This window comes from Hypomesus nipponensis, chromosome 3 (assembly GCF_054491055.1).
Source record: "Hypomesus nipponensis isolate SF chromosome 3, ASM5449105v1, whole genome shotgun sequence".
NCBI lineage: Eukaryota > Metazoa > Chordata > Actinopteri > Osmeriformes > Osmeridae > Hypomesus > Hypomesus nipponensis.
The window spans coordinates 5837932-6123109 of record NC_140363.1 but is presented as its reverse complement, the minus strand read 5'-3'; the positions used below and the strand labels follow the sequence as shown (position 1 = coordinate 6123109).

The following is a 285178-nucleotide window of genomic DNA, read 5'->3' as shown; positions in this document are numbered from 1 at the left end:
CAAACCTGTTCTAGAAACCTCCACAAATACCTGAGCTGTGACAAAACTAAGCAACATCTCCTGGTACATTGTGTTCCACTGTATATTATTTCAATGTTGCCCTCATTTCGGTTTATTGCAAGGGAAATTTCCAACAGCCCTCGCAGTAAACACGACGCGAATGAAAGTGATGAATCCAGACCTCAAAGCCCCAGTGTTCGCTCTGTCTGTGGAAGCAGTGGCACTGGCCACCTCTCTCCCTGCACGCTGGACAGCACCTCTGTCACGAAACACATTCGGATGAATGAGCAACCGTCAAGCTTTTTCCTCAGACACAAACAGCTCGGGGACAGCTGTTTGTGTCCTCACGCCTCCAGACTCCCTCACCCCACGCAGCCTGCCACGGTAAACGTCTGTTGACACGGACGACAAACAAATAGCACACCGAGGCGCTTCGGTTTGGGAGGAGACCAAACCTCAACTCCTCCGCGTTACGCTAGTTCCCCTCCGCATTGGAACGCCTCAGATGCACCACGTCACCGCGCTTCTCACGTCCCCGCCGTCCCCCGTCCCTCGTCCCACCACTCTGCCGCTCGTGAGCTCTCTCTCCCATCCGGGCACCCCAGGGTCTGCTTATGCTCCCAGCCCGGCTGTGACCCTGAGGACCCGTCTCTCTACCGCAGTCCCCTGCCCGGCACACCCACCCGTCCACTCATGTACTGTTGTTCGTTCATTTACAGGAATCGTCAAAGGATTGCCGTGGAGTGACTGCAGAAGGCTCGGCTTTGTCTCCAGCCTCGGCGTTCATCTCTGCAGTCACGTTTCGAACATGTATTCAGTTGTTGTCGTTTTTGAACTTGTGAACAGCGGCCTGTTTGAAGCAGGAGCAGCAAGCAGGGTGCCACGAAAGGGTAGATGTGTGTGGGAGAGGTGTGCGTCCGTGAGGTGTGTGTGAGGGAGGAGGTGTGTGTGAGGGAGGAGGTGTGTGTGAAGGAGGAGGTGTGTGTGAGGGAGGTGTGAGGTGTGTGTGAGGGAGGTGTGAGGTGTGTGTGAGGGAGGTGTGAGGTGTGTGTGAGGGAGGAGGTGTGTGTGAGGGAGGTGTGAGGTGTGTGTGAGGGAGGAGGTGTGTGTGAGGGAGGTGTGAGGTGTGTGTGAGGGAGGAGGTGTGTGTGAGGGAGGTGTGAGGTGTGTGTGAGGGAGGAGGTGTGTGTGAGGGAGGAGGTGTGTGAGGGAGGAGGTGTGTGTGAGGGAGGTGTGAGGTGTGTGTGAGGGAGGAGGTGTGTGTGAGGGAGGAGGTGTGTGTGAGGGAGGTGTGAGGTGCGCGTGCGCGAGGAGGCGTGCGTACGGGAGGTTTGTGGAGGTGCACGCAGCGGCTCTGGAACACAGCAGTGTCTCTCAGCGTTTTCCAGCAGCACAAAGTGAGCCAAGCCCTCTCCTCCTGACCCTCTCCTGTTTAACAGCACAGCAGTTCAGACTGGGAGCCCCCGCAGAGCGACGACGGCAATTCATTTCAGTTACAACAGGTCTGTTGTTACTGTAAAACAGTGGCCGTGGTGTCGGGAGCCATGACGACACGCGGCCAAGCAGCAGCTTGGGAGGAGTTCATTAAACACACAGACGCTCTCTCCAGCCAACACACAACACACTGACACCCCTCCGCACCACACACACAACACACCCTCTCTGATACGCTATCAGGAGATGATGTGTGTGAGCTGATTTGCATGCGAGCAGGAGTCAGCAGTCTGCAGCAGTCTGCAGCACTGCAAATATCTCATGCTTCTTCTCTTCTGTGAAGGTATGCAGTCCTGGCCTGCTTTACACGTGACACATAATGATTTTATTCAGGGATACCAACAGCCATAGTTGCATCATTATATGTGAATAAAGTCATTTAATAGTTTTTCCTATCCACCCTGGGTAGTTTTTTATTATGTCTGGTTGGCACCACAATATCTGTGTGTCTGTCTCTATTGCAGTGCCTGCGTCTGACGGGGTGAGAGGGGGAGAGGGAGAGAGAGAGACAGAGAGAGAGAGAGACAGAGGGAGAGACAGAGAGAGGGCAAGAGAGGGAGAAAAGGAGAGAGGGTGAAAGAAAGAGTCAGATAGAATACAGACCAACTCAGAGGGCTGAAACAAGCAAACGTGAGGACCGAAGAAGAGAGACAGAGAGAGGGAAGAGAGTTAGACGGAGAGAGAGGGAGAGTGACGGTGAGAGGGGGAGAGGTAGAGAGGAGTCAACTAGATATTACAGCAATAAGATGATAAATGAACGGCAAAATCCCTCTCCAGACAGAACATTCTGGATTCCTGTGAGTCGGAGCTGCTGCGTGGCGTTGATGGAAACCAGTTTTATGTCCCAGTAAAGAAGGGTTTACAGCTGACTAACTGGGTGTGTGTTTGCATCCATGAAAACAGAGGAGTGTGCCTGTTTTGAACTGACAGGAATGGACACGCGCGCATTTGAAGGTGATCAAATGAAAGAACGTTTCAAAAGTGACCCAGTCCCTTCTACGTGGATCCTGCTGGGTGAGATGCAGTGTTCACACGACATGCAGCAGCACTGTGGAACACTGACACCTGACAGAGGGAGCAGAGCAGGCACGCCGCCCCAGGTGCCATGGTGACAGAGGTCGGCCAGGGTGCTCAGCTGAACCTGCTGGGTGGACCTGACCTAAGCTGACCTCTCTGTGCAGGATGGGACACTGGAGCCTGCAGGCTGACTGCAGACTGCAGAGAGGCTGTTCTCTGGACTCAGTCCAGGACCCCTGCCACACACACACGTGCACACAAGCACCTTCAAACACACACATACACACATATACACACACACACACGTGCACACAAGCACCTTCAAACTATACACACACACACACACTCACACACGGGCACACCCTCACCTGTACATACACACAGGAAGACAAGGATGGTTGTTGAAGTAACACAATGGTCAGCACACCCACAAGCCTGCTGGTCAGGGTCAACACACACACGCACACACAAGCCAGAACACACAAACATTCACACTGGCAAACACACAGACAAATAAAGGGTACACACCTGCACACTAAACACACAAACATGTTGTTTTCAAATGTGGACCAAAATACTGTACGCGTCAGGGCCATGTCAAGGCTGGCAGCAGAGCTATGGCCTCCCTAACCACTGTGCCTGCGCGCGTGTGTGTGTGGGCTGACCCTAACCGCCATGCTTGCTTGTGTGTGTATGTGTGTGTCCCTGCTTGTGTGTGTGTCCCTGCTTGTGTGTGATTATGTGTGTGTGTATGACAGTGTGTGGGCCGCGTGTTATTCTGGTTTGAACTCAGCTAAAACTGTTCAACTTTCCTACGGTAACCTGGGACCAAAACACTCTAGTCCTGGGCAGGACTGCTCTACCACAGGACTGCTCTACCACAGGACTGCTCTACCACAGGACTGCTGTGCCATAGGACTGCTCTACCACAGGACTGCTCTAACACAGGACTGCTGTGCCATAGGACTGCTGTGCCACAGGACTGCTCTACGACAGGACTGCTCTACCACAGGACTGCTGTGCCATAGGACTGCTCTACCACAGGATCAAATCAAATCAAATGTATTTGTATAGCCCTTTTTACACACAAGCATGTCACAGAGGGCTTCACATACGCCCATAGAACTGCCCCTCGACCAACCTAAATCCTCAAGGAGCAGGTAGAGCTTTGGTAGAGCAGGACTGCTCTACCACAGGACTGCTCTACCACAGGACTGCTGTGCCATAGGACTGTTCTACCACAGGACTGCTCTACCACAGGACTGCTGTACCACAGGACTGCTCTATAGGACTGCTCTACCACAGGACTGCTCTACCACGGGACTGCTGTGCCACAGGACTGCTCTACCACAGGAATGCTCTACTACAGGATTGGTCAGTCCAGATCTCCAGGATTCTTGTTAAACACACAACACTCAAAATTACAAAATACGTGCCTAACTGAATCTTCTGCTCAATTGAAAGTGTGTGGAACGTGACAGAGAGAGGGAGGCTGTGTGGTCAGAGGCTGGTGACTGAGGGATGTGTGGAAGCTGAAGGCTCTGCTCTCTCTCTCTCTCTCTCTCTCTCTCTCTCTCTCTCTCTCTCTCTCTCTCTCTCACTCTCACTCTCTCTCTCTCTCTCTCTCTCTCTCTCTCTCTCTCTCTCTCTCTCTCTCTCTCTCTCTCTCTCACACTCTCTCTCTCTCTCTCTCTCACTCTCTCTCTCTCTCTCTCTCTCTCTCTCTCTCTCTCTCTCTCTCTCTCTCTCTCTCTCTCTCTCTCTCTCTGGTGTTGGTGACGGGACCGAGCACCGAGGCCATCCGGAACATGTCTCTGACTCTTAGAAATCCCCCCTTCCCCAAACCCTGTGTGTAAGCATGTGTGTGTGTGTGTGTGTGTGTGTGTGATACAGAAACATTACTGATGACTCAGTGACCTGTCTTAACTCAGGAGCAGAAGGAAAGGACCACCCAGGCCAGACAGGAGAGGTGTCTGACAGCCACACACACATACACACACACACACACACACACACACACACACACACACACACACACACACACACACGGTTCTGAGCCTGGACTATCTCAGAGGGACCAGTGTGTTGCTTTTGTAATCAGCCAACTAATAACACTGTCAACAGACTTTAAACTAAACATGTTTTCCTATTAGGCAGTTGACTAACAGAGGGGTATTCAGAGTCCGGGCCTTTCTGAACCGTGTTTTGCTCCTGCACAAGGCTCTTCTCTTCCCATCTCCACAGCATGAGCAGGAGTCCTGATGCTCTGGGATCGTAGACTGGATGTAGAGATGTCTGGGGGTATAGACTGATTATAGACCAGATGCAGATGTAGACTATTGACTGATTGTAGGCTGGATACATAGAGATGCTCTGGAATTAAAGATTGGATGTAGAGATGGTCTGTGATTATGTGGTCTGGGTTTATAGATTGGATGCAGAGATGGCTCCAGTCACAGCCTGTTTGACTCAGTCTGGACACCATGATGGACATGGTCCATGAACTGCAGAGAAACCACAAGCTTGTTGTCCAGTCCCTCCATCCTTCCGCCCTCCCTCCTCTCCCCTCCTCCCCCTCTTCCCTCCTGGCCCCCTCCTCCTCCCTCCCTCTCTAGCCTTCTTCCTACTCCTCCCTCCCTTCTCCCTTCCACCCCCTCTTTGTCTCCCTCCTCTCTCCTTCCTCCCTCCCTCCTCTTCTGCTCCAGAACTTGACTTGCCGGCTCCAGCATTCTTTTGGCCTGACTACATCAAACTGTGCAGAATTATAATTAATTAGTGGTTGGAAAAAATAGATGCAGGGTTGGCTTAGAGAAAATTACATGCTGCTCTTCCAGCGAGAGTAAAACTTCGAGAGAGCGAGACCTCGGCTGCTGCAGAGCAGGAAAACACTCTAACTTTAGATTCCTGAAGACCGGCTGGCTGCAGCACAACACATGGAACTGTGATGGAGGACAACCAGGGGGAGGGTTCAGGCTGGGGGAGGGTTCAGGGTGGGGGAGGGTTCAGGCTGGGGGTGGAAAGGAGGGGGCTGTGAATATTTGTGTGTTTGTGTGGGAGTGTGTGCTTGTGTGTGTGTTTGTGGTGAATGGGGTTGAGTAGGGTACAGAGAGACTGTGTGTGTGGAGGGCGGGGGGGGGGGGTAAGGGTACAAAGAGACTGTGGAGGTTCGTTCCTCTATGTCTTTGATGTCAAACATGGGACTCTATTCAAGCCCCGTTCCTAACCCTTCCACTAGTAACAGCACTCCCACAAACCATAAAGTTCATTACTATGTCATTACATGTAACAACATTTTACCATGCTAATTACTTTGATAACTCCAGAGCGTGCTGCTGTACAGGCCTTCTATGTTCTTGTAAAGGTATGTTTACAAGGCTGTGTATGGTACAATCCTCCTTCTGTACTCCTCGCTCCAGCCTCGACCACAAGGTTATATTCATCCCTGGTGTCTGTAACAAGTTCTCCTTTCAGCCCTGGGTCTCTGACCCTCTGAGGCTCCGTAAATGCTGCTACGCTAACCCACACACAGACCCACCTTGTATCTGAAAGATGAGAGGGCTTGGGGGAGGACAGCCCTCCCAGTCCTCCAGTCCCCCAGTCCTTCATTCCTCAAGTCCTCCAGTCCCCCAGTCCTCCAGTCCCCCAGTCCTCCAGTCCTCCAGTCCCCCAGTCCTCCAGTCCTCCAGTCCTCCAGTCCTCCAGTCCCCCAGTCCTCCAGTCCTCCAGTCCCCCAGTCCTCCAGTCCTCCAGTCCCCCAGTCCTCCAGTCCTCCAGTCCCCCAGCCCTCACAGTCTTCCAGTCCCACAGTTCATAAGTCCTCCAGTTCAACCTCCTCCCAGTCTCCCAGTCTCCTAGACTCCCAGTCTCCCAGTCTCCTTTCTCCCAGTCTCCCAGTCTCCTAGTCTCCCAGTCCCCCAGTCCCCCAGTCCCCCAGTCCCCCAGTCTCCCAGACCCCCAGTCCCCCAGTCTCCCAGTCCCCCAGTCTCCCAGTCTCCCAGTCCCCCAGTCTCCCAGTCTCCCAGTCCCCCAGTCTCCCAGTCTCCTAGTCCCCCAGTCCCCCAGTCCCCCAGTCCCCCAGTCTCCTTGTCTCCCAGTCTCCCAGTCTCCAACTCTCCCAGTCTCCCAGTCTCCTAGTCCCCCAGTCCCCCAGTCCCCCAGTCCCCCAGTCTCCTTGTCTCCCAGTCTCCCAGTCTCCAACTCTCCCAGTCTCCCAGTCTCCTAGTCTCCCAGTCTCCCAGTCCCCTAGTCTCCCAGTCTCCTAGTCTCCCAGTCCCCCAGTCTCCAACTCTCCCAGTCCCCCAGTCTCCCAGTCTCCCAGTCTCCCAGTCTCCCAGTCTCCCAGTCTCCCAGTCTCCCAGTCTCCTAGTCCCCCAGTCCCCCAGTCCCCCAGTCTCCCAGTCTCCCAGTCTCCTAGTCCCCCAGTCCCCCAGTCTCCCAGTCTCCCAGTCTCCCAGTCTCCCAGTCTCCCAGTCTCCCAGTCTCCCAGTCTCCTAGTCCCCCAGTCCCCCAGTCCCCCAGTCTCCCAGTCTCCCAGTCCCCCAGTCTCCCAGTCTCCCAGTCTCCTAGTCCCCCAGTCCCCCAGTCCCCCAGTCTCCCAGTCTCCTTGTCTCCCAGTCTCCCAGTCTCCAACTCTCCCAGGCCTACAGTCCTCCACTCCCCCAGTCACTGGCCTCAATGGTCTGGCTTCTGTTGTTTATGGTAAGTGGAGGGCTGGAGGACGGTTGTGTGGAAGGCGTATTCAGAGCAATGATTAATGTGGTGTTCTGAACACTGTGGCACCCACATGACAGAGATAACCACTCTCTGCCTGCCTTCACAGGCTGGGCTGGCATAGTGTATGCGAAGGAGAGTTTGCTTTCAAACACACACACTCATACACACACATGCACTCATACACATGAATGCACACTTATACACACACACGCACACCCACACACTCATGCACACAGACACGACCAATGCTCACACACTGCAAAGACACAATCACATGCTTGCAAGTGCAAACACACACACACACACATATCGTGACAACACACATCCACAGCAAACACACACACACTCATTGTCACAAAGTACACACAGCAAACACACAAACACTCACATCAGGGCTTTGATTTTCCACTTGGCGACGGGTGACCCTAAATATTTACAATGTTTGGCCAAGGCAGTGCTCAGGTATGTGTGTCTGTTTGATGTGTGGAGGTGTGTATGTGTGTGTGTGTGTGAGGCAGACAGTAGCAAGGTATGTGTGTCTGGCTGATGTGTGTGTGTGTGTGTGTGTGTGTCTGATGTGTGTGTCTGATGCGTGTGTGTGTGTGATGTGTGTGTGAGTGTGATGCGTGTGTGTGTGTGTCTGATGTGTGTGTGTCTGGCTGATGTGTGTGTGCGTGTGTCTGGCTGAGTAAACTTGCTGCATGCCGAGCCCTCATACTGCCAACCAGGGGGCAACCATCTGGTATTGTTATACCAACATATACTGTTGATCTGTTATAATAACATGTAGCTCCCGACTGGAACTGTTATGACAACATGTAGATCAGCTAGGAGGACATGCAGGTCCAGGATGCCACTGGAATTCCTCATGACCTCTCTGACGTCTCACATCCCGGTAGTTGAAACCCTTGGTACAGAGAGGTGTGTGTCAGTTTCTGTCCACTGGCGTGCGTGTGTCCTGTATGATGAAGGAATGTTAAACCCTGAAACAAAGTGCTCCTCGGTGCCTCATGCTCTGAGATGTAATGTGCTGCATTTACAGCTGCTGGCACTGCAGGGTCTGAGGCTGGGAGAGGCTGTTAACTTTAACTAGACTCAAGCTACCATGTTGAGCAGGAGTAAGACACACGGACAAGCAGACAGACAGGCAAGCAGACAGGGAGGAAGAGAGATAGACAGAAATATATTTTTGTGCATGTTTGTGTGTGTATATAAATATATCTATATATCTATATGTATATTTGTGTGTGTGTGTTGGGCCTTGTCCGGATAGTGGGTGTATGAGAGGGAGAGTCAGGGCGTAAACAGTCTATAACTGTGTGTCTGAGCCCAGGGTGAGAGGTCTGCTAGCAGCTCTGAGTGACTCTGCTGTCCTCCATCTGCCTGCTGCCTCTGTCCTGGAGCCAGGCTGGGCAGGGTGATGGCACAGCCCCTTGTCCTCAGTGTCTCCCCAGTTCCTCCCTCCTCCAGAGCTGAGGGGAGCTGGGCCCCAGGCCCAGGTCACTGAGCTGGGATGTCTGGGTTTGGTGGATCTCTGAGATGAGATCTCTGAGGTGAGGGGGATCTCTGGGTGGGATGTCCAGATGTGTATTCTGGCTCTCTGTACACCGGACAACAGTTCCTCTCTCTTTCTCTCTCTCTCTCTCTCTCTCTCTCTCTCTCTCTCTCTCTCTCTCTCTATCTCTCTCTCTCTCTCTCTCTCTCTCTCTCTCTCTCTCTCTCTCTCTCTCTCTCTCTCTCTCTCTCTCTCTCTCTCTCTCTCTCTCTCTCTCTCTCTCTCTCTCTCTCTCTCTATCTCTCTCTCTCTCTCTCTTTCTCTCTCTCTCTCTCTCTCTCTCTCTCTCTCTCTCTCTCTATCTCTCTCTCTCTCTCTCTCTCTTTCTCTCTCTCTCTCTCTCTCTCTCTCTGGCGGGGATTAGGCACATTCTCCAGTTTATAGACAGGACGGTGGAAAACAGCATCACCACCTCCACTCTCTCTCTTCCTCTCTCTTTTATCTCTCTCTCTCCCTGTCCGTCTTCCCCTCTCTCTAACTCTCCATCTATCTTTATCTCCCCCCTTTCTCTCTCCCCCTCTCTCTCCCTTTATCTCTCTCCCCGTCTGTCTTCCCCTCTATCTCTTCATCTATCTTTATCTCTCGGGAGCACAACAGCACTTAGGAATGATTGGCTGGACCTGATGTTAGTTTCCTCCAGGATCACAATGACTCTTATTACAAGACTTGTTGTCCTTGTTGGTTTGTCGTAACTGTCTTAAAATTATTGTACTCACCGTGAAATATGTTATTGTTGCTTTTTCCACAGGTACACATGCACTTTTTGAGGTTCTTGCTGTTTATTTATAACTTGTCTAACTACATGCTCTTATTGTTCTTCCCTATGGGACTTATTCAGTTTCACAATGTATGCTTCATGTTTGGCTACCCGCAATGTTTGGCGCTATCTCGTTATGATGAGTGACCTATGCACTTTTGTAAAACTCTCTTTTGGAAGTCGCTTTGGATATAAGTGTCTGCTAAATGCATAAATGTAAATCTCCCCTCTATATCTCTTTCTCCCTCTTTATCTCCCCTCTGTATCTTTCTTTCTCTCTTTCTCTTTCTCTCTCTCTCTCTCTTGCTCTCTCTCTCTCTCTCTTTCCTTTCCTCAATTTCTGTCCCCCACTGTCTCTATTCCTTCCTTTCTCTCTCTATTCCTACCTCTCTCTCTCTATCCCTACCTCTCTCTCTCTCCCTACCTCTCTCTCTCTCTATTCCTACCTCTCTCTCTCTATTCCTACCTCTCTCTCTCCATCCCTACCTCTCTCTCTCTATCCCTACCTCTCTCTCGCTGTTTCTCTCGCTCTCCTTTCCTACCCTTCAATCTGCTTGCCTCTCTCTGTCCCTCCCTGCCTCTGCACTCCTCACCCTCTCCTTCTCTGCCCACCTCTTTCTCTGCCTCTCGCTCCTTCCCTGCATGCCTCTCTTCCTCACCAAAGTGTCATGCCTCTCCCTCGATCTCTTTCTCTTTCTCAACCTCCCTCTCTCCTTCCCTTCCTCCCTGCCCTAACTCAGCCCATCAGCCTAATCCCTCAGCCTCTAACCCCCCTGCCCTCAACGCCCCCTCCCAGGGTGTTGGCTCAGCCCTCGCTTCACAGATAGGCACTCAGCTCAGATGTTCTTTTCCAGCCGAGAGCTGCTGGGGACTTTCACTGTTCTTGCCCTGCCAGTAGAGGAAAGGAGAGGAGGGTAGAAGAGAGGAGAGTAGAAGAGGGGAAAGGAGAGGTGAGGAGGGGAGGGGAGAAAGGGTCCATGTTAACGTCAGACAGAGAGGAGAAACAAGGAGAGGTGAGGAGAGGAGCAGAGCAGAGAGTTTCCACGCTCACTTCAGATAGAGAGGAGAGATGTATACTTTAGTGAGCCGCTCCTGGTATGTGTGAGAGCTGAGAGGGTTAGGGCTGTGGCTGAGAACATAAACACAACTGGAACTGGCATTCAGGGACGTCACAAGGTTGTGTTTCTGGGCTGCGTCACTGTGGAACCTGGGTGAGACAGCGTATTGTACTTCAGAAGGACCATCTCAAGAATCTCTGTCAGACGTGAGCATCCCCCTGGCTCTCCTTCAGCACGTTTTGTAGATAACATATTTAACGATCCGTCTGAAGAGAGTTCATTCTGCCACAACAATTTTCCTCTTTGATCGACTCTGCTGTGCTCAACTCTGCTGTGCTCTACTCTGCTGTGCTCTACTCTGCTGTGCTCTACTCTACTCTGCTCTGCTCTATCCTGCTCTAACCTGCTCTTGTCTGGACTGATTCATCAGACATCCCCATTCTACACCCAAGACATTCTCTCCTCTCTCCACGACAGTAAACACAATTGCGGAGCAACGAGGGACAGGGATGAATGAACCGCACGCACGTATACTTTCAAACACCCCAAGTCATCATCTCTAATTAGCTGGATGTGGCGATTGATCCAAAGTACCCTGTTTGTCATCCTCAACGCACCTTGTTATCCTTAGCGCACCTTTCCATGGTACTCTGACTGCACTTAATTTGCGCGTGCGTCAGTGTGTGTGCACGTGCGTGTACACCCAGACTGGCCAAAGTGCTCGCGCAAACCCAAAACATGAACGCACACAGCTCTATGAATGTAGATGTTCCTCTGAGGATGTGCTGTTATGAGGGCAGCACACCTAGATACTAGATCTGGAAACAGTCATGCAGCTGCACCCTCTGATCCTCATGTGTTCCAGTCATGAATCCAGACCAGCTACACAACCAGGTTCCACTGGTCACCTCTATCCTTGCTCATCCCCGATGGTTTAAAACATAACATCCTCTGGCACTAGCAAAGAGCTGACAGACATGCACACACACACACACACAACCACGCAGGTCTTCCACAGGCTGTGCAGCTATTCGTGCCAGTCCAGAATGCTGCCCAAACAGAAAGGCAGTGGACAATGGAGAGCATGCGGTGAAGTGGAGGCCATAATGAGGCAGATGTCTGGGAGGGGGGGCGGGGGGGGGGCATCCCTGCTTTTGTCCCTCTCACACACACACACACACGCTCAGAGGGATGTAGATCCTCGTCCAGATACAAACACACAAAAACACACCCGTCCCTCACCCCCATTGGTTTTAATGATCCCACTCCAAATCCATGGCTCCATTAGCAGCAGTATAATGGTGTAGGCTCTTCCCCCCCCCCTACCCCCCTTTCCCCCCTTGCACCCCAGCCCCCGCCCCTCCTGCCCCCTGTCAGCCTGGCTGGCCCGGGTCTCCAGGTTCTCACATTCCCTCTCCTCCAATCGCAGCCCCATTCTGCAGCAAGGTCCAGCTTCCTCCAATCACAGCCCTCTGCAGCTGCAAGGGCAAGTCAGGTGGCAGCAGCCAATCGGCAAGATTAATTTATTCACATCCCTCCAACCTACTCTCTTGGAATGAACCCCATTTTTATATGCCTCCTCCTCCTCCTCTTCCTTTTATTGCATTTGTGAAGAGTGCTGGAAGAATGCAGAGTATTTCTTTTTTTCAGGCACTTTTAATAAGTACCCCCCCCTTGTCCCTGCTGCCTCCCCCCCCCCCACCAGGGTAATTACAGAGCAGTTTCTATAGATGGGAAATTCATGTCTTTGAGCCCAGACCAGATGATGTATGAGAGCCAGGCAGCTTGAGCTACGAGGGACAAACACAGGACAGGAGAACTCAGAAGTGTTATTGTGGACAACCAAGAAGCAAAAACACAAGCGGAATATAACAGAGAGCCCCCTTCCACCCCCCGGCCCTCCCCCTCCACCCCTCCCCTCGCCACCCCTCATGACCTGTTGCTTTCTCCCAGCCACCATTGTCCTTGGGTGAAGAGGATGACATCATCACTTCCTCTGGTAAACAGGTGTGACCGAACACCAGAGCTAGCTGAACACAGACCAGACCCAGCGCAAGCATTCACAGAGACTAGGGGTTACAGAGGCTGGGGCTAAAAGAGGCTAGGGCTAACAGAGGCTAGGGCTAACAGAAACTAGGGCTAAAAGAGGCTAGGGCTAACAGAGGCTAGGGCTAACAGGGGCTAGGGCTGGCAGAGGCTAGGGCTAACAGAGGTAAGGGCTAAAAGGGTCTACAGCTAACAGGGGCTAGGGCTAACAGGGGCTACCACTCACCTAGGCCAGTGCTAACAGGTGCTAGCGTTAACAAGAACAAGGGTCCTCCTTTATGCTGAGTGTCCACATGGAGAGATAATTAGGGAGTTCTCTAGCAGCAAATTAGTTCAGATGGTTAATCCCTCATGGTAATGTTCTTTCATCATTCTCCTGCTGACAGCGCTGAAAAGATAGAAAGCAGGCATTGTGCTACTAACAGTATTGAAGAGATAGCAGGCTAGCATTGTGTTACTGACAGTTTGATCGTGAAAACCGAGGGAATGTGTCGAATAACAATACCATCAACTAAATACCAGTGATATTTGAGCTCTATATGTCAGGTGTTGGACTGATGTTTGTTTGTGTGTGTGCACGTGTTGAGTCTTGTGTTGGCTTCCCATCCTACCCATGGTTGTACTCAAGAGGGATTCAGCACTGATCTCCTGCACAGCAGCATGTCTGTTTACAAACACCAGAGCACACGTCACGTCTATTTTAAGAGCAATTATGGTTAAATGTGTAATTGCTAAGTTTATACTGGAGACTTAATAGATGTACTCAAACACACAACCACATATGCACACATACACACACACGCACGCACATATGCACACGTACCTACAGAAACAAACACACACCAAAGCGTGCACACACAGGCACGCACACGTCCACAAAGAATCTATTAGCGTTCCTCAACAAAGTGAATTTTCCCTTTGTACTTAGGCTCCAATTTGCTTGGCGCACAATCAAGTCAAGGGCCGCATTTGTGCTTGCGTGCAGCCCGCACTAAGACAGGGAACGCTCGCTCGTAAAGGGATGTCTGAATGCCATTCACACCATCATAGTTGTGTTCTTCCCTGCCATGAGAGACCATCTCAGGGGTATTCATTAGTGCAGCCACAGACACCTCCCTCCCTCCCTCCCTCCCTCCCTCCCTCCCTCCCTCCCTCCCTCCCTCCCTCCCTCCCTCCCTCCCTCCCTCCCTCCCTCCCTCCCTCCCTCCCTCCCTCCCTCCCTCCCTCCCTCCCTCCCTCCCTCCCTCCCTCCCTCCCTCCCTCCCTCCCTCCCTCCCTCCCTCCCTCCCTCCCTCCCTCCCTCCCTCCCTCCCTCCCTGCCAGTCCTCTGCTACTCACATAATTGCGGGGCTCGGCAAATGTCTCCACTTTGGCCTCCATATTGAGGACGGCTTGTCAGTTAGTCCTCTCGCTATTATCCACGTGAGAGCTGACAGACTCAAATGATACCCATGAAACCGCCTCTTGGACAATGATGGGAAAACGATTCCCCTCTGCGGCAGCGGGGAACATTAGACTTAGTGCCGAGGCTGGGGTCGTGCATGGGAACTCTCGCTGACTCACAACGTGTTTTGATCTGCTGGATGAAAACAGATTTTTCAAAAGATCTCCTTCACATGTGCGGATGTCTTCATTGGCTTTGAAGACAGGCAGCCAGAGATGACGTCAGTCGTCTTATGTCACGCGTCAGTCAGCGATGCGCCGCTTTCACCAAGCTGGGAGTTTTGAACCACCGCAGCTTGGATAGCATGTGTGATCAGGGAGCAGCATGAGGCAGGGAGCTTCTGGGAGCTGAGGTGTTAGCAGCCTGTCGGAAGGCTTTGGGATGCGGGTCAATGAACAGGATATGATGTAACGTGTGTCCACCGTGTGTGTGCCGTGTCCTGGTGGACAGGGGGTGTCCTACTCTGGGCCTCCTGATGAGGCCCCTTCACCTTCACCCACGACAAGCCCTTTCATCCTGGTCGTCGAGGCAGACTGGGACAGTTTCCGTAGCGACGTGATTGTTTTCTCAGATGTTCTGTGGGCCACAGTTCCCCACGGTGACAGAGGCATTGTGGGATATCTGTGGTGGGCTTGGCAGGGCTGGGAGGCGTCGGCTCTGTTCCTCCCGGGACAGCCTGGCACGCAGTCACAACCGCAACGCTGCAGACGCCTAATTAAAACCACACTGGCCCGCGGGCCTCCCTGCTACTCTCGCCTCTCTCCTCCCATCTCTCCTCCCCTTTCTGCTCCCTGCGTACCTCCCTCTCCTCTTTCCCCACTCTCTCCTCCCTCTCTCTCCCTCGTCCTCCTTTTCGCCTTCCCTCCGTCTTCCCGCTAGACTGAATCGTCTTTTCTTCCTCCCTGTCTCTACTCCTTCCTTCCCTTCGCTCTCCATTCCTCACTCCCTTCTCTCTGCCTTCTCCCTTTGAGCCACACAGACAGCTACCATGCATTTCACTCACTCACTGACTCACTGACTCACTTACTCATTTACACACTCAAAGAGTCATTCATTCTTCCATTCATTCATTCATTCATACATTCACACACACACAAACACACATTCACTCACTCTCACACACACACAAACACTCACTCATTTACAAAATATGTTCTCACACACACACTCTCGCTCTCACATACACTCTCCACATACTCCAGTCTGAGACCCGACAGATGAAGCTGCATACACACACACATACCGCAGTCACTTCACACACACACACACACACACACACACACACCACAGTCACTCCACACACACACACACCACAGTCACTCCACACACACACACACACACACACACACCACAGTCACTCCACACACACACACACACACACACCACAGTCACTCCACACACACACACACCACAGTCACTCCACACACACACACACACACACACCACAGTCACTCCACACACACACACAGCCCACACACACCAACCAAACACTCCCCCCACTCAAATACACTGCTAGGAAAGGGATGAATACGATGGTGATGTTTCAGACTGCTGTCACTTCTGGCGCAGCATGATTAGACATCATTAGTGGTCATCCTACGCATCACACGACATTCGCTCCCCGAGACACGAGAGGGAGGGAAAAGAGTATGAAATGAAGTTTGGAGTTTGCAAAAATATTTTCCCATAAAAGTCAGCCGTTGTGTGGTCATAAAAGTGTTTTCTTTCCTGGTTAAATTTTCATCTTCCGCAAAATGTTGGATCATATTACAAATAACATACTGAAGGCAAAGAGTCAGGCTGGTCGCTCAGTCCAACTGAGTTGAGTGGTGTAATTGTGTTTCTGTGTGTACATATGTCTGTGTGTGTGTGTGCATGTGTGAGTGAGTGAGTGTGCACATTTTGACATGGTTTCTTCTCTGCTCCTCTCTACTCCTTCCACCTCCTCTCCTCCTTCTTTATCCTCCTTCCTCATCCTCTCTCCCCCTCCTCTCTCCTCCTTTCCCCTCCTCTCTCTTTTTTCTTTCTCCTCCTCCAGGCTTCTCTCTCCTTCCCCCTCCGATCTCCGCTTTTGTTTCTCGCCCAGATTTCTAAATGGCAGCGCAGCGTTCCAGGGTGTTTCAGTTGCATTGTCTTCTCTGGCAATGAGATTACCTTCTCTACGTGTTTTGTCTCCCATATTGTGTGCTCGAGACACACAGGCGCAACGCGCTAAATTGAGTTTGCATTCACCAGAGGACACAACTGCTAACACGGTATTGTCCCTCTCCTCGTGGTGTCTGTTCTGCATGTGATTGTGCATGATATGGTTCACCCCTCCCCTCATCCTCTTCAGGAGATGACATCTGAACTCCGTCCCCGCTACACATGCAACTTTACCTGCTCACCTTTACTGTTGGCCTGTGTGGTCTGTGTGGGGGTCAGGGGGTGAGGGAGGGGTGATCTGTGTGGGGGTGAGGGGGTGAAGGAGGGGTGGTCTGTGTGGGGGTGAGAGGGTGGTGGTTCGTGAGGGAGAAATTACATACGATTGACATAAGTGAATCCTAATCGGTAGAGCACAGTTCACGATGATTACTATCACGGTTCATTCCAAAAATGAGCTCTTTGACCTTTATGCCTCAGAGAGACTTTTTCAGCACTTAAGTCTTCGATTTATGATTATTCTTGAGTCCTGATTCTTGTCAGGGGTTACTGTGTCTCTACACAGCTGACTGATAGATGGTTGAAAATCCAGACCCCACACTGAAGACCCATCGCTGGTGGAGACCGACCGTTCTACTTCTGCAAGTGGGACAGGAGGAGCAGAGAGTGGGTCAATGTGTTCACAGGTGTTTACAAAAACAGGATTGCTCCAGAGAACAGAAACAGTATTATGACTAGATTGTATGTGTGAAGGTTCATAGCAGATCCGTATTAATGAACCTCCAGTTTATACAGATAACTGCATGTATATAACCAGTCTGCACAGTTAACTAGTCAGTAAAGCTAGCAAAGCTCTGGGTGGATCAATTAGAGGAATGGGAGAGTATTTGTACATTTATAAAACTGTGATTGGTGCTCCACCAGCCCAGTGTTGCTGTGATTGGTGCTCCTCCAGCCCTGTGTTGCTGTGATTGGTGCTCCTCCAGCCCCAGGTTAGTTCATGCTGTGAGTCTTCCCTGATTTCAGATCAGATCAATAATTAATGAAGGCGTTCACCACACATGCTGTTTCTGCTGCAGGGAGTCAAAACTGGGATCCCTTCCTCTACAGCAACACTCTGGACTGATCTGGTGTTTGTGATCCTTTAAAACCCAGAGTATTCATAGTGTCTATGACATATTTCACTTGTATAAAGCCATGACAGCACGGTGCCTTTGTTTGGCAGCACACCCTGAGCTATATCTGTACTTCTACCACGGTGTTCGCTACAAAGCCTTCTGGACTCACATGTTGCCCGTGTGCGGCGCTTCGCATGTCTTTGTGAGCCGTCTTGCAGTGCCTGTCGTGTTGAACACCGATGAGACCAACCGTCCGGCGGTGAGCGCCATCCGGGGCTGGGGCCCACATGTCTCCCACGCTGGCCCCTCTGAACGAGCCCCCTGATCCCACAGCTCAGTCCAGGGAGCCCTCAGATAAGACGGCTCCACTGATGAGATCAGGGGCTTCACCCTTCTCTTTTCTGCTCTCTTCTTCCTTTCTGTTGAAGAGGGTCTGAGTTGGGAGGAGGGGAGGACAGGGAGGACGGGGAGGACGGGGAGGACGGGGGAAAGAATGATGGGGGGAGAAGTGCTTGTTTGATGAATCGTAGCGGAAGTCCGTGTCTCTGGTAGGACATGTGGAGAACACATGGGTGGACCCTCTCTCTTTCCATCCCTACCTCTCTCTTTCTCCCTCTCTCTCTCTCTCTCTCTCTCTCTCTCTCTCTCTCTCTCTCTCTCTCTCTCCCTCTCCCTCTCTCTTTCTCTCTCTCTCTCTCTCTCTCTCTCTCTCTCTCTCTCTCTCTCTCTCTCTCTCTCTCTCTCTCTATCTCTCTCTGGTGAGTTGGAATCCAAAGGGAGGCTCTGATGATGGTCCAAAACAATCTTCCTCTTCTCTCTGGACATCAGTTCTGAGTATTAGACGTTTCCGTCTCCTGTGTGCGCGCTTCATCCAGAACCTCTCTGTCTATTTTTAGGTTCTAAAACTAAGCTTCTACTGAGAGTGTTCAGTCCTGAGATGAAGGCTCTGGCTCTTGCGCTGTTGATATCCGAGCTGTCCGTTTCATTTCACGTTGTAAATGTGTGCTTGTCAGATGTTCCTCTCCTTCCAGGCAGGTTACAGTGGGGATCGTACCAGAAGAGAACAGAAACCAGGAAGTACACAGGAAGTGACAGATGTTTGATGGTGAGTTTATAGGTGTACATGGGCCTGCAAACGAGAGCTACAGTAAGGGACAAGATAGCCATGAACCTTGGATATGTGGCATCAGACTAACATTTGAAACTTTCATCAAAACATTGGATCTTTATGGAGATTGGCGCCATCGTCCAGACATCTGTGTCTATTGTCTAACCCAGATTGTTGGGAAGACTCTGAATTCATCATGCCCTTTACTTCGAATAAATCATTTTTACTGACAATTACGGATGTTGAAGAATGCATATTATCCTGAAAGTAGATTCCTCATTTGGTCAGACTCTCGTTTAATCACCCCAACTCTGTAATTTGTAATTACATTCCAGCAGTTTGTGGTTGTCCAACATGTCGCTCTCGCACCAATTTACTGGCCTTGACTCTGGAGACAAAATCACTCGATGGACTCATGGATTCCTTGTGGTTTTAGCTGTTCTGTGTGTTTACCATCTCAGCCCTGTTAGTGGATTTGTGTTTGTGTTTGCCACATTCTTGGAGTTGGACTCATTCTGATAAACGCCCAAGACTCCATCATTTCTAACGAGGGTGGCAATTTCGCCTCATGCTACAAAAATACAATAGTTGGACTCTAACTCAGTCTAATTGCTGTGTACTTGTTGGTAATTATTTTACGGTCCAAGTACGTCCCATGACACTTTATAAATATTTATCTCTGTTCAAAACACTGTTTGTTGCTGTGAGGATCTCCCAGACAGCCTGGTACCGACTGGTACACGCATATTAACCTTAAAATAATAAAACGACTATTAATAGAGTACCCAGCTCAGCAGCCCCCTCCCCCCTCCCCCCAGAATGTCCTGAACATATTTGATCCCACATTGTGAATGTCAGAGGAGGCGAGGGTGAGGGTTTAAGGTTCAGAGGTGAGAGGGTAAAGGTCAGGGGTCCTCTTATCTTAGACTGCATCCCTGGTTTACGGCCCAGACCAAACCCCTCACCTCTGAAGCTACCAGGATCACGCCTGAACTCTCATTCCACCATCCGACTCTCTGACCCTCAACAAACCCCATCCTGGTCATAAATCCAGTCCGAAAGGCCTTTACTTTGTTTTAATGTATCCAAGACCTACTCAAGGAGAGATCTACTGTACTCTTGGAAAGACCTACTCTAGAAGAGATCTACTGTACTCTGGAAGAGATCTTCTCGAGGAGAGACCTACTATACTCCAGGAGAGACCTACAGGAGTCAGTAGATATGGTTGTGTGTAGGTATGGCTGTAAATTAGGTTGGGGTGAATCCTGCTGGTGGTGTAGTGGTCTGGATGCACGCTCACAAACTTGAACGCTTTCATCATATCAATTCAGCAAATTGTATTCAAATGAATTAAATACTGAAAAAATTCAGTATTCAAACTGAATTTAAATGTATTTTCCTTCACTGCTGCCCATGTTGCAGATACGAGGACCTCTAGATGGTGTTGTTATAATCTCTGTCTTGTGCTTCACTGTATCCCTATTGTAAAAAAAAGAAAAGAAAACCATTTTGTTTTCATGACATGATGGAGAAGTTGGTTTATGAACAGAGTAGAACGGTTTTCAAATGGCTTGTTGGACGTGTTGCGTTGGTTATCCATGAGGTGGGGGGGCCAGCGGGTGTTAGCTGGAGGTTCCATTCCTGCTGCTTTCATCTGCATCTGCAGATGCAACCTGTTCAAACATTCTGCTTTGTTCTCTCCCTCTCTCTCCCTCTCTCTCTCTCTCTCTCTCTCTCTCTCTCTCTCTCTCTCTCTCTCTCTCTCTCTCTCTCTTCTCTCTCTCTCTCTCTCTCTCTCTCTCTCTTTCTCTCTCTCTCTCTCTCTCTCTCTCTTTCTCTCTCTCTCTCTCTCTCTCTCTCTCTCTCTCTCTCTCTGTCTGTCTGTCTCTCTGTCTGTCTCTCTCTCTCTCTCTCTCTCTCTCTCTCTCTCTCTCTCTCTCTCTCTCTCTCTCTCTCTCTGTCTCTCTGTCTGTCTCTCTCTCTCTGTCTCTCTCTCTCTGTCTCTCTCTCTCTCTCTCTCTCTTTCTCTCTCTCTCTCTCTCTCTCTCTCTCTGTCTCTCTCTCTCTCTCTCTCTCTCTCTGTCTCTCTCTCTCTCTTTCTTTTTTTCTGTCTCTCTTTTCCCCCTCCTCTCTCGTTATTTCTCTCCCTCGCCTACACACGTGTCTCTCACTCTTCCCCGAAGTGGAACATCTGAATTGGTTTCTGAATTAAAAAACGCAAGCAGGGATAAAATCAGACAATAATTCATATCACGCTTTCACAGAGAGAGGACAGAGCACAAGGGAACACTGGTAAAGTGTGTTTAGTATTGACTCAAGATTTCGAATAGAATTATGGGTCAGTGTTGTCGTGGATAGGAGAGCTTGAACTCAAACCTGTGGAGTTTTCAGACGATCTACGAGGTTCCCTGAGAAGCTTTGAAAAAAATGACTGTAGACCCATACATGGACCAGAAACAGGGATAGGGGTAATTAAGAATAGCAGAAAAGGAGGATTAAGGAGAGAAGAGCACAGTGTGAAGGTCTGCTCAGAAAGCACAGGATTCATGGGATCACCAACAGATCCTTGCAGTCAGTGAATCTGTCAGAGAATCTCCAACAATCTCTGAAAATAAAAAAAGGAAGTGAAATTACAGTTTATGTACAAGGCTGTAGTTTTTACACAAAGAAATACAACGATTATCTGGTGAAAGACAGTTTGTGTTATGGTTGAGGTTATTGACCTCGTTAAGGTAAGAGTTATGTTTGGGTTGACCACATTTCAGATGGTCTGGAATGTTTAGGGAGATTAGATGATGGACAGGATGGAGCTATTATCAACAACTCCACCACAGTTCTAACACACGTGTACCACGCAACTCTACCACACAACTCTACCACACACCTCTACCACTCGCTTCAGTAAACTTGAGGTCCACTTTTGGACATTTTTTAAATGTGACACATTTATCGTGTATAAGAATGACTCTGTGTTCAGCATTCCTTGTGTGTAGGGAGAGGCCATAAAAGATGTCTGGCCTTATCTGTGTTGGGTGAATCATGTGGTCAAGCTTACAGGGGTCAAAAGGCACACACACGTATACACTCAAACATGCACGCACACACACGCACCAGGTCTACGCAAGGAGCCAATGAAGAAGAACCATGGAACATCATCCACACATCTTTAATGACCGACAGACACTGCTGTAAACTGCTGTAAACTGCTGTAAACTGTTGTAAACTACTATAAACTGCTTCTTCAAGATGCTTCAAGCTCAGCTGATGAACTAGCTTTGTTAGGACACCTGAGGCCGGTTCAGGTTCCTCTCCTGGGGTTAAGATGTTGATGCCTGATGGATGACTTCAGAGCGGCTTGATGGATGACTACAGAGCAGCAAGCTCAGGGCCGATGGAGGCGCCTGTGCAGCAGTGTTTTGGTAAGGCGTCACAGGGGTTTGTGCTTTGACAGTCTGGTGACTGGGGAGGGGTCAGGGTTGCAGAAACAGGCCAGATCAGCTCTGAGCTCTGTCAACAAGGACTAGCCTTGTAGCAGACTTGATTCAACTGGTGTGTGGTGACAACATTATTGACAGCATTGCCACGTCATCCAGTGGTAGATTACATTCAACAGGTGTTCCAACCCAGTGTGTTAATGTTGGCTTTGTTTGGTTCTGGGTCTGGGTCTGGGTCTGGGTCTGGATCTGGATCTGGGTCTGGGTCTGGGTCTGGTCCTAGTTCTAGTTCTGGGTCTGGGTCTGGGTCTGGGTCTGGGTCTGGGTCTGGTCCTAGTTCTGGGTCTGGGTCTGGGTCTGGGTCTGGGTCTGGGTCTGGGTCTGGGTCTGGGTCTGGTCCTAGTTCTGGGTCTGGTCTGGTCATAGTTCTGGGTCTGGGTCTGGGTCTGGGTCTGGGTCTGGGTCTGGGTCTGGGTCTGGGTCTGGGTCTGGTCCTAGTTCTGGGTCTGGGTCTGGGTCTGGGTCTGGGTCTTGGTCCGGTCCTAGTTCTGGGTCTGGGTCTGGGTCTGGTCCTAGTTCTGGGTCTGGGTCTGGGTCTGGGTCTGGGTCTGGGTCTGGGTCCGGTCCTAGTTCTGGGTCTGGGTCTGGGTCCCGTTCTATAACTGTAGACGGTGCAACTGGGCTTGTTGATCATCATGCTCCTCCTCCTCCCTTTGTGCTGCCTGATCACGTCTGCTGTGGAGCTTGTCTCATTGAGGCTGGGCTGAAACGACCTGCTGGGAAGCAGCTTTCTTCTCCCTGCAAATGAAGACATTCCCACCAACAGGAACGTGACACAAAGAAACACTGAAACCCTCACACTCTCATACACACAGACACACTCAACCATCCCCCCTCCCTTTCACTCACACATTCTCTCCCTCCCCCGTCTTCTCCATAGAAGCCTGTCATAGCACAAGGTTTTGTTCATGGCACCTGACATTCTCTTAATGACCTATTTTGTTACATTGCTAATTTTATCCATCCAAGCTGAGGGAATGTTGCTGTAAAATAATTTCATTTGTGCATGGATGTGAAATCTCTTGACTACAGTCATATTTCTATTCAGGTTCTGGATTTAAATGATACTTTTTTAAATCACTTATGACAAAAAAAAGAGAAAACAATTGTATTCCGTATTTAATCATGTTCTAAACAAGCTAATCACCACTCCTTTGTGATTTTATTTTGATATGTATGTGCATGTGTTGGCATGTCTGATTTCGGAGTGAGTTGGGTGTGGTGAGTTTGACATCTGCATTAGCTCGTCCATGGAGGGAGGTGTGACCCCAGCGCCCCCTACAGGGTGAGGCAGGAACTGCTCTGTGTGTAGGAACTATGCGTGACTGCTTCGTCTAGAATCACCAAGACTGCTAGACTGAATCACTGAGGACAAACTGCTCAGAGGTGGAGGAGAGAATGTAAGCAGAATGTTATAATTCTGTGAAATTGAGTTTGGCTTGTGTGTGTTTTTTTTGGTCAGGATTCAATCTTGGTGTACGTATATATCCACGGTGCGGCCTAGAATCTTAGTGCACATCTCCATTGTGCAGTGGGCACCAGTTAATGAAGTTGTCTCCCACCTCTCCCTCCACCTCTCCCCCACCTATCCTCTGCTTATCTTTCCCATGACATTGTGGCCTGCCCTCTTCCTCCCCTCCCTTCCCCCCGTTCCCCTCCTCCCCCTGCCTTGCCCTCCCACTCCTGCCCTATCACCTGCCCCCTCCTCTCCTGCACTCCCCCTGCCTCCAGACTGGTCACACCAGAACAGACTAGACTAGACCAGACCAGACCAGACCAGACTAGACCAGACCAGACCGGACCCAAACCCAGACTCGGACCAGGCCAGACAGACCAGATCAGACCACACCAGACAATACCAGATTAGTGTAGAACAGACCAGACCAGACCAGACCAGTGTAGAACTGACCAGGCCAGACCAGGCCAGGCCAGGCCAGGCCAGGCTGGACTGGAGCAGGAGGAGGGAGCTACACCCTGACTGGAGAGACAAAGCCAAGCGGGACGAGCCATCGCTAGCCTCCACTGACAGCCAGCTCACAACAAACACTGGGATTCTACAGTTCACACACACCATGGTTCCCAGGCCAAGGCCTTGTTCAGCGACTGGGAGAGAGGAGGGAGATTGGTTGCCTGCAGAGTGTGAGATATCAATTGAATTACAGTTTGCTCAAGTTGCGGTTGCCATGGACACCGGAGGGTGGCTTCCAGGGGAGTTTGTCAGCGCGCGCTGAGAGAATTGTCAAATTGTGCTTTTGCAGGGTGTAACCGTGGCGACGAGCCAGACATCCGATGCATGGCGCTAACTGTTAGATCTAGTTCACCTTGAACACTGTCTGCGAGGGAGTCGACACCTCCGCCCCCAGCTCCGGATGAGAAGAGCGAGGACGAAAAAAAAAAAAAAAAAATCACGACAGTTTTCTCTGCATATTGCTTCGATTATTTCATGTCGTTCATACTTTTCAGCCACCGGAGAAGCCTTCAGTATCTACACACCGACTCTCAACCACCCATTCTGCCTTGCCGTACCGCTGTCCTGAACACAGGGCTGTGAACAGGGGGGTTCAGACGAGCAGAGCGAACGTACCGATCTCCGGGAATGGAAAAATGGTCCTTCTGGGGATGTGAAGACTGGGAAAACATCTCTCTCAGCACGGATAAATATTTGGATTAATCCTGGTTTTCTCATGCAAAGTGCTCCTCGGCCAACACCTTCCCCAGAACACTGCCCCCAGATGAGTTAAGTAAGCCGCCAGCTTAGACAGACCCATTGGAGCATCCCCCCCCCCTCCATTCAGACAGGGTCCGGCAGCAGAGCTGGAGGCCGCATGGAGGCACACTCATGTGTGAAATAGACTCTTCATGACCACGCAGGGCTCAGCAGACCTCCGTCCTAATCCTCCGCTCTCAGATGCGGGGGGGGGGGGGGGGGGGGGGGCTAAAGACCACGTCTTTTCTTCTGGAACAGAGGTGGGGGGGGGGCGGGGGGTGGGGGGGGGCTGCGAGTCTATTGACAACAGTTGTGTATATGGAGATTGGCGTGATGATTTGATGATAAGCTGCGGTCGAACGAGCAGGAAGGACAGCCGACTGACGGGGAGCGGTCCTCTGCTGCGCACGCTCCTCTGTGCTGGGTCGGCCCGGTGAAAGCAAGTGGGGAAACTTCCCCTTCATGTCTCACAATAGACTAACACCCCTCACACACTCACACACACACACACACACTCACTCCCACACACACCCAAACACAGACAGACACACACCCTCAGACACAAACACACACTCTGACCATAATGGCTTAGATCTTCACTAGGCTCTAGCCAGATGAATGACCATGACCCCCCCCCCCCCCCCCCAGTCTGTGCTCCAATCATGGTGAAGCTATGCCCACACACACACACACACACACTGACTGGCCCATACATCCAGCCTCCACTAACTAATTACCCATGAGCTTCTAATTCCTCTGTACTCCAGACACACTAATGCTGTGGAACTCATTATGCTGAGAAATAGATAAAAATTCAATTATCCTTCCTGGACTGTGTTCTTCAGGACTGATTGTTCCCACCTTGTTTAAAGCCTGTTCTCCTCACTATGTTCACACAGAATCGCTACCTGAAGCCGGATTTCTGGTTAGGTTGATGGTCTTGCTGTGCTCTGGCATTGAGATAGTAAAGTTCATCAAATGTTCCTTTGGAAGAATTTGCTTTCTCACAAAGAATGTTGATTCAGCTGAAGGATTTACGTAAATCTGAAAAAAGGCTGCGTTCAGGAAAACGGTTTGGACCAGCGACGTGACTGGTATCCAAAGTTATCTTAGCTCATGAAGCTTTTCAGATTGACAGGGAGAGAGCTCACTGTCGTAGAGACCAGAAGCTCTGCTCGCTCCCTCTCCCTTCTCACGCCTCTCACATCCTCTCACATTTACCCTCTCAGATTGACCTTCTCACACCTGTAAACTACGATGGGATGTGAACTCAACTCCCACGGTCTCTCAATCACCCTGGGATCTGCGACGTCGACCCCTTCATCCTCTGCCAGGAACCTCGGGGTGACCATGCTTGACGAGCTCACCCTCACGGCCCACATTGCTGCAGTCTCCCGATCGTGTCGATTCAGCCTCTACAACATCCGGAAGATCAGGAGATACCTGTCTGAGCACTCCACCCAGCTGCTAGTCCAAGCACTGGTCCTCTCCAAGTTGGACTATTGCAACTCGCTGCTCGCCGGTCTCCCAGCATGTGCAACCCACCCTCTTCAGAGGATTCAGAACGCAGCGGCCCGCCTGGTGTTCAACCTGCCCAGACGCTCCCATGTCACCCGCTCTTCATCTCCCTCCACTGGCTACCCATCACGGACCGCATCAGAATCAAGACCCTGGTACTGACCTTCCGAGCGGTGAACGGGACTGCATCCGACTACATCCAGTCTCTTCTCCAGCCTTACAGCCCCACCCGCCACCTACGGTCTTCTATCTGGTGGTCCCACCTCTCAGAGCGCCCGCTCCCAACCCAAGCTCTTCTCCTGTCTGGCCCCCCAATGGTGGAATCATCTCCCCACTTCCATCAGGGACACTGACTGTCTCTCCACCTTTAAGAAAAGGCTAAAGACGCACTTGTTCCAGGAGTACAGCGGTACTTGGGAAAGATTTGTTGGATCAGACGTTAGCTTATTTCCTCCAGGAACACAATGACACTTATCGAGGGACTCGCTGCACTTGTTGGTTAACTGATGTAACTATCTGTACTTGCTGTGAATTATATTATTGTTGCTTGCTTTTCTCCTGGTACCCTCTCGAGGAGCATGTTGTTTAATTGTAATCTGTAAAAGTATTGGGAGCGACACACATTTTGTGTTTGCAAAGCTTGCTGCATAAAATGACTGCTAACATAATTTCAGTAAGTCATATCATCAGCACAGGGGAAAGTGTGAACTAGTTCTAGCCAGGTGAAATCAATCATTCTGATTGGAAAAGAGGGGACTATTTGCATATATTGTTTTTTTTTTGCCCCAAAAAAGCTTAACGAATTCTGAAACCATACTTATTGTATTCCAGTATTCTATAGAAAGTGAAAACATTTTCCTCAAATACTGAACAAGCAAACTTTGCAAAACACAACATTTGTCATTGCCAAAACTTATGGCGCAACTGTTTGCTTCATCTTTCGGCTACTCGCAATGTCTCGCTGTTTATGATCATTGACCTATGCACTTTTTGTAAAGCTCTTTTTTGGAAGTTGCTTTGAATAAAAGTGTCTGCAAAATGAATACATGTAAATGTAAATAAATGTACTATACAGACTGCACCTCAGTGAGGTGATCTTGTTTATTTGAAACTCAGAGACACTCCATGCTACTGACTCTGCCAGCATGCTCACTAGTACTTGCTACTCTTAGTTCGAGACACACTCCTCTCCCTCTCCCTTCTCTCTTTCTCTCTATCTCCCCTGCCTCTGTCTCCCTCTGTCTCCCTCTGTCTCTCTCTCTCTCTCTCCCTTCTCTCCCTTCTCTCCCTTCTCTCCGTCTCCCTATCGCTCTCTCTCTCTTTTTGCCATTTTAAAGGCTTGATGCATTTTTCCTTTCCTCTCCTTTCTTCCTCTCCCTGTTTCTTGTCAGAGAGTGACTGTCAGTACCCAGGAAGCATCACGTCCACACAGCATTAATATTCTCCCTTGAATAAGAGCGTCTGCATCATTTATGAACTTCCCTCTGGTGAAACCTGACATCACAGACTCATGGGTGGAAAATCCTCCCATTCAAAACATTTAACTTTGGAACAGAATCTCAACTTTAGAGGCAATAAATGTTTTGCGGTGCATTAGTACAGCTGTGCTGAGCTGTCATGCATGACCATGTACACGATCAGGTGAAGTGTGTGTTCATGTTTGTGTGTGCATGTGTTCACCTCTGTGTGTGTAAGTGTGCGTGCGTGTAAGTGTGTGTTTGTAGGCGTGTGTTTGTAGGTGTCAAGTGTGTGTGTGTGTGTGTGTGTGTGGGTGGGGGTATCTGTAAGGGATGGTTATGAGTGTGTGTGTGTGTGTGTGTGTGTGCGTGTGTGTGTGTGTGTGTGTGTGTGTGCGTGTGTGTGTGTGTGAGGGATGGGGACAGGGTATCTGTAAGGGATGGTTATAAGTGTGTCTGTGTGTGTGTGTGTGTGTGTGTGTGTGTGTGTGTGTGTGTGTGTGTGTGTGTGTGTCTGTGTGTGTGTGTGTGTGTGTGTGTGTGTGTGTGTGAGGGATGGGGACAGGGTATCTGTGTGGGATGGTTGTGGTTGTACATTCTAGTGTTCTTTCTCTCAGTTCATCCCTTAGTTAAGCAGAAGCTCTGGAGCAAGGGGACTGGTGATCAATACTAATCACAGACTGACGAGGCGCTAACGAGGCGCACTAACGAGACCCACTAACGAGATCTGATTAAGAAGCGGAATTACACAGACCGCTGCCACAAATGATTAAAAATCACTAAGCACCTCTCTGTGCTATTAAAATGTAATTTACCAGTGTCAACACCCAGTTTAGCTTTCTGACAAAGCTGTAATTAGCGCTCGCAGACCAAGATGAAGGTTGTTCTCTCCTCCTGGTCCTCTCTGCTCACAGACAAACAAACACAAGACACAGTCGATGAGCCCAACAGCAGTAAGCTGGACATGGTGCTTTGTAACTGCCAGTATAAGGATAGTATAAGTAATATAAGTAAACAGCAGTGGGATGGGAGGAGGGGGAGATCCCAGTGGTCAAAGTTGTTTTTACCACCAAGTGGTCAGAGCACTATGATAGAACTCTACCAACAGTGACCTCACCTGTACCCCTGGTTACCTAGTAACCACAGGCCCCCAGCTTCTCAGCCCCCCTGCCTCTAAGCCCGCCAGCAACTTCCACCAGGTTAGAAAAGGTCCTCAGGCAGGAGAAGTGGCTTGCAGAACAACAACAGGACACAGCATCAGTCCCGGAAGGAGGGAAGAACCGCAGAAGACAATTCTCACCTGCTGCCTCTCCCACAGGACTACACTCACTTTGTACACGCTACAGTTCGTAATAAATTCCTTTTGTTCATCGTGCGAGCATTTAAGGTACACGAGGCAGTAAAGCACCGGAGACAAGCAGTGATTTAGCATCCGGACAGCTTCCTGTCAGCGGTGTGCACAGTTTCCTGTCAGCGGTGTGCGGGTAGAGAGAGATACGACCTGAGAGGAGAGAGGATCGCCTGTCTGCTCTGTCTCACCTCCACACTCAGCCTTGAGACACCCAGACAGCTTGTTCCCCTGCTGCCAGCCTGGCCTCTCTACCTGACTTTATAAGGCCCTGAGCTAGACCAGAACCAGGCTATTCCTGGAGGGAGCCCTCTCCACTGGTGCCCAGGCCAGACTCTGTTTGGGGTTGGAGGGGACATCCACGTCCTCTCCACTGCCTCACAAACCCCCTCTTCCTGCCTAGTAAATCTATATTATTATCTATACAATTCAGGGCATGGAGAAAATACGACTAAGGATCATTTCTAATTCTTTCCTGTGAGTTGAGGACAGGGGAGACAGAGCAGGAGGGGTGTCTGGAACACACCAGTCAGCTGTGTCAGTGAGGCTGGGGGCGGTGTGTGTGTGTGTGTGTGTGTGTGCGTGTGTGTGTGTGAGGGGGGGGGGCGGTGTGTGTGTGTGTGTGAGGGGGGGGGGGGGTAGCAGGAGTACAGGGTGACGGGAGGACAGGGTGGTGGGATGGCGGGGGACAAGAGAACTGAAGAACACGGAGACAGGGACTTCTAAGGTCTCTGTTCTGGCCTGTTATGCTCAGCCGCCGACAACGTTGGTTGTTTGCCAGCTATCATCCTGCCTGCTGCATATTGTTAGCTAGCTACCATCCTGCAGCATACTGTCAACCAGATAGCCGTCATGCACATTGCTTGTTTCCGGCATGCTGCAGGATGGTAGCTGGCTGACAACCAGTGCTGTGTTTACTCTGAAGCACACAATGTAGTCATGGAGAAGTACAGCCCCGAGGACAGGGCCTGGGGGGCTTCATGCTGTTGGGGGGGGGGGGGGGGGGGGGACAGGTGGTGGGGTTGGGCGAGGGGAGTTCTTCGAGGCGATGATGGTGGGCGTCCTTCTCAGATCGCTCTTCTGTCCTGCTACGCATCCGGCTGGATTTGTGTGTGTGGATTGGGGCTACAGGAACTGGGGGGCTGAGCTGAAAACTGGGAACCCACAGGTTCGTGCCCTACAGTAGGTGGGAATCTCAGCCGCACAACCCTTTGGATGTCCTCCGCTTCTCCTCTCTACCCTCCTCTCTCTTTCCCCTCCTCTCTCTTCTCTCTCTCTCAACTCTGTCCTTTCCTTTCCGTACTTTAATTTCTCTCTCCCTCTTCTCTCCTCCCCTCTCCTCTCCCCTCTCTCCTCTCATCTCCTCTTCTCTCCTCCCCTCTCATCTCCTCTTCTCTCCTCCCCTCTCCTCTCCCCTCTCTCCTCCCCTCTCCTCTCCCCTCTCTCCTCCCATCTCCTCTCCCCTCTCTCCTCTTATCTCCTCTTCTCTCCTCCCCTCTCCTCTCCCCTCTCTCCTCTCATCTCCTCTTCTCTCCTCCCCTCTCCTCTTCTCATCTCTTCTCTCTCCACCGTGTCGGATGATGATCAAAGACAGTTAGAGGATAATATCGGACATCTACATCAGTGTTCTGGTAAACAGAATGAGGTCTTCACCCAAAGCTTTTAATTATTTATCCGGCTTGTGTTGTGAAAAACTCAAAATAACAGATTAGAGTATTGCCTGTTGTAATGGAGGCCTCGGGAAATAAGTGGAGGGGATGAGAGAGGGAAGTGTTAGATAGCTGGAGGTGGAACCTGTGGAGGATGTGGGAGGTGAGTGCAGTGACCTTCAATCGCAACAGTTCTCGTGATCCAGAGCAGAGATGTGTGTTTCTGGGAGATAAAGTCCTACCGGAGGGCTAACCCTAACCCAAACAGAGCCCTATTGTACCACATCATCTATGCTGTCTCCAGGAAACAAGAGACAATTAAAATGGGGGCCCCCTCTCCTCCCACCCACCCACCTCCTTCCTCATCCACCCCCCTCGCCCTCATCCTCCACCCTCCCTCCTCCTCGGAGGGGGATGTGAGCTACCAGGGCATTGTGGTGTGGGATAGATTCATGGCTCTGGCCAGCTGTCTGGGTTGGCAGGGGAGGCCCCAAGTCCTCCCTCGCACCTCCTCCGTCCTCCCCCATGTCCTCCCTCCCCTCCTCTATCTCACCCCCGTCAACAAGTCCGGCTATCCGTCACTCCAACAAAAGCACACCCTCCACCAGCTCTGCTCCAGACAGCAGCCTTTCTGTGCATCTGAGGGGGACAGAGAGGGAGAGCTGCCCAGGGTGTCACCCAGCAGGGCTGAGACTCTGCTCTGTGGAGAGACGGCTTTGCCAAGGAAGAGCTCCACAATCCTGCTAACACTGGTCCTGCTAACACTGGCCCTGCTAACACTGGCCCTGCTAACACTGGCCCTGCTAACACTGGTCCTGCTAACACTGGTCCTTCTAACACTGGTCCTACTAACACTGGTCCTGCTAACACTGGTCCTGCTAACACTGGCCCTGCTAACACTGGCCCTGCTAACACTGGTCCTGCTAACACTGGTCCTTCTAACACTGGTCCTGCTAACACTGGTCCTGCTAACACTGGTCCTACTAACACTGGTCCTGATTAACACTGGCCCTGCTAACACTGGTCCTGCTAACACTGGTCCTTCTAACACTGGTCCTGCTAACACTGGTCCTGCTAACACTGGTCCTGTTAACACTGGTCCTGCTAACACTGGTCCTGTTAACACTGGTCCTACTAACACTGGTCCTGCTAACACTGGTCCTGTTAACACTGGTCCTGCTAACACTGGTCCTACTAACACTGGTCCTGTTAACACTGGTCCTACTAACACTGGTCCTGCTTACACTGGTCCTGTTAACACTGGTCCTGCTAACACTGGTCCTGTTAACACTGGTCCTACTAACACTGGTCCTGCTAACACTGGTCCTGTTAACACTGGTCCTGCTAACACTATAGTCCTGTTACTGTAACACACTGATTAATGGCCCTCACTAGCTAGTATCATTCTATGAAAACTCAGTTGACTGTTTGATTCAGTGAGAGTTGGAAAGTGAAAGTGGATAAAATACTTTTGCTCCTAAAATGTATCTATACTCTGAACACAATATGCGTTTACGAGGCAATTAAATACCAAGGAAACCAGGGGGTAACAACGAAGTATGTGAGTTGGATGAAAAAGGCTTGTTGTTGTTCCCAGTCCATCTGCTGTGTGGTAGTGACCCGGAGCTGGAGGCTGGACTGCATCAGTCCGGGGGGGCATCAGTCCGGCTGAGCAGGAGGGGGGGGGGCTGTCTTGGCTAACTGGTCCAGGGCAGGAAGTCTGGAGGGGGAACCAAAGGGCCTGTCAATCTCCTCCAACATACCCCCAACCCCCCTGCCCCCAGCCTCACCCTATCTCCCGCAGCCTCCCACTCCCTCCTCCAACCCCACCCAACCTCACCCCCAAAAAAACCATATCCTCACCCAACACCCGTCATCCTCCGCCAATCTCCACCAACCCCCCCCCACCTGCCCCCCATCCTCCCCCAACTGCCGACCACTGACCAGTTGCCGCGGTAACTGGGCATCAAACTCATTTTATTGACATTTGGCAATGCCTTTGAAACAAAAGATGTGACCAGTTGTATTTGCTGTATATGCTGTGAAACCCCTCTTTCATTCTGTGCCAGAGAGCCTGCGAGGCATGCTCTGCCGCTCTCAGATGAGTGGCAAGGCCTTTCTGTACTGAGCAAACAGGCCCTGGCTCTGTCTCGCTCCTAGCATGGGACTGCTCTGAGACACTGTGTACTGACCAGGACTGAGACTAATATGAGATTAATACAGGATAGACAGAGAGCGGGGAGGAGGGAAGAGTGGGGGGGGGGTGGTTGAGAGCTGGACACACCAGCGAGAGTCCCATTCAGATGATGTAGGGCTTCCTGTTTGCAGCTCTGAGGGAGTTTGGCCGGGGGGGGGGGGGGGGGGGGGGGGGAGGTAGGGGGACAGGGGACCAGGGGGGCCTGGGGGGAAGGGAGAGAAGGGGGACGGGGGCAGATTTAACAGCTCCTCATTGTTGTGTTTTTTCAGGCTTGTCTGAGCACCTGCCTGGCTCAGAACGAGATGGCAGAGGTTACCTCCTGTGGACTGTACAGCAGCCCTCCTCCTCTGTCCTTTACCTCCCTCCTACTTCCTCCCTCCTTCCTCCTCCTCTCCTCACTCCTCCCACCTCCTCCTCTCCTCCCTCCTCTAACTGTCTTCTTTCCTCCTCCTCCTTTGTTCACTTCACCACCTTTTCCTCCCTTCTCTTCCCTCCTCCTGTCCTCCTCCTCTCTCTTCACAACACACACTTCTGCAGCCTCTAAGCACCAAACCAGCTCCAACGTTGAGCCAGAGAAGTCAACAAATACTGCAACTTTGTTTGCCCTGTGTGGGGCTTTGTCTGTGTGAGGGTGCGTGGAGGGGGGCACAGTTAGGGAGGGAGGGTGAAAGGGTGGGGGAGAGCTGCAGGGGCAGCTCCCTCTTTGCCAGGTCCTTTGGGCAGCCATACCCCCCCTTCAGGTGGCAGCACCACCCTCCCCACTGCTTCCCTGGGACCCTCCCCACCCCTTCTTCACCCTCCCTCCCTCCCTCTCTCTCTCTCTCTCTCTCTCTCTCTCTCTCTCTCTCTCTCTCTCTCTCTCTCTCTCTCTCTCTCTCTCTCTCTCTCCCTCTCTCTCTCTCCTCTCTCTCTCTCTCTCTCTCTCTCTCTCCCTCTCTCCCTCTCTCCCTCTCTCTCTGTCTCTCTCTCTCTCTGTGTCTCTCTCCCTCTCTCTCTCTCTCTCTCTCTCTCCCTCTCTCTCTCTCTCTCTCTCTCTCTCTCTCTCTCTCTCCCTCTCTCTCTCTCTCTCTCTCTCTCTCTCTCTCTCTCTCTCTCTCTCTCTCTCTCTCTCTCTCTCTCTGTCTCTCTCTCTGTCTCTTTCTCTCTCTCTCTCTGTCTCTCTCTGTCTCTCTCTCTCTCCTTCTCTCCCTCTCTCCGCTCCAGGTCCACAATAGGGAAGTGTTAGCTGCAGCTCGTGTCTACCTCCAGCCAGACTGACGGAGGCAGATTAGAATAACAATGCCCCGGGTTAATGATGTTTGTGCCACTAAAGAAACTAAGTCGTTAGTGAAAAAGCCATTAGGCAGGGAAGTCAGGGAGAGAATAACAGGGCTTGTTTAGAATGTGATTACCCATACACAATTGTAAACACAACAATGGCCGGAGTACACAACAGCCAGGCTCAATGTCGTCTTTGTAGCAGGATTCTAATGCAGTTCCAGCTGGCTTTAATGTTTTTAAAACAATTTAATGAGTCATTTGGCAAATCATTCCCTGTCCACTCCTAATTTTACTTGCATGTGTATGCAGCGCAGAGAACCATGTTCTGAAGAGAACCATGTTCTGAAGAGAACCATGTTCTGAATAGAACAGAGGATCAGAACCATGTTCCGAGGAGAACAGAAGAGGAGAACCATGTCATAGCTTCTTGGGAAATGCCTGTGGCAAATGCTGTCCATCTTATTTTCCATGGCACAGCTGCCCCTGGCACCCCTCACACTGCTCCCCCCCCCCCCCCTGCCAACCTGGCCCCCCTCTTTCCTCTTTGCCTCCCTCTCCACTCCTCTGCTGCCCCCCTGGCCGCCTTGCCCCCCTCCTTGCCCAGGCTGCCCTGTCATACAGCTTCAGTGGTGGCTTGGATAAAGGCATTATATGTTTGTGTGTGTGTGTGTGTGTGTAGGTAGGTGTGTGTGTAGGTATGTGTGTGTTGTGTATGTTTATGAGTGTGTGTGTGTTTGTACATGTGTGTATTTCCTGCATAAAGCATCCAGTCAAACATAGCTGCTTTCAGAGGGCTGGTGTAAATATGTATCTAAAACCGTCCCAGGTTGAATGGCTCTGCGTGTGTCTGGGACAAACTGTCTCGGCAGTAAATCAGCCTCTTCTTTCACACACACCCTGCCACACAACCACACCACCTAAGAAATGGCAACAGACAAGTTTTCCCTGTGTGTGAAGTGTTTAAGTGTATACCTCTTTGTGTGTGTGTGTGTGTGTGTGTGTGTGTGTGTGTGTGTGTGTGTGTGTGTGTGTGGAGGCTGTGTCTATGTGTGCGTGAGTGTGTCTTGACCACAGAATACGCAGCACGTGCATGATGTGACGTAAGTCTGATTGCCTGCGTGTCACCAGGTTAGAAACTGTTTAGGGCATGTCTCTGTGTTTCCTCTTCCCTTCATAGGCCTTCTTCATGAACTTTTCATCACGAGCAGGCGTCTGAGTTTTTTTTTTCAATGCTCGCTTCTGTGGTTTTTCAAGGTTTTATTTCATTTGAGCATTTGAAATTGCTTGCCTGTATTTCTGCCTGAAGGAGGCTTTAAAGAAAAATACCTGAGATATCCCTTCTTTTCTCCCTCTCAGTCTTTCTCCCTCTCCTTCCTTCTAATCCCTCTCTCTGTCTCTCTGTCTCTCTGTCTCTCTGTCTCTCTGTCTCTCTGTCTCTCTGTCTCTCTGTCTCTCTGTCTTTCTGTCTTTCCTTCCCTCTCTCTCTCTCTCTCTCTCTCTCTCTCTCTCTCTCTCTCTCTCTCTCTCTCTCTCTCTCTCCCCCCTACCGTGCTCTTTTCTCTGTATTTCACAGACAGAAACACCCGCGGCAAAGTCCTATTAAGGTTCAAGGATATCCCCTTTGTACTCTGTTTCCTACACACACACACACACACACACACACACTAGGTGTGCTGTCAGAGGGAGGGCATGCTCAGGTAGTAAAGCGAGGTTGTGACAGTCGGAGTGACACCAGATGCCAGGCGAGGGTGAGGGTGAAGGTGAGGGTGAGAAGCAGCAGAACCAGATAGGGATCTCTCGTTCCTCAGATGAATAATCCATCCCCTTTGTTTTGATCTCCCTGTAGACGAGGACACTGCCTGCTCCCAGACTGGAGCTTCACACGCCGAGTCAGGAAATCCCTGGGAGATGGATCCAAACGCAACGTTTGTCTTCTAAAGTGCATGAATGGAGAAGAAAGTCCATAAATAAAGGGATGATTATCATTGGTATGCCCATAGAAGCCGGCCTACTTAATACCTCCCGTTATTTACCTACCGCTGAAATATCCGTTCATCCCTTCTGAATGTTTCGTTCCAGTCTGTGGAGATGTTTCTGTGCAGCGAGAGGCTTTTCTCTCTCTGACCCCGCTGCAGAACCAGAACCAGGCCGTACAAGATGGAGGGCCGGATTACTGTTCCAGCCAGCCCTCATATTAAAGAATTATAGTCAGACTGAGAGACTCCTCGGGCTGTCGACGCTCCCCCTGAGGGCTGGAGACAACGGGAGGCCAGAGTCAGATAAGACCATGGCTTTTCTAGGACTCGTTCTAGGCCGAACCCAGCTATCTAGGGCTAGTTCGAACCCTAATCCCCAGCCCATCGATCTCGGGATCATTCTAGCCCAGCAGTCCTGCTTAACGATGTCCTCTTCCTTCTTCCATCCCAAGACTCAGATATTTGGGAGGAAGATTTAAGGTCTTGTAAATTGTATTAGAAACATTTTAAGGACTCAATTCATTCATTTCTCTACATATAAATGTATTGGATATGAATATGTTCTTCAAATTATAAAGGGAATATACTGGAGAGCATTTTTACTTTAGCCTTCACGGCAGTAAATTGAGACCATTGACAGTACAGGATAAGACAGAAGAATATGTGGTGTTGGCGCCACCATGTGGTTAATGTTGTACACTACGGTTGGTCGGGTGGCGATGCCTTTGTCATGAGCAGGCAACCACGTGGTGGCGCTATGGCACCACACATGAGCACCCAACACACTTGCACAGGTCTACTTGTCCTGCTGTCACGAGACACAATCAGAAACAGGGTGCCTTGTGGGATTGCTTCGTTTCAACGAGGCCCTCTAAAGCGATGAGTGAAATGAGTCAAGTTTAAGTTTTTTATTTGTCAGGAACACAGAACAACACAAGGTCAGACTGGGCACTGAAATTCTTAAGACAAGACAACACAAGCACCTGGCATAACATAACATATAAGTACACAGAACATCATTTACATCTATGCTGAGCTTAAATAAGTGAAACTTCGTAAATATACCGATAGCAATACATAATGGACTATACTAACCCTAATACTAAAACTTCCTAAATTACAGATAACAATAAATAATACAATATACTAACCCTAAATGCACATAAAACCTATTTCAATCCTATAACCTATACTAACCTAAGTGGAGTACAGTACAATAGTGCAAAATTGCAGATCAGTGACTATGTCAATGACCATATAGGAGCCTGGTGGTGAGGTACAGAGAGGTACAGTAGTGCAATGTTACTGATAGTGCAACCAGTAGCTGAAAGTGACAGTGTATAAGTGACTAGTGTGCAATAAATCAATGTCCATATCAGTGTCCGTTCAGAAGCCTGATGGCCCTTGGGTAGAAACTGTTGTCCAGTCTGCGTGTGCACGACCGGATGCTGCGGTAACGCCTCCCAGAAGGCAACGGGGTAAAGAGACTGAAGGATGGGTGGGTACAGTCTCTTAGAATCCTGCCGGCTTTCCTTAGGCAACGTGTGTGGTAGGTGTCCTGTAGGGCTGGGAGTCCTAGCCTACACCACTGGTTCTCTGCCTTGGTCCTCAGGACCGACTGTCCTGCATGTTTTAGAGTGGTTTCCCTGCTCCAACACACCTCATTCAGATGATTGAGTGGTAATCTAGCTCTGCAGAAACCTGGTAAAGACCATTCATTAGACTCAGGAGTGTTGGAGCAGGGAAACATCTAAAACATCCAGGACAGGGAGGCCCGAGGACCAGGGTTGACAATCGACACAGCCACTGTCAAAATAAACCTGTTCAAAGGTTCTGAATGGAGACTTTTAATGGGCGATTCATATGGGATTTGACATAAAGAATGTTTTTTCAATGTCAAATTTCAACAAGACGCCAAGAGTAGCCTTGTCGAGTTTCTCTCATTTATTATCGGAAGATATTAGACGTATCGACTTGTTCTAAACTTTGGTGACAAATGTGAACGAGGTCATTCTTTTATTCGATTATTTATTTATTTATTTATAATCTAGGAGGCCCTTATTTTATTTTTTTGCACACGGTAAAATGATTGCTGAAAAGGTGTTTGACTTTTCATAACTAAAACGGAACACTGGATGGCTTCATGCACACGAGCTTCATGCAAAGAGGCTTACTTGCAATCTTAAAAAAGCAAATACTGTGTATTGCGATGTGTAAACATGTATGCAAAAAGACCAAACCCAAAAAAGTGTACATTAGAAGCTTGGATAAATTAATGAAATCAGACGAGCAGGTAGGCTGGTAGTAAGACAGATGTGAAAGAGTATGTGCTATTATTAGGCCTGCAATCTTTTTTGTTGATAGGCCTATTATTGTGGTCCTTTTGTGGTGAATTATATTGTAGCCTGCAAATTATGATAACATCATTTTACACTAATGGCATACATACATGTACAAGTAGGCTGTTGCAAAATCTCGGAAGTATATATTTTTTGAGCACATGTTTAAACTGCATTTGATCACGCATTTAAATTGCATGACAATAACGCTGTAAATATGTTTTTAAACTGCAGAAGTTTTAATAATGTAAGCTATTGACCAATGACTTGACTAATAGTTTATCAAAACTATTACATGCGGTGCCTGGTCTATTTCTCACATCCCTGGGGAAAAGTCCCGCAGTGTGAGCGTGAATGAAGTTTGGTTATGACCACACCTCCTCTTAGTGCGTGTCTGTTTATTGGCTGATAGAAATCAACCTCCCGGGTGTGAGACTGTCAAGTTTGGACTCATAAAATTAAAACTCTAACTTTGTTCCTTGGCACTTGTTGCTTGTTGCTGCTGTTGCGAGCGTGTCACCCTTCTGGACGTTTCCCCGTGTGGATAATGCACTCTATTGATCCGCAGGCGCACCATACCTCCCCCACCGCAGGCTCTCTCCACTCCAAGGGCGCGCAGGAGGCCCCAGAGATGGCTGTATACTGCGACAACTTCAGCATGTACCACCAGCAGAGCCTCCAGAGCACGCAGCGACCTGCCGGCTACGGCCTAGGAGACTACTCCTCCTCTGCCAACCCATATCTCTGGTTAAACAGCCCCGGAGTGAACTCCTCAACGTCCTACCTACACGGGAACAATGCGGCACCTTTCATTCCGCCGTCATACGGATCCCAGAGACAATTTCTAAGTAATTCACCTGGATTTGCCGGGCCAGATTTAGGATGGTTGTCGATAGCAAGCCAGGAGGAATTGTTGAAGCTGGTGCGTCCTCCTTACTCCTACTCCGCTCTCATCGCCATGGCTATACAAAATGCACATGAAAAGAAGCTGACCCTGAGTCAGATTTATCAATACGTCGCTGATAATTTCCCTTTCTATAAAAAGAGCAAGGCTGGGTGGCAAAACTCCATCCGGCACAACCTTTCTCTCAACGACTGCTTTAAAAAGATGCCAAGAGACGAGGACGACCCAGGTAGGCCTGTGAAATGCCGTATGAGCGGCTGCTACGTTGGTTGAATCTAAAAGTGGTTGAAGCTTTGGACGAATAGGAAAACGAATTAAAAAGTGTTTTATTATGAAAACTTTCTTTGAAATCCGCATGCGCAAGTTACTTTTCACCTTCTGATTTGAGCTGTAGGGGAATACATGATAAAATGATCAATTACTATATATGTGCCTGAGCTAAACTAGAACGGGATAAATGGCTGAAACACTGGCCTCAGGTATAATTGCAGAGTGTCACTTGGTTCCTGCTTGAACCTGAGCCTGAGCTCTAGGTTCCTATGGAGTTGTCAGGCCTTGGCTGGAGGTTCAGTTATAATATTTCAGAACCAGTTTGATTTGACATAAAGTCTTGGAAGAGTCTTGATCACTTCAACAAAGAATAAGACGATGAACAATGAGAGATTGTTACATCTTTTATATATATATATATATCTAAAACATCATGAACAAACACTGAAAAATCAAAATGACATTGGCCATCATTTTTATGTTATATATAATATTCTCTGAGATGCACATACAGTAAGTTCCGACTCTTGAAACATTCACTGTTTCCATGTCTCCCTTCAAGGAAAGGGCAACTACTGGACGCTGGACCCCAACTGTGAGAAGATGTTTGACAACGGGAACTTCCGCAGGAAGAGGAAACGGCGGTCAGACTCGAGCGGCGGCGCAGCAAAGATGGAGGACGGCCATTCGACCGGCGGCATCAAGCCTTCGGACAGTCCCCAGCTGCAGGGGCCGCCCTCCCCAGAGATGGAGGGGGTGAGCGAGGGACACAAGGGCTCCTCTCCCCCTGGGATGGCTCCCTGCTTCAACAGCTTCTTCAGCAGCATGTCTGCGCTGGGCTCGGCCGCCCCCAGCAGACAGGGCTCCCTGGGGCTCGTCAACGAGCTCTCCAGCAGGAACATTACCGCCCTCAGCCCCTACCAGGCCAGCCCCGGCCAGGACAGCACACCCCCAGAGCATGTGGACAGCTTGCACTTCAACAGAGGAGTCTACTACAACACGTTTGGGGGGGGGCAGAGCGGACAGTTCAACGGACATTTCTACAACAGTTTCAGCGTGAACAGTTTGATTTACCCCAGAGACGGGACGGACGTGTAGGTGTGGACGCGGCCAGGTCTGGGGGCGGTGGAGAAGGACTCCTGATCCTCTCAGACTGGCCCCACAAAGAGGTGACTCTCATTACCCACCTCAAATGCTTACAAGCTTTCAGTAAACTGGATGTCCATCCAAGCACCAAATATTGTTTCCTACAAATCATTTTCTAAAATACTGTTGATACAACAAGAAAGTTTTTTTTTTTTTTTTTTGGGTTTGGTTTTTTTACAGTGAAAAAAAGGCTTTATGTGATACAAATGATTTTGGACAGATACTCGTTGTTGGAGACCCCTCTATAACAGAGTAGTTGGACATCAACTGTCAAACTGTCCAGATTGTTCAGAGAACACTGCGGAATATCTTTCAAACAATTATAAAATCATGTTTGACCTATTCAGAGGCCCAACTGTCTGTCTCGAAATACATTTAAAACTCATCTTGAAAGAATATTTGTTGATGGAATCTCTGGTCCTGCCTGACTCCATAGACCGTACTGCCAACAAAGAGCTTTGTTAAAACATCAAAACATTGTTAGATTTATAGGTTTTCTGGCTTTATCTTTATTATAAAAACATTTTGACTGAAACCATTGAGGTCCAAATGTGTGTAAATGCACTTACAAATCTTTGTCATTTGTAAATTATAAACATTAGTTTGCAACTATTTATGCTATTTATGCTAACAAACATTTTCTCTGCATAGATTAACATACATATCCCAGTGGTAAAGAGAGCCACCCAGTCTAGCACGGTCACCAGTATCATGTGCACAGCGTTTATAAAGACAATCACAGATGTTAGGGTTTCATGTGACAACCATTGCACATTTTGTGTATATTTATAATTGTATTGTTTTATCTTATAAAATACGACATAAAATGTGTCTGTCATAATTAATAAACTATGTGGTTCTACTGTATTTGAAGTTGTTTTATTTTCAGAATAAAATGCACAGTATGTATTTTTCTGTACTCCCTAGTGTTGAAAAAAACAATAATATATGCAAATATATTTTGTAAGGTCAAAATAATTGTTTCAAGGTAGACATTTCATGTCATGCAAAGTATATGCAAATGCTGTGACTTGAGAGAATACTGCCGTAAACTATATCAAACCAAATTATAACATTATAATTATTCAAATTGTATATGTAGCACCCTTTTTACAAGCAATGTATTGAGATGCCAACAGATCAGCACTTACAACTGACCTCAACCCTCAGAGAAGGAGTTGTCTGTACCTCTGAGAGAGAAAGAAGCTACAAGGGTGATCAAAACCTGGAGCAGATTTATCAAGCTGGTTGAGATGTGTGTAGAACTATGTCAGTGACAAGCACCGTGGACCCGGCTCTGATGTTACTTCAATCGGAAGAGGGTGGGGGGTCTCCCTGGACCCTCTGGTGTTCAGCTCTGGTGGGTCTTCCTGAAAATACGGGACGTGTAAAAACCAGAGACCAGACCAGGGATAGTGCTAGTTACAGAACTGGATACAGGACTAGTTAGAATAATAGTAGGGTTAGTGACAGGACTGGAGACACGACAAGGTAGAATACTAGTAGGGTTAGTTACAGGACTGGAGACAGAACTAGTTGAATACTAGTAAGATTAGTTACCAGACTGGAGACAGGACTAGGTAGAATAATAGTAGGGTTAGTGACAGGACTGGACACATGACTAGGTAGAATACTAGTTGGGTTAGTTACAGGACTGGAGACAGAACTGGTTTAATACTAGTAGGGTTAGTGACAGGATGTAAAGGTCTAAGGTAGAATACTAGTAGGGTTAGTGACAGGATGTAAAGGTCTAAGGTAGAATACTAGTAGGGTTAGTGACAGGATGTAAAGGTCTAAGGTAGAATACTAGTAGGGTTAGTGACAGGATGTAAAGGTCTAAGGTAGAATACTAGTAGGGTTAGTGACAGGATGTAAAGGTCTAAGGTAGAATACTAGTAGGATTAGTGACAGGATGTAAAGGTCTATGGTAGAATACTAGTAGGGTTTGTGACAGGATGTAAAGGTCTAAGGTAGAATACTAGTAGGGTTTGTGACAGGATATAAAGGTCTAAGGTAGAATACTAGTAGGGTTAGTGACAGGATGTAAAGGTTTAAGGTAGAGTAGAACCATGGCTGAGTGGTGGAGACTTTGGGGGAGGGCCAAGTCTCAAGATGAAAACACAGAGCTGTCTTGTGACAAAAAAAATGAAACAATAGTTGTATTGTCCTGCAGTCTGTCCCTGTGTACGAAGCTGTGATAGGACGGCCCTGACAACCGTGCTCATCCCTCCTCATTGTCTGGTCTCTTCAGATGCTGTGGCCCAGATCCTAGCCAAGCCAAACCTTCAGAGGAGATGCAACTAGAGATTGCCTCGTCTTCAAAATGTTTGCCACCCATGTTGTGGATTAGTAAAACCGATGGGAGAATTTGGTTGTGTATAATCAGGGTCTTTATTACCATGAGATAGTTCCCTTCTCCGTGGGGTCCTGACGGTGTTTTGCACAAAACACAGTGATTCCTATCATTACAGTATTTCACTGTGATCTGCACTCTAAAGCACGAGGCATGGAAATTACTTCAGAAAAAAAACAGTGAATGTGATTTATTATTTTATTTGTTTTTATAACCTCTCCCTGCATTGAAAAATAATGAATTGATTTTTTTCTCCTCAATATCTTTAGCTTGTCTGACCAGTGCTTAATTAAGCTTCGGTAGTTACAACTTTTAGCCAGTAATTGTGCACTCCATAAAATTCACACCATTGTGTCCTAATTAGCATGAACACCGGAATCCATTGATCTGAAAATGGATCAATTAGCACATTGAGAGACTCTCTGTTCTTTTTACCCTTGATGGTTCTCCATCTGGAAGGGGCCTGTAGGTCGCTCTGTCACACTGGCCTTTGTGTCACAAGAGGAAAACTACTAATCTACACAACAATCTGACGACCCAGTTCTGGCCCGGGGGTCATGACGGGGCTTGCAGAGGGAGGAGGCAGGTGCCATCTGCAGAGCTTGTCACAACGACTGGTGTTTCATCAACTGTACCCAAGTTCAGTCAAGAAGAACCTCGCAGCCCCTCGCTGCCAGGAGTTTATTCATGAATAAACTCTCCCCCCCCCACTCAAGATATCCTGGAATAACCAATTTGGAGCCTAACCCCTTCACATCCTCACTCTCCTATTCCTTAAACCTCTCACTCATCCTAACCCCTTACCCCCAAACGGGTCACACATTTAATCTTATGATGCAGAATAGTTTCACTCTACTATTTTCACATGAAGATCTGACATGTCTATGGTGTCCGATCAGACATCTCTGTGCTTTCTCACACAGAGAACTGCATGGTATTTTGGTGGCTGTTTAAACGTCTTCATTTGATTGTATTTACAGTATATTATATATTGATAATATTTTTAAAAATTGTAATCCACTGACTGAAAAAATAACAATCTCTACGACCTCATACTCAGTTTTAAATTGTCAGTTACCATGTTACCCTTCCGTACTTCAAAGGATGAATGCTTTGTCAAGCACTTTACGGGTGTAGATTGGAAGACTTTTGTTTGAAGTTTTCTGACATTTGCAAGAAAGGTATTATTGGGTGTGCTTTGCCTTCGGCAAGGGCACAACCATTGTTATCTCACATATATATTATCATTTATTTATTTTCCCACCCCTAAAACATTGTCAATATTTGGACTACATAGACAACCTAGGAGTCAAAAGTTTAGTCTTGGTAGCGATTGAGTTGCTTGTATTGGGATTTACGTTCCGTTTCACGGTTTTGTAGAAATTAAGTCTTTGTGGCGAAAAGTGAAGCTAACAGTGGCTAACTTGCTAGCCACAGTCACTGACGCCACTAACGTCACTAACGTCACAAAAACTTGCATCAAGCAGAACATCAGTTTAGCAGCTCGTTAACTTCTGGGAGATAGCTAGGCTAACTTCTTTACAGCAAGGCAGCTGCAGAAACGCCACAAGCAAAGAGGCCTGGGTGATAACTATTTGCTCATTTTACTTTGTGATATGACACACAATTATGATGCGTAATGTACAATATAAGGTAATATTATTAAGGAAGTACATCTACTTTCGGAAACAGTAGTCTACTATTTCACCAAAGCATTAGCATCATGACATTAGCCTCTGTTGCCCGGGCAACACATACTATAGCGGTGTATGATGCATCTGTTGGTCTAAGGTTCAAGCCCCCCCCAAATAGGGCTAGATACGCCCACATTGAGTTGTAAATGAGCAGAAAAAATTGGCTTTTAAATCTATGTCATATTTATAAATAATAAGTAGGCTATGCATTTTTTGATAAAATATACAGAAATATCAGTTGTAAAATGTAATTTTAATACGGACCCCTGCAACCAACGCAAGCAAGCACACCCTACCCTCTCAAGTTTACAATTTGAAACACACCCTGGAAAATTTGAAACACATCTCAAGTAAGAAAAATCCAGTTATGAAACATAAAGACTCAATATGGACCACTTTGAGTATCTATGATTGAGGATTATAACTCATCATGAACATGTGGACAATAGAGATGGAAGTAGAGGAGAACACAGGGTATGAAGAACGTCATGAATTGAGAGAAGAGTGCAGTGGAGCCATTGATCTGGGGTCTGGGGTTGAGGGGATCTTTGGTTTGGGGGTCTGGGGTACTGGGGTCTAGGGGTTAAGGGGATCTTTGACCTGGGGGTCTGGGATAGAGGGGTCTGGGGTAGAGGGGTCTGGGGTAGAGGGGTCGAGGGTAGAGGAGATGTGGGTCTGGTGGTCTGGGGTAGAGGGGATCTGGGTCTGGTGGTCTGGGGTAGAGGGGTCTGGGGTTGAGGGGTCTGGGGTAGAGGGGATCTGGGGTAGAGGGGATCTGGGTCTGGTGGTCTGGGGTTGAGGGGATCTGGGGGTCTGGGTCGTGGGGTGGAAGGGTGGAGGGGTGGTCTCCAGTATTTTTTGATCCTGCGAGGTTCAATGAAGTGGTTCGTTTACCCCTCATGTGGAGCCAGGTCAGCCCTAGGTTGAGGTGTTGTTCATTATTTTTCCGCCTGTCGGACCCTGTGAGCGTCTCCAGGGTGGCGGCTGCGCCCGTGGCCAGGCAGGGGCCTGCTGGAGAGGAACGGCAAACACACTCAGCCTCTCCCTGCCTGGGGATTAGGACCAACAAAGCATGTCCCACACCTGCACCGACCACAATGGAAACTCTGCGGACCGGCGGAGAGGCAGGGAGAGACTGGCTAGGAAAGCCCACTGCTCTGAAATGGATTACATTAACCCCTTGTGTTGGTCTTATGGAAGATGCTGCATTCACCTTCCTGACTCCTGATCCCCTGGAGGAACTGTCATACGGAGGTGACATGTGGTGTCCACCTGTGCTCCTGCTGAGCTCTCCACAGCACTCTCTGTCTGTCTGTCTGACTGTCTGTCTGTCTGTCTGTCTGTCAGGACAGCACTCTCTGTCTGTCTGTCTGTCTGTCTGTCTGTCTGTCTGTCTGTCTGTCTGTCTGTCTGTCTGTCTGTCTGTCTGTCTGTCTGTCGGGACAGCACTCTCTGTCTGTCTGTCTGTCTGTCTGTCTGTCTGTCAGGACAGCACTCTCTGTCTGTCTGTCTGTCTGTCTGTCAGGACAGCACTCTCTGTCTTTCTGTCTGTCTGTCTGTCTGTCTGTCTGACTGTCTGTCTGTCTGTCTGTCTGTCTGTCTGTCTGTCAGGACAGCACTCTCTGTCTGTCTGTCTGTCTGTCTGTCGGGACAGCACTCTCTGTCTGTCTGTCTGTCTGTCTCTCTGTCTGTCTGTGTCTCTGTCGGTTCCTATCCTCATCTCCTATTCTCATCTCCTATTCTGGTTCCTATCCTCATGTACTATCCTAATCTCCAATCCTACTCTCATATCCTCCAATCCTTGCCAGGGAACTAAACGTACACGACACCTCATTCACACAAAGGGTTTATGAAGACAGGGTGAGTGTAAAATCAATACATTCAAATGTTGAGATTTCGCCATGATACGGCAGTCGGCAAACAGGCCTTCAGTGATTCAAGGCAGCCAGCGCTGGACTCGGCTAGCGAGCACGCAGCGTGTGAGATGGGTCACTGAGAGTTGGTTTGGGGCATGTTGTGGTGCTTGGGTTCTGTTGGAAGGCTTGTGGGGGTACTCCCATGTTAGAACTGAAGAGTGTTCAACCCCCGAGTGGGAATTAAACTGAATGGTTGAGAAAAGCACCACGCTCGCCCCCCTCCCTCCCTCCCCCGGCCTATCCCCCGCCATCGCCCCTCTCCCTCCACACAGCTCAGACCCCCCCCCCCTCCTCTGTTCTTCTTTAATTGGGCCTGCTGCTCTTGGCACCTCTCCAGATCACCCTGTCACTTGCGCTGTGTAATAAGCTATTAGCCCCGCCACTGCAGGGCCACGTCGCGCCCTGCTAATCAGCATGGACAGCTCATTGTGCTGGGTGGGACTGGGGAGTACAGGCTACTATTGTGCTGGACCCCAGTCCCAGGACACCCCGAGGGGGCAGGGGCGGGGGGGCGGGCCGGGAGAATCAAGGAGAGGTGAACTCAATCCCACCACCCCCTAAGAATCACAAAACAAACTGAAACACCTTTCTCTCAGTGATGTCGCTTGGGATAAATATGACTTTGTGCTTTTGAGAAACAGAGGGGCAGCTGTTCTCAGGCCCGCCTTGCTGCCGAAACAGTCCTTCGGAAAATAACAAACACGACGCGCAAAAAACGGAAACTGACTCCGGAGCAGCAAACCCTCCGAACGTGTGGGAATGACGTGCGAAAGAGCACTACAACGCATGCTGGGACGGTGGAGGGAGAGTGGATCCCTGTGTGTGCGTGTTGGGACAGACAAGAGTGAGGCACGGCTGGGGAAGGCTGTCTGGGGAGTACCTGCACACGGCCTGGCAGCCTGGCAGCCTGGCAGACAGACCCGAGTTTCATGGTGGGAACATTATAGGCTACATGCCCGCCTCTCTACGTCAATCTATGAGAGTTGCGCGGTGGGGGTGGAAGTGTGTGTGTGTGGGGGGGGGAGGGGGTCAGGAGTGGATTTTAGGATTGATTTGTGCGTCTTAGTACACAAACCACTGATGATCACTGTTCCAAACAACAATACTGTAAATCCCCAGAGAGTTATGCATGTGTGTGTGTGTGTGTGTGTTTGTGTGTGTGTGTGTGTCTGTGTGTGTAAATGTGTGTGTGTAAATGTGTGTGTGTGTGTGTGTGTAAATGTGTGTGTGTGTGTGTGTGTGTAAATGTGGGTGTAGGTATGTATGTGTATGTGTGTGTGTGTGTGTGTGTGAGAGAGAGAGAGAGAGAGAGAGAGAGAGAGAGAGAGAGAGAGAGAAAGAGAGACAGAGAGAGAGAGAGAGAGAGAGAGAGAGAGAGAGAGAGAGAGAGGGAGAGAGAGAGAGACAGAGAGAGAGAGAGAGAGAGAGAGCGAGAGAGAGAGAGAGAGATAGCTCCATCCTGACAGGAATGCTGCAGAGAGCAGAGGGCAGGCTGGAACAGGGCTGGGGAACAGGTGCATGAGGTGGGGGGTCTGGGGGGTGCTTGCACTGTGGGGGAGGGGGACAGCCAGGGATGTCTGCCTCCCCCTCACCTTCCACCACATAACACCCAGCTCACATCCTTTCTTCTCTCTCCTCCTCTCCTCCTCTCCTCTCTCCTCCTCTCCTCCTCTCCTTCTCTCTCCTCCGCTCTTCCTCTTTGCTCTCTCTCTCCTACTTACTTCCTCTCTGCTCTCTCTCCTCCTCTCTTCCTCTCTGCTCTCTCTCTTCTTCTCTTCCTCTCTGCTCTCTCCCCGTCTCTTGCTTCCTGTCTTCTCTCTCCCCCTTTCTAGAAACCACACCCAACACAAAGCATACCCTACTTTTAGTGTTAGTTCAAGGTTCAGAACGTTAAATGTCTTGTGTGTGTTAAACCATGTAATGACAACTATTGTCAAATGATTTCCACATCCGGAAATTTCAATACAATCAACCCCCCCCATTGCTCCCCTCCTGTCTTTCCTCTCCCCACTCCCTGCTCCCCCTCCTGTCTCTCTTTTCTTCTCTCCCCCTCCTGCCTCTCGCTTCCCGTCTCCCTCCCTCCCTCCCATCTTTCCTCTCCCTTTCCCCCACCCTGTCCCTCCCGTCTCTTCTCTCCCCAGCCCCCCTTTCATCCCCCCTCCCCCCCCTCCTACCCCTTCCGTAGCGTATTCCATCCACATAAGGCCCATCAAGACAGCCTGGGCCCCAGATAGAGACACTCATTAAGGGTCGGTTCTGCGGCGCTTGCCCCACATCCAGGGCTGTTGTCTTTAATCCAGGCAGCTTGAAGCTCAGGGTCCCAGGGCAGGTTCACCCAGAGGGCGGAATCAGCCTGCATGGCCATGAGGGGGAGTGGAGGGAGGGAGCATCAGACCTGACAGCCTGCTTCCAGGAAAGCCCATCTCACCAAATGAGGGGGGGGTGGAGGGAGGTGGAACCGTGGTGGGCGAGGGGGGACGGGGGGTGGAGGGGGGGGGGTGGGCGGGGGGGGGGGGGGGGTTTGGGGGTTCCCCATCACTGGGCATTAGGTGCTCACCCACATCACTCTGGGATCAGCGCACACACATGGACAACCCCAGAGCCTCTGCTCAACCAGTGGTCATGACGGCTGATTGGACCAGACAGACCCTGGACACAGGCACATCTGGAGGGGAGGGACTCACAGACCAAGATCTAGCTCTGGAGAGGGGCCAGGGACAAAGAGGGGGAGGAGGAGAGAGGAGGAGAGAGAGAGAGGGAGGAAGGAGGAGGAGAGAGGGATGAGGAGAGGGATGAGGAGAGAGCTGGAGAGACAAGGAGAGAGAAGGAACAAAGGGGAGACGAGCGAGAAGGAAAGGGGAGAAGATGGAGGAGGACAGAGGACAGCGTGCCCCAGTGTGACTGTGCGTTCACACTGCAGCGTTTTTTAACGCTCTTTTTTAACGCTCTGCACCGCTGTCCTTCCCACAGTGCACCACGCTCACAAAAAGTAAATACAGAGTTGTAGTTCTCTAAGGTCACTGTTGTAGTTTGTGTAAAACGGTGTCATGGACAAGTGTGCAGACTTGGGTTCATGTATTTACAATATCGATCATTATTGATATATAGGTGCTCCTGTCTCAATCAAAATATAGCTTTTACACGGCATGATGCAAGGAATCAGATTCGCTGACTAGATGTTGCATGATCTTGTCAACTAGGCTATAGACTACAGTACTGTACAGCACTTCAAACATTTTTTCCAGTAACATTTGCTAGGTTATGGCCACTACACATTTACTGTATGGCTAGCGAGTGACTGCCAACCAGCATTTCAACGTTGAATGTCAATCGTGTGCCGGGTAAACTAGACTACTGTAGCTAGACTAGTACAGTATGCAGCTAGCACAGAAGAAAGTTAGAGCTAGGTTACGTACTGTAGCTAGCTAAAGTGATAAGACTGAATTGAACACACCAGGGACACCGATAACCTCGGCAACCCTGCGCCAGTTATACATTTTTACAACTTCTCTTTAATCGTACAGAGGCGTATAAAACAAGACTGAGTGTGTAGACACACATACGATGAGTTGCTCTTCCATCTTGAAATTGTCAAACCTAGAAATGTTTACCATGACCAACAGTTGCTACGTTACAAGAAACAAGAAACCAACCGGATTGGCCAACGCTAGCGTTTTCACGCTCCTCATTTACATAAAGTTGAGGAAATCCAACATTCGACGCCCCGCTCGCCTTCCCACAATGCCCTACGCGAGCGTCGGCGCCCCGCTCGCCTTCCCACAATGCCCCACGCGAGCGTCAACGCCTGGTTTCATTGAAAATGAATTGGAAGCCGACGCTCCGCTCTGCCCGCCCCGCTGCAGTGTGAACGCACCGTAAGCGCCCTTGGAGCAGTCCCCTGAGCTGCTCTGGGAATGTGTTCTAATTTGTAGACCAGCTGAGATCTGGGGTGGGACCCATGCTGTCTGTAACACCCCCAGTCTCCACAGGGGGGCTTGTGTGTGAACTGGGGAGGGTGGTCAGAGGGCGGCGGGGGGGGGGGTTCATGGTGGGGGGGGAAGAACCAGGTGCAGCCCAGGGCCATCCGAGACGCTCTGGCAGCTCTGAGCCAGGGCAACGAGGGGGTGGGAGCAACGAAGGGGGGGGGGGAGCGGGGGGGGGGGGCGTCTTCTGTGGAGCGGAGTTGGTAAATTGGACAGAAACGTGGAGCTGTGCCCAGAACCAGGAACCAGAACCAGGACCCATAATCAAGGACCCAGGACCCAGAAAGGGGCTGAAATTGGGATGGCTACGTTTAAATGAATTCATGGTTCCCTCCAGCACACAGTTCCCCACGGCACAGCGCCACTCAGCCTTGCTCCTGGCCTCATCCTCTCCACACAGCCTCACTGCTCCCTTTGTCAGTCTGTTCCAACTCAAGAGACACCTCTCAGTCGGAAACAAGCTTTTTTTCCACTATCTGACTTCTACTGCTGGTCAACCGACGACCCAACTTCACACATCCCCAGCCCGATCTGTGGATCAGTGTGAGGTCTGCCAAGGCTCACTAATACGCTGTAATAGAATGCTCCGTAATAGGGCGACGCTGAGGAGGTAATTACAGTGGAGGGCCTTTTAAAGAGATGTTTGTAATGATTCATGGTTGCACAAATGTAATTTTCCTGTCACTCCCCCCCTCATCACTCACAGCCTTCCTGGGTGTGGGAGGAGAGCTGTGCTGTGGCTGCCAGCAGTGTTCACATAGACAGCACCCTGGGACACACAGCACCCTGGAACTCGGCACCCTGCAATAGACGTCACCCTGGAACACAGCACCTTGGAACACACACAGCGCCCTGGAACACAGCACCTTGGAACACACACAGCAACCTGGAACACAGTACCCTGGAATACAGCACCTTGGAACACACACAGCACCCTGGAGCACAGCACCTTGGAACACACACAGCACCTTGGAACACACACAGCACCCTGGAACACAGCACCTTGGAACACACACACAGCAACCTGGAACACAGTACCCTGGAATACAGCACCATGGAACACACACAGCACCTTGGAACACACACAGCACCCTGGAACACACAGCACCATGGAACACACACAGCACCTTGGAACACACACAGCACCCTGGAACACAGCACCTTGGAACACACACAGCACCCTGGAACACAGCAACCTGGAACACAGTAACCTGGAATACAGCACCATGGAACACACAGCACCCAGGAATACACGTGCTGTGTGGAGTATAGGACTGATGGAGACATGACTGCTACTGAGCTATCAGAGCAGAGTAGAGCGTACATTAGACGCAGTCTGGACGTAGGGGGAATCTGAGTGCGTGTCGAAGCATGTCAGCAACAAGCACACTCCCAGTGTTGCTTGGCCTAACCTTCAGTCACAGCCAGCCTGAGAGGTGATAACACCCTCGGATTTCCAAGGTGGGCTGTGCCTGTGGGAGCCTTCGTGAACACCCAGGACCCTGCTCTGATGGTCTCAGATGTTACCACTGGGAAGCTCTCCAGTGGCTCATGGAAAACCTGTTGAAGAAGCCCAGTCCCATGAAATTACCATGTAGGGAAACCCACACACTGAGACACTCACAGATCCACACACCAACGCTCCTCTCCACGTCCAAACTCAACCAAGTCTCAGACATCAAAGGCAGGTGGAGTGAAACCATGAAATTACAGGTAAGGTGTCAATTACCCTTTGAAACCAAGCACTCTCCTGATCCAGGCATGACTGAGCCAGCCCTGGAATTAGACCAGATAAAAAGGAAGATGAGAGGAATGACAGAGTGAAGGGGGAGTGGAGGAGGAGGTTTTACAGGCAATGTTGACTGTATGGCAGCAGTATAAAAGCTCCTAATGCAGCTTTAAATTACCCCCTGTCTCCCTCCCCTCACACAACTTGTGTGTGTGTGTGTGTATGTGTGTCTATGTGTTTTTGTCAGTCTGTCCGTCTGTCTTTTGGTCTGTCTGTCCGTATCTGAAAATCTATGTAATCATATTTCCATTAGTTGTTTGTTATTCATATTTATAAGGGAATAGGATCATCAACATCAACATTTTCCTAAGATTCATTGGTCTGTTGATAACAATAAAAATCGTTTTGATGTTGTCCTTGTGTAAAGCTTGTCCTCCTGTAAATTAATTGCGTTAATTCTGGTTCTGTTGTGCCCCCACTTCTACACCATGAAGCTGTCTGCTGAACCACAGTGGGTTACACAAAACAGGACCAACCCACACCAGCTAGAACACACACACACACACAAGCACACTGTGGCCAGCCTGACCCACCTTGCCATTTTATCTGTTGAGGAATAAACATGTCTACCACAAAACAACGAATTAACATACACCAACTACTTAACATGTAAACATATGAAAGTATATGGATACCCATGATTAGCATGAGTACTGCGTGCGTAATAGAGGTTTCACCACCCCATTACAAGAACAGATAAATCTGTCAATGCCCAGATTCCAAAGATACTTTATCTCTCTTTAGCTCTCCATCAAAATATACCCCTAATTAATGCGCGTTCTGATTCATTGTTGCTTGCGGTCACAGGCAAATAGTTTGACGCAAGTGCTTTTCAATAACTTTAGGAACTGAACGTGTTGGGCTGGTTGCAGTGGCCAAACACCTGTCAATTCACCTTACACTTCTAAATATTCACGGTTTTATCTTGTCTGGATTTTATCAACTGCACGATGAGTGCTGGTGTCATGGGTTGATTTCTGATTTACTGGTCAATTCAATTACTACAGCTTCAGAAGCGTTAGTTTAATAACGTTTTACCATAAAACCCCACCTCTTAATGCAGCATAAGCCAGACGATTTGATATAAATGAGCGTGTATTCTTCCAGGCAGTGTCTTAAGGGTAAGATGTTTTGAAACAATCAAGCAACTTCAATCTTTCGCTCGCGCAGCGATAATGACACCTCAGTGACACTTGTGTCTGCGTATGTCGGGAAGGGGGAAGTGATGAAACCCCGAGCCGACGGCTCGAAAACAACACAGAGCCGACATCAAGGGCTCAGACATTGCCGCACTACCGCGCTGAAAGACACGCACGACAGTTGGAGAGGAAGACTCTTTGGCTCTCCTGACGCCAAAAGCAAGTTTGTAGCGACAAAAAAAAAAAAAAATCCTCAAACATATGTTCAGATCAGCTCGGAGTCGTCTGGAGCAAAGCTGTTGTTACATTACATTTGAATTACATTAAAGGATTTAAAAAATAAATAAAACGGTATGAATTAACCTGAACAAATACTCCTACTATTTTGGGACAACACAGACAGTTAGTGTGCTTCAGCTCTTGGATCTGATCCCACTGATAGGTACAGTGTTGTAATGGAAATAACCTGCCACCGCAGCCAGGAGGCCATAAATCATAGAGGGGGGGGGGGGGGGGGGATGATCAGGTATGGGGGGGGGGAGGGGGGGGCAGAGAAGAGGTGGGTGGCCAAAGAGGCAGGTAGGAGGCGTGTTTGGGAGCAATTGTGTGAGTGTGTGTGTGTGTGGGTCTTGTGCTTATTTATCAGGAGAAGTAACCCTGGAGCCACTAAAACACCTTAGAAGCAGGCTGTTCAATTAGCAGGCTGGGATACTAGTATTGTAGCAGGCTTGGCTACTAACATTAAGGCTAAGAGACTTAATGGTTTTATCAGGGGACTGTGCACACATTCACTAATGACATCTTTGTCGCTATCTATTACCTCTTTATTCATGTAAACTGAATGACGCCAACTGCAAGAAATTCCAGTGCTCTGCCATGCTACCTAATTGCTGCTCTTAATTAGCATATTCATGTAGTTTGCTCTGATTAAATGAGTCAGTGAGTTTGTGTCAACATCATCTCCTCCTATCTTCTTCTGCTTTCTGTTTTACTGGCAGATTGGAACCAACATGAGTGTAAGAGATGCATTACCTCCACCTACTGTTCAGGAGTGTGAGGCCAGCTGTCCACACTGATTCAAACTCATAGCGAATCATGACATTAGGAAAACATCTCTATCTTTCCCAACACCCCAGTTTCCTGACGAAAAGTGAAAACATAGCATCCCATCCCCAGATGTAGCTGGTCTGGGGTTCGGTTGGTAAGCAGCCTGTGCTGTGTTGTGTTATTCGTTCGTGTTTGTTCATTCGTTTGTTCATGTTCATTCTCCTTGATGCAGCCTTGGAATCGTGGGGTGGGCCAGCAGGTCCCAGTCAGGCAGCCTGAAGCGACCTCAGAACACATGGAGGACCTGGGGGGGGTCGGCAAGCTTCATACTGTCCGGCTGGTCCTGGGGACGTCGGATGTCGGATGATGCCAAGTCTGGCCCCTGCTCTTTCCAAACCCTCTCAAATCCAAGCCTGACGAGGCCTTATCCTGACAGATCTAGAGGGAAGCCACTCAGGAGTGTATCTCTGGGCTGCTAGCTCCACCACAGAGGAAATCACAGTTGGGTTCGCCACACAATGGAGCAATTGTTGTATCAAGCAGAGGGCTGAGGAGCATGAAGAGGCTGTATGCTCTGTTGTCTCTGTATATCTGTCAGCAGTGTGGAGAGCGTGAGGCCTTCCGCCAGGGCAGCCCCAGGGAGCAGGTGCCTCCTCTGAAACACACAGCTCACACACACACACACACACACACACACACACCTCCTCAGGAGGGCTCTCTTCAATTAGCCACTAATGGTTCCTTTGTGTTTGTGTGAGTCATTTGCATACTTCATCAGTCAGAAAGGTGATTATGTTCCACGCCACCCATGGCTGTGGTCTCTGGGCACGCGATGCTTTGTGTGCGTTTGTTTGTGCGTGTGTGTTTGTGTGAGTGTGTGTGCTTGGCAGAGGTAAAGGTGCCCATCTCTGAATCTTTGCGTTCCATCTCAGTCTACCTCAGAACACACACACACACTCACGTTTATTAACGACACAGCAGGCCCAGGCAGACCTGTGTCTCCGCCACGGGTGACAGTTATTGACAGGCAGCCTGGCCCAGCCATAACAGGCCCAGGGCACAGGAAGCAGCCCGTCCAACCCAAACACTGCAGTCGAGACACAGCACACAGCATGGCTTTCACCCTGACAACTGTAACTATGTTCAACAAATTAGTCAGAGAAACCTCAGGTGTTTACGCTTGTTGAAATGAAAGAGTGTCTTTTGCCTGACTGACAGGAGAAATCCTTCATATTCATGGTCTGTTTTCATTGCTCTGATTCTGAATGCGAGTGACGTCTGTCTCCTATTCTTCATACGCCATTTTTACACCCAAGATTATAGGTCCAATCACTGTGATGTGTGTGTGTGTGTATGTGTGTGTGTATTCTGAGGTAGGATCAGAGATCAGTGTGTTCTCTCCTCAAGCTGAAACAGAGATAAAGATAAGGGCTTGAGTGCTGCCCAGCCTTCCCCTGGTCCTCTGGATGTCGACAGAGGAAGGGCCTCTCTCCTTACCTCTCTCCTCTCATCCCCTCACCTGTCCTCATTCACCCTGAAGCCCCTCACACACTCAAACCCCCGATCCCCCCTCCCATCCCCAACTACCCCACCACCCCACTACACCCCCCCCCCCTGCCCCTCAACCCCATGATCAAACAGTCTCAGTCAGGTGAGATGACTCCACCCCTCAGAGTCAGGCTGGGTGAAGGCTCTGTCTGACTCTTTTGTGTGTGTTTCTCACACACACACACTCACAGCATTACAAACACACATGCACTCATAGCCAGGTCGCCAGTACACCAAGACAGACAGGGTTGTGAGTGGTGAGGAGGTGCTGGGTTGGGTTGAGGAGGTGCTGGGTTGGGTTGAGGAGGTGCTGGGTTGGGCAGGTGTTGATCTGGGAACGGTGGAATCCCCCTCCATACTCCCAGACTGCCAGGCTGAGAAGTTGACAATGCCAGACTTAGAAAGGATCCCCAGTCTCCTGGGAGCGCAGCGGTGTGTAAACACTGGACTGTGAGAACGAGGCACACCAGGAAGCACAGAGAGGCATTCTGGGAAGGAGGAGGCCAGCGGGGAACACACTCTTTATGACTGTACCATTCCCCTTGATAAGTTCAACTGTTCTAACACCACTCTAAACAGAGAAATCTGATGAGCAGGATCATCTGAAAGGCATCAATGAGTGTTTAACATTTCCATACTGTGTTGGGTAGTCACGCTGGTGGTTGTTTTCTGTGGGAGAGCCATCATGCTGGACTCCACCTCCCATCACACAGCCAGACCGGAGAAGGGAAACAACAGAGATTAGATGAGTTTAACTGTAATCCTCTGACTGGATCCTTTCCAGCACTCAACACTGGACCTCTGCACCACGACAGGGACAGGATGAAGGGGAGGAAGGGAGAGGGAGGGAGGGAGGAGAGAGAGACGGTTTGTGTGAGAGAAAAATGGCATAAGAGTGCGAGACAGGTCGTCAGGTAAAGACTGAAAGCGAGAGAGTGAGAGGGTGTGTGAGAGAGAAAGAGAGAGAAAGAGGGGGAGGAGGCAGACAGCTGCTTCTTTAGACAGACGACTGATGTAAATACAAGTATGAAACTTTTCATTTGAATGCAGAACATGTAGTGGGTGTCTGAGGACCTGGTCTACAATATTAACTGACAACGAGGGAACTTATATCAACCAAATGTTTGTAAAGTGTGGATATAAACATGACCAAGTGAGATTTTCTCTGGTTAAGCTATGAATGTCCATAAATCATAAGGGACAGAAGCAAAGGTTCATTTGAGGGAAAAGTGGAGAGTGAGAAAGTTCTGACACTAATTTATGTCCTTTTTTTGTTGCCATGAAGTGTTATGCTACCTTGGCTCGACCACACAGCGACTCGTACACCTGGGAGTGTTCCTGGGTGGGCTTGGCTTCAAGCACACACACACACACACACTCTCTCTCTCACACACACACACACAAACTCTCTCTCTCTTTCTCTCTCGCTTTAAAAGCACACACACAGACTCACATATACAAGCACACACAGACACGCTTTCTCTCTATCTCTCCCTCTCTCTTTCTCTGCCTGAATGTTGTTTGGGATAGAAGCGGCTGCTACACAAACCTTTATTGTCATTTGTATTATTCTTTCTTGATGATGTTGTCTTTGTGATCTGTGTGTGTCTACAGTGGATGTGCAGCGCCAGCAGGAGGCAGTACAGGCCTGTGGAGGACCAGCAACACAGCCACTATGCCTTGGTGGTTCAAAGCCTAGACGTTGTTCAAGATGTGGAATACATTTTAAATAGGACTCACCCCCCCACACACATACACACACACACAAACACCCACCTCCCGCTTTCCCCCACCCTCCCCACTAGGGCAGGGGGAGGGCCAAACCTTGACAGAGAACAGGCCGTTACAGGGACAGGCTGGTTCAGGATACAACCTCAATTAGTCCGGAGGGGTGGTGGGCCCCCTGACCCTTTACAACAGGGCCATACTGGGTCATAGTCACGACTGGCCCTTGCCAGGTTGGGGATGGAGAAGCTAATTATTCACAGTAATTATGACGGCCGTTCTGTTAGCTGGCACTCACTCATTCATTCCGATAATCTCTTTGTTTACAACTGCTAAACGTTTGTAGTTTTTGGTCTGGACTCCTTAGATGGTATCAATGTGTTGTTTTACACATCCAAGCTGGACATGTTCCCGCATGCAACATATGTCCAATTCTGTCCCATCATGCACCAAGTCATGGTTCATACAGTGAGCAAATAGCCCTCACAGAGGAGATACACAAAGGGGTATTGACGCTGGACCGCGGGCTGGGACTACCAGAGGCTGTGACTACCACAGGTGCCAAGCCAAGCCTGACGGAACGTCCTACACTATTATGCTGCTCATCCACTCAGTAGAGATAATGGGCCTAACAAAGTAGTTTTTTGGATAATACTTTTGGATTGGATATCTCTTCAAGCCTTCTGCCCAGCCACCCAGGAGAACTGCTTTCACTGAGGAGAGACCAGCTGAGGCAAACATGGATCTGTTTAGTTATTTGTGTCTTATTTGTAGAGGTACTCACGCAAGAGTTTATATCGAGAATCAGAATTAAGAATCAGGCTGCTGATTCTTGGCGGCCGCTTGCTCCAACATTGCACAGCACTAGATGGTTCGCCCCTCCCCTTCCAGTTGTCTACTAACCCCTAACCCTACACCTCCAAAGCCCCCCTACAAATAACAGTTGAACTTGGACCAAGAAAATGCGCAATTTTGTTCAATTTTAGTTATTGTCCAGCAAAGTTGCATTTTTCTTTAGTTTACAATTCTTGAGGGGAATTTTTGGCCCATTGCAGGATGTATAGTAGCCAGTACACACACATACACACACACACACACACACACACGTACACACACACACACACGTACACACATACACAGTGCTGCTGAAAGCTCACCAGCTGGTAGAACAGAGCAGAGATAGGAGGTGATGTCATTCTTCAGATCTTACAAATACCCCCCCCCCTCCTCCCCATCCCATGTCCCCTCTCCCCTCCTCAAACACCCTGTACCAGGTCACCAGGTACTACCTCTGATCTTCATGTCACTCAGAGCGGGCACACAGTATGGAACAGAGATTCAGGCTGGGAGTCTGTCTGGATACTACTTCCAGAGTTCAGGGTTACGGGTGTGTGTGTGCTCTGGATACTGTGGTTGGGGCTCACAATCCACTGAACACCCAACCAAATATGCTGTTTATTTGGTTATTTCTGCATAAAAACAACCTTGTTTTTTTGCTCAGAAATTTCTGGAATCTCCTTGTCTTACACAACATCTTGTGGTTTTCTGGTATCAGAGGCCAGCTGAGTTTAGTAGCAGCTATCCAATTTCCCTGCCCACAGAAAGCACTTATTGAGCAATAAAGTAACAACTAGTCAGGAAAGTGAAAGAAAGTACAGTCTGTAAACACCCCAAATGGTTTGGAATTTGGGGGTGGAGAAAGTGAGTGGCCTCTTGTCTTGCACAATCAGGGAATGCTTTTCCTTCCAAAGCTATAAAGCTGTCCTCCCCCCAGCTCCCCAGATCCAGACATGGAGGCCACAAGGATGGTGCTGCTAGCTGCTGCTCTGCTCACCCTCGTAACACACAGTGAGTTCCTGCTGTGCTCCCTGCATCTCTGTCGCTCCAACAAATATGTCGACGTGTTGAACTGACATGTTCGTGATGTGTTTGCCTTGACACGTTTGTGTGTTTTCCTTGACATGTTTGTGTGTTCGTATTGACATCTTTGTGGGTTTATCTTGCGGATATGTTGTGACTAGCGTGTTGTCCCTGTGTGTTCCTCTCCCCAGGTGAGGGCATCTACAATGGGTGGGAGGCGAGCCCACACTCCCGCCCCTACATGGCGTCTATTCAGGAGCCAAAGGCTGGTGGATTTGCTCATTTGTGTGGAGGCTTTTTGGTAGCGGACCAATGGGTGATGACTGCAGCTCACTGCTTCACATCTGGGTCAGTTCACACCAGCTCCTATAGTCTCTATAGGGCTGCTGGTTTCTAAACAGCTCTGCTGGTCTCTATAGAGCTGCTGGTTCCTATATAGCTTAACCCTGTAAGAGGTTGTAAAGTTACGATGTCACTTTTAGCTCTCCAAAAAACAAATTTGATCATTCTTTTTGTTTTGAAAGACCACATTTACATAGCCAATGGGTCCTATTGTCTTGCCTTGCAATGCCATGGATAAATGTGGTCTTAATTTTTTTTTTGCATAAGTGCTAAAACAAGAGTTAAAACTGATGTTGTAATTTTACAACCAGGGGTATTACAATTATCTGATTAACAGCTCTGCTGGTTTGTAGCTCTTCTGGTCTCTCTATACAGCTGCTGGTCTCTGTACCGTTGTGCTAGTCTCTAAAACAGCTCTGCTGGTCCCTGTTCAGCTACTGTTATCTGTACAGCTCTGCTGGTCTCCATCAGAAACTTCCTGCCAGTTTTTGGGTACGACAGGACTAAGTGAGGTTGTGGTCTATAACATGGGTCTCATCCACAGAGCTGCAGGCATGATCGTCATCCTCGGGGCACATTCCAAGACTGCCGACGAGAACACCAAGCAACGATTTGAAATTCAGAACCTTTATAGTCATCCAAATTACAACTCTGTCAACTATGATAACGACATCACTCTGATCAAGGTCGGTTTCTAGGTACAGCTCTTTCCACCGATCATTTTCCACTCTGTGGTTTTCACTATAACGCATTTCTTAACCAGGGTTAAGACAAACATATTTCCAGTGGAATTTTCAGACTCCGTACTGTATCTAGTGTGTGAGAACAAGTTCCTGACCATACGACAGTCTGACTGTTCATGTTACGACTCTGAGCTCTGTGATCTTTGTGGTCTGGTTTCCAGTTGGACCGCGCTGTCGAGCAAACAGAAGCGGTAAAGACGGTGAAGTACCTTCGTGCGGGCGGGTCCAACCCCGTCACCAACGACGTCGTGAGCACGGCTGGCTGGGGGGCGCTCGGCAACTTTGGAGTGTACCCTGACAAGCTCATGGAGGTGGACATTAAGATCATCGCACGGTCCACCTGCTTCAGAAACGATCGCTATGGAGATGATTTCACTGAGAACATGATGTGTGCTGCCGGGTCCGATAAGGACTCCTGTAAAGTAAGACTGCTCAAGACTCACTCAAATGTAGAATTCCTATGTCCATTATGTCACAAACATAATGACCGGTTAAAGGTACTGAGAGACGATGGTTGGTTGGTATGTTTCCTTGTTGCATTCAGCAGGAGCCTGCATCATAAGTTACTCTCCACTCGTATACTGGTTGTGACAGACACGAGCTGCGAGACAGAGACCTGATCTTCAACTGATCTGTGTGTGTGTTTTGCAGGGGGACTCAGGAGGTCCTCTGCTGTTCCAGGGCGTGGTGGTGGGCATCACCTCTAACGGAGGGAGGAAGTGTGGAGGCTTAAAGAAGCCGGGCCTCTACACCATCATCTCCCGCTACACAGAGTGGATCGACTCCACTATGGCCCAGTAAGCCCAGGGGATCGCCCCCACGGCCATGTCTGGGGAACACTAATACAACAATAAATTACACTTTTGCATTCAAATAAGTCTGATAAGTCTGGTTTGTGTTCTGTGCATGGTTTCATTTTACTGCCAAGTCTGGTTTTGATTTATTGGTTGTTATCAGGATGCGAAGTTTATTTCAGCGAATATGACAAAAAGAATTTCTCAACGACATGACCTGCCCTGCCTGCCTTTAAACAAGCGATCAATCATCTTGTGATGCAATAGGCCTACAGTTAGTCTGTTGTTTCTGCCCGGGGCATCGTGGGAGAGGTGAGTGGAATTTAAGGGAGTTACATAAACACTCTTAATAAACATGTGCATACTCTACTATACTTCTAAAACCTTACTCTTGGAGGGAGAAAGACAAATTGAACAGCTTTTTTCCCTTCCTTCTCTGTTAGAATAGGCCTGTATAAACTCAAAGGGCGCTAAACAAGTCTAGTTTTCCCCCACTAGTTTTCTCTCTCCTTCAGCCCCTGTATTTTAGATATTTTGCTGGTGCATTGCAGTGCTCAAAATGGATAAAGACAACCGTTGCATACCGGCCGAGTTGGTTTATGGATGCAGTTGGGCTGATGATCCTTAAAACATGACTTCTTAACAGATCTGATATAGGCCTACAGAATTTACAGATATAGTAATTCAGCAAAAAAAAACATCTGCAAAGCATGCAAGCACACCTGACAATTTCTCCAGAAATTGTGTCCTCTCTATAGTTATTATGACTTTCTCTAAAATGTAAGCGTTTCGGTGTGTTGCACTATTACTAACAGACAATGGCCGGGTTTCCCAGATTCGTTAAGAAGCTCTTAACGCTAAGAGCTTCTTAAGAGCGTTCGAAGACCACTCTAGAACGCTCTTAGAACGTTCCTAAGAAGATCTTAGCGTTAAGAGCTTCTTAACGAATCTGGGAAACCCGGCCAATAGGTGTTACAGTAATGCACGCTCAACACTGTAAAGAGAATCAGTAACTCCCTCTAGTGGTGGGTGGGAGTTGAGGGATCGTTTGTGTTAACAGTTCACGTAATTTCTCTTGAATATGCAACATTGCTTTGAGGCTTTTCATAGCCTCGTCACAACTTTCTGTGCCAACCTCATTGTCTCTCTTCAGCTGCTTCCCTCCTGTATTTCACTCATCCATTACCATGAACAACGTCATTTGAAGTTGTTTGTTAACTCCACAGGGGGAAGGCAACACAAGATTACTTGAAAAACCAAATCAATAACTGTGAAATAGAGAACAGATTGCCTGACCATATAAAACCACTGTAATCTATGCATAAGTATGTAATATACGGTGTACATACATACGGTACCAGTCAAAAGTTTGGACACATTTTCCCAATGTGTCCAAACTTTTGACTGGTACTGTACATGTGTTGTAACAGTTCATATGAAGAGAGAGAATGGAGAGAAAGATGGAGGGACATACAAAGAAAATAAAAGATCTGGAGAGAGAGATGAAGAGAGAAAGATGGAGAAAGAGATATGGAGAGACAGAGAGAAGTAAAAAAAGAGTGAGAAATGGAGAGTCATAAATAGAAATGGAGAGAAAAAGATGGAGACATAGAAATGGAGAGAGAAATTATGGAGAGATAGAGATGGACTGAGAGAGATGGAGAGAAAAAGAGATGGAGAGAAAGACACATTTACTGCCCCCTGTTGCTTGTAGCGAGCAAGAATGTTGACATTAACTCCACACAGGGTTTGACTCTGACTTGTAAATCAGGCCTATGAAAGGCCAGGAGGAGTTACAACATAAAGGCTTTTGTACACGCGTAGCATGGTACACTCACTAGCCCACGTATTGTCAAGGAAGTGCATTCCAAACGTATGGAATACATCTATGACCTTTTCCTATCAGAGGTTTAGCAAGGCATGGTTTATAATCATTCTCTCTGTCCTTCTTCTCCCCAAAGACTGGCCATTTAGTTGATCAATACGTGCTGAAAATGCTCCACACAAATAAACAATTACGAAGCAGACTCCGGTGGGTTCTTAATGTGTGTGTGTGTGTGTACGCGCACGCGCAGGGGCTCCCCTGAACCCATAACAACTCTCAATATCCCAGAGGCGTTGTTAGACATAAAACTCTACTGGGGCACAGGCCCCTATTCCTATCCCTTTTTTTCTTTCAAGCTTGCTGCGCACAATGCACTATGAGGCTATAGAAACTCCCATTGCTTTACCCACTATAAAAAATTCCGGGGACTCAAGTGTGATATCAGCTTTGGCAGGGACATCAATAGTTAATGCCAGCGCACATTTGTTGCACATTAATTTGAGCGCAAATACTGTTTTTGAGCTTCATGTAATAATGTTTTTTTTTTTAAATCAAAATAAGATGATTGGTAGGTCTCTCATTTAGAAATTATCTTTAGTTTAGTAATGTTTTCTTAGCCTACCTCAATTCTGACTTGTGTGCTGAGTCCGACACCTGGACTTCTGTGTGCGTGCTGCAGTGGCTATGTGGCAAGCTCAGAAGAGCACGGAATTCTGCATGCATCAGTTAGTGTTTTCGGTAGAGCACTTTTACAAGCGTTGATTGGGATACTGCGTTTATTTTTGCCGGGGTTATCAATCTAAATTAATGCACTGACTAATAAAGTAAATTGTTAAAACTCAAACTTTACATTTTACAGGGGCACAGCAGATTTATACTGGGGCACGTGCCCCAGTAAAAAGGGTCTAACGACGCCCATCTAATATCCTAATAAACATGTAATGTAGTAATAGATTCCAGTAGTCACTCTAAATCAAAGTGTCAATTTTTCTTACAAACTGTTGTTGGGCAATGTTGCATATCGTGGTGTGCAGTAGCTAACTGTAAACATTCATTGACTGACTTTATCAATGAATAGTGCGGACATTTCTCTATTAAGGACGATGATACAATGGTTATAATTAATCTAAATAATATCGTACATTATTTTTCAACATGTTTATTTACGTTTTTGAACCTGATTTGCATATTACTATTCGAATACGCCAATAAAACAACAGAACCAGTGCGACGCATTCAACCAAGCAGTGAATTGCTTGGGATTGCACCATCTACCGCTGCTTCACAGCTGTCAAGAGAGCCAAACATTAGACTGTGCTACTATTAGAAAGAAAGGAGGTTCCGGTATTGTAATGGATGTTATATTTTCTTAAATAAAAAAATGAGTATTCCCATTAAACATTGATATACACAGAACTTAATATATATTTTAATAATTTGAATTACTGCTCATTTATATCAGATTCTTCTTAACGTGTAACTATAGCGATATTTAAACCACCTAAATATGGAATGGGCCGGTCGGTTGCTATGCTGTGTTACTAGGTTCCCAGGCTGACCGTGCTGCTGAAGAATGATAGGAAAAATGTTAACGGCCTGAAAAATACAAATAGATTAGAAAAAAACGTTTCCTTACCGACCGACGACAATCAAAATGTCTGGTATACGAAGGATAAACGGAAAATATCCATCCATGAGCCCTGCTGTTAGGTAACATCGATGTATTGTACTGTAAAATAATGCGATGCAGTAATAACCTTAGCTAGCTACAGTAGCTAACGTGCTAGCAGACTAGTAGAGCTAAGCTAGTGCAATTGTTCAGTTTGTTGATGCGTTCTGTGTTGATGGTTGTTGACCTAGCCTAGCTACTGGCTAGCAATGAGCTTGTACGAGCTACACAGAAAGAGATGGACCACTTTACGTTTAATATTAGCTAGCTATCTTCGATGCAGATAATTTTGTATCAATATCTGGTTAAAACGACTGATTAAAAACGGTTGGGAATTGTTCAAATTCGTTCTACAAGAATCATTTCATTGCGGATTGTACTATAAGCAAATCACCGATGGTTGGTGGAATCAGGTAGCGACAGCTAACTCAGCTGGATACAGTGTAATGTGTTTTCCCTGTCCCCAGCTGCTCTCGTCTTCGGCAAGTGCAGGCTCTGCTCAGTGATGGAAGTGATGTCACGCCAGACGGCATCTTGTGCTCTCTGGGTAAACAACGTTAACTAACTTGACATACTGCTGGTCAGGCTTTCACATGTAAATGACCCGTGATTATCCTATTTCAATGACAATGTTCTTCGTTTTGCAGGTATTGATAGCAGGTATAATGGAGGGTGTAGTGAACTGGCCAACTATCTATTCTACGGACTATATAAAAAGAACCACCTGAATATGGAAAATATTCTGGAAGAGTTTCCAGAAGAAGTTCTCGATGGTGCGTTGCAAAGCCTTTGACATTTTTGTATACATTGAAATCAGTTAACTTGTACACAAGGTCATTGAATCTGTGCTTGGTTCCCAGACGTGATAGTACTGATCAAGGCCGACAGTGTTCACCTGTACTGCAACCCCGTGAACTACAGCTACCTGCTGGCCTACATCTCCCACTGGAGGAACCTCCATCTCCACTGCATGACGGAGGCAGAGGTCACTCATCCTCTCACTTCCTGGCACTCTTTCACGCCAATACAGGAGTGCACATAGTGTTAATAGTTAGCAGTGCCTTGGGTGTTGTGTGGAGTGCAGTCTGACCTGCCCCCCCCCCTCCCTCTCCCCCTCCTGTGCAGTATGAGGATGAGGAGGCCGCAGAGGAGTTCAAGATCTCCAGCTTTGTGAGCATGGTGCAGGACTGCAGCCGGATCGGAGTGCCGTACAGTTCCCGGGGTAGGCTGGAGTCTTCCGGAGTTACCTGTGTTATTACTGTTCATACTTGTTTTATAACTTCCTGGTGTCAAAGCTATTACTGGTGTTATCACTATAACTGGTGTTGTAATTATTACTGGTGTTGTTACTGGTGTTTTTACTGTTGCTTATAATCATTCTGATTGGCCCCTGAACTGTATTTACAGTGTAATTACCGTGACAACTGCCTGGTAACTGAATTGGCCCTGGTTTTGTTGCAGGACACATCCAGAAGTTTGACATGTTCATGATGGAGAAGTGGCCCATCATACAGGCCTTTGCTCTGGATGGGATTGGAGGCGGAAGCTTTTTCACCATGAAATATAAGGTACAGGGTGTACACAGAGACAAGGGTAGCATTGGTCCGGGTTGTGGACCAATCATTACATTTACATTACATGTATTCATTTAGCAGACGCTTTTATCCAAAGCGACTTCCAAGAGAGAGCTTTACAAAGTGCATAGGTCACTGATAATAACAACAAGATAGCCCCAAAACATTGCGAGTTGCCCAAAACATGAAGCATATATTGTGAACAACCAAAATAAGTGCCAAAGGGAAGAACCATAAGAGCATGTAGTTGAACGAGTTACAATTAAACAACATGAGCACTATAAGTGCAAGTGTACCTGTGGAAAAACAAGCAACAATAAAAACAATATATCACAGCGAGTACAAAAATGTAACTCAGTTACCACTAACCACAAGAGCAACAAGTCTCTAAGCAAGAGTCATTGTGATCCTTGAGGAAACTAACATTGGGTCAAGCAAACCATTCCTAAGTACCGTTGTATTCCCGTAACAAGTGCGTCTTGAGCCTTTTCTTGAAGGTGTAGAGACAGTCAGCGTCTCAATCATGTTCTTTTCTCCATCTTCCAGCCATGTTTACTGTAGTTCAGTGGTAGAGCATGGGGATGGGCATAGCTCTGTCGGAGAGTGGTACATTATCTCCTGACTCGTTAGAAAAGAGCCCCCCCTGTAGACAGGTAGAGGTAGTGCATGGTCCTGGAGGTTTCTGTGCTTGCAGTTTCAGCTGACTGTGTCTGTGGATTCTCCTGTCACCCAGCTCATGGACATGAGTGAGAAGTTGTGGCAGATCTACACCAGACTGGATGCAGTCTCCCTGGAGACCCTCCTGACAGAGGTGACACCACACACACTTCTCTCGTGTTTCTCGCGAGCAAACTAGTACAAACAACACCAAAGTCAATATTTCCCACATTTGAAACGTTTCAGTTCTGTTACTGTGACGTTATAAAAAACAAAAACAAATAAAAAAAACAACCTTGTTGAGTCCTAGTGCAATTTGAAGATCGTCGACATGAAACCTTTTTTTAGGTTTAGGCTGAGATAGGATGTGGCCAGAAATAAGATGGCGTGTGCTCTGTGTTTTTGCAGGACCTGGTCAACTTTGAGAAACAGTGGAGCAGCTTCTTCTCCAGCTTGGATGTGGAGAGCCACCTGTCTATCCTGGAGCTGTCTGAGTCCCAGGCCGGGGAGGTACCACACCTCCACACACCCACACCAGGTCCACCCTGACGATGACACGTGACCCCAGAGTACCTCTGGGAGTGGAGGGGTCATGTGACACCTCTACAGTGTACCTGTGGACGTGAGGGGTCATGTGACCACTCTACAGAGTACCTGTGGACGAGAGGGGTCATGTGACCACTCTACAGAGTACCTGTGGACCAGAGGGGTCATATGACCACTCTACATAGTACCTGTGGACGTGAGGGGTCATGTGACCACTCTACAGAGTACCTGTGGACGAGAGGGGTCATGTGACCACTCTACAGAGTACCTGTGAACGTGAGGGGTCATGTGACCACTCTACAGAGTACCTGTGGACGTGAGGGGTCATGTGACCACTCTACAGAGTACCTGTGGACGAGAGGGGTCATGTGACCACTCTACAGAGTACCTGTGAACGTGAGGGGTCATGTGACCACTCTACAGAGTACCTGTGAACGTGAGGGGTCATGTGACCACTCTACAGAGTACCTGTGGACGAGAGGGGTCATGTGACCACTCTACAGAGTACCTGCGAACGTGAGGGGTCATGTGACCACTCTACAGAGTACCTGTGGACGAGAAGGGTCATGTGACCACTACAGAGTACCTGTGGACGAGAAGGGTCATGTGACCACTACAGAGTACCTGTGGACAAGAAGGGTCATGTGACCACTACAGAGTACCTGTGGACGAGTGGGGTCATGTGACCACTCTACATAGTACCTGTGGACCAGAGGGGTCATATGACCACTCTACAGAGTACCTGTGGGAGGGGAGTTTTTTGGGGATAGGGGAGTATTAATGTGACAGACCCACAACTTACAGAACACTCACAATGTCTCCTCTCTGATCCCCAGGCGTTCCGTAGCTACTTCTCCCATGGCCTGATCTCCAGCAACATAGCAGACACCAGGTAGGGCTCCTCTATCTCCAGCAACATAGCAGACACCAGGTAGGGTTCATCTATCTCCAGCAACATAGCAGACACCAGGTAGGGCTCCTCTATCTCCAGCAACATAGCAGACACCAGGTAGGGCTCCTCTATCTCCAGCAACATAGCAGACACCAGGTAGGGCTCCTCTATCTCCAGCAACATAGCAGACACCAGGTAGGGCTCCTCTATCTCCAGCAACATAGCAGACACCAGGTAGGGATCCTCTATCTCCAGCAACATAGCAGACACCAGGTAGGGTTCATCTATCTCCAGCAACATAGCAGACACCAGGTAGGGATCCTCTATCTCCAGCAACATAGCAGACACCAGGTAGGGCTCCTCTATCTCCAGCAACATAGCAGACACCAGGTAGGGTTCATCTATCTACAGCAACATAGCAGACACCAGGTAGGGTTCCTCTATCTCCAGCAACATAGCAGACACCAGGTAGGGCTCCTCTATCTCCAGTAACATAGCAGACACCAGGTAGGGCTCCTCTATCTCCAGTAACATAGCAGACACCAGGTAGGGATCCTCTATCTCCGGTAACATAGCAGACACCAGGTAGGGTTCATCTATCTCCAGCAACATAGCAGACACCAGGTAGGGCTCCTCTATCTCCAGCAACATAGCAGACACCAGGTAGGGCTCCTCTATCTCCAGCAACATAGCAGACACCAGGTAGGGTTCATCTATCTCCAGCAACATAGCAGACACCAGGTAGGGCACCTCTATCTCCAGTAACATAGCAGACACCAGGTAGGGATCCTCTATCTCCAGTAACATAGCAGACACCAGGTAGGGTTCATCTATCTCCAGCAACATAGCAGACACCAGGTAGGGATCCTCTATCTCCAGCAACATAGCAGACACCAGGTAGGGATCCTCTATCTCCAGCAACATAGCAGACACCAGGTAGGGTTCATCTATCTCCAGCAACATAGCAGACACCAGGTAGGGCTCCTCTATCTCCAGCAACATAGCAGACACCAGGTAGGGTTCATCTATCTCCAGCAACATAGCAGACACCAGGTAGGGTTCATCTATCTCCAGCAACATAGCAGACACCAGGTAGGGTTCATCTATCTCCAGCAACATAGCAGACACCAGGTAGGGATCCTCTATCTCCAGTAACATAGCAGACACCAGGTAGGGATCCTCTATCTCCAGCAACATAGCAGACACCAGGTAGGGCTCCTCTATCTCCAGTAACATAGCAGACACCAGGTAGGGATCCTCTATCTCCGGTAACATAGCAGACACCAGGTAGGGTTCATCTATCTCCAGCAACATAGCAGACACCAGGTAGGGCTCCTCTATCTCCAGCAACATAGCAGACACCAGGTAGGGCTCCTCTATCTCCAGCAACATAGCAGACACCAGGTAGGGCTCCTCTATCTCCAGCAACATAGCAGACACCAGGTAGGGATCCTCTATCTCCAGCAACATAGCAGACACCAGGTAGGGTTCATCTATCTCCAGCAACATAGCAGACACCAGGTAGGGCACCTCTATCTCCAGTAACATAGCAGACACCAGGTAGGGATCCTCTATCTCCAGTAACATAGCAGACACCAGGTAGGGTTCATCTATCTCCAGCAACATAGCAGACACCAGGTAGGGATCCTCTATCTCCAGCAACATAGCAGACACCAGGTAGGGATCCTCTATCTCCAGCAACATAGCAGACACCAGGTAGGGTTCATCTATCTCCAGCAACATAGCAGACACCAGGTAGGGCTCCTCTATCTCCAGCAACATAGCAGACACCAGGTAGGGTTCATCTATCTCCAGCAACATAGCAGACACCAGGTAGGGTTCATCTATCTCCAGCAACATAGCAGACACCAGGTAGGGTTCATCTATCTCCAGCAACATAGCAGACACCAGGTAGGGCTCCTCTATCTCCAGCAACATAGCAGACACCAGGTAGGGCTCCTCTATCTCCAGCAACATAGCAGACATGCTGTTCTCTTCCTGTGTGTATGTCATGGTGTTATGCCTGTGTGTGTGTTCCAGCCACAGCCGGCAGCCCCTGGTGTTGTTCGGAGGCCACTCCTCCAGGGAGAGTGTGGAGAGCTACTGCTTCAGCTTCCCGTCAGACGGCCACCAGGTCCGCAACACGGGCCCCGCGGGCTCCACGGCGCGCCACATGGTGAGCAGCACGCACGCCCCCCCCCCGGCGGCCTGGCCGACACACGCTCACTCTGCTGTCTGGTTTACCCCTCTCTGTCCCCGTCCCCCCGTCCCCCCCCCCCAGGTCCTGCAGTGCGTGGCTCCCAGGGCCCCCCTCGCCTGCTCTCGCACTTACTTCTTTGGCTCCACACACACGCCATACCTGGGTAACCCTCTCTTGCTTTTTGGCCCGTGCCATTTCTTTCTCTCGCAATTGCGTTCATGCGCGACGGTGCGCGCCCGGGGCCTCCCAGTGTTAACGTGCTGTCTCCTGCAGGGAAGGACGGCGCGCTGCAGCCCAAGGCGGAGCTGCTGTAAGTACTCCGTCTGTGGGGGGCCACCTGCTCGGGGGGGCCGTGGAGGCCGAGGAGAGCCCCCCGGGATCCGGTCTGCCACGGCAGAGCCAGGTGTATTTGAAATGCATTGCTTGGCTCTGCACATGCAGCAGATGTGATGTGTTTGTTTGCTCCAGGCTTCTGTCCCAGATCTACTGTGCCGCGGTGCGCGCCGTGCTGGCCGCCATCCGGACGTACTGCTGCTCCTCCAGCACTGACAAGGTGGCCGCACACACTCACACTGTAATTCACTGAGCACACGCATCTGTCTGGGGGGTCAGGTGGCTGAGCGGTTAGGGAGTCGGGCTATAAATCAAAAGGTTGTTGGATCGATTCCCCGGCCATGCCAAATGACGTCGTGTCCTTGGGCAAGGCACTTCAGCCTACTTTCCTCGGGGAGAATGTCCCTGTACTTACTGTAAGTCGCTCTGGATAAGAGCATCTGCTAAATGACTAAATGCAAAATGTATCTAGAGCAACACACGCATAGATCATATAGAAAAGCACAATAATCAAGGACCAGAAGGGCATAGTTCTAACAGGTGGTCAAAGTCAAGAAACTGTATTTCCCAGACACAGTACAAAGTAACCATACATCATCTACCAGGTACACTGAAACAATAATGATATTTCATCCACAGTGCAACAATAACATGTCTTCATTTTGTGCAGTAAAAACTTCAGATCTTAAGTGCAATAAACACATATTGTGGGCAGTCTCTAATGACAGTGGAACAATGGGATCTTAAATACAATACACGTTTGCTGGTACAGTCACTGTTGCCATTAGCGTGCACTGCTAACTGAAAAAGACGTGTTGTTTCCAGGCGCAGGTTGTGGCAGAGCAAGCCTTCCTCCAGGCCCTGGACTCCCTGAACATACCCCAGTACAGAAGCTCTCTCAGGTCTTCCTCCTCTCTGTCTCTCAGACAACACAGCCTCATCACCTCACAGTGTCTCAGACAACACAGCCTCATCACCTCTCTGTCTCTCAGACAAGGCAGACTGTTTATAGTGAATAGCCAAAAACAAAGATAGCAATTAGCTAACAGATGTTCGTCATTATAGGCAAGGGCAGATGGAGACAATCACAGTAAGAATACAATATGTGAATGATTAATTGCATATAAAGACATATCAGATAATACCCAATTGCTCTGAAAGTACCAAGTCACTGAAGGGAATAGTTAAGACAAGTTCAGGACAAAATCAACGTATTTATTACATATGTAAGGTGCAGGTGTCTGATCCACTCAAGTTGAGTATCACAGAAGAATGGACAATGAATACAGGAAATCAAGGGAGTTAAATGGTATCACAATATGGGAGGATAAAAGATGATTAGCATAGCCTTTGCAGGCACTGAAAAAGAACAATCTGTGCTAGATAGCTTTTGTTGAGGTCTTTAGAGAGGGCTCCTAGAAATGGCCTTGACGTTCCTTCTATTTTCCTCATTCAAAGTTGCATGGCGTTCTACATTTTGGAATAGTTGTGACCTCTGACTTACATTAGTGACACAGGCCTTTCCTAGTCACATCTTACAAAGACCAAACTTATGGCTCTGCAGGCATAAGAAACCAGCATAATGACAGTTTATCAATGATATAAGAAACATAATGAATAGGCATATTTCTCTCCTGGACATAACCAAGGGTTATGTGCTCATGAGCCTAATATAGTAAGGTATAGATCAAACATTATTGATCACCTTCAGAACATTTCAAACAGTATAAAAAGTAATAAAGTAATCATTATCTTTAGTTGTTAACTGATCAATGGTCTGTCAAAGGACAGACATGTTCACATACAACATACACGCAGGTATTAATAGAATAGCTGATCTACTGATTGTAATGAACATAAGCTCATACGAAATCCCTGATTTCCTAAGAGATAACTGGATGTCCTGTTTTGACTTCCTCAGATCAAGAAGGGTGTTTAGCATCCAGGCTGTGAACAACGAAGGAGGGTGAGTCCTGGCTCATGTCTGAGTCCAGCCGTCTGGATCTGGACTGCATGGAAGTGTTGTGTTCAGACTGACCCCAGGTACTGGATGTCCAGCCACGAGCACTGACGGTCACGTCTTCTCCTTTCAGACCTGTCCCCCTAAGTGACGGACAAAGCCGGTTCCTGATCAAAACTGTAAGTTCTTTAGACGGGACTGCATCCGTACTGTCTGAGCGTACCGAGTGTGGAGCACTGTGTTGAACGTGACAAAGGGGGTTGGTATTGAGGTACATTTGGGTACGGGTACATTTTTTAAACGAGTGAGAGTTATGAGAGATCCCTGTCTCCTGCCAGGCTTCCATGACGGTGTACGACATCCCAGACCTGCAACGCTGCGGAGGAAACCTGGGATCTGTAGTCTTCTCTGAGTCCTTCCTGGACTCTCGCATCAACATCCAGGAGAAAGGCAAGACATCCCTGTAACCCTGGTCATAGCTTCAGTGTCCAGTTACTCTAGTGTCCTGTTACTCCAGTGTCCTGTTACTCCAGTGTCCTGTTACTCCAGTGTCCTGTTACTCTAGTGTCCTGTTACTCCAGTGTCCTGTTACTCCAGTGTCCTGTTACTCCAGTGTCCTGTTACTCCAGTGTCCTGTTACTCCAGTGTCCTGTTACTCCAGTGTCCTGTTACTCCAGTGTCCTGTTACTCCAGTGTCCTGTTACTCCAGTGTGTACTCCCAATGCTTGTGTTCTCCTGTAGATGGCAGTAATGCTTGTGTTCTCCTGTAGATGGCAGTAATGCTTGTGTTCTCCTGTAGATGGCAGTGTGTGCTCAGACAGCTGCTACAGCATCCTGACGACCACGGTGCCTCGCTACAACTGCTGGCTGGTAAGAGGCTTAATGTGTTGCAAATATAAAATAACTAAGCTGACTATAAACCAGTTTGCGCTCGTCTAATATTGCGTGATAGCAACATGAATATTGAATGAATCATGTATAACGGTGTGTGCACACCCCGTGTCTGACAGTGTTGTTGTGGTCCTCAGGTGGAGTCGGATGTGAAGCACTCTGAACAAGCCCAGCTCCTGCTGCAGGTCTGCTCTGCTCTGACACCGTGCATGGGTTATGGCTAGCCAGCATGGGGGGTCTAGCTGTGTGTGGATGTTATTCCGGAATGTTGTGTCTCTTAATATTTGTGTGTGTGTGTGTGTGTGTGTGTGTGTGTGTGTGCGTATGTGTGTGTTTGTGACCCAGGGAGACGAGAGCACCTGTCTGGGCAGCCGTCTGACCGGAGCAGATCCAGCATATGTGTTCTCCTGCAGCCAGCTGTCCAGCCCTGAGGAAGGTACCAGTCATGTTACACTAATGTTATACATGTTATACTACTTTAATATCAGCCAGCTGTCCATCCCTGAAGAAGGCACCAGTCATGTTATACTAATGTTATACATGTTATGCTACTTTAATATCAGCCAGCTGTCCATCCCTGAAGAAGGCACCAGTCATGTTATACTAATGTTATACATGTTATACTACTTTAATATCAGCCAGCTGTCCATCCCTGAGGAAGGCACCAGTCATGTTATACTAATGTTATACATGTTATACTACTTTAATATCAGCCAGCTGTCCATCCCTGAGGAAGGCACCAGTCATGTTATACTAATGTTATACATGTTATACTACTTTAATATCAGCCAGCTGTCCATCCCTGAGGAAGGCACCATTCATGTTATACTAATGTTATACATGTTATACTACTTTAATATCAGCCAGCTGTCCCTCCCTGAGGAAGGCACCAGTCATGTTATTCACATGTTATTCAGCTGTGTGTGGACTATGTTCTGCTTGTAGGAAAGATCAGCTTCTTCTCTGAGGGCCTTCTCTTCGTCCATCCTCAGTACGGCAGCATCACCCTGGCCAAGACCTTCATCAGCACCATCAAATTCTACCACGTGGTACGCTTTGCTGTCATGCTGGAACATGGTATTTTCTACCATGGTGTGTCTTTAATGTTTGTGATGTGTGTGTGTGTAATGGTGTTGTGTGTGTAATGCTGTGTAATGTGTGTAATGCTTTGTAATGTGTGTGTGTGTGTTGCAGGACTCGAGCACGGTGGCCTCGCTCTTTGTGGAGTACGAGAGCGCTCTGCTGCCTCACCTTCCCTTCCCTCTGCACAGTGACGACTGCTGTCTGGTCTTCTCCCTGGAGCCCAGGACCAAGGGCCACAAGGACTTCTACTCCAAGGTGAGGGCCGCTGTCAGGCCTCCTGTCTGGGTCTCCTACATGTATGGACTGGAGTAGGGCTTTCCTCAAGGATATGCAGCCAATGGGAAACTAGCCAGCCAGGGGGATGCAAGGACATGCCACCCTGGTGAAAAGGTTTGTCCGTACAAGCCCAAATGTGGTGGCTTCTGGCACGTTCTAAAGTCAGTGTTTTGCATTTTCATGTTCACTATCATCTGAGTCCATGCCCAGCTCAAAGTGCCCTGCTGGGCTGCTTCTCAGTGCATCTCCTTCTCCTTCAAACTGGACCCTGTTGTACATTACGGTGCTGAATTGACATGCCTTGTTAACTTACTATAAATATTTGAAACAACAACCCGTTAAACCCTAGCCTAAACGTTGGTTCGTCCACTTGAATTCTTGTGTATCGGCACATTTCAGGTCTGGCAGTTTCATGCTACAGCACGAGTTAGCTAGCTAACTAGCTTAGCTCATAAGTGAATTGGCAGCAGAAACAGCTGAATATTTGTCTCAAAATTCCATACGTAAATCCATCATACCTATGAACACAAATTTAAGGCTTGTGTTTCTCTAACATCATGCTCGCATCGTTTTGAAGTGGGGGCTAGTGGTCATAAAATGTACACAGGTAACACATCGGAACTGAGTTAGCAAGCTCGGGTGTGGAGAAAATGAGTAGTTGCTATGGAAGCGCAGGTGTGGAAGTGAGCAAGTCATGTGGGGGTGTCTGAGCGGATGTGTTGTGCTGCAGGTGCTGTCAGTGTGGCAGGGCTGCGACGCTGCTCTGAAGCTGCTGCAGGTGGAGAGAGATCAGCTCACCTGTGAGGAGAGGAACATGTGAGAGGACCGGCCGGCACACATACACACTGTCTGACACACACACACTGTCTGACACACACACACACACACACACTGTCTGACTCATACACACTGTCTGACACACACACACACACACACACTGTCTGACACATACACACTGTCTGACACACACACACTGTCTGATACACACACACTGTCTGACACATACACACTGTCTGACACACACACACACACACTGTCTGACACACACACACTGTCTGATACACACACACTGTCTGACACACACACACACACACACTGTCTGACACACACACACACACACTGTCTGACACACACACACACACACACTGTCTGACACACAAACACACACACACACTGTCTGACACACACACACACACTGTCTGCAACACACACACACACTGTCTGGCACACTGTGTAATTATGGTCACACATGTTGCAGGCACTCCAGACTGCAGAGGCTCCATGACAGTCACGCCCCCCCGGTAGCCAAGCGCAGAGGAAGCCTCAAGACCTCACACTCTGAAGCCCCAGAGCAGGACATGTGAGGACCCATTCATACCTGGTTGTTTTCACAGGATATCAGTGGGGATTCTATAATGAACGACAGATCCTAGCTGGTTGTGGGTAATGTAGACTGACCTGCGTTGCCCTTCAGGTTCCTTCAGCACTTTGCCCTGAGCAGTGTCGGTCAGGAGCCCATACAGAAGGACCACCTGGGGGCGCTGTTCCCCACTGCTGAGCCCCGGAACTCACTCACTGGCCAGGGGGACAAGGTGAGCTCATAGTCTGACCTGTTTAAACATGACTGGAGTCTGACCAGTTTAAACTAGGGCTGGGAAAGTTAAGGCGTTAATATTAGCAATTCATTTGAAATGTTTAACGCATACAAAATGAGTCAGCGCTATTAACGCAATACCTTTTTTGCGTCTATTACAAACACGATACGCCTCAGTTTGAACCACTTCCTGTTATAGCGGCTGTCGTGAGTGCCGGTGCCAAGTCACCCTGCATGATGGAGAAACAACGGTGGAGTTTTAGTAGGAAAGTTTACATTTAAAAAGTATCCGGATGGCAATTTGGACAAAATTAAAGTGGTGTGTACAATTTGCAAAGCCGCATTCAAATACCATAGAAGCAATTTGTCTTTCGTTTATCATATTAAAGCAAAACACCTGGGCATTATTGACGTTACTAGCGAGGCTATAGGACGGCCTTGCCAATCCACGTTACTTCTTTTGGACCATTGTCTGAAGTTCTAAGATGATCCAGTATTTTTGATAACCTTCAGGGATTAAACTTTAAATATTCAACGTGCACTTAAACACTTTGTTGTTTATAAAGTTGCTGCATATATTTGGTGGGAATGACTATTCAGTAGCTCCCAGGAGAGACTGTTTACAGTTCACGAGATGTCATACATTTACATGTATTCATTTAGCAGACGCTTTTATCCAAACGACTTCCAAGAGAGAGCTTTACAAAGTGCATAGGTCACTTATAATAACAACAAGATAGCCCCAACAAGGTAGCCAAAACAAGAAGCATACATTGTGAACAACCCAAAAATAAGTGCCAAAGGGAAGAACCATAAGAGCATGTAGTTAAGCAAGTTACAATTAAACAACATTAATCTCTAAGTGCAAGTGTACCTGTAGAAAAAGATGAACTAAAATAGAATATTTTGCAGCGAATACAACAGTTTAAATCAGTTGCCACTAACCAACAAGAGCAACAAGTCTCTAAGCAAGAGTCATTGTGATCCTTGAGGAAACTAGCAATGGGTTCAGCAAACCATTCCTAAGTACTGTTGTACTCCCGGAACAAGTGCGTCTTGAGCCTTCTCTTGAAGGTGGAGAGACAGTCTGTCTCTCTGATGGAGGTGGGGAGTTGATTCCACCACTGGGGGGCCAGCAGGGAGAAGAGCTTGTGTTGGGACCGGTTGGTCTTGAGCGGTGGGACCACCAGGCGGTTGTCTGAGGAAGATAAAATGTTCTATTTAAAGTTTACTTAATTGTGTTAATTGATTTAATTCAGTGTTTTACATGATGATAACAAGCTAGGGGGAAATGCGAGTCACTAAACATGACTGGAGTCTGACCAGTTTAAACATGACTTTAGTCTGACCAGTTTAAACATGACTGGAGTCTAACCAGTTTAAACATGACTGGAGTCTGACCAGTTTAAACATGACTGGAGTCTAACCAGTTTAAACATGACTGGAGTCTGACCAGTTTAAACATGACTGGAGTCTGACCAGTTTAAACTAGGGCTGGGAAAGGAATCCATGTCTGACCAGTGGGGGTCTCTGTCCCTAGGTGGTCATAACCATTCTAACTGGACTCCCAGGCAGCCACAAGAACCGTCTGAGCAACTACCTGGTCCACCTGAGCCAGGAGTGTGGGAGGTAGGAGGCCACCCTGCCTGTTCCACAGGTCCTGCAGGGAACACTACAGTACTTTAATGACACTTTATTCATGTAGCACACGCTTTTATTGCAACATAGAAATAGTTTTTTTTAAATACAACAGAAAAGTGCATAGTTCTAATAATATATAATACACTGAATTTTTTAATAATAATTATGGTGGTTTCAGTCAATGAATGATCTGTATTTGTGACGCAGTACAGTTATCAGTAGCCCATCTCAGCTACCTGGCATAGTGCAGCAGCAGTAACGGGTTGTGACGGCTGGTGTGTTGTGTCACCAGGTGGGTGGTGTACCAACCAGGCCCAGACAGCAGTGTGTCCTTCTCCGCTCCGCACCTCCACAGCTTCCTGTCCAACCTCCTGCAGAGCCAGAGAGGGACTGAGGGCAAGCCCCGCCTACTGCTGCTCACCCCGGGGTAAGACCACGCCCCCACCTTATCATACAAAACAGCAGCTCTGTCTCTAGCAGGCAGTGTTAGCCTGTTGGATGCTGTGTCTAACTAGCAGTGTTAGCCTGTTGGATGCTCTGTCTAACTAGCAGTGTTAGCCTGTTGGATGCTCTGTCTAACTAGCAGTGTTAGCCTGTTGGATGCTGTGTCTAACTAGCAGTGTTAGCCTGTTAAATGCAGTGTCTAACTAGCAGTGTTAGCCTGTTGGATGCTCTGTCTAACTAGCAGTGTTAGCCTGTTGGATGCTCTGTCTAACTAGCAGTGTTAGCCTGTTGGATGCCCTGTCTAACTAGCAGTGTTAGCCTGTTGGATGCTGTGTCTAACTAGCAGTGTTAGCCTGTTGGATGCTCTGTCTAACTAGCAGTGTTAGCCTGTTGGATGCTCTGTCTAACTAGCAGTGTTAGCCTGTTGGATGCTGTGTCTAACTAGCAGTGTTAGCCTGTTAAATGCAGTGTCTAACTAGCAGTGTTAGCCTGTTGGATGCTCTGTCTAACTAGCAGTGTTAGCCTGTTGGATGCTCTGTCTAACTAGCAGTGTTAGCCTGTTGGATGCTCTGTCTAACTAGCAGTGTTAGCCTGTTGGATGCTGTGTCTAACTAGCAGTGTTAGCCTGTTGAATGCTCTGTCTAACTAGCAGTGTTAGCCTGTTGAATGCTCTGTCTAACTAGCAGTGTTAGCCTGTTGGATGCTGTGTCTCTAGCTAACATGGTGCCATGGAGATGATGGTCCCTGTTCTGCTGTCTCTCCAGATACACAGATGTTTTGGAGGTGGTCCAGGCCGTTCTTTCTCATCCCGACCCAGTGGTCCGGGCATGCTTCTCCATCGGGGCAGTTACAGCCTGCGTTGACCCCCTCAGTTCCTTCATGGAGCACAGGTGAGCCTCCTTTCTCTCCTTATACTGTCCTCCACCTGCCTCCTCTGTCTTCCCCGAGAGCTGTTGTCTTGGAATACGTTGCTTGTTTGGTTACGTGTGTGAGAAAAATCATGGGTAATGTAGTGCGAAGTCCAGTTAGTTGGTTTAGGTTAGGCTACATAGCGTACATAACATTTTTGCATTCGATTTAGACAGCGTCTCTCCTCAGGAGAAGGAAAACATTCCGTAAAATTTTAGCTAGACCACAGATAATATGAACGTGTTCACCGTTCAAATTCATTATTTGTCATTAAGTTGCGTTCAGTTCATCGTTCTCATAAAATGAACGTGTTCAATGAACGCGTTCTTTTGAACTCGTTCATGCACAGCACTGGCTGTGGAGACAGATGCTCTCCTCTCCAGTCTCTCCCTGTTGTCTGGGTTTAAGATGTTCGGCTCCCTGTAGCCAGATCAGCCCTGCCTGGCTGTTTATGTGTTGTGATACAGTGCACATGGTGTTGCTGGGTGTGGGCCATTTACCTCATCTAAACACTCTAAATATTAACATCAAATGTTTATGAAATATCCGAACGGATTAAAATGTTGTTTTACAGCTCCTTCAAATGCAAGTCATGATGGCTTCCCAGAAATGGTGTGGATCTTGTTCTAGGAACAGTGAGATTGTATAGTTAGGATTGAGACAGTAGTACACATTAGTAACCTGAATATTGCTCCACACAAACTTGTTTTACTGCCAATAAACTTAAGGGCTATTCACACTATGATGTGGCTCTAGGGCTAAACTGTAAAACAGTAAAGAACACCATGACTGCATAACCAGGGTTGTTGTCTGTGTCTGTTGAATGATGCTGGTGTTCACAATGCTTCTATTAAGTGGCAAGGAAGTGAAATGATGTAGCTCAAATAAACATGTAAAGTGAAGTGTACATGTCCTCACCTAGAAGCCCAGTTCTGTGTGTGCAGCACTGTGTGCTCTCTCACTGGGAGATGTGTCCTGTGCAGGAGGGGAAACCCAACAAATACAGAATATCAAAATGTAAAACAGAATAACCTGTGATGACGGCATAAACCGCCTCCTGACACACTTCTACCAGGGTAAAGGACTGTCTTATCATAGTCCCTCTACCAGGGTAAAGGACTGGCTTGGTTTAGTAAACTGACTGGCTAGTGGCGGCCAAGCGTTGAAAGTAGAATCTCTTTTTGATCCTTCGATGTCGGCTCTTCCTATCATTTTGAAGCAGAATTCAGTAAGCGTGAATGTTCACCTTCACCCACTAATAGGGAACGTGAGCTGGGTTTAAACCGTCGCGAGACAGGTTCGTTTTACCCTACTGACGATGTGTTGTTGCAGTAGAAAATCCTGCTGATGTGACTGACGGTGTCTCCCCTCCCTGTAGGTATGCGTTCCCCAAACTGCTGGAGCAATGCAGCCAAGGTGAGTCTCCTCTGCCGTCCTCCCCCGTCCTGCTGCTGATCTGGATCCGATCGAAGAGCAGTCCTGCTAATCCCCTTTGCTGTTCCCTTGTGTCTCAGGCGTAGTGAGTACTGTTGTGTTCACGGGCCTGACGTCGGAACAGAAACACCCTCTCCTGCTGTACGTTCAGCAGCTCGTGCGCTCGGCTAATCCCAGCGCTGCCTTCATCCTCGCCCAAGGAGGTGCCGTCACCCGGTACGTTCACAGAGAATACACCTGGAATATACACTGGACACCTTGATTGTAGGTGTGTAAACCTTGAATATGGGTGTAAGCACCTGGATTATTGGTGTGTACATCTGGATTATTGGCGTGTACATCTGGATTATTGGTGTGCACATCTGGATTATTGGTGTGTACATCTGGATTATAGATCTGGATTATAGGTGTGTACATCTGGATTATAGATGTGTACATCTGGATTATAGGTGTGTGCACCTGGATTATTGGTGTGTACATCTGGATTATAGATGTGTACATCTGGATTATAGGTGTGTACATCTGGATTCTAGTTGTGTATGTAATAGGGTGATTTAATAAACAATTTTAAAAGTGTTAAAGATCAAAGGGATCATAATTTAATTTGATTCATAAGAGTAAATGTAAAATGTTTAATATAGAAAATGCTGTTTGAGAACATTTTTATATGAAGGCTACCTGTTAAAGATTTCAGATCTGTGATCTGTTGGTTTAACTCTTTTGAGAGATCTGTTGGTTTAACCCTTTTGAGAGATCTGTTGGTTTAGCCTTTTTTGAGGGAACTGGTCTGTGATTGGTTGATTGTGTTTGCGAGGTTGGAAGTGGGAGCGCTTAGCAAGATGCTTCATTCTCTGTGTAGCTACCGGAGAGAAAACAGCATCGTTGTATGAGTTGATCATTTATATCTCGCATTTCCAGGCTATAACATGTACATCTGGATTATAGGTGTGTATATCTGGATTATAGGTCTGTAAACCTGGAATATACTGTAGGTGTATACACCTGAAATACAGGTGTATGCATCTGGATTATACCTGGCTCTCCTCTGCATATTGCTCCTGATTTGTACCCTGAGGAGCTGTTCCATTGTGCGTTTCTCTTGTTTCCAGGAACGAGGACGTGAAGCTGATCCTGTCTGAAAGCAGCTTCTCTGAGGCTCAGATGCTGAGAGCTCGATATCTGCTCTTCCCTGGCTGGTGAGGTCCTCCGTCGCCTCTGCTCAACCAACCTCTCCTCTGTCCATCCAACCTCTCCTCTGTGCATCCAACCTCTCCTCTGCTCAACCAACCTCTCCTCTGTCCATCCAACTTCTCTTCTGTCCATCCAACTTCTCTTCTGTCCATCCAACTTCTCCTCTGTCCATCCAACCTGTCCTCTGTCCATCCAACCTCTCCTCTGTCCATCCAACCTCTCCTCTGTCCATCCAACCTCTCCTCTGTCCATCCAACCTCTCCTCTGTCCATCCAACTTCTCCTCTGTCCATCCAACCTGTCCTCTGTCCATCCAACCTCTCCTCTGTTCATTGAACGACAGCTCAGCCCAGCTCAGTGTAGAGGGGTGCATGTGTCCAGAGAGTCCCAGAGAGTGTCTCCTGTTGCATCAGCTGCTGCCTCCAGGCAGCCCAGTAACAAGCTGTTGCCATGTCCACAGCCTCTCCCTGGAGGCTGTCTCACAGCAGGCCTCAGGGCTCAGCCTAGCTTGAACTGCTGCTAAGCCTGCATACACGGCGAGGGCTGCCCTTGGATTTCAACATGTTTTCACTGCTAATTTTAAACTACTGTTGTATCAAAGGGATAGGGCTGGTGTGTCTTTACACTCAGTGGAGTGTGTGTGTGTGTGTTCCAGGTGTAAGGGGAGGTTCAGTTCAGGCTCTGGCTCCATGTCCATGACCCAGCAGTGTGTGGCGTTCGTGCGTCCCCTGGAGAGGACTGTGTTCTTGGCCCGCTGCAGAGGTACACCCCCCCCCCCCTCTCTCTCCTCCAGCCTGGCTGTTCTCACGAGCACAAGACACCACTACAGCTGTCATGTTCCGGGCCCCTCAAGCATCTAGCAAACTACAGTGTCAAAAACATAACACAGGTACACGGTTAAATCACAGACTCCTTTCTTTGTTTTATGTTTTGTTTTTCACCTCAGAGTTAAAGTCTTCCCTGAGACCCAACCCCTTCAGAGGAAACATCTACAACATCCTGGGGAAAGTCCGATTCTCTGGTAGGAACATCCATGCAGCAACAAAAACATGTTTGTCTGAATAATGATCTCATTATGATGAGGCAAATGGCTTTTAGGATTTTAAATATGTGTGTGGTCTGCCTCTGGTTTATGTAGCATTGTTAAATGTACTGTACTATGTTTGACCTGTTCTTGCGTTTCCCAGTTTTGGGAATTATTAGAGCAAAGTTTGCCTCCAAGGCAAGCAACACTGACTGACGGTAGGAGAGAGATTTACCACAGTGTCTGTAAGTGTTGTGTCTTTAGAGTTCAGCCCACAGTGGCTTGTTAGTTCACCTAGTTTGCACTCCTTCATTTGAGACTTCCTGTCTTGTTGCATGAGGACTGACTAGACTGGCTGTTTCTGGATGGCTGGTTCTGGATGGCTGATTCTAGATGACTGGTCATGAATGTGGCACGAGTGGATGGCTGGTTCTGGATGACCGATCCTGGATGGCTGGTTCTGGATGACCGATCCTGGATGGCTGGTTCTGGATGACCAATCCTGGATGGCTGGTCCTGTGTGACTGGTCCTGGATGGTTGGTTTTAGGGGGCTGGTTCTTAGTGACTGGTCCTGGATGGCTGGTCCTGGATGACTGCTCCTGGATGGCTGGTTCTTGGTGGCTGCTCCTGGATAGCTGGTTCTTGGTGACTGGTCCTGGATGGCTGTTACTTGGTGGCTGGTCCTGGATGGCTGATTCTTGGTGGCTGCTCCTGGATGTGTTATGAGTGGGTGGCTGGTCCTGGATTGCTGGTTCTTGGTGGCTGCTCCTGGATGTGTTATGAGTGGGTGGCTGGTACTGGATGACTGGTTCTTGGTGGCTGGTCCTGGATGTGTTATGTGTGGGTGGCTGGTCCTGGATGACTGGTTCTGGGTGGCTGGTCCTGGATGACTGGTCCTGGATGACTGGTCTGGTCTGGTGTGTGATTTTATCCATCGCATTCCCTTAGTGTTTGGTGGATTTCAGTTCTCTGGCATCACATTGTTAAGTCTAGTCTGTCTGGTTATTATTGATTTCTCCAGTTCAGTCAGGGTACATGATACATCCAGTTGTGTTGCATCTCTTCCGTTGACCTGTTTTGAGTTTTCAAACACTTCTTCTGTGTTTGTGGTGCACCTGAGCTGTGGGAGTGAGCAGGGCTGTGTGTGAGCCCTGGACGCCTGAGCAGCATGCAGTGGTGGGAGGAGCCGCTGGCTCTCTGCTGAGCAGGCAGTGACCCACCTCCCCACGTGCCCCTCCTGCAGACTCCGAGAAGGTGATGGAGGTGAGCTACAGCGCTGTGACCGGGACGCTGAGCATCACCCCCCAGCAGAGCGCCAGCCACAGCGACCTGCCGCCACAGCACCAGGAGCCAACCGGCTGCCTCCTGCTCTTCTCAGGGGTGGGGCTTACTCAGGAGGGCCTGAAGGATTGGCTGCGTCTGTGTGTCAAGCAGGTACAGTCCCGCCCCCTCCAAAACAGTGAAATGCCTTTCGAACGAGTCGTCGTTAAACAAACATAACTATGACACACAAACGTAAAAACAATACACAGGACCATCTGGCCGAGGAATCAGATGGCGATTCGAAACGCAGTCGCCCCAAACAGCGTCTCCCAGCTTCTGATACAGTCTGGCCTCAACATGCTTCTTAAATACCCCCGAACAGCTCTCAGTCATTATCCATCTCCTCAACCATTGAGCAGCAGCCCTGAACATTTTATCGATGACTTAGACAGCTATAATGACGGTAAAGCAACGTCTTCCTTCGTGTGACCTATCATAAAGTAATAAACCCCCTGTTTCGTTTACTGCTAGTGGTGAGTGTCTTCTGTCTTTCCCACAGACCCCCTGTTAGCTTCATATAACACAGGCCCTCCAGGACATTCTATACAAACAGATCATCAAACAACGAATTTGACAAACTAAATAATACAGTACACGGCCCTTCCTGGAAGACACACCACAGGGCAGGGTCACATGACCGTGTTCTACATGTTCTCATTTAGCAGACTGGCTGGCAGCTTTTAGCCGAAGAGACATGTATACGTTTCTCGAAAGTACATCAGAAAATCCAGGATCTGAAATGCATAGTTGGTAACAGGATTTCAGTGGTCAGAGTCATGGGTGCCCTGGGCTTGTAATCTCCTACCATACACAGTCTCAGCTTGGTTTGTGTTTCAGAAGGAGGTGAGGAAGATGAAGAAGACTCACAGCAGCCTGACTCCCCAGGAGATCAACGCCATCCACGTGAGTCTTTCCTAAACCCAACCCTACCCCTAACCCCAACACTAACCCCAACCATAAGTCTATTACTGTAGGTGTTTACAGCAGGTCTATATTTACATTTATTGCCGATGCTTTTATGTAAGGCATAGTGCAACAAAAAGGAGAGTTCAGCAGAAGTACCAAGGATCAGCGGGGCATAGTGGTACCAGTATTCAGATGCTAGCAGGCCCATGTTATCTCCTGTGTGTGCGTGTGTGTGCGTGTGCGCGTGTGCGCGTGTGTGTGCGTGTGTGTGTGCTCAGGTGAGAAGACACCTGGAGCCTCTGCCTCCGGGATACTTCTACAACGGGCACCAGTACGTCGACATCTTTGGAGAGAAAATGAACTGCCATCCTCGTATCCTTGCAGCGTTTTAGCATCTTTAAACTTCTGTTCATGGCTGTTTACTATCCCTGAACTGGTCTGGTCAGCATGCTGTCTCTGTCTGTAGTCACTCTGTCTGTGGTCACTCCTCTGTCTGTGGTCAGCCTGTCTGTAGTCACTCTGTCTGTGGTCAGTCTGTCTGTGGTCAGCCTGTCTGTGGTCACTCTGTCTGTGGTCACTCTGTCTGTAGTCACTCTGTCTGTGGTCACTCTGTCTGTAGTCACTCTGTCTGTGGTCAGCCTGTCTGTGGTCAGCCTGTCTGTGGTCACTCTGTCTGTGGTCAGCCTGTCTGTGGTCACTCTGTCTGTGGTCACTCTGTCTGTGGTCACTCTGTCTGTAGTCACTCTGTCTGTGGTCAGTCTGTCTGTGGTCAGTCTGTCTGTAGTCACTCTGTCTGTGGTCACTCCTCTGTCTGTGGTCAGCCTGTCTGTAGTCACTCTGTCTGTGGTCAGTCTGTCTGTGGTCAGCCTGTCTGTGGTCACTCTGTCTGTGGTCACTCTGTCTGTGGTCACTCCGTCTGTGGTCACTCCGTCTGTGGTCAGTCTGTCTGTGGTCAGCCTGTCTGTGGTCAGTCTGTCTGTGGTCAGTCTGTCTGTGGTCAGTCTGTCTGTAGTCACTCTGTCTGTGGTCAGTCTGTCTGTGGTCAGTCTGTCTGTGGTCAGTCTGTCTTTGGGTGTGGGGTGTGTAGTCACTCAGCAGGTTGTGTACCTTACATGGATCCGTGTTCAGGTATGGAGGAGTTCATCAATGACTACATCACAGAGGCCAACCAGGAGATCGAGATGTTCAACCAGCAGCTGGAGCAGCAGAGGCTGGGGGACCTGTTCGATCCATAGGCTGGTCCAGGGGGGTGGAAGGGGGGGGGGGGGGTCAGAGGTGGGGGGGGGGGGTTAGCCACCATACACTCTCCACTAAGATGGTTGTTGTTGTGGGTGGGAGGATACAGGTCCAAATGCCCTTCTCAACCTGAGCCGCCCTGGGCACCCAGCCAGCCAGCCAGGCACCCAGCCATCCAGGCAGAGCCCCATCCAGGCAGAGCCCCATCCAGGCAGAGCCCCATCCAGGCAGAGCCCCATCCAGGCAGAGCCCCATCCAGGCAGAGCCCCATCCAGGCAGAGCCCCAGCCACACCATCTGATGGGTGCTCTGTTTACTGTAATTGGACAATTAAAGGCTCTATTCCTGGAGAGGCATGTGGGCCATGTGATCCTGGAGGGCCCAGGGGAGGGGTCCGGTGACACCCTCGCCCCAGCCCACCTGTCTGCTGCTCTGAGAGGTGGGGGGGGGGGGGGGGGGGCAGCCTGATGAGAGGGTGTGGGGGGCAGCCTGATGAGAGGGTGTGGGGGGGGCAGTCTGATGAGAGGGTGTGGGGGGGGCAGTCTGATGAGAGGGTGTGGGGGGGGGGGGAAGTCTGATGAGAGGGTGTGGGGGGGGCAGTCTGATGAGAGGGTGTGGGGGGGGCAGTCTGATGAGAGGGTGTGGGGGGGCAGTAGTAGATGTTTTCTGGGGCTTGTCTTCTCTAGGTGTCCTCTGTGAAACTGTGCTACGGTAGAAGCAGTCACATGACTGGCATCTCTCTGCATGTCTTAATGAATCCTAACAGCCTCCTCGCAGAATGGGGGCAGCAGTGTTATCCAGCGTCAAATGAGCATCTCTCCTTTGACTAGAGGGGCCACCCGGGCTGGCCACCTGTAATTTGTTACTACGATGTTGGGCGCGTGTGTCGGATGGGCCTCCTGCTCCCGGAGCTGGTGAGGGTCCATGTGAACCACACCACCACATCCCAAATTCCAGGTTCCTGACCCTGTTTGGGACCTGGGGAGTAGAACACTGCTGGTCCTGTCTGTCCGTCCAGGCAGTAGAGCCCGCTGTGTGGGACGAGCCGCACTGTCCTGCGCTAGGTGTGTTCATGTTAGTGTGACCCAGCAGGTCACTCATGGCGGCGCGGGGAGGGGCTTCCTGGACAAACGCACATTCCCCTCTTCCCCAAACCTCATCGAACAAGCGCGTTTGTTGTCTCTTTGTGTTGTCATTGTACTCTTTCCTACCTTCAGAGAACTCATTAAGGACTAGCTCACACAGCGATGATGCGACTAAAGTCCCAGTGTGGGTGCTAGTTTGGAGGGTCGTGTTTCCAATGTGGGCTGGCAGGCTGGTGTAATCCCCGGCTCTGCTGACCTCGTCACAAGAGGGAGCGCAGCTTTCTGTGGACCTGTCTTCGGAGCAACAGTTGCTTTCAGCCCCCACTTACGTAATACCACTGAGACTGGCCTAAAATGCCTGGCAGCTCCCCGCTACAATTTCTACTGGGCTGGTGGTGCCATAGCTGGGGGCCTTAATTAGCCACGTCCTGCAGTATCGAAGCAGACACACTGTGTTTCTGCCGTGTATGCGGCTGTCCTTATGGGGTCAGAGGGTTATGTAAGATGTTTGTGATATTCAGCTCAAATTAGCACTAACTGTACGGAGTGACACATACTGACACCCTGTTTGCATGTGTTTGGATGTCACTAAGATGTCTATCTATTCTGAGAAAGTTGCCTTTCACCAAACTGGTACAACGAAAAGAAAATGACCACGTTTATTTTCAATATGGGGCGCGCGAATTTGAACGACCTCGACGCAACGAGATAGTATTTTTGTAACGCTGTGAATTGAACCTGAACTCGTAAGAAAAATGCAAACAAAAAACGTGCGGACATGCGCAAATGCGCGCAAGCTAAAGAATAAGAAGAAAAACGGATGCCGTTTGCAAAGAATCCAAAAGAGAGCCAGCGAGCCTTTGAGCGTGTCTCTCCTCCCCGCAGCAGAGCCTGACGGGGCTGAGGGGAGGGCTGGCCTCGGGCCCCCCGCCCTCAGCAGAGTGGGCTGGGGGCCCAGGAACTATCCTGGATCAGTGTTGGTGAAAGGAACCCATGGAATTGTTCTGTGAGCACAAGTGTTTTGTCACAGAGGTGGGGAGGTGCGCTAGGCTCTCCTGGCCCGGGGGAGACCACTCGGGGGCTGTCCACGATTCAGGGATTAACGAGACAAACTGTCTGGGACACCACGTCTGCCGTGGGTCCTTTGGCTTCTGGGGCTGTTGGGTACTGTAGTGGGGTTCGCCCTGACCTAGAGCCAGGGGTCAGAGATAAGGGGGACAGGCTTGTTTGGTTTAGGGAACCCCCGCCGATTTCTCAGTGGGGCCCTGGACGCCCTCTAGAGGTTCTCCCCAGTACTGCTTACTCAACGCTCTGGCCACCCAGAGACCTTCCTAGTCTTTACTGTGTGGCTGGTGCTTCTATAGCTGAAGTTATAGGACAAAAACAAAGTTTGGTGTTTAGAATTAACATTCTAAGGGTTAATATGTGATGCTCAAATGACCAAATTTGTTCCGTTCTTTTTGATAGTTTTGAAAATGAGTTCCAATGTTCAAAAAGGGACAGATTTGGAATGTATGCACTTTTTTGATGAAAACGGATTCATTGTGTTGTTTGTTTATGGAGACCTATATTGGAAACGGATCTGTACCTGATTGTTACCTCGCGCATAAGGGGGCGTTTGATAGTTCCGTCCTGGAGGTGTTTAAAGGAAGGTTTCCCTGTTTCTCCCAGACAGAGAGAGTACCACCTCGGTGTGTAGGTAAGGTCAACATGCCTGTGGTTCTGGGAGGACCCTCTAGAGGAGGAGAGAGTCGTCCAGCCAGCCTCCACAGAGAGGCCTGTCATGATGTGGGGCGTGGACGTTAGACGGTCGTCAGGCCTGTGTCCAACCTTAAGGACTTGTTTAGTCTGGCCTCCAGCCCATTTGTGACAACTAAAGGAATTGTTTGGTCCCAATTTAGTTCAGTATAGAGTTTTTTATTAATATTTTCTGACAACTGACAAGAAAAGATGAAAGAATTCTGTGAACTAAACAAGTGCCAAAATATAATTGTATTCCTTATTTTCGCAAGGGTTCACAAAATGTGGGTGAAATTGAATTGCATTTGCACAAATCGACTGTAACTTTAGTTTTCTCCTGTGACTGAGGCTTTTATAACCTAACTGTTGTATTTATTGCACCAAGTAATACATTAAATATTTATATGTTTAATCATTCTTTGTGTTTGAGTCATCATTTTGTGAAGGTGCAGATGGGGCCTGTAGCTAAATGATGATGTCACACACCTGTCATCGGCCTGTAGCTAAATGATGATGTCACACTCCTGTCATTGGCTTGTGGCTAATGTGACTGATGTCACACACCTGTCATTGGCTTGTGGCTAATGTGACTGATGTCACACACCTGTCATCGGCCTGTAGCTAAATGATGATGTCACACTCCTGTCATTGGCTTGTAGCTAATGTGACTGATGTCACACACCTGTCATTGGCTTGTGGCTAATGTGACTGATGTCACACACCTGTCATCGGCCTGTGGCTAATGTGACTGATGTCACACACCTGTCATCGGCCTGTAGCTAATGTGACCGATTATGTCAGACTCCTGTCAGAGGTAGGAGAACTGAGAGGAGGGAGGTGGAGACTAGAGTAGCTGGATTCCACTGGAAGCTGTGAGTATGTAGGAGTGTGTCCCTGCATTAGTCTGTCGAAGTTATGAGCACAAGTGCAGTTCCCATGAGACCCAAGGCTCCATCACTTAGTGCGGCTCAACATGGTTGCAAACGCGGATATTAATTTCAGACATTGCGTGTCCTTGGGTCCTGAGCAATACAGCTGGCAAATTTCCATTTCAAACAGTGCCCGGCTCTCGAGATAATCAAGCCGGAGACTTTCACAGACACAGATTCCTGCATTTCTAGTTTGGTGCTCAGTCCACACTAGGCCAGGGAGGAGAGAGACTGAAATAGAGCAGGGGGAATGTCTGGAATCTACTTCAGTCTCCACAGACATTGTAGACATCCCTTTCCTGACGCTACCCTGTGTGTGTCTCTGTGTGTGTGTGTGTGTGTGTGTGTGTGCTTCTTATTGTATCTGTGCCCAGCAAAAGAAACACCCCACCCTTCCTTGCCTCGCTCCTCTGGCCCTATACAGCTGCCCTTGACCCCCATACCCCCCCCCCCCTCCTGCACCTCCCATACTCCACCTCCCATACCCCCCCCTGCACCTCCCATACCCCCTTCTGCACCCCCCCCCTGCACCTCCAATACTCCCCACTGTACCTCACACCACCCCCCCCCCCACACATGTGGTCCTTCTGTCTGTGTAGGCCCTCCCCACCCCTCTATTGTTGTGTGTATGTGTAAGCAAGCTGGGGCTATTTCGGTGCTGTTATGACAGCAGCGTGTAAACACCTCCTCCTGCTTCTAGCGCTCAGTCACCGTCCAGCTTCATCCCTCTGCAGCGCTGCAGGGTGCAAACCCGCGCTGCTCAACCTACTGGACACACTTTGGTCTGAAGGACTGTGGACAGAGGCCAGGCTTTCACACCAGTCAACTTCACACGTTTGGACGTTTATTGAAAAAAACATTTGAAAACCGCCCCCAATTCTTTCCGAACCACAGACACGATACATGATGCCACGAGAGCGCGTGAGCGTCTCCTGTCGTCCAGCCCCCTTCTCATCCTTCCTCCTTCTGCTGCTGCTGCTGGAGGTCGAAGGTCAACAGGACTGCCATGTCCGCCGATTCCCCTGTGACGGCGACCAGCCTGAGCTGCGATTGGCCGCTCCCCGCGAGCGCCTCCCCCTCCCACACCCGGCTCCTGTTCTGCCTCAGCTCCGCCGGGCCTTCCCCCCCCAGCACGGCCACCCGCCGCGCCCCGGGCACCTTCACCCTGAAGCGGACCCAGGACCCAGGGGCCTCCTGCAGCCGTCCGGACCGCGGCTCCAGGAGCACGCAGCCCCTCCTCCAGGCGGCGTACACACAGGGGAAGGGTGGGCCGGGCTGCTGGCTGCCGTTCTTCAGGACAAAGTCACACAGGGGGCGGAAGTCTCCTTCAGGGCCGTCCCTGGCGTACAGCCCCAGCCGGTAGACCCCGGGGCGGGGCAGGCTGGCGCTCAGCGTCACCTTGCTGTCTGTGTAGGTGCAGAGGAGATGGCGGCTCAGCGGCGGGGCCGTGGCCGGGGGCGGGCTCTCCTCTCGGCTCAGGGTGGCGTGCAGCTCCAGATCGCCCTGGGTGTGGAAGGTGAGGTTGCACTTCCCTTGCTGTGTGCTCACCAGCGCCCCCGCGTGGCTGAACCTGGAGAGGCCAGCTGCCAGCGTGCGCGTGCCCGGCCCGCAGCAGGACGACAGGCTCGGGGGAAACAGCTCGTCAAGGCCGACCGCGCCGCGGGCGCAGTGCAGCAGGAAGTTGCCGGCGTTCTGGAACTCCCCGTCCGTCTTCTCGTAGTCGCGCAGGAACAAGGAGAGGCGGTAGAAGCCGGTGCGAGGGCAGAGCAGGTGGCAGGTGAGGCGCTGGGGCTCCACCTGGGCGGCCAGGCAGCGTCGGCTCAGCGCCGGCTCCAGCCCGGGGTGTGCCAGCTCCCACAGCAGCATGAGGGGCCTGGAGGTCTGCAACACCAGCTCCAGGCGCCCCTCCTCCACCTCAGCCACCTGGCTGCCCTGGCTGCAGGCCTCCACCCCCAGAGCCCCAGCGGAGGGCTGCAGGCCCCAGGACAGGAAGGGGTTGTCTGGGATCTCCTCGCGGGCCCTGGCCACGGGGCACCGCAGGGTGAAGGAGCACACCCAGAGGAAGGGGGCGTCTGCGTCGTCGGCGGGCCGGGCAAAGAGCTTCACCCCGTACGTGCCGCTGGCAGGGGGCAGAAGGTGCAGCTTCATCCCCCGGGGGGTCACCGTCAGCAGGCCCCAGCTGGCCTCCTCAGGGGCCTCCCCTGCAGCCTGCCGCGGCCCCGCTGCGCCCTCGTCCCGGCCGCCCACCGGAGCCACCTCGTAGGTGAAGCTCACGGGCCGTTTGGAGCCCACGCTCACCCAGGCCTCGCCCTCCTCTGTGGGAGCAGGCAGACACAGGCGCCGTCAGCTAGGAGAACACAGCACGGGAAACACAGCCGGGTAGCCCAGCGTCTGGAGGGCTCTCTCACCCGTGAGGATGAGGGCGTGCCGGGGCTGGGTCAGACTGAGGCCCAGGGTGTAGAAGCGGGAGGTCCTGAAGACGCTCCTCTCAAAGTCCTCCAGGGCGAGGGGGACGTCCAGCAGCTGCCAGCGTTGCTCGTCGGGGAAGTGGGAGCCGATGAAGTCCTCGGGCTCCGTCAGGAAGTAGAAATCATCCATCCTGGGGCGGGGGGGGGCAAACACATTGACACAGTTGCTCATTTAGCACAAGCTTTTGTCCAATGTGACATTCAAATGGCGCTGCTGGAAAGGAAAGCAGATCAAGGATCCGAAGTAGTTCGGTTCAGCGTCCAAGTGGGCTGAGTTCAGGAGTGTCTCCTGGAATGTTCCCGTCCCTCCGGATAAACCCCTTCATCCTGTTACACTACAGTCATATAGACCCCCCCCCCCACCTCTTGATGAAGGTCTTGGTCGCCATGTCGACGCGGCCGGCCCCCCAGCATGCGTCCAGCAGGAACCAGCGCCCCCCCAGCTGCACGGCGTTCCACATGTGGTCGGAGCGTGTCCCTCGCAGGCTGCGGCCCTGCTGGTAACCGATGCCCTTACTGAAGCCTGGCACCTGCTGGCACTGCACACCCACCTCCCTGCACACAGCAGGGTTAGGGTAAGTGTACAGGACCAGGGTTAGGGCTAATATACAGGGCCAGGGTTAGGGGTAATATACAGGGCCAGGATTAGGGGTAATATACAGGGTTAGGGATAGTGTACAGGACCAGGGTTTGGGGTAGTGTACAGGACCAGGGTTAGGGGTAATATACAGGGTTAGGGTTAGTGTACAGGACCAGGGTTAGGGGTAATATACAGGGCCAGGGTTAGGGGTAATATACAGGGCCAGGATTAGGGGTAATATACAGGGTTAGGGATAGTGTACAGGACCAGGGTTTGGCGTAGTGTACAGGACCAGGGTTAGGGGTAATATACAGGGTTAGGGTTAGTGTACAGGACCAGGGTTAGGGGTAATATACAGGGCCAGGATTAGGGTTAATATACAGGGTTAGGGATAGTGTACAGGACCAGGGTTTGGGGTAGTGTACAGGACCAGGGTTAGGGGTAATATACAGGGTTAGGGTTAGTGTACAGCACCAGGGTTAGGGGTAATATACAGAGCCAGGGTTAGGGGTAATATACAGGGTTAGGGATAGTGTACAGGACCAGGGTTAAGGCTAGTGTACAGGGCCAGGGTTAGGGCTATGTACAGGACCAGGGCTTGGAGTAGTGTACAGGGCCAGGGTTTGGGGTAGTGTACAGGACCAGGGTTTGTGGTAATATACAGGGCCAGGGTTTGGGGTAGTGTACAGGACCAGGGTTTGGGGTAGTGTACAGGGCCAGGGTTAGGGGTAGTGGACAGGACCAGGGTTTGGGGTAGTGGACAGGACCAGGGTTTGGGGTAGTGGACAGGACCAGGGTTTGGGGTAGTGGACAGGACCAGGGTTTGGGGTAGTGGACAGGACCAGGGTTTGGGGCGGTGCTGACCTGCACAGAGCCAGGCAGAGGCTGGCGTAGCCGCCACACACGGCCCGGCCGGCTGCCACCACCTCCTCCGGGGAGCACAGCTTCTCCGTCTGACCCAGGTAGCCACTCAGGTCGTACTCTGAACCCCACAGAGAGAGAGAGAGGGAGAGAGACGCCACACAAAGAGAGACCCTTCAGATGTACGCCACAGAGAGATACCCCACACAGACACCCCACAGACAAACATGCTCCACAGAGATAGAGATGCCGCGGAGAGAGATGTCCCACAGAGAGATACCCAAAAAAGAGATGCCAAAGAGGATCGCCCTGGTAGCTCACTGGGCAGGGCAGGTACCATATGGGCTGAGGCCCACGTGCAGTGGCCAGGGTTCAATTCGGGCTCAGCCCTTTTCTGCCATTTCTGTGTCTCCTTTTCTCTCCCAGACATTTCCTGTCTATCTCCAACTGTCTCTATCCAATGAAGTGAGAAAAGACCAAAAATATATCTTTTTAATAAAGATGCCCAAACGCGACCTACAGAGAGAGACCCCACAGAGAGAGACGCCACAGAGAGAGACATCACAGACAGTCGCATCTGCCCTCCAAATGAATCACATGCAGAACCAAATATAAAACAGCAGTCCGTGGTTAACTTATTCAAATGAATTCACATTAATGATGATGTTGGCAGACATGCCATGTTCTGTCAAGTGTAATAGCAGTGATGTGGGCTCGGGTACGGGCTGCAGTGTGATCATTGTGTTTACTGCTCAGATGAGTGGAGTTCTGCTGGAGATGCTGACCGATGTTGTGGCACAGCCAGACCCAGATGGCACGCAATCTCTCCAGCTCCCCCCAGCCTCCCTGGGTGATGCTTCGAGCAATTGTGGCCACGGAACACACACACTGCTCCTTCAGCTGCAACACACACGCAGACACGCACACACACACACATATGTGTGTCATATCTAAACAGGAACACACAGTGAACATGTTGAGCAACGTTCAGCAATCTTCCAGCATGCGAGGGCAGGGTGTGTGTTAGGGCAAGGTGTGTGTGCTGGGGCAGGGTGTGTGTTGGGGCAGGGTGTGTGTGCTGGGGCAGGGACTCTGGGTCTCTGTCTGTTCAAGGGCACTTTGTCGACTCCACACTGCTGCTTTTGGTTGCAGAGTGAGGGAGATATCCTGCCCTTGCACTGCTCCCACAAACTGCAATGCCCACACAGACCCGCACACATCCCCAAACACAATCATATACATCCAAACAAAATAACGATACATTTCATTAACAGCACAGCTTTCATTGTTGACTGAAATCATTCCAAACAAACACGCTGCGGTTTGATGCTATTGTCTGAGCTCCGTTTTCTTCCATGGCCACGCCCCTGCAGTGGGCAAGCCTAAACAAAGGAGACTTCCCCAAGGAGAGACAGGCCGTCTAAAGATAGACGCTTATTATCACGGAGACCCTGCGCCGCCGTGCCCGCGTGGGAGGGCTCAGTTACATGACCAGAAGAAGAGCGAGGCACGGTGAGTCCCTACCTCCATTCCTGCCTGGAAGGCGTGCGCGTCCACCCTGAGGAACGCCCCTGTGCTGGGGCCCAGGTCCTTGCGTCGCCCCCTGCAGATGCCCCCCTCCGGGCCCTGCAGGCCTCTGGCCCCGGGCGGAGGCCCCGGTCTAGCCTCACCAGCCTTCTTCAGGGCTGTCTTCTTCAGCACGCCCACGGTCCTGGCGCTGCTCTCCGAGGACAGCTGTCTCTTGGCTGCCGGCCGCTGGTCCTCCGCTCCCTCAGCCTGCGGCTCCAGCACCCCTGGTCTGGGGGAGCTGCCTCGAGGGACCAGCTGGGGCACTTGGCTAATGGGAGGGGGCGGCCCACCCTCTGCAGGGGCAGCCTCGGACCCGTCTGGAGTCCCATTCTGGAGTCCTCCAGTTGTTCTGGGTTGGGACAGCTGTGCTGGGTCCAGAAGGGACCTGTGCTTCAGTCTCTCCTCAAGAGAGGGGCTCTGGGTGGACGGGACCGTTGGACGACCGGGGCTCTTGGTGGGTGTGGCCTCTGGCTGGCAGGGGTGTGAGGAGCAGGAGAAGGGGAAGGAGAACTTCTGAATGATGACCTCTGACATCACTGCGTAGTCATGGCAACCTGACACATACATAACACAGATTACAGTCTCATCGCCGGACTACATTTATGACAGAGTTAGGGTCCGTTGTACAGCCCTGCAGACAGTCCTTCAGAAACGATCAGGATCCTTCAGGATTGACCTACCTTCATCGGGTGCTCAGGTCTTCCTGAGTGTGTGTGTCCCCTCTATCGAGCTGGTCTGAGTGTGTGTGGGACCCCTCTAGCGAGCTGGTCTGAGTGTGTGTGGGACCTCTCTGGTAGAGAACAGCCTTTATATCCCACCTCGGACCTGCCAGCACTGGCCCAGGAATAACAGGCCTAAAAATACACCAAAGTGTTCTAGAGCAGCCAATAGAACAAGCTCCATCGGGAGTAGGGGGCGTATGTGTGAGAGTGTGTGTATTTGCGTCTGCACGAGTGTGTGTGGCAGTGAGTGTGTGTTTATAGTATGTGCGTGTGTGTTTATAGCATGTGAGTGTGTTTAAACGTTCAAGTATGCATGCGTGTATGTGACTGGAGCGTGTATGAGGGGAAGGTGTGAAGGGTTCTGAGGCGGTTGTTCAAGGTGAAGTGTCGAGGAACCATGAGTCCATTCCAACAGGTACATCAGACTCTCAGTGTGAACCATGTGACCACACGTTCTGGGCTCCAGAAGAGCTGAGGACCCTGGTTCTGGTTCTGACGACGTCTGGGTCACGAACTCAGTGTCCTAAATGCAGACTATGCTTTGAAAGCCTTTTGTTGTGTAAGAGCCTGTTTAGGAGTATCGGAAAAAGTGGACTGGAGTCCCACCTGTTTAGCTTTATTTATGGCCAGTTGGATACAGAGATAGGAGAGTGAATGGAGGACATGCAGGAAATGGCCCCGGGCTGGAATCAAATCCAGGTCCCTGTGGAGGGACTTACTCTTCGTGATGGGCTCTTACATTACATTACATGTAGTCATTTAGCAGACACTCTTATCAAGTGCGACTTACAGTGGGTACAGGGACATTCCCCCGAGGCAAGTAGGGTGAAGTACCTTGCCCAAGGACACAACATATTTTTTGCACAGCTGGAAATTGAACCGGCAACCTTCTGATTACTAGCCTGATTCCCTAACCGCTCAGCCATCTGACTCCCCTGTGAGCCACCAGGGCACCCAGCATCTTCACATTTATTAATCCTTCTGGACACTGCTGTTTAACACGGAACAAAGAAAATGACTTAGTTTTCAAACCTTTCAATCCAAGATTCATAAATGTTTGAGACATATCAAAGGTTATTCTCATGTTCTGGGGACCTCTTGCATATCTGTCTGTCAGTTCCGGACCCCTGCCCTCCTCCCTGGGAGACCCCCTGTGCAACACACCACAAAGCAGTTCACCGCTCAACAACAGAAAGACAGAAGGGTTAAAAAGCAGGGCATTAACCTTGGGATTCTTGGAACCAGTGTCTGTTTATGATGTTATGGCCGTGAAGATAGTCAACCTATTAAAACGAGTGCCCTGTGAGGAAATCAATGGTCAAATCAAATTAAGATGAAACATAAACTGGAAATAAGTGTCATAAAACCATTTGTAACAATAGAATGCTCCAAAAAGAAGGTTCCAGATGTGATCCTGACGTTCTGGGATGCTCTTCACCCCCCTGAAGTGCTGACTGACTAGAACCACAAATGGTTCTATCAGATAGGACCGGGTTCTGTCCGCTAGTACTCATTAGTGCAGAGGTGTTCTGTCATCTATCAACAAATGAATTAAATAAATAACTCTATAGGCGCGTGCAGTGCAGGCAAGTAATGATAGTTTGTATCCCAACCTGCACGAGCGCTCGGATGAGGATAATGATCTCAGAGCATCACTATGCTGCGGATTCACCAACAGAACAGACACATATTCTCAGTGAGTAGATTCCCTAATAATTTCCTATGACGTCTTTTCGCTGGACAATCTGCGGACAATGAACGATCATAAGAAGACGAGGTCGCGCTCACTCTCGCAGAGAGGAAAAACTCCGTGATTGGTTGTGGGAGGTGCTATTGTTTTATAAGCACTTGGTGAACGCGTGCTGTCATTAGCACCTGCGGGTCACAGAAAACTTGGGTGTCAGCAAACCTGTTAAAGTTAAGTCAGCTGTTCTGTTTTGAGGAGAAACACGTAATTGCAAAACCTGTAGAAGTTTAAAAGAAAAAGGACAAAATGAAAACTGCTAAGGACGATGGAAATATTCGGTTGATGGGATTGACATTCAATCGATTTGCTGAGGGTAAGATTTGGCTACTGTTTGGGGTCGTATTAATCGATAGCCCATGTGAATAATCATATTATTATGGCACAACAATATCGGGCTTTATGTTTTGTCAGCGTTATATTAACGTTTTATCCAAAAAATTGTTAGAAGTGTGTGCGTTTGTTTGTGTTGCCTTTACATTTGACCAACTGTAGGCTACGTCACTGAACCCTCCTCTCCTCATCCTTGTACTCAGCCAGGCGCAGAGAAGCTACTATTCACCAGATATGTGCTATTAGAGCAGGTACAACTCGGCAGAATTAGGTGGCAGGTGGAAGTGTGACTATGGGATCTATCTAGCTTATCAACATTGAGGTATATCACCCAAGTGTCCAAAGGGATGTTCAAGTCAGACTATGTATGTGCAACAAGTTGAGAAGTGCTCTGGCTGACTGGATGTTTGGAAGGATCTTGTCCCATGACCAGACAGAAGTGTTTGGTAGCTTTGAGCGGTGGTGCCGTTTTGTCCAGTCATCTCTCCACAGGAGGACCTTGGCCTCGAGTGGACCAGCTCCTTGTCTTTGTTTTCATTCCCATTCCCAGAACTGTGTAGTCTAATCTGCAGGACAGGGTGAGCTCAAGATATAGAGTGTCTGCTTCCTACCCACGCATCTGTCTCCCTGGTTACTACCCGCATGCCTGTCTCCATGGTCACTACCCACGCGTTTGTCTCCCTGGTTACTACCCGCATGCCTGTCTCCTTGGTCACTACCCACACGCCTGTCTCTTTGGTTACTACCCACGCATCTGTCTCCCTGGTTACTACCCGCATGCCTGTCTCCATGGTTACTACCCACACGTCTGTCTCTTTGGTTACTACCCACGCATCTGTCTCCCTAGTTACTACCCGCATGCCTGTCTCCATGGTCACTACCCACGCGTCTGTCTCCTTGGTCACTACCCACACGCCTGTCTCTTTGGTTACTACCCACGCATCTGTCTCCCTAGTTACTACCCGCATGCCTGTCTCCTTGGTCACTACCCACGCATCTGTCTCCCTAGTTACTACCTACACGCCTGTCTCGATGGTCACTATCCACACGCCTGTCTCCCTGGTTACCACCATTCAGACGGCTGGTTACGCCAGTGGGGGTGACCAGGGCTATGTGGAACACATGATGAGTACGTGAACCTCCAGCTTGCAGTTAAGCAGTGACCATCCAGAGCAGGGGCGTTGTACAGCACGTCAGGCTGTCGTGGAAGTAGTGAAGTCCAGAGAGCCGGGTTCATGCCAACATTCCCGTCTGAAGGCTCGTGTTCTGGGTGGAGCATGCCCAGTAGGTACCCCTCTGATGTCCTCGTCTCTCTCAGGCGCCATCAAATAGACAATGCCTGGGAGCAGGCCGCTCCCTAACAGGAAGTCCCTTCCTCTCTGCTGTCTTTCCACTTCCTGTCCAGGCACAAGACAACGCAGCGCCTTTTTTGAGAAGGGAGGTCACACGGCGGCCCCCCCCAGGGTGAGGGTAGCCTCCCCCGGGGAGCTCCGCTGCAGAAGGATGTTGATCCGTGGGCAGTTTCGCTGAGCGTCCGGGTGGGTTAAGGGGCTGTGAGGTGTAGGAGAGGGGCAAGAGGAGGGCAGGTTCACTCAGCGTGTCTCTCGGAGAGTCACTGTCAGCAGGACTGGGGTGGAAACACAAAGACAACAAACATTTCCTGTGGGGGCCTGGGGACTAGGGGGGACCGGGCGGGCAGGGGGCTGGGCTGTGAGTAGGGTAGGGGTAGGGTATGCACACACCACCTCCAAACACCAACACACACACACACACAGCCGCCACACACTGCCCTGCTACGCCACCCCAACCCTCCCTCACACACACATACTACCTCCACCCCCCCAACACACCTCCCACCCGACGCCCCGCCCCGCCTGCTCTGTACAGTGGGGCGTGGCTGATTCTCAGTCCTGTCCTACTGGGTGTTCTTGTGTGCTGCTGTGCTATCAAGACTGCCACTGGCACTGCCTCGTGCTGTGTTTGACCACCAGAGGGCAGTGTCAGATCCCGTCATCACACCCTGCTGTTAATGGCAGATCAGGCACAACATTTTCAAATGTTGTCACACAGTAGAGGGGAAATTTTGGGGAGATTTTTTTTATTTAGCGTCTGTCTAATAGTGCATAGTACATAGTGCCTACTCCTAATGGCAAAATTCACCATAACCTAAGAGACATAACACGAGAGCGTTGTTAGGAGCCTGGTGTGCAGCCTGGGATCTCCCGGGGCCTGGACCGGGCTACTCAGGACAGGCCCTCTGCTGTAGGCGGTTGTGTTTGTGTGTTTCTACTGTTGGAGGTCTTGTGGGATTCTACTGTTAGTATGTCTCTATTGTAGGAGGTCTGTGCACCAGTGCTGTGCTGTATAACCATCTATCTGGAGAGAGGATATTAGGGAGGGTAGCTGACGCCTCGGGGAAGCAGGGATTAGAGCTTTAGGTCTGTTGAAAGGCTCCACACTCCTCATTAAGCTGAGAGAAGGTGAGAGCAGCGAAGCTATTCATCCGGGCTGAGAGCTGGCCCATTAGGAGGATAAAACCATGGCAGAGAGTATCTAAATAAGTGTCATGAACCGCGGTGTTAGTACGGTTCTAACAATGTTAATATTTACCGTTCAGGTTCTGCAGCCCCTCCCCCCCTTCCCCCTGGTCCTAACAGCCCCCCCCAACCCCCCCCCCCCCATCTACTGGACTTTACTACCTTCCACCACAACATAAACAACAGTCTGCACCTGAGCTCCTCAACAACCCTGCATTCCTGCACCCCACATTAGCTCAGGTATTTGTTACACCAGATCTGATGCCAGGTTCTTATTCCATTAAAAGAAGCATTATTAAATGCATGCCCTCGTTAAGCTATATTTTTTAACTAGGTGCTCAGCCCTAGCTGCAGGGAGGCTGCGTTAGCCCGCTCTGTTAACATGTTGACTGAGCCCCCGGAGGCTGGAGTGGGGGGTGGGGTGGAGGCCAAGGTGGGGGTGGAGGCTGGAGGCTGGGCCCTGCAGTGTGTATTTAGGACTCAGAGCCCGAGCTGGATCACACACCAGCGAGACAGTCAGCCCAGGGCAAGCTCTCAGGCCCTCCTCATGTCGGTTAGTTAAATAGAGTTTGACGCCTCTTAAATAACTGTCCCTTTTTTTTTTCTCCTTCTTTTTTTCTTTATTTACTTTACAGCCTTAATACAGGTTCTTAAAGACGTTTGTCAGTGAAGAACTCTGAATTATTTTACTGTTACAATAAAACAGTAAATACTAATTAACCCACAATTTAAAATAACATAAATTGCAAAATATACAGTATAAAAAATGCACAGATTACTAATTTTACCATTAAATGCCTCATTATTACAAAGGTCATTTCTAAAACCCATAATCATTCAAAAGTCTGCACATATAGGGAATGGGTGGCTTATATCTAGGGGCGTCCACTGGAGTTTAAGGCCACATCGGAGGGATAACATAACATGTGTGGCCTATGTGAATACCGTAGGCTAAACTCGCTCCTCAGGTATGTATACAGAGACCACCTGCGCCAGCGACTCGCTAGCTTTTCGTTGCTGTAGCTGGTGGTGGTTGTTCTTGAGGAGTTGGAGGTGCTGAGTTCAAACCCATGGGGGGGGGGGGGGCAGGTTAGCAGCCAACCACTGGGATAACTGTGGTGTGGAGTCAGTTTAGGGGCGGTGAGTGTAGCCGATCTGAATTGGCTGAGTTTAGTTTATGTGCTAGTTTACTCCTCAAGGATGTAAACTAGCACATAAACTAGTGCGATGACGTCTGTTGCACTTGTTCTGCCTGTACCATAGTAACGCGTTCTACTTGTACCATAGTAACATGTTCTACTTGTACCATAGTTACACGTTCTACTTGTACCACAGTAACATGTTCTTCTGTTGGGTACTATAGTAACATGTTCTCCTGATACCTTTGTCATGTTCCGCTGACATGTTCCTGATTGTTCACCCAGAGTTTTTCTTGTGCTTATCCTACCTCAACCCCCAGTATGCAGGTCCTGTGAATCTAACACCTTCTCTAGAGGGAATCAGGCAGATGGGTCCTGTGATCCTCAGCTTCTGGTGTTGCTTCATGAGGTCCAGCTGTGCTCTTCTCCTCCCTCTGAGAGCCACATCCCCACAGGGTCCACCTGAACGCCTCACCTCCGTCTGAGAGCCACATCCCCACAGGGTCCACCTGAACGCCTCACCTCCGTCTGAGAGCCACATCCCCACAGGGTCCACCTGAACGCCTCACCTCCGTCTGAGAGCCACATCCCCACAGGGTCCACCTGAACGCCTCACCTCCGTCTGAGAGCCACATCCCCACAGGGTCCACCTGAACGCCTCACCTCCGTCTGAGAGCCACATCCCCACAGGGTCCACCTGAACGCCTCACCTCCGTCTGAGAGCCACATCCCCACAGGGTCCACCTGAACGCCTCACCTCCGTCTGAGAGCCACATCCCCACAGGGTCCACCTGAACGCCTCACCTCCGTCTGAGAGCCACATCCCCACAGGGTCCACCTGAACGCCTCACCTCCGTCTGAGAGCCACATCCACACAGGGTCCACCTGAACGCCTCACCTCCGTCTGAGAGCCACATCCCCACAGGGTCCACCTGAACGCCTCACCTCCGTCTGAGAGCCACATCCCCACAGGGTCCACCTGAACGCCTCACCTCCGTCTGAGAGCCACATCCCCACAGGGTCCACCTGAACGCCTCACCTCAGTAGGACCACCCTGCAGAGGAACCCACTCTGATCGCGCAACTAATCGGCAGATATTCGACTCGTTCCAATTCCCCACCGGATGGTTCCAGTTCTATTCCTACACTTGGAAGCGTTTGGTCGGACTTATTGCATTGGGTTTCAATGAAACGTTGTGTTGAGCTGGAGGACACGGCCATGTGCACCAGCCAGGCTGGGAGCTGCCTGGAGATGTTGACTCGAGCTGGGGTCCCGTGGCGTGTGTGTGACACGCAGAGCACAGCCAGTCCCAGCCAGCCTGAGGCTCTGTTCGCCAGTTGGAGGCTGGGACTCGCATTTATCATGCACGTTACTGTCGTTGAACACTGTTTGATTTCTCCCTGGGGTTAGATCAACAGTGTCGTTGGGGGTCATATCATGTGCCCATCTGCATAACTAAGCGTGACTTGATCATGAGGAAGTATACATGTTGGCACACACAACCATGCACTCTTTGTCTCTGTCCCCGTCTGTGGAGTCTGCCTCAACTGGCTAGCAGGACAGGGTCCACCTCACCGGGCTGTTTCTATACAAGACCATGTGGTTGACCGCATGGTCTTGTTGTGAGAGATGGAGAGACACACACAGAGAGAGACATGCAGAGATATGGATGGACACACGGAGACACACAGAACTGTCTTTCTGTACTGCTTCCTATCTGTCCCGTTCCATCCGACAGACTGAGGAGAGGCAGGGATTCTGAGGCGAGGCAGGGATTCTGAGGCGAGGCAGGGATTCTGAGGCGAGGCAGGGATTCTGAGGCGAGGCAGGGATTCTGAGGCGAGGCAGGGATTCTGAGGCGAGGCAGGGAGACTGAGGAGAGGCAGGGAGCCATGCTGGTGTTGTTGAGACACAGGGCGTGGGGGGGGGGCGGGGGGGGAGGTGTGTCTCATCAACAGGTCTGCCATGCCGTTGTGGAGCTGCGCAGGCACTAGGACCCAGCGGCGAGGTAGTGAGGAGGCAGGCGGAGCGGGCTGAGTCACTGCATGTGGCTGCGAGGGAAACAGAAGGAGCAGAGGGGATCACACTCTCGCCCGAGCAGGATACAGGATGGGCTGACTGGGGGGACCAGCCTCTCACTCAACTATGGAAGACAACAAAGTTCTTCATTTCGTGCCTTCTGGTGAGTCCAGCCCTGGGCTGAGCAGCCCAAACGTGAGGTAGAGCAGGAGAGAGAGAGAGAGAGAGAGAGAGAGAGAGAGAGAGGCAGGCAGGCAGAGAGGTAGGCAGAGAGGGGTTCCCTGCTCTTGAAACCTGAGCAAGCTTGAGAAAAACACCCCGGCCACCTCCACGCTCAAAGACCCGTTGTTTGCGCGAGGTTCTGGCTGTGTGTGTGTGTAGTCATGTCTCTGTGTGTGTGTGTGTGTAGTAGTGTGTGTCTGCGTAGTAATGTCCGTGTGTGTTTAATCCTTCTAAATTACTGAACACGTTATGCTTCAGTTTTGTCTAAAATTCTGTTTTTCATTATGGTTGTGTTGTTACTATTGTAGCAGCCTGTGTCTCAGAGACAGGCAGATGTTTCTGGGTCTGAGAGAGATTTTTGTTTATTTCTGGTATGCGACATGAATGCCCCTTGCGTTGTTAATCTTTGTCAAAAAGCAGAGCGTTAAGAACCAGCATATCTCAGATCCACCTTGAGATACCTGTCGGACAAGAATGCATTTCGCTTTTTCCTTTTTTAAATCTTTTTCTTTAAAGGTGCACTTTCCTCTCTGTGTGTGTGTGTGTGTGTGTGTGAGAGCGAGCTGATATGTATGTGAGGGTATGTGTGATGATTGGACGTCTGTGTGTGTGTGTGTGTGTGTGTGTGTGTGTGGCAGCCTGCTGTGTGTGTGTGTGTGTGTGTGTGTGTGTGTGTGTGTGTGTGTGTGTGTGTGTGTGTGTGTGTGTGTGTGTGTGTGTGTGTGTGTGTGTGTGTGTGTGTGTGTGTGTGTGTGTGTGTGTGTGTGTGTGTGTGTGTGTGTGTGTGTGTGTGTGTGTGTGTGTGTGTGTGTGTGTGTGTGTGTGTGTGTGTGTGGCAGCCTGCAGAGTGTGTGTGTGTGTGTGTGTGGTGGTCCTCTGGGAGGACAGAGCTGGTTAGGAGGTGTGATGAAGCTGCCTCCTCTCTGTCACTCTGTTTCTGCGTTCATTGTGTGTGTGTGTGTGTGTGTGTCCACGAATACGTGGATCGGTTTTGTGTGTGAACATTGTACAGTACTGGGTTGGAGTGTGTGCGTGTGTGTGTCTAAGGTCATGTTGTAGGAGTGGAGGTCAAGGTGTGTGTGTGTGTGTGTGTGTGTGTGGTAGTGTGATGTGGAAGTGTCTTGTGATCAGTATTCACCGCTGGCAGCAGAGCAAAGGAGCTTTAGGCTCTGAATACAGCCATCTGGACACACACACTGTGTGTGCACACACACACACACACACAACATACATGCACTGACATACACGTGTGCATGCACGCCCCCAAACACACACGCTTGTACTCACAATCGCGCACAAAATTAACACACACACACACACATCTTATTAGCCCACATACAGATAGGGTTTATTCTATGCACACACGGAACAATTGTGAAATATGAAACGCAGAAGACGCAAAGACATGGAGGCTTCATGGAGTATGTCTGCACACACTGGGCACCAGGAAGGGTAGAGATGCTTGGTGTAGCTTCACTGGGCACCAAGAAGGGTAGAGATGCTTGGTGTAGCTTCACTGGGCACCAGGAAGGGTAGAGATGCTTGGTCTAGCTTCACTGGGCACCAGGAACAGTCTCCCCTTAACATGCTAAGACTCTAAATAACTGAATAACAAGATGATTCAATGATATTCAGCCGTCTCCTGTAACAAGGGACGTCCTCTCTGTTTACAACCTCCTCCGTGAAACCTCTTATTAGCTCAATGTGCGTCGGATGCAGCCGATATGAAAATAGATATTTAACTGACAGAATTTGGTCTTTTACGACTCCAATTCTGCACTTCCTTGTTGTGTATGAGCCCAGATGTATATGTATAAATAGCTGCTGTTCTCAGCAGAAGACAGGGCTAATTGCTGCTGCTGACTTTTACAGCATTCAGATCATGTGGATCTAAATGGGGCGATCCCAGCCTCGGAAACACTTCTATTAGGATAATCCAGTTAGGATATTTACAATATCATATTTGAACTCTTTTTTTTTTATTTTTTTTTAAGGGAAAGGACCAGCAGACCCTTCAAAAGCATAATTAAGAATGAGATGTTGTGTGTGTTAGCTGTCCTGTGTTACGTCCTGTCTGAGAACTGTAATGACTGTGTGACCAGCCTGCAGGCTTTAATCACATGAGGTGACATATGCATGTCCACACACACACACACACACACACACACAGTGTTGGTGGTCTATCCAGGCTTATTATATGAAGTGACAGAGTAGTCCACTGTACACAGTGTAATTATAGTTCATTACAACCCCCCTATACACCACCCGTAATGAAGGCTTCTTCTGCTGGATGGAGGGAGAGGGAGAAAGAGAGAGAGAGAGAGGGGGAAGCGGGGAGAAGGAGAGGGGAAGTTAGAGGGAGAGTGGGATGGGGACTGGGAGAATGAAAGATGGAGATAGAGACAGGGAGAGCCTTCTGTAATGGGTCAGTTAGCCTGATCTTCTGCGACCTTAACTGCACCACACACACACGCACGCACGCACACACAGATGGAACACAAACCCCCTGACTGCCAGGCTGCCCTTTCTATGTGCTTGAGCAGAAATATCAATGTGATATCACTCAACCATCTTTCTCTCTGCTTCTCTCTCTGTTTGACCTCTTTCTCTCATGCACACACTGACACACACACACACACACTGCACACATACACACTCACACACCTGACTTATATATATACACACACACACCAACACACACATACCCCACCACATACACACACACACACACACACAACAGACTTTCATTCACACACTGGCATGTTCTGTCCTGCTTCCTCAGCACATTACACACACACACTCCTGCTTAAGTCTTGGCTGTCATTCTGTGAGTCTGTGCTGGAGGTCTGTGCTGGAGGTCTGTGCTGGAGGTCTGTGCTGGAGGTCTGGGCTGGAGGTCTGTGCTGGAGGTCTGTGCTGGAGGTCTGTGCTGGAGGTCTGTGCTGGAGGTCTGGGCTGGAGGTCTGGGCTGGAGGTCTGGGCTGGAGGTCTGGGCTGGAGGTCTGGGCTGGAGGTCTGGGCTGGAGGTCTGGGCTGGAGGTCTGGGCTGGAGGTCTGGGCTGGAGGTCTGGGCTGGAGGTCTGGGTTGAACCTGCTGTGTAGAGCAGCAACTTGAAAGGGAGATGGCCGGCTGGCTTTAATGGAGCCGGAGGAAAAGGAGAATGTGCAAACAATTAGCAGGAATCCCCCCCCCCCTAACCCTAAACCTAACCCCAGCTCTGAAATGGGAGCAGCTATTCTGTAGCGGGAGATGTTCTGGTTGTGGAGAGAGACAGAGAGAGAGACAGAGAGAGAGAGGGGGGGGGGTTGCTAGAAGGCGACAGAGAAGGTAGTGACAGAGAAAGGGACGGAGGGGGAGAATGTGCTAGAAAAGGCCCCCCAACGAGGCTGAACAGGGCTGCCCCCCCCCCCCCCTCCCAGTGAACACCCCCCCCCCCCTTTATGCTGTCTTCCAGACTGGCTCTGAGGGAAACCTTCCGCAGTCACGACAAGCCCCCCCCCCCCCCTCTCCCCCCCCCTCGCCACACACACACACACACACACACACAGACAAATCACCACTGACCCATACACACTCACAGCAATCCTCCTCAGACACATACCCACCACCACTCAGACTGAACTCCCCCTGTCCTTCTCTCGCCGATTGCACAGCTGAGTTCTAATCAAAGCCCAGTCCCACAGATGATGACACAGCTCCTGTCCAGGGATGCTGAGAGACCCTCTGGCTCACATGCTACAAAACTAGAAAAAAAACATGCTGCTATGATTGGGTTGATTGCATGCTGGTGTGACTCGTTAGAATGTTGGTGTTACTGGTTAGCATGCTAGCATTCTGGTGTGACTGGATATCGTGCTGGTGTGACGGGTTAGCATAATAGCATGATGATGTGGTTGGTTAAAATGTTGGTGTGGTTGGTTAACCTGCTGGTGTGACTGAATAGTGAGCATGCGGGTGTGACTGGCTTGTATGTTGGTGTGACTAGTTAGCATGTTAGCGTGTTGGTGTCTCTGGTTAGAATGTTAGCATATTGGTTTGACTGGTCTTTGCTGTGACAGAGTATTTAGGAGAGAGTCCAGTCAGTTTACATCAGGACACAAACCAGGGCTGCCAACCTTGCAAAAAACCTTTTGGTGGGGCCAACCAAAATATTGCCCCCCCCCCCCGACGAGCTGTCACGGGTGTTTGCACGTCTATGTTGCTTCACTCCTCGCCCATTACTGTTTACAACGTTAGCAGGACTACTTGGTTGGCATTGTCTTCTCAGCGTGAGAAATCCAAGGTGTGGCGCGAGAGCGTGTGAACTGGTTGAAATGCGAGTGTCTCACGGCCAATGCGTAACAGTTGGCAGCCCTGCACGCGCGTGCGCGCACACACTCGCTGTCCAGCGTCAACTCGTACCAGCGCTGTGCTCCAGGCTCCAGCATGACATCATCGACGTTGGACACTCGTGTTGGGGGGGATGTGTTCTCCCGAGAGGGAGCACCTCTGGAGGGGCCGGACGCTGTGCAGACGAGCGCTGGACGGAAACACAGCCAGTGGAAACTAGAAGGGAAAGCTGCTCTGTGAAGAGGCTTTATAGGAGGAAGTTCTACTGGACAGATGCACAGTTAGTGTCTTTCTCTCAGAGCACAGCAGAATGAGGTATTCCCTCAGAGTTAAGGAAGACCCAGGGAGGCCACATGCCAAAACAGCCTCTGGACCCAATTAGTCAACCCCCCCCCCCCCCCACAAACACATGCACAGACACACCCCACACATACACACTGTACTAGTTGAAACCTGCCCTAGCTCGTGTGTGTGTGTGTGTGTGTGTGTGTGTGTGTGTGTGTGTGTGTGTGTGTGTGTGTGTGTGTGTGTGTGTGTGTGTGTGTGTGTGTGTGTGTGTGTGTGTGTGTGTGTGTGTGTGTGTGTGTGTGTGTGTGTGCGTGTGTGTGTGTGTGTGTGTGTGTGTGTGTGCGTGCGTGCGTGCGTGCGGTGCTGGTTGGGGAGAGAGAGGGAGCAGCTGATGTGTTGCTGCTGTTGAGGCTCCGTGTCAGGAAGGAAGAGGTGGCTTCTCCCCAAAGTGAGACAAGCAGAAGTGCTGTTTTTGACACCGGTGCAACATTCACAGTTCTTTATCTCTAGATGGAGGGCCGACACACTCCTCTTGCACAGGTGCTTGCTGTGGATGCCTGGCAGAGATACACACACACACACAAAGCCAATATTGTCTGTGTGTTTGGGACTTCTCCTGTTGTGGGTCGGGTACCGGTCGTTCCGGTTCTCGTTTCTGTCGTGGCGGTTGGCTCTCAGAAGTCCTGTTGGCCTGAAGGCTTCAGACCAGTTTGGTGGCATGAGGACATCTTTCAGCCTGTGATGTCACCACACACACCGGCTCCTCGTCGCTACTGACGCTGTCAAATAAGCGTTGGTGATTTCAGGAATAAAGTGTTTGTGTGGACACGCATGCAAACGCAAGTGCTAAACAAACTGGATAGTCACCAGATAATTAGCCGGGCATTGCTCATATTTCCTCTCATTTGCACAGTGAGATTCCCTCTGCATAAATGTGTGATGATGTTTGTGGAACGTGCTGTGGTTTCTGTGTCATAATCAACCCCACAAGAATAACCAATAAGACATGAGGTTGAATAAATGATGACTGCTCACTTTCATGTTCCTGTAACAAGCGGCTCATTTCTGCTCCTCAGACTCGTATTCTCTGCATGTGCCCACTATTACATGCATGGCTGCTTTTGTGTGTGTGTGTGTGTGTGTGTGTTGTGTGTATGTTTGTGTGAGAAAGGGCGTGTGTGTGTGTGTGTTAAAAGGTAGTGTATAATCAAGGCTGTGTTCCGTCATGATATTTACTTGATGTAAATATTTGTGTGGACATTATGGCATGCTACAATTGACTGAGTGTTTGAGGGAATAATCTCTATAATCATCCTTGTTCTTATCGTTGCTGCATGTGACCACTTCCTGCATCGCAAACATGTGCGCGCACACACACACATACACACACATTGCGTGCCTGCTTAGTAAAGGCTCAGTATGAGGATGTATCGCTGTGACCAACGAAGAGGAAGTCTCTTTAGAAGTGAAACAATGTGTTCTTCCACTGAGCTGGAGTCCTGCCCAGATGAGCTGCTCTAATGATGGAGCCTCCCTCTCACTGGCAGCACAACACTACCTGAGGTAGAGGCAGGAGCCAGGCTCCTGGCTGAGGCAGCTCTGCTCCTAGCTGAGGCAGAAGCAGATTTACTCCTCGCTGAGGTAGAGGCAGGAACCAGGCTCCTGGCTGAGGCAGCTCTGCTCCTAGCTGAGGCAGAAGCAGATTTACTCCTCGCTGAGGTAGAGGCAGGAACCAGGCTCCTGGCTGAGGCAGCTCTGCTCCTAGCTGAGGCAGAAGCAGATTTACTCCTCGCTGAGGTAGAGGCAGGAACCAGGCTCCTGGCTGAGGCAGCTCTGCTCCTAGCTGAGGCAGAAGCAGATTTACTCCTAGTTGAGGTAGAGGCAGGAACCAGGCTCCTGGCTGAGGCAGCTCTGCTCCTAGCTGAGGCAGAAGCAGATCTACTCCTAGCTTGACGTAGAGGCAGATCTTTTAGATGAGGTAGCTCTGCTCCTAGCTGAGGCAGATCCACTAGCTGAGGTTGAGGCAGGAGTTGGAGCAACTATAACCTTTCCGTCAGGGCCTGTTGGAGCAGATATTTTGACTGAAGGTGACACTCCTTTGCAGAATAGGCTATTCGGCTGCCAGTAAATGTGTTGACACAAACGCAATATATTGTTCAGAGGTTTTGCTAGGGCTTTTGTGAAAAAAATGTGTGTGTGCGTGCCCGTGGTGAGCCTGCGTGTGATGTGTGAATTTCACTTCTGTAGTCAGGTCAGTAACAGATCACATGGCTATGTCTGAGCTCCTACATGAATATGTAAACACTTGAGATGAATGCTGGAGTGAAGCTTGACTGAAGTATAAGCGCTCCGCCCCCCAGCGCCTTCAGCACAACACAGATCATCTCTACATCCTCCCTGATGTACCCGCAGACACACACACACACACAGAGCTCTGGAGGCAGAAACTGTACACAAACACACACACACACCATTACTGTCTTTAGATTGTGCTTTGGACTGAATTCATCTGTAGAATTGTATAATATCTGTAGGATTATATAATAACAATCTAGAATCTATTGGTGGAATGGTTCATGCTGTTCTGTTGGTGTAGACTGACTGGACTGTATCTCCCTCTCCTCTACAGAGGCCCCCATCTCGGGGATGTCCAAGAATGGATACTTCTTCCAAGAAATGGGTGAGTGAACAGCTCTGGTCACATCATAGTGATACACACACACCATAGTGATGAACACACCATAGTGATACACACACCATAGTGATACACACACCATAGTGATACACACACCATAGTGATACACACACCATAGTGATACACACACACCATAGTGATGAACACACCATAGTGATACACACACCATAGTGATACACACACACCATAGTGATACACACACACCATAGTGATACACACACACCATAGTGATACACACACACACCATAGTGATACACACACACACCATAGTGATACACACACACCATAGTGATACACACACACCATAGTGATACACACACACCATAGTGATACACACACACCATAGTGATACACACACCATAGTGATACACACACACCATAGTGATACACACACACCATAGTGATGAACACACCATAGTGATGAACACACCATAGTGATACACACATCAGACTGATACACACACCATAGTGATACACACATAGTGATGTATGCTGTATGTGCACACTCCCAGGTGAGGCAGATAGCATTGTTCAACTCCTAACAAGGGCACGTGTCAAGCTGTTGGTGGGTTTGACGGGAAGCGAACAATCAGTCGTAGTCAACGTGCTGCATGCAGGAGAAATGGGCTTTGAAAAGGGAGCGGAGCCACAGAGCGGTCAGAGTGCCCGTGATGCCCCTGTCTCTAGGCAGAGGAGTGCCCGTGATGCCCCTGTCTCTAGGCAGAGGAGTGCCCGTGATGCCCCTGTCTCTAGGCAGAGGAGTGCCCGTGATGCCCCTGTCGCTAGGCAGAGGAGTGCCCGTGATGCCCCTGTCGCTAGGCAGAGGAGTGCCGGTGATGATCTGGACGATGTTCTGCTGGGAAACCCTGGGCCCAGGCCATTCATGTAGACGTCAGTTTGACACTTTCCAGCGACTCTAAAATATCCTTGCAGACCAGGTGCACCCCTTCATGGGAATGTCCTCCCCCAATGGCAGTGGCCTCTTTAAGCAGGATCATGCGCCCTGCCACCCTGCACACGTCGTCGGGGAACAGTCTGAGGAACACAGGGAGGTGTCGAAGGTGTAGCCCTGGCCTCCTAATTCCGCAGATGTCAGTCTGGTTGAGCGTTTGTGTTGCGTGTCCTGAACCGACGAGTCTGACCACGGCACAGGTCCACGTCGCCGCTGACAGGACCGGAAGGATCTGCTGCCGGTGTCAGACGCCACAGCACGTCTTCAGGGTGTGGTCGAGGCCGGGCCTCGGGGGCCCGCGCTGTTCTGGCACCAGGCAGAGGAGCAACAGGTTATTAGACAGGTGGTTCTAACGTTTGGCTTGTCAGCCGATGTAGAAGATGAAGGGCGAGGCATGAAGATGTGTGAAAGGATAAGGGAGGCTGTTGTGCACCCCATCCCCCCTGGTTGGGATGTAAGTAATGATGTGGCTGAAGTGTCTTGTAACTGTATCATTGCCCTCAAGGAAAGGCACCCAATTAGTATGTATGGTGCAGTCAGCAGGGACGCACTGTGCTTCCATGTGTCCCCTGTCCAATTATCCCCCCCACCTCTCTCTCTCTCTCTCTCTCTCTCTCTCTCTCTCTCTCTCTCTCTCTCTCTCTCGATTATACGCACACAAAACTCGTACATGCCAGCGACCCTCGTACACTTGCATGCAAACGCGCACACAAAGGTCTTCTGATCACCAACATCAACACCCTTTATAAAAGACAGCTGTTATGTTGTAGACATGCCCCCCCCCCTGCTGCTGTAGATATGCCCCCCCCCCCCCCCTCCGGTTGTGGATATGATCCCCCTCCTGCTGTGGATATGACCCCTTCTCTTGCTGTAGATATGCTCCCCTCTCTCCCCTGCTGTAGATATGCCCTCTCTCCCCTCCTGTAGATATGCCCTCTCTCCCCTGCTGTAGATGTGCCCCTCTCTCCTGTTGTAGATATGCCCCTCTCTCCCCTGCTGTAGATGTGCCCCTCTCTCCTGTTGTAGATATGCCCCTCTCTCCTGTTGTAGATATGCCCCTCTCTCCCCTGCTGTAGATGTGCCCCTCTCTCCTGTTGTAGATATGCCCCTCTCTCCCCTGCTGTAGATGTGCCCCTCTCTCCGGTTGTAGATATGCCCCTCTCTCCCCTGCTGTAGATATGCCCCTCTCTCCTGTACTCAGTCACGACTCAGTCTGTTTGTGCGGTATTGGCTGAGACTCAAGGTGATCTCAAAGTCACGGTGTCTGGTCTGGTGTGGAGAGGGGAGCAGGGTGAGTGCAGGAGCTGGTCTTTCCAAGGTGGACCTGTAGATGCACTAGCTGTGCCACAGGAGGGAGGAGGGAAGGGGTAGATGGAGGCAGGGGGTTGGTTGGGGGGGGCAGATGTATAGAGGAAGGATGTGGGGATAGATGGATGGTGGCTGGAGGGAAGATGGTTATAGGTGGGGAGGGGGAAATGGTGATTTAGAGGCAGGCGGCATAGACGGAAAGACACAGGGTGGGGGGGTTGGAGGTATAGAGGCAGGCATGGTTTAGGCAGTTGGATAGGGGTGAGGCTGGAGGTGCTAGTCGTGAGGCTGTAGAGGTTGGATAGGGGTGAGGCTGGAGGTGTTAGGGGTGAGGTTTGTCCAGGCGTGAGGTGTTAGGGGTGAGGTTAGATAGGGGTGAGGCTGGAGGTGTTAGGGGTGAGGTTTGTCCAGGCGTGAGGCTGGAGGTGTTAGGGGTGAGGCTGGATAGGCGTGAGGCTGGAGTTGTTAATAGGGCTGGGCGGTATGGCGGTATTGGTATATACCGTGCGACGGTAGAAATGTGTCTATCGGGAGAGATTTGGCTATACCGTTTCAACCGCGGTATACTTTTCAGTGTTTCCCACACATGGAATAATTTGTGGCGGTGCGTCACAGAATCAACACCGGCCGCCACATATTGCGTTTCCTTTTAAACACCATTTAGGTTAAACACGCAGCAAATTCTTTCAGCTGCATTTCCTTTCTCTGCTCTCCCTCCGTCTCTCTGTCACTTACGCGTCTTTCTCACATACACAGTCGCAACGTCAGCACACGTTAGCAACGATACATACATACACCGTTCTAGTAAGACAGACGGCTATAACAGCGAGCATTAGTGCCGTAGCTAAAGATCTAGGAAAGTTCAGGCTACTTTTCGCTAGGTACCTACGAACATGTATTAATCAAAGGTTCCCCTTCGTTCTTTTGGTGAGAAATCTCAGGAGCTAGCTACTTACCCGGCATCATGGACCCGACCAGTTAAATAGTTATTTAGTACTAGCGTTGCTACCTGCATATGCAGAAATGATTTGTTTGTGGTTGATTTTTGTGAAGGTGTGAATCATTTTGGATGAATATTTAATATAATAAAGTTCTGAGTAACTAATAATTAACAAAGGAATTATTTTGACCCCCCCCCCCCGGTTTGAGGGCATTACGGCAGATGGCATGACTGCGCATCAGCCAATCGGAACTCTCTTACTCTTAACGTTTTTGAGTCTTTTGTTTTTAACTTAAGTGTTGTCTCATGTGAGGCAGTTGTTTTTGTTTGTCATAAATAATCAAGTGTGAGGATGAAGTACGGTACGGTTATTTTGTACCATTCTTAATTGAATTTACTATAGCAATTACTATACCGTGATATATACCGTAACCGTTATATAAAATTACTCATACCGTGATAGGAGAATTAGGCCATATCGCCCACCCCTAGGTGTTAGGGGTGAGGTTGGATAGGCTTGAGGCTGGAGGTGTTAGGGGTGAGGTTGGATAGGCGTGAGGCTGGGATACTGGAGGGGTTGGACAGGGGTGAGGCTGGCAGGGTGTGGGAGGAGCCTGTCCGGGGGGTGACCCTGTGCTGTTGTGTCCTCAGAGCAGCGGGAGGCGGAGCAGGAGGAGGGCAGCGAGGGCAGAGAGGAGGGGCAGGACTCCCCCACCGCCTGCCGAGACGACGTCCACCTTTACAACAACCAGAACAGCCCTGGAGCAGGTGAGGGGCTGGGGGAGTGGGAGCCTGAAGGCATCTAGCTGGGGGGGGGGGGTGTTTATCAGCGATTAGGTGACTGGTGCTGAGAGGAGGAGAAGGGGGAGGAGGAGGGGGGGGGGAAGGGGGTAGGGGGTGACGGGTCAGTCTGGCACCAGGTGCTGAGCCCTGTGGCAGCGTCTTAGCTGCAGGTGCAGGTAATTTGCCCCCGTCCCTGGTACACCGCAGGTCAACAGGTTAGTGTTGCCTTGGCAACAGTCCCAGGTGCACGAGGAGAGAGAGTGTGACAGGTGACTGCTTTCCCCCCGGGCTCTCTGGGAGACCCACGGTGTGTCTGGCAGGAGGAGAGGATCGCTCCTGATCACCTGATGGCGCTGATGTCACCGCTGCCAGACAGCAGGCATGGACTCGGTCAAGAAAAATGTGTCTACGCTTGTGCATGTGTGTGTCACGTGTGTGTATGTGTGATTTTGTGTGTGTGTGTGTGTGTGTTTGAGCGTATGGGATGATGTCGTAATAAACAGACAGATAACCGGGCCACTTCCTCTGGAAGCCGTCGCCGCCGCGCTGGAACTGCGCTTACGCAACCCGATGGTTCATTTGAATATCATTAACCATAATTAGCACCCCCAGCCTTGTACAGGCAGCCCGGCGGGGAAATGAGGAGGCTCGCAAGTCACTCTTCCTGCTCCTAATCCACCACACATTCCGGATTACCTTAAGCCACATAGCAAAATGTACAGAAGCCATTTCAGAGGGCCTAGGTAATCCTATATGGAGATCTCCTCATGGCTGGAGCCTGACAGCAATTAGAGCAGCCCTCTCTCCCAGGGAGATGAGCCCAGCAGCCCTTTGATAGGACGGCTTTGATGAACCCAATCCTACACTCTCTCTGATAGTCTCATTTTAGGATCAGCTCCTCTGTCTCTCCTCTCATGCCTTCTGTCCTCTGCCTCTCCTCTCCTGCCTCCTCAACTCTCCTCTATCTCTCCTGCTCAGCCTCTCCTCTGCTCTCCTCTGCCTTTCCCCCTCCTCCCCTGCCTCTTCTCCTGCCTCCTCTCCTCTGCCTCTCTTGTCCACCCTTGCCTCCAGGCGTACACACACAGGCAGGGTACACCTAGAAACCGGGGCACGTGAATGTACTGATCTGTCCCAAGGGGTGCTTGGCGGAGGTTTGGTCAGGACGGTCGATCTTTTACTAGTACTCCCCTCTGAGGAGGAGAAAGAGATGGCAGGGAGGAAGGGTAAGAGAAGGAAGAGGAAGAATGAGTGATTTGATTTCCTGCCGGAGCAGACTCTGGCTCGGGCAGCAGGGGAGGGAAGCCCGTCTCTTAATCAGGTCATCCTTCCTGTTCTCGGGGAAGACTGGGTTATGCAACGCGGGAGGGAGAGGTACTGAGAAGACGAGGCTGCGCTCTCCCAGGCTGCACATGAAAGGAGCTCGCACCTAACACGCTCTTTCTGCCTCCCGCACAAGCGGCAGCAAATGCAGAATGGATCTTTTCTTTTTTTATTTGGGGGGGGGGGGGGGTGCTTTTCTCACTGTAGCTGATATCATTCCAGACCTTTGTACTTGTTCAGAGGACATGGAACCAGCTTCTCCTTTACAAGTGTGTGTTGTTTCCTTATCAGTGCAGAACTCCCAATCCCTGCTCTGTAAGAACTTTTTCGAGGCCACCCTCTCAACATTTCAGCAGGATTAAATCCAGTCCCCAAGTCCCAAGTCCTTCCACAGCGCTTCTTCAGCTGTTCGTGTGAGGGTCCAGGACCTGGTACAGCTCCGGGCCTTTGTCCCTGGTCTGAAGTGGGGGGCCTCACGGTCCTCAGCCACAGCTACCACAGGACTGTAATCACTCTCCCTCCTCCTTCTCTAGATTCCGATGATTCTGGCTGCGTCCTGCTGAACACATCTCGGAAGGTAAGGATGCTGTTAAGACCTCCATGGCTGCCGTTGGTTCTGACCCCCGGGTCTGGGGTTGGTTCTGACCCGGCCCATGGGGTCTGGGGTTGGTACTGGAGCTGTTCACATGGCTCAGTACGGCTGCTGTTTGAACCAGAAACATCAGTGTTTTCCTGTCCTGAGATGCCTGGAGCTAGTATGTCTGTATACATCTGTCTCTCTGTCCATCTCCCTTCCCTCTCTCCCTCTCCCTCCCGCTTATCTCCCTCCCTCCCTCTCCTTCCCCCCTGTCCAGTATGTGAAGCTGATGAACTTTGAGGAGGAGGTGCGCGCGCATCGAGACCTGGACGGCTTCCTGGCGCGGGCCAGCATCCTGCTGGACGAGACGGCGGCGTCCCTGGACGACGTCCTGAAGAGGATGCTGCACCACGTGGGCCAGGAGAACCACACCGCCGAGCCCGGTTGCAACTTCGAGGACGTCATGAGCATGCTGTTCACCGACGCCGGGGCGCAGGAGGTCAGCGGTAAGCACGGCGACACCGTCTCCACCTCCGGGACACGACCACGTGTTCACTACACTGTTTGCTATCATCACTGACCTCTAGGGGGGATACGATGACAGTCAGGATTAGGTCACAGAACAGTCAGGATCGATAAAGGAACAGTCAGGGTAGATCGGATAAGTCCGGGTAGGTGGTACAGTCAGGGTAGGTGGAACAGTCGGGGTGGATGAGAGAGCAGTCAGGGTGGATGAGAGAACAGTCGGGGTGGATGAGAGAACAGTCGGGGTGGATGAGAGAACAGTCGGGGTGGATGAGAGAACAGTCGGGGTGGATGAGAGAACAGTCGGGGTGGATGAGAGAACAGTCGGGGTGGATGAGAGAACAGTCGGGGTGGATGAGAGAACAGTCGGGGTGGATGAGAGAACAGTCGGGGTGGATGGGAGAACAGTCGGGGTGGATGGGAGAACAGTCGGGGTGGATGAGAGAACAGTCGGGGTGGATGAGAGAACAGTCGGGGTGGATGAGAGAACAGTCGGGGTGGATGAGAGAACAGTCGGGGTGGATGAGAGAACAGTCGGGGTAGGCAGGGGGCAGGCAGGCCTGTCAGGGTAGCAGACTCTGGCCTGACACTTCTCTAGCCAGAAGGTGCTTGTGTGTCCATAGCTCACACTAATCTAGGAGGTGATAATTAACTTCTGTCATCGATAACTTGTGCAGCAACTAGCTCCTTAAACTTCCCTCAGAGCTTCTCCTGTCTGTCTGATCCCACGGCAACATGTCTCCGAGTTCCCATGGCAACATGTCTCTGGTTCACCACAGCCACTTGGTCTCTAGTTCATCATGCTCCTAACAGACTTAGAGGGGTTTCCTGCAGCAACACAGCCCCAGTCAGCATGTCAGGATGTTGAATCATTTGACAGTTAGGCTGCACTACAATAAGCTGAGTTGACCAGACCACACAAGACTCCTACTTGGCAGGATAGAGGCAGAGTAAAGACAGAGTAGAGACTGAGGCAGGCCAGGGTAGAGGTGGTGGAGAGGCAGGGTGTAGAGGCGGAGGAGGGGGGAGATAGAGGAGAGGCAGAAGAGAGGCAGGGTAGAGGAGAGGCAGGGTAGTGGAGAGGCAGGGTAGAGGAGAGGCGGAAGAGAGGCAGGGTAGAGGAGAGGCGGAAGAGAGGCAGGGTAGATTAGAGGCAGAGGAGAGGCAGGGTAGATTTGAGGCAGAGGAGAGGCAGGGTAGATGAGAGGCGGAAGAGAGGCAGGGTAGATTAGAGGCAGAGGAGAGGCAGGGTAGAGGATAGGCAAAGGAGAGGCAGGGTAGAGGAGAGGCAAAGGAGAGGCAGGGTAGAGGAGAGGCAGGGTAGAGGAGAGGCAAAGGAGAGGCAGGGTAGAGGAGAGGCAAAGGAGTGGCAGGGTAGAGGAGAGGCAGAGGAGAGGCAGGGTAGAGGAGAGGCAGAGGAGAGGCAGGGTAGAGGAGAGGCAGAGGAGAGGCAGGGTAGAGGAGAGGCGGAGGAGAGGCAGGGTAGAGGAGAGGCAAAGGAGAGGCAGGGTAGAGGAGAGGCAGAGAAGAGGCAGGGTAGAGGAGAGGCGGAGGAGAGGCAGTGTAGAGGGTTTATCAGGATGTAGCATGCCCCGGCTGCCTGATAAAGTGCAGAGAGATTAGAACCACTTCAGAATTAGCAGTAATATCCCCAAATAGTAACGTTTTTCTCTCTTTTTTTTTTTTTACATTGGTGAAAATCTTTTTAGCTAAAAAGTAAATGTATCAATAATAACTACAGTTTATTCTTTAGGTAAAGTTAACCACTAGAAGTAAAATAAGCAGTTGAATTGTTGACCCCATAACACTTGTCGTGATGAAGCTGGTGACGACTCAGATGATGATAATGATACTAGAATGATTGACAACCTTTTGAATAATCACTCTATGCTTCTATCCTCAGAGACTGCTGCTTGTATTCCTCTCTCTTGTCCTCCCCCTCTCTCTCTCTCTCTCTCTCTCTGTTTCTCTTACTACGTCTGTCTTTCTACCTTTTTTTCACCCTTCGTTCTTCCTTTCTCTCTTTTGATACGGATCTCTCTTTTGGTGTGTCTCTCTCTCCCACTGTCTGTCTCCCTGTGTCTCTGATTGTGGCTGCTGTTTATGATGATTGTGCTATAATTCCTCCTGAAATTACTGTCACCTCTGATCGATCTCGCTGGCTCTTCACTGTACATCCATTTACATAATTCCCTCCTGCTTTATTTGTTGACTCAAATCAAAATGCCAAAAATGTTGTATTCATATTCACCAAAATGCAAGAGGACTCTTTTCCCTCTCGCACAGCGTGCAAGCCTGTGGTTAACATGAGGGTGGGTGGTTAACATGAGGGTGGGTGGTTAACATGAGGGTGGGTGGTTAACATGAGGGTGAATGGTTAACATGAGGGTGAATGGTTAACATGAGGGTGGGTGGTTAACGTGAGGGTGGGTGGTTAACGTGAGGGTGGGTGGTTAACGTGAGGGTGGGTGGTTAACGTGAGGGTGGGTGGTTAACGTGAGGGTGGGTGGTTAACATGAGGGTGGGTGGTTAACGTGAGGGTGGGTGTAGGTCGGGGGGGGGGGGTGTAAAGGGGGGTGTTGCGAAACATCTGTGTGTACCTGTTTATCAACCGTACCTTCCAGCACGACTCTCTAGAAACACCAGGGATAGCCTTCCGCCACCGGGGGGGACAAGTCAGAATAAGAGATGAAATCATCTCATTGCTTATTCATGTGGAAACCGACATGACAAATGATCCTGGGGCTTCAGCTCTCCTCCATTCTCACAGTTAAATTGGAGAATTCTTTTGTTTCAGTTTGACTTTTCACCCTTATCGATGATGAAATACATTTTGAGGTAATAGTGTGTAGACGGTAATCAAGATCCCATCTCCCTTCTGCGGATGGAAGGTACAAAGGGGGGGCTGCCCAGGAACATTGTGTTTAATATGCACGAGGCTGAGCAAGGGAGGAAATTAAGCTCTGGTTCTCCACAGATATGTATGTGCGTGAATGACTAAGTACTGTATGGTGTAAGTGTGTGTGTGAGAGAGAGAGAGCAGTCAGTGACAGAAAATTCTAAAAAGTTAATCAGTGTTTTCTCTCCTCTCCGTCCATATGTCTAAATCCAATCTTCTCCCCCTCTCCTTGGTCCCCTTGTGCAGCCAAGTCTCAAAGTTTCGTTTTCTTTGACGACGGTAAGCCGTGCCAAGTGGATGACGAGGTCAACCATTGGCCACCATGAGGTTGTGTTGTGTCCCGCTTCAGAGCTCATCCCCATCCGAGTGTTTGTCCGTCTGCTGTGTAGGACTGGGTCGATGTATTGAGCCATGAGCTGTTCGGAGGGAGACCTAGTCAAACGCTGGGCCATGTCCATCTATGCTTTGACTCGGTTTTAAATCCATTCATCTGGATCAGTCTTCTGTATTTGTTGGGCAAAATTACCAAAATGGCCATTGAGGTGTGATGAAGCCTTAAGCATTGATATGGATATTGTTGTAGCCTATCAATGACGAGCTGCAGATACCCCCCCCCCCTCCCCATCGCCCATAGGTTACCCTACTTGTAATCGACCCATTCCTAGTGACCCTCTCATCAGCCAATCACATTATTCAGCATGTGTCCTCTGCATTGTGATTGGCTGTGGTGTAATGTGCCTGGTGTAAGCAGGGGTGGAGAGTGTTGATCCCTTTCTAGAAAGGGCTTCGGGCCCCGCCCACCCCCTGCCCTCAGGGATGCTCGCACACCTCTCCAAGCGTGCACTCGGCTGCCAGTATTATGGGATGTATCCCGAGGGTTAAAGTGCTTGTTGTTTCATTTCATGCTGCCATTGTGTCCGGTGGAGAGGCGTCCCAGTGGGGAACTCTCCGGAGCCGCTGAGCTCTGAGGAGCGTGTTCCCTCAGGCCTTCCCGTCGCAGTCACGCTTCCAAGCAAGACGTCTGAAGTTACTGGTCACGTGACGCAGTCTGGCCGGCTGTCTGCTCTGTGTCGCCAAACAACCACTCATTTCTGCAAGCGTTATCCTCACATGCAGTTTATGAAAATTGAAAATAAATTGGAGAGCGTTTTTTTTCCCCCTCCAAACTTTACCAAGTGTATAACTCGGTTAAAGAATCCTACAATACAGTCACATCAAAGGAGACCGGCCAAACAGACTCCTAGCTTCTTGTCCTCAGAACAACCCACTTTCCATTGAAGTGTGTTGTGTTGTGATATACAATGTGTGTGCTTCTGTGAGCTTGTAATATGTGTCAACACATCAAACACTGACGAAATCTAGAAGAAATCTCAAAAACAGGAACGGTGTCCAGCGTGGCAGCATTTTCATGACTTGCGGTCGGGGGCCAGCTGCCGGTCCAGCCTGGTGACCACAGACAGGTGGACTGCAGCGACAGTCTGCCCACACACCTCACACATCAAACGCACCCCTGCAGCAGCTGTGCAGGCGCACTGACATGAATAACCATGTCCAGCGTGGTCCTTCTGTGTCTGAGTCGACTGATATGTCTGTCTCTGTCCATGTTCCAGCCCAGTGTGATTAGAGCTGTCTGTCTGCTCGGAGTGGTGGAGCTCTATCCCTTGACATTCCTGTGACTAGTCTTCTGTCCTGCTAGCCTGTTGGTATAGACTGTGACTAGTCTGCTAGCCTGTTGGTATAGACTGTGACTAGTCTGCTAGCCGGTTGGTATAGACTGTGAGTAGCCTGTTGGTGTAGACTGTGACTAGACTGATAACCTGTTTGTATAGAGTAGACTGTGACTAACCTGCTAGCCTGTTGGTATAGGCTGTGACTAGACTGATAGCCTGTTTGTATAGAATAGACTGTGACTAACCTGCCATCCTGCTAGCCTGTTGGTAGACTGTAACTAGCCTGTTGGTATAGACTGTGACTAGCCTGTTGGTATAGACCAGAGGTCTTCAACCCTGGTCCTCAGGGACCCTGTCCTGCATGTTTTAGACTTTTCCCTGCTCCAACACACCTGATTCAAATGAATGGTCGTTAACAGGCTTCTGCATAACTAGATAACGACCCATTGATTTGAATCAGGTGTGTTGGAGCAGGGAAACATCTAAAACATGCAGGACAGGGGGTCCCTGAGGACCAGGGTTGAAAACCTCTGGTATAGACTGTGACTAGACTGATAGCCTGTTGGTATAGAGTAGACCAGTGGTTTTCAACCCTGTCCTCAGGGACCCCCTGTCCTGCTTGTTTTAGATGTTTCCCTGCTCCAACACACCTGATTCAAATGCATGTTCCTTACCAGGCTTCTACAGAGCTAGATAACAACACTTTTATTGGAATCAGGTGTGTTGGTGCAGGGAAACATCTAAAACATGCAGGACAGGGGGTCCCTGAGGACAAGGTTGAGAGCCATTGGAGTAGACTGTGACTAACCTGCCATCCTGCTAGCCTGTTGGTAGACTGTAACTAGCCTGTTGGTACAGACTGTGACTAGACTGATAGCCTGTTTGTATAGAGTAGACTGTGACTAACCTGCCATCCTGCTAGCCTGTTGGTAGACTATAACTAGCCTGCAATCATGCTAGTTTGTTGGTATAGACTGTGACTAGTCTGCTAGCCTGTTGAAATGGGGAAACTCAGGCAGCTCACTGACGTCAATGAGAAATTGGAAGGTTTTGATTATGACATGCCTGTCAGGCTTAGTGCTATTAATTGAATCCCAGTCCATCTTATTCTCTCTCACTTTCTTTTTCTCTGAGTGTCTCTGAGCATTTCTCTGTCTCTCCTTTCCTTTTTCCGCTCTCTTTCTCAACCTCCTCTAACCCTCTCTGCCCCCTCCCACCACCACCACCACCCCCCCTCCTCTGGCTCAGTAATTCTGTTGTCATGGCGACGCCCATCATTTTCTGGCATGAATGGAGAATGTCTTATTGATGAGATGGGGGGGGGGGGGGGGGGGGGGCATGGAGAATCACACTGATAGGGAAATGATGTGGCTAGCTGCTCATGATACCCAACATGTCTCCTGGACTCGGTAAACTAGCCATTACAGGAGAACAACAAACGCACCCGGCTTTGGCTCTGCACCCTGGGGGGTGGGGGGGGGGGGGCTCTGTTGCTGCCTTGGCTAGACCAGCAGCGCTGCTGGGAAATCGTCACAAAGACAACGCTCACAGAACCGTCAGGCAGATCTTTGGTTTCCATGTGAACCCTCCGCTCCGTTCAGTGTTCCAGTATGTGTCGGACGGAGCATCCAGCCTACCGTGGTGTGGTGTGCATGCATGTAGACGTGGTGCTGTGTTTGTCCTTCGAGGTGGGGTCCGTGGCTGGGGTGGGGCGAGGATCAGGGTGTGTTACAGTGAGGTTGAATTAGGGCGAGGGTGGGTTAGGGTTAAGGTTGCCGAGATCGAGTTAGGATCAGGTTGGGTGAGGTGGAGTTGGGCTAGGGTGAGGGTGGGGAGGGTCAGTGTGAGTGTGGGATAGGGTTTTGGTCAGGTTTAAGACCAGCGTTAGGGTCGTGGTTAGCATTGAAGCCGGGGTTCAGGTTAAGGCCAGGTCGGGGGTTAACCTGTGGTGTTCTTACAGTGCACCTGCTGTCAGAGACCATGCAAGGGGTCACTGCCACGGCAACGGGGATCCAGTACCAGCAGTCCTGGCTCTGCATCCTGTAAGTAACGTGTGTGTGTGTGTGTGTGCGCGCCCGTGTTTTAGGGAGTAAATGACTCAGAGGGTGTTAATGATAATGACAGTGATCTGAGGAGCAGGCCTGGCTGTCCGCATCTAAATGAGCTGTGTGCGTGGGGGGGTCGCTGACCCCTGTGACCTGTGTGTGTGTGTGTGGGGGTCGCTGACCCCTGTGACCTGTGTGTTGAAGGTGCAACGTGAAGAGCCTGCAGAGGCGGCACGTGTGCATCTCTCGTCTGGAGCGACCTCAGAACTGGGGGGAGAACTGCTGTGAGGTCCGCTACGTCATCCTCATCCTGGCCCCCCTCAAAATGGTAACACTCCCCCCCCCCCACATACACACGCTCACAAAACTACCAGCAACCCTACCCCCCCCACACACACACACATTACCAGCAACCCTGCCTCCCCCCCCCACACACACACCCTACCAGCAACCCTGCCCCCCCCCCCACATACACACACACTACACACTTCTACCAGCTAACCTGCCCCACCCACACACCTGCACCTGCAACCCTGCCCACCACACAAGCCTCTACCAACTACCAGATTTCGAAGAACAACCACTCCCTTTCTGGTAGATGTTATTAACTGGGACAGAACCTCTCAAACACACACATTCACTTCTCCTCACACACACATTCACATATCCGTGCACACACATACATTCACACACACAAATTTGCTGATACACGCGCACACACTTATCCCCATCACTTATACGCACAGATACCGCACACACCCACACACAAAGAAGCCCAGACAGCTGAGTGAAAGACTGTGGCAGTTTGAGCGTTGTGTTTGCTCCATCTCCTGTTCTCCCCCTGACAGAAAAGCACCAAGACAGCGATGGAGCTGGGCCGCACCTTTGCCACCATGTTCTCTGACATCTCCTTCAGGCAGAAGCTGCTGGAGACCAAGACCCAGGAGGAGTTCAAGGAGGCCCTGGTCTTCCAGAGACACCAGCTCACCGCTGCCAATCAGAAGCCCACCACCGTCGAGGAGGAGGAGACAGACCCCCACAGCCACAAACCTCTCAAGGTGTGTGTGTTTGTATATGTGTGTGTGTGTGTGTGACGTGCCTGTCAGGAGGGGGGGGGGGGGGGTTAGGTTGTGGGGGGGTGATATGTTGATCTTCTATATCTGTTCTGTCCATTTCTCTACTTCTCTCTCTACCTCTGTCCACCTCTCTCCATCTCTCTACCTCCCTCCCTGTCTTTCTCTTCCTCCCTCTCCCTCTCTCTCTCTCTCTCTCTCTCTCTCTGTCTCTCTCTCTCTGTCTCTCTCTCTCTCTCTCTCTCTCTCTCTCTCGTCTCTTCATCTCTCTCTACCGCCCTCTCTCTCTACCTTCCTTTTTCGTTCTCTCTCTCTCTTCCTCCCTTTCTCCTAGTCGCTCCTTTTCCTCTGCTTGCTCCAGTCCCCTCTCTTCTCGTTCTAATCAATCAGCATCAACTTCTGCCAGCCTGCATCATGTCCTTTGTCCTCACAGCCTTTCTCCTAGCCTCCTGCATCCTCACAGCCTCTCTCCGAGCTTCCTACATGGCAGACAGGCAGGCAGGCAGGCAGACAGACAGACAGACAGACAGACAGGCAGACAGTCTTCCAGCCAGAGGGTTCAGCCCACCTCCTACCTCAGCAGGCCTAGCAGGACCACCCACCACAACATTTCTTTCATACTTCCAGAAATGAAATGGGGCCAAGTTGTTGTGTGTTTTGTTCCCCCCCCCCCCTCCGCCCTTCCCCAAACACTATCACCCACTCTGACGAATGGCAAACAGGTGGACGAATATTTCTCTGGGAAACCTTGTTTATCAAAGCAGGGCCGGGCTCTGGCCAGGGGCCATGGCAGTCTGCCCCACACACACACCCTTGTAATAATAAATGATTTCATTATGTATAGGTTTTTAATGGACGAGCTTGTGTGGCTTCGTAAAAGCAGCTCTGAGAGAAATGAGGCCTTTTGTTTCAGCATTCCAGGGTGTTTACATCAAGATCACCGTTTCGGGGGGGGGGGGGGGTCTGAAAACAGACACATAAATGTCTGATAAGAGAAGGGAGGTGTTTACCCTCAGTCCCTCACCATCCTATACTTCCCCCCCAAACCCCTCTAAGCTCTCATAGAAGCACACACCTTAAGTACTCATTTACAGACCTCAAAAGAAGTGCCTGTATGATACACCCCAAAAAGCATTTCTACTTTATTGGAGTAGAGGTGGAGAAGGGAGGCCGTGCAGTTAATTGCCCAGGTTGGATTTGAACCCAGGCACTTGCAACAAGACCTAGGACTGAATAACAGGCCGCTGATGTGGATGCTAACGTAGTTATGTTTTCAGCTGAAGCAATAAAAAAATTATTATATCAAAGATCATGTTTAACCCTTGTGTTATCTTCGGGTCATTCTGACCCATCAGTCATTGTGACCCACCGTTGAATTGCAACAACTTTACCGCATACAAAAACCAAGTGAAGCATTTTCTTTAAACCGTTGGGCTGTCTCAGACCCCCCACATTGCGAAGGTTAAAATACAATTATTGGGTGTGCTTGCCTTTGGCAAGGGTACAACCTTTGTTCTCTCACATGTGTATTTATTTATTATTATTGTTTATTTTCGCACCCCTAAGGATCCCTCAATATTTGGACTACATAGACAACGTCGGTGTCAAAAGGTTTGTCTTGGTAGCGATTGCGTTGTTTGTATTTTAATTTACGTTCCATTGGATGGTTTAAGTTCAAATTATGTTTTTGTGGTGAAAAGTGAAGCTAACGGTGGCTAACAGCCACAGTCACTGATGCTACTAACTTATACTCTATTTATGGGGCAATTTTCACCTCAAACACCTTCAAATAACAAACATCAATTATTATCTGCCACCACCACCAACAAGCAGCATACTTGTAAATAAAAATAAGAAAAAATATATAATACACACAGGCAAAAGGCTGTATAGAGGCCCGGTTCTTGCCAGCTCTGGAAGCAGATATCTTGAGGTGGCAACTATGTTGACAAATTATCCCGATTTGTATCCAGAAATTAAACCAGTTCCAGTGATAAGGTGATAAGGTGATTAGGTCCATTTTTACACCGGTCTGCCAAATGTATTCATTTTGATTCAACTATGAGGCTGCTGATCACCATTCCCTCTTGCAGGGGAAATGAAAAGACAACTATTTCATTCTACTCTTCACTCTTAGTATTTTGAGTTTTAAATCTATGTAATCTTTATAAATAATAAGTAGGCTATGCATTTTTGATATAAAATGTACAGAAATATCAGTTGTAAAAATGGCATTAAAAAACAGTCATATAAAAATGTTTTTGTATTGGGTAAATTGCGGGTAATTATGAACCTTTGGGTCATGTGACCCGAATGCAGCACAAGGGTTAAATGCTCATGTTTCCATCAAGTGATTGTTTTCTTCAGTAAGTAGCTGGGCAATGAGCAGGATAACGTACAGCGTGAAAATGGAAACCCTGACCAGGTGCTGGACCTCCTTGTGCGTGATTGGTTCTCAGGGCCCTGCTGCTGTACGCCCCTTGTCGTTAGTTCTCCCAGCAGCAGCTGGTGTGCACTGCTGTTGTTCCAACAAAACAAATGGATCGTAATGAACGAGTTGGTATCATCATGGTGTATGTGGCTCTGTCCAGTGCACAGTGCTACATGACTCTGTCTGTCCACAGTGTAAGGACTTCTTCAAGGCTGGAAGAGGAATCTACGATGACTTGTGTCGCAGGCTGCCCCTCTACCCCTCTGACTTTACGGACGGTAGGTTGGGCCTTCTCCACCTCCTCTTCCTCCCCCGCCTCCTCCTCCACCCGGTGTGACCTGACGTATGTCTCCTCAGGTGTTGTGGGCAGCAACAAGTCCCTGCTGAAGTACATGACCACCGCCATCTTCCTCTACATCGCCATCCTTCTCCCTGCCATTGCTTTCGGCTCCCTCAACGACGAGAGCACGCGCGGCGAGATTGGTAGGGACACACGTCATAGGCATGCACACCACACATGCATACCCCCCCCCCCCCACACACACACACACACACACCACACACGCGACTGTGTTCTAAAGTGTCCTTGCTTGCGGTCCCCAGACGTGCAGAAGACCATCGTGGGTCAGAGCATCGGAGGGATCATCTACTCCCTGTTTGCAGGCTCTCCTCTGGTCGTGCCTCTCACCACGGCTCCTTTGGCTATCTACATATCTGGTATGTCTCATGCTCTCCCTCACCTTCACCCGTCTCTCTCCAGCTCTCTCTTCATCTCCATCTTTCCCTCTCTCCATCTCTCTCTCTCTCCATCTCTCTCTCTTTCTCCATCTCTCTATCTCCATCTTTCCCTCCCTCCCTCACACTCAATCCTCCGCTCCATCAGATAAATGCCAGTAGTGTTTGGGGATAGTCAGTAGATGGTGTCTGAAACTCAGAGAGGCAGCAGTAGTTCCCCAGGGCCTTGAGAGACCTAGCTGGGAATACACTACAGTAGAGAGGTTTATTTGGCTATTTGTTTATTTACTTGTATAGGTCTGTAATTATTGTATTTGTTTTGTTTGGAATTTAAGTCGTGCTGACTGCTGGAAGCTGTGGAATGGAGATCCACTAATGGCCAGTGATGCCAAGATGCAGTTTTAATATCGAACTTGTTTATTTGGATGTGGTCTGGTGATGTTTGAAGTCATTGTGATAGGATCGCACTAAGCCCATTCTGGTGGGCCTGATTGGAGACCATTACCAGGAGTGTTTGTCTGAGTAAAACCGTGGTTTGTTTGTGAAATCTTCACTCATCTGGACACAAATACACCAGGGGAAACATCTCATTCATTCATTGGTCTGCCTGTGTCCTCGTTTAGTAGTCTGGCTGCTTTGAAGTCTAAATGAAGTCATCAAATGCTGCAGCTTTTTTTTTTTTTTTTCACATATTTTTGCATCTTCCCCAGGGTGTCCTTTTTCTCTGTCAAAGTGATGTGTTTTTTAGCAGCAGACAACCACCAGTCAGTCCTGTTACATGAGGAGTCTTTTCCACTGCTGATGTCTAGCATCTAGGTTGTTTGGTAGGGCTAGAGTGTAGCAAGCACACAGGCAGGCATCATACACCCATATGGTTCTGAATGCCTTCTATAGAATGAGGAGGAGGATGAGGAGGGGGGCGAGGGCATCACGCTCGGCTCCACCTTACGAGATGTGATGGTCAGGCTTCTCTGCTGTGTGTGTGTGTGTGTGTGTGTGTGTGACCGCGGTGATGTTGCTGTGTGCCTGCAGTGATTCGAGGGATCTGTGATGACTACGATCTGAACTTCACTGCGTTCTACGCGTGCATCGGCCTCTGGAACAGCTTCTTCCTCATCCTGGGAGGAGTCTTCAACGCCAGTCTGATCGTCAAGCTCTTCAAGAGGTCAGCCTGTTCGCCTGCAATATCACACGAGCCCCGACCCCACGGGCCTCTCAGACATCACTGAGCACATGTTACTGTAACATCACTGAGGACATGTTACTGTGACATCACTGAGGACGTGTTACTGTGACATCACTGAGGACGTGTTACTGTGACATCACTGAGGACATGTTACTGTGACATCACTGAGGACATGTTACTGTGACATCACTGAGGACATGTTACTGTGACATCACTGAGCACATGTCTAGGTATTTAGCTATTGTGACATCACTTGCTACATGTTACTATAACATCACTGATCAGTGACCACATACTATTTTGACATCCTTGACTCTGCTCTGTTCGAAAACTCTTAAAATGCGTCCTTCCTTCCTTCCTTTTAAGACAGCGAGGTCTGTTCGAAATGTCTTAAATCTTCTCTTCCTGTCTAATAAGATACCTTGAAATACGTCACATAACGGTCATTTTTTAAGAGAGCATATGAGCTGCCTTGCTGTCTTAATGGTGGCAAGTATTACCCATAACTCTGTGCGCGGGGTTACCGTGAGCAACAAGTGTTCACAGAATCCTTTGACCGCCATTGCTCTACGTTTTTACAATTAATATTTCAGCTAAACGGTACTTGTAAATCAGCATCTGAATAAAAATGTATCGAGAAGTGGGCAGTGTAGTTGCTGAAAATGTACTTATTTTATTGATGACACTCCTAATTTCTAAATTTGCTCCGACTTTTCGATAACGTACAGTAGCTAGCATCGCCGTGCAGTGCAGACACTAGCTAGTTGCTGCGTTTTATCATAATCCTATCAAATGAGTGAAATACAAACACAAATGTTATGAGCTATTGAGCCTATATCTAACACAAGTTTAAATACAGCTTAGCTTGACTTAGTATGACAATAAACTCAATGCAATTGACTGCCGTCTGACAAAGCGCGCTAGTGCGAGCACATAAGTACACGCAGCGCGATGACGTACATCCTGTCTTAATAGGCTGTTCGAAAACAACAAGGATTAAGACAGCTGTCTAAGTTTTTGAACAGAGCCAAGATATGACTTCCTTCTTAAAACAATATAGATAGATATATATCATATATAATGACAATACAGAAAAACAAAGAACAGCATACATTGTATTGGTACAACAGTACACTAAAACATACACAGAGAAACAACAATGACAACAACAGAAAAATAATAATGACAGAACAGAGCGGAAAGAATGAATTAACCTTTAATAACCGTGTGGAGGAGACATAAACGTCTATAAGAATTGTTTTTATTTGTAACCAAACAAAGAGAATTAAGAAGCGAGTCCATTTCTAGCTTAAAGACATGGAAGGATGACTGTCCTTGTAGTCATTTGTCTGTAGAGGACAAATTCGGCTTGCAGAGTAAAAAAGTATTCCAAAGGTTAGTTCACAGTGTTCTCATAATAATAGAGGAAATCCTTTGCAGTAAGATAATTTAAAAAGAAAGTAATTGAAGTCCTTAAACGTTTTTGTCTTCTCGCACTCAGAGATGCAACATTGTTTCATCTGTGTTGTCACAAAAGGAACAAGCAGAGCTTACGTCAGTATCTTTTGCTACATTGACATTCACTAGATATATTTTATGTCAAATTTTGAAGTGAGCCTCCTTTATCTTATTTGTGGTACAGTGTTTACTCGGTAACAGCCAAGCTTTATGCCAGTTAACGTCCTGAACCAATGGGATGTATAAGACATCTCCTGATCCAGCTGACTAAATGAATTAACTGTGCCTGTGAAGATGGTGTCATCTGCCAATTGTGCAATAAAAATTTCCCTGTCATAAATATGTACACCTTCAAATTCAAGATTGTCCCCATGTTACGAGGACGTCACTGACCTCATGTCATGACATCACTTGACCACATTTCTGGGCATTGTGATGCTGCAGGTCAACCGAGGAGATTATCGCTCTGTTCATCTCCATAGCGTTCGTGGTGGACGCGTTAAAAGGCACCATCAAAAGTAAGCTGCTCGTCCCCACAACCCCTGACATCTGCTCCTTCTTCCACCGGGCGATATTAGCATGCTGACCTGACCCATCCATGTTGCGATGCTCTCTCCTCACCCCAGTCTTTCACAAATACTACCACTCCCCCACGTTGACCAATGGGAGCATGGGGGCCTCCCAGCCGCTGCAGGACAGGTGGGGGCAGCTGGGGGTCAACGTGACGGAGGAGACGACCATCGTGTGCACCCGGGAGAGGCCTGTCCTCTGTCTGCTGCTCATGCTGGGGACCCTGTGGATGGGATACACCCTGTACCAGTTTAAGAGGAGGTGAGAGAGAGTGAGGAGGTAGGATGTGGGATACCCTGTACCAGTTTAAGAGGAGGTGAGAGGGAGGGGGGAGGAGGAGGTAGGATGTGGGATACCCTGTACCAGTTTAAGAGGAGGTGAGAGAGAGGGAGGAGGAGGAGGTAGGATGTGGGATACCCTGTACCAGTTTAAGAGGAGGTGAGAGGAAGGGGGGAGGAGGTAGGATGTGGGATACCATGTACCAGTTTAAGAGGAGGTGAGGGGGAGGGGGGAGGAGGTAGGATTTGGGATACCCTGTACCAGTTTAAGAGGAGGTGAGAGGAAGAGGGGAGGAGGTAGGGGGTAGGATGTAGGGGGAAGGATGTAGGGGGAAGGAGTTGTAAAGTAGGATACAGAGGGTAGGAGGTAGGAGGGAGGATGTAGGTGGTAAAGAGCAGGGGAAGGAGGTAAGATGTAGAGTAGGACCCAGAGGGTAGGAGGGAGGATGTAGGGGTTAAAAGGCAGGGTGTAGGAGGTAGAGTAGGACACAGAGGGTAGGAGGTAGGATGCAGGGTACACAGAGAAGATAAGTGTGCAGAACATCGTACTGAGACCTAAAAGAACCCCTGTCAGACATATCACGAGGTATCATTAAGGCTTTACAGCACACAGTGATTTAATAAACGTCTAAACGATTCCCTCTCTGATTGTTTTTTACGTAATCAAATCATTGTGGCTCCGATTAAATTGTGTTAAGAAAACTGGACTCTCAAGTAAGTAGTGTCAGAATTGCAGTCATTGTCCTTGTCCAAAGTAATTGTATTTTCCCCTCTCTCTCCCCCCTCTTTCTCCCTGTCTTTCTCTCTCTGTCTCAGTCCGTTCCTGCATGTGAAGGTGAGGGAGGTGCTGTCAGACTGTGCCTTGCCCATCTCCATCCTGCTGTGCTCCTTTATAGGATCCTACCTGTTCAACGACATAGAGCGTCAGTAGTCTTCCTCTGTTTCCTCTCCTCCTCCTCTCAGTCTCCCCTCCTCTGTCTCCTCTACGCCATCAGTTCTCCATAGGGCTTATGTGAGTGTTTATGTTCCACAGTTCCAGTGTTCAACTTTAAAAACACCCCCATGTTCAACCTGGCTCCGTTTGAGAAGCTGTCGGCCATTAACGTTCTGAGTGCCATGGGTCTGGGCCTGCTCCTCGCCATCCTCATCTTCATCGACCAGACCATCGTGGTGTCGCTGACCAATGCACCGGAGAACCGGTAGGAGTGCTTCTGAAACTCCGGGGGGGTCAAAGGAGGTCGGGGGGGGGGCGGAGGGGGGGGGGCATGGGGGAGAATGACAGCGGCTGTCATGTTGCTGACAGAAGGCTGTAGCCATGGCTTCGGTGCCGCGACATTCTGAAGGTCTGCATGTCCTTTCGTGCGAAGGTTGTTTAAGACTTTGATTTTGTTGTGTGCGTGTGTCCTACTTGTGCATGCATACTTTGTATACGCAAAGAGAACAATTACTAAAGTAACACACAACCTTGGGGGAGGGACATTTGTCTAAATGTGTGTGCGTGCGCCGGTGTGTGTGCACAGGCGTGCGTGCAAGATAAATGCATGGAAGTGCGTGCAGAATGTGTGTTTGTGAGGGAGAAAAAGGCGTGCGTGTTCATTCTGCATGTGTGTAGAAGCTGGTATATAAACTGTGTGTGTGTGTGTGTGCGTAGGCTGCTGAAAGGCACAGCGTACCACTGGGACCTGATGCTCTCAGGACTCATCAACATGCTGATGTCGGTGCTGGGGTTGCCATGGATGCATGCCGCCTTCCCCCACTCTCCCCTGCATGTGCGGCAGCTGGCCGTGGTGGAGCAGCACGTGGAGGGAGGACACCTCTACGAGACGTGAGACACCGGCACCTCAGCTACACTTCTGCTCCTCCCTCTGTCTCTCTCCTGCTTGTCTGCTCCTCTCTCTGTCTCTCTGTCTCTCTCCTGCTTGTCTGCTCCTCTCTCTGTCTCTCTGTCTCTCTCCTGCTTGTCTGCTCCTCCCTCTGTCTCTCTCCTGCTTGTCTGCTCCTCCCTCTGTCTCTCTGTCTCTCTCCTGCTTGTCTGCTCCTCTCTCTGTCTCTCTGTCTCTCTCCTGCTTGTCTGCTCCTCCCTCTGTCTCTCTCCTGCTTGTCTGCTCCTCCCTCTGTCTCTCTCCTGCTTGTCTGCTCCTCCCTCTGTCTCTCTGTCTCTCTCCTGCTTGTCGGCTCCTCTCTCTGTCTCTCTGTCTCTCTCCTGCTTGTCTGCTCCTCCCTCTGTCTCTCTCCTGCTTGTCTGCTCCTCCCTCTGTCTCTCTGTCTCTTTCCTGCTTGTCTGCTCCTCTCTCTGTCTCTCTCCTGCTTGTCTGCTCCTCCCTCTGTCTCTCTGTCTCTCTCCTGCTTGTCTGCTCCTCCCTCTGTCTCTCTGTCTCTCTCCTGCTTGTCTGCTCCTCCCTCTGTCTCTCTCCTGCTTGTCTGCTCCTCTCTCTGTCTCTCTCCTGCTTGTCTGCTCCTCCCTCTGTCTCTCTCTTGCTTGTCTGCTCCTCTCTCTGTCTCTCTGTCTCTCTCCTGCTTGTCTGCTCCTCCCTCTGTCTCTCTCCTGCTTGTCTGCTCCGCTCTCTGTCTCTCTCTCTCTGTTTCTCACTCTCTTTTCTGTCTCTCTCTGTATCTCTCCTGCTTGTCTGCTCCTCTCGCTCTCTCTCTGTCTCTGTCTCTCTGTCTCTCTCTCTCTCCTGCTTGTCTGCTCCTCTGTCACTATCCTCTCTCTCCTCCTCCTCCTGTCTGTGTCTCTCCTCCTCCTCTTGCAGAGCAACAACAAACCTGGATGGATGGATATAAATGTAGCGATGGATGGATGGATGGACAGATGACAGGCTGGATGGCTGTGTAGCGTGTGTCCCTGAGTGTGTCCCCCCTCACCACCGTGCCTCCACAGCATCGTCCAGGTGAAGGAGACCAGGCTGACGTCGCTGGCGGCCAACATCTTCATCGGGGTGTCAGTGTTCCTGCTTCCCGTGCCGCTGCAGTGGATCCCCAAGCCGGTGCTGTATGGCCTCTTCCTCTACATCGCCCTCACGTCCATCGATGGGAACCAGATGTGTGACCGCATGGCTCTCCTGTTGAAGGAACAGGTGGGGGGGAGAAAGCACCTGACCACACCACACCTGACCACACCACACCACACCTGACCGCAACACACCACACCTGACCACACCACACCACACCTGACCACACCACACCTGACCACACCACACCTGACCACAACACACCTGACTACACCACACCACACCTGACCATACCACACCACACCACACCACACCTGACCACAACACACCTGACCACACCACACCACACCTGACCACAACACACCTGACCACACCACACCACACCTGACCACACCACACCTGACCACACCACACCTGACCACACCTGACCACACCACACCTGACCACACCACACCTGACCACACCACACCTGACCACACCACACCTGACCACACCACACCACACCTGACCACACCACACCTGACCACACCACACCTGACCACACCACACCACACCTGACCACACCACACCACACCTGACCACAACACACCACACCACACCTGACCACAACACACCACACCTGACCACAACACACCACACCACACCTGACCACACCACACCTGACCACACCACACCTGACCACACCACACCTGACCACACCACACCTGACCACACTACACCTGACCACACCACACCTGACCACAACACACCACACCACACCTGACCACACCACACCTGACCACAACACACCTGACTACACCACACCACACCTGACCACACCACACCACACCTGACCACACCACACCACACCTGACCACACCACACCTGACCACACCACACCTGACCACACCACACCACACCTGACCACACCACACCACACCTGACCACACCACACCTGACCACACCACACCTGACCACAACACACCTGACCACACCACACCTGACCACACCACACCTGACCACACCACACCACACCTGACCACAACACACCTGACCACACCACACCTGACCTGACCACACCACACCACACCTGACCACACCACACCTGACCACACCACACCACACCTGACCACACCACACCACACCTGACCACACCACACCTGACCACAACACACCTGACCACACCACACCTGACCACACCACACCACACCTGACCACAACACACCTGACCACACCACACCTGACCACACCACACCACACCTGACCACAACACACCACACTACACCTGACCACACCACACCTGACCACAACACACCACACCTGACCACACCACACCTGACCACAACACACCACACCTGACCACACCACACCTGACCACAACACACACACTACACCTGACCACACCACACCTGACCACACCACACCTGACCACAACACACCTGACCACAACACACCACACTACAACTGACCACACCACACCACAACTGACCACAAGTCATTGTGTATATGAGTGTTCTCTTCAGCTTCTCTCTCTCCCCCCCACCAGACCTCCTACCCCCCCACCCACTACATCCGCAAGGTCCCCCAGAGAAAGATCCACTACTTCACCTTCCTGCAGATGGTGCAGCTGCTGGTGCTGTGTGCGTTTGGCATGTACCCACTGCCCTACACCAAGATGATCTTCCCTGTGCTCATGGCCCTGCTCATTCCCATCAGGTACTGGGGGCCCACTGGATCCTTACAGGCTCTATATCCTTACAGACCTATACCATGGAGCACGTTCAACAAACCCAGGATAACTCTTTGTTAGCTGGCTACACTAAGCCTGACTCCCACAATCAGACATCAGAGGTGTCACCACGGTGGTTATCAACTCGTTACTCAACACACGTTTTCCCAGTCTAGCTATGAGCGCGTTCACGTGAAAGGGGCAATGTTTGCTCCATATGACCAATCTCAAACATTGCATATTTTATACAAGATGAGAAAACTATAATAATAAACAAATAAGAAGAACGAAAAATATATAATCAAAGCTGAAATCAACACAATTGCTGCTCCCACAGGCAGGAAAGAAAATCTGGCGGAAACTTGCCGATTGTGGGAATGCATAAATGAGTGGGCTTATCAATATCACTGCACCATCATTAATGCAGGAGTACAACTGACAGTCATTTCAATTGTGTATTGCCCTCATGTATTCTTATGGTGTGTAGGACCATTTTTGCCTCATTCTTCTAACTGCAGCCCTGGCTGTGTTAAACGGTCTTGGGAGCGAATAAAGAACAAATATCAAACATAGTTCAACCCTGAAAGTAAGCTTACTTGGCAATCTTATAAGGTTATGAGCTTATAAGGCTCAAGAAGCTGTCACTGATTTCCTCCGCTGAGAATCTATATCTTTCATATAGGCTAGATTCTCGCCAGAGGAAGCCCAAAGGGTGTTGTCGGACTCTAAAAACTAATCTTCCTAAGAGACCCACTCCAGAAAGTGAGCACCCAGGTCACAGGACCTTCTAGAAACGACGATGCAATTTTCTAACAGAATCGATTGTTCAGTAAGCGGTGCTTTCATACGTGTTGATCTGTTATCTTGAACATAATTTGCTCCCGAGAAGCAGAAGTTACCATGGTGATGTAACAAGTGAACCACCGTCGTGACACCAAAACCCAAGGGTTACACCTGAAGTTTCCTCACTAACCCCAAATCCCGAAGGCTAGTACAGGCCTCTAATCTCACCTGCGGGGTAGTACAGGCCTCTGCGAATTAACCTCCTGCAGCTAACAGTCTTGTCTCGTTTTTCTCCACAGGAACTGTGTGCTTCCTCACATCATTCAGGCCAAATACCTGGATATCATGGATGCCCAACACATGTAGCCAGATAGAGACTTTGGGGAACAGGCACCTGGGATTTGTATTTTTAAATGCAGGTAAATAGAGACTGTTTAATTTTGTAATAGAATAGAACATCCATGGTGGTGCAGCACTGAAGACAGGAAGAGGAGGGGGGGGAGCGGAGAGGAGAGGTGGAGCAGAGGAGGAAGAAGGAGTTGAAGAGAGAAGGAGAGGAGGCAGAGGAGACTAGCAGAAGACTGCGGAGCAGCCAGAGTGGTTTCTGGCTCCCTGGCGCTCACGCAGCGTTGTGGTCTTCATCTGGCGATGTTCAGGTCCCTTCAGACGTTAGTGTTGCCATGACTGGCAAGAAGGCTTTCATTTCTATTCGATTCCTGTTGATTTTGGGAGGTAGCAACATTCACCATGAGAAGATAATACAGTGTTATTTTTCCCCTCCTTTCTTTCTCTCGCTCTCTTTCTCAAACCAAGCCTCACATTATGGTGGAGGATAAGCAATCACCCCAATCATCTAATGCATAATACATTCCTCTGAACTATAAGTAAATATGTCAGACCAAATTTGATCTAGTTAAATAATGTATATTATGCCAATTTACACAAATATTTTAGCAATTTAAATATATTTATTTCTCATAATGTGTTTGTCCTTAAGATGAAAGGGGCATATAAAATCAACAATAACGTTTTTACTTTCTTTGTTAATTTGGAAATAATTATACTATTGTTTATTAATAATATAATATTTTCTCTCATTTGGTTTCCCAACTTGATCTGTGTCTGTCTGAATATCTTTCTTACATAGGGCTTTGTGTTAGTGTTTACTTAATCCTTCCAACCATATCAAGGTTCGGGCTCAGACCTCCTGGTGAAGCTTGTTTGGTCGTTCAAACACAAAAGTTGTGCGTGTCTGTTTTAGCCCTGTTTTAAGTAAACCTGTTTATGATCAGATTAGTGCTTGCAAAACTCGTCATATAATCCAGATGTCATGAGAAGTTATCTTAGTAAAAAAAAAAAAGTTTTCTATTCTATATACACTTGCACTCTTGTTTGCTAAAGAACTGGATTTTTGATATACAGCCATCGTAGTGACATCTAGTGATGACATGTTATCCTAACAAGGCATGTACAAACGAGAAGTTTATAATGCTGCAAGTCCTGCAAGAGACAATTCACTCACGACACTGTCCTACCATGATCGTGAATCCAGCAATACTGTTAGTCTAAATGCATCCCAAATGCATCCAATCCCAACCGCGGCTGTCTCAGTCTCAGGCTGTCTCAGTCTCAGGCTGTCCCAGTCTCAGGCTGTCCCAGTCTCAGGCTGTCCCAGTCTCAGGCTGTCTCAGTCTCAGGCTGTCTCAGTCTCAGGCTGTCTCAGTCTCAGGCTGTCTCAGTCTCAGGCCGTCTCAGTCTCAGGCTGTCTCAGTCTCAGGCTGTCTCAGTCTCAGGCTGTCTCAGTCTCAGGCTGTCCCAGTCTCAGGCTGTCTCAGTCTGCTGTCCCAGTCTCAGGCTGTCTCAGTCTGCTGTCCCAGTCTCAGGCTGTCTCAGTCTCAGGCTGTCTCAGTCTCAGGCCGTCCCAGTCTCAGGCCGTCCCAGTCTCAGGCTGTCCCAGTCTCAGGCTGTCTCAGTCTCAGGCTGTCCCAGTCTCAGGCTGTCTCAGTCTCAGGCTGTCTCAGTCTCAGGCCGTCCCAGTCTCAGGCCGTCCCAGTCTCAGGCCGTCCCAGTCTCAGGCCGTCCCAGTCTCAGGCCGTCCCAGTCTCAGGCCGTCCCAGTCTCAGGCCGTCCCAGTCTCAGGCCGTCTCAGTCTCAGGCCGTCTCAGTCTCAGGCCGTCTCAGTCTCAGGCCGTCTCAGTCTCAGGCTGTCTCAGTCTCAGGCTGTCTCAGGCTGTCTCAGTCTCAGGCTGTCCCAGTCTCAGGCTGTCTCAGTCTGCTGTCCCAGTCTCAGGCTGTCTCAGTCTGCTGTCCCAGTCTCAGGCTGTCCCAGTCTCAGGCTGTCTCAGTCTCAGGCTGTCCCAGTCTCAGGCTGTCTCAGTCTCAGGCTGTCTCAGTCTCAGGCTGTCTCAGTCTCAGGCTGTCTCAGTCTCAGGCTGTCTCAGTCTCAGGCTGTCTCAGTCTCAGGCTGTCTCAGTCTGCTGTCCCAGTCTCAGACTGTCCCACTGCAGGTGGCAGGATGACACTATAAGCGAGTTCATACCAATGGTACAAGTTCAATTCCATTCTTAGCGATCATTCATTTGAGCATGTAAGGGAGAATAACATGTTTTATTACTGTGGTTATAGTTCCCTGAAGAATGGCAGCTTCCCAGGCAGTTGACTGTGTTTTAATGATGTAACAAAGATCTCAGTTTCAAGTCAATTTAAGTATAAGTAAATGGCTCATTAGGCACCCAAGATAGTAGGCTTCAGGAAAGAGCTGAACACATTTCCATAATCCCCTGACTAATCCTTAACACAGCGCTGGTGAGAGATATATGTATTAGGCTACGTAAATAATATGTAGGCCTACAGTTTGCCATTCAAACTTTAGTTTTCTCGATTATACACACGGTCCATGACAAGGTATTCGTTTCTAACTTTGTACCAGATCTGAGCCAGTAGGCTACTATATTATTCTTGTATGGCAGTAGGCTGTTGTTGTTGTTCCTTGAAATCTTTAAGGCTCCTCATTTTAATTGCAGTCAACTCCCGCAGATTGAGTCAAGATTTGTATCTGTTAGTGAAACCTTACAACTCCCACCTCCCAATTTGATTTGTTGAGGTTACTTACTGTGGTGTTTTACTATTATATACTTTTTCTAATCATGAATGTATAATTTGTGGATTTTTATATAGCATATATAGAATAATGTAGGTGTGAAACAGATCTGTAATTTTGTCAAAAAGATCAGCTATATTTGTAAGCTGTAAAATGTTAAAATATGATAAACGTTTATCAAACAGAATGTGTTCGTTTACTATGGTATATACTGTACACTGAAAAAGAGATCTTAAGCTGTTTGCCAAATAAAGAGTAATAGTGATGATTACCACGGTGGTCCCTTGAACTTCTGTTGAGATTTTAAACCGTCAACGCTGTACTTGTTTAGAAATTGTTCTGAACATAGCTCTAATGCGCACCCAACTCATTCGCAGATATCCAAATCATGTGCAGATTACGACGCTGACTGTTCTCGGTATATAGTTTAGTTAACTGCTAGCAGGAACACAACTACGAACTCGCCATGTTTATCAACACTCATCTGTAAAGTAAATGGCATTGGGAGGCTGCGGACCTTCTCATGTCCTTGTTACGATTGCAGAGGTGGGTCGGCTCTGGTCACACCCACACTGCTGGGCTGTTTTCCGCCTCTTCGGGGAGGAAGTATGCCCAGAATCTAGAGGCTGTGAAGCACGTGCGATTGTTGACGGGGCTCAGTGACTCGGTGGTCATGGCAGAAGAGGCTAAGAAACTGGCTGGGTACGCCGCGGTGGACAACCATGTGCAGGTGAGAAACATGAGGGTATAGCTTAATGACTAGGTGCATGTACTCTGCGGCCATCGGTATGTAGCTAATGTTTGTGAAATGGGTTTCTCAGATAGCTAATAATCTGCAAGGCAGCAGAACGGGAGCGCTAGCTAGCTAGCTTGCTAACTAACGATAATTAGGAACGTCCAGCATCTCCGAAATGACTTCGTGCTACAGAGCAAAACTGGTATAATACAAAATAAAAGTATGTATATCGAAATGCTGATGAATAAGGACTCTACAGTTTACGACTTAGCGCAGTGGAGTTCTTATCCGTTGTCACTTACGGATAAGTTGTAGTGTAGCTCGCTAAGTTAACCTTACTCAACCTTTCTAACTCTGCCATCACCTAGCTACTACTGTAATGTGGTTTGAACGTTACGTAAGTGATTTAAGAGGTCTCCTTTTCAAGACTAAAATAGTTTATTGTGAATTGCATGAACCTGATGACCAGATAATTATTTTGCAAGCTGTCAAGCAACCAACGTTTTCAGGAAGTAGCATCTGTTGTAATCAAGTATCTTTCATTGTCATTAAAACCTGGTGCATATCACTTCTTGGGATAACTGGGAATTTGTCCGTTCTTATCACAAATGTTATTGTCACACCGTGCATGGTAGCAGATCCGACGGTGCCTTGTTATTTTGCACTGTAATCATACGTCAACTAGCGAAATAATGTTACAACTATGCACGGCTGACCCTTGAATTTTTACTGTACTTGTAAATGTAACTACAGAGCTGTGAATTTGTGTGTTTTGTTTTCTATGGTTGGACATTTTCAAATTTACGTTCTCTTTCCACATTTAGAACAACCAGGTATTGGGAGTGGGCAGTGGATCCACCATCGTCTATGCAGTGGACAGATTAGGTGAGGACTGCTCAGGCTTCTTTGTGGGGATACATATGTCCATGTACAAACTACAGATCATCGTGTTTTCTGAAGTGTGTGGATGATTTCTGAATTTATCTTCAGGAATAATTAATTTATATCAAATCACGTGTTCAAGTGTGATAAGGAGGATATGATGCGATGTTCTGTGACAATCATCTGGATGGGGATGTTCATATGTGAAGTATGTTCTGGATGGAGACGTTATAATGTTAAGTATGATGTTGCAACGTTGTTTCAGCGGAAAGAGTTCGTCAGGAGAAACTCAACATTGTGTGTGTCCCCACTTCCTTCCAGGTGAGTTAATCACTCCAGGGTTAGGGTTCTGTCACTAGAGGTGAGGGTTCTATCATTAAATGGGAGGGTTCTATCACTAAAGGGGAGGGTTCTATTACTAGAGGTGAGGGTTCTATCACTAGAGGTTAGGGTTTTATCATTAGAGGGTTAGGGTTCTATCTTTGTTTTGTGTGTGTGTCAGTAAGGCTGTGTGTGTCAGTAAGGCTGTGTGTATCAGTCAGGCTGTGTGTGTCAGTAAGGCTGTGTGTCAGTAAGGCTGTGTCTGTCAGTAAGGCTGTGTGTCAGTAAGGCTGTGTGTGTCAGTAAGGCTGTGTGTGTCGGTAAGGCTGTGTGTCAGTAAGGCTGTGTCTGTCAGTAAGGCTGTGTGTGTCAGTAAGGCTGTGTGTGTCAGTAAGGCTGTGTGTGTCAGTAAGGCTGTGTGTCAGTAAGGCTGTGTCTGTCAGTAAGGCTGTGTGTGTCAGTAAGGCTGTGTGTCAGTAAGGCTGTGTGTGTCAGTAAGGCTGTGTCTGTCAGTAAGGCTGTGTCTGTCAGTAAGGCTGTGTCTGTCAGTAAGGCTGTGTGGATCTCCTCCTAGGCTCGTCAGCTCATCCTGCAGCATGGCCTCCCTCTCTCAGACCTGGACCGCCACCCAGAGGTACTGGAGCCCCATCCTCCATACTGTCTACTACACTCTATCCATACTGTCTACTACACTCTATCCATACTGTCTACTATACACCATCTATACTGTCTACTACACACCACCACCCACTGTTGTCTGCTGTCTACTACTGCTATCTGCTGTAGACTATGCACTCTACTATCTATTCGACATGTTGATGTGCGTCAGCAGTATCTGGTGGTCCGTTGTGTGCTGGCCTGATAAGTTGTCTCTGTTTCACTCCCCTCCTCTTCACCTTGCCCATCCCCCTCCTCCTCCATCCCTCTCCCTGTTCCTCCTCTCTCTCTCTCCCCCCCCCCCCCCAGCTGGATGTAGCAATTGACGGGGCAGATGAAGTGGACTCTGCCCTCACCCTGATTAAAGGAGGAGGGTAGGTGTGGTCGCCCTGTCTGCCTTCCAAATCCCAGAACAACACAGCAGTCTCTCACACTCCTCTCCTCCTCACACCTCTCCTCACACTCCTCTCTCCATCTTTCCTTCTTACACTCCTTCCTCTCTTCATAATAGGGGCTGTCTGGCGCAGGAGAAGATAGTGGCAGGATGTGCTAAACATTTCATTGTCATCGCTGACTACAGGTGTGTGTGTGTGTGTGTGTATTTGACAGAGGGTTTAAATACTAAGACATTAACTAGATGAGGCTTGGAATGTGAGGTTAACGTGTGTCTCTCTCCTTGTGTGTGTGTGTGTGTTTCCATGCATGTGTTTCTCTCTGCATGTGTGTGTCTCTCTCTCTCTGTGTCTATGCTTGTGCGTTTGTGTCTCTGCATGTCTCCCTGTGTGTGTGCCAGGAAGGACTCCAGGTGTCTGGGTCAGCAGTGGAAGAAAGGCGTCCCCATTGAGGTGCTGCCTGTAGCCTATGTCCCCGTGTCCAGGACCATTGCTCAGCGCTTCGGAGGGGAGGCCGTCCTGAGGATGGCCGTCAGCAAGGCCGTGAGCTCTTTTTCTCCCCTCTCTCTTTCTCTTTTTCTTTCTCTCTCTCCCTCGTTTTCTCTCTCCCTGTTCCTCCCTCCCTGCCTGGTTTCTGCTCCTGTCCATGGCTGGGTGTGTGTATTGTTTGCTGTTGCTTGTCCTTGGAACTCTTGGTGTTTTCTACAGTCTGTCAGGAACACACTGTAACTATAAAGTTCAGGGGAGGGAGGGAGGGAGGGAAAGCACACCAAATCTTACCCTGTGCTACATATGTGTGTAGCACAGGGTAACATTATGTATATCCCAGAGCTCTGGTTGACCATTGCAGTTGGACCTGACTAGAACTGGGTTACTGGATACGGGGCTGAGCGGGTTCTCAGCAGGGTTCTGTGTTCTGTCCCAGGGCCCTGTGGTGACAGACAACAGCAACTTCATCCTGGACTGGAAGTTTGAGCACGCCCAGAACTGGAAGGAGGTCAATACGGCCATCAAGATGATCCCAGGTGAGGTCAGGGGTCAGACGGGCTGTTTCCTGCGTGACCCGCTGTAAGAGGATCAGGATCTGCTCTTTCATTCTCCTCGCTGATCACTTGCTATGCCCTCCCTCCCTCCCTCCCTCCCTGCCTCCCTGCCTCCCTCCCTCCCTCCCTCCCTCCCTCCCTCCCTCCCTCCCTCCCTCCCTCCCTCCCTCCCTCCCTCCCTCCCTCCCTCCCTCCCTCCCTCCCTCCCTCCCTCCCTCCCTCCCTCCCTCCCTCCCTCCCTCCCTCCCTCCCTCCCTCCCTCCCTGCCTCCCTGCCTCCCTGCCTCCCTGCCTCCCTGCCTCCCTCCCTCCCTCCCTCAGGTGTGGTGGAGACAGGGCTCTTTGTGGGCATGGCTGAGAGGGTGTACTTTGGGATGGAGGACGGGAGTGTGAAGACCAGAGACCCTCCAGTTAACTGAGTTGTCCAGAGCATCAGAAGCTCCTCCTCCACAGCAGCAGCAGCCCAGTCTGCTGTAGGACCTCAGAGGACCTCCTCCTCCCTCCTTTCCCAAGCGGTACTCTGAATGTCTGAACTTCTGTGCCTGTCTGCTTGCATGTGGTTTCTTTTGTGTGCAAGCTGTCGCTGGAGGCCTTGTCATGGCCCAACCTGTTTCAACACCATACAAAATAAGCAACCTTTCTCAAGTTTGGGTGTTGTAGAAAGACAGTGGATTGTCTTTGACGACAGAGTTGTAGATTACAACCCTTGTTCATAATTAACTTGATGTGTTAGCCTCAGGCTAAAATACCATGACACACAATGCCTTATTTTTGTTTTATATCATAGCTTCCGAGAGATTTAAGGATGTGGTTTTTTCACTTCAATTTTGGAGGATGTTTTATGATTTTGCACCAGCATTTTGTTAAGTTTCTTCTACCAATTCAACTGTGATGATTTGAGATTGTAGTGTGAGATTGAGCTGCTGTACACTGGTTTGTGTTGCAGCTAAATACAGGACCAAATAAATAACCATGAAGATTGTTGGTTTGTGGTGTTTTCCCTTGTGATTCTTAAAGCACCATTAACACTTTCTCACCTTGGTGTCAGAGGATTGTGTTGCTATGCTCACTGAATTTGTGCTTCTGTATATGAAATGTACCTACTTTCCATTAGGGGGCGCCAAGTCTATCATAAATCGTCGTGTGGTGGGTCTGATTGTGTTTATGAAGTACTTGTATCCATTGCAGAATAATCAGAGCAGATCCAGTAGTGGGTATTTCAAGCCCCCCCTCCCAAAAAAGTATAACGATAGTAAACAGTGAAAATGCGACGCTGTCAGTTAATAGTACTACCAAGGTTTTGGCCCAATACAACGTAACTGCTTACCCTTCAGAAACCGGGGCGTTCTCGCATATTATATTTCGTCGGTAGAGTGTGGCGCTTGACTTACTTTACTTATAATGTCTTGTTATACAATACAGAAAGTGTCAGTTACTCGTGACATTCTCCGGAACAGGAAATATACAATGTGGAGACGCCACGTTGAAGTTTCCACAAGGTCCTCGCACTAATCCACGAGTAGAACAACTATTTGAGCGACAGCGGAAGATTTCGAATGAAACATTACCGTTCTTGTCCCAGGTGACGTTTACTGACCAATAGCATTTTCATTATTCTATTCGCCTTTTAATTGGACAAGTGACAAAGGGTTGAACCAATGACATGTTGACCGCAGGACACGCCGCCAGGGAGTTATTGACGTCACTATATGCCTTTCCTTTAGGTGGCAAGAATTGCGCATGCTCACAACGCACATTGATTTCACGTACAGGCGATTGTCCAATAACGATCAGTGTTTGGAGGGAGGGAGGGCATGCAACATCCGATTTTAAATGACAAGCAGAACGTGCAATCGGGCTTTGCTTAGTACACAAATTCTGTAGATTGACAAACTGTTTTCCAATCAGGTTTCTTTGTGAGGTGTTTACTGTACAGTCGCAATATTTCTGTCCAATCCCTCTGTGGAAACGGGGCGGGATGAGCGTTACTAAGACAAGTCTCGAGTCAAGTATAAAGGGAATAACATGGTACCCCTGTGGCTGTTGATGTTTACCTGAAGAAAGGAATAGCGAATAACTGCCTTATTTTATGTTTTTGTATATAAGTTTGCGTATTTTTGTACTTTGTAGATTTACACTGCCATTGGCATGTAAATCGCACATTCACTAATGTGCCAATATTACAAATGGAAAAGGGGTTTCACTTTGGAAACGTGAGCATTTCCCTGGTGCTCCTCTTGTTGCTGAAAGCATTGACTGGGACGTCTCAAACTCAAGACTCCGTCGTCGGGAGGGAGCCCGCGCCTGCCATCCCGGGCTCAGACACAGCAGGTGAACATGGTTCAGGAGTTATGGAGAAAAGCTTGGGAAATATCGGCGCCCCGATCATTGGAGACGTAACGGTCGAGGACGACGAGAACGGGGCGACAGGGGAGGAGGATGAGTCTCATGAAGCCTACTCCGGAAATATTCCACCGACAAGGTTAGCTAATGACAAACCTCTCTCAATGCCACACTTGACTCGACAGTTGTATATTCATTTGTAGAAACATGTAACTCTGCAAATTCGTAGTCCCCTGCAAAGTTTTGTCGAGAACCAAGCCCAACTTTCACACTTGAGTTCATGCACACCGATAGGAAGTGCAATGCGCAATATCAACTAGCTTCAGATAAAAACTAGTACATTCCATTTTTTGTATGTGTATTCTTTATACAATTATAAAATATAGCACAAGAGTTTAATTTCATGGCTTTCAGACTGCAGTAAAACAACACGAGAGTTAAAAGTACGGAACTCAGACAGCTCTCGCTGGTGTAACAGACGTGGTCTTGCAAGCTCCGTCAGAGGCATGTTGCTCATGCTGCAATCAGCCAGTGCAATGTCAGCAGCAAACACGAACCCCACGGAGGTTAAATAAGATATAGCCGTAGCACGACAACACTCGCACATTCCGGCAAAGTGGAATGGAAAGTAATTTATTTCAACTGGAATGCCAGTGTGCTACAGATGGCAATCATCGAAGAGTTTATAATGCAGTAACAGACACAAACGGAGGATGAACCCCAGTATGTAGTGCAGCAAGGCGTTCTCGGCAACAGTTGTCGGCAGAGGGAATATTAATAGTTTGGCCCAGTTGAGGGGACACATCTACCAGACTCATCGTTCAGTGCTGGTGCGCTGTGGTCCTGCCTGTTGTCTGTGTGCTATGTGTGTGTGCTGGCCAGGGGCTAGTCCAGACATAACACCCTAGTTTCCGTCACCATGATGTCTATAAGTTGAGTCCAGTAATGTTGTCTGGATGGTCTTCATCACCAAGTGATGTGGTTCGAGTTATTTTCCCCAGCAGACTTTAGCCTGCTAACTTGTACCAGGCCTACCTTTTGACCTCTCTACCAGAAGACCTCTCTACCAGAAGACCTCTCTACCTGCAGACCTCTCTACCTGCAGACCTCTCTACCAGTAAACCTCTCTACCTGCAGACCTCTCTACCAGTAAATCTCTCTACCAGTAAACCACTACCAGTATACATTTCAGACAGGGATGTACAGTGTCTGGAAGTCTCTGACCAAACAAAGAACAAACCTTACTACCAGGGACATTTGTGTCCAAGGCTAAGATTTGCTGCTTCGAATGAACTGAGAACTATTGTGGCCCTCAGGTGCACAACACAACAACATTAGCAAAGCAAACAAAAGCTGACACTATGACATTAATTGATGTAAAACAATAATATTACAACACAACAACAATTACCCACAGTAATCGCAGCCAAAATGCTGCGATTCAAGTCCGTCACAACAGAAGTGCTCCCAACCACTAGGGGCAATGCTGCTGTTATTATGTTGTCAGCTTTGGTTTGCTTTGTTAATGTTGTTTGTTAATGTTCACCTTAGGGACACCATACACAACTCACCTAAACAAGCTGCATGTAGCAGGGGCCTGGGACACTGGGAGTCTCACTCTCCCTGGGTGCTGTCTCTCACACTGCAGCTAAGAGACTGCAGGGAGCTGGAGAAGCATAAGAACTCAACACTGGTCACCCAGCTGGCCACACCCACCCCCTCTCTCTCTTCTCTCTCTCTCTCTCTCTCTCTCTCTCTCTCTCTCTCTCTCTCTCTCTCTCTCTCTTTCTCGCGAGCGCGCTCTCTGTATCTCCCTGATCCTGCAGTATTTATCCAGCTTTAATGTTATAAAATCAACAACTCTTTGTGAACTTGAGGAGTGTGTGTGTGTGTGTGTGTGTTTGAGAGAGAGCCCTAGTGTGTGTGTGTGTGTTTGAGAGAGAGCCCTAGTGTGTGTGTGTGTGTGTGTTTGAGAGAGAGCCCTAGTGTGTGTGTGTGTGATGTGTGTTGGCTGTGGCCCTGCTGAAATAGCTTCACTCTATCAGCCAACACTCTTAAGCTTGTTTAGCTTACATGGCTATCACACTCAGTGACGATTCTGGGGTTAACCTCCCTTTTCAAACTCACACAAACACACACTCTGATAAACACACATTTCCATAAACAAACACAGAGACAATGTGACCTTTTAAAGGTTAATCCCAGTGGCCAATCACAAGTCAAATGTGTCATGTGATCAGGAACGTGGCACAAATAATCACAAACCCTCCCTCCCTCCCTCCCTGACTGATCTTCATCACCTTCATAGTAGGACTGCTCTTCCAGTCCAACCACTCTGAAGACAGGATCAGGGTGAATGATCATTTGATCAGTATCAAGCTGTATTCTGAGGTTGGTCTCTCTACAGCCGGGGTGTCAAACTCCGGGCCTCGACGGCCGCTGTCCTGCATGTTTTAGATGTTTCCCTGCTCCAACACAGACCACAGTGTGGGTCTCTTTACAGTGTAGGTCTCTTTCTATAGACTGGTCTCTACAGACTGGCCTCTCTTCAGGCTGGTCTCTCTTAAAACTGGTCTCTCTACAGGCTGTTCTCTCTGCCATGCTGGTCTTTCTCTACAGGGCTGGTCTTTCTACAGGGCTGGTCTCTATACAGGATTGATCTTTCTATAGACTGGTCTCTCTGCTATGCTGATGTCTCTTTACAGGGCTGGTCTCTCTAGGCTGATCTCTCTATAGACTGGTCTCTCTACTATGCTGATGTCTCTTCACAGGGCTGGTCTCTCTACAGGGCTGGTCTCTCTACAGGCTGGTCTCTCTGCTATGCTGATGTCTCTCTACAGGGCTGGTCTCTCTATAGACTGGTCTCTCTGCTATGCTGATGTCTCTTTACAGGGCTGGTCTTTCTACAGGGCTGGTCTCTCTACAGGCTGGTCCCACTGCCGTCTCTCTACACGCTGATACCTCAAAGTGTTCTGTGTGTGTGTGTGTGTATGGGGGGGGGGGGGGGGCTAGGTCATGAGACAAGACTTAGAGGTGAGAGTAGGGTTGTTGGGTTTTGAATCACCCCCTCTGCCCCCCCAGCAGCACCTTTTTGGGCTGCCTCCCGCCTGCTGGCTCTCACAGCCTACTGCTTAGCAACAGCCAATCAGCCAGGCTGCCTCCAGCAACTTGTTGGCCAATCACAACGTGGGACGTGGTAGTGTTCAGAATTTGAGTTGGCCGCATGGTTCTCCATGAAGCAGGAGAGCATCTGGGAGGAGGGGAGAGAGTTCATGTCCTGTTTAGGGTTTTTTTGTTCACTCCTTCTGTAACCAGGGAAAGGTTGTGGATTTTATTTATAGAACTGTCCTGGAAACGAGGCTGTTGAATAAAGAGGTGTGGACTCCTGCAGGAAGAAAGAGCACTGACTCTGGAAACACACTGTTGTGAAAGCAACATGCAGAGTTTTATAAGCACTATTCTAACAGTTTGATGTGATTGTGTTTCTGACAACTGCCTTACCTGTGTCCTTCATGGGAACATAACAGGAAATGTGATCTTGATCCCCTGAAGCCATGGTCAGGAGGAAAACTAAGATCAGTAGATATCACTGAGGTACCTTGGGGATGTCTGATTGCAACAGTTTGTTTATTTGTCTTCTCATTGAGCACCACTGTGACAAGAAAGATGGGTCCTTTAGCCTAATTTCAGTGGACACACCCTGCAGCACTGCAGTGTAGGGTGGGGCAGAGGGGAGAGGTAGGCTATGAGGAGAGTGAGAGAAAAAGTGGGGGGAGAGAGGGAAGAGAGAGAGAGAGAGAGAGAGAGAGAGAGAGAGAGAGAGAGAGAGAGAGAGAGAGAGAGAGAGAGAGAGAGAGAGAGAGAGAGAGAGAGAGAGAGAGAGAGAGAGAGAGAGAGAGAGAGAGAGAGAGAGAGAGAGAGAGAGAGAGAGAGAGAGAGAGAGAGAGAGAGAGAGAGAGAGAGAGAGAGAGAGAGAGAGAGAGAGAGAGAGAGAGAGAGAGAGAGAGAGAGAGAGAGAGAGAGAGAGAGAGAGAGAGAGAGAGAGGAATGGTAACAGAGATGGAGAGATGGAGAGAGAGAGAGAGGATGGGATAAAGGGAGGGAGGGAGGGAGGGAGGGATGGAGGGATGTAAACAGAAGAGAGTGCACTAGGACCCTGATGCTCTGCTGTACTGTAGGTAGCACCTCACTGCTTAGCAACAACCAATCGGACTGACAGATCAAAACTAGACACCCTCTGATTGGCTGACAACGGTGTGGCGCCACGGCGTTTGCATTGTGCCATGTGAGACGCTACCGCGGGCCGAGGATGAAGGCATGAGCTGTCAGCATGGCAACGGGGTATTTTTCTAAAAGGCTAAAGTTTGTGTGTGTGGCCTGTAACCACTCCCTGCTTTGGTCCAGATGGCAGCTCTGACATATGTGTGTGTGTGTGTGTAGAACATATGTCTGGCACGTTCAGTTGCTAATCTGCCTTCTCTAACCGTCTATTAGTCCCCCCCCCCCTCCCCCTCCTAACTAACCCTGACCTTTATAACTAACTCAAACCCTAATAACTAGCCCTTAAAGCTAGCCCTGACGCATATAACTAGCCTAATCTTTAGTGACTAACCCTGCTAATTAACCCCAACCCTTATAATTAACCCCGACCCTTATAACTAACCCTCATCACTAACTCGTAACTTTTATAACTATCCCTGACCCTTATAACTAACCCCTAACCATTATAACCAACCTTTATAACCAGCCATAACCCTCAAAGCTAGACTTTTCTAGTTGTGGTTCTGTCTAGCATGTGGTGGTCCTGGTTCTGTCTAGCATGTGGTGGTCCTGGTTCTGTCTAGCATGTGGTGGTCCTGGTTCTGTCTAGCAGGGTGTGGTTCTGGTTATGTACCCAGCAACCACGTGCTACCCATGCTACTCTCTGCCACTTCAGAGCAGCCGTTTGTCGGACGCACACTTACACAACACACGCACACGCACACACTGCAGCACGTAACCAAGGCTGCTCGCTGGTGCATGGTTACAGGCAGACGCTCTCAGCTATTGGCTCAGTGTCTAAGCCGAGGTTCAGCTATTGGCTGAGTGAGGTTGAAAACAGAACTCTGATTTGTTCTGGCTGAAGGCAAGCTGCTCTGATTGGTGGAGAGGGGTGATTCGTGCTCCTTAGAGACTCTGCCTGTGTAAACATCCTGCCTCTTTCTTCTTTCTTTCAATGGAGTATGTTTACCGGGGGCAGTGGCTGAGGCTGGGGGGAGGGGGGCAGGGGGGCAGGGGGGAGCTGGGGACACAGCATGGATAATTGGTCGGCTGCTTTGACAGTTGCACAGAGCTCGAATCTCTGTTGTGACACTTTGAAGTCGACGCCTGAATGCAAACATGTCTCTTTGTGAGTCTGTGTCTCTTTGAGGCAAACATCTGTCTGCCTAGCTGGCGCCCACTGGCAGCTGTGTGGCGTGGCCGGCCGGCCGGCAGCAGGACCAGAGGCCAGGGACAGAGTCACCCCCACCCTGGAAACAAACAGCTGGGGTTCTCTGGCTGCATGTTTCAGATTCGGCAGCGTGTTTCAGTGTCTTGTCTCCTTCTAAGGGGGAGACAACACCGCCCCCTCCCCCCCCCCCCCCAACATAGAGCTCAGGAGAGGTCTGTGATCTCCGTGGTAACGAGTCTCTCCCCTCAGACCGTCTGATTCCTGCTCTCGCAGTCACAGCATGGCTGGGGGCGGGGCCAAGGCGGAGACGCGGAGCCTCGCTCGGCATGCAGCTCTGCTTCCTCATTGTCTCCGAGCCTACTGCTTAGTAACAACCAATCAGACCAATATTTTTGGCAAAGCTCAGCAGCCAATGGAGAGCAAGAAACGAAGCTTCTGCAGAGTGCTTCTTATTGGCTGCGGAGAGAAAAACAATGTTTTCCTCTTGGTGCATCAGTGTAGTGATAGTTTACTACTGTGGCGATGTTATGCTGAGTTGTTATGTTATACACCATGCCACCGTGCTGGGAAAAGCCCAGACACTCTCAGAGTACATAGTCTGTCTGCGTCTGATGAGGAACTCCTAAGGACAAGCCTGTTACACACGGAGATAGTGCTGCAGCCACCTGCACACAACAGGCTTTTGTTCATATTATCAGCACAGTTAGAGCACACAAGGTTACAACTTTCTCAGCAGCTAACTGGGCACTCTTACAGTACAGAAGGCTCCAGCTTTCTCAGAAGCTCACTATACCAGCAATATTGATATAACAATTTTCATTACAACATATACACACATGTTGAGATGTAAACAGATATATGACTGGGTGTGTGGTGTGTGAACTTGTCTTTGTGACCTAGTGTGTTTCCACTCTCCAAAGTGGAGACCAGCTGATCTGTGATTGGTTGCTGTGTGAATGATGAGCTCTCTGATTGGCCGGTCATACAGGTGTGCTGCTGCAGAAGATGGTGCTGCTGAACTGATGAAGAACACACACACAAATGCTCACGCGTACACACATAGGCTACATACTTTAGCCTCAATAACTGGTGTGTGTGTGCTAACTGGTGTGTGTGTGCTAACTGGTGTGTGTGGTAACTGGTGTCTGTGTGTGTGTGTGTCCTTCCCCAGGTCTCTGGTGATCATCAGCACGTTGGATGGACGGATCTCGGCTCTGGACCCCAACAACCAGGGACGCAAGCAGTGGGACCTGGACGTGGGATCGGGCTGCCTGGTCTCCTCCAGCCTCAGCAAGCCTGAGGTACACACACACACGCACACGCACACACATACACAAGCGTACACGCACACACACTAAGAGGTGTAATACATGTCAACGGTTCATATGCAAAGCGCACAGCAGCACCTGCACACACCTGCGCGATGACATCAAACCTCTGACCGCACGTGAGAACTCCGACACAGACTTCCAATGAACACACGTCACGTAGGCGTCACGCTGGCGTCGTGCACACGTATGTTACTGACGTGTAAACACGTATGTTACTGACGTGTGAACTCGTATGTTACTGACGTGTGAACTCGTATGTTACTGACGTGTGAACACGTATGTTACTGACGTGTGAACTCGTATGTTACTGACGTGTGAACACTTATGTTACTGACGTGTGAACAACGGGTACGTGACGCGTCCACTCCACCTGACACCTCAAATGCGCGAGGCCCGCGCCTACCGTGAACACTGTAGCACAGTGCGTTCACCGCGTACCTGATACGGGTGAATAACGCGTGAGCTACTCTGGCGAGTTTTAGAAAGCGCGGAATGAACAGCCTACTCCACGTTACAGTTTGACAGAACATATGGTGTGCATATCAACAGCCACCCAAACACACAGCTGCCTGCCCAGACGCGTGAGATGTTTCAGCGGTGATCTCGGTGAAACCTACTCAGACCCAAACCCAAAGAGCTCCGGCGTCGAGGCCGGGCGGCTGTTTGGCCACTGCACAATGGCGTCAGTATGCGAAGCACACACGTCACCTGCATGTGCGCACGCCTACATATCTATCAAACAGCGAGGAGCAGTGTTCACGGTAGGCGCAGGCCTCGCAGGAAAATGTTAACTGATGACTAAATGGGTGTCCCGATAACCCATGTGGATGTGCAGTGATAATAAACATGGGGAAAGTTGCTACCAGCAGGGCAGTTATGGCTTCTCCATGCCCCCCCCCCCCACACACACACACACAACAGCTCACCCCCCAACAACACACACAGACTAAATCCACACCATAACACAACATAGAGCAGGCTGTAATTAACCCACATCTTAATGAGTGCACTGAGTTGACTCACTGTGTGGGTGTGTGGATGTGTGTGAGAGTAAGTGTGTGTGTGTGTGTGCGCGCAAACACTGCAGGAGGCCTGCAATGACATCACAAACAGCTCATCCAGTCCTTTGGCTAATCGTCCTCAGACAGCAGAGCTGTGGACCAGGAGGGGGAGGGGGGGGGGGTCTAGGGGAGGGATGATGGACTGTGCTGTCAGAGCATAGGTGATGTCATCTCTTCATATAGACAGCAGCATATGGGGGGGTGGGGGCATCCCAGCATGCTGCAGAAGGGTAAGCTCTTTGGAGCTGGGGGAGGCAGGGGGAGGAGGGGGTTGACTCATTCTCCTGCTCTTGTCTCTGCTGATGCCTTAATCCCTGTTTCTGATCTGGCCACACACACACACTCGCGCGCACACACACACACACACACACACACACTCACACGCACACTCCTTCATTGATTACTGCAGAGCTGAATTAGCCCCCCAGACAAGGGTAAACATGTTCGCCCAGCTTCCTGATGTTCCTCCTACTTAGATCTCACCTCCAGACCTCCAATCCCCCCAGACTCCCTCCACACCTCCCGTCCATATCTCCAGACACCCAGACTTCCCCTCCATATCTTTAGACCTCCAGACTTCCCCTCCAAACCTCCAGACACCCAGACCTTCCCTCCAGACCTCCAGACCCCCAGACTTCCCCTCCAGACCTCCAGACCCCCAGATTTCCCCTCCAGACCCCCAGATTTCTGTCTGCTGGTGTGGATGATGTGGGGGACTCCCTCTGTCCTCCCTGACCTCTGATGTCATCACTCCAGTAACTCAAACAGCACACTGCTGGCCCACGAGGCAAGCTTCACTTAAAGAACACACACAGAGATAAAGACACAGACACACACACACAGCCACACACAGGGATAAAGACACACACAGGGGTGGGGTGTGTGGAAGCTGAAAAAGAAGAACAACAAACCAGAGTGAGGAGGTCTTGTGAGGTTCCTCTCTGCCACACAGAACCCGCTCACTCACCAGCCATTCATTCAAACTGCAGAGAGAGAGAGAGAGAGAGAGGCAGAGAGTGAGAGTGAGAGTGTGAGAGAGAGAGAGAGTGAGTGTTATGAGATGACATCATTCTTTGGCTGAAGCATTACCTCACCGGTTCTCTCTAATCTCTCTCCCCCCCCCTCTCCTCCTCTCTTGTGCTGCCCTCCCCCCTCAGACACACACACACACACACACACACTCTTGACTCTAATTGAAATCCTCTCCACTCCTTTCAAGTGACAGCTCTTTTCTGCAGACAATGCGGTTTATGCCCCCCTTCCTCTTCTCCACACGCTCCAATAGGTGCCTGTTTCCTGGCGGTGTCATTCAGCTAGCCAATGGCAATGGGGCGGGCTCCCCTAATCACCGAGCAGACTGTCGTCTGAGGGCCTGGCGAGCACCAATCACACCGCGCAGTTGTTAAGCACCGGGTTGGGGAGAGCTGAGGCTCTCAGCCAATGGCGGGGCTTTGTCCGCTGCAGCCAGGCATTTCAGGTTACAGAAACAAGGCTGCAGGAGACACACACACACACACACACCATAACACATACACTATAACACACACACACACTATAACACATACACTATAACACACACACACCATAACACATACACTATAACATACACACACTATAACACATACACTATAACACACACCATAACACATACACTATAGCACACACACACACACACCAGAACACACACACCATAACACATACATGATGAGGGAGTGGGGGGGGGGGTGAAAAATGAAGGTATGGAAAAGTGAGAGAGATTATGAAATGAGGGGGGGGCGGGGAGCAACAGGAGGAGGGATAGAGGGGGTGAACAGAGGAGACGAGAGAGAAGAGGGACAGGGGGAGGGAGACAGAAGGGAGGAGGTGAGATGTCGTCCTGACAACAGCAGATCCAGAGGTTGGCCATGCCTGGTGCTTCCCTGAAGAAGGACTCAATAAATCACGCCTGGTCATAGCAGCGTCTCATTGGCTGAGGAGAACAACACAGACTTGTCATACCAACTTCTTATTGGCTGTGGAGAACACGTCAGCTTCTCACTGGTTGGCTGGAGGCTAAGTACGGCTTGCGTGGCACCGGTCTGTGCGTGTGTGTGTACAGTATATTAACATACTCCCCCTGCTCCCCTGTATCCAGGTGTTCGGCAGTAAGATGTTCATCCCATCGCTGGACGGAGCCCTGTTCCAGTGGAATCGGGACCGGGAGGTGATGGAGGCGGTTCCGTTCAGCGTGGAGTCTCTGCTGGAGTCGTCCTACCGCATAGCCGAGGACACAGTCCTGGTGGGGGGAAAGACCCTCACCACCTACGGCCTGGGAGCCTACAGCGGCAAGGTCAGAAGTCCCCCTCCTCCTCCACCTCCTCCTCCTCTTCCTTATCAGCCAGGTAACTGAGTAGTTGACAGCTGCCTGGTTCTCTCTGCCCCTCCCCCAGCTGAGGTATATCTGCTCTGCGGTTGGCTGCAGCCGCTGGGGTGAGGAGGAGACGGGGCCCGAGGACCTGTTGCTGCTCCACAGGACCCAGAAGACTGTCCGCGCCGTCCGGCCTCGCTCCGGCCTCGAGAAGTACGTGTTGAGGACCCATCTAACCATGAACTACAAATCCCAAAGACCCCCCAACTCTGAGCCCTCACCTTACTCGGCTTCTGTGAGCCTCATTCTGTCTCTTTCTCTCTCTCTCTCTCTCTATCTCTCTCTCTCTCTCTCTCTCTCTCTCTCTCCCTCCCCGCCTCGATCTCCCTAGGTGGAACTTCAGTGTTGGTAACTTTGAGCTGAAGCTGGTGTCTGACCAGCAGTCGGGTCTGAGTTTCCTGGAGGGGGAGCTGGCCAGCGGGGACTTGTGGAAGGAGGAGAGGAGAGATGGGCAGCGCGTCATACAGGAGGAGGCCCAGGTGGAGAACCAGGACTTGGTCATCAAGGTCTCTGTGCCCGACTGGAAAGTCCTAGCCTTCAGCACCAAGTCTGGAGGACAGCTGGTCTGGGAGCACCAGGTGACGAGACGACTCTCTCCTACCTCCTATCCCCTTACCCCCTAACTCCTAGCCTCTACCTCCTTGCTCCTAACTCCCACCCCCTATCACCTAGCTTCTACCTCCTTGCTCCTAACTCCTACCCCCTAACTCCTAGCCTCTACCTCCTTGCTTCTAACTCCTACCCCCTATCACCTAGCTTCTACCTCCTTGCTCCTAACTCTTACCACCTTGCTCCTAGTTCCTAGCCTCTACCTTCTGGCTCATACCTCTCCTAGTTCTTATATCCTAGCTCTTAGATCCTAGCTCCTAGCTGCTAGCTCCCAACCCTCCTCTGTTCTGCAACCTATAGCGTGTATGTATGTGCTAATCTCTGTAATCATGGTTGTGTGTGCCCCCCAGTTCTGCACCCCCATCGCTGCCGCCTGGCTGGTGGGTGGGGGCAAGGTGACGCCCATCAGCCTGTTTGACGACACGCGCTACAGCAGCCAATCAGACGCTGAGCCTGAGGAGGAAGACATCATGGAGCAGGCCAGGGGCGCCACAGAGTCCAGCGTGTACCTGGGTATGCACACACACACACACACACAAACGAACACTCGTATGCTCACCACACACACACACGTACATGCATGCCCAACACACACACTCATCACACACACATACATTCACACACACGCTCACCTTACACAATTCACACACAGTCTTACAACACACCTACACACTCTCACAACACAGGCCTACACACACACACACTCCTAGTTGGGCGGGCGTGTTTGAAGTGCTGGTGTGTCTCCAGGTATGTTCCAGGGCCAGCTCTACCTGCAGTCGTCTGTCAGGGTCTCAGACAAGTTCCCCTCCCAGGCGCTAAAGGGCCACAACGGCCACATGCCCGTCGTCAAGTGGAAACCCCTCATCCGTAAGTAACACGCCAGGACGTGACCACGGTAACCGCTCTGTAACCACGGGAACATCTCTGGAACCCTGTGACCCCGAGCGTGAGCAAGGTTCAGGTTAATGTGCTGATAGTGATGGAGTGTTTCTCTTTCCCCCCCCCCCCCCCCAGACTCCCCCTCCCGCACCCCAGTCCTGGTGGGTTCGGATGAGTTTGACAAGTGCCTAAACAACGACAAGTTCTCCCATGACGAGTACAGCAACGGAGCGCTGTCCGTCCTGCAGTATCCCTACGGTAACGGCACCATGTCAACCATCACACTGCCGCACTGCCACCAGAGTAGAGTTGAGCACAGTAGAACAGAGTACAGTCGTGTAGAGTACAGTACAGTACAGTAGAATGTAGTACAGTAAAGTAGAATGTAGTTCAGTAGAGTACAGTGTAGAACAGTAGAGTAAAGTAGAATGTAGTAAAGTAGAATGTAGTTCAGTAGAGTACAGTGTAGAACAGTACAGTAAAGTAGAATGTAGTAAAGTAGAATGTAGTACAGTAGAGTACAGTGTAGTACAGTACAGTACAGTAGAATTTAGTACAGTAAAGTTGATTGTAGTACAGTAGAGTACAGTGTAGTACAGTACAGTAGAATGTAGTACAGTAAAGTAGAATGTAGTACAGTAGAGTAGAATGTAGTACAGTAAAGTAGAATGTAGTACAGTAGAGTAGAATGTAGTACAGTACAGTAGAATGTAGTACAGTAAAGTAGAATGTAGTACAGTAGAGTACAGTGTAGTACAGTAGAGTACAGTGTAGTACAGTAAAGTAGAATGTAGTACAGTAGAGTACAGTGCAGGATAGTGTAATCCAGTCCAGTCCAGTAGAGTGCAGTACTGTAGAGACCTGAGGGATCATGGTGGATGACTGAGCCCAGACCGGTCCTGTCTCCAGATAACGGCTACTACTACAGCCAGCGGTACCGGGAGAAGCGCGGAGCGGAGGTGAGCCATGTCCCCAGCGAGGGCCGGCGCAGGAAGGACCCGGTGCTGCTGCTGCCCTGGTGGAAGGAGATCCTGGGGACCATTATTCTCTGCATCGCCACCACCACGTACATCGTACGCAAGTTCTTCCACCCCCCTGCCCCCGTCATGTACATACGGGTAAGCCTGCTGCACCACACACACACACACACACACACACACACACAGAGCATGTTTACAGGTGGGGCTTGTTTACAGGTGGGGCTTGTTTACAGGGGGAGCATGTTTAGAGGTGGGGCATGTTTACAGGGGGAGCATGTTTAGAGGTGGGGCATGTTTACAGGGGGAGCATGTTTAGAGGTGGGGCATGTTTACAGGGGGAGCATGTTTAGAGGTGGGACATGTTTAGAGGTGGGGCATGTTTACTGGGGGGGCATGTTTAGAGGTGGGGCATGTTTACAGGGGGGGCATGTTTGGAGGTGGGACATGTTTACTGGGGGGGCATGTTTGGAGGTGGGACATGTTTACAGGGGGAGCATGTTTAGAGGTGGGACATGTTTACTGGGGGGGCATGTTTAGAGGTGGGGCATGTTTAGAGGTGGGGCATGTTTACTGGGGGGGCATGTTTGGAGGTGGGACATGTTTACAGGGGGAGCATGTTTAGAGGTGGGACATGTTTACTGGGGGGGCATGTTTAGAGGTGGGGCATGTTTAGAGGTGGGGCATGTTTACAGAGCTTCTCTGTGTCCATAGCAACGGAAGGAGTCAGAGACGCAGTGCCAGACGGACAGCAAGTTCGACCCCCCGGCCCTGGACTCCACCTCAGAGATGGTTGCCATAGAAACTCGTCTCAGCGACTACGTGTCCAGGTATGCTGTTGAAGCTGAGCAAACGTCCTCCATAACCTTGGTGACGGCCTGACAGGCTGGCCAGGCCATCACAGCCACATCACAGTCTGACTGATGGTGGAACGAATGCTGTTGCCATGGTGACCGCTGCTTTTCCAGGCTGTTTTTCAGTTTTGAATAAAAGGGGCGTTGTTTAGAGTCATTGGTCAGCTACTTTTACTGAGGACTGACTTTAACCAATTTAACTTGGTTACACATACACACACACACACACACACATATATACACGCACACACACACGCGCACAGTCACCTTGACCCATAGTATCATGCAGAGATTGGATAACTTTACCTGTCCATCAGCTGGTGTCTGGGAGGCTGGTGAATCTAATCCTGTTTACATCACCTGAGCTACCCTCCGACCTCACATCCTCTGACCTCACTTCCTCTGACCTCAGTCTCAGCAGTACAACATGTCTACAAGATGAATAATGATCTTGTGTGTGTGTGTGTGTGCGCCCCTCCTGCAGGTACCTGACAGACTTTGAGCCGGTGCAGTGTCTGGGCAGAGGGGGGTTCGGGGTCGTGTTTGAGGCCCGGAACAAAGTGGACGACTGCAACTACGCCATCAAGAGGATCCGCCTGCCCAACAGGTAAAATAAACACACATAAACAGAGGCCCACACACACACACATGTTCATTCACACATATGCACACACACACACACACACACACACACACACACACAGACACACACACACACACACACACACAGTAGCTGTGTGACTAAGCCCGTGTGTCTGTGTCTGTGGTTTTGTGTGCTTGTGTGTGTGTGTGTGTGTGTGTTTGTCTGTGTGTGCGGACGTGTGTGTGTGCTCAGGGAGCAGGCCAGAGAGAAGGTGATGCGGGAGGTGAAGGCGCTGGCCAAGCTGGAGCACCCTGGGATCATCCGCTACTTCAACGCCTGGCAGGAGAGCCCTCCACACGGCTGGCAGGAGGACATGGACCAGAGGTGGCTCAAAGACGCCAGGTACACACAGGCATGCTGACGGACGGGCGGGCGGGCGGGCGGGCGAGCATCTCAGACAGCTAATCTCTCGCTCCTCCCATCTCTCCCTGCCCCCTCCTCAGCACCACTGACTGGCACCTCAGCTTCCCAGACCACATGGAGGCCCTGTCGGTCAAAGTGCCTGTGTCCTCCGCCTCCGGTCCCGAGGGGGACGGGGGGGCGAGGGGGTCCGTCTCCCCGGGCGACCAGGCTCTGCTGTTAAGCAGCGGGGGTTTGAGGGGCGGATACGGCCTCCCTCCGGGCCAGGACAGCCTGATGTCGGAGCAGGACAGCCAGCCAGACCCCGAGGCCTCCGACACCCCCCACTCCTTCGAGCTGTGCCCGCCCCGCGGCCCCGCCGACCGCACCTCCTCCTCCTTCGACATCGTGTTCGAGGACTCCGGCTGCGACCGCGACGCCCACGGAGAGACGGACTCCGCCTCGGGCGCCGCCAGCCCTCACACGCTCACCGAGGCCGGTTCCTCGTCCTCCCTCACCCGGGGACAGGACCCTCCTGCTGCCCCCTCCTCCTCGCCCCCCCGCCCCACCTCCCTCTGCCTGGCTCCCAGCCCCCTCCGGGGCTCCTCGGGCCCCCAGCCGCCCCAGCGCCCCTCCCCCAGGGTGCACCTTTACATCCAGATGCAGCTGTGCCGGAAGGAGAACCTGAAGGACTGGATGTCCCAGCGCAGTCTGGCGGACCAGAGGCAGCGGGGGCAGTGTCTGGACATCTTCCTGCAGATCGCCGAGGCGGTCGACTTCTTACACAGCAAGGGCCTCATGCACAGGGACCTCAAGGTGAAGACACGCGCGCGCACGTATAAACACACAGTCGTACACACACACCCACAGGTATAAAGACACAGTCATGCACACACACCCACAGGTATAAAGACACAGTCATACACACACACATACAGTCACACAGTCACACGCACACACACACACAGGCATAAACACCGTAATACACACACACACACACACACACAGTCATACAGTCGCACACACACACACAGTCACACAAAGACGCACACACTCAGGCAGCAGTGCGTGTCCGGGCCTCATCCCTGCCTCCCTCCCTCCCTCCCTCATCCAGCCGTCCAACATCTTCTTCACGCTGGACGACGTGGTGAAGGTGGGGGACCTGGGGCTGGTGACGGCCATGGACCAGGACGAGGACGATGAGCCCAGCGTGCTCACGCCCCTGCCAGCCTACCCCCGCCACACCGGCCAGGTCGGCACCAAGCTCTACATGAGCCCAGAGCAGGTGAGAACCTCGTCACCCCGCTTTGGGGGGGGTTTCATATTCACACCTGTGTGTACAAGTAAAATAAGGACCTCAGGACCCACGTACTAAACATAATACACTCTTGTTTGTGTTCCACAGCTGTCTGGAAACTCTTACTCCCACAAGGTGGACATCTTCTCCCTGGGGCTGATTCTGTTTGAGCTGCTCTTCCCCTTCCGCACCCAGATGGAGAGGGTTCGGGTGAGTAGCCTGCCAACCTGGCAACCCAGCCTGTGACTGGCCCTCTGCAGGAGCGCAGGGTGGCTTTTGTGTTTGTCTCTGCTATTCTGAGATTGTGCTCCTCCTCAGACTCTGACTGAAGTGAGGGCTCTGCAGTTTCCTGATGTTTTCGCCAAGAACAACGTTCAGGAGGTGAGTGGCTCTCTGCCTCCACCTAGTGGCCAAAGTTGAGGTTTGTCTTTTACAAACGTGCACTACATGTTAACATGTCGTGCTAAGATGGTCTGAATATAAAGATACCCGTTATAATTATTTATAGACCAGTGCGTTTAGTAATGGATTCACTGATTAATTCATAGTTCATGGTTGGTTGATTGACAGGTACAATTGATTCACATGTACTATGTTCATTGATTTTGAAGGTTAATTGATTCCTTCATCAGCTTTTTCATCTGTTGTGTATTGACTGATTAATGTATATATTTGGTCATTATTAGATTTGATGGAATGATTGGGTTAATGGGTTGATTGACTGCTTGGTTGCCTGGTAACGGGCTGCCTGCCTGCTTGTTGGCAGCTGGGGATGGTGCGGCGCATGCTGTCGCGGAGCCCCCCGGAGCGGCCCGAGGCGGCGGAGATCACCGAGACGCCGCTGTTCCAGGAGCTGGAGCTGCCCTGCAGGATGAGGCAGCGCTCACGCACATACAGCGCCTCCTCCAGCGGGCGGCCCGCACGCACACACAACACCTGAACACACAACACCTGAACACACAACACCTGAACACACGCACACACAACACCTGAACACACGCACACACAACACCTGAACACACGCACAACACCTGAACACACGCACACACAACACCTGAACACACGCACAACACCTGAACACACGCACACACAACACCTGAACACACGCACACACAACACCTGAACACACACACACACAACACCTGAACACACACACACACAACACCTGAACACACACACACACAACACCTGAACACACACGCACACACAACACCTGAACACACACACACACCTGAACACACACGCACACACAACACCTGAACACACACACACACCTGAACACACACGCACACACCCACACCTGAACACGCACATACCATCTGGACACATACCTGCGCGCACACAGACACAGCACCTGAACACACACACACACATGCACACACTCATACTGCTTGAACAAAAAAACACACACAGCACCTCAACACACATGCCCCTTGAACATACGCGTTGGTTGGAGACCCCTGCTGACTAGACCGTCTACTGATCACCCCCTCAGGACCAGCCACACACGTACACACACACCCACACACACACACTACTTGAACACACACCCTGACCATCCTCACACTAGTGACAGTCTACTGCCTCCCTCCCCCAACACCCAACCCCACATGCCAGTCTGTTGCCTATGAAGAGCACTAACCTAAGAAGACCAAACAATCTTCTCATGCCCCAGCCCCCAAACACTCACGTCACATGACTACTCGACAAATCCACCCTCCCGGTTGCTTTTACGTAACTCGTCAAACAGCCAGTATGTTTTCTTATGCTACAGCTCAGAGGACAGGAGGGGTGAGGGGTTAAACTCTGAGAGGAGGGCTGAGGAGGGCTGAGGAGGGGTAAGGGGTTCAACTCCGAGAGGACAGGAGGGGATCTTTGTTTCCTTCATCACTCTCGGGACACCCCATCATTCCTGATTCGGGAGACCAAATAAACAAGAACCGCCTTTCTGCATGTCTGGGAGAGAGGGGATGGTGTGTGGACCAGTCTCTCTCACCTGCCTTGGGACTGGGCTTGGGGAGAGGGGGTTTGTCCCTCTCTCATGGGACAGGCGAGCCAGTCTGTGTGTGTAGTAGAGGGGCCGAGGTCAATGCTGTACTGTAATGTTCCTGACAAGGGGAGCGCTGTGTGTTTATCCCCCAAAAAGAATCTATTTTTCTTTTTTTGCAAGCGTGTCAATGTAAAAGACTTCTGCTCCACCTGGAGTTTCCTGCTCGAATCTGCCCAGCATTATTCTTCCTGCCCTCGTCGACTTCTGTAAATAATGGCAAAACAGGACAAGAACAACTGTTTGTTTGGTTCGTATGTTGACTGAGCGTGGGGGCTGGGACAGGGCCGTGGACATGGCTGCCTGTGTACAGAGCTTTAGGAGAGACAAACAATAACTAGATGATGAGTTTTATAAAGTGTCTGAATGTGTCATGGGCTTCATAAAGCCAGGAGCTGTTTTCACCTCTCAGTTCAACCTGCTCTCCTCTGATTATCGTCACACTGGCCTGGCAGGCTCCACGAATCACATCGGTTCGTCTGGTCTAGGAGCATTGGGTAGCCTGATTTGTAAAGTCAATTTGTAGATTATCTATAGATGCTCAATATTCAGTCGATAACCTATCAACAAATGATAAATTACCGTCAACAAAACCTAACTCCTCATCCCAGCCCTGACTCCACCCCTCATCCCATCCCTGACTCCACCCCTCATCCCAGCCCTGACTCCACCCCTCATCCCAGCCCTAACTCCACCCCTCATCCCAGCCCTAACTCCACCCCTCATCCCAGCCCTAACTCCACCCCTCATCCCAGCCCTAACTCCACCTCTCATCCCAGCCTTAACTCCACCCCTCATCCCAGCCCTAACCAGGTGGAAAACAGCAGCAGAGCTGTAGTTGATACTCTGTAGTTTGAGCATCTACAGCTAGTCTACAGAGGACTGAGTGTGTCCTCGCATTGTTGGTGGAGAGACACATGGAGAGGTGCCAGTTATTACACATGCTAATTGTAATGTACTATAATTATTGATTGTACCTTTTCTAATAGTTTTTTGATAAGATGCAATTTGGCAGGCATTTTTTTTTGGATCACTGTAAAATCTTTATTGTCGCTGATGCAGGAAGTGGAGTCCACCCTAGGCCCTCATGTCTGAACGGGTGATTCCTGGCAGTTCAACACCTGTAACAGGAGTTTCTTTAGTTCTGGGGCTCAATGCTGTCTGATGCTTGATTGAAAAGAGCAAAGATTAGTATCTTCTGCAGTGGACTGACATTTCACAACTCTAACGTGATACTTTATGTTCTGAAGGAATAGGGATTAGAGTAAGTTTGGTCAGTCTCATAAAATAGTTTATTTGATTTTTGAATGTCTTTTCTCAAAGGTTTATCTGTTGTCTACAGCTGCCCCTGTAGCTGTCCCTACAGAAAATGCATGTTCCTTTTAGTTTCTTGAGATACGAGATCATTCAAAATACCATGTCTTTCTACATTCACAGTTGAGACTTAGGTGTATGTTATAGAATATTTGTTGTCACCAAAAGCAACACCTATATTAGTATGAAATGACATGGCTTCAGTCTGCCCCACTGTTTCCTTGACAACCTTTCTGTGAATGTTCAGTTAGTTCAGTTCCCCCTAGCCATTTCCACACAGGGGTCTAGTGTGTCTCTACACAATTTATTCTCTGTCTGTCTGGAATTGTAAATATGTGTATTTGTTTTTATTTATGTTCAATGCTGAAATCAATCCTTTTTGGATTGGTGGTACTTGTATATGAATATATGAATGCGCTTCATCCAATGAAGTGCATTGAAATGATGACTTCATATAAGTCTAAATTTAATAAACGTTCTATTACATTTGTACTGTGTGTCTGGTTTGCAGTTTTTACATATTAATGCTTTAAATTAAATAAAGAAAATGTTTATTAAGTTATCTTATAATAAAGGAAAATTAAATCAGCGCGCTGTGAAGACGCATCGACAAAGGCTTTATTCAAGCACTCGCGCTCAAAGTCGTTGCGCATTTCCTCCACTTGACCGTACGCTTCGCGTCACTTCCAGATGTCAATATGCGGCTCAGTGCGGCGGTGGTACCGTAACCACCGGAAAGATGTGAACAAGTAATAGATTAAATTCCGATACAACAAAATACTACACGTTTTTTCAACAGCGTTCCACTCGACTAAAAAGGAGCTGGAAAACCAGATCCGTCGCGTGGATAATCGGACAGTCGGAGTGCCTGAATCAAGCAGCCATCTTTTGTGAGGATGGACAAGGCAGTACGGCGGGCCTGCATAGGCTTTGACCGTAGCCTGAGCCGCGGGTTGAAGGAAGGTCCCCGCGGCTCAATGCTGAAAACGCTGCTACTCTTCTGTGTCTTCGGTTTGCTCTTTGGGCTTCCTAGGTTCACCGAGGCTAAAGAATGCGACAAGCCGTGCCTCAATGGGCAATGCAACACTGCTACTGGCAGCTGTTTGTGTAACCCAGGCTGGGTCGGGGACCAATGCCAACACTGCGGAGGAAGGTTCAGGTGAGACCGATATATTTAGCTAATCAGCTGCGTGGAATTGTTTACATTGCATTTGCTAACGTTAGCTGTCTTAAGTCAAAATACGTCTCCTCCCACATTAGCTACAGACCCAACTCCCTGTCCTAGGAAATATTGCTAGCTAGACAACTGTCCATCAGTCTCTCACGTAATACCTGGTTAATATCGGCCCTGAAGAGCTAGCTTGCAATTAGGTGCTTTCTGAGGCTAATTGCTAGCATCTAAAACCCTGTAATTGTCCACAAAAAAATACAGAAGCAACGTTGCAGCTACAATGTGTTTTGACTACCCTACGTGTTTGTGTTTCATGTGTTAACTAACTAGCTAACTGTGTTCCGCATTGTTAAGAGTAACCAATGTGAACAGGACAAGGAAGTGTTGATGATTTACAAACCTATTTTGTGGTGGCCAGTTTATTGACCTAATGACAGCAATGGGAAAAGTTGTTGTGACCGTCGCTCGTACTGTTAAAGGCACGTAATATCTCGTGTGGATCAATTCTGCTCACAGTACCTAACTGGATGGCGTCAAATCAGTATCTATAAACGGTTACAGGCATGTTAGTGATGTGTAGCTGGCTGTCACGGCTCTATCTGGATAATTGACCGAACAAAGTTACCCTTTTCACAGCTGTTTCTGTAGCATCACACACACGAGATGTGGGTTGATAGTCTGTACACATAATGACTGGAATGAGAGTGTTTTGGCTTATTTACCATCCCTGCTTTGTAGCTGAAATGTGAAACTCCCAGTCAGACTGACACTGGAGGACTTTGAGTTGGCTGGAACTGCACTTATCCATTTATAACCCAATTTATGTGACAGTTCAGCCGTATGGCAGAAAACAAGCTATGATTTCCTCGTTTGTTTCCTCTAATCCTCCCCTCCCATCTCCCTTATCATGACCCTCTACTACGTTCTTCCCCAACCCTCTACTCCCAGGCCCTCTCCTCCCCAACCCTCTCCTCTACAACCCCACCTCTCTAATCCTGCTCTCCGACCGATCCTATCCAAACCGAAGTTGGGCATTTTCCCACAGGAAGTGATGACTGAGAAGCTCAAAGGCAGTCACATTGATGTAACAGACATTTTACCATACTGTCTCTGTGTCTTCTCTCTCTCTCTCTCTCTCTCTCTCTCTCTCTCTCTCTCTCTTTCTCTTTCTCTCTTTCTCTCTTTCTCTCTTTCTCTCTCCCTGTGTCTCTGTCTGTCTGTCTCTATATCTGTCTGTCTCTATCTCTATGTCTGTCTATCTGTCCTTCTGTCTGTATCAGCTCAGCCTAAACTCGGGCAGCAGGTAATAGGCCGACAGCATTCTGTCCAATTAGTATTGCTATCTTTGAGTGCATCCAGGAAATTGTGGGTGATGTTTGCGTGTGGGGTGCTCTGGGTGCTGAATGGCTGTGATCTCCAGTGGTAATAAACAAACAAACTTCCTTTAAAGATTGTGAGCCCCTGTTCTGTAATGTTTGGTGGCTGGTGGCTGAATTGATTGGAATTTTTAAGTTTACCACAGGGTGTGGTTTATTGTTGACACACTTTCGGCCTGGAACTTTGACCTCTGCTGTTCATCAGAGTCATAATAGCCGCTAGACAGACATGTTTTTGATTTGTGTTGTGGTATTAAAAGCAGCTAGTTTTGGTTGAGATGAGTTCTGAGTCTGATGTGTCTGAGACTCTGCTAGTCTGGTGTATCTGTGACTCTGCTAGTCTGATGTGTCTGAGACTCTGCTAGTCTGGTGTATCTGTGACTCTGCTAGTCTGGTGTATCTGTGACTCTGCTAGTCTGATGTGTCTGAGACTCTGCTAGTCTGGTGTGTCTGTGACTCTGCTAGTCTGGTGTATCTGTGACTCTGCTAGTCTAATGTGTCTGTGACTCTGCTAGTCTGATGTGTCTGTGACTCTGCTAGTCTGATGTGTCTGTGACTCTGCTAGTCTGGTGTATCTGTGACTCTGCTAGTGTGGTGTGTCTGTGACTCTGCTGGTCTGATGTGTCTGTGACTATGCTAGTGTGGTGTGTCTGTGACTCTGCTAGTGTGGTGTGTCTGTGACTCTGCTGGTCTGATGTGTCTGTGACTATGCTAGTGTGGTGTGTCTGTGACTCTGCTAGTCTGGTGTGTCTGTGACTCTGCTAGTCTGATGTGTCTGTGACTCTGCTAGTCTGGTGTATCTGTGACTCTGCTAGTGTGGTGTGTCTGTGACTCTGCTGGTCTGGTGTATCTGTGACTCTGCTAGTCTGGTGTGTCTGTGACTCTGCTAGTCTGATGTGTCTGTGACTCTGCTAGTCTGGTGTATCTGTGACTCTGCTAGTGTGGTGTGTCTGTGACTCTGCTGGTCTGATGTGTCTGTGACTATGCTAGTGTGGTGTGTCTGTGACTCTGCTAGTGTGGTGTGTCTGTGACTCTGCTGGTCTGATGTGTCTGTGACTCTGCTAGTGTGGTGTGTCTGTGACTGAGTTGAGTTTGTTAAACACTCTTTCTAAAGCAGTGTTTAGTTGAGGCGGTTGTGAGTCAGAGGGGCTGGTTTGACCCTCGGAGTGGGCAAAATCTGGAGGAAGCCACCCTGATGAACGACGCCACGTCACCTGTAACACCTGGAGGCTAGCCTGGGTGGAGGATTGAACCAAGGAGGCTGTTCAAACACGCATACGCTCAAATCAGAAGACGCATTTAGGGTCTGTATCTCAAGCCTGGTGCGTGTTTCGATAGGAAGTATTGCTCTTGGCGAAGTCGTGCTAACTCGAATCATTGAGTGTTTGATCTTGATCTGGGTGCCTCTTTTGATCTGCTCATGTCTGCCCGCTGTGCGATAAGACTGACAGGGCCCCTATGGAGAGAGTGTTTCAGTGTTGATGTGATGGAGACAGGCCTCATGGACCTCCATTCTCTGTTCTAGAACGCTCATCGTTCCAGTGTGTCGTTACCGTTGATCCGACCGTTGTCAGCCCTTTAAGTTCTAGAAGTCCCGATAATTCCACAAGCTCCGTCTTGAGTGCGTCCGGTGGCCGGCCGCGCTGAGAGACCTTGTGACTGGGGCCGGCCCACTTCCTCTGTGTTAGTAGGGGTTTCCTGACTGTAGATGCAGGCGGCCTGAAGTGAATTAGGCTGAAGACGCACAGGAGACAGACACACCCGCACACACTGGAGACAGACAGTGTTGACGGTGTCCTGGTCTGTCTGCCAGCCAGGCCCTTGTTAACACCGGAATCCTGCTTCTTTTTGCTGCTGTTCCACATGGCTCTGAAAGATGCCCTCTGCTTGACAGCTGGAACAATCAGCAACACGAGACAAAGAGGTCTCTGTCATCAACATGAGACGGAGAGGTCTCTCCATCATCAGCATGAGACTAAGAGGTCTCTCCATCATCAGCATGAGACGGAGAGGTCTCTCCATCATCAACATGAGACGGAGAGGTCTCTCCATCATCAGCATGAGACTAAGAGGTCTCTCCATCATCAGCATGAGATGGAGAGGTCTCTACATCATCAGCATGAGACAGAGAGGTCTCTCCATCATCAGCATGAGACTAAGAGGTCTCTCCATCATCAGCATGAGATGGAGAGGTCTCTACATCATCAGCATGAGACAGAGAGGTCTCTACATCATCAGCATGAGACAGAGAGTTCTCTACATCATCAGCATGAGACGGAGAGGTCTCTACATCATCAGCATGAGATGTAGAAGTCTCTGTCATTACGCAGGGTAGACTCACTCAGTAAAAATTGGTTGAAACTAGCCATTAGGTATAGTCAGTGTTTCCTCTATGTTGATTTTGCGGTCGCCACGGCAACATTTCTGCCACCACGGTATCAGAAATAGGGCTGTACAATAGGCCGTCTATCAGCAGTGACTGTTAGAGTAATGTTGGAGAATAGCACAGACACGCTTCACACCGCGAGCGGGCCCACGTGCCACTGTGTGTCCTTGACAACTGTAAGTCGTATAACTGATGTTGTCAGTTCATTTAAGCCTGTTATTGTATTAGTCTATAGTTCTTGCAAATTTAAATTAAGTTAACTGGTGATTTTCGTTGTTTGTATTCTTCACCTGCTAGCTAAATTGCACATGGCTGTTTATTCGATAGTGATTGCTGAACGCCCTTGCTCACATTTGTATTTTAGGTGCACTATTACTAAAGTAGTCACACTGCATTAAGATAATGTTATTAACAGTGGGTTTATTGTTATTATTTGCTACAGAAGGTTTAGCCTATATGTCAAGATCAAATGAAGCAGACAGTGGACACGTGCAGCATTTATGCCATTTAGAACTTAGTGGAAGGGGTGTCTTAACGTAGCCTAACCTTTCTGCTTTAGGGGAAATAGGACAAAAAGATGTGCAATATTACATTAGCTATAAGACAGTAGACTATTACATTAACCTGCTCCGAAATATAGTGAACTTCGTTTTGGGGGGGGGGTGTTGTTGTTCGGACAGACCTGCCTCCGCTGCTAATAGAAATCCTAAAGTAAACAGTGATAGTAGTTGTTGTTGTGCAGAGTGCCAGTCAGACCTAGGCCAGGATCAGGCCATCCTTATCAGCTATCTATCGTCATAGGTGATAGCCTGGGATTTTAATGTTTTACAGTTGCAGTATTGTTGCTGAACACTCATGGCCTTGAACCTGGGAGTCTGTCTGAAGCCAGGTCATTATAGAATCTATCTGAAACCAGGCCATTATAGAATCTATCTGAAACCAGGCCATTATAGAATCTATCTGAAACCAGGCCATTATAGAATCTATCTGAAACCAGGCCATTATAGAATCTATCTGAAACCAGGCCATTATAGAATCTATCTGAAACCAGGCCATTATAGAATCTATCTGAAACCAGGCCATTATAGAGTCTATCTGAAACCAGGTCAATATAGAGTCTATCTGAAACCAGGTCAATATAGAGTCTGTTTGAAACCAGGCCATTATAGAGTCTGTTTGAAACCAGGTCAATATAGAGTCTATCTGAAACCAGGCCATTATAGAATCTGTCTGAAACCAGGCCATTATAGAGTCTGTCTGAAACCAGGCCATTATAGAATGTGTCTGAAACCAGGCCATTATAGAGTCTGTCTGAAACCAGGCCATTATAGAATCTGTCTGAAACCAGGCCATTATAGAGTCTGTCTGAAACCAGGCCTTTATAGAGTCTGTCTGAAACCAGGCCATTATAGAATCTGTCTGAAACCAGGCCATTGTAGAATCTGTCTGGGTGCAAGACCAGCAACACCTTGACAACCCTTTTCCACCAAGGCAGTTTGAGGGTTTGGAGCCGGTGGCCGACCTCAAACCAGTTCTGTACGTTCCGGCCAATAAAACAAGTTACAGAGTGCCATCAACCCCTAGCTGTTTGAGAACCGTTCCAGTCACGCCAGGGTCCGGGGGCGGGAGGATGCGACACCAACCAAGAGCAACAGAATTTGTGAGCTTCAGCAAAGAACTTGCATTGTTCTGTACATGGACGATCGACCACGACGGGCAGCACACACAGGCAGCACACACACGTTGGATCTCTGGTGTGTTGACGCAGACGGAGGCTTACAGAGCCCGGAGCCAGACGTCCACAGGTGCATACAGGCAGTGACGTCGTAACGACGTGGTTCTCTGGCCCGTGGAAAAAGCAAACCGGTTCTTAGAAGTTGAGCCAGTTGAACCAGCTGCGAACCAGCACTCGCTGAACCAGAACCAGGTTTGCATCGGTGGAAAGGGGGTATCTGTGGTAAACTGTCTGTGTTGTGTGACAGTGTGAGGAGAGGTGGTGTGTGTGGTACACTTCCCCTGGTAGCTGTGGCACAGGAGGCAGAGCAGGTCATCCTCTAACCCCGGGGTCACCCTCCAACCCCAGGGTCACCCTCCAACCCCAGGGTCACCCTCTAACCCCAGGGTCACCCTCTAACCCCGGGGTCACCCTCTAACCCCAGGGTCACCCTCCAACCCCAGGGTCATCCTTTAACCCCAGGCTCATCCTCTAACCCCAGGGTCACCCTCTAACCCCAGGGTCACCCTCTAACCCCGGGGTCACCCTCTAGCTCCAGGGTCATCCTCTAGCTCCAGGGTCACCCTCTAACCCCAGGCTCATCCTCTAACCCCAGGGTCACCCTCTAACCCCAGGGTCATCCTCTAACCCCAGGGTCATCCTCTAGCTCCAGTCACCCTCTAGCTCCAGGGTCATCCTCTAGCTCCAGTCACCCTCTAGCTCCAGGGTCATCCTCTAGCTCCAGGGTCATCCTCTAGCTCCAGGGTCATCCTCTAGCTCCAGGGTCATCCTCTAGCTCCAGGGTCATCCTCTAGCTCCAGGGTCATCCCCTAGCTCCAGTCATCCTCTAGCCTCAGGGTTGGCAGTTTGATGCCCGACTCCTCCTGTCCATGTGTGGAAGTGTCCTTGAACATGACACGACATCTCTAGTTGCTCCTGATGGGCAGGCCAGAGCCTGTTTGTGTGTGTGTGTGTGTGTGTGTGTGTGTGTGAAAGGGCTGTGTGTTGTGAGAATTGGTGAATGAGAGGCAAAAATGTAAAGCGCTTTCAGTAATGTTAAGGTCGAAGACACGCTATCTAAGTGCAATAGTTTTCTCATTCAGCATTTCCTCAGCCGCTTTACCATCACAGCAAGCAGGACTTCTCAGCCTGCTCCTCTCTGTGCTGACCGTGGCCACAACGAGACAAGCCCAAACAGGCTTCCTGCTGGGGAAGAATTCAGATAGCAGAACGTTTGCTGGTTTGCTTTCCACTTCAGTAATTGTCCCTTGTTCTTCTTTTCCTGAACCTTTCTGTGTTTGTGGGGAAGTCATAGCTCGTTTCTACTCGTGAAATCCGCCAATCAGATGCAGTTACCTGTCATGTGACAGGGTGTGAAGTGAGGTGTTGGTGGTGTCTAAAGTGCCCTCCCTCTCCTGAGTCTGACCTGCAACCTCTGACCTGTGTCCCCTAGGCTGTCTGGACCCTCTGGCTTCCTGACCGACGGCCCAGGGAACTACAAATACATGACCAAGTGCACCTGGCTCATCGAGGGACAGTAGGTTCACCCGCGACACACGCACGAACCATGGCACCCTAACCCTGCTCCACCCAGTGTCCACAATGAAAACACAAGCTGAAATTCAAGTTTATTGTTTGTTCATTTGCACATTAACAGAGTTGTTTGCTCTGAAATGCTTGACTACTCCAACTGTTGGCATATTACACTGATTCTCCTCAAGCAGCAGATTCACATCCATACAATAGATTACATATTTCGTTCGATCAGTCAATGGTCTCTTAACATATAAAACCATGAAAATGTGTAGTAGTTTCGCATTCATTCCATCCCCCATCCAGGTGCTTGCTAAACAGCAGCGCATTAGAGAAGCTGAACAAAGGCTGTCACTCAGCACAGTTCTGACTGGGAGGCGGAAATATAATGTAATAAGCACCCAACAGACACCCGCTTTGAGACTGTTAAAGAGCTCTCTCAGCTGTGAGGCATCTTGGAGGGTACAGTCTGCAGTGAGCTGTCTGCAGGCGGTCCCCTCCCCTCCTGTCTCCGCCTGTCCCCTCCCCTCCTGTCTCCCCCTGTCCCCTCCCCTCCTCTCTCCGCCTGTCCCCTCTCCTCCTGTCTCCCCCTGTCCCCTCCCCTCCTGTCTCCCCCTGTCCCCTCCCCTCTTGTCTCCCCCTGTCCCCTCCCCTCCTGTCTCCGCCTGTCCCCTCCCCTCCTGTCTCCCCCTGTCCCCTCCCCTCCTGTCTCCCCCTGTCCCCTCCCCTCCTGTCTCCCCCTGTCCCCTCCCCTCCTGTCTCCGCCTGTCCCCTCCCCTCCTGTCTCCCCCTGTCCCCTCCCCTCCTGTCTCCCCCTGTCCCCTCCCCTCCTGTCTCCCCCTGTCCCCTCCCCTCCTGTCTCCGCCTGTCCCCTCCCCTCCTGTCTCCCCCTGTCCCCTCCCCTCCTGTCTCCCCCTGTCCCCTCCCCTCCTGTCTCCCCCTGTCCCCTCCCCTCCTGTCTCCGCCTGTCCCCTCCCCTCCTGTCTCCGCCTGTCCCCTCCCCTCCTCTCTCCCCCTGTCCCCTCCCCTCCTGTCTCCCCCTGTCCCCTCCCCTCCTGTCTCCGCCTGTCCCCTCTCCTCCTGTCTTCTCCCATCTAATCTCCTCCTGACCCAGGAGAACAAACATCCCTTCATCCCATCACATATCTGGGATTTGATTAGTGGATGTTGGTCATTTTTAGAAGACCACTGAATGAACGACCAATCATTTTGTGACTGTTAGCCACTGTGCAGAAAACAGTACTGTTTTCATACAGTATTTTATTTCAATATTAAATTAGGAGTTTCTTCTCTCTCCAGACTGTGCTAGGGATTTGCCAGGTTAAGATAGAGACCCAAGTCAAGGTCATCCTGAAACCAACTGTACTCAAGGTCAATCATATAGCCGTGCTTCTTCAGGTCTTTTCTGGTGGTCAAACACGAGACCGTTGACGGGCGAGGCTGACTCTGTCCCGTTCTGCAGGCCCAACAGCATTCTGCGACTGCGGTTCAACCACTTTGCCACTGAGTGCAGCTGGGACCACCTGTACGTGTACGACGGAGACTCCATCTACGCCCCCCTGCTGGCAGCCTTCAGGTGGGCCTCAGCCCTGGCCTCAGCCCTGGCCTCAGCCCTGGCCTCAGCCTCGGAGCCTTGCTCCCTCAGCTGCTGTCAAGGGCTGTTTTATTGAGCATTGTAAAGTATTACCACATTGAATGGGAACTGTTGTATATGCACAGTAGGGGTGGGCGGTATACCGGTTCAGTAAAGTGTTTCTGTTTGGTATAAAATATAAGTCAAGTGATACTGCCTAGTGGGCTCGTTCAACTTTGTATCTTTTACCAAAAAAAACATGCAGCATGGACGCTGCACGCATTGTGCCAGCCAATGAAAGTGAACAAACAAGCTAGCGCAACTCCAGAGGAAGGAAACATTCATACGAGTAAAATGCTTTTGTTGGCAAGTGTAAGCAAGCGTTAATGATGTCTGAAAATAACGCCAGTGGGGTTGATTTGCCGGACGAAGAATTGATCAAAAAAGGGGGCCTCTTCTGTCGTTTGGAAATGGTTTGGTTTCAAGTTATCAGACATCGACCAACAAGCAGTAGCCTACTCTATAAGTTGTGTCGTCGAATTGTGCTAGCCAAAGGTGGAAACACTAGCTATCTTTTTCACCACCTGAAAGCCATGCATGTGTGCGAAAATGAATCTACCAGAATGCGTTTGACAAATCCAATGCCAGAATGGTTAGAATTGTGAAATGTTTATTGTAGGCCAACATAATTGAGTGTTCAGCCATGTAATAATTGTTTATAGCTAGAGCTAACTCGCTACAAATATTTAACAGAGTTTTCCTGGTGATAAATCTTGCCTAGGGCGCCAAATGTGCTAGGACTGGTACTGTATACCGTGATAAACATTTTAGGCCATACCGCCCAGCACTCATGTACACACTGTCCCGTCCACATGTTCAAAACAAACCTACGCCCTTGATGTGAGGTGTGTGTATGTGAGGTGTGTGTATGTGAGGTGTGTGTATGTGAGGTGTGTGTATGTGAGGTGTGTGTATGTGAGGTGTGTGTATGTGAGGTGTGTGTATGTGAGGTGTGTGTAACTATATGATGTGTTCATCCCAGTGGCTTGATCGTGCCTGAACACTATGGCAACGGGACAGTCCCAGAGGTGGTGTCGCGCTCTGGCTTCGCCCTGCTGCACTTCTTCAGCGACGCTGCCTACAACCTTACAGGCTTCAACGTCTCCTACAGGTGAGAGCCCTGCTGGGCTGGACTAACCTGGACTCACCCCACACTCAGACTAACCCCACAGTCATACCTGGACTATCCCCACACCTGAACTAACCCAGCACCTGAAGTAACCCATTACCTGAACTAACCCCACACCAAGACTAACCCCACAGACACATCTGGACTAACCCCACGACTAGACTAACCCACAACCTGACAAACCCCATAATGTTACTAACTTCACACCCTGACTAACCCCACATATTGCACATACATGGATTAACCCCCCACACCCAGACTAAACCCATACCTGGACGAACCCCACAGTCACACCTAGACTAATCCCAAATCTGTACCAACCCCACCCCTGGACGAACCCCACAGTCACACCTAGACTAATCCCAAATCTGTACCAACCCCACCCCTGGACGAACCCCACAGTCACACCTAGACTAATCCCAAATCTGTACCAACCCCACCCCTGGACGAACCCCACAGGCAGGCTGGGACACTAACCCCACACTTGGAGACCCCCAGCCTTTTTTCTGTGCATCATTTGATGCCGCAGATTCTTTCCTTTCTCTCTCTCATTCTGTTTGTCTCTCTACCCCCCTCCACTCCCACCCACCCCCCTCCTCCTCCTCCAGGGTGAACACCTGTCCCAATAACTGTTCAGGGCGCGGGGAGTGCAGCGTGGGGAACTCCACAGCCTCGGTGGTGTGCGAGTGTGAGGAGGGCTGGAAGGGTGAGGCGTGTGACACCCCCTACTGTGTGTCGAACTGTGGATCGCCAGTGAGGGGCCAATGCAGCCTCCCAAACAAGACCTGCGTCTGCAACCCAGGCTGGCAAGGTGGGCTCTTCCTCCTCTGGTTCTGGATCACTGATCGCTGGTGGTGGGGGGGGGGGGGTGGTGTTTCTATTTACCTGGTCATTAGCCTTTCTGTGTGTGTGTGTCCACCCGCCCAGTACACCATGTACGTGTCATTAACCTCCCCTTCATTGAGCTTTCTATTGGTTAATTAGGCCTCTTCAAAGCGACACTTTACTTTTGAAACCAAGCACCATCTGTGCCCTGATGGCTCTCCTGCCTACCTAGTTTCACAGCCTTGGATGAAGATGGCTATTAAACTGCTGCTCTCTGAGAGGAGAGATACTGAGAGAGGAGGAGATACTGTATTAAACTGATCTGAGAGGAGCAGATTGTATTAAACTGATCTGATCTGAGAGGAGGAGATACTGTATTAAACTGATCTGATCTGAGAGGAGGAGATACTGTATTAAACTGATCTGAGAGGAGCAGATTGTAAACTGATCTGATCTGAGAGGAGGAGATACTGTATTAAACTGATCTGATCTGAGAGGAGGAGATACTGTATTAAACTGATCTGAGAGGAGCAGATTGTAAACTGATCTGATCTGAGAGGAGGAGATACTGTATTAAACTGATCTGATCTGAGAGGAGGAGATACTGTATTAAACTGATCTGAGAGGAGCAGATTGTAAACTGATCTGATCTGAGAGGAGGAGATACTGTATTAAACTGATCTGATCTGAGAGGAGGAGATACTGTATTAAACTGATCTGAGAGGAGCAGATTGTAAACTGATCTGATCTGAGAGGAGGAGATACTGTATTAAACTGATCTGATCTGAGAGGAGGAGATACTGTATTAAACTGATCTGCTGACAGGAGCAGGCTGTATTCAACTGATCTGATCTGAGCCTACCTAGCCTATGCAGGTCACAGGAAAAATGATCCAAAGACTCACAGCCAAAGACACAGTAGGGAGATGAACAAACCATTTCTGTTTCCTCTACTGAGCCTATGCTACAGTCCCGATGCGCTGCAACAAGACAACGAACGAATCACTCTGAGACTACTCGTTACTCCCGAGTCATCCTAAAGATTCGTTCAAAATGACGGCAATTACTAGCCTACAGGTGATGTCCAAAACCGCAACATGGCTTCAACGCAGAATGGAGTTACTGTGGTCCAAACGATTCTAGTTTTATGGACACACTTTATTTCTAAACATGCAGAAATGAATCCGCATTGTGTAGTCACAGAAGACGGTTTATCTGGTGGGAAGAACGCAGCCAACAGAAAGACTCTTGAAGGCGCAGCATGTTGCAATTTATGCCACAATTAATAACTGGTTCAGCCTGCTGGTTACTCAGTGTTACTGGGCAGTCGGCCATGTCAACTTGTGAATTAGCTACTAGCGAGCCGCGGTGGCTTAGCATGGAAGTAAGTCATTCTCACAGAGTGTTCAGTTTGCGGTAACTTAGTTAGAAAATGAATGAGCCTGTCAGTGTGCTGGCTAACGTCAGTTTGTTATCTAGTTTCAAAGCTTGTGAGTGAAACATGCAGGGCTCGACAATCAGCCTATTGTACTGAAGGCCCAACGGTCAAGGCTTGTCGGGGACAACTTGTACAAACTTCTTCTAAAGACAAAGATGGAATCTAAAATAGCTACCAAATGGAACTGCCTGGGCTGAGTTGAACAAGTGGATGACCACGGTCATGACAGTGCAGTGAGTAGGTTAGAGTACCATAGTTTATTGCAAGAGGAGTTTGTTTTGTACTTTGTTGAAGCTTGTACAGCATATTTACAATACGTTTTATGGGGAGGGGTTTTATTGTGTGGTGTGTAAAATGTTGAATTTTGGACTTGAATTCTTTACAACTTAGATAAAATGTGTTATGACAGAAAGAGTAAAGTGTGTATGTTGACCAGGTATGTGTTGACCAGATGTGTGTGTGTGTGTGTGTGTGTTGACCAGGTGTGTGTGTGTTGACCAGGTGTGTGTGTGTTGACCAGGTGTGTGTGTGTTGACCAGGTGTGTGTGTGTGTGTGTGTGTTGACCAGGTGTGTGTGTCTTGACCAGATGTGTGTGTTGACCAGGTGTGTGTGTCTTGACCAGGTGTGTGTGTTGACCAGGTGTGTGTGTGTTGACCAGATGTGTGTGTGTGCGTTGACCAGGTGTGTGTGTGTGCGCGTTGACCAGGTGTGTGTGTGTTGACCAATGCGTGAGACAGGTGAGCCAGCATCCTCTGTTCCTCCAGGTCCCGACTGCTCAGTGTCAGTTCCAGCCAACTGGTCGTTCTGGACGCGGGAGGAGTACAGCGCGCCGGGCCTGGCGCGGGCCTCCCACAAGGCCGTGGTGCACGAGGGGGTCATGTGGGTGGTGGGAGGATACGTGTTCAACTCCTCAGATTACCACATGGTCCAAGCGTGAGTAACAACCCCCTGAACGCCCATGGTCTGCTCCAGTGTGTGTGTGTGTGTGTGTGTGTGTGTGTGTGTGTGTGCACTCTGACGGTGTCCCTGTGTGTGCTCCTCCTCCAGCCTGGACCTGCAGACCCAGCGCTGGCTGCCTCTCAACCGCTCCGTCAACTCTGTCATGGGCCGCTACGGACACACTGTGGCCTTGCACCAGGTAGTACACTAACCCTGCACCAGGTAGTACACTAACCCTGCACCAGGTAGTACACTAACCCTGCACCAGGTAGTACACTAACCCTGCACCAGGTAGTACACTAACCCTGCACCAGGTAGTACACTAACCCTGCACCTGGTAGTACACTAACCCTGCACCTGGTAGTACACTAACCCTGCACCAGGTAGTACACTAACCCTGCACCTGGTAGTACACTAACCCTGCACCTGGTAGTACACTAACCCTGCACCAGGTAGTACACTAACCCTGCACCTGGTAGTACACTAACCCTGCACCAGGTAGTACACTAACCCTGCACCTGGTAGTACACTAACCCTGCACCAGGTAGTACACTAACCCTGCACCAGGTAGTACACTAACCCTGCACCAGGTAGTACACTAACCCTGCACCTGGTAGTACACTAACCCTGCACCTGGTAGTACACTAACCCTGCACCAGGTAGTACACTAACCCTGCACCTGGTAGTACACTAACCCTGCACCAGGTAGTACACTAACCCTGCACCAGGTAGTACACTAACCCTGCACCAGGTAGTACACTAACCCTGCACCAGGTAGTACACTAACCCTGCACCAGGTAGTACACTAACCCTGCACAAGGCAGCATACCAACCCAAACCCTGCTGACGTTGCATGGTTACGGCGGTTGGCGGTGTGTAACGGTGTTTGGTCGCGTCCCCAGGGAAAGATCTTCATGTACGGGGGGAAGATGGACTCCACGGGCAACGTGACGAGCCAGCTGTGGGTGTTCCACACCCAGAACCAGAGCTGGGCGCAGCTGAGCCCGCGGGGCAAGGAGCAGTACGCCGTGGTGGGCCACTCGGCTCACATCGTGCCCCCCCTGCTGGAGGGAGGCAGCCCCGTCATGCTGGTCATGTTTGGACACTGCCCGCTCTACGGATACATCAACCAAGTGCAGCAGTACGACATAGGCGAGTCGTCTCCACCTCCTCGACCTCCGAACCCCAACACCCATCCCTTGCCACCGCACCACTTCATCCACTACCTCCACGTCCACCACCTCCGCACCCACATCCGCCACGACCCCCACAAACTCCACCCCACCACTTCATCCACTACCTCCACATCCGCCACCACCTCCACAAACTCCACCCCACCACTTCATCCAAGCTGCCACACCACCTCCACACCACCTGGGCTCCAGCCGGGCCTGTAACACTGCCCTCCCCCCTCCCCCTCCCCCCTCCCCACAGGGCAAAACGTGTGGAGCCTGGTGAGCACCGAGGGGGCGCTGGTCCAGGGGGGGTACGGCCACAGCAGCGTGTACGACCCCCTGTCCAGATCCATCTACATCCACGGGGGCTACAAGGCCTTCAGCGCTAACAAGTATGGACTGGCCGGAGACCTGTACCAGTACAAGGTGGACGGCAGCAAGTGGTGAGAGAGTCTCGTGTGTGTGTGTGTGTTCCTCCAGGGCGGTCATATGTGTATGTGGTGTGTGTGTGTCCATGTGTGCTGATGCGTCGTGCGTCCCTCCAGGACGGTCCTGAAGGACAGTGGTTTCTTCCGCTACCTGCACACGGCGGTCATCGTGGACAGAACCATCCTGGTATTCGGGGGGAACACGCACAACGACACGTCCATGAGCCACGGGGCCAAGTGCTTCTCCTCCGACTTCATGGCCTACGATCTGGGTCAGTCGCAACCACGGCAACCACCCTAACCAACACCACAGCCACCCCTTTCACCATGTTTATTTTTGTATGTATGTGTAGTCTGTGTATGACTTGGTTTTGAATAGAATCTCACACAATTAGACATGGATGCTGAAAGCTGTCCAATCATGGCATCTCTACTGCCTTCACTGCAGGAGGTGGATCACTCGCAAAGAGCTCTTGGCAACACCAAAATATTATTCAGATCGGACAGGTAATGAAGGGCTTATTGAACCATTTCATGAGCTGAAAATGCGGTAAGGCCTGAATGATTCTTCCGTTGTACAGCACTTACAGCTACCATCTCTCTTAATTCATGTTCCATCCCAGTGAATCCAACTCGGATCTTGCCGGGTAATGCTGAAAGCATCCATGTTGCGTCCCATTGATCCACACTGTGGGGGAACCAATCTGGTATTGAGTGTGCTGTCATGGACGGGTAAACTGAACACAGGGTTTCCCGCAGCAAATGTGTTAGTCAAGGTGGTAGGGTGAGGGTTAGGGTTAGGGGGGGGGGGGGGGTTCTCCTCCAAAAACGAAGTTCTCGAGAGAAGGGTTAGACTGCCGTTGGAATGAAAGGGAGGGGGGGGGGGGGGGGCGTAGTCCAAAAAAACGTAGTCGAGGCGGCAGGCGTGTGTTGTTCAGGCGGCCGCCTGGACTGCAAAGTGCAGTGGGAAACCCTGCTGAACGCCTTGTATAAAGCAGAGCGTTCCTCGCCCTGTAGCAAGTCCCTCAATTACCCGGCAAGATCCGAGTTGGATTCACTGGGATGGAACATGAATTAAGAGAGATGGTAGCTGTAAGTGCTGTACAACGGAAGAATCATTCAGGCCTTACCGCATTTTCAGCTCATGAAATGGTTCAATAAGCCCTTCATTACCTGTCCGATCTGAATAATATTTTGGTGTTGCCAAGAGCTCTTTGCGAGTGATCCACCTCCTGCAGTGAAGGCAGTAGAGATGCCATGATTGGACAGTCATGCTGTGTACACCACCATAACCACACTTCTGCACCCTAAACACAACCACAACTGCACTGCTTCATTAAATGACACCCACACTGCTGCCTGGAACACAACCGTACATCGCTGGTGCTTTCAACACCACCGCCTTCACACGCTATGCGCCAGGACGGCCCTGCTCATGCTGATTGGCTGAAGGGGGGTCTGATGAGTAAATCCATTGTTTGATTGGATGAACCAGAGAGCAGATCAGAGTTCAGCCGTTCCAATTATTCTGGTGTTCCCTTGGTGATTAAAGATGTGACAAGGGTTGTCAGACATCCCATAATAGAAGACGAAATGACCTGTCACATCCAGACTTCAGTCTTCAGGTTGACGTCCTGTGAACAGTGTTCAGATTGAGTTTACCGCCCTGCGCCCCCTCTTCCATTCTGTCATCCTCGCCCTCCTTCCCGCTGTCTCTCCCTCCTGTCTCTCTCCCTCCTCTCCTCTCCTCCCCTCCCTCCATCCTCCTCTCACTCTCTTTCCTCCTTTCCCGCTTGTTTCTCCCTCCCTCCTTTCTCCTCGCCCTTCCTCTTCTGCTTCTCTCCCTCCCTCCTTTCACCTCGCCCTTCCTCTTCTGCTTCCCTCCCTCCCTCCTTTCACCTCGCCCTTCCTCTTCTGCTTCCCTCCCTCCCTCCTTTCACCTCGCCCTTCCTCTTCTGCTTCTCTCCCTCCCTCCTTTCTCCTCGCCCTTCCTCTTCTGCTTCCCTCCCTCCCTCCTTTCACCTCACCCTTCCTCTTCTGCTTCCCTCCCTCCTTTCACCTCGCCCTTCCTCTTCTGCTTCCCTCCCTCCCTCCTCCTGGGCCTCTGCTCAGACAGACTGCAGCTTGTCTGGGAGCTGTGGAGTGGCAGGGCACCCCGGGGGCAGGTCCCCATCGTGCTTGTCTCCTGGTGCTGCTGATTGACAGGGTGATTGACAGGTGGGGGAATGACGCTCTCCAGGGAGCATGGCGGGGCTCTCGGGGGGGGGGGGGGGGGGGTCGAGACGCCATGATTGGAGCATCACAGCGCCGCTGTCATCAGTGCACCTCCTGTCCCTCCTGCAGTCGCGCGCGTGTGTGTGTGGTAGGATTACCACTGTAGAGGGTGGATGGAGGACCGCCACCCCACAGAATGCTCTGACCACGTCCACTAGCGCCTGATAATCCTCAGCAGACAACTGCTGGGTGTTCTAGTTTCTGTTTCCTGAACTCTCCTGTTTCCAAAACTCTCTGGGTAAAGAGAGGAGCGAGAGAGAGATGCATCTGGTGACTCCCTTCCCTAGCGTTGGGGGGGGGCAGTCAAGCCTCAGGCTGGCTCTTGTGTTTGGCCAGAGAGAGAGCAGAGCCCCTCCTCCCCAGGGGCGTGACACTGGAGGAGGAGGCCTGGGATGGGCCAGTCTCCAGCCAGTTAGTTCTGCAGTTCAAGTTCCCTCTGTAGTACCAGTGTCTCCCACCAGGGGGTACTGTGGACCCATCCTGGCCTGGTTAGCTGTATGTCCTGGAGACCGGATGCAAGACTCCAGCGTCTACGAGTCGTCCTGTTCTGCCTTCCAGTTAATAAATGTCACAAGACAATCCCCTTCCTCTAAAGCTTGTGTGCGCTTAAGGAAGGGTACCAATTAATGTGCCTGTAGTCATGTGACAGAAAGGGTGTCGTGTTTCCCCTGTGTAAGGGAGTCAGGTGTAAGGGAGTCAGGTGTAAGGGAGTCAGGTGTAAGGGAGTCAGGTGTAAGGGAGTCAGGTGGCTGAGCGGTGAGGGAATCGGGCTGGTAATCAGAAGGTTGCCAATTAGATTCCCGGCTGTGCCAAATGACGTTGTGTCACCCTACTTGCCTCGGGGGGAATGTCCCTGTACTTACTGTAAGTCGCTCTGGATAAGAGCGTCTGCTAAATGACTACATGTAAATGTGTTTGCAGTGTGTGACGAGTGGTCAGTGCTGCCCAGACCAGACCTGCTCCACCATCTCAACCGCTTCGGACACTCTGCCGTGTACAGCGACAGGTACGTACACACACACACACCCCTCCCTGTCTGCTCCCTGCTACAACCCCCCGCCAGGATTTCTACAGCCCTTTCTGATCAGTGTGTGCCCCCCCCTCCCCACAGGGGGTGACCCCTCTCTTCACCCTACCGCGGTTTGAAGAGACGAGAGAGGGAGGGAGGGAGGGAGGGAGACAGAGGGTGGGGTATGGATGGAATAGGTGAGAAGGAAGGGAAGAGGAGGAAGGGAAGAGGATGACATGATTTATCACGCAAACACCGGTGAGCAGAGCCGGCAGGAAGCAGAAGAAAGGGGTGGAGGTGTCGGGAGCGATGTTTGAGCAGACGGGGGCTCGGCCGGTCTTTAACCGTAAGGGCCAGGGGGGGGGGTCTGAGGATGTCTTTGATACACCGTGGGAGGTGCAGGGAGAGCAGGGGGTCAGTATTGCCTAGGGAACCGCGATACTCATGCAGCCTGTCTTTTATGTTCTCCCCCCCCCCCCCTCTTCTGTCTTCTGCCTGTTCTGCTCACTGGTGACTGTGAGATAAATCATTTCATCTCTCTTTCCTTCCTTCTCACCCATCCACTCCATACTTTCTCTCACTCTCTTTCTCACCTCTCCCCCCCCCCCCCATCCCTCTCTTCTTCCAGTGTGATGTATGTGTTTGGAGGCTTCAACAGTCTGTTGCTGAGTGACGTCCTGAGGTACACTCCAGCCAGCTGCTCGGGTCTGCCCGGCCCAGAGAGCTGCTCTGGAGGAGGCCCCGGCCTGCGCTGCGTCTGGAACACCACCCTGGGAGTCTGCCTGCCCTGGGGGGGCCCCGACTCCCAGCCTCCCGGCCCCCAGCCCCCCGGCTGCGGTGCCCGCACATGTAGGAGCCCCCCCCCCCCCCCCCCCGCGCTGCCAACCTGGCGTGTCTCCCCACGCAAACAAAACACCCCACTCTGTCTCAGTCACACATGCTCCCCTACACACCGGGGGTGGATGACGAGGGAGAATGTGGCTACATTGCTATATTAATAGGTCACGTCAAGCCCACACACCTAATTATCTCTGTGTGTGTGTGTGTGTGTGTGGTGTCTGTAGACGCTGACAGCCAGCGCTGTGACCAGTACACAGACTGCTACAGCTGTACAGCCAACACCAACGGCTGCATGTGGTGTGGCCTGCAGTGTGTGTCCCAGGGGAGCAACTGCACAGCAGCGGCGGTGAGTCCGGGGGCAGGGGGGGGTGGCAGAAGGAGCTGGGGGGCTGCTGGGGGCTTGAAGGACTGGGGGGGGGGGGGGGGGGGGGTAGCAGGAATGGGCCGCCAGTGGTCTACGTCTGTGTGTGTGTGGCTGGGAGATTTGCTGACGCCTGTTCTAGGAAAGCAGCAGTGTTTACAGCAAGCTGGGGAGTTTTTATGAATGCCATGTGTGACCAGCTTCATATGTGGGTGTGTGTGTGTCCCAGGGCCCCATAGCGGAGTATGAGGTGTGCCCCAAGGATAACCCCTCCTACGTGTGCAACAAGAAGACCAGCTGTAAGAGCTGTGCCATCAACCCTAACTGCCAGTGGGAGACCCGCAACCAGGAGTGCATCTCTCTGCCAGGTAGCCATGCTAACCATGCTAACCATGCTAACGCTACTAACGCTAACCCTGCTCCCCACACCAACAATGAAGCCCATGTGATCCCAGCGAAACCCATCCAGCCAATCCAACCGCTAAATCCACCCATTCGAAAACCTCGCCAACCGTAACCCCGCCACCTCGAACCTCGCTAACCGTGACGCGTGAAGGTAAATCTGAAGGCGTTGCTCCCTCTCCAGAGAACGTGTGCGGGGAGAGCTGGCGGCTGGTGGGGAACTCGTGTATGAAGTTCATCACGGCCAACGACTCGTACGACAACGCCAAGCTGACCTGCCGCAGCCACAGCAGCGCCGTGCTGGCCTCCCTCACCACGCAGAAGAAGGTGGACTTTGTCCTCAAGGAGCTGCACATCATGAACGTGCTGGTGAGTTAGCGGCCGGAGGCCGGTTAGAGGCCAGTGGTTCGGGGCTGGAGGCTGGGAAGAGGCTAGACGTTAGGGAAGGGAGGCGGTTGCACAAGACACTTCAGTTTTCCCCCAAAGTATGACAGTTAAGGCTTAATTTCTCCTTGGCTGAGGGACATACTTAAGGGTTTTACACAAAATCCCTTAAAAGGTTTTACTTCGTTAGGGATGACCATTTAAGGAGTTTACTGCTTTGAAAGTGATTTTACAGCAGTCAAATTATGCAGTCTCCACGGAGACCGTTTGTTTGTTTGCTTGCGCTAGCACTTGTTATAACTGTTATCGTCTCAACTGTGTTACCTCCAGGGTTTCTCGCAGCACTTTGCAGCTGAGGCGGCCGCCTAAGCAACACATGCCTGCAGCCTTAACTACGTCGTAAAAAAAAAAAAAAAAAAAAAAATATCCACCGCATTACTACCCACCCCCCCTGCCGGCAAACCCCACCCTACCACCTTAACTAACACATTTTCTGCGGGAAACCCTGACCTCTGTTGGCCTGCAGTAAAAAATGTTAAATACATGAAATGGAATGAGACAGGAAGACTAAAACGTGTTACCTGTGTTGAAATAACACTTTCTTGGAGGGTTCTGGGCTGAAACGTAAACAGAGTCATACATATATAGGAGGATTTCATACGTTATACATTGTTTGTCATAAGCAGCTGGACATGTCAGCCTACATATGTGAGGAGACCGACGGCTACAGTAAAACTGCTTGCTAACATTAACGTGGGAGTGACAGATGCTTTGCAGAGGCGATGGTGCCAAACACAATGTTGGACATCTTTGATGTTATGAGAAGTGTGAAATTAATTTTGGGTTCATCTTGAAACTGTGGCGGGACTAATTAGACTGTGGCAGACCACCACTGTCTGGATAGTGAAAGGGAAACACTAGGTTAGGGTAGTCAGGAGGACCTCAATTCGTTTCCCTTACTTTGATTAATAAGGTCTTTCGTGCAACGGTTTAACAATCTTAAACGGATTCCGGAAGTATAAGACCAAGATAAAACCTTAAATGCATGAGCACATTTTAAGGAACCCAGAAGGAGAAGACTGAGGTCTGCGCATCCTACTTTATTTTAAGGCGGCCAGACTTAAAAACTTGGACTTCAAGGGCAATCGTAACTGAAAGTGGTTTGTTCTACTGGTCCCAGGGGTTAGGGGATGGAGGATGGTGTGAGGCCAGTGACTAGGGGCTGGAGGCTGGTTAAAGGCTAGGGACTGCAAGCTGGTTAGAGGCTAGAGGTTAGTTAGAGGTTAGATATTAGAAGCTGGAGGCTAGTAAGAAGCTAGAGCAGTGGTTCTTAACCCTGTCCTCAGGGAACCGCTGTCCTCAGGGAAACCCTGGTCCTCGGGCCCCCCTGTCCTGCATGTTTTAGATGTTTCCCTGCTCCAACACACCTGATTCCAATGAATGGGTCGTTATCTAGTTATGCAGAAACCTACTAACAAATATTCATTTGAATCAGGTGTGTTGGAACAAGGAAACATCTCAAACATGCAGGCCAGGGACGCCCGAGGACCAGTATTGGGAACCCCTGTTTTAGATGTTTCCCTTCTCCAACACACCTGATTCGGATAAATGGGTCCTTATCTAGCTCTGTCGAAGCCTGGTAACAAACATGCATTTGAATCGGGTGTGTTACAGCCAAGGAACATCTAAAACATGCAGGACAGGGGTACGCTGAGGACTGCGTTACGAGTCACCGAGCTAGAAGTTAGGGCCTGGAGGCTGGTTAGAGGCTGGTTGGAGGCTCGGGGGGGGGGGGGGGGTGGGGGGGTTAGAGGCCGTGTGCTGACCCTCTGGCGTGCTCCTGTGTGGCAGTACAAGGCGACGATGACTCCGTGGGTGGGCCTGAGGAAGATCAACGTGTCGTACTGGTGCTGGGAGGACATGTCCCCCTTCACCAACTCGTCCCTGCAGTGGCTGGAGGGCGAGCCCAGCGACGCCGGCTTCTGTGGCTACCTGGCCGAGCCCCACGCCGGGGGCCTCAAGGCGCACACCTGCATCAGCCCTGTCAACGGCAGCCTCTGTGAACGCGCTGGTGGGCCCCGCGCGCGCGCGCGCACACACACACACACACACACTCAGACACACACTCGTATACACACTTAGATTCACATTCTCTCAGATGCACACACTCAGACGCGCACGCAGATACACACTAGGATACGCAATCTCTCAGATACACACTCAGATGCACACTTAGATACACACTATCGTGAATGAGGTCTTGTCTCTCCTCACTGGCTATCTCTCCTCCCCCTCTCTTCAGCCAACCTCAGTGCCAAGCAGTGTCGCACGCCCTGTGCGCTGCGCTCCAGCTGCAGTGAGTGCACCAGTAGCAGCTCAGAGTGCATGTGGTGCAGCAACATGAGGCAGTGCGTCGACTCCAACGCCTACGTCGCCTCCTTCCCTTTCGGACAGTGCATGGAGTGGTACACCCTGAACAGCTGCCCTCGTAAGACCCTGCGCTCGCTCTGTCTCTCTTCCTCTCTGTCTCTCTTCCTCTCTGTCTCTCTTCCTCTCTGTCTCTCTTCCTCTCTGTCTCTCTTCCTCTCTGTCTCTCTTCCTCTCTGTCTCTCTTCCTCTCTGTCTTTCTCTCTCTTTTCCTCTGTCTCTCTGTGTCTCTCTCTCTTCTTCTGTCTCTCTCTCTCTTCCTCTCCATATCTCTCTCTCTTGCTCTCAGTCTCTCTCTCTCTGTCTCTCTTCCTCTCTGTCTGTCTCTCTCTTCCTCTCAGTCTTTCTCTCTCTTTTCCTCTGTCTCTCTGTGTCTCTCTCTCTCTTCCTCTCCATATCTCTCTCTTCTGTCTCTCTTTGCCCCAACCTCTCTGTGTGTCTGTGTCTCTTTCTGTCTCTCACTTTCTGTTTCTGTGTGTGTGTGCCAGCGGAGAGCTGTTTGGGGTACCGGACCTGTGGCCAGTGTCTGGACCAGCCTGGCTGTGGCTGGTGTACGGACCCCAGCAGCACAGGCAGGGGTCAGTGCATGGAGGGCTCCTTCAGGGGCCCCTTCCAGAGCCCCGTCCCGGCCCCCTCCAAGCAGCCCGGCCTGGGCTACACCCCCCCTCCGGCCCTCAACGCCAGCATGTGCCCCACCCAGAGCAAATACAACTGGTCCTTCATCCACTGCCCAGGTAGGGCCCTCACCTCCACCTCTCACTTGACTGCTTCAAAGAAGACGACTTCATGAAACCGTGAAGGGCATTGGGGTGTCTAAGTAACTGCGTGCCGTCAGAGAATAAGTCAGATCGAATATCCACAAGGATCGAATTAAATGCAGCAACGGCCTGTGGTTGGGTTCTGAGGGGTCAGCGTTGCCTTGGGAACCGTGATACTCATGCTGTGTGTGTTGCAGCGTGCCAGTGTAACGGCCACAGCCAGTGTGTGAACCAGAGTGAGTGTGAGAAGTGTGAGGACCTCACCACCGGACGCCACTGCGAGAGCTGCATCGCCGGTTACCACGGAGATCCCACCAACGGAGGCAACTGCCAACGTGAGTAGTTACAGGAAGCAGGAAGCAGTTGCAGGAATCAGTTACAAGGAGTAGTTATAAGAAGCAGGAAGTAGTTGTAGGAAATAGTTTAGGCTCTGTTCCTGGTCCAGGCGAGGATCAGATATGAAGGATAAGACACTTTGGTTCATTACCCAGGAGCCTTTGCATCTTTTGCGTGAGTAAATGACTCTTGGACACCGACATGGGCTCAGCGCGGGGCTAACTGAATGCATAACAGGAGATGTCAAGAATCGACACATTTGGCCTTTAAGCGGATCGGCGTCTACATCTCTGGTCTCTAACGGGAGGTGTGTTTTCCCAGCCTGCAAGTGTAACGGCCATGCCAGCATGTGCAACCCCAACAACGGCAAGTGCTTCTGTACCACCAAGGGCATCAAAGGAGACCACTGCCAGCTGTGAGTATTACGCATGGTCACTCTACTCCTCCAAACACTGTACTTTACCGCCCCAAACACTCAATCCCTCCTTCTCCTCCGTACACTTTACTCTAACTCAACCCTGGCCTACAAACCTCACCTCCATTCCATTGCTGGAACAAATGCTTTTTCCGCCTTTTCCTAAGATCGACGCTTGGATTCCTGCTGATGCTCTTGATTGGACTTTAGACCCTCTCCTCCCACTACCTTTTCTCTCAGTACTTTCATTCTTCTTTCCCTTTCTTTCAGGTGTGAACTGGAGAACCGTTACCAAGGCAACCCACTCAAGGGAACATGTTACTGTAAGTAGAACTCCAATTACAGGCGTAGGTGGAGAAAATCACCCTAAAACACAACTGTCAAGTGGAGTGTAATCGCTGTTCCGGTCAGTCACAAAGCACTCGCAGTCAAAGTATTCCTCAAGCAGTCTGACTTTCCAAGCCCATGTATGAGAAGAGATGCACTCTCACACTCCACTTAGAGGATAAGTGAGCAAGTCTGTTTGCTCCCTGAGCTTTGAGAACCGGTTATTCCCTGAGCGATCTGGGTGGCGGAGGCAGCCCTCATACGAGGAGCAGCAGCTTGGCTCAGACATTGACATTACATCTAGTCATTTAGCAGACACTTATCCAGAGCGACTTATAGTGGGTTCCCCCGGGGCAAGTGGGGCGAAGTGCCTTGCCCGAGGACACAACGTCATTTAGCACGGCCGGGAATCGAACCGGCAACCTTCGAATGAATAGCCCGATTCCCTAACTGCTCCAACCATCTGACCCCCGACGCCATACTTCCACCTGTTTACCTGGAAGGGTCCCTTTCAGTCTGGTTTATCGTGACAGCACTTCCTGTTTCCTGCCGGCAGACACGTTGCTGATCGACTACCAGTTCACCTTCAGCCTATCACAGGAAGACGATCGCTACTACACTGCCATCAACTTCGTAGCCACGCCCGACGAGGTGCTGCTCCTGTCTGCCTACCTGTCTGTCTGACCTGTCTGTCTGCCTGTCTGTTGGTCTGTCTGTCATTCTCTTCAGCAATGGTTCTATCTATCAGTTACATACCTTTTCTGTCTCCTGCAGCAAAATCGGGATCTGGACATGTTCATCAATGCTTCCAAGAACTTCAACCTGAACATCACCTGGGCAACTAGCTTCACAGGTGTGACAAACACTTACACACACTTGCACACACATGCACACACTTGCACACACATGCACACACTGTTTACTGCGCTAGACGATGTCTTAGGAAATGTCTTGTCTACATTAAGAGACTTTGTTAAACCCATTCAACTAATCCTTTCATCTCTTTTGATCCGTCTACCTGCCTGTCTGTGTCTGCCTGTCTTGTCTGTCTGTCAGCAGGGACCCAGACTGGAGAGGAGATACCCATTGTGTCCAGAAGCAGCATCAAGGAGTTCAAGGACAGCTTCTCCAACGAGAACTTTGACTTCCGCAACAACCCAAACATTACATTCTTTGTGTATGTTAGCAACTTCACATGGCCCATTAAAATCCAAGTGAGTCCACAACAACACAGACTCCCAACCAACACATAAACACTCCCAAACCATACATGACTATATACTATAACATACTATACATTAACATCCCTACAGTAACTATAACATACAATAACATAACTAGAGCATACTGTAAGGCTGGGTGTCACCCTGCCCCCACTTCTCATATGCTCAAATCTGGAGGTGCTGGACGGCCTCTACTCTCACACCTCATTGGGTGACTTACTGTAGCATTGCTGGTCATATGTTGACAAGTAAGGGTCCAGATGTGGTGTGATTGGTTGTTCTTGGGTATAAAGGGAATTATGAAGCATTGATCTCCTGAGGGCTTCTCCTCAGCTCTGGCTTGTCCTTCCTTCTCCTTCCTCACCTCTTGGTTTCTCTCTGATTTACAATAATCAGACTAGGTAAGAGTCAACCTTCATTTTGTAACACGTTTGCCTTGTATTTGATTGCATTCATTTGCAATGTTATTAAATGTACATTTCATTTAATCTTACTTTTGACCAGTCTTGCTCTGATTTAACCCATAGTCATATAACTGCAATTGCCATTACATTGTTCATGTTAATACACTATTTAGTTTCCCCTCTTACTTCAAACATTGGGGGATAGTTTTGGTTGTCAGTTCCTTCAGGTCAGATATTCTTTGGTATGCTATATGCGCTGCGTTGTCTATACAATGGGGACCAGAGCGATGGAATCGCACGTGCAGAGCAAAAAAACACAGTGACTAAGTAAAGGCACCCAGCAGCCTGCAATTGCTAGTTTCTGCTCCACCATTTCCACCACTAGCAACGATGTCAACGCTTCAACGCTGGATGTTACAATAGGAAATCCAGAGCCAACAATGCCATCTGACTTCTGAGCCATTACACACATTTAGTCAATGTTCTTAAACTCAACCGATTATTGTTATTTTACTATACTGTTCATTTTGAACAGACATCAGTGTGTTTATTTGGAAAGATTACTGTATATTTTTTCCACTTTTGATTTGCATTTCCATTGTAAATTTGGTCTTAAATTCCATTTAGAAGTGGTATTAAAAGGTCTTAAATTTAACTTGTTTATACCTGTAGACACCCTGCTACAGTATATACAATAAGATATTATACCATTAGATCACTGCAGAATTTACTGTAACATACTATGTCTACCCTTCCACCTACCTTCTAGGACATTCCTTCTGGAGTCATCCTGAGACTTGCTTCACTGATGTAGTGGTGTTGTTTTAGGATGGGGTTTGGGGCGGATGTGGGCCGCATACTTCAGAGTTGTGGGTATATAGTGCATACTGGTGACGTCCTTCAGGACCGGCTGGGTGTTTGTGTCAGTGCACTTCTCTCTCTCGCTCTCGCCTCCCAGTCAGCCAGAGTGTGTGTGTGTGTGTTCTGGAAAACATTAGGTGTCCTTGCTCCTTCCTTCCACCCCTCTCCTCTCTCGCTCTCTCTCCCTTCATCTCTCACCTCCTGCAAACTCCTCCCTCCTCTCTCTCTCTCCTTCCCTCACCCCCCTGAAGTCTCCTCCTTCCCTCACCCATCTGAAGTCTCCTCCCTCCTCTCTCTCTCTCCTTCCCTCACCCCCCTGAAGTCTCCTCCTTCCCTCACCCATCTGAAGTCTCCTCCCTCCTCTCTCTCTCTCCTTCCCTCACCCATCTGAAGTCTCCTCCTCCGTGCTGTGTGCTCAGCTCAGCTCTCGCTGCAGCCAGGAGAAGAGCTCCACAGCAGAGCCCCCGGCCTCCCCGGCCCCGTGGCTGGCCACTGGAGGCTCCAGTGCACCTGGTGACCCGGTTAGTAAGCTCCTGTCCTGCCTCCACTGCTCGGAGGCCACTCTGCTGCTCCTTCTCTCCTCTCCTCCTCCCCCAGGGCTAGCCTGGCCCTGCTCTCCTCCTCCTCCTCCTCTTCCCCCAGGGCTAGCCTGGCCCTGCTCTCCTCCTCCTCCTCCTCCTCCTCCTCCCCCAGGGCTAGCCTGGCCCTGCTCTCCTCCTCTTCCCCCAGGGCTAGCCTGGCTCCGCTCCGACTCCTGCGTGGAGCGTCATCTTCACCCTCGTCTCTCCCTCTTTGTTTCACCCCTCCCCACTCGTTCCTGGCTGGGGGGCACTTTCACACTCCGATGTGTCTCTTTAGTTTGTTGGTTTGTGTGTGCAAGCGTGAGGTCTCCTCAGAGCTAGTGCCTTGTTCAGTGTGTGTAGAGCTGGTGTTGTTGTTGCGTGGATGGGGCTGGCTAGGGCAGCATGGTAGAGATTGCTTCATAAGCGGGACCTGGGCAAAGTGGAATGTTAAGTTGAAACACATGGTGCTGGGTCTGTAGCCAGCACCCGTACCTCTATAGAGCTGCTCTGTCCTCAGTACCTCCTATAGACCGTCTCTGTCCTCAGTACCTCTATAGAGCTGATCTGCAGAGGGCTGTCTAAAGAGTAGCTGCTCTTAAAATTGGTTCTGATTTTGTTTTACTTCTGCATGTGGTCAGTAGTCCAGACATGATTTGTGGAGTTCTGGGGCCTGTGGGATGCGTGTGTACTTCTGCTGCAGGCTGTGGGTGGATGCTCATACTGAATGCTTACCTTGTGCGCTCGAAACGGGAATTGAAACAGGAATTCCAGTCAGGTTGTGTCAAGAGTTGGCTCATGGAGGGTTGTGTGACGCTCCACCCTGTCGGTCGCACCAGACCAACCAGAGCAGTGGACCAGTTCAGGCACCTGGCGTGGACATTTACACTTTCACATATTATTTGTTAGGCCGACACTAAAGGATGGGTGATATACATATCACCGCCGATATATATGCCGATATATCGGCCGTGATGTCATTATCACCTAGGGCTGCAACTAATGATTAATCTGTCGATTGTTTAACTGGTGAGTTGGATACAAATTGGGCTCAAGCCTTAGGCGAGCACAACCATTGTTCTCTCATTTATTATTTTCCCACCCCTAAGGATCCCTCAATATTTGGACTACATAGACAATGTCGGTGTCAAAATGTTCATCTTGGTCCCGATTTTGTTACTTGTGTAGGGATTTACATTTTGTTGCACGGTTTAGGCTGAAATAATTATTTTGTGGCGAAAATTGCCTTTTGTGGCAGAACGGACCGCAGTGCTAGCCTAACGGACACAACGTCAGCACACGTTATCAACAACGCATAGATACGTCGTTCTAGTAAGACAGACAGCTATATCAGCGAGCCCTCAGCATTAGTACCGTAGCTAAAAGTTTAGGAAAGTTGGATTTCATGGAGCCGACCAGCTAAATATTTATTTAGCACTGGCGTTGCTACCTGCATATACCTACAGCTGGCAGCTGTGCTCCATTTTGCTCCTAGATACAGACCTAGCCCCGGTAAATTGTAGAGCTAGCTAACTACAACACTTCTGTTGGAATTGCAGCCGCTAACCAGTTGAAGTGCGTACTTAAAAAAAAAATATATATATATATATATATATATATAATATACATACATACTCAAACATCTCCGCGACTTATTGAGTGGCGTAATAGTCGTGCGACACTGTTGCAGCCCGATTATCGCCTATCATTTAGTGTGTTATATATTGATCCTCGAGGGATGTGTAGAGACTAGATCCCGGAGAGCTATGTAGGTAGGGGTGCTTTACAGTAGCCAGGGGCGCCGCCAGGAATTTTGAGCCCCAGAAAAAGAAAAAAAAAGGTATATAATTTCTATTAGTTTTTCAATTTCTTTAGATTTGTCCTTGGAATTGTCCTAACTTTTCCCCCCTATACGGCGCCCCTGGCTGTAGTGGAGATGTAGGGGTGTTGTGGAGTTAAAAGGATGTTGTGAGGAGGTGTGGCTGGGGGTGTTGAAGGGGTGTTATAAGGATGTTGTGGAGGTGTTGGGGCAGCTGGCCTGAGCAGAGCTCCACCACCCTGCTTGTGTTGAAACAGCTGTGAGGATGTGGGAGGAGCCAGGAGGCAGAGACTGCAGCGGCTACTTCTGAATAGTTTAGTGTGCAGGAATGTAACAGAGGAGGGAGAAAGAGAAAGGAGGGAGAGAGAGAGAGAGGGAGAGAGGATATGGGGAAGGGAAGAAGGCTCACAAGAACTCGTGGTTTGGCCATCCTCTCAGTTTTCCATCTTTGCTGCGAGGCTGTTTTTGACACACACATACACATACATGCATACACCCACATGCACGGCAGTGCTCAGCGGGTTGTCTGCAGCCCCTTTGGTATGTACAGGAGTCTCATGCCTGTCTGGGCCTCGTGTCTTGTTCCAACAGGAGTGTGTTTGTGGGGGTTTAATATTGGCCAAACAACAACATCTATTCCCCCACGGTTTAAATGAAGAGGGGTAAACTGAAGTGTATTAATATCAACCAAACTATGCTGGGATTGCAGTTTCACTCTGGGTTGAATACGAGCAAGAATGGTCGGAGGAAAGATACATGAAACGGATATTTTAATAACAAAACAAATGAAAAATGACTAAATGTAAATGTAAATTAAATCAATTACAAAGCAAACATGTTACAAAGTGAAGGCTTTAAATCTGACCGACTCTGATATGATTATTGCAAATGGGAGAGAGAGTCAGAGGTGAGGAGAGAGAAGCCAGAGCAGAGGAGAAGCCCTCAGAGAACAAGGCTTCTCCAATCACTTTATACCCAACTTTTATCTGGAGAACAACCAATCAGAACACATCTGGGCTCTTAGCAACATAATGACTACCAATGCAACGGTACAATGAGGTGTGAGACTTTGTCCAGCAACTCCAGTCTTTAGCACATGAGAGATGGGGACAGTGGTGTCACCTGGCCTGTGTGTGTTTGAGCATGTTCAGGGTGTTATTCCGAGATGTTATCGATACTGGGTAGTTATTCTGGGATGTTATAGATACTGGGTAGTTATTCTGGGATGTTATAGATACTGGGTAGTTATTCTGGGATGTTACAGATACTGGGTAGTTATTCTGGGATGTTACAGATACTGTTGGGGTATTTTATAGAGACGCAGCCTTGATCTCTGCATTAAACGTTGGCTTGCATAAGTCAGACCGGTTTTACAAGCTCTGATCCAGCAGAGTTTCCGAGCATTCATTGTCCTGATCGTACATTAAGTATTCAGAACCTAATCTGACGTGCGTCAGGCACTACTCTCCAGCTTTTGTCTTCTCTTCCCGTGGAATTGTATGCAAATCCTGGCTTTGTGGGGAATGATAAGCAGGCATGGTGATGAGCTCTGGTCCGAGGTGTCATTGTGGTGACGGGGGAGGGGGGGGGAGTGTGTGAGGGGAATTCTGTCAAAGCCAGCCGCGTTACCCATCTTCCACCACTAAGAGGCGCTGTTGAGCCTGCCAGGGATGGGCAGAGCACGGGGCAGGCGACCGGCAGGTCTGAGCAAGGAGCTGGGTCTCTGGATGTGGAGGGATGTGCTTCCAACATGGCTGCCTGGGCCATGTGACCTGTGGCCGTGTTGTGTCCTGGGTCAGAGTCATGTGAGATTATGATGTAGCAGACGCTACCTCCTGAGCGAGGGATAGACGGTTGGAGCGGTATAGAAATGTATACCGCTGTGAATTTACCCTACGGTGTGGATTTTTACTGTACCGTGCTAACCTTGGTAGAGCCTTCCCAAAATATGATTTGTTCATTCACACCAGGCACGGCATACAATTACCGTACGGAACTTGAATGCAAACAATCTACTCAAACGTCGCAAGTGATCTCAGGCTTTGTCATTCCTTTTACTTAACACAACTTCTGACATTTACAGAGACTTAAACTTCAATGATGCAGCATGGAAGAGTGTAGTCATGCAAGCAAAGATGCTAGGTTGGTTAGAATTGTGAAATGTTAATTGTAGGCCAACAGAATCGACTATTCAGCCATGTAATAGCTTGTTATAGCCAGCTCGCTACAAATATTGAAGTTGTGATCCCTTAAACGTATTGTTGAAACGACATATCAACTCTTCTTCTGTGGGAAAGCACTGCAAAAGTTGGCAATGTAACTCATGAAACACACCTGCTGTACCCCAAAATCCGACTGAGTGCTGAGATTATCCAGCCACAGCGGTGCGGATTGCATTCTAGACAATTGGGGGGGGGGGGTAAGAAAATATTGTGATATATATACAGTTACTGTCAAATTGTACTGTAATATACATTTTAGGCTATACCACCCAGCCCTGCTCAGAGCTAAAGCCCTCCCATGTATAGGTGAGGACGCTGTCTGGAAGCAGTGGCCCAGTTCTAGTCACTTCCAGCCACAGATGAATGTCACAGCACTGGGACATTTTTATATCTGGAGCAGGGCAATATTGAAATAAATAAATGTTTTGGGTTTTTTTTTCTCTTTTTTTAGAGGTCTGAACTTTGGGTCCTTAAGGGGGAAAAAGTTTAGACCCTGTGATTAATCTGTGTCATGGTATTTGTGTGGAACGTTGTTAGCTGGGGATCTCCCATGAGCAGGAGCAGGTCTCTCCCATGAGCAGGTCTCTCCCATGAGCAGGAGCAGGTCTCTCCCATGAGCAGGAGCAGGTCTCTCCCATGAGCAGGTCTCTCCCATGAGCAGGAGCAGGTCTCTCCCATGAGCAGGAGCAGGTCTCTCCCATGAGCAGGTCTCTCCCATGAGCAGGAGCAGGTCTCTCCCATGAGCAGGAGCAGGTCTCTCCCATGAGCAGGAGCAGGTCTCTCCCATGAGCAGGTCTCTCCCATGAGCAGGAGCAGGTCTCTCCCATGAGCAGGTCTCTCCCATGAGCAGGAGCAGGTCTCTCCCATTAGCAGGAGCAGGTCTATCCCATGAGTAGGTCTCTCCCATGAGCAGGTCTCTCCCATGAGCAGGAGCAGGTCTCTCCCATGAGCAGGTCTCTCCCATGAGCAGGAGCAGGTCTCTCCCATGAGCAGGAGCAGGTCTCTCCCATTAGCAGGAGCAGGTCTCTCCCATGAGCAGGTCTCTCCCATTAGCAGGAGCAGGTCTCTCCCATGAGCAGGTCTCTCCCATGAGCAGGAGCAGGTCTCTCCCATGAGCAGGAGCAGGTCTCTCCCATTAGCAGGAGCAGGTCTATCCCATGAGTAGGTCTCTCCCATGAGCAGGTCTCTCCCATAAGCATGTCTCTCCCACGAGCAGGAGTAGGTCTCTCCCATGAGCAGGTCTCTCCCATGAGCAGGAGCAGGTGATGATAATCTGCTGATCCTGACAGGTCTACAAGCTCACCTGGTTCTGAGCTGGTATATCTAAACTGATATCTTTAGACCTGGTATCAGTGAACTGGTGTGGATGTCCATGCTGGTACTAAGTGTGTGTCTGTCTGCTCTGTCCTCAGATTGCCTTCTCTCAGCACAGTAACTTCATGGATCTCGTCCAGTTCTTCGTCACCTTCTTCAGGTGAGCCCTTCCTTATCCACACACACACACACACACACTCATGAGACCCTCTGCACACACACACCACACTAGAGATCCCTCCTAGATCTTTACACGCACGCCACACTATATCTCCACACACACACACACAACATTCGAGATTGTGAACCCACATGCACGCTTGCGCGGGTGTCTTTTATAATGTATGGCTGAGGGTAGAATCTCCTCGCAGGAACTCTAATATGATATTGATTTAAGGTGGGAGGAGCAGAATGGGACAGCAACGTAGGAATGTGGTTCCTGAATGTGACACACACACACACTGGACATAGACTGGTGGGATGGGGGGGTTGTGGTTGTGTATGTGGAGGGGTCTGCAGTGTGGTTGTTTGTTTGCGTGTGTGTGTGTGTGAGAGAGAGAGAGAGACAGAGAGAGAGAGAGAGAGAGAGAGAGAGAGAGAGAGAGAGAGAGAGAGAGAGAGAGAGAGAGAGAGAGAGAGAGAGAGAGAGAGAGAGAGAGAGAGAGAGAGAGAGAGAGAGAGAGAGAGAGAGAGAGAGAGAGAGAGAGAGAGAGAGAGAGAGAGAGAGAGAGAGAGAGAGAGAGAGAGAGAGAGAGAGAGAGAGAGAGAGAGAGAGAGAGAGAGAGAGAGAGAGAGAGAGAGAGAGAGAGAGAGAGAGAGAGAGAGAGAGAGAGAGAGAGAGAGAGAGAGAGAGAGAGAGAGAGAGAGAGAGAGAGAGAGAGAGAGAGAGAGAGAGAGCGCGCAAGAGAGAGAAAGCGAGAAAGTGTGACTGCTGACTACACAAAGAATGCAGTTCTCCACATCAATACCTTGATGGTTGCACAATCCATGTCATAGAGATAATGCAGGAAACACAAACACACACACACATTGGTGTGGCTGAATTAGGAAGATGGTATACATTGAGTAAGTGTAATGAGCACTGAGATTTGTCTCTTTTTTTTTTTTCTCTTTTTTTTTTTTCATGGCAAAAAAGATGATGATTTCAAAACGATTTCATGGCATGATTACATGGCAATCCTCATGACATGTTGGGTTAGTGGATCCTGTAGCGTTTGATGCAAACCCCCCCCTTCCTCCCTGCGGGCAATAAACACAAACAAGAACAGAGCAAATTCTACACACACGCTCATAAAACATGGATCAGCCCTGGCTTATAGATGGACACAAACACGCGCTAGAAATCAAACGCACAGAAAATGTGTTTTACGTGTTGCGTTAAGGTTGGTGAAAACCCTCAGAAGAAAGCCATTCCAATCCACCACCACACTGAGCAGGTGTCCTGTGATGTACGGTGTTTGAAGCACAGTAGAGCCACCCAGCTCCCCTGCCTGTGCAACATCCAAACCATACAACCATGTCAACTTGTTGATGTAGAGGTACAGTTAGACTGGACGTTTCAATGTCCTTTTCTTAGGCTTTTTACTCATCCCAACTCGCCGTAGGAAGCAGATTTCTGTTCACGACTCTGCAGCCGACCTGTGACTGTGTCACTCTGCTAAGCGCTGCCGTAGAGTCAGACAGGAAGCCTCCTATCTACCTCCAGGATTTCATCTGGCAGGTGTTGTTTTTGCCAGTTCTTCTGTATGAAACAGGAAGCAAGCTGGGGAGGTATACCGCGATAAGGGTGTTCTCTTTCTGTGGAACACCAGGGGCAGGCTAGCTAGCCTGGAGCCGCAAGCTCAACTGAAAACATGTTCAGAACCAAGAATCAGGTTTATTATTATAAGTAAGTTTACACAATCTAGGACTTTCCTCTGGTGGGTTGGTTTGTTTGTTTGTTTTATTTGGATCCCCATTAGCTTCAGCATAAGCTGAATATGACATTTGAGACATTTGAAAATGCAAATCATATTTTACAATTTACACAATTAATCACACACAAAAAGAAAAAATACAAATATAAGATATTTTTTATAAGATATAAGAAAAGCCCTATGACCCAATCTCTCTAAATTGATATTAAATATTGAAATGTCTTTGAAGTTAATAGTTCTTAAGTGATTTTTTAAAACCATACTGAGTGGGTTGGTGCGTACAATACACATAAAAGTAGAAATATAGAAGCCTCAAAACAAGTATTGCAGTATAGAAGAAAAAAACGAATAAAGAATACTCAACAAATAAATAATAAAATAAAATATTTGAAGACATTTTGTTCTTTTCAATGTCATTCGGATAGAGGGTTTAGTGGTATCATGTGAAATTAAATGAAACTAATGAAATAAAGTCCAAAGTAAAACCCTGAGTAACTTCTAAACTAGCTGCTGCACTATATTAACCACGGCTAATCATTTGAAGTCATAGCACGGTGAGCAACTGAATCATGCTCTAAAATAGAGCTAGCCAAATTGCTTAGATTTTCAGGGAACTTTATTTTAAAAGACCCAGCATACGTATGCAACATTTTGCCTGTGGCGGGGTTTTTACAGTACATGTTGAAGTGGAAAAGCTGTATCAGTCATAATACAGAGACAGCTGTATTTGGGATGGATGTTGAACGGAAGTGCCAACCAAACAATCCCAGTTGAATTGAAACTATCAACCACGGTGCAGAGGTGCACAACACTCCAACTAGTTGACTAAGAACCCTAAACAACATGCCTACAGATCATGCTAAACAACATGCCTACAGATCATGCTAAACAACATGCCTACAGATCATGCTAAACAACATGCCTACAGATCATGCTAAACAACATGCCTACAGATCATGCTAAACAACATGCCTACAGATCATGCTAAACAACATGCCTACAGATCATGCTAAACAACATGCCTACAGATTAATCTTCATGCGCACAAACAGCTCCCTCTCTCTCTCCCTCCCACCCCACTCTTCCTCTCTCTCTCTTTCCCCCCACACTCTTCCTCTCTCTCTTTTTCCCCCCACACTCTTCCTCTCTCTCTTTCCCCCCACACTCTTCCTCTCTCTCTCTTTCCCCCCACACTCTTCCTCTCTCTGTCTTTCCCCCCACACTCTCTCCATTCTCTTCTCTCTGGCTGGGTAATCCTCAGCTCAGTGTTTCGGTGTGTGGGCTGTGCCTGTGATTCAGCAAAGAAAAAGAGTCCTCCTGAAGCTAGTGTAGCAGAGTGCATCCATCCATTCTGTCTTCCTTTGGGGATGGGGGAAGGTAGGCCCTCTTATCACCAGAGCCAGCATACACACAGTACACACAGTACCCACACATCTCCAGGTCCAAACACACGAGCCCTTCCTGTCTCTAGTGGGACGTTCTGGGCTGCAGCAGGAACGCATTCGACACATTCCAACCTGCATCACAGAGAGACTCATCTCTAGCTGGTATCTGTTCACATGCTCATCTCTAGCTGGTGTCTCTACCCTGTATCTCTTCACATACGCATCTTTAGCTAGTATCTTTTAACTGGTGTCTTTAGCTGGGGTCTCTAGCTGGTACCCCTTCATATACTCATCTCTAGCGAGTATCTCTCGCTGGCATCCCTGCTACAGCCCTGTGATCTGCCCCTCAGTATTCAGAGAGGGTAAGTGTGGCAGGACCATCTCCTCCTCTGGTCAGGCTTTTTCCTGTCTGCTATTCTATTAGCCAGCACCAGGTGCCCCAGGGGAGCTGTGTTCCACAGAGATAGGCACACACTCGTGCACGCACACACGCACGGTCACACACACACACACACACACACGCGCGCTCACGAATGTGCACATGCACATACAGCTGGCATTAACATACTCGAGCGCATGCACTCACACACACGTAAACACACACTCACCGCAGGCATATCTAGATAGAGAGATGGATAAATATATATTTATATAATATATGTTTATTTTTTAAACGCATCCACAGTGCCATAGTTGAGGTGAGTGGCCGGGCGAGGTGTTCTGGTCCATCGGCTTGCAGGCCGGCCCGTTAGGACCCTCGCTCAACAGGCCTCCACCCTGCTACTTGCCCTGGGTCGGGTTGTGTGTGTGTGTGTGTGTGTGTGTGTGGCAGCAATGCTATTTTGTATCGAGGGCTGGAGTGCTGTCTCCTCTGCTGAGTGGTGCTCACTCCATCTCCTGGGGCTCCAGAGTCTCCCATGGGGCTTCTTCTCTGGGGATAACGCATGTCTTTACATCCCTCTCTATTTCTCTCCCTCCCTGTCTCCATATCTCTGACCCTGCAGTATTCAGGTCTCCCCTCCCCCCCCTCCCTCTCTCTCTTCATATCTCTGCAGTATTCAGGTCAGAAGGAGAAGATGAGACTCCTCTCTGATTAATAATAGATCACTGTCCTCCTGCTCTCCCCTCTCCTGCTATCCTCATCTCTCCCCTCTCCCCCTGCTCTCCTCCTCCTCTCCCCTCTCCCCCTGCTTTCCTCCTCTCCCCTCTCCCTCTGCTCTCCTCCTCTCCCCTCTCCCCCTGCTCTCCTCCCCTCTCCCCCTGCTTTCCTCCTCTCCCCTCTCCCCCTGCTGTCCTCCTGCTCTCCCCTCTCCCCCTGCTCTCCTCCTCCTCTCCCCCTGCTCTCCTCCTCCTCTCCCCCTGCTCTCCTCCTCCTCTCCCCTCTCCCCCTGCTCTCCTCCTCCTTTCCCCTCTCCCCCTGCTCTCCTTTTCCTCTCCCCTCTCCTCCTGCTTTCCTCACCTCTCCCTCCTCTTCCCTCTTCTCTTCCTCACCTCTTCTCTCCCCTCTGCTCCTTCTCCATTCTCCTACTCCTCTGTCCTCCTCACAATTCTCCCGCTCTCCACATTACTCCGGCTTTCCTCACCCATTCTCTGCTCTCCTACCCCTCTTATCCTCCTCTTCTCTCCCCTCTCTTCTCCCCCTTGCTCTCCTCCTGTTCTCCTCTGTCTCCATCTTCTCTTTGCTTGTCCCATGTCCTCGTGTTCATGCTCCTCTCTTCTCCTCACCTCTCCACTCTTCTCCACTCCCCAGTCTGTCCCTAAGAGAAACGACTTCCTCTCCTTCCAAGCTGGACCTGCTGGGAGTGGTCACAGCCCAGTCCTCAGGTGTGGGAAGGTGCAGGCCACTGGCCATCAGTTGGAGGCAGGGTCGGACTGGCCGTCAGGAGGTTTCCCGAAGGGCCGGTCAAACGGCCGCAGCATAATGCTATATATATATATATATATATATATATAAAAAATACCCTCTAATAACCACAGGCCATTTTTCAGTATTTGAAGGGCTGAGCGTCTAGATGGAGAGAGGAAATGCTGAAGCTCTTCAAATCACTGAGTCGTGGCCTCTCAAGTCTTTCATAGAAACGACGTCAGCTTTGGGGCCGCCTAGCTGAAGGAGAGAGATCTGGAAGGGATGATAGGAGCCATTAATGTTCAATCTGTCTGTTGCTCGATTCAGCCGACTACAGATGGATGGGGATCTTAGCAGCCTTGCTAATTGAAGTTTGGGCCGGGGAGGGGGACGTGACAGCCAACAGGAAGGAGCTCGTTAGGGAGAGCTTGTGTGTTTACACGGCGCTGCCTGACTCTAGCTGTTGTGAACACATCGCAGCACGAGGGAGGATGACATGAGCTCCGCTCTGCTGACATCTGCTGTGCGACCTCCTCCTCCCCCTCCTCTGCCTCCCTCTCCTCCACTTCCTCTTCCTTCTGCTCCTCCCCCTCTTCCTTCTCCACTTCCTCTTCCTCCTCTTCTTCCTCCTCCCCCTCTTCCTCCTCTTCTTCCTCCTCTTCTTCCTCTTCTTCCTCCTCCTCCTCTTTCTCCTCCAGCTCATTCTCTTCTACCTCCTCATACCATATTCTCTTGGATCGGATCGCTTATTTGTATCTTAGTGTCTTATGTCTTTAGCTGCTGCTGCATTGTTGACCAGAGCCTCGCCTGACTAATAAAACACTTTGACGCACGCATTCGCATACATAGCATACCTGCTATGGGGACCACATGTGCGCGCGCACACTCTCACACACACCCACACACACACAACTGCATTGGGCAACAGGAACGCTCACACACACTAACACATACTGCAGTGTGACGTTGACATGTGTTCCTCCTCTTCCTGTCTGTGCTCAGCTGCTTCCTGTCTCTGCTGCTGGTGGCCGCCGTGGTCTGGAAGATCAAACAGAGCTGCTGGGCGTCACGGCGACGAGAGGTGAGTGTCGACCCCTGACCCACGGCCTGCCTTGTTCTGGAGGTTTGAACCTGAACCCTCCTCCACCGGCCCTCCATCACATCCACCACCTCTCTAGCCTCTACAGGGTTTGGTGCCCATGTGTTTCAGCCTATTGTATGTATTTCCGCATTTTCCAGCCAGAGTAGGAATGCTTCCAAGTGTGTGTCTGTGTGTGTCTGTGTGTGTCTGTGTGAGGATGAGGTCTGACCAGGGGCTAACACTCTCTCCTCTTGTCCTGCTGGTTGAAGAGCTTTTCAGTTGAACCCTCCCGAGAGCTGTCATTGCCCAGACCAGGGCCCCCTCAACCCCCCACCCCTGTCGCCCCCTACTACCACCCCCTCCCTCCCTCCCTCACCCAGCCACTCTGAGAAGCGTAACCTTTACCAAATAAAAACACCCTCTCAGGCACCCAGAAGATCAAGAGGTGTGAGCGCGCATGCGTGCATGTGCAGTCCGCCCGTGAACAGGATTGTAGAGTGCCGTGCTTGTACTCTTCGAATGAAAAGGGATGCTGTTGAACTCCCAGCGCACACACGCACAGTCACAACACTGCTGTTGGGTTACGCAGTCATTACGCATGGTTATTTCTCCTGAGATGAACAAATCTGTTTGTATTCTCAGCACCCTCTCCCAGACTGTTCCAGGTGGGACGGTTGCTTATTACTTTGTCCTATGTCAGCAACTGCTGTTTTCTGAATACAGAGTTAGCATGGCAGGATGCAAACTGTCTGAAGAGAGTTAGCATGGCAGGATGCAAACTGTCTGAAGAGAGTTAGCATGGCAGGATGCAAACTGTCTGAAGAGAGTTAGCATGGCAGGATGCAAACTGTCTGAAGAGAGTTAGCATGGCAGGATGCTAACTGTCTGGAGAGAGTTAGCATGGCAGGATGCTAACTGTCTGGAGAGAGTTAGCATGGCAGGATGCTAACTTTCTGGAGAGAGTTAGCATGGCAGGATGCTAACTGCCTGTAGAGAGTTAGCATGGCAAGCTACTTGTGTATGAATAGTTAGTATGGAGGGGCAATACTGTCTTGGGGAGGGGGCAGAGAGGACTGATATAGGAGACACCTGTGCATAGCTGGATCTGATGTGTAGCGGTAGGTCAGGGATAACTGGGTTTGTCTGTAGGCAGCAAGTCAGTGATGTGTGTGTGTGTGTGTGTGTGTGCGTAAGAAGCCAGTCAGTGATGTGTGTGTAAAGCAGCAAGTCATTGATAAGTGTGTGTGTGTGTGTGTAGGCAACAAGTCAGTGATAACTGGGTGTGGGTGTGAGCAGCAAGTCAGTGATAAGTGTGTGTGTGTGTTTGTAGGCAGCAAATCAGTGATAAGTGTGTGTGTGTATAAGCAGCAGGTCAGGTTTAACTGCTCCTGCTACGCTCCTTACTCAGGTCATTAACCAGCACCAGTAAACAGTCTAGCAGTGTTCTCCTCCATGATGCTGCCCCCTCCAGAAAGCTCCTAAGGGAGGGGGGAGAGGGGGCATACATGTCACAAGGTTGATCCCACCCATATTTATGAGGCCAATAAACCCTCAGCCCCCCTCAACCTCCTCATCCCCCCCTCACCCCCTCCTCCTGGTGAAAGGTGTGAGGGTGACTGGAGATGGGGAAAGAGGAGGGAGATGGAGAAAGAGGGTGGAGGAGGGTGATGGGGAAAGAGGTTGGAGAAGGGAGATGGAGAAAGAGGGTGGAAGAGGGCGATGGAGAAAGAGGGTGGAGGAGGGCAATGGAGAAAGAGGGTGGAGGAGGGCGATGGGAAAGAGGGTGGAGGAGGGCGATGGGAAAGAGGGCGGAGGAGGGCGATGGGGAAAGAGGGCGGAAGAGGGCGATGTGGAAAGGGGGCGGAGGAGGGCGATGTGGAAAGAGGGTGGAGGAGGGCGATGGAGAAAGAGGGCGATCGGGAAAGAGGGCGGAGGTGACGTGAAGGTCAACGTGGGGAATTTGTAAGTGAAGGAAAACAGGCCAACACTGGGGATACATGCTAGTGAAGAGAAAGCAATGACGTTGGATGGATGCATGAATAACTGGCTGGATGGGTGGATGGATGGATAACTGGGTGGATGGATGGCTCAATGGATAACTGTCTGGATGGTTGGGTAGATAAATATGCTTATTAGCCACTATTGTACCAGCTGGCAGTTCTCGAAGTCTGGCAGTTCTCAAACAGTTGGAAGTTCTCAGATATTGTGTATGCTTGCGTGCTTCTCTTCCACAGCTCCTGAGACAGTTGTTAATCCTTCTGTTCAGTATTCTGGGCGGGAGACAGGGAATAATTAAAGGCTGGATTAGCACTGATGTCTTATTACTGAGAATAGACACACCGGCTTATCACTCTGACCCCAGCACACTGGAGGTGACCCCCGAACCCTGACCCCCCCCCCCTCCCTCCGGCTCACTTCCTTATCACGCTCCACACATCGGCCTTCACCAACACATTATTCAGGCTCCTCTTTCCCTCTCCTCTCTTCCACTCCTCTTCTTCTTCTTATTTTCCTTATTGCTTGTATTTTCTTCTCTTCTTCATTACCTCCATCTTTTATTGTATGTATTCTCTATTCCCCCCTCCCCAGCACAGCTTGCTTAATGGACATCTACTGACCGAGTTGCATAAGACGCACTCTCTCGCACGCGCAGTCTCACGCACACATGCCACTTCCTGTTGTAGGCTGTCCACACACAGCAGGGTAGAGAGCGGGTGGGTAGAGGGGATCAAAGCATGGCATGCTGTCAGTATTGCCACCTCCTCTCCTCCACCCCACCTCCTCTCCTCCACCCCACCTCCTCTCCTCCACCCCACCTCCTCTCCTCCACCCCGCTCCTCACGGGAGAGGGGGAGAGACAGACAGAGAGAGAGAGAGGGGGAGGGTGAGAGAGGGGGGGGGAATGGGAGAGAGAAGGGGAGGGAGAGAGAAGGAGGGAGAGAGGGGGAAAGACGGGGGGGGGGGAAGAGAGAGGGGGAGAGGCAGAGAGCGCCCCGAAGTAGTCTTGTTCTCTGAGATGATGGAGAGCTCTCCCTCCGACAGCATTTTTAAACGGATGCATCAATAAGTAAATGGTTTGATGCCGAAGTGCGTTGGAAAGTGCTGTGTGTGTGTGTGTGTGCTGTTTCCAAATGCTCTCTCGATTTCCTGTTCCCAGGGGCAAACCCTTTGTACGCTTCTTTCTCACCCTCACACCTCTATCCTGCTCTTTCTTTCTGTCGCTCACATTCGCTCTCTCACCTCACTCTCCTTCTCCTACTCTTTGTCCTCTCTCCCTTTTGCTACTCTGTCTCTTCTCTCTCTCTCCCCCTTCTCTCTCTCCTCCTCCCTCCTCCTGTCTCTCTGTGTAATCTACCGAGTCTATTTGGTTCTACAGCTCCTTGCATGTCATGCGAGCTCTCCGCCAAACACTTTCCCGACGCTGGTACACGGGTAGCGCGTGTGCATGCGTGTTCCTAATGAGGTGTGCGTGCGTGTGGTTGGACAGGGACACAGATCCCCGTTCCGCTCCGCCTGTACCAGGATGACGACCGTGTCCTCGCTGGGGATATGGCTCCAGTGACGTTAGTTGTGAGACTCTTAGCAGATGTTGAGTTATACAGAAAAACCCAACCCTCACAAGCCATACGCTGCGGGAGGTGTGTGTGTGTGTGTGTGCGCGTGTGCGTGTGTGCGACAGAGACTCAAATGAAATATTAGCTCTTCATGTTTCTCCTCGCCTCTCCTCTCCAGCCTTTTGCACCTTAATGAGCCAGGCAGGGGCTGCGTCACCTCCAAACCCCACACACACATGCACCACATTTGGCTCCAGCTTTGTTTTTTAGCTTCCTGCATGAACCTGCAGCCTGTGAAGTGTTGTGAGTCATCCTCGAAAAGAGACGTCAATTAAACAATATTTTTGTAGCGTTGGATTTGGGTGTTTCTCTTCAAATTTGTTCTCCTGCCCGTCTGGCAGCTTCAGATGCTGCCCCTCTGTTTGAGCTCTCTAGAATTCTTTGCATGTTCTAGAACCCCACTCAGGTTCTAGAACTCTTCTCATGTTCTAGAACCCCACTCAGGTTCTAGAACTCTTCTCATGTTCTAGAACCCCACTCATGTTCTAGAACTCTTCTCATGTTCTAGAACCCCACTCATGTTCTAGAACTCTTCTCATGTTCTAGAACCCCACTCAGGTTCTAGAACTCCCCCTTTCATGTTCTAGATCCCCTCTCGTGTTCTAGAAACCTTCTCATGTGCCAGTACATCACGTTCCTACATCCGTTTATGTTCTAGAATCCTTGTCATGTTGTAGAATCCTTCCCATGTTCCAGAACGTCATGTTCCTCTCCCTCTTCTACCTCACAGCAACTGCTCCGGGAGATGCAGCAGATGGCCAGCCGGCCTTTTGCCACCATCAACGTCGCCTTGGAGACGGACGAGGAGCCGCCCGACCTGATTGGAGGAAACGTCAAGGTGAGCGTGTCATCATGGCCAGGGCTGACGGCACAGGGAACCCTCCCTCTCTCCTCAGTCTTCTCCTCTCAGCATGTACGCCACACTACCTGAAGGGGTTCCAGATAGCGTCCCCCCTGTCAACCTTGTTAGGAGCCGCGAGTGCTCAATGACCTCAGTTCACGGGCCGAGTTTCCTTCCCGTGTTCGGTCGTCCCTGTGTAAAGGTCTTCCTGTGTTCAGTACTGCATGGTGGGACTTCCTGTGCAGTGGGGGCTCTGAGGGTCTGTGCAGGCTCGTGTGTCTCAGGGGCTTTGGTGGCCTGAGGAGTGCAGGGCCTGGGGGGGGGCTGCTGAGGCTGTGGCAGGGCTCGTGCATCTCAGGGGCTTTAGGTGGGCAGGGGGTTCTCTCCAATCAGCTACCCTGTGGAGCATATCCTTCTGTGTGTGTGTGTGTCTCTCTCTCCCCCTCCCTCCCTCTGGCTCCTTCTCTGTCCCTCATTCCCCTCCATCTTCTCTCTCCCCCTTTCTTTTCTCTCACTCTCTCTCAGAGTCCTCTCTCTCCCAATACCCGTCAGTCTCTCCCTCCCTCGTCTTTCGGTCTCCAGCTCTCTCTCTCTCTCCCTCTCTCCCTCTCTCCCTCTCTCTCTCTCTCTCTCTCTCTCTCTCTCTCTCTCTCTCTCTCTCTCTCTCTCTCTCTCTCTCCCTCTCTCCCTCTCTCTCTCTCTCTCTCTCTCTCTCCCTCTCTCTCTCTCCCTCTCTCCCTCTCTCTCTCTCTCTCTCTCTCTCTCTCTCTCTCTCTCTCTCTCTCTCTCTCTCTCTCCCTCTCTCCCTCTCTCCCTCTCTCTCTCTCTCTCTCTCTCTCTCTCTCTCTCTCTCTCTCTCTCCCCCTCTCCCCCTCTCTCTCCCTCTCTCCCTCTCTCTCCCTCTCTCTCTCTCTCTCTCTCTCTCTCTCTCTCTCTCTCTCTCCCTCTCTCTCCCCCTCTCCCTCTCCCTCCCCCGTCTGTTTTGTCCTCCTTTCTCGCTCTCCGCTCATGGACGAGCGCTTCTCTGATCTCATCTGCAGTCTGGCTCCTCTGCTACTGTGTTATCTCTGTGTGCGTGTGCAAGCTGTGCCAGCGAGGCCAAGTCCTCCATCGCAGATTAGCCTCTCTTCCCCTTCCCTTTTCTTCTTTCGCCTGTCCTCTCTTCTCTTCCCCCTCTCCCTTTCTCTTCCTCCTCTCTTCTCTCCCCCTTCTTCCCCCCCCCCCCTCTCCTCTCTTTTCTTTTCCCCAATTCTCTTCCTCCCCACCTCCTTTCTCTCAGGAAACATCCCTCTTCCATCCTGCCTTCTCTCTTCTTCTCCTGGGGGAAGACCGGCCCTGGAGCAAAGATCCAATTTAGATCTCCTCTCCCCCCTCCCCTCCTCCCTAATGTGCTCTATGCTATCTTCCCACCCCTCCTTAATGTGCTCTTTGCCATCTCCCCCCTCCCTCCACAATGTGCTCTATGCCACCCCCCCCCCCCCCTTCCACAATGTGGATCTATATGGTATCTCTCCATGCCGCAGTTGGTGGAAGATCCTCCCTGGTCTGCATGTGGTCCTATCAGGAGACCCTGCCAGTCTATCGTCACCTGGGATTGGACCAAGCTGTGCATTGAGGGAAGATATTTAAAGTTGTGTTTAAAGGCTAGGAAGAGGAGTGTTGGATGTGTGATGAAGGCTAGGAGGAAGAGTGTTGGATGTGTGATGAAGGCTAGGAGGAGGAGTGTTGGATGTGTGATGAGGGCGAGCAGGAAGAGGCTGCGTCGCCCACATGCAGAGCTAATTCCTGGAGCTGAACCCCTCTGAGGCCCGCCTGGCCGGCCCAGATAACTCCCCCGGGGGTGGGGAGGGGGGTGTGTGTGTGTGTGTGTGGGGGGGGGGGGTTAAACAAAAGGCCTGCGCTGAGGAACGTCATTACCACAGTCCCTCTGAAGACTGAGCAGACAGACCTCCCTACCTGGTAGGAAGCTCACAGACGGCATCTAAAGGAAGGCATAATTGAATTTTTGACGGTGTTCTATTTCATCTGTTTTCTTTGCTCTGCGAGGGACGGCGTGTCTCTTTCTGAAGGCTGGTCCCTTCTTCTACTGTCCCTGACTGTTTCCTATGTTTAGCAGCCTGCAAATAAGAGGAGCATGCTGTTGCGACATGCAATAACGCAGTTTCTTATATACCAGTGTAATAATTGGACCACTACGCTGTTCCTATTGGTCCAGGAGACGTTCTCAAAAGTTAATCAATACGTTTATTGACCTCCCAAATGTTCGCTGAGGTAAATCAATGGTTTTAACCAACCAGAGAGTTGCTCTGTTCAGTTGTTGATATGTTGCCTTGGAGATGTGGTGACGTCACCAGTGCAAGTGCAGCTGATTGCTCTGACAACATGGCGTCTGCTCCAGATTCGACGTGTTTGATTGGGATCTTCCCACGTATTGTTGTAGTATATAAGAAACCAAATGTTTACTCCTCGACAGGTCAGCAAATGCTTTGTCGCCTCGATTTGTTAAAACTATTTGTTTTAACGACCTACGGCCTACGGTCGACCTATGGTCTCGGTTAACAAACGTTTTAACAAATCTCGGTTTACAAAGGCGTTTGCAGACCTGTCGAGGAGTAAACATTTGCTGTTTGCATGTGGATGAACACAGGTTTCATGAACACGGGTTTCATGAACACGGGTTTCATGAACACGGGTTTCATGAACACGGGTTTCATGAACACGGGTTTCATGAACACGGGTTTCATGAACACAGGTGTGTGAGAGCCTGGCAGTGTGTGATTGCCTGTGTGACATGTCAGCCTCTCTCCCCAGTGAGACTGTTGTCTAAATCTGTACTGTTCCATTTCTGAGTAGACCCAGAACACACACACACACACACACATACAGGACAACACAAGCAGAACCCCCACGGCTTGTGCATCTCCAGCAGGTAGAAGAGGAGGTGTGTGTGGGGGGGGAGGGGGGCAGAAACAGAACCGGTAATAAATGTGTAAATTGGGTCAGAGTTTGAATATGATTACTGTCTCTCTCCCTGTGTTCTGTCGTGTAGTGGGTATGCATGCGCCAGCACACCGGTGGGTGTGTGGGCGGTGCCACACTAGGAGCACTGTTTGACTCCTTCCTTGGGGGGCGAGGTCAGGCCGTGTAGAGGCCAGGCAGGGGGGGTAGGAGGGGGGGATAGAGAGAGAGAGGGGACTGGACTGAGATGTTTGAATTCCTGTTTGTGTGTGTGTGTGTTGTAATGGTCAGAGGTGCCAGGCAGGCAAAGCCTACCAGACAGCTCAAGTCTCGATCCTGAACCGTACAAAGGATAAGAGAAGCAATTTATACAGCCCGCTGTCAAAGCCAGTCCACTTTCCCACGAGAGTCTGTCAAACGAAACATGAAGCCCATTGGCCAGTTCATTCATTTGAGTCATTGATTCATCACAACAATTCATCTGAGACTGAGTTTTCTCGAAGCGACAAGAGCCAGGCTGTGCCCGGTCTGTGCCTGGTCTTCTTCCTGGGGTGTCTCATCCCTCTCCAGCACCTTCAGCGCTGCACATGCACAGGGGCTGTGCTTAAAGCAGCAGGCTGAGGCAGGGTGGAGATGGGACATTTAATACATTATTGCTGTGGGCCGCCATAGTGTTTGTATGTATTCCTGTGTGTGTGTAGTTATTCCTGTGTGTATCCCCTATATTTCTATTTCGGTTGGGCCTGGCTGACTGATTCTTTTCTCCCTCCAGACGGTGCCCAAGCCCATAGCGCTGGAGCCGTGCTTCGGCAACAAGGCAGCAGTTCTCTCCATCTTTGTGCGATTACCCAGAGGCTCCCGGGGCATTCCCCCCCCAGGACAGTCTGGTGAGAGGCCCTCTCCTCCCCCACCCACATGGGGGTGACGTCATATCCTGTGTTGATGACGTGTGTGAAGTCATGTCCTATGTTGATGACGTGTTGTGACGTCATATCCTGTGTTGTTGACGTGTGTGTGTGTGATCTGCAGGCCTGGCGGTGGCCAGCGCGCTGGTGGACGTGTCGCAGCAGATGTGCGTGGGCTTCAAGGACAAAAGCGGAGGACTGAGGAGCCGCAAGCAGCAGCCCAGCGCCCAGCCCTCCACCTGCATCTGAGCCTGCCCCCGGGCCCAGGGAGAGGTGCATGCAGGGTCTGTGGGGTGCGGAGGGGAGGAGGGGGACGGTGGACTGATTCCTCTCCAGCTGCCTCCACCCAGAAGAACTTGGAGGGTGTGGGGGGGCATGTTTTTGGGGAGGACTTCCAGCCGTGTTGGGGGGGCTCCTCACGCCTGTGGAGGGACGGAGAGACACAGCCCTCCCGTCTCGCTCTGCGTCACGTCTCACTCTGGATGTCTAGAGACTCCACCTTACCCGGTAACACAAGTCATGTACAGAAACACAGACTCTTGTTGGTCCCACTGACTTTTGGAGGGCCTGGACCACACCCCCCTACCCCTGCTCTCTGACTCGCTCTGCAACCATGGAACCCCACAAACACACACACACACCTAACCCTACCCCTGCTCTCTGACTCGCTCAGCAACCATGGAACCCAGACAACCCCACACACTCGAATGAGGAGCTGGTCTCAGTAGATGAATCCTGCCCCAAATACAAGCCTCAAATTCTGTCTCTCTGTATAGCTTCATTGTAGATACTGAGAACGTAGTTTGTTAATATGTATAATTTAGCAGCAAAGCTGGGTTTTTTTTTGTTGTTGTAAATAATGAGAAAGTATTGTGAATGACATTTGTTGAATGGTTTTGAAAATTACGTATGGCAAACTCCCGAGGCTTTTAAAATGTGAGCACAGTACATAGCATATTTTGTAAGACGGTAAACGAACAAACATAAACACTAGCTGATGGAACTACATGTAAACCTTGAGGATACTAGCTACCTGACCTTGTAATTACTTATGTACATAAAGAATGACAGAACATTTTGTCTATAATTAAATGTTATAATTCACTCCCGGGTTGTATTTCTTTACAGTGTCGTTTCACTTTAATGGCCGAGTTTAGGGAGCCCTACAGGAGGTCTGCTCTGGAGCCCTCCACCCCTCCTCTCCCTCTCCTCTCCCCAGTAGGAGGTGTGCTCCCTGGACTCTCTGCTGCCTCTGGTCTCATGGCCAAGTCCAGACAGGGATGCTCAGACAGGGAATATTCATCTACTGAAGTTGAGTCCTCAAATTACTTTCTCCATGGAAACAAATCAGAAGCCATCAACAAACTCGTTAACGTGAACTTGGGTATTTGCTCTCGTCTTGTTTAAAGGCTCGTCTGTCATTTTTCTATGACAAATTCAAAAAGAAACGTCTCATCTAATTACATTCCGGCGGCTCCGATGTGGGTTTGTTGGAGGAAGCTGCCACAGGCAATAAAGGGTGTAAATTCTCCTCAGCAGATTTTAAATATGCTGAACAAAGGTTATGAGGCAAAACTTAATTGTCAGAAATGCTGAATTTGTGCTTTCTCATGAGATGTGTTTACTAACTCTGTCCGCAAGAGACAATCACATTAGTCCTTAATTGTCCCAAATCCACCTGCTCTCGTACTTCCTGTCCTGCTAGTGGTCGGTCGAGGGGTCACACAGTCCATTAAGCTGCTCACAAGGCTGGGCGCTGGACTCGGCTGTGCCCATCTCTGGTCCAGTTCCAGTCTAACCCCACTCTATGGCACTGGGCTGGCATTAAAGTTATATACTGTGATAGTGGTGAACACATGGGTATATACTGTGACCGTGGTGAAGACTTGGTTATATACTGTGACATTGGGGAAGACATGGCTATATTCTCTGATAGTGGTGAACTCATGGTTATACACCAAGACTTAAGCAGCCGATCCTCTAAGTCTTGTAAGTTGGGGCCTCCGTGGATCACACTTGTTTGTCCAGCACATCCCACAGATGCTCGATTGGACTGAAATCTGGGGACCTTGGAGGCCGAGTCAACACCTTGCACTGTTGTGCTCCTCAAACCATTCCTGAACCATGTTTGCTTTGTGGCAGGGGGGCATTATCCTGCTGAAAGATGCCACTGCCATCAAGGAATACCGTTTCCATGAAAGCATGTACATGGTCTGCAACAATCCTTGGGTAGGTGGTACATGTCAATAATAACATGATAAAATGATGGCAGGACCCACGGGTTCCCAGAAGAATATTGACCAAAGCATCAGACTGCCTCCGCCATCTTGCCTTCTTCCCCTGTGCGTCCTGGTGCCATATGTTCCCCAGGCAAGCAACGCCCACACACCTGTCCATCCACGTGACTCGTCCAACCGGGCCACTTCCTTCCATGGCTCCGTGGTCCAGTTCTGATGCTCACATGCCCATTGTAGGTGCTTTCGGCAGTGGACAGGGGTCAACATGGGCCCCCTGACTGCTCTTCACTGTGTGCTCTGAAACCTTTTTATTTCAGAACCAGCATGCACATCTTTTTCTTCCACCCAGTTGTCTAGCCATCACAATTTGGCCCTTGTCAAAGTCGTTCAAATCCTTACGCTTGCCCATTTTCCCTGCTTCTAGAACATCATTTTTTTTTTTTTTTTACTTTTGGTCCTACAAAGATACGCCCCACTGGCTGATCAAGGTATACTCTGATTGTATATCACCATGTGTTCACCACTCTGACAGTGGTGAACCCATGGTGATATACTCTGACAGTGGTGAACCCATGGTGATATACTCTGACAGTGGTGAACCCATGGTGATATACTCTGACAGTGGTGAACCCATGGTGATATACTCTGACAGTGGTGAACCCATGGTGATATACTCTGACAGTGGTGAACCCATGGTGATATACTCTGACAGTGGTGAACCCATGGTGATATACTCTGACAGTGGTGAACCCATGGTGATATACTCTGACAGTGGTGAACCCATGGTGATATACTCTGATAGTGGCGAAGATATGGTCAACTGTAAGCTATAACGTGTAATAGTATATCGCTTCCCTGCCACAGACAGCAGAACATGAGGCTGAGACTTCTGTGTCAGGAGGCAGTTTCTTCATCCATCAGCTGAAATGTGGCGTGTTCATTGGCCGGGCTTGTGTCACACATGCCATCCTCAGTTCTACACCCACACAGATACCAAGGAAGAGGACTGACAGATTCACTTCCCTTTTTAATCACAGAACAAACCGGAACATGACAGAACTGGGCTGGTGTCACACAGTGATGGGAGACCAGGTTCACAGGGCCCTCCGGTCTATCTGTAGAATAATGTTTTCATTTAGCAAATCTTTTACTTGCATGAGGGGATTTTAAACTGCAACCTCTAAATCTGCAGTCAAACCCTCTAACCACTGAGCTATACCCCCAGTCTATCAGCCTCTGGTTCCAACAGCAGCCCTGTGATGGCGGTGAGTCAATGTGGGTTCTCACTGTGTAAAACCGGTCTCCTATCACCAGGGTGAACCAGCACATTGTCTCATTAAAAATGTGTGCTTTTTAATACTCAGATACTCCCATGTCAGAAATATGCTCCAATGGGGGGACGGCTTTCTTGTCACATGATACAAGTTCATCCAGTCTTCATGGAGACACTTCCTCCCTTGCGCTGACCATGATGGGAGAGCATGATTGATGACATCATAATCCATATATATATATATATATATTTGGTGTGGTAAAGACCACATACATAAAAAATATATACTGTATAATCACCCCCTGGCCTGTCATTAGAATCACATTACCTACAGTAGCGGCGCCCCAGGACGCCCTGCGGGGCGACTCATCCGTCCTCGAAGCGTGGAAATCAGCACTCAAGTGGGTTTGTCCTCAGAAATATCTACAACTGAAATACGACAGCGGGTTGAAAATAAAAAAATGGTTCTGTTTTGGCTTGATGATGTGTGCCTCAGACTTTGGGTGCTGGTAAGAAAACGACTTATAATTTCATTGCGACACCCAGAAAAGTAACATTCAAATAAAACACGAGTGAGGAGAAATGTTGCCTGTGTGCGAAGGGAGCCGTCTTTGTTGCCGTCTTCACACACAGATCCTCTCAGCCGTGTCTTCACATGGAATATCTGTACATCAAGGAATGTTCTAGAACAGAGTCCTCATTAGAAAACAGTAGAACTGCGTCTCTATTGGATAGCAGTGACCCCTCCCCTTCTGTCTGTACACCTCCGACACCTCGCTTAGGGGATGGGGAGGTGTGTGTGTGTGTGTGTGCGCGCGTGTGTGTGTGTGTGTGTGTAGATGGGGCATGGTGTTCCAGGTATTTTCCAGGCGGGCAGGTGTGTACGGTACGTCCACTGTGAGTCACAAAGAGAAAAGTGATTTAGTGAAAGGAGGGAGGGAGGGGGGGGCAGGCACGTAACCCTGCCCTCTCTGTACACACCTCCCCCCTCCCCGTCAGTCCCCCGGAGGCGGGGCTGGGGGGCCGAGTCTACAGGCCCCAGAGCAGCAGCGCGGCGAGGAAGCAGGCCAGGGGGCAGGGCTGGAGGGGCTGGGCGTGGTCCGACAGCCCAAGAGAGGGCATGGTGGAGTCCCCTTCACTCCACAGTCTGTCCTTCTCATCCAGCTGAGGAGACACAACAGCAGCTGGATGTCAGGCTGGCCTCTCACCCCACACCTCTCCACCCAGGCCCAGGCATCTCGCCACACAACACCCACATCCATACACCTCTCCACCCAGGACCAGACACGGCTGGTGACTCACTGTCCCATGCCCTTGCCTCTCCTGCTCTCCTTGTGGACAAGCTTTCTCCACTGATCTGTTTATACAAGCAGGCATTCACTATCAACAGTTTCAGCCAGAATATGGGGGGGGGGGGGGGGGGAACAGAGCTTGGTATCAGAGTCAGATAAGCAGTACTTCACAGGTAGAAGAAGCACCTTAGAAATATGTGGAATAAACTCGTCAATCATAAAACTCCATCTCCCAAATTTCCTCCCTGACCTAACTGGTAAATAGAGTTGCCTGGCATCATTCTTTTCATCCCTCCCTCCCTCCCTCCCACCTTATCCTCCCCCCCTCTCTCCCCCCTTTCTAATCTGCTCAAGGACTTTCTCTCCACTCATCAGTCCCTCTTCCCTCCCTCTCCTCTCTTTTTGCGGTGGGAGATGTTATCATTCATGACTGCAACCCCTCATCTAGTCATGTGGTGGGGTTGGTCTCTGGTCTCCAGCCCTCCCTCCCTCCATCGCTCACTTCATTGCTCCCTCACTCCATCTGTCCACCCATCCTTCTGTCTTTCCTCCATCCACCCATCCTTCTTTCCTCCCTCCCTCCTCTCCCCGCTCTATCCCTCCCTCCCTCCCCAGCCTGAGGTGGGTGCGATGAGGGCAGATCCTGGAGGAGGACACAGGAGAAAGGAAGTTAACTGTTGATGATGTACTTATCTCAGCTCCTCTGGCCTCTAATAAAGATCGACGGAGGGAGAGTTAATTAATCTGTCCACCACGCTGTGTATAGAAACGCACACACACACACACACACACACACACACACACACACAGAGAGCTCTTCTCCTCACCTGAGTGGGTATCTGTGCTCTCAGGATGCTCTGCTCGGTTTCCATGGTGACGCCAGGGTTGGTGGTTGCCAAGCGCTGGATGCGGTTGTCGGGGGCCGTGCTGGGCGTCCCTGGTTGGCTGTCTCCTGGCTTCCCTTCGGTCCCGTTCCCGAAAGCCTGGATGGCGTTCCCTGGAACATAGAAGAGCCGTCAGGCGCGGCAGACCAGCGGGTGGGGCCGCTCTGCCCTGGAGGCTGCTCCAGGGTTTATCCACTGTGAGCCTGTGCTTCTCACGGAGGAGCCAAGATCCTCAAGATGACATTCATCAAAACCAAGATGACTTACTACATGGTCATGAGGGGCCATTAATATTCCACGTACGCTCATGAGGCTAATGGGCTGCCTCGCAACAGCTACTTTAGCATGAAAGTCACTCCACGTAGACCCGACTCAGAAGGAGGTGGAAGGAGGGTGATTCCTGATGTGATGGATGTGTGTAGTTAGACCCACTGTACAATCATCTGCTCTCCCTGCGACTGGAAATTTCCAGAGCAACAGTCTCAGACTGAGGGACTATGGACTGTCCTGCAGGTTCACTCCTTCCTCACTTTAGAGAGGGGAAACGTTTGCCTTAGCAAACAGACGACTGCAGAGATCATTGCTGAGAAGAACAAAACTCGACATCCCAGGAGGCAGTGCGTCCTGGGGCTGGCGGTAAACCAGTCAGCATTGAGATGCAGACCCACATGGCCAGACAGGAAGAAGCGCCGGGCACTAGGAAGCTGCTGCTCACACCTCATCAGAGGACAAAGGAGCAGTCTATAGAGGAACACATGGTGAGAGAAGGAAGGGAGAGGGGGAGGTCTAGATTGAGGCAAGCAGGTGTAGAGGGAAGGAGGGGGGAGAGGTTGGAGGGTTAGAAGAGGGGAGAGGAGAAGAAAGGAGAGGAGGGGAGAGGAAAGGAGCGGGGGAGAGGAGCATGGCAACTTGCCTGGATGCAACTGTCACCAAGGAGATGAAGCGCCAATGGATGGTAAGCTTTTGCGACAGATTCTTTGTCAATGTTTGGACATGGCTGTTTAAGCACAGTTAACTCATCCTGCCGCACACACCTCTGTGTGTGGGGAGGGGGCAGGGGGGGGCGGGGAGATCACTGCAGTAGAACGCCCGTCTTTCCTGGGGGAGTGGGACGCTCAGCACAGGGAGCTCCAGCCAGCCCAGGAGAGTAAGAAGACCAGGAGAGACCAAGGAGGCAAGGGAGGAGCAAACAGGAGAGACCGCGGTAGCGCAGTCGCTCCGGATGCAGGTAGATGGCGGCTGCTTAAAAACATCCACCCTGAAGGACGATTGCGGCTCTCTCTGACTCCTCCTCCTATTCCCCCTCCCCCGTCTCCTCCTGTCCCTCCCTCCCCTTCTCCTCCTCCTGTACTCCTGTGCCCATTCCTGTCGTCCCCCTCCTCTCCTCCTCAGTGCTGAACACTCTGTCCAGCTCATTAGCTCTGCAGCAGGAAACCAAGTTGAGCTCAATTACACAGTCATCAGAGGGCCTTGTGAAGTCCTGTCTCAGCACCCGGGCTCCACCACAGCACACGGGCAGAACCAGCACAGCAGAAACGGTGGGGGGCTTCCCGACAGCTCACAGCACCAAACTGCCTCCCAGACACAGTGGACTGTACGATCTGTTTGGGTAAGGCTTCCTATGGGCCAGTCATTTAACAGCAGCAGGCATTAAGGGGAGTAGGTGGAGCTCAGTGGTGGAGTATTTGACTGCAGATCAAGAAGTTGCGGGTTTGAATCCCCACCACCACCACCACCACCACCACCACGGCCGCCACTCTCGTTAAAAGTGTCTGCTAAATGGACTCGCTGTTTTATTCAACCTCGCTTCTCTGCCTGTGAGTCATTGTCTACTCTGAAGCAGGATCTGTCCCAGTAACGGTGACAGTGGGCTCTCCTGCTGGGCCAGGAGCATTACTGAAGCAGGAGGCTGTCACATTCACAGGTGTCGTCTTTATCAGCACTGCTCTCTCTCCACAGACACGGAGAGAGAGAGACCAAGGGAGAGAGAACGACCAGCAGAGAGGAGACTGCATGGCTCTGTATGTGACTGTATGCAAGACAGGGGGAGTTCTGACTTGTATAGAGTTAGAAATGTGCCCAGTCACATGACAAACCCTGTCACATGACCCACCCCATCACATGACCCACCCAGTCCTGTCTGCAGACCAGGTCCAGCTTCACCTCTCTGGACCCAATGAAACTCCTTGTTGAAGCTCCTCTTTGAGACGGCTAGATTAAGCCAATTTGCTAACTTGGCACTAAAGATCTCTGGTTGCTTGAAGTTACTCAACACTGCCAAACTGCCTTGTTTGGAAGAATTCATCATTTTATAGGCAATCGATTGGGCGCTGAAACGTTCCAGGAGCAGCATGTTCATTAAGCAAACTTTCCCAGTAACTGATTTTTCAATGCATGCACTGAATAACAAGCTTGGGTAGTCTAGGCGTTAACTAGCTAGCTGATAGATCAACACGGCTATCTTGCTACCGTTGTGTTAATTACATTAGGAAAATGCATTGTGGGTTGCACATTACAGCATTAGTCATGCTAATGGAACTTGTTTATAGAGCCCACAGGGCTAACTGGCTGTTGAATCGTACCACCTGTCTTGTGGTTATAAATAAGACTTAGCGTTATATATAAACATATGCCCAGTTTGTTATCAAGTAAAGTACAAAAAGAAGACATTATTAAAGCTAAGACTATGTCTACATATAAGCTTCTGTAAGGTTATCAAAAAAATATGCTGCTATCTTGACCGACTATAACATTAAAGTGAGCCATTATTATTTGCTAGCTAGCCCGCAAATAGTTGTCAAACAAAAGCCACCGTGCTACTTGCTTACCGAACCAGCGCTACCATGCTGGATGATTTGGAGTGGGGCTGGACCTGAGCTGGGGGTAGGGCTGGACCTGAGCTAGGGGTGGGGCTGGACCTGAGCTGGGGGTAGGGCTGGACCTGAGCTGGGGGTGGGGCTGGACCTGAGCTGGGGGTGGGGCTGGACCTGAGCTGGGGGTGGGGCTGGACCTGAGCTGGGGGTGGGGCTGGACCTGAGCTAGGGGTGGGGCTGGACATACACCCATTTGGCCCTGGTCCCAGCAGCTTGCGTGTGACTCACTCAGGCAGATGTTGTCGTGGAAGAAGCCCAGGAACTCTGAACACTGCTCCCGGTGGTTGCCACTGGCAGTGCAGGAGCACCAGGGTCCAACGTTAGAAGTCGAGTTGTCCAAGTAGTTAGGGGTAATGGTGCTGCCTGGAAGCAGAGACAGGGAAGAGCAGAGTGGGGGAGAGAGAAAAGACAGTCAGTCCAAAAAATTAAATGACAAATTCACAACCGTAACAGGTAACCGATGCACATTTTCATCTCTATTTACATTTACATTTAGTCATTTAGCAGACGCTCTTATCCAGAGCGACTTACAGTAAGTACAGGGACATTCCCCCCGAGGCAAGTAGGGTGAAGTGCCTTGCCCAAGGACACAACGTCATTTGGCACAGCGGGGAATCGATCCAGCAACCTTCTGATTACTAGCCCGACTCCCTCACCGCTCAGCCATCTGACTCCACGTATTTAACCAATACATTTTAGTCTACAGTAGTTTGTGTGTTTTGGGCGAGTAGCTTTGAAGGGAGGGGATGGGATATTTTGGGCTGAATCCTTTCGAACACAAGCCAAAATTGCTAGGTTCGCAACATTTTCTGATCTAGCCATATATTCAACTGTAGGTGTGTTTTAGCTACACCCAATTCAATTATTAGCAGACAATCTTATTGAAAATAATGTGCAAATAGTGCACATACAGGGAAATGTCTGCGGTCTCTGTGGGGTACAGACCCTTGAAGATGGCCTTTTAAAAGGAAAACTAAATTATAGTACTTTGAGGTACAGTGATTTGGCTGCAACAGTGATGTGTCCAAAACAGGTCATCCCTGTCGTCATCTATGTCGATTTTTCCAGAGTTCCCGAGTATGAACACAGACATTTAACAGTTATGGCTGTCACAGCCAATCACCCAAGGGTCTCCTCAATCTCTAACAATTGCTCTCGCTCTCTCTCTCCCGGTCTCTCTCTTTCCCCCCCTCTCTAGTTCTGTCTCTCACCCTTCCAAGGACTGTTCTGATATAGTGGCAGTATTTATGAATATCCCAGGAGCTTTGGTATTCAACTTCTTTCAGACCCCTACTTCTCTACATGTAACACACTTGTTGAGGTAGACAGTCTCCTTTCAGCAAAAACCAAGCCTGTCATCTTGCCTAACAGCAGTCAATACGTGTAATTGCTCCACTTATAATGTCTGCCTCAGGCTTGGAAACACACCACCATTAATCAACACCTCATCGATCACACCTGTCATTCCAATCTTTCATCACGTCTTTCACTTCTTCTAAATGTGCTCGTCTCATCCCTCTCCTTCTTTTCCTCCCCCTCTTGCTGTTCTTTTTCGTCATTGTTCTGTGTGATCATTGCTCTCTCTCTCTCTCTGTCTCTCTCTCTCGGTCTCTCTCTCTCGGTCTCTCTCTCTCGGTCTCTCTCTCTCGGTCTCTCTCATATCCCTGAGGATGGTTGCGGGTGAGCGGAGCCATGGTTCTCACCTATGAGGCCGGTGTACGCCAGGAGACAGGCGGCATGGTTGTCGTGGTTACAACCGCTAGCGCTGTGCTCCGAGGGCTGGCAGTCGTACTGGAACTGAGCCCAGCGGGACCTGGAGGGCGACAACACACCATCCATCACTACCTCGGGTACACACACACACACACCCAAGACCAGCCACGCTAGGACTCTTCCCTTCTTCTCCCCCCTCCCACCCACTCCCCTCCTCCCTCCCACCTCCTCCCCCACCATCCGTACCTACCCTCCTAGGCTAGCCCAGTCTTTGTTTGGAAGCCTGCCATTGGAGATGAAGTGAGAGAGTGAGAGAGAGAGAGAGAGAGAGAGAGAGAGAGAGAGAGAGTGAGAGAGTGAGAGAGTGAGAGTTAGAGAGAGAGAGAGAGAGAGAGAGAGCTGTTGGGCTTGGCTGTGAGAGATGTAGGAGGTAAGACAAATGTATAGATTTCCCCACTCCCTACATATACATGGAGTATATATTCCGTTGCTCAACGTATACATATATACTGTATGTCCTGCTCAAGCCCTCCCTCCCACCCTCCCAACACACACACACACACCGCCTGTCTCATCTGTCTGCCGCTGTGCAGAGTGACAGTGGGTCACTGACTCTGGGAGGGAAGTCCTCATCACTGCAGTTATACCATCTGACTGGCTGGGAAGGAGGCCCTGAGCTATGGAGGGGGCCTGGTGTTGGGGGGGGGAGGGCTGGACGCCTCCAGACTTGGTGGGGGGGGGGGGGGGGGGGCAGACCTGATCGATAGCTGTGACTGATGAGAACTTCTGCCTTCCCGACATTCGAAGAGGAAGTAGATTAAACGCTGGCGACCATTTCCTGTCAGTGAGGAGAGGGGAGGCAGAGTGGAAGGGGCTTGTGAACTCCATCGCTGCACATCCGTGACGGCGATGGAGCGCTGGTTGAATTGCAATACCTCCATCTGCTCTCAGAGTGTGTGTAACTGGGACCAGGCTCCGGTCATAAATAAATGTCCTCATCATACACACACTGATTTAAAGTGCCCTCCTTCACCTGGTGGCTAAATTTCCAATAGGAGAGTGGCTTGCAGAGAGACCCTGGTCGCCTCTGGACGAGCAGCTGAATGATGCTGACAGATAATGAGGAGGAAATGCTATGTTGTCATCAGGTCCATGATCCCATTACACAGAGCCTGGTCTGGTCCTGTTACACACACAGCCTGGTCTGGTCCTGTTACACACACAGCCTGGTCTGGTCCTGTTACACACACAGTCTGGTCTGGTCCTGTTACACACATAGTCTGATCTGGTCCTGTTACACACACAGCCTGGTCTGGTCCTGTTACACAGACAGCCTGGTCTGGTCCTGTTACACAGATAGCCTGGTCTGGTCCTGTTACACACAGCCTGGTCTGGTCCTGTTACACACAGCCTGGTCTGGTCCTGTTACACACACAGTCTGGTCTGGTCCTGTTACACACACAGTCTGGTCTGGTCCTGTTACACACATAGTCTGATCTGGTCCTGTTACACAGACAGCCTGGTCTGGTCCTGTTACACACAGCCTGGTCTGGTCCTGTTACACACACAGCCTGGTCTGGTCCTGTTACACACAGTCTGGTCTGGTCCAGATCCATGTTCTCACGCTGCCCACAGCTAAACCTGCTCCCCGGTAACAAGAGTTCCCAACAGGTTCAGTAAAAGGTGGACCAACGACTCCAGTAACCATGGTTACCTGCAGATGTAGTCGGCCCTGCAGGTTCTCAGCTGGGCCAGGCAGTTGGGCTTGCTGTCGCGCTCCTCGTAGGAGCAGGCGGGGACGATAGTCTGGCGGCGGCGCTCCGAGCACGCCGTGTCCGAGCACGGGCAGAAGAGCAGCTCGTGGGTGTAGTCGGGCGGCACGCGGTCAAAGAACTTCCTGAGTGCCTTGCTGCACTTGGCCCGGTTGCAGGGGGAGCGCGCCGACGGCTGGATGCACGAGGACACGTACTCCGTGCGCTGCTTCTGACACGCCTCATCCACGTTGCACGCCTTCGCCGCGTCCAGGCAGCGGTTCACCGTCGTGACCTCCGACTCTGGAACGGAACAGGAAACTCTTACAGTTGTGGTGGCGTTAGCTGGGGGGGGGTGGGGGGGTGGGGGGGGGGGATTAACTGGGGTGATGGTGTTAGCTGAGGTGATGGGGATAATTGCAGGCAGGTGATAGTTGCAGTTGAGAGGAAGTACAATTCCAAGAACATTTCCTCTTTTGCGCCTGAGAATGTCCCATGCAAGGCCATTGCTGTTTTCGTTAATGATGGAACTTTCCTACTGTAGTTTATCAACTGAATTAAAGATAGTGTGATGTTCTGAAGCCCAACCATGAATAGAACATGACTGCCGGGTGAATGCTAAATGACGCTAGGCTCATGGATATTTCACTATTGAGGGTTAATGCACAACTTCGATGGAGCACCACTTCTAATTACACCTTTCCTCCTCCCTCCTCTTATTTGCCTCTCCTCACCCCTCCTCCTCCACTTTCCTCCTCCTCCACCTTTGTGCTTTCTCCTCAACCTGCCTCCTCCCTCCTCCTCCTCCCTCCTCCTCCCCCCTCCTCCTCCTCCCTCCTCCTCCTCCCTCCTCCTCACGTGTAATGAGACTCAGCAGTGCCGTCTATGGAAAACAACATGATCTCCCAATCAATATTGCGATGCTGATGCTCAGGCCCTCTGGCAGGCGAAGGGGCTCGTTAGTCAGTCCTGCATGATGGAATCCTGGAGAACTCACGCTGAGCTGCCATTAAGGATGCTCTTTGGGAGTCGCCACTGCCACACTCAGCCAGGGCGGCTGTCCCAAGTGTGCTACTGGGTCCATGTTTGGGAACTGTGTCATGCGCGTGTGTGTTTGTGGGTGACATGTGTCACGTATGTGTAAAAGTAGGAGTAGGAGAGCTACTCGGAGCGGAAGTACCAGGTGGAGGGGATGGATACCGGGTGGAGGAAAGCAGGACTAGCAGGAGGAGGGGAGAGGTACCAGGAGAAGGGTGTTTTTTTGGAAAAGCGTCCAGAAAACAGAGAGAGAAAAGAAGCATCAATCATGGGATGGCTGCATTGACAGGCATGCTGAGAAGCCAGGGAATGACCTTCACCGTCATGAACAACATACAGGTTTGCTAAAGTTCTCGAAAGCAGCCTCACGTCTGTGCATTACTGTGCTCTCCGTATGAAGAGGCAGGATGAAAGGGAGACCTGAATATGTATTATTAAGGCTTTGCTCTAGCGGGGTTGGTGAAGGAAGACTATCATTAAATAGCATGGATGAATACCTCACGTCCTGATGATAATGAGACACTTAAACCCCTCACATTCTCAGTCTCTTCACATTCCTCTGAATGGAACAGCTCCTGACTAAAACAGAAGGCCCCCCTGAACCGCCAACCCCATCATCCCCCAACCCCCCCCCCCTCTACTACCCCCAGAGATGGGATTCTGTTTTAGAAAGCAGTCATTTCCCCTGAAACATGGAGCTGAGCTCACAGCTGCATTAAAGTAAATAGGTGATTCAACTCTGGTCTGAAATAAAGCTGCCATCTCTCTCTGCCTCCATCCATCCATCTCTCCCCCTCTCCCTCCTCCCTCCATCCATGCCTCCCTGCTTCACTTCCTCCCCCTTTCTATCCCTTCCTTGCTCCATCCATCCCTCCCTGCCCGCCTGCCTGCCCTCCCTCCATCGATCCATGCCTACCTCCCTCCCTCCCTCCCTCCCTCCCTCCCTCCGCCCATGCCTCCCTGCTTTTCTGCCTCCGTCCGTCCGTCCATGCATGCATCCCACCCTCCTTTGATCCGTTGAGGCTCTACTCACCTGCAGCAATGGAGGCCAGGCGCACATAGTGGAAGCCCCGCTCCTCCGGTTCATAGGGGAAGTTCTCCACCAGACTCAGCCCTGACAACACCCAACCAGCACAAATCAGTCACTAGGAACATCACCTGTGTGTGTGTGCCACCTTTGTGTGTACGTGTGACCTGGATGTGTGTGTGTCACCTGTGCGTGTGTATGTGTCACCTGTGTGTGTGTGTCACCTCTGTGTGTGTGTCACCTGTGTGTGTGTGTCACCTGTGTGTGTGTGTCATCTGTGTGCGTGTGTCACCTGTGTGCGTGTCACCTGTGTGTGTGTGTGTGTGTGTGTGTGACCTGTGTGTGTGTGTCACCTCTGTGTGTGTGTCACCTGTGTGTGTGTGTCACCTGTGTGCGTGTCACCTGTGTGTGTGTGTGTGTGTGACCTGTGAGCGTGTGCCACCTTTGTGTGTACGTGTGACCTGGATGTGTGTGTGTCACCTGTGTGTGTGTCACCTGTGTGCGTGTGCCACCTGTGTGTGTGTGTGTGTGTGTGTGCCTCACCATGCAGGGCAGACTGGTGCAGGCTCCAGTAGATGCTCAGGCAGTTCTTCTCCCTCTTCATGCCTCGTTTGCACTGGCAGCCGTGCAGCGGGCTGGAGAGCAGGGCTGCCACGGCGCCCTCACACTGGCTGCGGGCCCCCGGGCCCAGCTTCACGCTGCCGTCCCCCGCCACACACTGCCGCAGCGTGCGCAGGCGAGGGCTGCACGAGTCGTCGCTGGAGCAGCTGTCCCCGGCACGCAGGCAGTCACGCGCGGCTGAGCCTGAGGCAGGGGGGAGCCCTGAGGAGAACCAACACACACACACACACACCAATGATTAGTCCCCTGATGGCAGCTGTTTGGAAGTGAGGAGAGTTATCGCCAGATTATCGCCGAGCAGAGATTGAGGCAAACGGAGTCACGCGTGGCCACAGTATCACTTCACACTTTCCCACTGCATGGTACCCACTCGACTCTACTTCTTGGGTTTTCCATTGCGTAAATCTGGTACCTAGAACGTAGTACTGGTACTTTTCTTGGAGCCTCTCCATCAAGGTTCCAAACAAGATGAAGTGGCACCAAAAGAGCGACGTAAAAATAGACTGCTGATTAGCCCACGAGAACCACGACACGGGACACTGCACAAACCCTCCAAACCACTATTACGGCACCGTCTATGGTGTCCATGTATTGTATTCGATGGACTACTCGATTAAATGTCAACCAGCAAAAACGTTGTCGTCAGTTGAAGTGTTTGATTTCAGTTTTTCTTTTCCGATTATCGTCAGCCATACAGTAAATGTTGGACCTTTATTTTGATAACTTGATTAAAATGACTCAGTCTGCTCAAACTGAGGTCAAAACCTGTATGACCCTAATTTACCTTCACACACACACACACACACACACACACTTAATCCCATTCTCTGACAGATCTGCTTTAAAGCAAAAGTAAAGACGACTTCTTCCTTGTGTTGTTACAATGGGCTCTGGGGATCTAATTGGTGAATGAGGGAAGCTGTTTAACTAGACAGAGGCTGTCTAAACTGGCTTGGCCTAACCACTCCCTGTCACCTGTCCCCTCGTTTCCTCCTGTGCATGGCAGCTTGCAGGGGATTGGGTAATGACAAGGCTATGACAGGTGTAAACCAAGGTGATTGTTGACAATGTTCGGCTGCTCTGTGACATTCCTCCATGTGATGATATGAACACAGTTTATCCGTTTCCTGACTGACCGCTCACCTCACACCTTCACGGGAGAGATATTTTTGCTTTCTGGCCAGCTGGTGTCTCTCCCTGGCTAGCTGGTCTCTCCCTGGCTAGCCTCCCTGGCTAGTTTCTCTCTCTGTCCATACCTCCTCTCTCTAGTCTAATTTCCCACTCCTCCATTCCCCTCCATCCCTCTCAGCCTCCCTCCCACTTGTTTCTCCCACAGGTGGGAGAAGCTGGTGTGTTTGAGAGTGTGCTTTAGTGTGTGTGTGTGTGTGTGTGTGCGTGCCTGTGTGTGTGTGTGTGTGTGTCTGTCTGTCTGTGTGTGTGTGCGCGTGTGTGTGTGTGTGTCTGTCTGTCTGTCTGTCTGTGTGTGTGTGTGTGCCTGTGCGCGTGTCTGTGTGTGTGTGTGTGTGTGCCTGTGTGTGTGTCTGTGTGTGTGTGTGTGTGCCTGTGTGTGTGTGTGTCTGTGTGTGTGTGTGTGCCTGTGTGTGTGTGTCTGTCTGTCTGTCTGTGTGTGTGTGTAGGAGCACATGCTCAACCCCGGAGGGTTGTCGTCCTACGCTTCAAGGAAGCAGAATCCCCTGGGTTCAGCGGGGAGAATCGTATTAAAGTGCAGCTAATCCAGACTCGAGATGGGTTTGATATTTGTCTGTGAGCCGAAGCAGCACTCTAGATCATAGGAGATAACCACTAGCCTGGAAGCAAGGCCCTGGCCGATGCCAGTTCAAAGAAAGACAGTCAAAAGCAATTACGGGAAATCATTTGCCTTGTCATTCAAATTCGTTCCATTCCATCTGGCTCTCTCTCTCTCTCTCTCTCTCTCTGTTTATCCAGTATAGGTAAACAATCCAGAGCCCCTCCTTCCCTGCACTTCACACGGGCTGGAAGAGCTACGTTAGAAACCCGTCGTGTGATTTATTTTACGTAACACGCTTCAAGTAGCACCAGACACAGGAAAGGATGCAGCTTAGTGGTGGTGGTGGTAGTGTGATTGTGTCAGTGATCCTGACACTGAAACACAGAGCCTCAGTCATGCTGGCTCAGACAGGGTGATCTAGTAGAAGCTGGATCAGACAGGGTGATCAAGTAGAAGCTGGATCAGACAGGGTGATCTAGTAGAAGCTGGCTCAGACAGGGTGATCTAGTAGAAGCTGGCTCAGACAGGGTGATCTAGTAGAAGCTGGATCAGACAAGGTGATCTAGTAGAAGCTGGATCAGACAGGGTGATCTAGTAGAAGCTGGATCAGACAGGGTGATCTAGTAGAAGCTGGATCAGACAGAGTTATCTAGTAGAAGCTGGCTCAGACAGGGTGATCTAGTCAAAGCTTGATCAGGGTGATCAAGTAAAAGCTGGATCAGGGTGATCTTGTAGGAACTGACTCAGACAGGGTGATCTAGTATGAGTGGGATCAGACCAGAAGATCCAGTAGGAACTGGATCAGACAGGTTGATTCTGAATATTCTGAAGCTGAACCAATACAATTACCCAAGTCCTAGAGAGAATCTGCACCGTAGTGGGAAATATGCAAGTTTAAGTAAGCCTCTGAACACAAACGCACACCAATCAGCCAGGTACGAGAATACAACAACATCTCACTATTAACATCTCCCTTTTTTTCCCCGTCTCCATTTTGCGTCGTTAGGGTTGTAGGCATTGTAGAATTCTAGGCCCAGCAAATTCCAACAAAAAGAAAATAAGATAATGTTTTCCAGACTCAGCTTGTTTACATTATCTCGTGGCGTTGGGACCCGCATATGAGCTCTCCCCTGCCACTTAAACACACAGACCATGACTCTGTATCCTGCAGGATTCATTTCAACGGTAATCGCTCCTCCAAATGCAACATAGTTTTTGTTTTCTTTCATCGATTCAGCAAAACATGATGAAACGTTGAGGAGGACGAGGAGGCCAGAGCGATACCGCTTCTGAATACTAATGAAATCCCCCAAACGCACTGATAACTAATCCTCGACACACAAAGTCAATACATTTTGATGTTGGACTGTGTGGCTCAATAAAATGGACGGCTGCAACGTCAGATTGGGTATTGCATGGGAAAAAGATCTCTAGTAGCACCAACACCTGAGATACCTGTATGGATACCAGTGTGTTTGTCAGAACACAGTTGTAATCTAATCTGGAGACTTTCCTAAATATGTAGTGTCCTCTCATTAACCCTTCTTATTGATGTACTGTCTTGGAAACTGCATTCTGCAGAGAATGAGAATGATTAGGATGTCCTGATTCATCCCTTTATCACTGATAGACCCATGACCCCCATAGGTGAGTGGTAGACTAGCCCTGTGTTAGGTGAGTGGTAGACTAGCCCTGTGTTAGGTGAGTGGTAGACTAGCCCTGTGTTAGGTGAGTGGTAGACTAGCCCTGTGTGAGGTGAGTGGTAGACTAGCCCTGTGTTAGGTGAGTGGACCGGGGTCACATTATAATTAGGAGACCACAGAGTCTCCTGCCAGGCTGCAGTGTTGAGGAGGGAAGCCCGCAGCTCTCCTCTCTGCCATCTGTCTGGCTGCCAGGAGAGATGTCTTCCAAGGTGACAAAGCTCCAGTCAGGGCTCCAGGTGACTAACAAGACCTTCCTGTGACCCTGCTGCTGTCTGAACTTGGCGAGCCAGAGGTGAGCAAGCCGGCACCTGGCTAACTGAGGCTAGGGTTGCCCACCGTCCCGAATTGTTCGGGACATCCCGAGTTGTCCGGGACATCCCAAATTATGGGTGATTTTGATTTGTCCCGCCAGGGTCAGCTCCAGTCCCGTATTCCAATCACAGCCTCACCGGACAATAGGCTAACAGGCTACTGTAACCGTGCAAAAACTCACGCAAACGTTGCTATGGGACACGGTTGTTCTTGTTGGTGACAGTGTGTGTGAACTGGCCACTGGTGAGCGTTATTGTGTGTCAAAAAAAGGAACTTGTAATAATTGTCTCTACTATTACTATGAACAATACATCCAAGCGAGTAGCTATTAGTGGTTTGCCAAAATTACACTGAAATTAGTAGGTTTATGGCTAATGAAAGCTCGGAAGAAAGTGTCCCTCATTTGGGGTTGAGAAAGTTGGCAACACTAACTGAGCTCAATAACTGAGGCCTAGTCAACCAGCACAATGCTAACTGAGGCCTAACACGGTAGCACTAGTAAACTGAGGCATTGCCAGCCAGCATCTACCAACTGAAGTCTAGCTAACTGAGGTCTAGCAAACCTACCCTGAGAAAGACATGGTTTACCTGAAAGAGACACGTTCTAGTCCCACAGACACAATATGGACACAAGGATTGTCAGCACTTCCATTCAAACCCCCCAAATATGACTGCTAATTTCTCTGCTATATCACAGCTGACATACTTTGGCACATCAACACTATGAAAACTCCACGACTTGCAGAACAATTATACACATATGTTCTGTAGTTAAGTTACACATCCCTTAAAATTGTAACATTCTGGCTTGCAAAATTGTTGCCGATTACAGCTAATTCAGTAACTTGGACGTCCTTGACATCAAAGGATTAGCTGGGGGTAATATGGGGTTCCATTACAGCAGCTCGACTGGAAGCTACTTAATGTTTTACTTTTCATTTCATATCAGGTTCTCTATTCTCTATAAATTATATTACAATATAATTCATTGTAAATTACCTTACAGACATACTGTATATAGGCTAGGAATATGCTAGGATAATATTGCTTGTCGTGGTGATTGATTGTGAATGTGGATTGATGAAATGGGATTTTAAATACTCATTATTGAAAGGTTTGAATTTGATGCCAAGCCCACACAAACCAGGCTTATTCCCATACACAGCCACATTCCACCTGTTTCAGCACAAAACACCTTGTTTGTGCATTGGCTGACTTGGGGGTTTACAGGGCTCATTTCATTTCTTTAAAAGGCTTTTCACAAAATACAACTCGCCACATGAGACCCTGTTTCTTGTTTTTATTCTTCACTATGTGTTTGTACTATTTTCCGACAGGGTATGCTTATTATGGGATGTCTGTGTGGTGATTGCTGAGAGGATTTGCTGCTCCGGTACACATCTGAGGGGACCCGGCCCAGAGTCACTGCTCTCAGGACACTTCCTGATGTTGTCATCATCGTTGTCATCTTGGTGGTTTTTCTGTTAGCTTGTTCTGCTTGCCCACAACTCTGGAGACCTGATAGAGCTCGAGCAGCAATAACAAGATCTGTCAAAAACATTTGAGTGCTCTCTCTCCTTCTCTCTTTCTCTCTCTACCTTTTGCTCACTCTCTCAAACAATAATGCACACAAACAATAATGCACACACCAACACCCCTCCAGAGAGGCACTAGTCCTGAACCCATCCAGAGCTCAGGCAGAGCCTTCTGACAGCCCTGGCCAACACAGAGCAACGCAGCACTCTTAGAGTTTGCCTAGGTGACCTCTGCCCTCCCTGTCCTTCTCCCCAATCCCCCCAAGCAACTCTCTCCACCCTCTCCCTCTCTCCAATCCTGGGGTGGAAATAACACATTTCAACGCTTTTTCGGGTATTTGTACTTTTCTGAGTATATTTACATTTACATTTAGTCATTTAGCTTATCCAGAGTGACTTACAGTAAGTACATGGACATTCCCCCGAGGCGAGTAGGGTGAAGTGCCTTGCCCAAGGACAACGTCATTTGTCCTGGCCAGGAATCGAACCGGCAACCTTCTGATTGGTAGCCCGATTCCCTAACCGCTCAGCCATCTGATTGATATTTTTAAGTCTGTAATTGTATTTGTACTTGAGTACAAATTAAGATAAGTAATCTACTTCGCGACTTTAAAAATCATAATTCATTACTTAATGGCTTAGCTAGCCTGCAATTTGAATGAATATTCAAAACATGTGACCGGCATTTCAGTAGCCAATAAAGATATCAGATCGTATATGAACCAATTAAAACCCTGATATTTGGACCGGGAAAAAATCCCTTTTGCAGCAAGTTTCAGAGAGAGTTTATCATAATAATTGCAGTTGATTGATGGACAGATCGAAAGGTTTTGAGATGCAAACCAACCACATGATGGAAACGACAGCCACCATGAACAAAGAAGTAGCGTCTGACGAGTGCCCATGGCCTCCGCTGGAGGAGCTGTTTGCGTCGGCTGGAGAGAGAAGAAAGGTGACGGCGTGCTGATGCAATGCAATGCAAACTCTGCCATCAACGGTGATTTCGGCTTCCAAGAATTCAACGTCTAATCTCAAAAAGCACTTTACCATTAATCAATGACGTACCTTTATTTGCTGTTAAAAGGAATTTCTCTATGGATCTTCAATTGTATTAAGGTTTTTATAAAATGTCTTTAAATATCACCAGCTAAAAAGTAACTGGTACTCTGAGTAGTTTAGAGTATTTTGTTCTTTAACTTAAGAATTTTTTTGTACACCTTTTTTATACCATTTTTTAACACCTGTACTTTTACTTGTAATGAGTACTATCTGAGCAATTTAACAGTACGTGTACTTTGGTACCCATTTTTTGTACTCTTTCCACCACTGCTCCACTCCCCTCCAACCAACTCACTCCAACCCTCCCCCCTTCCTTCACTCTGGAAAGAGTAAGACACACTTGAACTTCAGAGAGCAGAAAAAGCTTACTCCAGCAGATATTCTACCTTCCAGAGACCTTTCAAAGGTGTCAATTATCCTCCCTGACAGCGTGGATATGAATACCAAGGCCCCTCGCTGTGGAGGACCATGTGACAGGAAGAGACGTGACAGACAGGTCTACGGCAGCACAGACGCAGGAGACCTCGTTAGTCTGTCATCATCATCATCATCATCATCACCATCCAGCAGACCAGCTCGGCAGGGGAGGGGAGGCGGCCACGGTAATTACCGAGCGTGGACACAGTCTAATCAGAGGCATCATTGCTACTGAGCTTTGATGTGACAAAGCATCAAGATTGTTTAAACACCGAGGAGTTGACCCATGATGATTGGGGGAGGGGATTTTCTGCATCGTTGTAAGAAGAGGGGGAGGGGGGGGGACTGTCTTTCTCGTGTCATTTCCTGGAGGAGGGGAGCAGCCAGCAGGTGGTGGGCTGGATTCATCTCTCACCTTCTCCCACATGTACATGAATACCTGGAGAGATGAATGACTCATCAATTCAAATCTCAAGATGGAGTGAATGTGTAGGTGTGGAGGGAAGGGCTTGATGGCGTGAGAATGGCTATCCGTTTCTCCTCCCAGTGTTGTCGCCGATGAGATGCCGTCTGGAGACTAAACTCATCATGCCTGACTTACTTCTTCTCTCCCTCCCTATTCTCTCATCCCTCTCTCCCGGTCCCTCCTTGTCCCCCTGACCTCCTCCCCGTCCTCTTCCTTTCCTCCTCCTCCACCCCCCTCCCACGCCCTTTCCTCCACCTCTGCCACCCTGTTCCCCTAACTTCCTCCTAACCCTCCCTCCCCCATCCTCCGCTCCCTTCCTTGTCCTCCTTGACCCCTCCCTCCATGACCACTTCCCTCCCTCTCGTCTTGCATCACTCCCTGGCCTCCCCCCTCCCAGAGGAGCCAGAGGGGACATTTTAATGAGTATGGACCAGAGTGGCATGGGCAGCAGGAGAGGACGCACTGACCTGGTCCCAGCTCGGTCTGCTGACACACAAACACACACACACAAACACACAAACACACACCACTGTAGAAATAAATCAGCCCAGACACAAATGACTAGCTGGGCACTCTCTGTGTCACAAATGATTTAGTCTGGGTTGCTGGTGTTGAAGAATACACACACACACACACACAGACCGGCTTTTCCTGCCGTCTGCCTGCCTGCGAGTCGGTCTCCCTGCCTGGCTGTCTCCCTGCCTGCCAGTCTGTTTGCCTGCCTGCCTGCCTTCTTGTCAGCCTCTCACTGGAGCTTGCAAACTGAGAGGACCTCGGCTCAGCAACTGGAGACGGTTTACCCCTGACTGCTGGCCAGCCTGGGGGGAAAATACAATGCTCGTCATTTCTGTATTTCGACAGCGTTCTGGAAACTCCCATCCCATGTGTTTGGCACCACCTAATTTGAGGATGGCACTCTTAACTTGGTAACTTTGGTGGTGTGGTTTCAGTTTGGGCTGCCCACCCTTAGAGTGTGCCAGGAGAACATACAGACGACTTAACATATGAAGTGTGAGAGGTGAGAATATGGAGATGTGCTCCGGAGCCCCCAGCCAGGCTTCAGGGATGCAGGCTGTCTCCATACTACACAGTGTGCTTGTTCGCACTTGCATTCGTGTGTGCTGTTATGTGGGGGTGTGTGAGAGAGAGTATGTACATGCCTGTTATTGTGTGTGTGTGTGTGTGTGTTTGCTATCTTATTGTGTGCATGTGACTGTTTGCTTGGTTGGACGCAGTGAGGAGATTTTATATAACTTTCCTTTCATGGAGTGTCTCCCAAGAGCAGGCCAGAGGGCGTCTGCAATGTTCCTGTGACTGAGAGGAGGGGACAGGGCTACGGGAGGGTGATTATAGACATCTCTGCTCTTCTCCTGTAGTACTACTTCCACCACTCTGCTCTCTCCCTGGGATTCGAGGTCGGAACCCCGTGCCATTTAGGATGCATGGACCTCAACAACCAACAAAGACGCTTCTGTTTACGTCTCAACTCCAGAGAGGCAGGACCTGCCTCCGAGTCCTGATCCTCTCCGAGACACAAAGCAGCATCGAGCGAGAGGCGGCGACGGTATTGACCGGCACAGCTTCTAAACACACAGGAGGTCTGTGATTGGCTGCACGCACAACGACTCAGAGGAGGACTTTGTTGCTCTTCCTTTACAGGCATACCCATGCTGCTCACTGGAAAACTGAATATTTATCAAAGGTTGCCTTCCTGGGAGAGAGAGAAACCAGCCTCAGGGCTTGCAGCTCGAGGTGGTAGTAGCACTGTGAGTGATTAGCAGTGTCAGACAAAGATTTAGTATCCAGTTACAGGCTTTATTAATAATCAAGTGTTCATTTAGCAGATGCTTTTATCCAAAGCAACATAGGGGGAACCTCTTGATCTGCAGGAAAACGCAAATACCCCCGAGTTGCACCCAATGAGAATAGCCACTGTCAAAACTTTACCAAATACTCCACCCTAAAACAGGAGGTCCCACTACATCCATCCAGCAGCATTTAGCAGAGGATAAACTGACCTATAACCCAAGCTAAAAAGTAAGTACAACTTGATGAGGACTTGTTGAGACTCACGCCAGCCTCTATCTCCCCCTACTGTTGTTAAGTCATGTTGTGATGAATCGCATTACAGAACACCAAATCAAACACGTCAGAACATTCCTTTCTGTGGCTTAGCTCAGTGGTTCTCAATCCTGGTCCGCGGGACCCCCTGCCCTGCATGTTTCAGACGTTTCCCTCCTCAAACACACCTGATTCAAATGAATGGGTCGTTATTAGGCCCATTCATTTGAATCAGGTGTGTTGGAGCAGGGAAATATCTAAAACATGCAGGGCAGGGTGTCCCGAGGACCAGGATTGAGAAGCACTGGCTTAGCTGACCAAGTTTGGAGTGACACATTTAGAAGGGGGGTTAATGTGTGCAAGGAGGGAACTGTTGTGTGTGTGTGTGTGTGTGTGTGTGTGTGTGTGAGGAGGGGGGGGGGTGTTTGTGCGTGTGTGGAGGCAGTTGTGTGCTAGTGTTGTATGTTATATAAAGACTGTATTGATCTGAAATGTCTGAGGACTCTTGGACAAAGGGGGGTGGGTTGTTAATCATGTGGGACTGGGACCGCCGGCTGTGACAGCAGCACCTGGGGGGACGGGGGGTTGCCGTGTGCCGCCCCCCCCTCCACACTGATCACCTTCTGATCCCAAACAAGGAGAGCACTGCAGTTACAGCACTACGCAAGGCTGTGGGTTGGCAAACTGCTGCTGTTCTTATCAACTCTGCTTAAATGTGGTGTAATCACACATTTCTTTTTTATAAACTGCAGCAGGGTCCGGTATACAGCTTCTGATGAAAATAAAAAGTATACATTGTACTTACATAGTGCATTTAAAGACCCCTCCACCCGCCACCAACGATGTGGGCGTCTCCACAGCGGGTAACCATGACGAGGACTGTGGCAAGGACTTCCTGTTTAGAGTGTCGTACAGGCTTTGGTTGTAAAGGCAACTCTGAATGGCGTCCTCAGACAGATCCCCTCTCTGCTCCTCATCCACCTGAGAGATGCTCAGACCGAAGACTCGCCAGCAGCTGGCTCGTTTTGGTCGTGTTATTGTAGCTAGCCGTCCTGACACGCTGCGTCAAGCGGTTCAGAAACGAGGACGACACGTCCTCCTGACAGCAACAGAAGCCTCGGCTCCTCCTCGGCGTCGCTTGAAAACCGAATCATAAAACACCTGCCTGTTAAGACCTTTTCCCAAACTCCTGATTATCTGTCAGAACGGAAATCACCTTCAATGATGAAGTTCATCTGGGCAGCCCAACTCCCCTGTAGTCACCCTGTGTTGTCGGCCCATTCAGATATTAAGTATGTGGAGTATTTCACCAACACTGATTAAACTTAAAATCTCCCAGATACTGAAGCACACACACGGAGAGAGGTCTACAAGAGCAGGTCAGCTAGCTGTTGAGGCATAACAGGATGATCGGTGAGGGGGAAACTCTAGCGCAACAAGATTGTTGCTGTGCTAATTATGTTTATCTGGGACTGTAATTACTCCTAATGTCTGTCTTGAAAACTATTTATCACCACTGTAGGAAGGCCTCTTTTAGAACCATCTATTCAAAGAAAAACAATAATCTGAGGGATACAAGTCGTACTTCTGTTATTTTGTTGCAGATGTTAAGCCATTAATAAATAAGAGTCTTCTGTATGGTTGACAACCCTTCATATTGTAGCTATGTCTTTATGCTTGTGTTTTCCGGGATGACAATAGTGTTATGGTCAACTAATGGTCCACTGAGTCCACAACAGAAACAACTGCGCCGCTAAACACAAGCCCAAAACTCATCATTATTGCCTCGTAAAGACGTAACTGGCATATCTGACAGACAGTAATACAAACACACAAAACATCGTTAGTGTCTAAAGTACAATAACAGAAACGGAGTTAGTCACATAGCTTATTTATTTACAACATCAAGACCGCTCATCCGCGAAAATGCACAAACACGTCCATTTTAATTTCAAGAGACGTTCATATATTGTACAAAATTGCGATTCTCCTAATACGTCGTCACGGTTGTGTATCAAATTATGTCACTTTTTATCGGCATCCTAGTTAAGCTGGCGAAAAGCACATTCTATCCTCCAAACAGGGAAAGCTGCACTTGACCTTGTCTGTTTTCATCACGGCTGCCCTCGAGCCCTCGTCAGGGGGCTTGTCCATAGTCGTTTCCCTGATACGAGAGGAGCATCCATGTTGCAGGAGTCTTGGGGCGCTGCAGCGTACGTGTGAGAGGAGATAGGTAGAGAAGCGTGGGTGAGACACTGAGAATATCGTCAGTGCATGCACCTCTACAGCCGGTTCCTCGTTCAGAATCGGTTTTAAAACAAATATAAAGTTCAAAAGGCTTGGATAGTTTCTTCATAGCGCTGCTTGACGTGTGGAGGGGATGGTAGGCCTATGTGTTCCCTGTTCACCAACCTTATACCCATATCAAATGGAGGGTCATGAACATTTCAGCCTGCTCACGTTGACTTGATAAAGCTCAAGCCTGCCGAGTAAGACGTGCATGGGCTATTCATCTGGTGAGCGGGAGGTCAGTCACGTTTAATCACACCGTCTCATTTCTAAAGAATACATTGCTCAAACCCTGAATGAGAGAACTCTTTTGGCCGCAGAGAACGGATTTTAATTAAGGTGTGGGATGGAAATCCAAAAAGGTCATCGCAGACTCATCTAATCATATGCCTTTCAGACACTTGCTAAATGTGAAAATTGTCCCACCGTTCGTGGCAAAGTCACTTCGTAAATATGCATTTAAATTAAATATCCACGGTTCAATTGTCACATACATGCAATTAATCAGGCACATGTGAGGCGTTACTTAATATCTTAATTTCATGAGGAGTGAGAGATGGTGTTTAACTGGAGGGCTCATCCCATAGCCCTCATCCCTGTAGACGGTGTTGACGCCTTCCATAGAACACCGAGAATACAGCCCCTATAGAACACAACCTCTACAGAACACAGCCATATAGAACAACCTCCATAGAACACAGAGAATACAGCCCCTGTAGAACACAACCTCTACAGAACACAGCCATATAGAACAACCTCCATAGAACACAGACCTCGAAAACAGACCCCGTAGAACACAGAATACAGGCCCATAGCCTGTAGAACACGCAGAGAACACAGAGAATAACATTTCCTGAGTATCTAAATGAATTGACTGTTGATTCAATCTACCTGGGTTAGGTTTCTATTGTGTACAAATATCGGACAAATCTGAACAACTCCCGTTGACGCCCCTAAGCAGCATGAACGGTACGATACGTCTGAATGGGCTCTCTGAACAAGCCCGGATCAGAAGATGTCTCCGCCGAGCAGCCCTGGGAGGTAAGGAGCGGGGTCTGCGATGGCTTCCAGATATGCGTGGAGCCAGATAACCCACGATCCCTCACTAAGCCCCGACACTAAAGACAGATTTATGACTACATTTCAAACATATTACCCCCATCCACTCCCCCAGATCTTTACACACCTACTGACAAATAACAGATAACCTTCCGGCTGAGAGCTCATACAACACAGAAGTACGAGGTGATTTATAAGAACCCCCCTGCCCCCCCCCCGCCCCCCCCCCCCCCCCCTCCCTCACTCCCAGCCCCACAAGCATGGGGATATAAAAACGATTACAATGGATTGTGGCTCCTCGGGGGACACGTTCTCCTTGTTCTCACAGAGTTCCGGGGGCGCTCACATTTTGCCCTCCAGCTCTGCGTGCATTCAAGCGTCGGGCTACGGTGGTAGGTACCGCCGTTATGGAGGTGCTGGAGTCCAATCTAAAGATAGTTCTGTTTCATGTTGTGTGTGGATTGGGAGCGTCTGTGGCCATACTGATGTGCTCAGAGACGCGAGACGTGCCATCAGAGAGAGTCCCTGCCCTGATCCTAGAGTATGGACAAGTCTGGCAGAGAGAAGCTTTCATCAGGTTTAAGTTATGTTGAGGAGAGGAGGGGGAAGAGAGAAAAGCAGGAAAGGTGGGGAGGGGAGAGGTAAGAGAGGAAAGGTGGGGAGAGGAGAGGTAAGAGAGGAAAGGTGGGGAGGGGAGAGGATGCGGACTGCTTGGACTGCTCTCAGGAAGGGAGAGCAGGGGATAAATCTCCTCTGTCATCTTGGCTTGAGAACAAAACTGGTGTTGAGGAGAACATCCCCGGCACTGACACTGCAGTCAAGAGTCACCGCCCCCCCCCCCCCCCCACACCCCCCTCTCCTATTCACACACTCAGGCACTCGGGCACTCACGTGCACACACACATGGTTTGACTCTTAGTGATGTGCTGAATTGGATATCAGAGTTTGGTGGACTAACCATATCGTTAATCTATTGAACTCTGTGGATGTGTGTGAGTGTGTGAACAAATGTGTAGAGCTGGCTGTGTGTGTGTGTGTGTGTGTATATGTGTGTGTATGTGGAGCTGGCTGTGAGGCTGGCTCAAGCAGAGCCCGGCACTTTCATGGCCAGACACATTTTTCAATTATGCACACGAGGGAAGGTATAAAACCCTAATCCCAGCCTAATCCCTAAACAAATACATCTATGGCCTCAGTTCCCTGAATGGCAACCCCCCCCCCCCCAGTGCCCCTCTGTGCCCCCCCCCCCCCCCCCCCGCACTGGCCTTCTCTCATTAGCCCCCTCCCCTCCCTCCTACCTCCTCTCCGAACCTGATCTTCCTCTCCGAACCTGATTTACATCCTCAGATTACAGTCATTAAAACCAACTGGCTGTGACCATGGTGTTTCAGTTGCAGGCCATTTACAGGAAGATCAATGGCAGTAAGTGAATCCATCTCCAAAAGACTGACTCGCTCGTCTGAGTTCACAGGAGCAGGCGCAGACGGCCGCAGCGCTCCCTGGTTTAGAGAAGGGTTCGGGCCCTTCCTGGCTATCAAACAGGAAGTGAGACGTCCCGGTCGAGGATAAGAACAGGCAGCTGAGACAGGTCCACAGGACACCGGGGATACAGCAGAGTAGAGCGAGCGCTGGTGCTCCTCACCCATCTATCACGATGCTACAGACCATCACCAGAGGATCAAAGGGATGCGGACGTTTCTGTCACCTCCATTCTCCTCTTCACCACGCGCCCACATCTGCACATACTATCACACAGTCACATACACACACACCCACGCCCCTAGCAATAGCAATTCTTTATGATTTTGTTCATGAGTGTTTCCAGTCAGACGTGGAGGGTCAGATCTTTCTCATTTCCCTCCACATGCAGCCGCCAATCGATTCCTCTCAGACAATACCACGACCCCCCTTCGTCACCCCCCCTACCCACATACCCTTCAGCCATACTCCCAGACCCCTTCAATCCCCTACTCTCAGCCTTCCCTCACTGCCTGCATGCAGGATGAAGTAGAGGGAGAGACAGACAGGCACAGGGAGACACAGACAGGTACAGAGAGAGACCATGGAGAAGGAGACACACATTGAGAGAGACAGGTATAGAGAGACACAGGTAGAGAGAGAGACAGACAGGTACAGAGAAAGACCCGGTCTGTTAATGCAGGGTGCTTGGTTTCTTCTGTTTTGTAAGTCAAGTTACACCACTTCACAAGGATTCAGGACAAACTAATATGATACAGTATTTCAAAATGTTCAATAGGTACTTTGCATGGTGTATAAACCATACACACAAAATTTCACGCAGCAAAAGTCATAAAATAGTATTGAGGGTTTACAAAAGGAGGCCAGTTCCACAACCAACCACCTTCTGATTAATAGCCCGGCTCCCTAACCGCTCAGCCATCTGACCCCCGCACCAGCACATGAACTAAAAGGAAAAATGACTACAATACTGTGTGGCAGTTGCAAGTCCACTTCAGAGTCCCTCCAGCAGAAAGCACAAAACAAGCTGACGAGTTACCATTCGTAATCCAAGGTTAAGAGGTTGTGTAGATCCAGGAGGTCCTCTACCATTGTTAGACCCCAGTGAAGCCCAGACCCAACATGCTGACACCCTCTCATTAGCACACCTGAGACCAGGTACCTCATCATCACCTTAAAGGGCCAGCGCGTCTCATAGATGAGGCCTGAACTTTTAGTAGTATAATCAGGCTGTCAAAGAGCCCAGGGAGAGAGACCAGAGGCCTGTTCCATAAAGCGACATTACCTAACAAGCCAGGTTTATGTCAGTTAGTCTGACTCATTTTCCAGTTGATTGTGTTCCATAAAGCCAGTTTAATTTAGTTCAAGCTCAGTTACCATGGCAACTTGCTGCAACGTACTTTCAGGGCGAGAGGTAACGTGGCCATGAACCTTGCTTTTTGCCATGGTGTATTGATATGATCCATGTTCTACCTCTCAGGATGCTTAAGAATAGCGTGCACTCGCAATTATCTTGACTACTTGAACCTGGCTTGAATTAGTGGGATTGCATGAACTAGAATTGGGCTTTATGGAACCGTTTTAGCCCCAATTGATTTGTTCGGTTAACTCAAGTGAGGTCATAACTTTTTGGAGCAGGCTTTAACAGGCCCCAGGGAGAGACCAGGAGATTGACCAGGGAAAGACAGGGAAAAGACCAGGGACGGAGAGACCAGGGAAAGACCAGGTGGAGACAAGGGGGAAACCAGGGAGAGACACAAGAGTGAGATCAAGGAGGGAGACACTAGGGAGAGACAAGGGAATACCAGGGGAGGGGAGAGACCCAAGGAGAGAGAAACCAGGAACATGGAGACAGTTACAGGTCTGTCTGTGCCATTGCACTGGACTTTGGAGGGTGGATCCATAGTAATGGGATCCCGCGAGCAGGAGCGTGAGGCTGCATGGATGATGTAACGCTTGGGAAAGCAACACCGTTTAAGAGCTTATCTGGGAGACGGTTGCTACGGTGTGGCTGTGAGCCTGGATGTGAACAATCGCATATTCAAACACCTTTTACATTTACACACAGATGTGATTTCATAGTGTCTGTAGATAATGGACTAACAGTTTTTCCTAATAAATAATAAATGGCATTTCATCATGGCTTGTTTTGACAAACCCAGCGGGGCATTCTTTGGAAGACGCAACGTGCTCGCTACGCCCCCCCCCCCCCTGTCCAGAGGTGGGGGTAGCATGCCCCCTGTCCAGAGGTCAGGGTACGCAGTGGCACGGGAAAAAACTGTAGAATCCTAATCAGCCGTCAGCTGCATGGGAACATGTCTCCTGGCCAGCCAGCAAACCTGCCTCTCGCTCCTCACCACACCAGCTTTAATATGTTTCCAGGGGACTAATAAGAGATGTGTTCTTAGCCAGCGCCGGCTAAACTGAGATCTGAGCAGGCAGCACAGGAACCAGACCTGCAGGCAGAACAGCTTCCCTGAGCAGCCTGGCTGACTGACACGGTGCAGGTTTGGTGAAATCCACACAGTAAACGGTGGACTAGTGAAATGATGTTTCAAAGCGATATTTCGGTGATCGTTTTATTTCTCGTCAGCTAAATCTCTGAATGGGGCTGACGTCCAAGGGTGATGATGACTCTACAGGCACTGAGGGACGCGTGATCAGGAACCGTAAAAACAGAAAAGACACGGGTTTGTAAATGTCCCTCCTCATCTCCTCACACGAGCCGGGTAATACTGCGTAAAACCGTGTCAGGGGTTTCTAGTTTAATCATTCCACTCCAATGGTCCCATTTCTGTCCAAATGACCGCACCATGTCACCCATAAGGTTGTGACATCCTATGAACCATATAATGGACTTGTTCATAACCCTATTATCATCGCCATCATCATCATCATCGCCTTCATCATCATCCTGCTGAGTACAGCTGGCCCAGAAATCGTCTCATCACGCTCCACTCCACCAGGAGAGAAAGAGACATCCAGCTCAGACCAAAGCAATCGATTGTGACAAAAAGATTAGAGAAGCGTTTGAGTGATTCAGTTATGTATTGATTTTGATTTAAACATGAGTGTCTCATCCACTCCTGGGATTAGATATCAACACAGCTCTAATCAATGCTTCCTCTCACACAGCCTCCATCATTAGTGGTGATGTGGTGGTCACTGGTCTCTGGGGCTGAGGAAACGCTTCTGGTTACCACAGAGATGCCCAGACCACAATAACCCCAGGTTACAAAGGAGATCCCCAGAGCATAATAACTGCACGTTTCCAGGGAAAAAGACTATAATACTGGACTACGTTATCAGGGATCTCCCAAGACTGCCCAGAGGACACATGGTAGGTTGTTCTGTACCCCCAAGCCCTCATCCACGGGTGACTAACCTGATCCTGTCCTACAGGGGCGCTTGTTTTGACTCCTGACTGCAAGGACGCTGGAGAGGGGTGGGAGGGTAGGCTTGCAGACAGGCGGGGTGGGAGGGTCAAGGACTTGAAGCTGAGAGGCTGATAGGAGCTGAGAGCTGTCAGTCTGGGAGGTGATGGGGGTTGACACTGCATGACTACAACACTGCTGATGCCACGTTTGCCGTTGCCAAGGAGAAAAATCCACTAGGATGGCTGCCCTACTCACGCACGCGTGTTTGTTTTTGTGTGTTTGTGTTTCAGATTTTCTTTGTGTCTGTTTTGTTTCCCTCTCTGTATGTATGTATGTATGTATGTATGTATGTATGTATGTATGTATGTATGTATGTATGTATGTATGTGTTTGAGCAAGCTTGCGTATAATAATAATAGGGGTGTAACAATATTGTGGAACAACATATGGCAATACAAAACGTTTACAATATATATCGTAGACCTATGGCAATATTTTACAATATGATGTCCGTTTGATCCTATTGGTTGAGCTACCAGCACGCAACCTACTCTGCACCTGCGTCATGCGTGCATTCACAGAAATTGCATGAACTGAGTTAAATAAATTGTATGTACAACAAAGAAAATTATTGAAAATGTTTAATGTTTTGAAAATAAATCTGTGAATTGAATTTCAGTTTCATTTCAAATGTTGTTCAAAATATCGGAATACGTGTTGTATTGTACACCCAGTATCGTGATACGTATTGTATTGTGAGCTGAGTGTATCGTTACACCCCTAATAATAAAACACACACACACAGACAACGTGTGATTCCTGGAGGCCGACAGGCAGCAGAGCAGTGCCTCATTACTGATAGGCTTTGGGCAGGGGCTGTGGGCGGGGCTAGTGATGAGGAAGCATGATTGGCCAGCAGCACATATCATCATAAACATCAATCAGCCAGCCAGACAGGATGAAGTGCCTCCCAGCTCCTGACCCACTCACCCACCCTGCTGCTGTGGCTGGAGGAGCTCCTGGCCCACTCATTACTCTCAACACAAACGCCAGCATCAGAATGTTGGGATGCGAGAGGATGTGAGAGGCTGTTAGAGGCTGTGAGAGGCTGTGAGGATGTTACAGATTGTTAGAGGATGTGAGAGGATGTGAGAGGCTATGAGAGGTTGTGAGAGGCTGTTAGAGGATGTGAGAGGATGTGAGAGGCTGTGAGAGGCTATGAGAGGTTGTGAGAGGCTGTTAGAGGTTGTGAGAGGCTGTTAGAGGATGTGAGAGGATGTGAGAGGCTGTGAGAGGCTGTGAGAGGTTGAGAGGATGCTAGAGGCTGTGAGAGGCTGTGGCGTAGACTCCATAGTTATGTTGTCATTTCCAAACCCTTGTGGACATCGTTGGAGAGTATCAGCCACGCTCTGTGATTTATCGACCGGCGCCTTGCGCTGCCCCCCGTAGGACCCTGCCGGGCCCTGAGCTCTCAGAGGGCCGCAGTGCAACGGCAGGATATTCCACAATGCCTAGTGGCAGGCAAAGAGACATTCACCTCCTACAAGCCTCTCACTCTCTCCATACACACCAGAGTGTATTTCTGTTCTCTACTCTGACAGCATATCAGTAGTGTTTCTGTTGAGCTGTAGTTACTGCATGTGCAGCTGTCTCTATCACGGACATCACACAGGCAGGCGGCCATTTTGTCAACATCAATGAGTTGGCCCGCAGCATGACTCAGCAGAAAGCAGAAAGCTCCATGAACAGCTGAATCCAGCATTAGTGTTTTAGTTGCTTGGATGTGCGGAGCTGTGAGGCTGCATCTCTCTCTTCCTCTGTGGCTCACAAGGACAGAGAGTGGCAGAACAAGGACGTACATACCTCCTTCCCGACTGGAATCTTAACTGAACCTACACCTTCCCTCCCTCACCCCCCCCCCTTTTCTCTTTCTCCCCCTTCACCTCCTCATCCTATCCACCCATCTCCCCCTTCCTTGCTTCTCCCTCCCACCCTCAGGCAGAGATGAGTATGTGTTCGTATGTTTGCAATGTCTGTGTTGTCGAGGACCTAGGTGGGAGGAGGCTCGGTGTTAGGTATGCATCCACAGCTCCATGGCAACAGGAGGAACAGAAGGCCGGGTCAAATCTGTGTTCCTCAGCGCCCCCCCCCCCCCCCCCCCCCCCCCTGCTCCCCCCGTCCACACCGGAGCCATGCTTTAATCCGTGGGTATGAATAACACGAGTACACCCCCCCCGCACACACACACATACTCATACACAGGAGACTGGGCTGGCCAGCCTTGAGGAGCGGAGGCCAGGTATTCTCATTCAGGCCAGTGGCCTCTGCAGCCCTACGTGCTCCGACTCTCTGGGATGGAGATTAGCAGCTAGCATTAGCTTCAGTAGCCCAGCTAGCATTAGCTTCAGTAGCCCAGCTAGCAGCTAGCTTTAGCTTCGGTAGTCCAGCTAGCATCTAGTGTTAACTACAGTAGCCCAGCTAACAGCTAGCATTAGAATCAGTAGACCGGCGCTAGCCCAGAGCACCCTTGCAGCTAGCCTTAGCTTCAGTAGCCCACAGCCGGCTAGGAACTAATGTTATCTTCAGTAGCCCACGTTTGCTAGCAGCAGTGTTCCTTTGGTCTGCCGGGGGGGCCTGGGCGGCATGGGTGTGGGGGGGCCTGGGGCTATGGAGGTCAGGACAAGGAGGGGATAGTTCCTACAGGGCGTCATGGCCTCTGTCCCCCTGCCCCCTGGACTGATTCTCCCCTACTCTGATCCTAACTCCTCCTGAATAGTAATCACCTGAGGAAAGGTCCCAATTATATCCATCCAAATCCCAGAGAAGCAACCTCTGTCTATCAACTCCAGGAAGAGAGAGCGGACAGAAGGGGGAGAGAGAAAGGGAGGGGGAAAGGGACATCGCCCTTACCAAAAAAAAGTATATTAAAGTATACTATAAGTGTACTAAAATATGGATAGTACACTTTTAGTTCGCTTTTGATATACTTTTAAGAAGTATGCCTAGATAATTGTTCACTTTTGATATACTTTTAAGAAGTATGCCTAGAAAATTGTTCACTTTTGATATACTTTTAAGAAGTTTACTTCGAAACAGAAAATGGTATACATTTCTTCTGGAGTAGGATGTACGTTTTCCATTATCATACAGCAAAAACAGTCAAAATACTTTGAAAGTACCTTACAGGTTACATTTTTTAGATCCATCTTGTATATTCAGATTATTAATGTCTAGGAAAATCTATTATGCATTGCACATTGAATCTTTTTTGGTACTGAAGCTGTAACCTTAATTACTGCTAAAACATTCTGAAGCCCTATACTCTTATACTAATAATTATCAATTGGAGTATTAATGGAAAAAAAAGAAAAAGCTACTTGAGAAAGAAGCAGACAGAATGGTTGCATTATGCATTTGAAGGTTTTACTGTCAAACTGACTGAAGAATGAAATACAGCATAAAAAAGTGAAGATAGCATGGCTCATTGGCTGGTCAATTCCCATGATGCAAGGCGGTAAATAAAAATGAATTAAAATTTGCTGTTAAGTTTGTCGTTTGTTCGAAATACAAATGTAACTTCATGAATTTCGTTTTTTAAATGTGTCTGCTTAGGATGTTGTGTTTTTGTTGTGCTGGTTTACAATTGTAACCATGAGTTAAATGACTGTCACATTTGATCAGAAGAGCTGGATTTTTACAACACGAGTGCATTCACAGTAATTACGTTTTTTCAGCTAATAGTCTGCAGTGTCACTTGGCAAGGGCCCCTGTTCTTGTCAAGTGACACAAGATTGTTGGCATTTGAGGGGCCCCCTAAACATTTAAATATATTAGTAAATTATAGTAAATGGACGTTTATTAAGTTTACTTCCTGAGGTAGGCTACTTACATGTATTGAAAGTGCAGTTTAAAGTATTTAAAAGTAAACTTTGGGGTACTTTATGGAGTATACTTCATGAACTGAAAGTGCACTACACAGGTTATTTTAGAGTATTCCAAGGTATAATTTGAAGTACTTTAGGAAGTATACTTTACAGTATTCAAAAGTAAACCTCAAATACACTTTAAGTGTACTTTAAAGAGTAAATGACCTCAAAAGAGGGCCAATTCAGTTTACTTGGTACAAAATAGTATATAAATAAGTACACTGCTAGTAAACTTTAAGTACCATGATAATAGTATACTTTTTATACTTACAAATTAAACTTGAAGTACACTTCTTTTTCCGAAGGGCAGTGAGAGCAATAGGGAGCGTGGCAGCCAGGGAGAGAGAGAGAGATGGATGGATGAAAGGAAGGAACATGGGAAGATGAGTGATCCGGGAAGGATCTTTTAACTCATGCCGTGATGCTCTGTGCACCCCCTGCCCTAAACACACACACACACACACACACACACACACACCACTATTAGGTTATCACCCCCACATTGTAGAGAGCGCGCGGGGGGGGGGGGAGGGGGGAGGGGGGTAACCAGGATCTGATGCTTGGCTGATAGACAGAAGGGGGAGGAGGGGGGTAGCCAGGATCTGATGCTTGGCAGCTAGGCGGGAGGTCCAGTGGTGATGGTGTTACATGGCTGATTGAGATGAAAGACTGTTGTGCCTGGAGGGCTCAGCTGTTACTGCTGGGGAGAGGAGGAGAGGAGGAGAGGCAAGGACAGGAGGAGAGGAGAGGCAAGGAGAGGAGGAGAGGCAAGGACAGGAGGAGAGGAAGAAAGGCAAGGAAAGGAGGAAAGGAGATTGAGGCAAGGAGAGGAGGAGAGGCAAGGAAATGAGAGGAGAGAGAAACATTAAAGAGGCAGACAGACCTGGATGGATGGATATAGATGGATGGATAGCTGGATGGATGGTTGCATAGATAGATGGATGGCTCCTGTGCATGTGATTATGGTTGTGCTGAAGATGAGGGTTACAGATCCACAGCAGGTCATATTTTACATAACAGTACCCTATTACCACAGATAAAAATACCCTGCAACAGGTTAGTCGGTAGATAGATATATAGGTAGTGTACAATAACAGACAGTATTTTCACTGTTGAAGCTTTCCATAGAGGTGTCTTATACTGCAGAACTATAGCCTGAGGCCTTGGACACGGGAGAGAAGAGTAAAGAAGAGTAGGGTAAAGAAGAGAAGAGAGGACAGGAGAGAAGAGAAGGAGAAGACAGGGAGGAGGAACGGGGAGGGAGGGATCAGACTGCTAGCGACCAGCAGGATGAAGCTGTGTGTTGAGCTCTGTGGTACGTTGAGTATGCATGAAGGAGACTCAGCTCAGTGGAGCACCTGTACCTCCCGAAGCTGCCCTGACCTTGCTCTTAAATATGATCATTTTGTACCCTCGATAATACAATCTAATCCCTCCAATCTGGCTCCTACATAATCCTTTCAGTGTGCTGCCGTAACTGCACAGCATTGAAGCCTCCTAATCCATATAGACTACCAACATGGGGATTATTTTGTTTCTTTTTGTTTATTATTTGTTCTTGTGTTTGAGTGAACCCGGCCTTGGCCAACTCTACGACTACTTCAGCACACAGCTTACTCTTTCTCATGCTACTTTTTCTGAAACTCAGGAGATGACCAAATCGTCACCAAGCATTGGGTTGTCGGTAGAACACTGCACGCCCTTTTTACAAATGATTTCTCCATCCGGTCTTTACAACCAGTAAAATATTTTAAAAAATGGGTCAATTGTCAAAATGAGGTGCCTGAACTGAGAGGTTCTCCAGATAAAAGCTGAGATAAGGTACAACACAGGTTCTCCAGAGAGACACAGCAGGGAGCTGGTGGAACGAGGTTCCCCAGAGAGAGAGAGCTGGGAGCAGGAGGAACTGTTCCCTGAAATGCAGAGAAGCTGCGGGTCCTGGATACTCTGCAGCAGGAGCATGGTTGGCCTTGTTAGCTGGTGCCTCTTCCTCGCTCCTCTGCCCCCCCCCCTCCCTCCCCATAACGCTCCGCTACTCTGATTACACAGAGGGGAACTGGAATCCTTGGATTCTTCCTTATACACACACAGAGCGCAGGAGCTCATGCATAAATCTGAAACATGCATATAGAAATCTCTCTCTCGCACACACACACACACACATTTTGATGTACATGGACAGCACACATACCTACATGTACACCCCCTCAACACACACACACTGTAACCCGCACAATTACACGCACATACACACTCGTGTACACACACATACACGCGCGCGCCACACACATGCACTCGCATGCATTCACACACATACACCTACACACACATACACACAGGGAAAAGCTGTACACACCTTCCATTACAACTTCTCCATGGCGGAAACTCAAGTCCACATCTACTATAACATTCTGACAATGCTTACACCCACACATACACACGCATACATACATTCAAGCACACATACAAGCTATCAAAATGCATTGTGTACTCACAGCTCTGCCTGCACCAGGGAGGACTGCTGGATGCTCTTTTGTTTCGATTACAGTATTGATTTAGGAGAGGCGTTACAACCCCCTCGAGACTCACCCTGTATGGCTGTCCTCTTATTCTCTACTCCATAACAAGGGAGGTGGGGGGTGGGGGTGGTAGTAGGACAGGGGGCAGGCAGGAGTGAGGGGGGGGGGGGGGCTCCAGAACAGCACAGCTCCAGTTCTAAACCTCTCGTCAGCTGAAAGCCTCAGTCCGCTGGCGCCCACGCCGGCCCCAAGGATGCAGGCTAATAGCTATCAGCGGCTCGCACGCGTCATTAACGAACGTACCGACCTTTTACATTGACAAACAAAAGCGACAGCTTACTCGAGTCAAGTCTTCTTAAAAGTCAGCGCAGCCGCTGTGAGTTCACTGCAGTGACAAGGATGATGGATAACCGGATGCGGGCGGGCGGAGATGCAGCCGCGCTTGGCTGCCCCGCTCCGGGTCCACTGGCCCACCCAGATGCTCCTGTCCTGGTTCTGGAGGAGCCGGAAGCAGTGGTGGGGGGTGGGGGGCAGGCTGTGAGCACCTTGATGATGTCAATGGGGAGGGGGGGTGTAAGGGGGGGCTGGTTGGAGGGGGGGGGGGGCTGCCAGGAGGAGAACAGCAGGATGAGGGTTTAATAGAGATTTACAACCCCAGACTTTAATTGGGCTGTTTGGCTGGCGGGGGAGAAGCCCAAGGGGACCTGGAATGTCTGGATGAGGACCAAACCCGCCTCCAGCAGCCTGGAAACACGATGACCTCCACACAGACCACCTACCCACACCTCCACCCCAGACATCTCCACACCTCCACCCCAGACCACCTACCCACACCTCCACCCCAGACATCTCCACACCTCCACCCCAGACCACCTCCCAACACCTCCACCCCAGACCACCTACCCAGACATCTCCACACCTCCACCCCAGACATCTCCACCCCAGACCACCTACCCAGACATCTCCAGACCTCCACCCCAGACCACCTACCCAGACATCTCCACACCTCCACCCCAGACCACCTACCCAGACACCCACCGAAAATCTACCCAGACCTCCACCCCCCAGCTACCGAGACATCCCCAGACCTCCACCCCCCAGCTACCCAGACATCCCAAGACCTCCACCGACCAACTACCCAGACATCTCCACGCCTCCACCCCAGACCACCTCACCAGACGTCCCCAGACCTCCACCCCCCAGGGAGCAGACACATTCCCCCCGGGAGCACCACATCCCTCTCCAGCTTCACCTCCAGCTTTATGAGCATCCACAACAGATCACAGTAAACTTCACAGCTGTTGAAGAGACGGCTGGCAGGTCCATGCTGCCTCTCTGGATTCCCTCCAACCGAGTCGCAGGAGCCAGTGAGGAGCTGCACTCCCCAGGACGGTGAGGGGTAGAGGCTTGTGCGGCATGGCGTGCGTGGGTAGGGATGTGACAGCGCCGTGACAAGGCTCTTATCAGCGGCGGCGGGACACGGGCGCCGGGAACCTGGCCCATCCTGCTCGTCGCCGCAGACAGCAGAACCGTCCTGCCTGTCTGGGCTTGTGACTGGGAGAGGTGAGCCACAGGCTCGTCTGTGATTGGACCAGAGGAGCCCCTGCCTGTTTGGGATTGGCGGAGGGGGAGGGCCTGATGTGATAAACACTCCGTCTGCTGAGAGGATGTGCCTCGCTAACCTGCAGAATGAGCCGTGACAACACGGGCCTGTGTCTGTGCTGCTGTGCAGAATGCGTGTGTGTGTCTGCTTTCCTGTCTGTGTTTCTGCATGCCTGTATGCAAATACTCTAGATGTCAAATTCAGTATGTACAGTTTATAGTATATAAGGCTCTGGGGAAAAAATAAGACCACGGCACCTTTCTGTCCTTTCCAAATCATTAGACAAGGAAAGTTTTGAGTGAGGAAGTTAAACCCTTTTGTTCCTCACAAGTTGGAAAGGAAAGAAAAAGGTGCTGTGGCCTTAATTCTTCCCGAGAGCTGTATATCCTATATAGTTTAGGTCTATATATAAATATATATAAGCCTACTTGAGTCTATATTTAGTTTGTAAGAGCATTTCTGCGCCCCTGCCTTGCTGTGTGCCTGTCAGCTTGTGATGGATGCCTGGCATATTTCTGGAGAGGATCTGGGGACTGCTGTCCCCAGGGAGCAAGGGATCCACCTCCCTCCCTCCCTCCCTCCCTCCCTCCCTCCCTCCCTCCCTCCCTCCCTCCCTCCCTCCCTCCCTCCCTCCCTCCCTCCCTCCCTCCCTCCCTCCCTCCCTCCCTCCCTCCCTCCCTCCCTCCCGCTGGGTCTTCATCCCACCACTCTGCTCTGCCCAGGGGCAAGCCAACCTCCATTGGACCTCTCTCATTCCTCTGCCCCCCCCCCCCCCCCCCTCCACAAGACAACCAGGGGAGAACGTTGGAAAGGTGGTCCGTTAAACATGAATTATTTGCAGACTTCAGATTTCAGCTTCTGAGAGGGAGGGCTGCTCTAACATGTCCTGACGTGTTTGGGTGAGGCGGGTGAGAGGGAGGGTTCATCTGACCTGTCCTGTCGTGGTTGGGTGAGAGGGAGGGTTCATCTGACCTGTCCTGTCGTGGTTGGGTGAGAGGGAGGGTTCATCTGACCTGTCCTGTCGTGGTTGGGTGAGAGGGAGGGTTCATCTGACCTGTCCTGTCGTGGTTGGGTGAGAGGGAGGGTTCATCTGACCTGTCCCGTCGTGGCTGGGTGAGAGGGAGGGTTCATCTGACCTGTCCTGTCGTGGCTGGGTGAGGCGGGTGAGAGGGGAGGGAGGGGCGCCGGCCGGACGGGCCGTCTCTCCACCTCGTTCGGCTCGAGTGCCACGGAAAGTTTGTGAAATGAGCAGGACTGCTCAAGTGGGTCTGGGCTTCTCTCTGGAGCAGCTCTGCAGTCCCAGTCAGGGGTGTTTGAGATCAACGCTGTGGATGACGGAGGAGCGGTGTCTGCATTGAGCCATCAGCATGCAGGCGGGCTGCGTCGCGAGCCGGCTGACTGCCTGATGCTCCCTGCGTCGCCATGGGGGAATCGACGCTCAGATTGCCTCGGAGTGTTTTACAAAACAACAAAAGGATTTTCTAACAAGAGCCCGTCTTAATTATTCAAAAACAACAAATAAACCCTCTTTGTCGCCGAGCCCCTCCGCATCGCAGGGTTAATAATTAAACGGGTGGTGACGTGGCTCCTATGATATGTTCTTATAGAAAAGCTTTCATCTGTCACCATGTCTCCGGCTGTCAGCTTGCATTAAACACAGAGCCTTTAAACAGTCCTCTGAGCGGCTGGCCTTGGGACTGGAGAGAGGAGAGAGGAGAGAGAAGAGTGCGAGGAGAGAGAGGAGAAAGAGGGGAGAGAAGAGAGAGAGAGAGAGAGAGGAGTGCGAGGAGAGAGGGAAGAGAGAGGACAGAGAGCGGAGGGAAGAGAGAGAAAGAGAGAAGAGAGAGTGAATAGAGAGAGGGGAGAGAGCGGAGAGAGGAGAGAGAGAGGAGAGAGAAGAGAGAGAGAGGCAGCCATGTTCCACTGCTGGTTAGTGTCAGCTGTTATGTGATATTCATACTAAATGATGTTTTCAGCCATTTCTTTATCTGGTACGCTCTGAATGGCCAGCTCAGAGTCCCCGTGGACATACACTGTAACACATGTCTGACCCTCAAGCTGTAGTTGGTATAAAGACAGTCTTTCAACTTTGGTTATGGAGAGCATTCACTCCAGATCCAGTATTTATTACTTGTTTGTCCTTATATTACACCAAAGAGGAGAAAGAAAGAGAGGAAATACGTTTGGTTGTGTTTTGTGTGTGTGTGTATATTGTAGGGGGTTAAATATTGGCAAAACAACCCAAAATAATTCCCCTGTGGTTTAAAGGAAGATGGGAAACTGAACAGTGTATTAGCATGAACCAAATAATGCCAATACCAATAGAATTCCAGGTATTTGACTCTATGGGTTAAAGAATGGTCAAAGTAAGGTTAAATGAAATAAACATTTAATAACATTACAAATGAATGAAATCAATTACAAGGTAAACATGTTATAAAATTAAGGTTAACTCTTACCTACGCAACCATGATTATTGTAAAACCAGAGATAGAAAGCAAGAAAGAGAGAGTGTGCTTGTGTGTTTGAATGACAGTGTGTGTGTGTGTGTGTTTTTGAATGAGAGTGTGTGTGTGTTTGAATGAGTGTGTGCGTGTGTTTGAATAAGTGTGTGTGTGTTTGAATAAGAGAGTGTGTGATGAGTGGATAGGGACTTCAAAGGAGGTTTTCTAGCCTGCGTAACTGTGATCCATGTAATCATGGTCCTCTAGTCTAGATAAAAGTCTGTTCAGATCCCCCACACACCACCCTGTCCACCTTAGCTCCCCCCCCCCCCCCACACACACACACACACACACACACCACTCCACGCACGTAGTGAGCTGGTATATGCTGATATCGGTTCTGCCCATTTAACATTACATTCCTTTGTACTGTTATTTAACATTTTGCAGACAACTGTATCCAAAGAGACGTACAATATAGAGCAAAAGTACAGCAAAAGATCATGGATCAGTAGTGTCTAGTTCTAACAGTGGTGCCTAGTTCTAACAGCGGTGCCTGGTTCTAACAGCGGTGCCTAGTTCTAACAGCGGTGCCTAGTTCTAACAGTGTTGCCTAGTTCTAACAGCGGTGCCTAGTTCTAACAGTGGTGCCTAGTTCTAACAGTGTTGCCTAGTTCTAACAGTGGTGCCTAGTTCTAACAGTGTTGCCTAGTTCTAACAGTGGTGCCTAGTTCTAACAGTGGTGCCTAGTTCTAACAGTATTTCTGTGATACGGTGGAACGGTCTTGTATCTACTAGACAGTGCAAAACAACCACACCACAGTGTCACAATAACTACATCTCAACTACAGCATTACATTGCACGGTGTAATAGAAACAGCATCATATCTGAAGTGCCACATCAAACCATTTCCAAGGGTGCAGTTTCCGAATCCACCCTGCCCAGGTCACTGTCCACAGGTCATTCCCGGGTGAACAGGGACACGTTGAGTTGGGAGAGATCATTTGGCTGATAGAACATAAAGGGCTAAGCGCTCCCTCATCCAAACAAAGTGATTCTGGCAATGCTGAAATGACAATCACATTTCATGTCAGCAATTAGCAGATGTCTGTGTCATTACCCCGCGAATGCCGATGCGTGCCGTGGTTATGAAAATGATACATATTGCGTGTTGACATTGCGTGTCTGCAGATGCAGCGCGGCTTTTCAAAGTCACAGAGCAGAGACGGCCACGGAAAGCCCCTCGGCCACCACGGCCTGAAGGACACAGCGGATCCTGCAGACTCACCCCCAGCCAGGGCTAACACGCCTGGGAGAGACAGCAGGAGGACCAGGGGGGAGGAGCCTCGCCGCAGCTCAGGAGGAGGGATGGGGAGGGGGGGATTACAGGGGGTGACAGGCTGAGGGAGGAGGAGGAGGGTACAGGGGGCGCCAAGGGAGGGGAGGGAGAGGTAAGGAGAGGACGGGGAGAAGAGAAGGAATTTAAAGAGGGCTGAGAAGGGGGGAAAAAAACGAGAGGGGAAGAGGGGGCCAGGAGGGGGGCAGGAGAAGGATGATAGTGTGGAGGTTTAATTACGGTTCTGTCCCGAGCTCCCCCGGGTATCCCATGATTCACAGCTGCAGGGAGCGCTGGGCAGCGCAGCCAGGGCCAGCACACTCCACATCACCTTATCTGAGCTTCCCTCTGACACCACCCACACCTTCTGTAAATAACCCTCTCTCTGGGAGCACAGGGACACACACCGAGGATAACCCCTGGGTGGAGGAGAGGGGAGAGAGAGGGCAAGAGAGAAGGCGAGAGAGAGGGCGAGAGAGAGGGCGAGAGAGAGGGCGAGAGAGAGACATAGGGGGCGATACAGGGATGAGAGAGTGAAAAATTGAGAGAGTAAAGGGGGGAGAGGGGGGGGGGGAGAGGAGGGGGGGGGAGAGGAGGGGGGGGGGGAGAAAGCTTGGGCTGTTGTGACCTGGGATCAGACAGACTGGGCAGTGGTCATGCATCACTGTAGTAATATAGAAGCTCTAACTGCAGCAGGTACGCCAGAGCAGTGAGGATGCAGTGTCCTTTACGTGACTTTACACCAGGAGACACGCGGACCAGCCTCTCTTCAAAAGAAGTCTAAGACACTCCGACAGTCAGCCTTCTTACTGAAGCCCCTACAAAGCCTGATCAGGAGTGCACACGGCCCATACTGTCGTGTAGCCTGTCCTTCACACTTCCTGTCTGACTGTGCCCCAACATTGTCCTTCCTGTGTGCGTCAGTGAAAACAGTGTGTGATTTTGTGAAGTATAAATGAAAAGCCATTTGGTTTTCTAGTATTGCACCATTACTCTTTTTGGCAGCTATTTAAAACTGTGTGTGAAGTATGAAGTATGAGTGTGTGGTGTGTGTCTGTCTGTGTCTGTGTGTGGTGTGTGGGCCTGTGTTGGTACGTGGGTGCGTGTGTGTGGTGTGTGTGTGTGATGATGTATGCGCGTGTGCATGTGTGAGTGCGCGATCCGGTTGTGTATAAACATATAGTGTTTGTGTGTGTGTGTGTGTGTGTGAGTAGCCTAATTAGCAAGGACATTATCCATGCAAAAGCTGTAAGCTACTGTACACACAGTCTCTAATGCTGCCATCAGTCCCGATCAGTGCTAGGTTCATTATGGCAGACTCTCATGTGGGTCTCAGGCTGTGGAACCATGCGCTGTGTGCTGAATGTAAAGCTTACTTAGCTACAAGGGCTTTACATTTAATTCAATTTAACGTTGAAGGAAATCAATTATCCAGAACGGGATCGACTGCTGACCCCCCCACAACCCCCTGCCCCCCCCCCCACACACACACACACACACACACTCACACTCCAACCCGTGTTCAGGAGAGGTTGTTATGTCTGCAGTAACAAAGGGGGGAGTCTAGAAAGCTCTAGAAAGAAAGAGGAGGCAGGTAGGCGAGCGGGAGAGAAACCGCGGGAGGCGACGTTGAGGACGTGACTGATGAGGCCGACAGCTTCTAGAGAGCTCTGCCAACACTTAGAGAAAGCTCTGTACAGCTCTGCAGCCCTTCACATGAAAACACACAAAGTAGGATGTTTTTTACTGTAACTAGAAAGACTAAAGGCAGAGAAACAGCTGGTTACAGCCCAGAGACACACAGAGAGACAAAGAGGACCAACAGACCTCAAAAGCGAACAAGAAATCAAAGGTTCTGAGGCACCAGCTAAGGTTCAGGGGCAGCACTTGCAAAATGACAGGAATTTGGTATATTTTTCACTCAATTAATCCGGAAGTCCTCCATGTGGGTGGAATAACTGCAGAATTGAGGAAATGTCTAGTGCCTATAATCAGTTGTGCAACAGTTCAAAATGCGGGGTTGCGTGAAAAGATGTCAGGAGGTTAACTATGCAGATATTGACAATTGCCAGAGTTGAAATTCCGAATCAGAAAGGCATTTTCATGCAGCTGAATATTCTTTCTATTACAACTTGGAAAGTTGACAGCATTGAAGAGGGAGACTACAGCGCGGCGTGATGAACCAGGTCTTGAACAATCATAGTCTTCTATCATCCACCTGTCCACAGCTTGACTATGGTTAGTTTCAAATTTTGGATTTTAATAGAATCCTGTGCTGAGCCAATACGATAGACATGAGGGAGTCAACCTCGTGTTGCAACCACCGGAACATTTAAGCAATGGAAACCCTTGAATTGACATGGCTGATTGCTCATAAAAAAAACAGGGTTCTTGCTTGATTGATCGATGGCTTTCCTTCAAATTGTGGTTTGTCTCTGACGTAGAGGCGTGGTTGAAGGAGGAGCAGCACTGCTCTAATGTGTTCGCTGGCCTCTCTTGTCTTTCCGTCTCCCTCACACATACGCAGTCCGTCCCCTCTGAACCCGTCAACCACCCGCTCATATCCCCCTCCTGGTCATCTCTCTTGGCGCCGCGCTCCCTTGGGGGGGGCGTGTTTCCCTGGGACGGGACAGCGGGCAGCAGGAGGGGGGGGAGCCCTCTGGGAGCAGACACACAGTGGAGCGGGTGCCTCTTCACACTCGCGTTCTCACGGCCTCCTTCGGCACGCTTCCCTTCTCCCCTCCCACTCCCGCTCTGCTCACACCATGTGACGCCAACCTTCCTCACACTGATCTCTGGTGGGCGTGGAGGAGGGCCTGCCGGGTGACAACCAGGAAGGTAGGCGGGAGGAGGGGGGGAGGAGATAGGGGGAGGAAGGGGGGGGCAAGGGGAGAGATAGGGGGAGGAGGGGGGAGGAAGGTGCGAGGAAGGGGGGAGATAGGGGGAGGAGGGGGGAGGAAGGTGGGGGGAAGCGGGAGATAGGGGGAGGAGGGAGGGAGGAAGGTGGGAGATAGGGGGAGGAGGAAGGTCGGAGGAAGGGGGGATAAGGGGGGAGATAGGGGGAGGAGGGGGGAGGAAGGTAGGAGGAAAGGGGGAGATAGGGGGGGAGGCGGGAGGAGCTAAAATAGGGAGGGGGGAGGAAGGTGGGAGGAAGGGGGAGAAGGGTGGGGGAAAGGTAGGGGGAAGGGGGGAGATAGGGGGAGGAAGGGGGGAGGAAGGTGGGAGGAAGGGGAGAGGAAGGTGGGAGACAAGGGGGGGAGGCGGAAGGAGCTCAAATAGAGAGGCGCACGATCAAACATCTCGAGCTGGTGATTAAGCTGTGCTGCGAGACCAATCTGTACCAGACAGATCAACGTTAGACAGATCTACACACAGATCTTTTAGAGCGATCCAGACACATCCCGGCTGGAGAGATTGACGCGGATCTACGTCGGGCAGATCTTTGTCAGGCAGGTCGATGTCGGCCAGCCCTACATCAGAGAGATCTACGCTTTCCAGATCTACGTCAGAGGGGCGCCCATGGCGAGCCGTGCGGGTTTGCGCTCTGGGAACGCCGTGGAGCTCGTCGCTCGTTAGAGAGCGGGGAGGAAGAAGCCACGCCCATCCCTGTCAGCCCGGCAGAATGGAAATACAGTAAGCAAGAAAATAGAGCATGAATAAATAAATGACAGAATGGGTTTCTATTTGCGGGAGGATCTCAGGAGAGTTTAGTGAGGAAGCATCTACTGTATATAGAGAGGACGCTTAGGGCTTGTTTTAACATGCAGCCTAACCTTGAATGTTCCTACATCTGTGGTCCATTAACTCTACTCTCCAATAGGCTGATAGCATTGAATTTAACATCGAAGGGAATCAAGCATTAGTAATTAACGGTGTTGATCTTTTGAAGATTTCCCAGAGGGTCAATATACAAAGTCTTCTCATCCCCTGGTACATTGTTGTTGTTTAGTGTTTTGTGGAGTAAACAGAGCTAACTAACCGATTCCATAAGGAGGCAATTACAGGATTCTCCCGACCCAGACCATCCAAGCCTAAAGAGACCACCTGAGTATGGCCCACCCAGGAACCAGGAAGTACCTCAGGAATAGGTTCCTCAGGAACTAGGAACAAGTCTCAAGTTGAAATCGTGTTCCCATGTGACCTAAACACTCAAGTCGCATAAACATTATAAGTAAACCTTTCCACCAGAAGGGAGGCAGGTATCATCATGAAGCATGCGAGGCATGCTAGGCAGCAAGCAGCCCTCTCTGTCCCTCCTCTCTCTATCCCTCCTTCCTCTCTCGGTTTCTCTGTCCCTCCTTTCTCTATTACCCCTCTATGTCTCTCTACCCCTTCCGCTACCCTCTATCTCTCATGTCTGTCTGTCTCTCTATCCCTCCTCCCTCCATGGGACGGCATGCATGGATCACTGGCCTTGGTAACAAGCCACACAGAGACAGCTAACAAGCCTGCGACGGTAGACCAGACAGGCAAGGTCTGTGAGGAAGGGAGAGAGGAGAGGGAGGGGGAGAGAGGAGAAGGGAGGGAAAGAGAGGAGGAGAGAGGGGCAGGGAGGGGGAGGGGAGGGAAGGGAGGAGAGGGAGGGAGGGAGCTCAGTGTAGCTGAACGTGTTGGCCCATCACTACAGGTCCTAATGGTGGAACAGGGATCAGCGCAGAGAAGGTTGTGACACGACTGCTGTTGAAGGGTTTACTGTCAGAGAAGGCACACGGACAGATTTATCTTCAGAAAAAGCACAACAGGGATCAAGGCTATATACCAGCAGGATCATAGGGCCAGCAAACCATACACTGAACACACACACACACACACACAACAACCACAGTCCAAAACACATCCACAACACTTATACACCAAGATAAACACCGAAAAAACACACTCACAGCTCTGAGAGGGAGAATACCTACCCACCAACACACAACAAACAGTGCCAAATAAACCCACTTGGATGGTTGTGAGGGAACAAACGACCACGTCTGCAACGGGGTAATGATTCGACGCCATGCAAAGGCAGGCCAAAACCTACAGAGACAGATATGTATTGCTGCAACAAACGTTAAATAAACGGTGTGCAATTGAGGAGCCCACCGCGATAAGGCCAGCGCTGGGGATGAAAGCGTAGCCAGGCGTGTGAGTGTGAGATTGCTGCCACGCGCGGTATGCAGATCTCCCCTCCCGGCTCCCCCGTCTCCTGCAGCGTCGAGGAGCGCCGTGGTCACGTCCCTGACACAGTCCCTTTGTCGAGCGCAGCATAATTCCCCGTTTAGCTGCCGAGCTGATAGTGGGATGTAACCAGCGTTATTACCGAGTGGAGAAGTTCCGGAGACTATACCTGTCTGGTGACAGATACTTACACTGCACCTCACAGAGCACTGAGCTGCAAAGCCCCTCCTCCTCCTCCACCTTCTCCCTCTCTCCCTCCTCAGCCTTCTCCCTCTCTCTCCTCGTCCCCTCCTTCTCCCCTGCCCTCTGTAACAAAGCCAGCCTCCTCTACCCCCTGTGCCCCCTCTCTCCCTCCTCCACCCCATCTAACACAACTGTCCAATGTGGCAGTGTCTTGCCCCTCCAGGACTGGGGCACCCTCCAGGTCTGGGGCACCCTCCAGGACTGGGGCTCCTCTGGGTCTGGGGCACCCTCCAGGACTGGGGCACCCTCCAGGTCTGGGGCACCCTCCAGGTCTGGGACACCCTCCAGGTCTGGGACACCCTCCAGGTCTGGGGCACCCTCCAGGTCTGGGGCACCCTCCAAGACTGGGGCACCCTCCAGGACTGGGGCACCCTCCAGGACTGGGGCACCCTCCAGGTCTGGGACACCCTCCAGGACTGGGGCACCCTCCAGGTCTGGGGCACCCTCCAGGACTGGGGCTCCCTCCAAGACTGGGGCTCCTCTGGGTCTGGGGCTCCTCTGGGTCTGGGGCTCCTCTGGGTCCCTGGCCTGCGTTTACCTCAGCACCGTCCACGGGTGCACTCTGTTAGCTCCCTAACGCTGATGGAGACTGGACGTAAGTGGAGCCTGTGAAGGCTGCAGGAAGCTAGTGACTGCTCTCTGTGTGGCTCAACAGACTCCAAATCATCTAGGATCTTTCAGTGCCATCCTTTCCCACCAACACCTCCCCTCACAGCATCTTGTTCTGAGGTGGTTAACACCTAACCCTGGGGTCTGGCAGGTAGCCAATCAGAAGCGAGGTCACTGAGCCTTTTGGCTGCCCAGAAGAGCCCTGCTTCCAGACGCTGGAAACACTTTGCTTTTATACGGCCACTTTTGGCCTCTCACTGACGGAGTGTGTGGTCGTCCGGGGAGACAGAGCAGTACTTGCTAGCCCCAGAACAGTACATGCTAGCCTCAGAGCAGCACCTCCAGTCCCTGGCCAGGCAGGACCAGACCATGGTGAAAAAGGGGTGGACCTGATTAAACACTAAAAGGTCAGGGTGGTGGAGATCAATGATATAATACCAGGTCATACTTCAGAGGCTGGGGGGGGGGGGGGGGGGCGACAGACGGACAGAGTTTGAAGCTTCCAATTAAACATAAATATGGTGGCTTTAAAGATGGAGGTTGACTTAAGGGATGAGAGCGGATTCGCTGACTGAATATTTCTCTTTCACTCTTGCTCTTTTTCTATCACCTTTCTTTCTGCTTCCCATCCCTCTCTATCAGTCCTCCTCCCTTGGTTGTTTGATCTTTCCCTGGCCCCAGTCTCCAGGCAGACAGCCTTTACATCTTATATTCACTGTTCCACCAGAAGGAGCGTGTCTAAAAAAAGTATTCTCAAATTAAATGAGCTTGACTGCAGGCAACACAGTGGAAGGCTGAGACCACACTGACTTTGCAACAGGCAACTGGAATTCGATTTGAAGAAAATAGAAAGCGATTGTGTGTGTGTGTGTGTGTCTGTCTATGTGTGTATGTGTGTGTATGTGCGTGTGTCTGTCTGTGCCTGCTGTCGTTCTCCTTCTGCTCCAAAAGTCCAACTGGATTATAACAGGTGCACACCCCCGAATAATATTTGTCCCTGTTGTTCATCCGTTCCTCTGCCCTCCTTTCCACTTGCATACTGCTTGAAAGATTTCCAAAATAAATTGGAAATAGTTCAGAAGAGGCATCTCTACCACTCACTATATGGTCCACTGTATGGCAGTCCAGATTCCTCTTTAAGAACCACATGGACACCTTCAGACGCAGTGCCTTTCAGAACCGTGATATTGGCAGTAATTCGTCTTCCTGCCATATGTGCCTCTCATGTGAAACTAAATATATTCATGATGAAAATGCATAGATCCAGTTGAGTGTAACCCACTGTCCACCACCAGAGATATGTATACATTCACAAGCAAATATCTCATGGAATACAGTATGCTGTCCAGGAATCCGTTGAGGGTTAGGGCGGAGTAAATCAAATCGAGGAATGAAAGCATGTTGATCCATTACGGAGGAACACAGCAGTAATACAGGCCATGTTAGCTGTACGAGCTCACAGCCTGTCAGGGGGAGGGTAAAGCTAGTAACTTGTAACATGGCTAGTAAATACAGTCTGTTCCTTAACTCTGACCACCAAAATACTGTAGAACTACGCACTTCTGGGGTCTCATTTATAAAGCTTGCGCACGCACAAAACGGGGCTGAAAATGTGCGTACGCCACTTTCCACGCATAGGTTGTGATTTATAAAAAAACAAACTTGACGGGAGAATGTGCAGTCCTCCACGCAAACTCTGACCCTCCCGTAGGCCTACGCACATTTTGGAAACAGTTGGAATTGGCGACGCAGATGACCGTACTGTAGTCAGACTGCAGAAAGTAAATGTGGGAAGAACGATAACTCGTAATATTTATATATTTTGTTTTCCTCACACACGTTTTTTTCACTAAATGTCATCATTATCATGACGATTATCATGACGAACATACAGTCTACGCCCTCGTTATCAGTCCAGACTTTAATAGATTACTGTTCATAACAAAACGCTTTTGTTTTCAAATTGTATCTCGACTCGCGTTAACACTGGCACAGTTGACGCCACTCGCATAGTTTTTTTTATTGGTGATCTACCGGACTCAAATTTTCGGAGTTTTCGGGCTCCACCAATACGCTAACAGTGTCTGAGAAGTTGTCATTTTAGGATTTTGGGCGTACGTAGACTTTTAGTTAGAATCCTACGCACAGTTTTATAAATGAGACCCCTGATCCTTGATTTTCTGCTGTACTTTCTACCTACACTATTTATCTTCTGAATTAATGAATGTATATTGTTGTAGAGTTAGTAAGTAAGTTTGAACAATTATATCAGCTAACATCATGTCACTCAAATCTCCACCTGGGTCTGCTGAACGAATCACTCAAATAGGAAACGAGCTGATTTATGTTTCTATTCGGTTCTCCTGATGGTGTAGACTGAAGTAGGCCTGCAGAAACATCAGGGTAGTATGTCTTACCCTGATATATAATGAATTACATCATATTTAATATAGCAATCTTAGTAATAGTAATACTGAGCCAAAGATGTTCTCGTTTGACTAAGTTTTCGTGTTTACTTACTTTCATACCTTTTGAAACTCCATGGATTTCTTATTACAAGGAAACAGAGCCTGTGCAATCCCAGGAGAGAGTCTGTGATGCTGGGGTTTATTCAATCAGCTCCAACAGACTTCCAGAGATGGCCCAGGACTGCCCCGCAATTACACACTAACAAATTGTTTTTACTTCACGCTTTTCAACATCCTCTTTAAGGAATCCTAAACGTCTCACTGTTTTGTCTGCGTGTTCGGAAGCACGTAACAGTGAACCTCGATCAACAAGGAGAGAGGCAGATCTGGACTCGGACTAGTGACTGGAGACGTTGCCTGTCGTAGCGTGCAGAACACAGACACTAAGTCATTAGGTCTCGCCAGCCCCATTGTCCATGTTTCTGCTGAGGCCGGGTCTGTGGCCATCTGCCTACAGGAGAGCAGTCCACTCTCACCAGAACTCACTGACCACCAGGAGGAGGGCGTCAGGACCAGGACCAGAAGACCAGGACCAGAAGACCAGGACTGGAAAAAGAACCAGGATCCATAGCAGGATAGGTGGGTGGATGTGTGTGGTGCTGGGTTGTCATGATGGACCAGATTGTCTGCCTGTCTAACTGCATTTTTTCTGTCGGTCTTCTGTCTGTCTGTCTGTCTGTCTGTCTGTCTGTCTGTCTGTCTGCATCCTGTCTACTTGTCTGTCTGTGCTCAACATGTCTCTCACGAAAAAAGTCTCTGCGCAGAGAGATAATTGGAGGCATTTAGACTTTCTTTCTTTCTGAGATTCAATCACACCAGACCGTTTGCAGGCTTTTATTTCGACTCGGGAACACGCGTGGAACTAAATGCCACATCCTTCTCGTGCTGCTCAGCCAGGGTAATTGGCTCCCAATCTTTCCTTAACAAAAGACCGAAATGGCAAGATTCAACATAAAAGGCCCGCTGTGGTTCCTGCTCTCTCGTGTGTACCTCTCCACAGGGTCCATGCTGGGGCTCCGTCCTGCCTCCCAGCTTCCTCATCTGCCTCTGCCTCCGAGCTCTCTCTCACCCAGCCTCGTCTGGTAATGACTTCCATCTGCTTTTTCCACGTACGGCCCGGCAGCGACCTGGCGTCGCTGCCAAGGCCAGGGGGCTGGCACAGACAATGCACTGAAATGTTGCCGGTTTGCCGGCGTGCTAAGAAGTCAACGCCGCCTGGTTTTTCCTGACCGCCGGGGTTCAGCTTCCTTCCAGACGACGGGCGAAGCAACGTCTGAGCCCCTCTGCTGAAATCAACTCCAGAGTACCATTTTTCAAGATGTGCTTCTTACCCGGTCTCAGACGTGGCCTTGACACCCAAGGCAGTCCACTCAGAGAAGTGACACATGACAAACCCAATCAACGGATCAATCCCACATCGTGGATTGCGTGTCCTAAATGCTAAGTACAGACTGGAGGAGCAGAGACGGATTGTGTTCTGTGTTTCTCCCACACCCTCACTCTCACTCTGGGTTCCCTGAAGCCACAGGTGACCCACATTGCAGCAGAGAGGAAACATCACAGAAACGGTGTTCTGCTGGAATGGAGCTCTCTAAACCTGCACTGATAACCAGGCCAGTGGTTTCCTTTAGAAGGACGTCTCCCTCTTCTCAGTGTCTCAACCAAGGAGCCGCCCATCAAGAAACCTATACTACACAGACCTATACTACACAGACCTATACTACACACACTTATACGACACACACCTATACTACACAGACCTATACTACACACACTTATACGACACACACCTATACTACACAGACCTTTACTACACAGACCTATACTACACACACTTATACTACACACACCTATACTACACACACCTACACTACACACCTGTACTACACACACCTATACTACACACACCTACACTACACACCTGTACTACACACACCTATACTACACACACCTACACTACACAGCTGTACTACACACACCTATACTACACACACCTACACTACACACCTGTACTACACACACCTATACTACACAGACCTATACTACACAGACCTATACTACACACACCTGTACTACACACACCTGTACTACACACACCTGAAGTACACACACTGCAGTAACCAGGGAAGAGAGAGAAGGCAGGTGAAGGGGCAGGGTGAGCAGGAACATGGTAGAAGGCCAATTTGTTTGAATAAATGCATAAAGTGCTGGAAATCACAGCAGGGCATAATCTGACATGGTTTGATCCAAGGCTAGCCGGTAAACATGAGGTTTGCAGTTCCTTCCCATTTTTGAACGTGTGATATTTACCATGCAGTGGATGGCGATAGAAGTCATTAAATGTTCATGAAATAAATGTAAAACCCATCTCCTTGTCCGTGTCACATGAATAAACGTACATTCTTGGACCAGCTAAACAATCCATCTGCTCTGTGATGTTATATCATATGATAGACATCCTCGAGATGTCTATCCACAGTCCTGTGAGGTGATAGACATCCTCTATATATCCACCGTCCTGTGATGTCATATAACGTGCCATCCTCTGGGTGTTGCCACACCTGCGTCAGGATGCAGAGTGTTCCAGAGTGTGGATGGCGTCCCAGCTATCTGACAGACAGACAGACAGGAAGATGAGACCTTCGCTAAAGAGACACTCTGCTGTGCTGGCGTCCCCTTGACAAGGTGAAAACAACATCAGAGGAAGACTATGGCCAGCTGTCAGCATGCCCCCCCCCCCCCCCCCCCTCTGTTGGAGCGAAGAGCAGGTGACAGGTAGTTAACGTCCGCCATGACAGGTGCTTACGGACCAGGCTCCCCGGAGCTCCACCCTGTTGAAGCAGGGGCAGGAGTCCTGGTGTGGCTGGATGAGTCTGTCTGTGGGTGGCATGTGTGTGTGTGTGTGTGTGAGTGTGTGTGCGGTGACTGTGTGTGTGTGTGCGTGCGAGCGTGTGACTGTGTGTGCGGTGGCTGTGGATGTTCTGTAGGCGGCCTCCAGAGGCAGCTATAGAGAGCGGTGACGCGAGAGGTGTAGCTGTAACGTGGCGGGTGGTAAACATTTACATTGACTGACATACACACGCACACACAGAAACACACAAATGCACACATGCGCGAGCGTGCATACACACACACACACACAAACACACTGCTAGTGGCAAACAGGGGAGCAGCACGAAGAGGGACAACTGGTTCCAGCAGTATCAGAGCATCAGAGAAACACAGGATTACAGAGCAACATCATCCCTGGGTTTGGAGTGGTTTGAATCTCAATGTGACCGTGCCGCATGGAAATCTACGTATGCTTTTGTTCACTATACTAGCTTGTAGACAAACACACATGTTTATGTTAAACAGGTGTTTGATTTTGTAAGAATGCATAAAACGGCATGGCATCACATGCAAATCCATAATGAAATTGCTGCTTGGCGTCAATTCACTCTTAAATTAATCTAGGGATTAATTAAAAGAGATGCAGAATTAGTTGGAGTTGCGGTTCTTAATAAAATTGAAGGAACATGAGGTTTTGACCTCACCTTCAGAAGACCAAACGGACTCACTGATCTTTATTTTAAAATTAAGAAATACATTAACTCGGGCAAGATGTGGTTATTTTCCAGGTAAGCAAGTCTGAATAAGGTCACAAAGACAACTCATCACTGGTACTGAAACAGTTCGATCGCTGTAGTCATTATATGAGCGATCTGAACATAACGTCCCCGCGGAGTCATCAAGTTGACATACATTGACAATCTGCATTATCCCTAATGGACATTACCCTGCGGGCACGCTCATAAACCAGAACAATCGTGTTCAGAGAAACCGGAATGATATCATTTCTCATCGTTATTACTTGTCTAAAGCATTAGAAGGCGGCATGTCGGCAACACTCCAGCTCGAGTTATTCTGCCGTCTCGATGCGGCCAGGTGCCCGTGCGGAGCAGCACCTGTGTCCGCGCCGATGTGAGGGACAGGGGCAAAATAAAACTTACAGTTTCTTCACCCCAGTACGAGATACCACTCTTGGTACCCAATTACGTTTTGACACGTTCTACTGAAAACTCAGTTCAGCACAAGCAAACATACAAACCAGTGCAATGTTTTAACGTTTCAATTTCCTATATTTGATTACTCACCAATAAGCGCCAGCTGTAGGAAGTATAGCCCGACGAGGTCCATTCTGAAGTGCGACATTAAATCTGATGAAAGCAATCCTGAGCGCTAGGAGAAATGCGAATAATGCCCTATGTTTGTTGAAATTGACACCCTAATGTGATAAAACAATAAATCTATCAAATAGGCTAACAATTATCCAGTTACGTTGACGCCAGATTCCACAACACGATGTGAAAAAACACCAATATGGAAATCATCCTTTTTTTACCAGTCAAACTTTTACCATGGAATTTATGCTACAGTTGCGCAAAGTCAACGTTTGATTAAACGAAATAGAGGTTTGGAAAAACTGCACTGACACGCAAAAAAATATCTTGTGTTGGTGAACGCGACTGCACTGCTTGATCATCCCCTTGACTCGATCACTTCATCCCACCGACTTGATCTTCTGTGCTCCGCGTGCTCCGCTCGCGCACAGACAGTGTGAGAAATTGCGGATAATTCGTCTCAACGGGTGCGAAGCCTCGCGCGCTCCCACCAGCTGGTTCCAGAGAGCAAGCAAGGTCGGTGATGAACAGTTCAGCTACACGTTGACCACTTTGACTAATATTAAAACAATTTATATGAATTGTACTTTATCACACGTTCGTTATACGATATGACTCTTTTGTCAAGGTCATTTTATCTTACCAAAAGGGGTTTGCAAGTAGAATTGAGAAAGTAGCCTTATGTGGAGCACCACAGCCATTAAATTGCTTCTGCAATTCCCCCATTTCATGTTGCCTTTCATGAAGCTTGTGCAGTTTGTGTTTGTCTGGAAGGATAATTATCTTGGTTTTGGTCTCTCATACAGATAGTGACTAACATGTCCTCTTTCACTTTGCACTTCAAACTAGTTTACTGTTATTTCTGTGATTGTTTTCCTTGTCAGGCACATGAGTGGTTGTGTGTTTCTGTGGTTCTGCATTGTGTAGGGACTTTGGGGAGGTGTGCCGTCTGAATTGTTGTCTAACCCCAGGCTGTTCTCTCCTCGCACCTCATTCTCAGCTTTATGCACAGAGACAATGAGTTTGCTGTCTACAATATGAATGCACATTCCCAACCAGCATTTCATTGCATTTAACTACACAACACAGTAGTAAGACCATCTATGCAGCTGTTTGTGTCGGAACTTGAGCTGAATTCACCCCTAAAACCCCCAACCTTTAGCTTAGAAAGTGTTTCCCAGTTTGACGGCTGCATCAAGTGTTGTTTTGTAAACAGAGAAACACCTGTGCTCGATAAACACAGCCTCCTCCTGTATATCTACCGCTGGTCTGCCGTTATCTGGGCCCGGACACTCGGAGCTCTGCTGGTCATGTCTAACAACCTCCCTTCCTGTGGTGGATCAGCTGAGCCCCCCCAGGGTGTGACAGGAGAAGAGTCGTCTGCGAGACTCTTCTCCATAAATCATGGCCGTCCTGTAAATAGTTGATATTTGCAGATGTGGTGCGTGTCGTCTTCTCAGAGCACGGACCCTGGTGCACTGGGAGAGGCGCAGCTTGCTCACGATGCCACCGTCAGCGAGGGGAAGCTGCTCACGTGTCGGATTTACATGTAGTCACTTAGCAGACGCTCTCATCCAGAGCGACTTACAGTGAGTACAGGGACATTCCCCCCGAGGCAAGTAGGGTGAAGTGCCTTGCCCGAGGACACAACGTCATTTGGCACGGCGGGGAATCGATCCGGCAACCTTCTGATTACTAGCCCCACTCCCTCACTGCTCGTGTGTGGAACGGACACCTCAGGAAACGGACTTGTCTGTGCACAGTAATAGATATCCCATGTAACTGACCTCTCTGGGTAACTGACTTCTCATGTCACTGACATCAGTTTGTAAAACAATGTGGGCCCCAGTGTTCTTGGTTTACTCGGTGTTTGGTGTTGACGTCACAAGGCTGAGAGCTTTCAGAGGCTGAGGCACTGCCTCCCGCTGCGTTGCCATGGAAGGGAATCAAACCGCCAGCAGAGGATGATTAAGAGGTGTTAATGTGCGGGTATGAATACAAACCCCTGGGCCGCTCCAGGCTGCTGCAGAGGGACGGGGGAATCCAGACAGAGCCCTCTAATCTCCCTCAGGTAGAAGGGTTACCCTGACAGCTGACAGTGGGGCCAGGCCCAGGCTCCCGCAGTGCAGTGTCCCACACCAAGGCAGGGAGATTCACAGTGTCTGGACTCGCGTTGTTCAAACAGGAAAGAGACACACACACGCCAGATCCCCCTCCTCTACCCCCCCACGCACACACACCATCCTTATCACACAGCAACGTCAGAAGGCCTTACCTGGGCTTAGATGATCACATGGAAACAGCCAAATGCTCCGCTCTTCTCATCTCCCACTGGGCTCAAGCAGGCAACATCTGTGTGGACACAGGAAGGAGCCTGTGTTTGCTGAAGCGGACAGTGCTTTATGGAGGCGCTGTAATTATAATCTTATCTGAACGTCACAACAGGCAGATATGTCCAGCACGAGTGAACCAGAAGTGAGGACCAGGCCCAGACCCAGCTGTCCTCCTCGACCGGGCCAGCCGGCAGGACGTGTCTGCTGAGGCAGAGCTCTGATCCTCGGCACGGAAGCTTGTAATGGAGACATCACTGGAGCCATCTGGGGAAGAATCACTGTCTTTTAGAATAAAAGACGCCTACTTAATTGTGTCCCACACGTGTCCTACAGTATCCACATATGGCGAAGTAAGCAAGTCGTTTTTCATCATTGTGGTTCATGTTCTCATATTTAGCCTTTCCGTTTTTACCGAGTATGACTGAAACGTGTTTGTGTTGTGTGTGACACGTGAAACCCTCTGATCCTAGACCCTCTGAAACCATCAACAGCACTCTGGTGATGATGTAGAGACATCTCAGCGCTCTCCTCCCAGACCACACCCAAGCACTGGAGAGACAGTACCGAACTGAACCACAACCCTGCTGAGCCAGGAACCACAATCCTGTGCTTCCCTACTGAGATGCCAGTCCTGACTTGCTGGCTGGCTGTCTGGCAAACTGGCTGACTGACTGGCTGGCAGGCTGGCTGGCAGACTGAATGGCAGACTGGCTGGCAGACTGAATGGCAGGCTGGCTGGCAGACTGAATGGCAGACTGGCTGGCAGGCTGGCTGGTTGACTGGCTGGCTGGCAGACTGGTTGACTGGCTGGCTGGCAGACTGGTTGACTGGCTGGTTGGCTGAGCCCCTCTGTGACTGTGTTACTGTATATTGTTTGAGAATACAACAGAGCCTCGTGGTTTTTGTCAAATTATTATGATAAAGGATATTTATTTATACACACACACACAAACACACACACAACCTGTACACACACAAGACACAAGGTTTTGAAAGGCAAAAGTCAAACACACACATTCATATTCACTCACACACATATGCATGTTATCAAAGCCATGTTCACACACACACACAAACACAGACATGCTAACACACACTTTATGAAAGCCACGATCACACACACACACACACACACACATATCCACACACAACCCTGGAGAGATGAGTTGGTCAGTTTCCTGCTTGGCGTCTGGTCACGCAAGGCTGCTTCAGCATCTCCGGCCGCCTCCAGTCGTCTCCCCGCACTAAATCAAACACACCCTGGGCCAGCCAGGCGTAACGGTGACTCCTTCCTGGAGTCTATAGGATCTAGATCTCCTAGGACAGTTACCTGTACCATTAGTCTATAAGAACTAGATAAACTAGACCAGCCACATGAACCATGAGTCTATAGGATCTACCACTGAAACACTGCAACATTTAGCTGCTCCTTCTGTGAAGAGACTCATTATGCTAAACCAGAAGGCTGACAGTTGGACACCCATGGTATGGTTGGGTGTTTGTTTGATAGATGATGTTTCTGCTTATCTCTCTCCCTTTCTCTCCCACCCTCTGTTCCTTTCTCTTTATTCCTCTCTCTCCCCCCCCCCCTCTCTCTCTCTCTCTCCTCTCTCCTCTCTCCTCTCTGTCTCTCTCTCCTTCTCTCTCTCTCTCTCTCTCTCTCTCTCTCTCTCTCTCTCTCTCCGTCTTTTCACAGATATGTTTCAGTATTTGTTTCGGTTTCCCCCTTTCTCTCTCGCACAGGCGCCAACAGAAAACATGACACAAATGTCAATCACTCTGACTTTCAATGCTGCGCGTCTGCCCTTCCTGTTGGTAATGGGAAGGTTTGAACTGCAATGCAGTACATTCCCGGCGCAGCGGTCCACCCTCAATAACAGGTACCCCCCTCCATGTACCCCAGAGTAGAGGAGCCCCACAGCTGAGAGAACTAGAGGACCTCCTCCCTCTGTTCCCTAGCCCAGACTGAGTCTGGTGAAAAACACTCACTGAAATGTCAGTGCACAGGCCGTCCCTCCAGACTAATGGAAGCTCGAACAGATGGTAAATTGCATTAAGAAGGGGAGCACAAAGAACCTGTGGACCCTAGAATGGCCATTCTGGCTCTTCTAGAACATTACCTCCATTGACAATTTGGAACACAAACACCTGGATAGACATGCATGAAAGTACACGGCTTGAATAAATACTTTGCACCCAGATATTATTATTAACAACTCACTGCAGGTGACTTTTTTACATATGAATTATGTAAGTGTAAGTCTATCCCCTAATATTTCATGTTACTAATGGTAGCAGGAGTACAACGTTATGTCCTGGGAGAGGCCATCAGCTGACGTGTTCCCATCACATGTCACGACCACGAACACATGCTCACGTCTTCTTTACGAACACACTCCTTTTGCTCCCAAATACCCTTCCCCATGCTTCCCCCCTTCCCCCTTCCCCCTCCCCACCTCTCCCTGGCTCCTAGTCCAGGAGGGTTGGGCCCCTGATGTTCATGTGCCGGTGAATGCCAGTGTAGCACTTGTTGGTACTCAGACGCGGTCTTGCTCTGTCAGGGGTATACGGGCCGACGTTTGCCCCTCACTGTGGATCAAACACGCCACCTCTGGCATCACAAGCGCGATCACTACCAGCTACGGCGAGGAAAAGCCGGCTCTTCGTTGACGCGGGTGGACTGTTATATACTTGAGGAGTGAGTTTAACCGATAAACACCGGCTCCATGAGCTCCACAGTTTTGCTTAACTCGCCTTTTACTTATTATATTTATCTCTCCTGCTCATTAGGCCAGTGAGGAGGATGATGAAGCACACAAGCAGGAGCAGCGTGTTCAACCCATTATGTGAGGAACAAGGTATTGCCCACAGGAGAGTAATGGCTTTTCATCAAGAAACCCTGCAGGGCTGCAGCCTTACGCCCCCAACAACACTGCCTCCATTAGCACAAAGCTGGTTCAGTTCAAGAGCACATTTTCTCAAATGCGTCTGTTTTAAAAGTGAAATGAACGACATTAGCGAGACTGTGACAGCCCACGCACTCTTCCTTCTCTCTGAGACTGCGCAGGGCTGGAGGAAACGTTCTCTCCGGAAACCTGGATGTTGCGTGGTTGTGGGTGACTTCGACGTTCACATCCAAAACGTCCTTCCGATGTGTTTATAATAGCTGTTTAACAAGAGTTCATGTGTCTGCATAGATTGTAACTGAGCAGCACTCACCCGGGGAAAAATGACAGACTTTCTGCATCGAGTTGGAGTTTTGAAGCGTTCTATCCTTGCGCAAGGTCATCAAACTGGTTGTCCTCATTACAGAGCCAGATTACAAACAAGCTCATCATTACACAGCTGCTTTCAAGTGAAACAAATTTACATTTCAATCTAGTCATTAGGCAGACACACTAATCCAGAGTGATTTCTGCAGAGGCAGAATGGTTTTGGACACACTCGCACACAACAGGATTTGCTCAGGAAGGCCTGCGCAACAAGCCCACCAAGCCTCAGTGAGTGACCAGAGTCACAATAGAGGGATGAACAGTGTCAAATGTGAAGTTGCGGGAACTCCATAACGACATCGCTATTTAATTCCGCAGGTTTGGCACGCAGCAGCATCCTCACGCAAGGCTTTTATCTCACCCTAACCTTAACCATGCTTTTATCTCACTCTAACCTTAACCATGCTTTTATCTCACTCTAACCTTAACCATGCTTTCATCTCACCCTAACTCTAACCATGCTTTCATCTCACCCTAACTCTAACCATGCTTTCACCTCACCCTAACTCTAACCATGCTTTTATCTCACCCTAACCCTAACCATGTTTTACTGCAAAAACAGAAGCTTTTCTTTAGCTTCTGCAGGATCAGGCTTCTCGAGGCCCCAAACCTTCTCCTCCATGAGCAGGGGTAGGACCTAGTTAACCTGCTCACACATCACCCCCCCCCCCCTTGGGTCACCCCCCCCCCCCCCCTTCCGGGAAATAACATTTTGAGACCTGAAAATGTTTGATCATTAAGACTGTTGGCAGTCATTACTTACAGGCAATTATCCCAAAATAACACTTGTGGGATCAATGTTGGAATGACATCTGTGTTCCGGCCCCTGCCATGTAAGCTGATTAACACCTCTAAACTGTGGGGTGGCCGTAAAACCACACGGATATAGTCTGTCTGTCTGTGCTCACCTGTTTGCACCAATTCAGCCGAGTAAATAAAGCGACTGTGCCGGGGCCTCCTATCCTCATCTGCTCACCATCAGAACCCAGCCCTGAGGTTTCCCTGAGGATTCATTATTCATTATTCGGAGTAATTATTTTCCCTTCGCTAATTAGCGTGACATCACAGTACCAAGTCATTAAATGCCAGGGTGGCGGTGGGAGGGTCTCCACGCCAGTTATCAAAGCCCAGCAGAACGCACGGCGCACGGCAGGCAATTGTGCACCTTCCCCATGTAAACCTTCGTAATATCAACATTGTGCTTTGAAGCTAGAGTGCTTCGAGTTTTGACTCCACCAGACAGCCTGCTCCCCAGCACAGGCGCGTGCTTTCGTCATCTCAACCTGACAACTTTACACTCGCGACTCCGCCGTCTCCAGACTTCGCACTTCCTCTGATACAAGGCTCACCTGTTTCAGGTTGTCATATTGACAACTCCGACATCCGGTTTCATCTCTGCCGCTGGAGATGCCTCTGCGGTAAGCAGGACGGGCCGTGTTGTTGGAGAAAAGGACGCGGCTGAGAATAGCATCATGATATCTATTAAAACTTTAATGGCTATTGACAAAACGGGGGTTTTAATTCACAGCCCACGATACATTGGGATCAGCAATTCAAAGCTCCCCTGTTCGTTTTATATTAAAAGCATGGATGCTTCTCATTGGGAAAGTGTCATTGGACTTGAGGAATGCCTCATTATAAGGTTTGTTTGTATTAAGGCAGATAACCCATTATCTGAAACCCAGTATTTTTAGATGAGGTTTCTGCATTTGTCCTGATGCGGGCAGAACAGAGGGCATCACAGGTGTCCTATGTAAACACAGCTTACCTCCAACCCTGCTCTTATCCTCTATAACCACGACCTACCTCCAGCCCTGCTCCTATCCTCTATAACCAGGAACTACCTCCAACCCTGTTCCTACCCTCTATTACCATGACCTACCTCCAGCTCTGCTCCTATCCTTTATAACCAGGACCTACGTCCAGCTCTGCTCATATCCTCTACAACCAGGACCTACGTCCAGCTCTGCTCCTATCCTCTATAACCAGGACCTACTTCCAGCTCTGCTTCTATTCTCTATAACCAGGAACTACCTCCAGCCCTGCTCCTATCCTCTATAACCAGGACCTACCTCCAGCTCTGCTCCTATCCTCTATAACCAGGACCTACTTCCAGCTCTGCTTCTATCCTCTATAACCAGGAACTACCTCCAGCCCTGCTCCTATCCTCTATAACCAGGACCTACCTCCAGCCCTGCTCCTATCCTCTATAACAAGGAACTACCTCCAGCCCTGCTCCTATCCTCTATAACCAGGACCTACCTCCAGCCCTGCTCCTATCCTCTATAACCAGGACCTACAGCCCTGCTCCTACCCTCTATTACCACGACCTACCTCCAGCCCTGCTCCTATCCTCTATAACCAGAACCTCCAGCCCTGCTCCTATCATCTATAACCAGGACGTCCAGCCAGCCTGATGAGCTCCATGAACCTGCTTCCTTCATTTACTCAGTCTCAATGGTTTATGCAGAGCAGAATACATCTCCGAAACTCATATTTCAGCAACTCACTTTTATACTTATAAACCATGCGCCATTAAGTCCAATAAACCCAACACTTAGCAATCCATCACAGCTCTATTTCTAGTACCAGACGCTTCGCCACTGAAACCTTTGAGCGGCGTTCCAATAAAACTGCGGGAGCAGAGCGTGCCGGTTAATGGTACTGTTTAATGTACGGGAGGCCACGGAGGTTACCGAAATACTCAGGAATTGATGGGGAGTGTCTTGGTGCTGGTGGGAGCTCATGTGGGCGGGGGTGCGAGTGTGTCGGTGCCTCGAATCACAGGAATAACTCCTGTAAAAAACAACAACAATACCGTGACATCTGCCTCTGGTTGTGATTAGATATTTCCCTCTGCCACTTGGAGTGAGCGTGTCGCTGTCGACTCCTGGATCCAACACGTCAGAATAACAGCTTGTGATTGATATTCTGGGCGTGGTGATGCCTACTGCCAAAATTGCAAGTCTAAACAAAAATGCGGTCTATTGAAATTCAGATTCAGTCATGCCCTAGTTTTTGCTCATATACATTTATATTGTTTTGGGAGGGGCTTGCGATGGGGACTTAGATATTATCTTCTAAGTAACTGTGAGCCAAGCTGCCACCTCTCTATTCTTCAGGGCTATGATATATCAGGATACCGAGAGAGACAGGCAATGTAGATAGTAAATTCTTCTCTGTAATCAGCAATTTCTTTGCATCACTGGCAGGAGCACCACTGGCAGAGCAGTTTAACTGTTTGCTAAAGATAAAAACACTTTTTCCCAAAACTCCTTGATCTAACAGGGAGAAACATTCTTGTGAAAGAAGTAGACAAACCTACGTTTACCTCAGGCGTTTTGGGGAAGTGATGTAGGTCAGTGCCTATATGTTGCATTGCAATGTCAACTTTCTCTTATACTGGAAACCCTTACCTACCTAGCCAAACTTACTTCACAATCTGTACTATCTAGCCATATTAACTATACCAATTGTTAAGACTAGCTGTACTAACTATAGCTCTCCTCCTCCTCACCTCCTCCTCCTCTGCCTCCTCCAGGTCATCCATGTTCATCCTCCTCCTCCTCCTCCCACTCCTCCCACTCCTCTTCCTCCTCCTCCTCCTCCTCCTCCTCCTCCTCCTCCTCCTCCTCCTCCTCCTCCTCCTCCTCCTCCTCCTCCTCCTCCACCTCTCATACACGTGGCTGGCTTTTCCAAGGGGGTTCAGAGAGCAGTTCAATGTCAGGCTGGTGCTGACGAAGCGATAGAGCAGAGTACAGGTGAGAGAGGACCGAGCTGCATCAGAGGACCTGCTGTGTGTGGTGAGCAGCGGGTACAACTCTGCCAACAGGTGCAGGGCTCGTTTAAAAACAATTCTCCTCCCAGAGACCTGACAAACATGGCTGTCTGTGTATCATTAGGGTGTCAGGTGTGCTTAGCGCTGAAGGTCGTCCTCTGGCGGGGCTGGAGGCTGGGACGCTCTGGCCGGGACGCTTTCGCCCAGCTTAACGAAGCTGCTGGATCAGATTGAAAAACAGCCCTCTGAACACCCTCCCTCTCCTTCACCCACCAGCCCTCTGAACACCCTCCCTCTCCTTCACCCCCCCCCCCAGCCCTCTGAACACCCTCCCTCTCCTTCGCCCCCCAGCCCTCTGAACACCCTCTCTCTCCTTCACCCCCCCCAGCCCTCTGAACACCCTCCCTCTCCTTCACCCCCCCCCCCAGCCCTCTAAACACCCTCCCTCTCCTTCACCCCCCCCCAGCCCTCTGAACACCCTCCCTCTCCTTCACCCCCCCCCCCCAGCCCTCTGAACACCCTCCCTCTCCTTCACCCCCCCACCAGCCCTCTGAACACCCTCCCTCTCCTTCACCCCCCCCCCCCAGCCCTCTGAACACCCTCCCTCTCCTTCACCCCCCCACCAGCCCTCTGAACACCCTCCCTCTCCTTCACCCCCCCCCCAGCCCTCTGAACACCCTCCCTCTCCTTCACCCCCCCCCAGCCCTCTGAACACCCTCCCTCTCCTTCACCCACCAGCCCTCTGAACACCCTCCCTCTCCTTAACCACCCCCCCCCCAGCCCTCTGAACACCGTCCCTCTCCTTCACCCCCCCCAGCCCTCTGAACACCCTCTCTCTCCTTCACCCCCCCCCAGCCCTCTGAACACCCTCCCTCTCCTTCACCCCCCCCCCCAGCCCTCTGAACACCCTCCCTCTCCTTCACCCCCCCCCCCCAGCCCTCTGAACACCCTCTCTCTCCTTCACCCCCCCCAGCCCTCTGAACACCCTCCCTCTCCTTCACCCCCCCCCAGCCCTCTGAACACCCTCCCTCTCCTTCGCCCCCCAGCCCTCTGAACACCCTCCCTCTCCTTCACCCCCCCCAGCCCTCTGAACACCCTCTCTCTCCTTCACCCCCCCCAGCCCTCTGAACACCCTCCCTCTCCTTCACCCCCCCCCAGCCCTCTGAACACCCTCCCTCTCCTTCACCCCCCCCAGCCCTCTGAACACCCTCCCTCTCCTTCACCCCCCCCCCCAGCCCTCTGAACACCCTCCCTCTCCTTCACCCCCCCCCCCCCCAGCCCTCTGAACACCCCTCGCCATCCCTACCTCTTCAGCTGCAACCTCAGGTCAGAGACCTGACCTGGACCATAGAACATGGTTGTTTCAGGATCAATATTCCTAACTTCCCCTAAACCCACTTCCTAACCTCGCCGCTGCCCTGGTGCTTGCGAGAGAGGCGGGGGAGCAACGCGTATAAGAGAAGAGACACTAAGCTTTCATGCTGTTTTTTATAGCATTTGTAATTTGCTTTTGTAGATGGGTGTTTTTTCCAAAATAGATGAATTATGAATGATCCTATTTGTAATTCCCTGCGTGGTGTGGTGAAAATAATTCTGAGTAAACTGGTTCGTGGATGGAGGATGAAGTGGTGGAGGATGAAGAGGAGGAGGTAGAAGAGGAGGAGGATGAAGAGGGGGAGGAGGCGGAGGATGAGGAGGAGTTGGAGGAGGAAGAGGGGGAAGATGATGTGGGGGAGGATGAGGAAGATGAGGTGTGGGAGGGGGAGGATGAGGTGTGGGAGGGGGAGGATGAGGTGTGGGAGGGGGAGGGGGAGGAAGAGGAGCGCAAGGACGAGGATGATGAGGTGCTCCTCAGCAAACAAGGGAAGCCTTTGCAGCAAACTTTGGGGCTGGACACACACATACACACGTACACACAAACACACACATCAATCCCAGTCTACTTCCTGGATTCATCTCATCCTTCACCTCCAGAAATGGTTCATCCTGTCTCCATCTAAGTGACTGAACTTCCCCAGTAGGTGAGAGCTGCTGGGGAAGCTGTATGCTGGTGTCTGTCATCCCAGTGACCTGGCTGCTGAGAGGAACATGCCGGAATGCACAGGTGCGTGCTGGGATGCAGAGGTGCATGCTGGGCCAGGCTCCGGCTCAGAGCGGGCTATTTCGGGGCCGGGGCGGAGAGAGAGAGCATGTTCCCTGGGATGCGAGGGGCGCAGAGTGACACGTCACCTCAATGAAGAATGGCAGCGATCCAGCCCCAGCGGACGGCTCCTCTCTCCTGCTGCTCCTCTGAGCTCCATGAATCAAGCCAAGGTTCCCTCTCTGCTCCGGAGTGTGTCAGACCTGGGGGATTTATCCCTCTCACGCAGAGCCTGACTCCCCGCTCCCTCACTCCCGCTGCGATTTACGACACGCCTTGATGCCGTGTAGCCCGGCCCTGTGCACACCGGGGAGCAGAACACACACCTCCCTGTTCTGGGATCTGTCCGCTCCATGTTCGACATGGATTTTCTCGGTCGAGACGGAGGATTTTTATGCCTCGTGTTGAAATGCTTGGAGACCATTGTCCATCATCGGCAGTTGCAGCAGCCTGTTCACAAACACGGGGGTAGGCGCACACACACACACACACACACACACACAGACAAACACACTCACATACACATGCACGCACGTACCCACACGCGTACGCACACACATCAGTGCCTCCAGGGAAAACAACAATTGTTTGGCCTGTCTGTTGTTGTTGTTGTCGTTCAAGCCACTTGGCGTTACCACGGCTACTGCATGATGTACTTGCTGCATTTGCTTACTCTGTAAAAAGTATTTAGTTCACCCTGTGATACAAGGCTGGGCGTTGTTTATTATTTCACTCAAACAATGGAGGTGTCTCTGGGGCAGTGTGTGTTCCTGGGGGAGGGGGGAATGGGGATGGGGAGGGGGGGCACGGGGGGGAGGGGGGGGACGGGTGGGGGTGCTGCTGAGACAGCTGGAATCCTCCTCCAACTCTGAGCTGCCTTCTTACGACACACTGTGTTTTATCGTGCTGACGCCGGGGTTCGTATTCGTTGAGTCATAACGTGAGTCACCAGAGGGGAGAGGCCTGATCAAAGCAGCCAGCGGCGTCAGACCAGCGCACCACCACGCGGTGTGATCTGCTCCCATTGATACCGACACCTGGCACCGCCTGCCGAGCGCTGAGTGCCGCAGGACGCCGGGGGGAGCTGATGAAGTGAACACAGGGTCCGGTTTTGTGAAGTCCAAACCAGAACTCATCCCGAGTTAGTCACCCTGTCACTTAACACACGGTGGGGAAAGTGTTTGCGTCGTTTCAGGCTGAATTATGGATGCGGTGTTCCCGAAAGTACGCGAGATGAAGCGCGGTTCTCCGTCCGTCATCGCGGCTGCTTTCTAATCGCGTCACGGAGCCTCCCACCTCCGCCCCCCCCCCCCCCGCCCGGGCTGAGAGGCCTCCGACCAAGCCTCTGACATCTCCAATGAAC

General features: G+C 50.0%; 9 protein-coding genes and 1 long non-coding RNA gene across 14 annotated transcripts; 8 read left to right on the top strand and 2 right to left on the bottom strand.

Moving 5' to 3' along the window:
• Positions 1-38944: 38944 nt before the first annotated feature.
• On the top strand, positions 38945-40847 carry foxi2 (forkhead box I2). The gene is made up of 2 exons (XM_084683346.1): positions 38945-39530; positions 40134-40847. Exons 1-2 carry the CDS (start codon positions 38945-38947, stop codon positions 40667-40669), a joined length of 1122 nt encoding a protein of 373 aa, XP_084539472.1. The 3' UTR covers positions 40670-40847.
• Positions 40848-59668: 18821 nt separating this feature from the next.
• Positions 59669-61733, top strand: cfd (complement factor D (adipsin)). Its single transcript, XM_084683203.1, has 5 exons — positions 59669-59759; positions 59963-60119; positions 60658-60799; positions 61018-61278; positions 61508-61733. The coding sequence occupies exons 1-5, from the start codon at positions 59702-59704 to the stop codon at positions 61655-61657; spliced, it is 768 nt and encodes a 255-aa protein (XP_084539329.1). The 5' UTR covers positions 59669-59701; the 3' UTR covers positions 61658-61733.
• Positions 61734-65011: 3278 nt separating this feature from the next.
• dnaaf9 (dynein axonemal assembly factor 9) lies at positions 65012-87277 on the top strand. 2 transcript variants are annotated; one of them, XM_084673642.1, is made up of 37 exons: positions 65012-65185; positions 65612-65691; positions 65792-65917; positions 66005-66129; positions 66270-66366; positions 66606-66712; positions 67452-67529; positions 67784-67885; positions 68758-68813; positions 70854-70989; positions 71095-71176; positions 71287-71323; positions 71482-71566; positions 72172-72248; positions 73268-73312; positions 73440-73485; positions 73645-73756; positions 74106-74176; positions 74335-74382; positions 74543-74633; positions 75143-75246; positions 75392-75535; positions 76287-76372; positions 76815-76916; positions 77031-77148; positions 78691-78779; positions 79084-79218; positions 80000-80125; positions 81523-81560; positions 81659-81794; positions 82688-82774; positions 83424-83530; positions 83715-83789; positions 85037-85227; positions 85954-86019; positions 86301-86394; positions 87151-87277. In XM_084673642.1, the coding sequence occupies exons 1-37, from the start codon at positions 65130-65132 to the stop codon at positions 87255-87257; spliced, it is 3462 nt and encodes a 1153-aa protein (XP_084529768.1). In that variant the 5' UTR covers positions 65012-65129; the 3' UTR covers positions 87258-87277. The 2 variants fall into 2 exon arrangements, with proteins under 2 accessions (XP_084529768.1, XP_084529759.1); XM_084673633.1 differs by having other exon boundaries at positions 67413-67529.
• Positions 87278-91833: 4556 nt separating this feature from the next.
• Positions 91834-97270, bottom strand: ky (kyphoscoliosis peptidase). 2 transcript variants are annotated; one of them, XM_084675361.1, is made up of 7 exons: positions 97170-97270; positions 96445-97043; positions 95706-95820; positions 94924-95041; positions 93843-94034; positions 93420-93610; positions 91834-93326 (listed from the first exon to the last, which is right to left on the bottom strand). In XM_084675361.1, the coding sequence occupies exons 2-7, from the start codon at positions 97021-97023 to the stop codon at positions 91963-91965; spliced, it is 2559 nt and encodes an 852-aa protein (XP_084531487.1). In that variant the 5' UTR covers positions 97024-97043; positions 97170-97270; the 3' UTR covers positions 91834-91962. The 2 variants fall into 2 exon arrangements, with proteins under 2 accessions (XP_084531487.1, XP_084531486.1); XM_084675360.1 differs by having other exon boundaries at positions 95670-95820; positions 97170-97259.
• A 1834-nt stretch (positions 97271-99104) lies between these two features.
• slc4a11 (solute carrier family 4 member 11) lies at positions 99105-140975 on the top strand. Of its 2 annotated transcripts, none has more exons than XM_084673596.1 (20): positions 99105-99271; positions 112453-112503; positions 116370-116486; positions 118355-118398; positions 118676-118904; positions 125453-125534; positions 125742-125865; positions 126386-126595; positions 129235-129319; positions 129399-129524; positions 129645-129758; positions 130809-130941; positions 132865-132938; positions 133047-133251; positions 134085-134191; positions 134302-134467; positions 134920-135093; positions 136150-136345; positions 137745-137914; positions 139010-140975. In XM_084673596.1, the coding sequence occupies exons 1-20, from the start codon at positions 99205-99207 to the stop codon at positions 139074-139076; spliced, it is 2541 nt and encodes an 846-aa protein (XP_084529722.1). In that variant the 5' UTR covers positions 99105-99204; the 3' UTR covers positions 139077-140975. The 2 variants fall into 2 exon arrangements, with proteins under 2 accessions (XP_084529722.1, XP_084529731.1); XM_084673605.1 differs by lacking the exon at positions 99105-99271 and adding an exon at positions 105047-105146.
• A 1207-nt stretch (positions 140976-142182) lies between these two features.
• On the top strand, positions 142183-146822 carry rpia (ribose 5-phosphate isomerase A (ribose 5-phosphate epimerase)). Its single transcript, XM_084673619.1, has 9 exons — positions 142183-142540; positions 143371-143431; positions 143694-143749; positions 144324-144383; positions 144716-144780; positions 144918-144986; positions 145200-145341; positions 145724-145823; positions 146162-146822. The coding sequence occupies exons 1-9, from the start codon at positions 142334-142336 to the stop codon at positions 146257-146259; spliced, it is 858 nt and encodes a 285-aa protein (XP_084529745.1). The 5' UTR covers positions 142183-142333; the 3' UTR covers positions 146260-146822.
• Positions 146823-147709: 887 nt separating this feature from the next.
• On the top strand, positions 147710-167864 carry eif2ak3 (eukaryotic translation initiation factor 2-alpha kinase 3). The gene is made up of 17 exons (XM_084673583.1): positions 147710-148322; positions 154786-154915; positions 158141-158335; positions 158436-158566; positions 158745-158991; positions 159373-159535; positions 159770-159889; positions 160037-160159; positions 160811-161019; positions 161593-161708; positions 162217-162339; positions 162568-162717; positions 162819-163530; positions 163829-163999; positions 164120-164221; positions 164330-164392; positions 164778-167864. The coding sequence occupies exons 1-17, from the start codon at positions 148027-148029 to the stop codon at positions 164949-164951; spliced, it is 3225 nt and encodes a 1074-aa protein (XP_084529709.1). The 5' UTR covers positions 147710-148026; the 3' UTR covers positions 164952-167864.
• Positions 167865-168028: 164 nt separating this feature from the next.
• atrn (attractin) lies at positions 168029-216705 on the top strand. 2 transcript variants are annotated; one of them, XM_084673572.1, is made up of 29 exons: positions 168029-168531; positions 175473-175556; positions 177015-177128; positions 178168-178296; positions 178923-179125; positions 181342-181510; positions 181625-181715; positions 182419-182668; positions 182951-183134; positions 183237-183391; positions 186315-186399; positions 187031-187251; positions 187467-187588; positions 187833-187971; positions 188190-188374; positions 190241-190460; positions 190692-190877; positions 191305-191550; positions 191772-191909; positions 192232-192325; positions 192596-192648; positions 193209-193303; positions 193427-193505; positions 193712-193866; positions 201154-201215; positions 207205-207283; positions 211628-211735; positions 215469-215583; positions 215726-216705. In XM_084673572.1, exons 1-29 carry the CDS (start codon positions 168269-168271, stop codon positions 215848-215850), a joined length of 4149 nt encoding a protein of 1382 aa, XP_084529698.1. In that variant the 5' UTR covers positions 168029-168268; the 3' UTR covers positions 215851-216705. The 2 variants fall into 2 exon arrangements, with proteins under 2 accessions (XP_084529698.1, XP_084529689.1); XM_084673563.1 differs by having other exon boundaries at positions 168030-168531; positions 193709-193866.
• A 2140-nt stretch (positions 216706-218845) lies between these two features.
• Positions 218846-272665, bottom strand: gfra4a (GDNF family receptor alpha 4a). Its single transcript, XM_084683221.1, has 9 exons — positions 272266-272665; positions 230233-230511; positions 229696-229776; positions 227588-227927; positions 225864-225973; positions 224389-224523; positions 221231-221400; positions 220093-220275; positions 218846-219540 (listed from the first exon to the last, which is right to left on the bottom strand). Exons 1-8 carry the CDS (start codon positions 272321-272323, stop codon positions 220141-220143), a joined length of 1308 nt encoding a protein of 435 aa, XP_084539347.1. The 5' UTR covers positions 272324-272665; the 3' UTR covers positions 218846-219540; positions 220093-220140.
• LOC146299543 (uncharacterized) lies at positions 272665-275535 on the top strand. Its single transcript, XR_014733340.1, has 3 exons — positions 272665-272808; positions 274738-274975; positions 275096-275535. It is a non-coding gene; the product is annotated as an uncharacterized LOC146299543 (long non-coding RNA).
• The last annotated feature ends 9643 nt before the right edge of the window (positions 275536-285178 follow it).

Bases quoted from the DNA above. Each gene is read 5' to 3' on its own strand.
- slc4a11 (XM_084673596.1), top strand. From the start codon at position 99,205: ATGAAAACTGCTAAGGACGATGGAAATATTCGGTTGATGGGATTGACA. The intron at 99,272-112,452 runs GTAAGATTTGGC...TCTCCTCTACAG, and splicing joins ATTCAATCGATTTGCTGAGG to AGGCCCCCATCTCGGGGATG. The intron at 134,192-134,301 runs GTCAGTAGTCTT...TATGTTCCACAG, and splicing joins CCTGTTCAACGACATAGAGC to TTCCAGTGTTCAACTTTAAA.
- atrn (XM_084673563.1), top strand. From the start codon at position 168,269: ATGGACAAGGCAGTACGGCGGGCCTGCATAGGCTTTGACCGTAGCCTG. The intron at 192,649-193,208 runs GTAAGTAGAACT...TCCTGCCGGCAG, and splicing joins ACTCAAGGGAACATGTTACT to ACACGTTGCTGATCGACTAC. The intron at 215,584-215,725 runs GTGAGAGGCCCT...TGTGATCTGCAG, and splicing joins TCCCCCCCCAGGACAGTCTG to GCCTGGCGGTGGCCAGCGCG.
- dnaaf9 (XM_084673633.1), top strand. From the start codon at position 65,130: ATGTCTGGTATACGAAGGATAAACGGAAAATATCCATCCATGAGCCCT. The intron at 79,219-79,999 runs GTAAGACCACGC...CTGTCTCTCCAG, and splicing joins CTACTGCTGCTCACCCCGGG to ATACACAGATGTTTTGGAGG. The intron at 83,790-85,036 runs GTAGGAACATCC...CCCCTCCTGCAG, and splicing joins GGGGAAAGTCCGATTCTCTG to ACTCCGAGAAGGTGATGGAG.
- foxi2 (XM_084683346.1), top strand. From the start codon at position 38,945: ATGCACTCTATTGATCCGCAGGCGCACCATACCTCCCCCACCGCAGGC. The intron at 39,531-40,133 runs GTAGGCCTGTGA...TCTCCCTTCAAG, and splicing joins AAGAGACGAGGACGACCCAG to GAAAGGGCAACTACTGGACG.
- cfd (XM_084683203.1), top strand. From the start codon at position 59,702: ATGGAGGCCACAAGGATGGTGCTGCTAGCTGCTGCTCTGCTCACCCTC. The intron at 60,800-61,017 runs GTCGGTTTCTAG...TCTGGTTTCCAG, and splicing joins ACGACATCACTCTGATCAAG to TTGGACCGCGCTGTCGAGCA. The intron at 61,279-61,507 runs GTAAGACTGCTC...TGTGTTTTGCAG, and splicing joins CCGATAAGGACTCCTGTAAA to GGGGACTCAGGAGGTCCTCT.
- gfra4a (XM_084683221.1), bottom strand. From the start codon at position 272,323: ATGTCGCACTTCAGAATGGACCTCGTCGGGCTATACTTCCTACAGCTG. The intron at 225,974-227,587 runs GTAACCATGGTT...GTCGCCCTCCAG, and splicing joins AGGGCCGACTACATCTGCAG to GTCCCGCTGGGCTCAGTTCC. The intron at 220,276-221,230 runs GTGAGGAGAAGA...GTGTCTCCTCAG, and splicing joins GAGCACAGATACCCACTCAG to CTGGATGAGAAGGACAGACT.
- eif2ak3 (XM_084673583.1), top strand. From the start codon at position 148,027: ATGGAAAAGGGGTTTCACTTTGGAAACGTGAGCATTTCCCTGGTGCTC. The intron at 154,916-158,140 runs GTACACACACAC...CCCTGTATCCAG, and splicing joins CCAGCCTCAGCAAGCCTGAG to GTGTTCGGCAGTAAGATGTT. The intron at 163,531-163,828 runs GTGAAGACACGC...TCCCTCATCCAG, and splicing joins TCATGCACAGGGACCTCAAG to CCGTCCAACATCTTCTTCAC.
- rpia (XM_084673619.1), top strand. From the start codon at position 142,334: ATGTCCTTGTTACGATTGCAGAGGTGGGTCGGCTCTGGTCACACCCAC. The intron at 143,432-143,693 runs GTGAGGACTGCT...ACGTTGTTTCAG, and splicing joins CTATGCAGTGGACAGATTAG to CGGAAAGAGTTCGTCAGGAG. The intron at 145,342-145,723 runs GTGAGCTCTTTT...GTTCTGTCCCAG, and splicing joins GGATGGCCGTCAGCAAGGCC to GGCCCTGTGGTGACAGACAA.
- ky (XM_084675360.1), bottom strand. From the start codon at position 97,023: ATGTCAGAGGTCATCATTCAGAAGTTCTCCTTCCCCTTCTCCTGCTCC. The intron at 95,042-95,669 runs GTAAACACAATG...TGTGGGGTTCAG, and splicing joins GAACTCCACTCATCTGAGCA to AGTACGACCTGAGTGGCTAC. The intron at 93,611-93,842 runs GTGGGGGGGGGG...CCCCCGCCCCAG, and splicing joins ACCAAGACCTTCATCAAGAG to GATGGATGATTTCTACTTCC.